The sequence below is a fragment of the Prionailurus viverrinus genome, chromosome B2, assembly GCF_022837055.1.
Source record: "Prionailurus viverrinus isolate Anna chromosome B2, UM_Priviv_1.0, whole genome shotgun sequence".
Taxonomy (NCBI): Eukaryota; Metazoa; Chordata; class Mammalia; order Carnivora; family Felidae; genus Prionailurus; species Prionailurus viverrinus.
Genome location: NC_062565.1, coordinates 53391726 through 53680083, shown reverse-complemented (window position 1 = coordinate 53680083; position 288358 = coordinate 53391726). Strand labels below are relative to the sequence as shown.

At 36.8% G+C, this 288358-nt stretch overlaps 1 protein-coding gene and 1 non-coding gene across 5 annotated transcripts; both read left to right on the top strand.

Moving 5' to 3' along the window:
- Positions 1 to 8667: 8667 nt before the first annotated feature.
- Positions 8668 to 8772, top strand: LOC125166901 (U6 spliceosomal RNA). Its single transcript, XR_007152607.1, has one exon. It is a non-coding gene; the product is annotated as a U6 spliceosomal RNA (small nuclear RNA).
- Positions 8773 to 56950: 48178 nt separating this feature from the next.
- Positions 56951 to 242214, top strand: COL21A1 (collagen type XXI alpha 1 chain). Of its 4 annotated transcripts, XM_047859713.1 has the most exons (31): positions 56951 to 57128; positions 104106 to 104233; positions 105325 to 105450; positions 108998 to 109549; positions 126052 to 126220; positions 126335 to 126551; positions 129114 to 129287; positions 130336 to 130413; positions 132237 to 132245; positions 132556 to 132639; positions 139889 to 139951; positions 154224 to 154277; positions 154368 to 154421; positions 172399 to 172452; positions 173559 to 173612; positions 174657 to 174710; positions 174828 to 174881; positions 197406 to 197459; positions 217132 to 217176; positions 219190 to 219243; positions 220429 to 220482; positions 223874 to 223927; positions 225527 to 225598; positions 230911 to 230946; positions 233808 to 233852; positions 236757 to 236789; positions 237376 to 237522; positions 237613 to 237667; positions 238159 to 238359; positions 239540 to 239617; positions 240940 to 242214. In XM_047859713.1, the coding sequence occupies exons 3-31, from the start codon at positions 105363 to 105365 to the stop codon at positions 241125 to 241127; spliced, it is 2874 nt and encodes a 957-aa protein (XP_047715669.1). In that variant the 5' UTR covers positions 56951 to 57128; positions 104106 to 104233; positions 105325 to 105362; the 3' UTR covers positions 241128 to 242214. The 4 variants fall into 4 exon arrangements, with proteins under 4 accessions (XP_047715669.1, XP_047715668.1, XP_047715672.1 ...); XM_047859712.1 differs by lacking the exon at positions 104106 to 104233; XM_047859714.1 differs by lacking the exons at positions 56951 to 57128; positions 104106 to 104233 and adding an exon at positions 65420 to 65464.
- The last annotated feature ends 46144 nt before the right edge of the window (positions 242215 to 288358 follow it).

The window sequence follows — 288358 nt, the reverse complement described above, 5'->3', positions numbered from 1 at the left end:
TACCCCTTTGAATATATATTTTTGTATCCTTTTGGTAAATACCTAATAGAGCAATTGCTGAATCATAGGGTAGTTCTATTTTTAACTTTTTGAAGAACTTCCATACTATTCTCCAGAGTGGCTGCAACTATTTGCATTCCCACCATGAGTGCAAGAGGGTTCTCTTTTCTCTGCATCCTTACCAAATCCTGTTGTTTCTTATGTTACTTTTAGCCGTTCTGATAGGTGTGAGGTGGTATCTCATCATGATATTGGTTTGTATTTCCTTGATGATGAGTGATGTTGAGCATTTTTTTCATGTCTAATGGCCATTGGGATGTCTTCTTTGGAAAAATATCTTCATGCCTTCTGCCTATTTCTTAACTGGATTATCTCTTTGTGGGTGTTGAGTTTGGTAAGTATTTTATAGACTTTGGATACTAACGCTGTATATAATATGTCATTTGCAAATATCTTCTCCTATTCTGTAGGCTGCCTTTTAGTTTTGTTGATTGTTTCCTTCACTGTGTAGAAGACTTTTATCTTTAAGTCCCAATAGTTCATTTTTGCTCGTTTCCCTTGCCTCTGGCAACATGTCTAGTAAGAAGTTGCTCCAGCTGAGGTCAAAGATGTTGCTGCCTGTGTTCTCCTCAAGGATTTTGATAATTTCCTGTCTCACATTTCAGTCTTTCATCCATTTTGAATTTATTTTTGTGTATTGTGTAAGAAAGTGGTCCAGTTTCATTCTTCTGCATGTTGCTGTCCAGTTTTCCTAGCACCATTTGTTGAAGAGACTGTCTTTTTTCCATTGGATATTCTTTCCTGCTTTGTTGAAGATTAGTTGACCACATAGCTGTGGATCCATTTCTGGATTTTCTATTTCTTCTATTGATCTATGAGTCTGTTTTTGTGCCAGTACCATATGGTCTTGATGAATATAGCTTTGCCATAGAGCTTGAAGTCCAGAATCATGATGCCTCCAGCTTTGATTTTGTTCTTCAGGATTGCTTTGGCTATTCAGGGTCTATTGTGGTTCCATAGAAATTTTAGGATTATTTGTTCTAACCCTGTGAAAAATGCTGGTAGTATCTTGATAGAGATTGCATTAAATACAGATTGCTTTGAAAAGTATAGACATTTTAACAATGTTTGTTTTTCCAACCCATGAGCATGGAATGTTTTTTCATTTCTTTGTGTCATCTTCAATTCCTGTCATAAGTGTTCTACAGTTTTCAGAGTACAGATCTTTTACCTCTTGGTTAGGTTTATTCTTACATATCTTGTGTTTTTTGGTGTAATTATAAATGGGATCGATTCCTTGATTTCTTAGTCTGCTGCTTCATTATTGGTGTATACAAATGTAACAGATTTCTGTACGTTGATTTTGTATCTTGTGACTTTGCTGAATTCATGTAATAGTTCTAGCACTTTTTTAGTATAGTCTTTTGGGATTCCTATATAGAATATCATGCCATCTGCATATAGTGAATTTTTAACTTCTTCCTTGCCAATTTGGATGCCTTTTATTTCTTATTGTTGTTTGATTGCTGAGACTAAGACTTCCAGTACTACGTTAAATAGTAATGGTGACAGTGGACATCCCTGTCTTGTTCCTGACTGTAGAGGAAAAGCTCTCAGTTTTTCCCCATTGAGGATAATATTAACTGTGGGTCTTTCATATATGGCCGTTATGATATTGAAGTATATTCGCTCTATCTCTACTTTGTTGAGGATTTTTATCAAGAATGAATGCTATATTTTGTCAAATGCTTTTTCTACAGCTATTGACAGCATCGTATGGTTCTTATCCTTTCTTTATTAATGTGGTGTATCATGTTGATTGATTTGTGAATACTGAAACACCCCTGTAGCCCAGGAATGAATCCCACTTGATCGTGATGAATAATTCTTTTAATGTATTGTTGGATTCGATTTGCTAGTGTCTTGTTGAGAATATTTGCATCCATGTTCATCAGGGACATTGGCCAGTGCTTCTCCTTTTTAGTGGGTTCTTTGTCTCATTTTGGAATCAAGGTAATGCTGACTTCATAGAATGAGTTTGGAAGTTTTCCTTCCATATCTTTTTTTAAAAAACACTTGAGAAGAGTAGGTATTAACTCTTCCTTACATGTCTGGTAGAATTACCCTGGGAAGGAATCTGGACCTGGACTTTTGTTTGTTGGGAGATTTTTGATTACTGATTCAATTTCTTTGCTGATTATGGGTCTGTTCAAATTTTCTATTTCTTCCTGTTTCAGTTTTGGTAGTTTGTATGTTTCTAGGAATTTGTCCATTTCTTCCAGATTGCCCAGTTTGTTGGCATATAACTTTTCATGATATTCTTTTATAATTGTTTGTATTTCTGTGGTGTTGGTTGTGATTGCTTATCTTTCATTTATGACTTAATTTATTTGGGTCCTTTCTTTTTTCTTTTTGATAAGTCTGGCTAGGGGTTTATCGATTTTGTTAATTCTTTCAACGAACCAGTTCTTAGTTTTGTTGATCTGCTCTACTGGTTTGTTGTTGTTATTGTTTCTATACCATTTATTTCTGCTCTCACCTTTATTATTTCCCTTCTTCTGTTGACTTTAGGCTTCATTTGCTATTCCTCTTCTAGCTCCTTTAGATGTAGGTTAGGTTGTGTATTTGAGACTTTTCTTACTTTTTGAGTTAGGCCTGTATTGCAATATACTTCCCTCTTAGGACTGTCTTTGCTACATCCCAAAGGGTTTGGACTATCATGTTTTCATTTTCATTTGCTTCTATATACTTTTTAATTTCTTCCTTAATTTCCTAGTTAATTAATTCATTCTTTAGTAGGATGTTTTTTAACCTCCATGTATTTGTGGTCTTTCCAAATTTTTTCTTGTGGCTGACTTCATGTTTCATAGCATTGTAGTCTGAAAATATGCATGGTATTATCTCAATCCTTTTGTACTTATTGAGGGCTGATTTGTGACCCTCAAATGTGTTCTATGTGCATTCGAGAAGAATTTGTATTTTGCTTCTTTAGGATGAAATGTTCTGACTATATCTGTTAAGTCCATCTGGTCCAGTGTGTCATTCAAAGCCATTGTTTCCTTATTGATTTTATGCTTAGATCATATGTCCCTTACTGTTATTGTATTAGTATCAATGAGTTTCTTTATGCTTGTTATTAATTGATTTATATATTTGGGTGTCCAAGTTGGGGACATATATGTTTATAATGTAATATCTTGATGGATAGACCCCTTAATTATGATGTAATGCCCTTCTTCATCTCTTGTTACAGTCTTTTGTTTAAAATCTAGTTTGTCTGATATAAGTATGGTTACTCCAGCTTTCTTTTGATGTCCATTAGCATGATAGATGGCTCTTCATCCCTTCAAATTTCAATTTGGTGGCATCTTTGGGTCTAAAATGAGTCTCTTGTAGGCAGCAGATAGATGGGTCTTTTTATTTTTTATTTTATCCATTCTGATAACCTTTGTCTTATGATTGGAGAATTTTTTCCATTTATATTCAGAGTGATTATTGAAAGATATGAATTTAGTGCCTTTGTGTGGCCTGTAAGTTGTTTCTGATGATGTTCTCTGTTCCTTTGTAATCTATTGCTTTTCGTCTTTTTTCCCCTCACTTAAAGAGTCCCCTTTAATATTTATTGCAAGGCTGGTTTAGTGGTCATGAACTCCTTTCGTTTTTATTTGTCTGGGAAACTCTTTATCTTTCCTTCTATTCTGAATGACAGTCTTGCTGGATAAAGTACTCTTGACTGCATATTTTTCTCATTCAGCACATTGAATTTATCATGCCACTCACTCCCTTCTGGCCTATCAAGTTTCTGTGGATAGGTCTGCTGTGAACTTTATCTGTCTTCCCTTGTAGGTTAAGGATTTTTTTTTTTCTTGCTGCTTTCAGGAGTTTCTTCTTGTCTAAGTATTTTGTGAATTTGACTATGTCTTCATGATGGCTGACTTTTGTTGAATTTAATGGAAGTTCTCTGTGCTTCTTGGATTTTGATGTCTGTTTCCTTCCCCAGATTAGGGAAGTCTTCAGCAAAATTTGCTCTAATAAAACTGCCCCTTTTTCTCGCTTTTCATCTTCTGGGACTTTCATGATATGAATGTTATTACATTTTAAGGAGTTGCTGAGTTCTCTAAGTCTACATTCATGATCCAATATCTTTATTTCCCTCTTCCTTCCAGCTTCATTTTTTCTCATAATTTTCTTCTACATCATTGATTTATCCCTGTGATTCATCCATCTTTGTTGTCCTGGCATTCATTTAGGTTTGCATCTCGGTTATAGTGTTTTTTATTTTGGCCTGACTAGTTTTTTTTTTTTCTTTTTTTGATCTCTACAGTAAGGGATTCTCTATTGTCTTCTATGATTTTCTTTTTTTCAAGCCCAGGTAGTGTCTTTATAATTGTTTTAAATTCTAGTTCAGACATCTTATTTATATCTGTATTGATTAAATCCCTGGCCATTACTTCTTCCTGTTCTTTTTTTTGGGGTGAATTCCTCCACTTGTCATTTTGTCAAGGACACTCTTTTTGTTTTATTTTGTTTTGTTTGTGGTTGCTCCTGAGAATGATAGCTATATTAAAAAGAGGTCAAAAAAAAAAAAGGAAAGGGAAGCTAAATCATAGGTCTGTTTTGGTCTGCTTGTTAAAAGAGGATAGATCCAAAAAATTAGAAAAAATAAAGAATAAAATAAAATAAAATAAAATTTAAAAGTTGCTTTTTCTGTATCCCATAAAAAATACAAAAACAAAGGAAGCTAGATCCTGTTACCCCTAGAGCTGAAGATTGTCAGCACCTATGATCCTTCAACTTGGGGTGTATGAAAGGTTTGTGCTGTCTTTGGTGGAGTGGGGCCTCCTGAGCTGATTCTCAAAGGATTTGACCTAGTAGAGATGCACCTGCAGGGCGCAGGTGTAAGCAGCTCTAGCCTCCACTTGGCATTGCTGTTTTGCTTACAGAAGTTGGTCAGTGTTGTGGAGGGAAATGGCTTGGCTGTCTCTCATATCTGTCTTGGGAGTGAGGACTGTGTGCCTGCCACTCCTCAGGAAGCCCTCACAGAAGAGCAAACAATCACCCCCCTTTGTAGCTGGCTTCCACAAGATCTGCCTTCACCTTGCCTGCCTCTGAGCTCTCTGCCTACCAGACGGCACAGCACCCCTGTATTTTATCTCAGGTGCAGCTGGGTTTCAAAACTCCAAACTTCGGAGACCCCCGTGGCATGGACCCACTCTGATCCTGTGGAGGAGGGTCTTGCTGCACAAACAGTGTTTGTTTGTCCCAGAAAATGGTCATAAGACCAAGCAGCAGCTTTGATTTTATGACAAAGTGCAAAAGAAACTTGGCACCAAGGCTTACTGCTTTGAGCCAGCATCCCTGTTCCTATGCTAGTGAACAAGGCAGCTCAATGGTGACCACTGGGTCTTTTGTCCCTGAAGAGGCTGTGCCATCACTCCCAAATGCATTCCAAGAAGAGGAACTGTTTGTCCACCTGTGACCCAGGGGATCCTCAGACCATGCTGCCTGCTCCAGGGTCTCTGCCTTTCTTCCCCACCAGAGCATCACGAATCCTGCCAGGTATGACATTGGTGATGGTGCAGAACTCTACAACTTCAGACCTTGAGTTCTGTTGCTTATAAAAATTTGCAATGGTCACCCCCTCTCCTTTTCCCAGTCAATGGTTTTGGGGAAGTTTTTCTTGTACAATTCCCTGTGCATGTTTTCACTCTTATTCTCTCTCTTGCTCCTTTCTCCGTGACCAGGGCTCCCTCCCCTCTGCAGCACCTGCAGCTCTTTTCTCCCCCAAATCCACTCTCCGCAGCGCCTACTTTCCATGAAGTGGTCATTTTTCTACTGTGGACATGCTGTTTGTTCTCTCAGTTCTCAGATTGATTTCTTGTGTTTGAGGGACAAGGCAAGCTTAGGGTCCCCCTATTTCTATACCATCTTAAATCCTCTAAAAATTTTATTTTTAGTACTAGTTTAAATTTAGTCACATGTATTTAGTGACTACTGTACTAGACAGTACAGATCTAAAGGATGCAGAAGTGAGATCTCTGTTATATTTCCATTTAATCTCCTCCAGAAAACTGTTCCTGATGTCTCTAGTCAGAAGTAATTTTGTTCCTATCTGTCTGTTTCCTATTTCTGCTGTAACAAATCACCCCCAAACTTAGTAACTTAAAAACATAAAGTGGCTTAAAGGAACATAAATCAAGTTCTGAAGGTCTCAAGTTTCTGGAGGTCAGGACTCTAAAATGGGTATTATGAGGCTAAGACCAAAGCATTAGAAGGATTGTGCTTTATGAATCAATCTGTTTCCTTACCTTTGCCAGCTTCCAGAAGTCACCTACATCCCTTGGCTTATGGGTCCTTCCATCTTCAAAGCCAACAGCATAGCATCTTCAAATCTCTGACATTCCTGTATTCCTCTCACTTATAATGACCTTGTTTATTACAGTGTGTTAATCTGGATAATCCAGATAATCTCCTCATCTCAAAATCCTTAATTTAATGTCACCTTCAGAGTATATTTTATTATGTAAGGTAACATATTCACAGGTTTGGGGGATTAAGATGTAAGCATTCTGAAGGAGCCATTATTCAGCCCACCGTAGTATTGTTCTTATTCTGCTTTGTCTTATAGTTTCCCATGTGCTTTTCTGAGTCCTTTTCTATGAGCAGCAAATGAGCCTTAGTATAATTCCTAGGTTAAAACCGTGGCCTGCACACTATAGGTGCTCAAAATATATTTGTTGGAATGAGTTGGTTAAGGTTAAAAAAAGAAGAGAGAGTATTTGATAGATGCTGACTGAGTGAATAAAGCATCAAGGGGAGTCCTGATGCAGCAAATTAATTTTGAGCATCTGCATGGATTAAATATTCACCAATCAATCAACCCATGGAACAGATTTGGGGGCAGTGCTTATCAGTTGCCAATCAAATACAGACTGAATAATTGTACCCTGGTCTGTTCACTTTAGCTCAGTGTGTTTTGAGCTAATAAGTAAGCAATGGGAAGCCAAACCTGTTTGCATAATTCTCTAGGAAATAAAAAGAAAAAAAGGTAGAATGATAATTATTAGCTTATGTTTGATGAATATACTCCAAAACGTCGCCAGCACATTTTAAGATTAATACATTATTTGATAAAGGAAGCTAGTGTATAAAAATCTATGATTACTTTATTAAACATTTATATTTAATGAGTGAATAATTTACTGTAGTTTGGTTTTTTTAAAAAGATATTTCAGGATAAAAAATGCCTAGTTTAATTATTTATAAATTAAGCATTTGGTGTAACAGACTAATATTTTTTCTACAAAAATTTAAACGTACACAAAAGTTGAAAGGATCATATAACAGACCCCATGTACCCATCACCCATGTTAAACAACTATCATCCCATGACATATAGTATTGTTTAATCTGTACTCTATTCCCCACTCCCTATCCCCACCTTCACCCCCAACCCTGATTATTTTCAAGCAAATTCCAGAACCATACATTTTATCCATTAATTTAATCATTTATAAACACATTTGGGCAGATTTGTTCATGAATTTCCTCATATTCATGTTGGCTTCCTGCACACTTTGGCGGCTCCATAATCTTTCTGATATTTACTATCTTTTCTTTACCTTATGTGGAGTTTTGTTCTGAAGGAAAAAATATAACAACTAAATATGGAAAATGCTAAGCTGGCCAGATTTGTTTAATTTTCCTATTACTTTGATTCATATTTTAGAAAATAGCTTACAATGTGGAAATATATATGAGAATGCAAGTAAAATTAAAACAATATTTGGATTTTTTGGGAGTAGAGAAAAGGGATCTCTTAACCACAGGGGAAATATGAGTTAATATGAGTGAAAACCTCCAAACTCTACTCTTCTTATTTAAGGAACATATTAAATAATGTTAAGGTAAGACATATATTACTCAGTTTAAGAGGAGCTTAGAGAAAGTTCAGGATTAGGGGACATTATGAGGGAAAATTTTTCATAGGCATAATTAAGTGAAGTCTACACTAGAACTGAGATAAAAGATGTTGAAGATGAGGGTCTAATCAGAAAACATTAAGCCATATAAAATATGGTTCATAAAACATGAAAATATGAAATGTTTCTTTGGGAACTAAAATACTATCTTCTCATATTTGTCTATATATTGTGATTATAAGCAATATTCCTCAATGTATTAAATATATTAACAAAAGTATGCATTATCAGATTTTGCTGGGCTGGAGGGGGATGATAATTTTATTATTTTAAAATTATATGTCATTAACACTTGTGATATATCTTTATGCATTTCTATCTTTCTGTGTTTCTTTCTGTCCCCCCCCCCCCATTTTTTTTTGGTCTTTACCAGGAACCATTCAGTGTATCTGAGTCACAGTATTTTCTCTATGAATATACAAGTTAAATATTTGGAGGAATAAACAAAATCAATTTCTAATTTTCCAAATCCAAATTTAGCATTCTAAAATTTATCGAGCTGAAATTCCCTGTTGTGCCACTGTTCTAAAGAAGAAAGTTTCTGTGGGCCTGTTCCTTTTGTGGGTTCAAAGATTTTTAGCTGAACAGAATCTATGAAATGATCGAATTCAGCTCCATATTTGGAGCTGGAGGTCCGTGGATCAAATGAATTGCTAAAGGTAACACAGCTAAAAGTGCCAGTTCAGTGCTCACTTAGCAGCACAAATACTAAAATGGGAACTGTAAAGAGAAGATTAGCATGGTCCTGCATGAGGATAACCTACAAATTTGTGAAGCATTCCGTCAAGAAAAAAAAAAAGTGTCAGGTCAGAGAAATGTAAGCAACTTTCTTGCCTTCCACATTGATGATCCCCTCCCAGATATTACAAAATATGAAGTTATAAAATTTTTTATAATTTAAATAAATTATATTATTTAAAATATTTTATTTTTTATTAAAAAATTTAAAATTTTTATTTTTGTTTTATTTAAAAATTCTTTTTTAAGTTTATTTATTTTTGAGAGAGAGACAGAGAGTGTGTGTGCACGTGAGTTGGGTAGGGGCACAGAGAGAGAATCCCAAGTAGGCTTTGCACTGTCAGCACAGAACCTGATGAGGGGCTCACAATCTATGAGATCATGACCTGAGCCAAAGTCAAGAGTTGGCCACTTAACCAACTGAGTCGCCCGGGGGCCCCAAAGATGACGATATTTTTATCTCCAATGGCACATGAATAAAACTATTTTATTCTTTTACTTATGACGGTATAGAAATCTGTACTTTAATAATATGGCCTTGAATGCAAGTCGTTTCAAGGAGTTATGTGATTTTAAGGTTTCTTCAAGCTCTATGATGATGAATTTCTTTAAAAAAATTTTTATTTTGGGGGGTGCCTGGGTGACTCAGTTGGTTAAGTATCCGACTTCAGCTCAGGTCATGATCTCACAGTTCATGGGTTCTAGCCCTGTTTTGGGCTTTGTGCTGACAGCTCGGAGACTAGAGCCTGCTTCAGATTCTGTGTCTCCCTCTCTCTCTCTGCCCCTTCTCAGCTTGTGCTATCTCTTTCTCTCTCTCTCTCTCTCAAAAATAAATAAATAAAAATTTTAAATTTTAAATTTATATTTATTTTATTTTTGAGAGAGAGAGAGAGAGAGAGAGAGAGAGAGAACACAAGGGAGGGGAGAAGGGTAGAGGTAAAGAGAGGGAATCGTAAGCCCTGAGCATGGAGCCTAACATGGGTCTTGATCCCACTTCCCTGGGATCATGACTTGAGCCGAAATCAAGAGTCGGACACTCAACTGACTGAGCCACCCAAATGCCCCAAAGGTGATGAATTTCTAAGAAGAGGTTCTGGTTTGCAATTTTTAAAATTGAATACTATGTTTTTGCATAAACTAATGCTATAAAACTATAAATGCTATAAAACTATAGTGCCAAATATTTCCGAAAGAGCAAATGTAAATGCAAAGACGAAAGGGTTAGTTGTCTGCTTCTGGTCTGTGTGGTTGATGTCCGTGAAGTTATGGTATGTTGATACCTGTGCTGTAGCAAAAGAGTTCTAATAACAGCAACCTCCCCACATCCCCAACTTCTTCTCTAAAGACTTCCTTTACCTCCTTTCCTTAATTAAAACTTGGTTCACACTCAGATATCACCTCACGCCAGTCAGAGTGGCCAAAATGAACAAATCAGGAGACTATAGATGCTGGCGAGGATGTGGAGAAACAGGAACCCTCTTGCGCTGTTGGTGGGAATGCAAATTGGTGCAGCCCCTCTGGAAAACAGTGTGGAGTTTCCTCAAAAAATTGAAGATAGACCTACCCTATGACCCAGCAATAGCACTGCTAGGAATTTACCCAAGGGATACAGGAGTACTGATGCATAGGGGCACTTGTATCCCAATGTTTATAGCAGCACTCTCAACAATAGCCAGATTATGGAAAGAGCCTAAATGTCCATCCACTGATGAATGAATAAAGAAATTGTGGTTTATATACACAATGGAGTACTACGTGGCAATTAGAAAGAATGAAATATGGCCCTTTGTAGCAACATGGATGGAACTGCTAAGTGAAATAAGTCATACAGAGAAAGACAGATACCATATGGTTTCACTCTTATGTGGATCCTGAGAAACTTAACGGGAACCCATGGGGGAGGGGAAGGAAAAAAAAAAAAGAGGTTAGAGTGGAAGAGAGCCAAAGCATAAGAGACTCTTAAAAACTGAGAACAAACTGAGGGTTGATCGGGGGTGGGAGGGAGGGGAGGGTGGGTGATGGGTATTTAGGAGGGCACATTTTGGGATGAGCACTGGGTGTTGTATGGAAACCAATTCGACAATAAACTTCATATATTGAAAAAAAATAAATAAAATAAAATAAAATAAAATAAAATAAAATAAAATAAAACTTGGTTCTACCTTGAATTATATCACCTACCAACCAACCCCTTAGACTCAGGGCTAAGGGTGGAATGGTATCCCTCACTCTCCATTACTATTTTCACACCATTTCTCCTTCTACCTCAGACCATATATCCAGCTTCCAATTGCACATATGGGTTTTCTATAGACATAATAAAACCAACTGCTTTTAACTCTCATCCCTCTGCCATCCCACTGTCCAATCTATTCCATGTCCTATGCTCACTCTCCCACAGAAAGACACCCTAAGTTTATAACTGTCCAAGACAGACACCTGGGAACAATACTTGGCCCTTCCCTACCTCACCCAATTAAAAGTCAATTCCTGTTGATACTACCAGTTAAATACATCTCCAGTCTGTTGCTGTTCTCCAAACTTGTGGACTTGCATTAGTTCTACTCACCATCATCTCTTTCATGAATGGTGGCCACAGCCTCCCTTGCCATTAGATTTGGCCCCTTCTAATCTGTCTGTGTTTGATAACAACCGTGTGCAAGTTATTTTTTTCTTTTAGCATTCGTATTGCTTCCATAATATAAAATGAATGTCATGAAAACCAAAAAATTGGCTCACACTAACACAACTTTTGAGTGTTTGAGACAGATATTCTTACTCTTTACTAGGATTTCACTTACTTCCATTTGCCCCTTTTGCAGGTCTGGAGATATGTGTACCCCTGAAGAATGCACACTGCAGAATTGAGGCCTAACCGAGGGTAAAATAATAGAAGGCTCCCAACTTTTAAACCCTAACTGTAACATAATGTTCAGCTGTTCACAGGACACATTCTGAGTCATAGTAATGGTATTTAGAGGCCATCAGTCTACAGCATTGTGACCTTTTGAGAACCATAACTTCATTGTGTATAACTTGTTCCTATTTCCTAATATCTCATTTTATCGTCATTATAAATCATGTTTGTTTCTTGAGGACTTTAGTTTTCAGGTTTCCATAAATAAAAAACTAAGTTATCCTTTGGAGTTATACCAACCAGTTGCCCATGAAGCCAAATAAAAAGAAATTACAGTCAATGAAAGAACATAGTAAATAACTATTCTTGACCATTCTTTTCAAATATTAGAATTATTTGACAACATGACAGAATATTAAGCAAAGTAAAAATATGTATGTTGGCTCACATACAGGGGCCTGCCCATCTTTGTAAGGCCAGATGGCTACTAACCAAGTTTTAAGGTCAGTGAAAAGTAATCTCAGGTTTCACCTTATTTAAGCTGAAGAGAATAAACAAAACAATGGATAACTAGAAGGAAATTCTGAGATATGAAGGTTTTGGGGGGAATTTACTGAGGTGACTTTGAAGGGTAGAGAATGATAGAAACTAGTTTTCACTTGGCAAGATTATATTCATTCTGCATAACTCAGGTTCATTGTAAACTTGATCTGTACTCAGTCATTTTTCTACCCATGTATATTGTCATTTCAACTTGTTTTTAATTCCCCCTCTTTAAAAATTAGAAAATATCTGAGATCCATATTGGATCTCTATGGGAGATTAGCAATTTAATATAGTAGTAGGCTGTATTATCAAGCTGCAACAAGAGTTCTGTTGACTGTGAAAATTCAAGAAATGAGTACATGCTCAAAGGGGTCTTAGATATCTCATGGATGGTAATAGCTAAGGTTGAGCCTTCTTTGGATTGCTAGATAAGTCAGTATTTTGGAAACATATCCTCACTTTGATAAAACATGTCATACTTTCATTCCTGTAATCTGTTTCTTGTATTTAATGCCTGTGGTAAAGCATTTCTTAAGTGTTCTATGGACACTTATGAATTACTTTTGTGAGGATAAAATGTAAGAGTAGTTTATTGTTCTAGAGAGCTCTTCTTGGTGGTTAGTATTGTGGGAATTTCACATGAAGTTTTCAATCTGGCCATCCATGTGGTGGTATATTCTTTCCCAAGTGTTGGTTTACCATAACAGAAACAGTCCAGATATTGTCTCAAGGAGAAGTTTGGCATAATGTACAGTGTATCTGTAAACAATCCAGAGCCAATGATAAAAATTATAAAATTGCTTTGGATGTTTATTGCACATGGCACCTATGATTGTATTGAGAAAATTAGAGGGAACATAATAGTAGTTTAAAAATATTATTATATGTGTTGAGGTAATTGGAGACATAGCTAAGTGTCATAGGCAAAAATTTAAAATCATTAGTATACATAATGGTTTAAAGAAGTGATTTTGACCAAGAAAATTGGAGGGTTATTTTGCTTAAATATAGTTTTCATTCAAGACTGGAAAATGTCATTGCTACTTATCTCACCCACTGGAAGTTATTTGGATTATCATTTTTTTTCTTCGTTTAAAAATATGATGTATGTTGGACATACTCTTATTTTAGAAGTTTTAGGTTAGAAAAGGAAAGTTGATATATTGCCCACCTTGCTTTAAGACTGAGTTTAATGCTGAAACATACTAATATTAATTAAAGTAAATCAAGATCTCAGCAAACTGAGAATAGAACATCTTTAACTTGATAAAAAAATCTATGAAAAATCTACAGCTAAAAATCATACTTAGTGGTGAGGAATTAGATACTTTCTCACTAAGCTCAGGAGTAAGGCAAGGATGTCTCACCACTCCTATTTAACACTGTGCTGTAAGTCCTTGCTAATCCAGTAGGTCCAAAAAAGAAAGAAAGAAAGAAAGAAAGAAAGAAAGAAAGAACAAAAGAAAGAAAGAAAGAAAGGATACTATTTAGGAAGGAAGAAACAAAAATGTTTTGATTCGTAGATGATAAGATTGTCTATGTAGAAAATCCTACAGAATAACAAAACAATTTCCAGAACTAATAAGGAATTATAACAAGTTTATAAGAGGCATAGTTAATACACAAAAGGCAGTTACTTTCCTACATAACAGCAATGAACAATTGGAATTTGAAATTGAAAACACAGTACCGTTTACATTAGTACAAAAAAAAAGAAAAGAAAAATAGGTATAACAAGATATATCTAACATCTATATGAGGAAAACTGTAAAACTGTGATGAACAAAAACAAAAAGAGATTTAAATAAATAGATATTCCATACACATGGATTGGGAAACTCAATATTGTTGTCTGCTTTTCCTGAGTTGATCTATAGATCCAGTGCAAGGCCACTGGACATCCTAGCAAGTTATTTTGTAGATATTGATAAACTGATGATAATGTTTATATAAAAAGGCTAAAGGCCCAGGATAGCCAGTCAAATATTGAAGGAAATAAACAAAGTTGGAGGATTAACACATCTGAACTTCAAAATTTACTATAAAGCGTCAAGTATACTCAAATAAATAAATAATTTTTTTGAACATTTATTTATTTTTGAGACAGAGAGAGAGAGAGAGAAGAGCATGAGTGGGGGAGGGGCAGAGAGAGAGGGAGACACAAAATCTGAAGCAGGCCCCAGGCTCCGAGCTGTCAGCACAGAGCCTGATGTGTAGCTTGAACCCACCAACCATAAGATCATGACCTGAGCCGAAGTCGGTCGCTTAACCGACTGAGCCACCCAGGTGCCCGTACTCAAATTAATTAATTAATTAATTAATTAAAAAAAGATGTACTATAAAGCTATAATAATCAAGACAATGTGGTGTTGATGAAAGAATAGAAAACACGTAAGTGAAACAGAGAGCCCAGAAATCGACTCACACAAATATAGTCAATTGATCCTTGACATAGACAATTCCATGGAGAAAGGATATTTTTCACAAATGGTGCTGGAACAGTGGTATGTCCACATATGGAAAAAAGAAAAGATTCTAGACACAGAGTTTCATAAAAATTAACTCAAAATGGATCATAGGCCTAGAGGTAAAATGAAAAGCTATAAAACGTCCAAAAGATAATGGCCATACATTTGTAGGTCCAATCCTGGGTTCTGTATTCTATTCCATTTGTCTATGTGTCTGTTTTTGTGCCAATACCATACTGTCTTGATGATTACAGCTTTGTAGTAGAGGTAAAGTCTGGGATTATGATGCCTCCCACTTTGGTTTTCTTTAAAAAGAACTCTTAAAACTCAGTAAAAAAAATAATCCAATCTTAAAAATGAGAAGAAGATCTGAACAGACACTTTAACAAAGAAGATAAACAGGGAGATGACCATATCATTTGTCATTTGGGAAATTGCCAATTAAAACAATGAGATACCACTATATACCGATCGGAATGGCTAAAATCCAAAACACATAACACCAAATGCTGGTGAGGATAGGAAGTGACAGGTAATAGGAATGCAAAATGATACAGCCTCCTTGATAGGTAGTTTGGCAGTTCCTTAGAAAATTAAACATGCTGTTATATGATTCAGCGATTGTGCTCCTCAGTATTTACACAAACGAGGTGAAAATTTATGTCTACATATAAACCTGCACGTGAACACTTACAGCAGCTTTTGTCATAGTTACCAAAACTTAGAAGCACTAAGAAGTCCTTTAGTAGATGAATGTATATATAAACTGTGGTATATCCAGACAATAGAATATTATTTAGTGATAGGAAGAAATGAGCTATCAAGCTGCAATAAAGACATAGAAATGCATATTGCTAAGAAAAAGAAACTAATATAAAAATGTTGTGTATTACATAATTACAACCATATGACATTCTGGAAAAGGAAAGCTGCGGAGACAGAACAAGGATATTCATTTAGTGTAACTGAAGCTTTACATAATTTAACAACCCCCCTTTAATGTCTAAAATATATAAGGAACTCCTACAACTCTATAGCAAAAACAAACCAAAACAAACGGAAACTGTGGAATGGGAAAAAAATATTTACAAATCACATATCTGATATGCATTGTTTCTCAACCCTTTACAAACTCTTGTGCTGTGGATTATTAATTGATTTTTCATTTTGGCTGAAAAGGCAAAAAATGTTAAGCCCTCACACATTGCAGGAACTCATAAAGGAAGCAGAAAATTGCTACTTAATTTAATCTTGCCTTTTTGTACGATTCAACATCAAAATGCAATTGTAATGATAGCCTTATTTAGTTTAGTAAAGTGAAGATAGGAGTTTGGAATGATTTTGATTGGTAGAGTAACAAAATAATTTGGGTCCAGTTCTGGTTCAACTAAATTGCCATTTCAAATCAATTTTCTGGTCTTATTTTAATTGAGTTTGACTCACCACATGCAGTTTTTGCCATATGCACTTTGCAATGAACCAGGATAAATTCCAAAAGGAGCTGGTGCATCTCAGCTGTTATAGTTCAAGTTCAGTTGAAACATAACACGATAAAAACCTTTCTCCCTTTTCATGATAGTTTCTAATGCCTGAAATCATTTTTGCATAATTAGCTAACTGCTTGGAAATTGTCATGTAACTTTTTATTTATTTTAATGAAATTTAAAAATCAAATAGCTTTCATGTGTTTTCTCTATCTCCTTAAACTTTTCTTAACGTTTCTTAAATTTCTGTGATTTTTTTTTTTTTACTCAAGAGCAGGATTTCTATAATATGTTTGCTAGCAATTGAGTCAGAGTTGCCTAAGGATATGAAATTTTCAGAAGGGTCTTTATCTATAATCTCATATTTTATTTCATTAATTATCAAAAATCATGAATAAATTCATAAGATGATTTAAAACTGGGGTTTCCCCCCCTTTTAATGTAAGACATCTGGCCTTCTAGTTTCTACATAGTAAATACATGATTATTAGGAATTACAATTTTTTGTTGTTCTTTGAAGAATGTCATATAATATTTTGTCAGCATATTTACTCATCAATTTACTCATCCACATTCAGAATAATCCCTAAATTTCGCATGGATTGTCTTAAAGAAATTAAAAATCTCAGAATCCATGGTTGATAAAATATGTGAGAAAAATAACCCTATACACAAACAAAACAATCTCATAAAATAAAATATTTTGGCAAGCCTGCAACAAATGTGAACCTTTGAATCAAAATACTTGACACTTTTTGTGTTACTTGATTTTTTTACTTCATGCGAAAGTTGAAAGAGAATTTATAATGTTTGAACGTAAAAACTGAACATGTACCTATATATGGAACTCTGATCTTAGTGTATTTTGGAACTATGAAGAATCTTCCCACATTTGAAAAAAAAGTCATTTTGTTTTCATTCACACTTTCATATGAGCTGTGTTTTCACTATAAAAGCATACTATAAATTTCCATTTATGTAAAATTGAATATGTGTGCATATGTTGTTTACACTTGCCCACATGTGTGAATATATTCCATTTAAAATAACTTTCTAATGCATTTATTTAAAAGATTGGCAGTTTTTAGGAACGATTATACTTCAGCTTTAAATAAATTCAAAATGCTAGACTTCACAATTGAAGTCCAAGCATAAGAGTTAAAGATGTCCACTGGGTGGCAGAAGCGTACCAGGAACGTTCACAAATAAGCCCCCTGTCCTGGGAACGTGCTGGCTATGCCAAGGTGACGCTATGGAGAACATGCTGATGCTCTGGAGGAGGACGTTTGCAGACCAGTTATGTTCTTCAGCTGCGTCCGTGTGTGGGCACTGAGCCTCCATGCTTTCCCACCTGGTATCTCTTGTGGCGAACAAGGCACATTTGCCAGATGCCTGGTGGAGTGAGACACTCCAGCCTCTTTCCCGGAGAGAAGCTGAGGCGGCTGTGTGGTAAAGAAATAGTTCTCAGACTTACTGGTCCCCTGGTGAGTTAAAGGACCCAGAATCTCCTTGAGGGCTCTTGTTGTGTTGATATTAATTGCACACTTGAAGTTTTTGGATTTTACTTAGCCATTTAAGGAAGTGCTAAGAAACAAAAGAATGCCGACTTGCTTTTGCTTGTAATACTTTGAACTAGAAGGGGAAAAACAGAGAGGGAAATACTGAGTTTTTAAGAGAACACAGAGCCTGAATTCATTTCTTTCTCCCTTGACATATGAGACAATAAGACGTATAAAACCACAATAATACACCATTGGCATTGTGATTATTTGCAAGTAGGGGGTTGCCGCCAAGCTACTAACTTGTAACTTGTTTAAGGTAACTTGTTTAAAAGTCAGGATTGATAAAAGAAGTGACAGACTCTGCAGCAGGATTTCCTACACCTTGATGTGCATGGGAACCCCCTGGGGATCTTGCTAAAATGCAGATTCTGAATCAGTGGATGTGCCTTTGTTAAACTATTGTCTCTCAACTCCAAACCCACACTTTCAAGCTCCCCATGGTGTTGCAAGGGCTGGACTCTGCAAACCACATTTATGCTTTGCCAGCTGGCTCCATGCTAGATAGACTTTTCCAGTTGGGGCACTAGAGGGAGACTGCAGAGCTGGAGGAGGGAGAAAGGATCTACTTGCTGCCCCTGTGAACATCACCTCAGCAGTGCTTCTCCCATCTGGGAGCAGCACGTCCTTCCTGTGGCAATTTTCAGTTTTTCCAGCCTTCTCAAGATGAACTTCATTGTGCCCTTCAGAGACCCCAGCACTGGCCATGCAAGTCCCCTGTCAGAGGTTTCAACCTCTTTCCTGTATTTCCCTAAGCTTAAAGGCGGTCACTGCTTTCTGCAGTTGTTATCTCCCTAATATAGTTGACCTTTATTTTTACTCTTTCAATTACCTACTTAACAACTTTAATAATTTAATGAACAATTAAAAACTTTTTTTTTTATTTAAGTGTAGACGCCATACACTATTATATTAGTTTCAGGTATACAACACAGTGCTTCAATGTTTATATACATTATGAAGTGATCACCACTAAATCTAGCTAAATCATACACAGTTGCCACAATATTAACTAAATTTCCTATGCTTTACATTACATCCCTGTGATTTAATTATTTTATAACTGGAAGTTTCTACCTTTTCATCTTCCCTTATTTTGCCTGTTCCCACACTCTCCTACCCTCTGGTAGTCTCCAGATTGTTCTCTGTATCTATAGGTCTGTTTCTATTTTGTTTGTTCATTTGTTTTGTTTTTTAGATTCTGCATTTGAGTGAAATCATATGGTATTTTTCTGTCTGATTTATTTCACTTAGCATAATATCCCCTAGATCCACCCATGTTGTTGCAAATGGCAAGATTTTATTCTTTTTTATGGCTGAGTGATATTCCATTGTGTGTGTGTGTGTGTGTGTGTGTGTGTATGTGTGTGTATACTACCCTTTATCTATCCACTCATCTATTGATAGGTACTTTGATAGGTTGGCTATTGTAAATAATGCGATGAACAAAGGGGTGCAAATATCTTTTCAAATTAGTGTTTTCTTTTTGTTCTTACACCATATAAAAAATAAACTCAAAAATCATTTTGGTGTAAGAAAGTGGTTCAATTTCATTGTTTTGCATGTAGTTGTCCAGGTTTCCCAGCATCATTCACTAAAGAGACTGTCTTTTCCCCCTTGTATATTCTTTCCTCCTTTGTCAAAAATTAGTTGACCATGTAAGCATGGGTTTCTCTCTGGGCTCTCTCTATTCCATTCTGTTGATCCATGTGTCTGTTTTTGTGCCAGTACCATACTGTTTTGATCGCTGTAGTTTTGTAGTATAGCTTGAAATCAGGGAGTCTAGTACCTCCAGGTTTATTCTCCCTTTTCAGGATTGCTTTTGCTATTCAGGTTTTTTGTGTTTCCATACAAAGTTTTGGATTACTTGTTCTACCTCTGTGAAAAATGCCATTGATCTTTTGATAGGGATTGTATTGATTCCGTGGATTGCTTTGGGTAATATGGACATTTTAACAATATTAATTCTTCCAAACCATGAGCATGGCATATCTTTTCAGTTATTTGTGTCATCTTCAATTTCTTTCATTATTATCTTCTAGTTTTCAGAGCATAGGTCTTTCACTTCCTTGGTTAAATTGATCCTTAGATATTTTATTCTTTGATAAGTTGTAAATGGGATTGTTTTCTTAGTTTCTCTTTCCGGTAGTTCATTATTAGTACATAGAAATACAAATCTATTATATATAACCTATATATTAATTTTATATTGTGTGATTTTACTGAATTCATTTATTAGTTCAAGTAGTTTTTTTGGTGGGGGTTTTTCTATACATGGTATCATGCCATCTGCAAATAGTGACAGTTTTACTTCTTTTCCAATTTGGATGCCTATATTTCTTTTTCTTATCTGCTTGCTGGTGGCTTGGACGTCCAACACTATGTTGAATAAAAATGGCGAGAGTGGGAATCTTTGTTTTATTCATGATTTTAGAGGAAAAGCATTTAGCTTTTCACTGTTGAATATGATTTTAGCTGTGGGTTTATCATATCTGACATTTATTGAGTTTTTATCACAAATATTGAATTTTATCAAATGCTTTTTCTGCATCTATTGAGATGATCATATGATTTATGATATTCACCATTCTTTTTGTGAATGTGGTGGATCATGTTGATTGATTTGCAGATACTGAACCATCCATCCTTGTATCCCTGGAATGAACCTCACTTGACTGTGGTATATGATCCTTTCTTAATGTGGTTTTGAATTCAGTTTGCTAATATTTTGTTGAGGATTTTTGCATCTGTGTTCATCAGGGATATTGGCCTGTAATTTTCTTTCTTTCTTTTTTTTTTTTTTTTTGTGGTGTTTTTGTCTGGTTTTGGTATCAGAGCAATGCTAGCCTCATAGAATGAGTTTGGGAGCCTTCCTTTATTTATCCATTTTTTGAAATAGTTTGAGAAGGATAGGTATTAACTCTTTAAATGTTTGGTAGAATTCACCTGTGAAGCCATCTGGTTCTGAACTTCTGTTTGTCGGAAATTTTTGAATACTGATTCAATTTTATTAATAGAGATAAATCCATTCAGATTTTCTATTCCTGATTCAGTCTTAGTAGATTGCATGTTTCTGGGAATTTATACATTTCTTTTGGGTTGTCTTATTTGTTGGTATAAAATTATTTGTAGTAGTCTTTTATGATCCTTTGTATTTCTGTGGTATCGGTTGTAATCTCTCTTTGATTTCTGATTTTGTTTATTTGGGCCCTCTCTCTCTTTTTCTTTTTTCTTTTTAAGTTTATTTATTTATTTTTGAGAGAGAGACAAAAAAGAATGAGTGGGAGAGGGGCGGGGGTGGGGCGGAGAGAGAGAGAATCCCAAGTAGGCTCTGCACTGTCAGCACAGTACCTGATGCAGGGCTCGAGCTCATGAAGCGTGAAATCATGACCTGAGCTGAAATAATCAAGAGTCAGACACTTAACTGACTGAGTCACCCAGGCCCCCCTTTTTTTTCTTAATGAATCTTCCTGAAGATTTATCAATTTTCCTTATCTTTTCAAAGAACTACCTCTTAGTTTCCTTGATCTTTTTACTTATTTATTTAGACTTTATTTCCTCTGGGTGTGATGGGGCAGGGAACTGCTCGAGAAGTGCCCTGGCTGGGGTAGGCAGGTTGGGCAGGGTGAGTGTGCAGGGGAACCCCAGGGCAGAGCCAGTGGTGCTGGCACAGCACATGGACCGTATCAGAAATGGCTCCCACCAGTGCCAGGCCAGGTAGGTGGAAGGGGAGTAAAAAAAAAGAGATGCCTGCCAGTCCTTCCATCAGACAATATTCTAACAGATCCCTGCCCCTTTGGCATATGCCCTAAAATTTGTCAGTGATTCGCCTTCAAGTATAACCATGGTACTTTTCAAACTGCTGCCTCTGCACTGGGACTTAGAGTGAGTAAGATTGTACTTGTGCCCTTGGAGAGCAAAGTCTTGGTTTCCTGCTGCTCTCCAGCTCTCCTGGACAAAAGACCTGCTCATTTAAGTCAGACCTTAGGGGGTCTCTTCTTCCTGGTACAGGTCCCCTGGGCTGGAGAACCCAATGCTGGGCTCAGACCCCTCATTTGTCAGGGAGGGTCTCTATGATTGTGATAGCCCTCTCATTTGCAGGTTGCTGCTCCAGCGATGTGCATCCTGATTAGACTGTGTCTCTGCCTCTCCTGCCCATCTCAGTGTGAATTTTCTTTATGTCCTTAGTTGTGTGTGAAGTCTTTTCTGTTAATCTCCAGTTATCAGAGATACTCGTTCTGCAAGTAGTTGTAGTTCTGGTTTGTTTGCGGGAGGAGGTGAGCTCGGGTCTTTCCACTCTGCCATCCTCATCTTGTTTCCAGTTAACAATTCTTTATATGAAATTCTCACTGTTTAAATAATTGGTGTGGTTTCTGTCTCCTGCCTGGACTCTGTCTTGAGTCTGAGTCTCAGGTAGGGCCTGAGATTCTCCATTTCTCCCAAGGTAATGCCCAGCTGCTGGTCCAAAGACCACAGTGTTAATAGTGAGCAGCTAGAGAAGTGATTCTCAACATTTGGCTGCATATGGGAATCACTTGAGTCCTTTTGGAAACTACTGATGACTAGATGCCACCCTGAATGAGTCTGACTTGATTAATTTGAAGTGTGGTCTAAGCCTTGGGTTTTTGAAAGTCTTTCTAAGTTATTCTAACATGCAACCATAGCTGAGGACCTTTATTCTAAAGTGGAGGTTCTTAACCAGGAGCAATTTTGCACCCCCGATTGGGATATTTTTGATTCTCACAATTGGTGGGGGATGCTAATGGCATCTTGTGGGAAGAGGTCAGGGATACTACTAAGCATCCTATAATGCACAGACAGTCCCCTACAACAAAGGATTGTTTCGCTCAAGATATCAATAGTACCGAGGTTGAAAAATCCTGATCTAAAAGATGTGCCAAGGTCAACCAAATTCATCTCTTCATCTATTTGCTCATTTATTTGCTCATTAAGATATATTTACTGAGCATCTACTGTGGGCTTATCTAGGTGTCAGAGACTATTAAAAAATTTGTGAGCCACATATTTTCAGATAACCTTAGGAGAGAAAAGATAGTCCTATAAGGTGCTTGCTGGGTAAAGATGCCTGCTTTGTCACTTATTTTAGGTCCTGAATTTAGCCTCATATATTCAAGGTCTGAATATTAGAGTGTAGACATTGTAGGAGGGCATTATTCTTCCCACTGCCTGGCCACAATGTAAAAGAGTTTGAAAAATACAGCTTTATGATAAAACATTCTGCTTCAAGTATATCAGGTAGCCTTGAAGGGCTTAGATGTAGTTGTGGATCAGGTTTAATGTCATGTCTCATGTGTATTTGAGCCTCAATCCGAGGATCGTGTTTGGTTTCTCTTAACATGCAAATCCATTCACAGGCCTGAAATGTCCTCAATAATTCTGCCACTTTCTATTCATTATTTCCCTAAGAACAATTAGTATGATACTGTAACATGGAACACTAAAGTCAAATCAGCATTATCTTTAAACACGTAAAAGCTAAAAAGCAAACAAAACAAGGCTGCTCTTTTCAGAAAAGAAAATCTAAACTTCCTGCACCTCAGATTATTCCATCTCTCTCTATGAACATTCCTTTCATCTCCAGTCTTATTTTATATAGAACTTGATGAGATTATGAACCTTATCAAACTTGCATTCCCCTTTACAAAAGTGCATGTGCTCCAGGATCATGAGCTTTGAGCATCCCTATAATTTTATGAGAAAAGTAGGGGTTTTTCACAGTTTTCAGTTGGGAAAAACAAGATATGAAGTTATATAAAGAAGGTCAAATGATTAGTAAATTTAGACATACCAATGTAGAAAATTATGTAAACGTTTTGAGTTAACTTGTATTTGTTGAGTACTTCATGTGGGCTCAGCTCAGTGCCAAGTGCTGTGGAAATTTACAAGTAGAGGACATGGTACCAGCCTCATGGAACTTAGACTTTTGTTTGGGAGGTAAAATAAGAGTGTGAATACATGTGCATTTGTGTACATGTGCATATGTGTGGATATGGATATGTGCAGCTATGTATGAGTAGTATATGTGTGTTTTTTTTCAAGTATGTTAGTATGTATCTGCGTGTAGGTGTATACAGACACGTGCAAGTATGTGTTTGTGTCTCTCTGTGTGTATGGACACGTGCATGTATATGTGCACTTGTACTTGTGTGTACATATGTTTGTGCGTGTGCGTGTGTATGTGTAACTGAACTTCAGTGGCAGCAGAGTGCTCAAATGCATGCACTTTTGAATCAAACTGACCTCTCCTCAACCCGTCTTTTACGGATATCCTCTTCTCTAACTTGTTCTGAGTATGTCCTATTTAAACTTTGCATGAAATCATCATACCTGGGCATAGTTATTAGCCTAAACACTAGGATGATTTCTGATTGGCCAGTTAATTAGGACTTATCAAGGGAGACTTTAAGTCCTTTGCTCTTTTTGACTTTTCTGTTTCCTGAAACAGATTGAGCTAGTGGAAATCCACATTTAATTAACTGCCGGTATGAAAGCCTGAGGGGAAAGGCAAAAAAAAAAAAAATTAGTATTGCCATTCCCTTTTCATGTGAGAGCCCAGAAGGGAAGAATGTGTATGGCAGGAAGAAAAGAGTAAGCAAACCATGTTTGGGAGATTAGCAAACTTTATTACAAATAGTGCCTTTAGGAGAAGGTGGGCTGAGGAGGAGAGAGGGGTTGGAAGGGGAGGGAGCACGGCACTGAAGGAAGGGTTTAAAGAGTGGGAACAGCCTTTGGATTTTACTCAATAGAGAACAGGGAGCCTCAGGAGTTTTCAGTTAAATACCATATCATGTGAGTACTCGAGAAGACTTTACACTAATTTAATAGATGTCACCTTTTTGTCACGTGTTTCCTTCTTATCCTAACCGAAAAGAAATGAGGTTTCTACTTCCCATGTAAATATTCTTTTGTGAAGTCATTGTACTTACATTTTAAATGTATGAACTCCTTGTGTTGTGTGAGATGGACTGTTCAGAACAAACACTATCCTTAGAGTTGTATCCTAGAGACACTTGGATTTTAAGATCCTTTCCAGATCTAAAATATACAAAGTTAGTATAATGTTAAAAAGAAGTTAAGTGCCTGACACCTTAGCTAATTGACACTCTTAAAGAAGAGCGATTTAAGACAGTGATTAAGGGCTGGAAATCCCTAGTGATGATTTCAGTGAATTAAAACACAATTTTATTGAGTTTTTATTCTAAGCCAAGCTATATGCTAGATGTTGAATGGGCAGGAAGAAGGAGACAAAGGAGGTCAGATATGAAAATTAATAATGCCTAGCACATAAAGGCACATAGTAAATACCCATTGGATGAAGGAATGAATGAATGGACAAGTCCCTGTTATTTATTGATTCAATTTGTGGGAGATGGTAAGGGGTGGTGCTAGGGGGACAGACACAAAAATAGAAATGAACAGAGACCAGATAGGTGATTCCCCACATTTGGCTGCACATTCAAATTACCTGGGAACTTTAAAAATTTCTAATGACCAGATGCCTCTCTAAATCTGACTTGGTTTGAAGGCAAAGAGAAGGGGAGAAGGGAAAAACGTGACCATAGACCCAGGAACTTGGAAAAACAAGGCATATTATGGAGAAGGATGAGTGTTTTGGAGTAGGTAAATTGTAGGGTAGACAGATCTTAGCCAGAAGATGGAACTTCTGGGCAGACTATAAACAGGTTGATGGAGTTCAATTCCTGAAACACCTGGTTTGGCACTGACAGCTAAAGAATTATGGCCACTCTTGTTGCTTTTACTGTTTGAGGTCTCTTTGTCTCTGTCTCTCCTTCTCTCTGTTTCTCTCTCTCTCTAGCTGAGGAGGTTTTGTGTGCGTGTGTGCATGTGTGCGTGTGTGTGCATGTGTGTGTGTGTCCCTGCTCTGCCTTCCTGAGACTACATCTCTTTTATTGGAATTTTTGAGTTAAGGCATACTCCTCAGCAAGCCTTCTTTATTTAAAACATTGGTTCCTGCTACAAATGGCTGCTCACATTTTTCTATGGCTTTCATTCATCTTTTGGAGACTGGCCTTCTTTCCTTATTTGTGGTCCCCTCACACACCAACAATCATACCTGTTTTTCTATCACTGAGCAACACTGACAGAAATGGTGTTGGTCTATGTCTTCCTGTAAAAAACTAGTACATGTTCATTGTAAATACTTTTAAAATATAGGAAAGTTAGAGAAGAAAATAAGAATTATTCATAATAGAGCTCTTATACTTTTAGCATCTTGGTATATTCTAAGCATGCATTTGGTTCATGCCTATACTTAGTTGTGAAGTTGGAGATGGCTTCCCAGTGAGTTTTTATTCTCCCTCTTTAATTTTTTTTCTTGTAACTTTGAATTATGAGAATTTCTCTACATGATTAAATATTTGTTAAAAAACATTTTAATGACTTATATTGTTCCAACCAATGGGTTCATAATGATTTTTTACTATGGTAAAAATTGGACTTTGTTTTTTTTTTTCAGTTTTGTGAATAGTATGACACTGAGAACATTGCACATAAATCTTTAGGCACGTTCTGACTTCCCTGGGACATATACTTAAAAAGAGGATTTTATTGGGCTAAGGCTTTTATCTTTGAAGATCTTTTATAAAGATTGCTAAATTATTTTTCAAAAAATTTGAGCATATTCAATGAATGTTAGAGTACATTGTTTATAATGGATTGAAATAGAAGTTTCTCCTGACCTACATGGAAAATTTTCTAAATGAGATTCATCCATAAAACAACATCTTTGCTGAGAAAGCCATGGGAAGAAAGTTCACATGAGTAGGCTATTATGTAGCCTGGTAAGTGGATACAGCATATTCTTATTTTTTTATAGCGATGAAGGGGATTATTGACATAAATAATTTTTAAGAACCAGAGTTCATTAACTCAGTGGCCCTGTAGTAGGTTTGCAACATGGTTTGGGATGGCAAGGAGTCTTATTTACTGTATAAGGAAGGATCATTTTTGTTGGAGGAACATAATCCATCATCTGGGTAACTTGTGTACAGATGATAGCCTTCTTTGCAAGATGGTTAACATCAACGTACACATTTCTGGGGAAACATCAATGTACACATTTCTGGGGAAACCCTCCTATATTGAAACTTGTGTGAGCTAAACAAGTGTCTGGATCTGGTTTACATAATTGAGCATGTAATCAATGCATCTGGAAGAAGTCTACATGCTGCTCAAGGCTCTGCATTCTGGTCTGAGCACAGAGGAGCGTTTCCCATCGTAAGCTGGACACACTTTGAACCATTTATATCAGGTATCTGGCATCCAGGGGTCTTCTCATGTTTCATAATGATAGAACAATAGAAAAATGGCTCTATTCTTTGTACCTTTGTTTGTGATTTTCTTTTTTTTTTCCTCTGGGAACATTTGTTCTAAACTTATTTTCTCTTATTATAGAAAGACCATGTGTGTAAGAGATGATAAAATCTTATTTTAAAATGAAACTTACCACCACCCCCCAATAGGAGCTAATGTCTCTCTCTCCAGCTTAAAATTTTCCAATTTTTTTTTCTTCTTTCTTTCAGGGTTCCATGAAAATCTTCATTGCTACCTATAATTGTAATACAATTTTGATGGCAACCAATACTAAGTCTTTCTGAAGCGCTTCTCTAATCTGGGAACACAGACTTTTTGTGTGTGACCCCAATCAACAGTTGCTTATTTGGCATTCCTGGAACTATAATTTGAAGGCACCAGGGCTTTTAGAATTCCTCCAAAAATACTTAGAATGGAAACTTACCACTTAGAAAACAGCAATTCTAAAAACCCACTCACGTCATCTTCCAAAACAACAGTGAAATTATTCCATTTTAAAGATTTTCTAAGAGTTTCTAGAATTCAATAGTTCTCCTTTTTGAACTCCCAGATTATTTTTTCCCCATACCCACTTATGACACTTGACCTTTTCTTGGAATATTGGAGTTATTTAATTATAGACTTTATCTGCCAAGTCTAGGTGCCATCTGATTCACACCTGTGTTCAGCCTCCCACATATTCATGATCAATTGATACAAGGAGTGGGTACTTCTTTTATTTCTTAATTTTTCTGTTTGAGATCTGGAGGCAAGCACACTCACCTCATAGGCCTTGGAAGTGCCACTCCAAGTTAGCAGCAGAAAGTTAACAGGGATAAAGAAGGAGACAGATAAGTTAACAGAGCACTGGTAAAGCATTCTCTTGGCCCATGATGAGGAAGAGTATCAGCAGAGCTGGACATTTTACTTTTATAAAATTCTGAAAGTATTCTTGAAGTCTAGAGCTCACATAGCAAGTGCTTGTTTAGGTCGATGATGATAATGTTGGTGGTGGTTGGGGGTGAAGTTTCCTTTTTCCATATCACACTAATTTTTAAAAAAACCTTTTTTAGTATACTCCCATAGCATTTACCATGTGTGCATTAAATGATAAATGACTTTGTAAACTGTAACTTTGTCATTGTTATTTGATATTGTGACTATCCTTTAAAAGGTCACTCTCTTCAAAGACATATAAAAGCTCCCATTTTCTTTCTTTCTGACAGATTGTGGTCCTGTGTCTGAAGCCTCCCCATCTGGGAGCATCTGGGATATAGAAGCTGCAGGGAATACGGAAGGCAGGGCTGTTGAGCTATGACGACTGTGGGAAAGTCTGGTGTAAAGGAATGAACATTCTTGCCTTGTGGGTCAGACAGACTTAGGTAAGTTATTTCACCCTTCTGAGCCTCAGTTTCCTCACACGTAGAATGGTGATTGTAAAATCGTTCATATGCAAGGTCATGTGTATTAAGTTCCTGGCCTGGTCACAGAATGTACAAGCTACACATGTTTCTAGCCTGCTTTCTTTCCTGCCTGCAGCCTTTGACTGGGCTTCTCTGACTGCCCTCTGCACAGCATAGTATAGTCACCTGCTGGACTGGGGAGGCTTTGAGGGGCAGGGATAGTGTCTTGTTTGTTTTTCCCCTCCAGTGACTGGTTCAGTGCCTTGGAGACTGGAGGCTCCATGAGGGACAGCTACACTGAGCTGTGTCCAACTGTGCAAAAGAATCCACAGTAATAGCAGGAATTTGGAGAAGAGTTGAGACACTTGGAGGGAAGTAGAATAAAGCAATAATAGCCTGGTTCTGTGCCACCTATTCAAACTTACCTCTTGATGGTTTGGGGCTTAGTCAATGCCTGTTGAGTGAATGATATTAATAAGAAAATGTGTAAATGAGCCCCACAGGAAAGGTATGTGGAATTGAGATTAGCTGACCTAGCCAAGGACCTGGCCCATACTAGACACTGGATAAATATTCACCGAATCAATGAAAAAGTAATTAAGCAAATGAAAGACATGCATGGATGGTAACTCATCGATAGTAGTTAAGTAAAATAGATTATTTGGAAGGTCATGGATGTAATGGAAGGTGGTACCCACATTATCTGTGTGTGTTTGTATTCATGTAGGACAAAGGAGGTAAGTGGAGGGACGAGAAGGTGTGTTCAAATGAACATCTGAGGGATTGAATTATTTATCAGGCTTAGTTTCCTTTCATTGCTATTAAACACTAATTTAATTACTGGGGGAGGTTGGTGGTCTTAGAGACAGAGGAGAAATTCTCATCTGATTCATACAGCCAAAATATAAAACTATCTGACCTTGGTGGACAGAAGTCACCTCCATGCTCTTACTAACACCTTTTTCTGGTTCATCTCTTGCTCGTGGACAGTATTGTTCACAGGCATAACCTAACACTCATAAAAGAACCTCCTTTGATATTGTAAAGCAATTAAATGAACACAGCTTTTATTTTGCACCTGAGGTTTGTGAATCACCCTTAAGTATTTCCAGTATTTTTCCTGCACGACCCTGGAGTTATCAAATCTGGCAATAGGAACAGGATGGTTCTCAGGAGGGCTGCCTCAGAGAGGAGTGGCTCTTGCTTGGCTGCCAGGAGACAGGCACTCCTGGCCCCTGCTGTTACTATCAAAGATTCCAGGAACTGCAGGGGGCCCAAGCAAAGACGTGGCAGCCAGCTCTGCAACACACGTCCCCAGTCCATGGCAGCCTCCTTCCACGGCCACTGATTCCTAGCCTGGGCTAGGCAACTTCATTCTCGTGCATGAGCATAGTTTATGTAAAGACTAGGAGATTAGAGTTTTTTTTATTACTATTTCAGGAGAGAGGGTGTTCATGGAGGTGGAAGTCTTCAGGTGTTTAGGAAGGTGTTTAAGGAGGTCTGTGGAGGGTCCTAGCGCAGTGGCCATTCTTCACCAGGCATTGGTGTGATGTGGGGAAGCTGCTGCCATTCCTGAGCCTCAGTTTTTTCATTTGGATTATGACCATGCACCTCTTCAGCCACAAGGAATAGGACCTTATTGTCCTAGAGATTAGCGAAAACAGATTTGAACAGGCTTTGTAAAATGCACCATGCTGTATACATACACGAATGTGTAGTTTATATCCTGCATATCTGGAGGAGGGGGAAAAGGGCATGGGGAGAGGGAAGCCTCTCAGGCTATTATTAGGAGTTTGGCTCATTGTAGGGAATGTTGACGGTGCAGTGTTTATAGACTCCTGGGTAGGCAACACATAATGAGAGCACGAGAAGACAAAAATGACATTCTTATAAAAAAAAGGCTTCTTTTCCTTTCCATCTCCAACCCCCTCCTGTCATACCTCCTGCTCCCTTTTGGCTTTTACGTAGGGTTGTGTCAGCTGGAATGCTTTTTGAGATCATTAAGTGTAACCCCCAGGCAGTTATTTTACAGTTTTTCAAACATCCCACGGTTATTTTAGCCTATTCACATAAGCTGAATAAGACGGATCTAATGCTCAAGGGAGAGGAGAGTGGTGGTAGGAATTCTTATGGGGAAAGGAAGATGAAAGGTTCTGGTGCTTGTTTAATTCTGTGCTTGCCAAATAGAAAATATACAAAAAGAAAATTGCAATGTAAATAGCACAAAGTGTCCAGAATTGTTTTGAAATAAATCCAGGTTTAAAGGACATAATTTGCCACTTTGAACATATTATTTCATGCTCCAACAAATCAAAGATGCTCAGAGCTCTTTAATTTTGGCCAGTATTAAAAAAAAAACTTATGGAAATTAACCAATGATAATTTGAGTCAGATTTCTGTTGCCTTTGTATAATTAGCACAAATATCATTTATTTGTCAGGAGTGTAAATATAAGTCTTGCCTTATTAGCCACTTCCCATCTCTTCTGAATTCACAAACCAATATTGGCATTGTTATAGTTCACATGCTTATCTGTAGTTTATTGAGTATTTTCTGGTTTTAACAAAGATATTTAATATCTGAAATGACTTATGCAAAATGTGATGAAAATGGTATGTGGGTTTCTAAGATCAAGGAGTTTTAGGACCTTTTAAGAATCTGCTACACATTAGTGTGGTAATATTAATAAAAATTACTAGTGTATATGGTAGACATTGTAAATATATAGCAGTAATAACAAAAATATCTTTTGATTAAATGAGAATACCTGTTGGAGCTATGCTACCTGTGGTAACAAACAAGTCAGCAAAGGTATCATGGAGCAAGAATTACAGAGGATAATTTCTCACTCACAGAATGTACAAAATGGGGAATCTTGATTGACAGCAGGTTCTCCTCCAAACTGTGGTTGGAGAATGAGGTTTCTTCCATCTTGGAGCTCTCCCCTCTTTAACAGTGGTTTTTCAGGTTGCTGGGATCATCTCCTTTGAATCAATGAGAAGAGAGAGTATGGAGGACCATGTACCAGAGACTTCTGTGGACCAGGAACAATCCATTAGTGGGACCTCCAGCTGTGTCCCTAGAAGAGGAGGAAGCAGATTTGCTGAAGAGTTAGACAGTCTCTGGGGTACTGGCACATTGTTAGCTTTCAATGACATGGCTACTAATTATATTATATTGTCAATGTACAGCTCTTATAACCCCTTTTTATTTTAGGTGATATGAGAGATAATTTGTGTGTGTGTGTGTGTGTGTGTGTGTGTGTGAATGTGTGCTGTATTGAGACTCCTGATTAGTAATTTAGATCTCTATTTGGAAGGGGAATTGAAGAAGGTGTTTATTATCTGTTCCTTACATTAAAGTCAAGTTTAAATTAACCGGATTTTAAAGTTAATTATGTACATTCAGCCTGAGCTGTATGCTGTGGAAAATATATTGATGCAACTGAGTCAATACATTCTGTTAATAGTTAACTGAACAAAGGAAAAGAATGGTAAAATTGTTTTCTTTTCTTGAACACAGTTTGAGGTAGATAATCTTTGTCAAACACATTATCTAAAGAATAAAAATGATTCTTAAAATGAGATTAGTAAAGCACTTTAAATGTCCTTCCCCCCATTTCCTTTAGATGCTATTAATGAAAATATTATATGTAAGTAGAAACTTCCTTATTCATCTATCATTTATTATCTATCATTCTATCTATCATTCTATCATTCTATCATCTATCTATCTATCTCTAAATGAATCCTACCAGAAAAGATTTAGGTACTCAGTTACTTTTCTTTCGAAGGAGAGCAGCCATTCTAGCATAACTAGAGATAATGCATTGCAGCAAGAACAAGAGTTAGCAAGTTTTCTGTAAGATGGCAGGTAGTAAATATTTTAGCCTTTGTTGCCATACAGTCTCTGCCACAACTACTCAACTGTGCTGTTTTTGTGTGAAAGCCCCTGTTGACAATATGTAAACAAATCACTGGGGTTGTCCTTGATAAAATTTTATTCACAAACACAGGCAGTATCCTGGATTTGGTCCATGCACTGCATTTTTCTGACTCCTGGTCTAGAATGTTCAGTACTGTCTAAAAAGGGTACATTTTCTAATTTTATATTAGATGTTTATGTTATTTATGAAGCTAATTTCTCTCTACAGAGTTGGAAATATTACTGTCAGTTTGATTTTTGATGGCAAGAATAACCATGACCTAAGATAGCTTTGACTAAATTCACTGTCCTTTGTCATCGGCATTAATGAAGCTATAAATCATAATTGTGTTGGCAATTTTTGTTAGATAACAGGCCTATAAAAGTGATTGGTTATTCAGAGTAAAATTGCTTTATTAAAAGCACTTGGAGACAGGCTTTAGTAACTGCTAAAAAAGAATTCATGAGGCTTTCGTCTTTCAGGAAAGTTTAGTTGGTGTGTATTTACTTACTTTTTTTTCTCATTGGTAGATGGAATTTAATTTTTATATCTCACAAACTTTACACTTATAAGACTCCAACTAGCATACAGAATTTTATTTAAAACTGTCTAGGAGAGGGTTTTTTCCTAAAATGTCATCACCAAGTAGAGTGAAAATATAAAAAGCAACCCTGTGCACCCTGCAGAAGCACATAAAGAGGTCTAATTAAATGACACAGATGGAAGCAGGCCCCCTGTTCACTGAATTAAGATCACACGATCTGTCACATATGGGAACTATGAGATATAGAGTCTTCTTTAAGTACAGGGATTTGGAATTCTGATACCTCCCACATTTGTTTATGTAACAAGTGTTTTTGAAGTAGAGTTTAGACCCACTTTGCACTGGGGGTGGGGAGTACAATTGTTTGTTCTTGGATCAGGCTGTTCTGGTAGGTGGAGTAGGGAGGAGAGAACGGAAAAGGACAGTGTCTCTTTCTTGGTTGGCTCTGTTACAGTCCTTGAGCTGTTAGTTCCTGTTTTGTTTTTTTTTTTCTTTTGGACTAACACTGACTAACCTTTAGTGACGCATATGCAAAAAGCATCCAAATTCTGGCTCTTCATGAAGAACTTGCATGCATTCTATTACCTCTTCCAACTCCCCACTTAGCATCTGCCCTGGCAGTCCCCTCCAGAGCCTCTTTTGTCTGGGATCCCCATCAAGAGTTGTGGGACATCCACTTGACCCATGGCAAACCCACACATTGCTGATTTTTCCAAGTTGCCTGTGGACTGCTTCAGTGCCAGCCCTGTCTCAGCCTTGGCGTCTCACTCCAACTGTCCTCTCCTCTTGCTCAAATAAGCACAATGGGCAAATCCACAAGACCTCTGTGTAAGCAGATATCTGCCATGGACTGAGACGCCAGTCTCCCCTTGTGTAAACATCTCAGTTCTCTGAGTGATTCTTTTCTAGTTTGTCCCTCACTGGATTGCAAGAGGTACCTTTCCTTCTCTATGTGTAAAGACGGGAAAAAAACCTCATCAAGAACTACTGATGGCTCCTGGGAAGCAAGAAAGTCCCATTCAACATCCTCCTTCAGTGTCTTGTGCTAGGCAAATGGTGACAGTGAAGGATAAAAGTGGATAGATTAGAAATATTGAGGAGATAATATTTCTAGGACTTGGTGATTAGATTATATTTGATTAGACATAGGGTTAAAGGAGAAGGGGATGAGAAAGGAAAGCATTAGAGTAGGATCAGGTTGAGAGTTCATGTATTACAAATTCAGTTTTTGATAAGTTGAGTTCTAGGTGCTAGGTGGGCATTCAGATGTCAATGTCACATGGGCAATTAGTTACATGTACAGGGGACCTTTGAACAACATGGATTTGAACTGTGCGAGTCCACTTCTATTTTTCTAGTATATTTTTTACTTATATTTTTTTCAATAAATACAGTAAAGTACTCTAAATGTATTTTCTCTTCCTTATGATGTTCTTAACATTTTCTTTCCTCTAGCTTACTTTACCATAAGAATATAGTATATAATACATATAACATACACACTACAATCTAATTGGCTATTTATATTATTGGTAAGCTTCTGGCCAACAAGAAGTTTTGGGGGAGCTAAAAGTTACAAACAGATTTTTAAGTGTGTGGGGGTTGGAATCCTGAACCCCACCTCATTCAAGGCTCAGCTGTACGTTAGCAGCCAAGTCTTGAGGCAGATATAACTTTGCAAGTCTTATGAAGAAAATCTTCTAGGGAACCGGGATAGTATGAAAAAGAAGAAAGTGTCTAAGATTGGTCCTTGAGGAATTCTGACACTTAATGGTTGGGGGATAGTAATAAGCATTCCAAGGAGACTGAGAAAAAGCAGCCATAGAAGTAGAAGGAAAACCAGGCGATGGCTTCCAAGGTACACAAGATATTTAATTTGAAGGCAAGTGGTGGGATTCGGAGTCAGTGGCAGAAGGGTGACTTGTGGATTATTCTATTTATGTTGCTCCTACTGATGCATGAAGCCATTAACCAAATGGAAATGCAAATGAAAATGGAAGCATTATGAAACTCTTGTGAATTTATTTGGAATGTTCATGCTGCTAAATAAAAATTTATTTCAGCAATTTGCTTCCCATGTGTGTTATAATCAGTTCCAGAGAGACTTCATTTATCACAAAGACAATGCTTTATGTGTCACAAGGAAAACATTATAAACTAAAGAGTTTCCCATAAGGGAATATAATTTCATTCTTTATAGATTTTTTAAGAAGTTTGTGTGTGTGTGTGTGTGTGTGTGTGTGTGCGCGTGCGCGTTTCTCTTTCTAAAGCCAATGTTATTTGTTTTTTCTGCTAAGATTTCCTTTTTAAAAAAAATATTTATTTATTTATTTATTTGAGAGTGAGATAGAGAAAAGTGGGGAAGGAGCAGAGAGAGAAGGAGAGAGAATCCCAAGTAGGCTCTGTGCTTGTCAGCTCAGAGCCCGATGTGGCACTCAACCTCACCAACTGTGAGATCATGACCTGAGCCGAAGAGTCGGATGCTTAACTGAAATCGAGAGTCGGGGATAAAGCATTTCTTGCTTTCATGGAGTTTGCCTTCTTGTAGCAGTGTAGTAGTTGAGACTACATGTTCTGGGGTCACTTTTCTTGGTTTTGCATCCAGGCACCCCTTTCTTCTAATATTTCTTATAGTATCTCTTATGCTCTATGCTGAGTGAATGCTCAAATATCAGGAAAATGTTTAAATAACTGCCTAAATTGTGTGAAGTGTATTATAAAGAGAATGTTAAACAGCTGTTTTCCATTTCTCCTGATAGAAAACAAGAACACAGCTTCATCTTTAGCCATAGAGATGTGGGTAACAACAAAATGGAACCTTTGCCTAGAACAGAGTGAACAATGGTGGGTTCCTGGAGTAGAGACTAAAACATGGCTTAAATGAACCATGATTTGGAGATATTATGGGGCACACTTTTGACTTCCTTGGCTGTGGGCATTGTTACAAGTGGAAATGTCTTTTGGAATGTACAGTTTCGAATTTCTCTCTGACTTAAGCATCTTGTGATTGAATATGGTGAGGCTTCCACAATTCAATACCAATGTACTTTTTAAGCCTTATTTCCTACCACTCCCTTATTTCAACCTTCCATTTCAGTATGGAAGCCAAATATGGCTTTTGTGCTACTGGGTCAACTTTTTTCTAGATCTTTAAAAAATCTAGCACAGATGTCACTTCTGCCATGGAACCTTCCACAGCACCCCAGTAAAATATAATCTCTCTTTCCTACTGATCTCTTTAACTTTTCCTGAAATACCACTTATTTAAGCCTAAACGTATTCATTTACTCAGTAAATATTTACTATGTTTACTATGTGTCAGACTATATTTGTGATGGGTTCTGGGGAGAAAGCATTTCTTGCTTTCATGGAGTTTGCACTCTTGTAGCAGTGTAGTGGTTGAGATCACATGTTCTGGGGCCACATTTCCTGGTTTGTATCCTGGTTAGTTTCTAGCTGTGTAATCTTGTTTAATTGTTATGTTTCTGTGCATTAATTGCTTTAGCTGAAAGCTGAAATAAATCACAACTACCTGAACCAAATGTTTTTGGCATGGGTTTGTCTACTACCCCAGACCCACATTTTCACCTTGTTTTCTAGCTGGAGCAGTCCTTGTAACCGCTTGTCTTCTTCTCTTGGGCAGGAAGCCAGGCTGCAGCTACTAGGTCTAGTGTCTACAGAAACACTACTTCCAGTCTAATTGGAGACTGGGATGAACTTTTCAGAGAATAGTACTTTTCTGCCTCTCTCAGTATCTCTTGATTTCCTGTGAGCACCTAGCATGTCACAAAACCATGGACAGCTCTGTATGCCAGTTCCTTATATGTCTTCCCTGTCCTTCCTGCCCCTTTGGCCTCTTCTTAGGCTCCAGTGCTTCTGGGATTGCCCACTGAATAGAAGACTAGCATATACATTTTCATCTTAGGCTCTGTTTTCTAGGGAGCTTGGGCTGCAATACCACCTCATTGGCTTATTGGGAGGATTAAATGGAAAGTGCTCAGAACAGTCCCTGGTGGAGAGTAGAAAATAAATGCTAGCTATTATTATTGTGACAAAAGCAAATGAGAACACAGTAGAGGGTCTAGGTTGAAAGAAGGAAGGTTATTTAAGGATTCTTGGAAGAAATGCTGTTTAAGCCAAGACCTGAAGGTTGAGCAGCCAAATGTAGGATTTGGCAGTGGGGTGCATTTGTGGTGAATATGCCAGGCAGAAGGAGCCTTATGTTTCAAAGCCTGGGGTTAAGAAAGAGCCTAGGTTTGAGTAACCAGGTACATTAATAACTAAAATTCATATCTGTTGTATTCATTTGTAGTTATTTATATATGTGTGTCTAGCAGAGACAGTAAGGTTTATCAAATATTCTACTTTCTTCCTTATCTTTCCCAATCCTCTTGCAGTTCTGGATAATGAAATGTGAAGGAAATGACATGAGTCACTCCTGGGCTGAGGCAGGGTAAAGTCTACATTCTTCCTCCACGATAGTGACCAGAGACCACATGTTCCAGAGAGATGGGATACAACATGATAAAGCTGCTATCACTAAGTTTCTTGAGTAATTCCCTAGGTAAAGCAGAGGGTCCTGCTGGCCTGCCTGTGGTGAGAATAAGAAATAATTCTTTGTTGAATAATGCCACCAGAATTTGGGACTGGTTTGTTATTGCAGCATAACTTAGTTTCACCTGACTAATACAATGATTAATCTTCCCGACTGCAGTGTTAGCTTCTGGATTAGAGCCATGCCCAGGGTGAGGCAAGAGAGATGCCTGTGGTACAAAATTGAAGAAGGCACTTCCTTTCAGGTTTCTGCAAGTGGGTGACATTATGACCAAAGCAGATTAAGTGAGAGGGAAAGTGTGGGAGAAGAGGTCTGAGAGGTTGTAACTTCGAAGACCATTGGAAGATCTTTGGATTTTTAGTGGAATTATATTTTTTTAAAGATCTAATTGGCTTTATTAAATGATTCATGAATCAGGCAGCATCCCATCTTGCAAGAGGAGAGGTGCTCCCTGTAGTGGAATTATGGTTAACTCCTTATTTGCTATAAAATAAGGCAAGAAAACCAAAAGACAAAGGAGTTCATTTAGACAGTGAAAATTTGCTTTTATTATTTAAGGCAAAATTGTACTCCAAAAACAGTATTCTTTGGGAAGAAAGTTATCTTCCATTTCCACTTTCTAAAGAATCTTCACTCAAGTTACACATTGCCTGTAATGTTTAACAGTACCTCACAACTTTCTTTTGGGTTAAATCCATGGTTATAGAAGAATCACTCCATCAGGTTTTGAGTCATTTCTTGAAGGAGGATAAAAAATAATTCAGCTTGAGCCTGGGTTCCTAAATAATATTCTCCTGTGAAACCAGACTCATTATTTGGTTAAAACTTTCTGCCTGTTCCCTGTTGTTGAATTTGAAACATGCTGTGTATGTGCGTGGTGGAGTGGCAGTGGGTCACTCCTGCTGGGTTAGAATCCAAATGTTAACGTGAGAAAGAATGTCATGCTTTTCCCCCTTGATAAAGAGACTTATCTGAAAATTTCCAGAAAAAAATCCAGAATACCATAATGTAGCCTGGAAACCAATAAATACTGAACTGGCCATATATTTCTTTAAGCTCTAGTTATATGGGGCACGTATTTACAATCTAAAATAATAGGTTTCATGAAGGCTGTTGTAAACTGAAGCAATATTTTATTCTGTATCCTTTGCAGACTGGCTGTAGAAATTTGCTTTTGGAAAAAGTACATGTTTTTCTAAGAAGCTATTAATTGAATTAAAGGTTAATGCAGAGCTCCCTGGTGATTGGACATTTGAAAGATATTGCCAAAAGAGAGACAATGAGATGCATTCAGAGAAAACTGTATATTGGATGTGTTCAATTCTTAGAAAAATAAATGTTGGAACATCTAATCTCATCACAGTTGGATACATATGTTTTTGCAAATGGAATGTAATTTTCTAAAAATGTCAGCTGTGTATGTCTCATGGATACTGAAAACATATGCTAATTTTTGGCAGAAGCCAAGGAAAGCTATGGTGCTTTTAATTTAAATTTAAATACACAGTTGGTGAGTGAGGACTCAGTAATGATGGGAATGCACTAGAGTGATAGCACATGTGGCGAGGAATCAGAGAGATTGATAGAAAGAGAAGCAGCAAGTGGAGAAGGAGGGAGTTGAAGGCACTCAGTAGTCTAAGTAGAAATGCAAATGGCGGCAGTGCTAGAGCAGCCATGACAATATGGTGGAACCTGGGCCAGAATGGGCCAGATTTAGAGTCTGAGACCATCACCATCCAATGCAGAATGATTTGAGGGATGCTAAGCATATTAGTTTCCCCACCTCCACTTTCCCAATCAGCTCTTCTATTAGCCAGGTCAGGGTATCTCCAAGAGTGTTCCTTGGGAACACTGCTTCTGCTGGATGTTTTTGATATTTATGTGTTTCTATTAAAACAAAGTACAGAGGCAGGGAGGGGGCAATACAGAGGGAAGTCACAAATAAATTTGGGGTACAATGAATTACACAAGTTAAATGGGTTACCTTTACTTTTGGACTTTGCAAAGCCTTTAAAAGCTTTTATATTTATGAATATATATTATGAATCATGAGTCTCAAAAATGGAATACTGTAAGCAGCATCTCTCAAAATGATCTGAACGTAGATCTTATTTTCCCCCCTGCAATAGCTCTTAAGACAAGTGTTTGTGAAATACACTTGGGAAATGCTGGCTCAGATGCCTGAAATTTGTCCGTCAGCTAATTATTCAATTGAGTTAAGATATTAAGATTCCAACCGCCCTTTTAAAATAAATATAAAGATATTTCTGGAGGTCCTACAGAATGAGTCCTTATCTAGTATGTACACCACAGCACTGACACAGCAGGTGACAGGCTGCTTGTTAACTGACCAGGAGCCAATAGCAGGTGAGCAAGAGATGAGGGAATGGGGTGCATGCAGGTGGACTTTGAAAGGCAAGCCTCGGAGGTTAGAGAAAGTATATTGGAGATGCAGACAGAGGGAAGTAGTTGGAGGATTTTTAATGCCAGGACGGGGAGCTGGGGCAGCATGCACTTGCTGAGTAGCTGGGGAGAGCTGAAGTGTGTGCAGGGCTGGGAAGGGAATGAAAAAGTAAGGGAGACACCCTGACTTTGAGGCTAAGATCTAGTATAATTTAAAATAATTTAAAAAATTAATATAATTGAAAAAATGATATGCCCTTAAAAATAAATGAATTGAGAGCTTCTATTTACACAAACGGTGTTGTTTAAATGTTATTGCTGAAAAAGAGTGCAAGCTTTGTCGAGAATTTCAGAAAGTCCAAAGTTTCTGAGTAATGTTTAAAGAATGAGAAAGAAATGAATCCTTTTAGCCAAAAAAGTTGTTCTTAAAATATCATTTTAATCATGGAATTACATATGCTTATTGTGGGAAATACAAAAAAATACAAACTAAAGAATGAAAGAAAAATTATACATATCACCCATAATCTCTCAATCTAGAAATAGCTACAATAAATATTTTAGCATATTATCTTCCAGTCTCTCCTTTGTCTCCTTTTTCCACCCTTTCCACCTCCCTACCAAATTGTATAATTTTGGCTGATAGTAAACATGAACATATAATTTTAATGAGGATACTATAATTTAATCAATCAGTTGGAAAATCTGGCCTGTTACCGGTTTTTGTAAAACCCATGAGCTAAGGATGGTTTTATATTTTTAAATATTTAAGATAATCAAAACAATAATATTTAATGCTATTTGAAAATTACATGAATTCGAATTTCAGTGTCCATTAGTAAAGTTTTATTAGAACCCAGCCACACTCACTTACTATTGTCTGTGCTGTTTTCACATCAACGATGCAGAGTGGTAATTGTGACAGAGACAGCATGGTCTGCAAAGCTTAAAATATTTCCTATGTGGGCTTTTATAGAAAATGTTTGCTGACCTTTCATTTAACCAACCCACAATTTGTTTTTTTTAAATCTTTTCCCCATTATAAATAATGTTTTAACTGATATCTTTGGGCACAAATCTTTGCCTACTTTTCTGATTATTCTATTTGGGTATTTTCCTAAAAACAAAATTACTGTGTCAAAGGGTATGAATATTTTAAGGCCTCTGATGCATAATGCCAAATTTCTTTCCAGAAAGCTCAAACTAAGTTCTTTTCCCACCAGAAGCATAAGAGAGCTACAAAGATTTTCTTTTTGGCAATACAATCTGTATCCTACCCCACCTTAAACTATTTTAAGTTCAATAATAAAACAGTGTTAATCAAGTCCAACCTTGCTAGTTATGAGGATTTGCTGAGCCGGGGGGGGGGGGGCGGATAAGTTTCATATGCTCTATATTTTTATCTCTCCTTTCAATACAGCCCTGAATCATGCAGCCTCTGCTCTTGATACATCCTGTTGTGAGACCTCATTGCACTTGCTTACTCCTCAGTCATTGTAAATAGAAGTATGTAATGGAGAAATACCTACCTATAGTACGAGAAATATGATTCATCCAAGTTTGTACGTGATTCTGTATAAATTGGAGATGAGGGTTGCTTTGCCTATCTACATGAATTTACTTGTATTTTGAATTACTGATTTTAGACTTAACATTACAAATTATTTTTTTATATGAAATTTATTGTCTAATTGGTTTCCATACAACACCCAGTGCTCATCCCAACAGGTGCCCTCCTCAATGCCCATTACCCACTTTCCCTCCTCTCCTCCCCATGAACCCTCAGTTTATTCTCAGTATTTAAGAGTCTCTTATGGTTTGTCTCCTTCCCTCTCTATAACATTTCCCCCCCTTCTCCTCCCCCCAGGTCTTCTGTTGAGTTTCTCAGGATCCACATATGAGTGAAAACATATGGTATCTGTCTTTCTCTGCCTGACTTATTTCACTTGGCATAACACTCTCCAGTTCCATCCATGTTGCTACAAATGGCCAGATTTCATTCTTTCTCATTGCCAAGTAGTATTCCATTGTGTATATAAACCACAATTTCTGTATCCATTCGTCAGTTGATGGACATTTAGGCTCTTTCCATAATTTAGCTGTTGTTGAAAGTGCTGTTGTAAACATTGGGGTACAAGTGCCCCTATGCATCAGCATTCCTGTATCCCTTGGGTAAATTCCTAGCAGTGCTATTGCTGGGTCATAGGGTAGATCTATTTTTAATTTTTTGAGGAACCTCCACACTGTTTTCCAGAGCGGCTGCACCAATTTGCATTCCCACCAACAGTGCAAGAGGGTTCCTGTTTCTCCACATCCTCCCCAGCATCTATAGTTTCCTGATTTGTTCATTTTAGCCACTCTGACTGGCGTAAGGTAGTATCTGAGTGTGGTTTTTGATTTGTATTTCCCTGATGAGGAGCAACATTGAGCATCTTTTCATGTGCCTGTTGGCCATCTGGATGTCTTCTTTAGAGCAGTGTCTATTTATGTTTTCTGTCCATTTCTTCACTGGATTATTTGTTTTTTGGGTGTGGAGTTTGGGGAGCTCTTTATAGATTTTGGATACTAGCCCTCTGTCTGATATGTCATTTGCAAATATCTTTTCCCATTCTGTCAGTTGCCTTTTAGTTTTGTTGATGGTTTCCTTTGCAGTGCAGAAGATTTTTATCTTTATGAGGTCCCAATAGTTCATTTTTGCTTTTAATTCCTTTGCCTTTGGGGATTTGTCAGGTAAGAAATTGCTGTGGCTGAGGTCAGAGAGGCTTTTTTCCTGCTTTCTCCTCTAGAGTTTTGATGGTTTCCTGTCTCTCATTCAGATCCTTCATCCATTTTGAGTTTATTTCTGTGAATGGTGTAAGAAAATGGTCTAGTTTCATTCTTCTGCATGTTGTGTCCAGTTCTCCCAGCACCATTTGTTAAAGAGACTGTCTTTTTTCCATTGGCTATTCTTTCCTGCTTTGTCAAAGATTAGTTGGCCATACTTTTGTGGGTCCAATTCTGGGGTCTCTACTCTGTTCCATTGGTCTATGTGTCTGTTTTTGTGCCAATACCATGCTGTCTTGATGATTACAGCTTTGTAGTAGAGGCTAAAATCTGGGATTGTGATGCCTTCCGCTTTGGTTTTCTTCTTCAATATTACTTTGGCTATTTGGGGTCTTTTGTGGTTCCATACAAATTTTAGGATTGCTTGTTCTAGCTTCGAGAAGAATGCTGGTGCAATTTTGATTGGGATTGCCTTGAATGTGTAGATAGCTTTGGGTAGTATTGACACATTTTAACAGTATTTATTTCAGTCCATGAGCACGGAATGTTTTTCCATTTCTTTGTATCTTCTTCAATTTCCTTCATAAGCTTTCTATAGTTTTCAGCATAGAGATCTTTTATATCTTTGGTTAGGTTTATTCCTAGGTATTTTATGATTCTTGGTGCAATTGTGAATGGGATCAGTTTCTTTATTTGTTTTTCTGTTGCTTCATTAATAGTGGATAAGAATGCAACTGATTTCTGTACATTAATTTTCTGTCGTGACTTTGCTGAATTCATGTATCAGTTCTAGCAGACTTTTGGTGGAGTCTGTCGGGTTTTCCATGTATAATATCATGTCATCTGCAAAAAATGAAAGCTTGACTCATCTTTGCCAATTTTGATGCCTTTGATTTCCTTTTGTTGTCTGATTGCTGATGCTAGCACTTCCAACACTATGTTAAACAACAGCGGTGAGAGTGAACATCCCTGTCATGTTCCTGATCTCAAGGGGAAAGCTCTCAGTTTTCTCCCATTGAGGATGATATTAGCTGTGGGCTTTTCATAAATGGTTTTTATGATGTTTAAGTATGTTCCTTGTATCCTGACTTTCTCGAGGGTTTTTATTTAGAAAGAATGCTGAATTTTGTCAAATGCTTTTTCTGCATCGATTGACAGGATCCTATGGTTCTTATCTTTTCTTTTATTAATGTGATGTATCACGTTGATTGATTTGCGAATATTGAACCAGCCCTGCAGCCCAGGAATGAATCCCACTTGATCATGGTGAATAATTCTTTTTATATGCCATTGAATTCGATTTGCTAATATCTTGTTGAGAATTTTTGCATACATATTCATCAGGGATATTGGCCTGTATTTCTCTTTTTTTGCTGGGTCTCTGTCTGGTTTGGGAATCAAAGTAATGCTGGCTTCATAGAATGAGTCTGGAAGTTTTCCTTCCCTTTCTATTTTTTGGAACAGCTTAAGAAGGATAGGTATTATCTCTGCTTTAAATGTCTGGTAGAATTCCCCAGGGAAGCCATCTGGTCCTGGACTGTTATTTGTTGGGAGATTTTTGATAACTGATTCAATTTCTTCTCTGGTTATGGGTGTGTTCAACTTTTCTATTTCTTCCTGTTTGAGTTTTGGAAGTGTGTGGGTGCTTAGGAATTTGTCCATTTCTTCCAGGTTGTCCATTTTGTTGGCATATAATTTTTCATAGTATTCCCTGACAATTGCTTGTATTTCTGAGGTATTGGTTGTAATAATTCCATTTTCATTCATTATTTTATCTATTTGGGCCCTCTCCCTTTCCTTTTTGAGAAGCCTGGCTAAAGGTATATCAAATTTGTGTATTTTTTCAAAAACCAACTCTTGGTTTCATTGATCTGCTCTACTGTTTTTTTTATTATATATTGTTTATTTCTGCTCTGATCTTTATTATTTCTCTTCTCTGGTGGGGTTTAGGGTGTCTTTGCTGTTCTGCTTATATTTCCTTTGAGTGTGCTGTTGGATTTTGTATTTGGGATTTTTCTTGTTTCTTGAGATAGGCCTAGATTGCAATGTATTTTCCTCTCAGGACTGCCTTCGCTGCATCCCAAAGCGTTTGGATTGTTGTGTTTTCATTTTCATTCGTTTCCATGTATTTTTTGATTTCTTCTCTAATTGCCTGGTTGACCCATTCATTATTCAGTAAGATGTTATTTAACCGCCATGTTTTTGGAGGTTTTCCAGACTTTTTCCTGTGGTTGATTTCAAGTTTCATAGCATTGTGGTCTGAAAGTGTGCATGGTATGATCTCAATTCTTTTATACTTATGAAGGGCTGTTTTGTGACCCAGTATGTGATTTATCTTGGAGAATGTTCCATGTGCACTCGAGAAGAAAGTATATTCTGTTGCTTTGCATTGCAGAGTTCTAAATATATCTGTCAAGTCCATCTGATCCAATGTATCATTCAGGGCCCTTGTTTATTTATTGATTCTCTGTCTAGATGTTCTATCCATTGCTATAAGTGGAGTACTAAAGTCTCCTGCAATTACCACATTCTTATCAATAAGGTTGCTTATGTTTGTGATTGTTTTGTATGTTTGGGGGCCTCCAAATTTGGTGCATAGACATTTATAATTGTTAGCTCTTCCTGATGGATAGACCCTGTAATTATATAATGCCCTTCTTCATCTCTTGTTACGGCCTTTAATTTAAAGTCTAGTTTGTCTGATATAAGTATGGCTACCCCAGCTTTCTTTTGACTTCCAGTAGCGTGATAGATAGTTCTCCATCCCCTCACTTTCAATCTGAAGGTGTCCTCATGTCTAAAATGAGTCTCTTGTAGACAGCAAATAGATGGGTCTTGTTTTTTTAATCCATTCTGATACCCATTCTGTATCTTTTGGTTGGAGCATTTAGTCCATTTACATTCAGTGTTATTATTGAAAGATATGGGTTTAGAGGCATTGTGATATCTGTAGGTTTCATGCTTGCAGTGGTGTCTCTGGTACTTTGTGGTCCTTGCAACATTTCACTCACAGAGTCCCCCTTAGGATCTGTTGTAGGGCTGGTTTAGTGGTGATGAATTCCTTCAGGTTTTGTTTGTTTGGGAAAACCTTTATCTCTCCTTCTATTCTGAATGACAGACTTGCTGGATAAAGGATTCTCGGCTGCATATTTTTTCTGTTCATCACATTGAAGATTTCCTGCCATTCATTTCTGGCCTGCCAAGTTTCAGTAGATAGGTCTGCTACTACCCTTTTGTGTCTACCTTTGTATGTTAAGGCCTGTTAATCCCTAGCTGCTTTCAGAATTTTCCCTTTATCCTTGTATTTTGCCAGTTTCACTATGGTATGTCATGCAGAAGATCAATTCAAGTTACATCTGAAGGGAGTTCTCTGTGCCTCTTGGATTTCAATGCCTGTTTCCTTCTCCAGATCAGGGAAGTTCTCAGCTATGATTTGTTCAAATATACCTTCATCCCTTTCTCTCTCTTCCTCTTCCAGAATTCCTATGATACGGATATTGTTCTGTTTGATTGCATCACTTAGTTCTCTAATTTCCCCTCGTACTCCTGGATTTTTTATCTCTCTTTTTCTCAGCTTCCTCTTTTTCCATAATTTTATCTTCTAATTCACCTGTTCTCTCCTCTGCCTCTTCAAACCACGCTGTGGCCACCTCCATTTTATTATGAACCTCATTTATAGCATTTTTAACATTAAAATTCTAACTGAACCTGCTCACACTTATTTCTCCATCAATTGATCAATATATTTACCTCCAGATGAGGGAGCACTATTAGTTTCACTCTCATGTGAGACTAAAAAGCATATAGCTTTGCCCTTGAAAAGGGCCATAAAACCCTCATTTTAATGTTATTTGGTTGGTGGAGTGAGAAAATAGATATTTAGGGTTCAAAATCTTAAGTCTAGATTTTACTCATCCTTAGTATGAAACTAATTTATATCATGGAGGATATAGTTTTGAATCTCTTTTTCTTTGAAGCTTTACTTCTGGCACTACATAAAAGTGATGTCTTGATTCTGATTCTGACTATTTACTTGTTACGTTTTCAAGGATCTAATTTGACACTAAAAATTTTCATTTTTTTCTCTTCATAGGGAAAATATATTTCTTTTAAGTAAGAAACTTTTAGGGACACTAGACATGAAAGTGCAGGAAGTAAGATTCATTCTGCTAGTATTTGAAGAGAAAACACAATGGATGCCTATGAAATGAATATTTTCCATCTCTGTCCACATTCCTATATCCACCAGAGATAAAGGGGGTAGATCAGAAGCCCTGGAAACCATCCTCAGACTAAGCTTTCCAGATCCTTAAAGAAGAGCAGGGCGAGTGTAACTAGGGTGGAAAAGAGATATGAGACCATTGAATTAGCTTTAATTTTAGCCTGGTCTTAGGCTGCTTGGCATCTAGAGAGCTTCATGTTTATTCAGCAACTATTTAATGGGTTAAAGTGCCTCCTAAAAATACTCCAGAGTCTTGTAACTTGTCCTTACGAAAAATAATCAGAAAAACCTATAGGGAGACTCTATAATCCTAATGCCCTTATAATTCATCAGTCACTAGATGAGAACCTTGGGTGAGGCTCTTTTAGCTGAGCCAAGCAGACCTCTCAGAATTGTCACGGTTCACGTTTGCGGAAAGTGTATAGCGATTGTGATTACCCTGTGTATCACATCTCTCAGAGCCCAGCTATGGTGAGAAATGGGCTGGGATTCTCTTTAAACCTTTGTTGTTTTCCTTTTTTTTTTTTTTTTTTTAAATCAGGTACATTGTGGCTTTTTCAAATTCAGGCTCAAAGGCTTTATCAAAGTTGAGCTCCTGAAATGCCTGAGGGGAAAGCCACATCTCTCCTGTGCACAGATTCTAGCAGATGAATCTGCTACAGAAGAGGGACTGCTCTTTTGAATAACTTGGCATTTCTGCAAGGTAGGCAGACAGCCAAGCCAAGGCATTCATCCCCGCCCTTTGCTGCTTCACTGAGGCTTCCTGAGTATGCTTTTGGCCAGGGAAAAACCTTGGCAGAGCGAGAGGGAGATATTTCTCTCCCTGTTCCTTTACAACAAGATGTCAGGCAGGCAGGTGGCCTAATTTATGACGGCAAGTTCTAGAGATTGCATCTAATGAAAAGAGTCATGTATGTCTTTAAGAAAAGATTAGTTTTACAGGGCTCTGTGCAGTTAGACTGGGGCAAAATCTATATAGACACTAAGTACACATACATTCTCCCTTTTAAGAACAACAATAAGTTTAGAAGGTTAGAAAAGAAAGATATTATACCCAGAATTGAAAAAGAGAGTAATGAATCTAGAATACAGTTTGTTCAATTAGCTCTGATTTAGAGAAAATGAGAAGTAGGAAAACAAAATGCAGGTTATAATGTCTGATTAGGACTATGGCTTGCCTGTCCCATAGAGGTTCAAGCACTTTAGATCTGGGAAGGGACCACAGGTATCATTTCATCAACATCCTAATTTTTCATAAGGCATATGATGAAATCTCTCTTAAATCTGGTCAAAGTGACTTATATAAAAACAAAGTATTGGGAATTAAACAGAACTGAAATGTAAGGGAATATGAGTGTGAGCCATTTACCTGGGGGAAAATGTAAGTTGGATAATAAATGACTTATTATGACAGAAAAAAATCTAGGATTATTAACATGATTTGGGAAATTAAACAGTATAGGGTTATCTCTCTTTTTTATGTATGTATGTATTTATTTTAAAATAGGAAGAGAACACAAGTAGGGGGGGTGGGCAGAAAGAGAGGGAGAGAGAGAGAATCCCAAGTGGGCCCCACACTGTCAGCACAGAGCCTGCCGTGAGGCTTCAACTCATGAACCGTGAGATCATAACCTGAGCTACAAGAGTCAGAGATGCTTAAATGACTGGGCTGAGACACCCAGGTGACCTGGATTGTCTTTCCTTTTTAAAGCAAGCAGAACACTGTAGGATGTCTTCTCCAAGTGGTTATCACTGATAATTCCCTGTATGAACTATTATTCAGAGTCCTATGCAACCCTTGAAGCAATCTCAGAGTGATGCTAAGCAAACCCTCAGGGGAATAAAATATGACCTTTAAGAAAAGTTAAAGAACCAGTATTTCTAGAAAATACAAAATTTTTAGAAAAATACATTAAACAACTTCAGTATCTTCAAATATTTCTCATTCTACCCCTCCTCCCCACACATACACATGCACACTCACACATCCATTGGAACTTGAAACACTAATTTGATACATATCACTGCCAACTTCGAAGTTAATGGGAAGTGAGCTCTCTCTCTCTCTTTTAATCTATCCCAGCCCATTACTAACCATGTCTATAAGGAATTCAGGGACTTGTGGAATCCTTGTGGACAGGCCTGTATTTCCAATTTTTTAAAAAAAGTTTATTTATTTATTTTTGAGAGAGAGAGAGAGAGAGAGAGAGAGAGAGAGAGAACAGTGGGAGAGGGTCAGAGAGAGAGGGAGACAGAGAATCCAAAGCAGACTCCGTGTGCAGGACTGCAACTCATGAACCATGAGATCATGACCTGAGCCAAAGTCAGATGCTTAATTGGCTGAGCCACCCAGGCACCCCTCTATTTCCAACTTTTAACTGTAACTCAAAGGAACACCAGTATTGAATATGTACTTTCACTTTAGATACAAAATTTCAATCATAAGTAAATTAACCAACAAAGAATTTATCTTCCTTTTACTTTTGATGATGCCTGTATATAAATGACTTCACCACAAAAGCCAATCGCCTCTTCCATCTTGACAGTAACAACCATAATGAAGCATCTTTTGAAGAGTTTCTGTGGAAAGGGGTCTAACAAGAAATCATTGCCACAGCTGGCTGGAAATAGGGTAGTTACTCATTTCTGTTATGGTTTAAATCTAGGGAAGTTGAATTTGCCTTTTAGCCCTAAAATAAAAATGTAAGAAATGTGACCCAAACCTTGGGGAATGTGAATTCATTCAGTGTTCTCTTGGCTAGAAGAACTTGGGACTCTGAATGAAAAAAAGAGAAGCTATGAAATGGAATAATTAACTCTTTCTGACTGCACTTTTGGTGAATTTGTACTTTTTTGCAACTTTTCCTGCTGATTTACGTGTCTCACATTTAGATCTGAGAACCTGCTCTCGGAAATAATAACTGTAGGTCACCCAACAAAATTAGAATATGAGTCAAATTATCTTGAGCTTTTGGGCTTTTATGTACATTTGTTACTTTGAAAACATGTTTATTTATTTATTTTGAGAGAGAGAAAGAGTGGGAGAGGGGCAGAGAGAGAGAGGGAGACAGAGAATCCCAGGTAGACTCCATGCTGTCAGCTCAGAGCCCAGTGTAGCAATCTCACCAATCCTCGATCTTGACCTGAGCAGAAATCAAGAGTTGGACACTTAACTGCTGAGCCAGGTGCCCTGGGATCTTGGAATTTTAAAAGGAATAAAAATATTCATTTTTGATGTCAAGCTCTAATATTAAGCAATGATATTTAGCGTCTCAAGCTATAAATTTAAGAAGGATTTAAGATACAAAATGATTTTTTTCATGTATAACAAAACATGGTATTTATTAACTAATTTATATTTTTATTTAAATAATTCAATTTAGTTAACATATAGTAAGTACTGGTTTCAGAAGCAGAATATAGTGATTCCTCACTTACATAGAACATCCAGAGCTCATCCCAACAAGCGACCCCTTTTATGCTTATCACCCATTTAGTCTATCCCCTCACCTACCTTGCCTCCAGCAACCCTCATTTTGTTGTCTGTATTTAAGGGTCTCTTATGGTTTGCTTCCCTCTCTATTTTTATCTTATTTTTCCTTCCCTTCCCCATGTTCATCTGTTGTTTCTTAAATTCCACATGTGAACGAAATCATATATTTGTCTTTCTCTGACAAGTTTATTTCACTTAGCATAATACACTCTAGTTCCATCTACATTGTTGCCAATGGCAAGATTTCATTCTTTTAGATTGCCTAGTAATATTCCATTCCATACACACACACACACACACACACACACACACACACATCTACTTTATCCATTCATCAGTCAATGGACTTTTGGGGTCTTTGCCTAATTTCACTATTGTTGATAGTGCTGCTATGAACAGTGGGGTGCATGTGCCTCTTCTAGTCAGCATTTTTGTATTCTTTGGATAAATACCTAGTAATAGACACTAAATGATTTTATATTGACATTCTGTTTTCTTAAGGCTCTTTCAGCTTTGAGTGTTCAGTTTAGGACTCTTCTCACTGAGAGTAACAGAAACCCAATTCAAATTGGTTTAAACAAAAGAGGGATTTATTGACTTAAGGGAAAAAATCTAGAAGTAGGACTAGGTTCAGTAATGGCTGGATGTAGATATTCAACTGATATCTGTTGATTGTACTTTCTTCCTGTGTTTCTGTTGATGTCTGTGTTGTTTCCATTCTCAGTTATAGTCTTCTAGGAAGATTCAGACTTACATGGTCCCTAAGGTTCAAAATCCAAGAAAAACAACAACAAAAACTCCTCTTTCCCTCCCTTCCACAATTCCAGAGAGATCTCTGCCTGGCCTAATTTGGGTCATTTGTCCATCCCCAAACCAGTCTGTGTGGACGATTTGTTCCGTGGATTGAGTGGTCCAGTAATGTTATCATGGGGGCCAAGACTAGGGACCATTAGAATCACTACTGAAAAATCATGGACCTTTGGGATGTGAAGTATTTTCCAGTTATTTCCATGGTAGGGCTATTATATGCCATACCTACTTAGAATACAATCAGTGTATATTAACCCTTTGGATTTAACCATCAAAGTGTGTGTATGATACAAGAATGTAGGTGTTGAAAGGAATAGAAAGTAGTCTCTACAGTTGGTTCTGAAAAAGTCCTAAGGAAATAGCATAGCTTTCCTTTCTCCATAGTAGCTGTTTTATTTTGTCTTGCACACACAGCACTCATTCCTTCTTTTTATGGTACGAGGCATCCTGATTTCCTTTGTGGATTTCTTCTTTTCCATGCTAGGCAGTTTTAGTAGGCCAGTACAATTAGATGCCTTGTTATTTCCTAATCTGAGGGGTTGACTGATGACCCAACCTAGGCCAATAAAATTCACTATCTTTATACGTTGAGTAGATTAATATATGAATGGGAAAAGTAGCTCATTTCTACCACCAGTGGTATCCTTTTAAACATGCTAAGTAGTTCTGTTATCTGTGATTTCATCTGGTTCTTCTTTTCCTAATGTAGTTTTCCAGACCTTCTGTGACCTACTCATATATTTCAAAAGGATTCATTTTCTGTGTAGATTGGGAATAGTTTCTGTGCTTGTAACCAGGAAGCCCTAATTGGTACAGAAATTGGGGCCAGAAGTAGGGTGATACAAGTCACAATGCTTAAAATGTAAAATTATCTAGGCAAGGGAGGATGGAGGGTGGAAAAGATGCTATCCAGGGCTAGGAAGTTGGCCACCATTATTATGCAATAGGAGGAAAGGTTGTTAAGCTGTAGCCTGTAGTAAACTGGGATTCAGACCATTTGAGTCTTTCAGAAACACAGAAGGTAAATGTGAAGGTATTGATGTTTTGGGGATATATTTTAGTAGGACACTAGAAGAAATCGACACGTGAGCTAAAACTCATTTCAAAAACAGGAAAAGTTGGGTGAAAGAAAGCCTTTTTATAGTCACTGAATGCAGCCTATAAAATGAAATGGCATAAAGCCTGGTGCTCTGGGGACTTGGATAGTTGGAAAAGCCAAGTTCTCTGGCCAATGATAAAGCTTGTAGGATCAACAGTAGGAAGGTAGGAACCACAGAAGGAAATAAGAAGCCTACTCTCCAGGACCCTTGCATGTACCTCTTGTTATGAAGTGTCTGATTGTCAGAGGGGATAATGACATTTATTGCAAAAATGTAGCTGGCTCTTGTTTGGAGTCAAAGGTCAGACTGGACAAGACTCTCCACCCCACATTCCTGTTGATAATTGCTTAAATGGAGGCTAGGAGATGGTCAGAACACTGAAACTACTTTCCGGAAACTGGAATCCTCAGTAGATGTTTAGATTCAAGGACATGACTCGATAAGTTAATGACCTTTAGTTTCTAGCCTCGGGAATTGAAAGAAGCCTCCTAGAGTTTAAAGGAAGTTGTCTTCTCAGATAGACCTCAACCTTGGCAACAATGTCCTTTGATCAGTGATCAAAGGAGATGCTCCTGGGAGAGAATTAGCAGCTACTAGTGTGCTGACCAGGACACCTACTTCTCTTCCATGGAACAGTCTTGGCTGTTCCTGCTTAGCAGGATATATTGACAGTAGTGGTGGTATATATTTTATTCTCTCTCTCTCTCTTTTTTTTTTTTAACCAAATAAGGGGTCTTTATTGAAGTTACTTGTTCTCTCTCTAATATTGATATTGGTTAATTTTATCATTTAGTCATGGTTGTTGGACCATTTAAACCTGACCAAGAAAAATGCACATCTTGGATTTGGAGCTGCATGTCTGATGAGGTTTTGGGTTCTCTTCACTTGGGAAAAAACTTTATTTGGAGCCTGAACAGCAAAAGGTGTAAATGTGGTGAACATTTGTTGCTTTTTAATATCCCTTTCTCTCAGGTTTGTTTCCTCTTTTTTAGTTAACAGAGCCCTGATTCTATCTGAAGAAACGCCATCTCCCTCTTCCAGTCTGTGGGCCCTGGGTCGGCTCTGCTCCTGACTCCAAGGATGGAGCATGTGACCTAAGCCTCTTCATTTAGCACCCTGGATAGTCCTCACATGGGAACTGCCTCAAGGTTGGCCACCTGGTCAAGCAATTTCCTCATGACTTTGGGAACTACTTAAGTCCACGCTGCATTTGAAGGAGTGCTACTGGGTACAGCTGAGTTTACGGTCAGGTTGATCAGACAATGCTTAGTTTCTGGTTGTCAGCTGGTGTACTAGGATCAGATGTTTCTCCACCACTGGCTTTGGGTCTGTCAGATCCCCAGATGAGGGAGTGGGCTTAGAACCCAAGCCAGGCTAACTGGACTCTCTCTCTGGACTTTGGGTCTTAGGCAGAGTGCTGCATGAGCAGGAAGAATAGACACAGTTTGTTTTCTCATGCTGTGTTGCCTTTACCGGACTGTTGGGCAGTAATCGCTGCACAAATCTTGGCCCGACCAGTCTGTCTTTGAGCCTGATTCTCTAGGCTTCCTATCATTTCTGTGGCCACTATCTTTCTAATACATTCCTTTGCTGTTGAACTCATCCAGAGTTGCTTTCTGTGATGTGCATCGCCAAGACTGTCAGGTAATTCACCTTTTCCTTTTCAAGCTGCCAATCGTACTTCTCACTCCCTTCATGCCTGCCTTTGATTTAAAGGGTAAGATTGGCTTGGGATGATCCTGCCTGCAATCCGAGAGAGAGTATTGGAGAACTGCTGCCTTTGTGAATGGTGCATTAACTGAGGGTGATTTTAGCTACTTCTGAAGGAAGACAGGGGCTTGTTTGGTTCGCAGCTCTATCCCAAAAGACTAGCCTGATGCTTGGAACAACATCAGTGCATTCAGTGTATATACACTCATGTTGTTCTCCCTTGGTCTTGTCACATTAGCCAATTTGTTCATTCAATAAATATTTGTTTATTGTTCACATGGGAATATAATGGTGAGCAATACAGATATGACACTTGCTTCTCAATGGTACTGACTTTTAGTTGTCGCTGTGTGGCTCAGCTGTGGTAGATTGGTTAAATATGTTTTAGCTGTTGCAAATTTGAGATTTAAAATGCAATAATATAGGCTTATTCTTCTGGAGAACAGGAAAAATTATTGGCTTGAGCAGGATTAAGCCCTGAATAGTCAGGGCAGAAGGCATTTCTAAGAGAGCAATATATCAATTATAGGCAATCTTTTTGTAACACAGTTCCTTCTATATCCATATTCTGGGTTTGGATGGGGCCAAGATGAGATAAAGGGGACTGTAAAGGAAATGAAGGATTTTTTTGGCCTCTTCTGTTCTGGTTTTGGGATCTATGACTAAGCTTTCTGTTACCGAGGAGGAAGGGGCTATATTATAGATTTGATACAATAATGTCCTAAAACAAAAATTGGGAAATTTTATTTGGCAAGCATGTTCTGTTTTCTAAATTTTAAATTTACATGTTTATGGACAAGTCTTAAAGTGTTTAATAGATAATAAATAAGTTTATTAAACAAATAAAATTAAATAATAAATATTTTTTTAAGTTTACTTATTTATTGACAGAGAGTGAGAGAGAGAGAGAGAACGAGCTGGGGAGGGGCAGAAAGAGAGGGAGTCTGAGGATCCGAAGCAGGCTCTGTGCTGTCAGCATGCCAGGCTCAAACTCACGAATTGCAAGATCATGATCTGAGCTGAAGTCGGATGCTTAACTGACTGAGCCACCCAGGGGCCCCAATAAATAAGGTATTTATTGAGGAATACAATAATTTATTTTTAATATCTAATTAATATTATTCGAGAAAATAGCCCAGGGAATTCAGACTTTGCTAGAATATCTGGGTTTATGGTCACCGTATTCGTTTTCTATTGTCACATAACAAATTCTCCAAAACTTAGCAGCTTAAAATGACACAAATGCATTATTTCAGAGTTTCTGAAAGTCAGAAGTCTGGGCACGGAGGGTTTGAGGCAGCGGAAGTTAAGTATGGCTAGTGTTTCAAGGATAAGGGGGTGAGAAGGTGGAGAGGAAGCGGCAAGTCCTAAGTGTGGAGAAAAGTCGTGGAGACACGTTAAGGAATTCAGAGCTTAAGAGCAAAGGAAAACCATGTTAGTGTTTTAATCAGGAGAGGGTCATATTTACTTTAGAGTGAAGACTGAGGCAAAGTCCTAGCTTGAGCAATTGAATGACTGGTGGTGACTTTGAGAAAGGCAAGAAGGCAGAGAGGAGGAGCAGGTTTCTAAAGAGGAAAACAAAGATAATAAACTCAGGCTTGACCACATTTTATTTGAAGTGCTTGTCATTCATACAAATAAAGATGTCCAGCTAAAAGTTGGAGAAAGAGACGTGGGTTGGAGATGTAGACATGGGAATACATGGAAAGCTTTTAACCATTTAATACATGAAAAGCAGAGGGTCATGCTTTGAGAATCTAAGAAGTCATTGAACATGTCCCCAGATAATTACAGCTATATATATATGTATACACACACACACATATATATATATATATATATATATATATATAGCTGCTATCTATGTCTCCTTATTGGGAAATTGTTATGTTTTCATTGATATGACCTAGGAAGAAACATATTTGCATACCAATGGACTATAACATGAATGTATAAATGAATGAGTGAAGAAATGCAGAAAATGACAATTCTCCCAAGATGTTTGTATCTGACCTGAATTTAGGATTCAGTTATTGAAGGAAGGCATTTCTTTGTGAACATTCTCCCTTGGAGATAAATTAGTTCACACATTCATTCAGCTGATATTTACTGAGCACCTACTATGTTCCAAGTATTGTTGTAGATGCAGAAAGTGAGGCACAAAACCAATTCTCGCTCATAGAGCTTACCTTGAGATGGATGCAAAACAAAAGAACAAATAATACAATTTCAAAGAGTGGTGAGTAATCTGTTGAAAATAAAGTGGGGTTAGGGAATGTGAATGGTTGTGTGACTTTCATTTGGCTATAGTGTTTAGGAAGGACTGTCTGGAAGAGGCATGTGATACCTGAATGAAGAGAAGCAGGAACTGAAAAACACACTGGTGGCAAACAGGCCACATGGGGGTGGGGAAGCAGTGTGAGAAGTGGGGAGAGTGACAGGTGAGGGGGGTAAAGGGAGCCAGGGCACAATGGAATTCTAAACACAGGACTGTGAAAGAACTTTCTTGCGCTCTGTGAGTAATGGACAGAACAAATGAGTATTCCTTTATTGTCACAAAGGCAGTCACCTTGTTCCAGGACTTCCTGTAACTCTTAGGGCCGCAAAGGCCACCGCCTACTCCCCTCAAGTGTTCTGGTAGCTGTTACCTTAGGTCAAAGACAGGTACCACAGTCAGCTGCAGGGCGGAGCAGGGTGACTAACCCTGGCGACCCCTGGGGGCCGTTCTCAAGGGCCAAGAGAGGCAGGCCACCTCTGATGAGTGCAGGCGACGCTCCCCAGGTCCTCGCTCCCTTGGTGCTTTTGCCCTCTCACCCTCTGAAAGTCGCCTTTAACCTTCCCGCTTCCCGGGGAGTCCCTCAGTCCGCCCCTCCAGTCGTCTACTTTCTGGTCCTGGCAGGATTTTAACTGAGCGTATTTCTACCAGGGTTCCACTAGTTTGGAGATCGCGATCCAAAACCCACCCTCTGGCCTTGCCCACCGGAAAGGGGGCGGGTGGGGAGCGCGAACCTTATCTCCCGGGCTCCGCCTCCAGGGGGCTGAGAGCAGGCTTCACAGCCGCGGCGCTCGGCACTGGTCGCTGCGGGGAGACGGGGCTCGGGGCGGAGGGCAGCAAGCTCGCTTCGGCCCAGATTCTGCCCCGGTTGGGGCAGGTCACTCCCTGGGACGCCCCCGAACCCTTGGTGCAACACGCAGCTGGTTGCGACGCCACCCGACCCTGGACGCTGCGCCAGGTAAGGTGACACTGCCTTCTCCCCTCTCCCTGATGGCCCTCCAGGGGGGCTGCAGCCTGACGTTTTGGTTGGCCTGAGGGTACAGTTTCTCCCTGCGCTGAAACGGTTGGTGTACTGAGAGATAAGTCCCGCACCCAGGCTGGAGGCTGGGATGTCAGGGTTTGTCTTGCAAAGTTACTGAGTGCTAACGGATCACGGGAGGTTCGATGGGTGCTGATTTCTGCCTCGAGGTGTTTGGCCCCGAGAACGAATGCTGTGCGGTGAGGTACCCCCTAAGCCCAACGTCTCCCTTGGAAGAGGCGGTGGCGTCCACACGTGGCGCGCCGGGAGAGTGGCTGAACGCGCAGGACGCTGCCCAGAGGCTCTTGAAGATTCCTGCGCTGTACGCGCGCGTGGGGGAGCTTCACAAACTTGGTGCTTGAGCAGGACCCCAGGCCAATTAAATCAGAGTCTCTAGGAGTGGGGCTTGGGGCGTCCACATTAAAAAAAAAAAAAACAACAAAAAAACAAACAAAGCAAAACAAACAAAAAAACCCCCAACTCTTTTCAGGTGATTTCCACGTGGAATAGTTTGGAAACCAGTGAGTTAAAGCAGTGGTTCTCAAAGTGTAATCTCTGGCCAGCAGCAGGAGCCTCACCTGGGAACTTGAAGGGACACTTTAGGGCACAGACTGAAACTCTCAAAGTAGGGCCTAGCTCTCTGTGTTATTTGAGTTCTCCAGGTGATGCTAGCATTTGCTTACTTTTGAGAACTATTGGGTTGGATCTCAGTTAAGGGCAAACACCTGCAGATTCCCCTCCACAGAAGGAGAAGGAAACCATACTTTTCGGAAAATCCGAGGTATGCATTGGTAGCGTTTTATCCATATTGAAAAAAAAAAAAAATCATACTGGGAACTTTGGAGGATCCTATAAAGGGTATAGAGACTTAGCTATCATCTTGAGCAATTTTGACATAGTGGAATTTGCATACTTTAGGGGAGAATAGGAATTTTATGTTCTTAGAGTTGAAATGAAGCCAAAGAAGAAATGTACATAGGAGTTTTCTAGTTGTAATAACATGAATCTTTGGCTCCCAGTGACAAGATTCCAGATCATCCCTGTCATCAGTGTACATTACAGGACTTTTTTTTTTTTTTTTTTTAAAGCAGTTGGAGGTTTAAGGAATTTATGCCAGTCTCCAGAGTGAAAGGGAATTCAGCATTGCAGGTCTCTGGATTATCTGAAGTGGTTCCTTTTTTCTTTTAATAGAGATCTGAGATTTCAAAATTTTGGCTGAAAAGATTCCAGCTGTTTCTAAGTCATTAGTACAGAAATAGAATGACTTTGCAAATAAGCTTAAATGGATTAGAAAATCTGACATTGGATTAAAAAGCTAGAATAGGCATGACTCCAGCCCCAGCATGTGTGGTGTGGTGAACACAGTGCTAACTGTAGCAAGACATCCTGTACAGAGAACGTTTATTTTCCAAGCTGGTATTTGCTGTGCGAGTTTGTGACTGTAGTATATAGGCTTGCTAAGGGACAGGTACTGAGCTTGTGTTTAGAGAACTGGGGAAAATACAGGTAGTGGTTACGAACAGGAGGCTTTGAGGCTCAAGTCTCAGGTTCAAAATGTGCTCTTCTGCTTCCCTGTGCTCTGGGAGGGTTGCATAACTTTTCTGAGCCTCACTTTCCTCATCTGTAAAATGGGGACTGTGGTAGTACAATAATGCATACTTTTAATTCTCACATTGTTGTCAAAGTTAAATGAAATAATACTAAAGTGTTTAAAATAGTAAATATTCGTTAGCTTGAAATACACACACCACACTCAAACTAAGAAAAAAACCTAATCCCCAAATACTTTTTGAAATGAAAAATATGTTGATACTGTATTAGATGTTGTATTCATATGTCAACCTAACCCTTAGAATTTACAGTATTTACTTTTTACCAGAATGTGAACGCAGGAATATTTTCAAATTATTTTTGTAATATTAGTGCATGTTTTTAATGGAACTTTCTAGAATTTTTTTTTTTTTACTTGATTAGCTTCAAATCAATTAGTCTTTATTCACTATCTGTGGTGAAGTATCTCAACATCTGGTGGATTTTATAATCTATTAACATTCACATTTAAATAGTCTTGAACTCTGGCCCACAGTATCATTCCTTACAAAAGAAAATTCAGATGGTAAAAGAGCATCTAAAAGTGGCATGCTGTGGCATTCAAGAGAACCAGTTGAGAAGTACCATCTGGTGTTTCTTAAGTATTTAAAAAACTTTTTTTTAATGTTTATTTATTTAAAAAAAAATTTTTTTTTTTAACATTTATTTATTTTTGAGACAGAGAGAGACAGAGCATGAACAGGGGAGGGGCAGAGAGAGAGGGAGACACAGAATCGGAAGCAGGCTCCAGGCTCTGAGCCATCAGTCTAGAGCCTGACGCGAACTCACGGACCGTGAGATCGTGACCTGAGCCGAAGTCGGACGCTTAACCGACTGAGCCACCCAGGCGCCCCTAATGTTTATTTTTGAGATAGAGCATGAGTGGGGGAGGGGCAGAGAGAAAGGAAGACCGAATCTGAAGCAGACTCCAGACTCTGAGCTGTCAGCACAGAGCCCAACACGGGGCTTGAACTCCATGACCTGTGAGATCATGACCTGAGCCGAAGTTGGACTCTCAACTGACTGAGCCACCCAGGCGCCCCTGGTGTTTAAGTGCTTGTGAGTGAGAATAGAATGAAACCTTATCCAGTTACATCAAGGTTTGTTCAAGACAATATCAGGGAAAGCAAAATGAGGACACAGCAAGGACAGGCCTAAACTGGCAAAAAGGGGAGGTGAGGTAATTTAAGAATCCTTTTCCTCCTGAGCTGCAATAACTTCAGAATGCTTCAAACCACATACACAAAAAGCAATTCTTTGCTCGGTATTTGATTGGAACTGATCTGGACCAAAAAGTTCTCATGAAAAAATAGGGTATCAATTCCAAAAAGGATGCCAGATTATTCTGTACCTGGAAATTAATCTTGATTATCCTTTGATTTCAGGGATAAAGCGAATATTAGATTTTGAACTTAAAGTGCCTTTATCTTGCATCTTTGAATGCAAGAGGTTATACTATTACTGTGTCTAATGAGCTTTCTTTGTGACCTTAAAGGTACTTATGGGCAGGTTGCACCTTTTGTGCTCATTCTCAGCTCTTAGAAGTCCCCTTGTGACTTTTGAGTCAGCTCTGTGGCTAGGCCTTTCCTGTTCTTTTAGCCCTTAGAAGTGGCTCTGAAGGTGTGGATGATAACCCTTGGGGTGGCTCTGAGGGTGTGGCCAGCGTCTGCTTTATTACTCCACCCTCACACCTAACTAACAGTACCTGCCTATTACGAATCTTACGTTTCTTCTGGAAGACTAAACTGCAATGGAGGTTCCAGCACATAAGCATCTTAGTAACTCCTTCATTTGCGAAATCAGGTCTTTATTAGGATACTTTTGAAATTACAATTGAATGTTATTAAATTGAATGTAATTAGAACTTAATGTTGGTAACTGTCATTACAATTTCATAGAAGTACAGTGTTCTGTTTCACTCATTATGAGATGAGAAGTAGCTGTGGGGGTGGGAGGAGAGATCAGAAGCACATCTCTTGATGGGGAAAATGAAGGGCATGTGGAAGAAAATTCAGACTTCCAGTAATCAAATTATGTGTTCTGGATAATTTATCTGAAGAACCAAGAGAGCCTGTGATGTCGCAATTTGCAGTGACAGGATGTGGCAGCACTGCTTGTGGTAAGTGGCCAATTAGGAATGATCAATGCTGCAATGCCCCCGCGGTGATTTTAGGATTCTCAACTTTTAGGCATAAGGACTGGAGCAGAGATCCTCTTTGAGAGGCTAGCTTAATTGCATTTGATTTACATAACCTGGCTCACTTAGAGAAGGGTTTTGATGAGAGGTACCTGGCATTCATTTACTTGGTTTCAGGGGCCTATTTTGTTCCAAAGTGGTTGGTTTTACTATGAAGGCCAATCTTGAAAGTCTTGTGAGTAAAACACATCACTGGAATGGATCTATGTTTTACTTTGTATTTATTATCTTTGGATTATATTTCTTAGCATGCAGTAGTAATTCTTTAGCTAGATTCATTATCATTCTTGTGAGAAACAAAGGAGGAATGTTTATTCCTGGCACGTGATCCGGTCTCACTTAGAGAATCAGACATGGAGGCCGAGTTCCCTAACTTTCTTCTCCATCTTATGGTTGAGGACACTGTTCGGCCGTGCTGCCTAGCCACTTATTAGTTGTTTGAACTTGGATAAGTTATATACCTTTATTTTTTGCATCTGTTTCCTCATTAGTAAAATTGGGGAAACACTACCTCCCTCAGCAGGGTTGTATGGAGTAAATGAGCTAGCATATATAAACCTGACTCTTAGTAAATGCTTAATAAGAATTTACTGTTATTTTGTCTTGGAATTAATGAATGGTTTAAGTGGCAGCTCTCTTTTCTGTTTTTACCTCTGAAAATTGGATCCTAAGAAAAAAATAGTATAGGTTATGTTCATGTGATGGCTTTTCTGTATTAAATAGTGGGAGAATTTGTTTCATAATAAGTGAAGTACTTCAAGTTTCTCAGAAAATAATACAACATTTTGAATACCATTTCTAAAAGTTCCCAGATGCTTTTGCTGCTGGCCAAAGACCACACTTTGAGAATCCCTGCTTTAACCCACTGGTTCCCAGGCTTGACTGCACGTTGGTATCACCTGAGGAAATTTTTTTAGAATTTTGGTGCCCAAGCTGATTTAAAAAATAATCAGTTGGGTTAATGTACTGTGAAAAAGAGTAATCATGTTCTTAACATGTTCTGTAACATCACACATTAATATCCGTGGGATTCCCAGGTACTCATAGAATTTTTAGAATGCTAAAGGGTATTATAAGTTTTGTAATATAAAGAGGAAACGGAGGCTTGGAGGCATCATTCTTGGTGAAAGGCTCATGTATAGCACTGGATAACAAATCAGATTTCCTGTGTTCTACTCAGTACATTTTTCATTCAACTACTTTGCCTTCTGAAAAGTCAGATGATGTGACAAAGGCACATAATCCAAGATCGAGAATGCTTTTGGAACGCTACAGATCTACCCATCCCACTTAACCAGTTTGCGTTCAGAGTTATTTATTCAAAAGATTTTCTTAATGAAAACCACAGAAAACAATATGTCCACAATGCCAAGCTAATAAATTTATAGCTGTCAGTTGGGAAAAGGATTTTTTTCCTACTAGGTTTGTCTTTTCTAATGATTCAATTTAGTTTTTTCTCTTTGTTGTTTCTTTGGCATTTTGGCTTTTCTAATGAAAAAACTCAGAGATATCTTTGAAAATTTCAGGAAACGTTGACAATTTTCTCAAGTCCAAGTTTAGTGACCTTCTGGGAATCCTGCCAGTTGCTTGTGTTTGATTCAGTGTTTAGTTTTTGTTTTGATTTGTGTGTGTTGTTTTGATCTAGGTCAATTCAGCCATGATTGCAAAGTTATGCTATTTGTTAACTGTTTTTAGAGTTATCAGTGGCAAGAAGATAAAGGACCAACAATTTTTTTTTTAAATCCAAAGTAAAAGGAAGTTCTAGTGAAGTTTGAGCTTTTAGAAAGTTGTTCTAAAAATATTCTTTGGAAATTTAGTTTTTAAATGTTTTATTACACTGTTGGGGCAAATATAAACACCAGAATGTAGGTGTCATAGTGTTATAACTTTCAAATCCATAGATGATTCAATGATTGAAACAACTTTTGAAATACTTTCAAAAATACAAAATCCTATTATATATGTATTTTGCTACTTTGTTAGGAAGAGAATTTGATTCCACTTTGTGGGATATGTCTAGGCCTGTGTTTTCCAGTAGTATCCAGAATTAGATAGAATATTAAGACAGGAACATTCTTTGTAAGCGTTCAGCCAGTCATCAAATAATGATCAAGGGCTCACCCTGTGCTTGGCTATCCTAGGGGGATTCTTAGAAGTTGCTAAGTTCAGTTTAGTAAGTCTATAAATAGCCAATTGGCAGTTTTCTTTCTTTCTTTTTCTTTCTTTCTCTTTCTTTCTTTCTTTCTTTCTTTGTTTCGTGGGAAACTCCCTTCAATTTATTATATAAAAATAACATTTTGTAAATTTCTGTAAGTGAAAAAAATGCATAATACAAAAATAGTTCTGATTTAAATTTAGAATAATCAGTCACTGCCTGATGTGTCGCTTAGTTTCTTCAACCATTTTTGACTGACACTTGACATGCTACCATGTATCAATCTTTAGAAAGGGTTGAATATGATTTGAAGGGTATCTTGGCAAGAAGGGAGAGTTGATTCTAGAGAGAGGCACTGTGGAGAAGATTAACACCTAGGGTCCTGAGAATGTATGCACTTCACCACTTTCTGGAGAAATTTCCCTTTGCCTTGGGCAGTCTGCCTTTTCTCCATTTTATAGCTCCTTTGACAGTTCTGTTCAAAACACTTGTGAGCTAGCACCTTTGGACTAAGGTTTGAAATGAGAAAGAGTGAAATAAAAACTGGGGGAAGCAGGGATGACACGGTCACTGTCTTCACTAGAATGGTATAGGTAGAGTTTCTACTTGGGTTTCTTTGGAATGAGGAGGGAGCAGGGGTGAAAAGAAGAGACAGGGTTCATATTCTTGCAGGGAATTGGAGGCACCTGGAACCTAATTCAAAGTCTATTTAATGGCAGCAAGCAGGTGAGTAGTATATAGTGTCTCAAGTAGGTACCTACTGCCTAAGTTATGTGTCATTTCTATACTGCCATTTAAACAGTAATAGTAATACTTACACATCAAATACTAAATCAATAAATGCTCTTACTATTCCCAAGAAGGCCCTAGACCAGGAAATGGGAAACCTGGATTCTCATCCCAGCCTGCCACCAACTCCCTGAAAGCTAGTAGCTTGGAAGAGCCTACAGTAAGGGACAGCTGGGCAGGTGTGATTGTAAAGTCTTTCATTTCGCTCTTTGTATGTTTTTACGTACCAAAACACTGTTTGAGGCCATATGGGGCATGTAAAGAATTTCAGCGTAGGACATCTATATATAGAGTTTAAGTTAATGTGGGATAGAATCCTTTAGGAAATTAGTCTACTGGGAAATGTAGAATGCATTTCTAAAATTTCTATGAACATACTTTTTCAGTGTTCACTGAAGATGGACAACAGTGGACGAGGAATAATGAGATAACAGATCTTTTTATTTCAAGAAAATTGTAAATGCCTTTTCATGATGGCTAAACAAAATTTTCTTCGGCCTCCATGTGGGGATTATATTTAAAGAAATTGGTCTTGTCAACACTTGAAAACATTTTTTTTCCTGATTCTGAATTATGGGTTTGTGGGGGAAATCAGGTTTATATGAGTAATGAAATTATATTTTTGAGCTCTGAATTGCCTGTTTCTCAAAACGTTAACAGTTGTGTTTGGTTGGTAGAATGGTATTTTCTTTCTGCTTTTCTGTGTTTTGTCTATTTTTTAATATACGTGTGTTACTTTTATAATGCAAAAATGAATGCCTAATGACTTACGGATGGAAACACTTGAAATTGTAATTTGGAATTCTCATACAAATGAGAGATGATATTACAGTGTGATTAGTTTATGTTCTTGTAATTCATAAAGTACATATTGTGCCACATAGGCTTTTACAAACAAGACACAGACGGTAAAGCATGGCTTTACTACGAATTACAGATGGTAAAGCATGGCTAAAATGACAAAGAATGTTTTTGTAACAGCAGAATATCAGTTTATTGCTCCTTGTGAAGGCCCAAAGAATATTCTGTGTTCTAAGATGTTGAGGGCATGTAAGATAATAGCTGAGATCATGGGTGTTGTGTAGTTGTGTCCCTGACACCTAGCACCTGTGTGACCTTGTGCTTGGTATTTAACTTTGTAAAGCTTAATTTGCCCTTCTGTCAAGTCAGGAGCATAGGACCTACTTCCTAGTGTGGTCAGGAGGGTTAAATGGAATAATTCAAATAAACACCTCAGCATAGTGCCTGGCAGATAAAAAGTACTCAAGTTAGCTCAAATTTGTTATACTAAGTATAGTATTCTCCCTGCTTCTCAGCTTTATCACACTTGGGACTTGGATATCTATCTTTTGGAAAACATGTTACTAATTTCGATGAAAATATCCTCTGTACAACCTGGGTCATGAAGAGGCACATGTAGATTTTTGCCATTGTCCATGTTGGGATGGGGAAGAGGAAAGTGTGGACGCAGGGGATGGAGTCTCCTGAAGCTGGCAGTGCACTAGCAGCAGTAACAGAGGCCTTTGAGAGCAACACCTTTTGACTGTGAGTATTGATCTAGAGTCTGCAAGACTGTCCTTCTTTGCTAGATGGCACAGTCCCAGAAGGTCACTATGGTGGTTTCATGGGATTGAGGGTATCCTCAAGTTTTGTTTGCAGCTAGAGGTGGTTTGTGACGAGCTCCTGGATTTAGCAATTACAGAGATCTCTTTGGTCAGGGCCATAGATAGCCCATTATCACAGCTTTGTGAAAATTAGAAGACAGCAATTTCAATGGGCAGGTGTAGCCCTGGATTTGAGTATCCATTTGCTTTGTCAGCCAGGTGCCTTTGTACTGTTGCAGCCTGGATTTCAGTGCATTTGTATAGGAAATGCATTAATCCATCCACACGGAAAATATATTTTTTACTTCTTTCTGTAGTTTAAACTAGATCTTATTGATGTAGCAATAAATGAGACACGATCCCTGTCCTCAAAGACTCGTATTCTCTTAGCAAATTTCCCCATGGATGCTTTGGACATCACATCACAAAGCCCCTCACCCTGTTTTATTGCTGCTTACAGTAGGGTCCTTTAAGAAGGTTGTTTTATTTGCATTCGTGTATTAATTGCCCCCTCTAGACCTGTTAGTCTGAATGTTTACTATTAGCATCTGTAGTTGGATCTATGTTCTCAGAACAGTGGTGAGTTCTACATATATGATATACATAGGTTTCTACAAAGTATTTGGACTTAATACTTAGTCTATTAAATGAAAAACCAAACCAAAAAAAAAAAAAGCCCAGAAAACAAAAACAAAAAAAAAAACCATGATTAATTGAATTCAACTGACTGAGGCCTGACAGAGGAAAGTTAGGGAGGCACTGGGAGATCAGAATCAATTATTTTTAGGCTATACATGACACAACCCTGGAAGAAAATGTGAATATTTTTGATCTTTTTTTTTTCAGTATATGAAGTTTATTGTCAAATTTGTTTCCATGCAACACCCAGTGCTCATCCCAACAGGTGCCCTCCTCAATACCCATCACCCACCCTCCCCTCCCTCCCACCCCCCATCAATCCTCAGTTTGTTCTCAGTTTTTAAGAGTCTCTTATGCTTTGGCTCTCTTCCACTCTAACCTCTTTTTTTTTTTTTTTTTGAAAATGTGAATATTTTTGATCTTTAATTCATTTTAAATCAATTAAATGAATGGCCAGTTACCGATATAGAATAGTTAAAGCCATTTTGTGCATCTGTGTTTCCTTAACTATACCTCTAAATATTTTTAATTTTTAGCTGGGTAGTGTAATTTCACATTGGACAATTTTTGGCCAGACGTATTACATTATTAAATACTAAGTTTGAGTGATGCAATGAATTTGTGCATTTAAACATTTTGCATATGGCTGCCAAGCTGAATCTGAAATTTCCCTTCTAGTAACCTGCCATGTTTCTGAACTTTGAGCCTAAAGCAGCCTAAGTAAGACTAGAGAAACAAAGATAATTTTACATTTTCAAACTTAATTTAAGTACTAATGACTTAAAAAATAAATGTGTGTACACTTTCTACTTCATCCTGTCTTCCAGTTTATCTTCAAAGATGAGCATTTATCATCAAGTGAGCTGTAGGAGAAAGTTTTTACTGTTTATTTCATTGTTTTTGTACTTCAAATTCTTAGAAAGGCTGGTCTAGCCAGTATCCTAAGGAATCCACTTATATACTGTACTGTTTCCAGACCTTAGTGATGAGGACATGTAGCCTTGCTTCTCTTGAGTGCAAGACTTTGCTAATCTTTATTACTCTAGACTCTAAAGAACTATATGTTTTGATTTTTCTCTCTTAAAAATCTTCTGGGATTTCTGTTTTCTCAGAGCCATCTATCGGTATGTTCTAAGGTAAAAGGAGAAAGGAACAAGGTGTATTTTATTACCTGCAAAATCCACAAGAATGGGTTTCAGTTTCTGTATCCGTGATTCTCACTAGGGAGTTGGAAAGTTCTAAATGGAAAAATGCAGCAATTTTGGTATATCAAGGGGGAGGGGAGATATAGAAACTCCCAAGGAAACCATTCCTGTGTATTTCATTATTTTCACAACAAGGACATGTTGCTGATTATAAAAACATTGACTATGTGCTATATGAAGAGGAAAAAAACCCAACAACAACCCCAAACAAGAGAAGTGATGAGTCAGCAAGTTTAATTTCAGTGGCTACCAGGGCACCTAATAGATTGATGTTGATCATGACCCCAGGTTGCTTATGATACCATTTGGAGATGGACTATTTCAAGTATAATTTTTAGGAGGCAAAATAAAACTGTATTGGAGCTCTAAATGGTCTAATACTGGTGGTAGGCACTGTGGACGGTGTGGTCTGTTTTTGTCATGATGTGCTTCATAGAACCTGCTTCTAGAAGCATGGTGCAGTTTGGATAAATGATTCAGTTTAGATACACACCCCAGTCAACATAAATCATAGGTTTGGAAATTATCTTAAAAATAATCGTTTACAGTATAAATGCTGTTGATACCAGTAATGCTTATCCCTGTAGCGTACCTACTGAGTATTGTCCAATTCCAGACACGTCTAGTGATGGGAAATTTTCAGTTTGAGGGACATCTCCATTTATTAAAAACTTTTTAAAATTAAACTGAAAACTTCCTTCCTGGAGTTTCCAGGCACTGGTCCTAATTCCGTACTCTGGGAGTGACAGGGAGAATCTTAATTTCTTTTCCACGTGGCAGCCTTGCCAGTATTTGAAGACAACTTATGAGAAGTAAGGGAGATGATTCATTTTCAGAAATACAAATAAAAGCTGAGCCGTCTAGTTAACAGTAGATTTACAACCTATTGGAAACATGTATGAATTGCCCTCCACCCCTTGGCGTCCCAAACCCCTGGATACTGCACTTCTGGGTCTTCTTCCCCTCTCCCTTTTGCGGGCTTATTTTCATGGGCTTTGCAATGAGCATGTGCCAAAGAACTGAAGTGTCTGTGTCACCTCAGGGAATGTAGACTTGTTCCATTCAGACTACTTTTTGCCTTATATGGGCACAGGCCATGTCTGGGTAAGGCTGTAACCTCTGTAGTACTCAGTCAATGAGGAATCAGGGGAGGGACTTGCATGCTGGGAGATAAGTTGTCTGCTGTAACTGCCCAGAGTGTGCCTGTCCCTCAGACATCCACTCTTGCAACAATGGTGATAAAAGCCTGGCTTGGCTGTGCTCCAAGTCTCTGTGTCCCTCCTTTGATTGGGTTGACGGGCTTATTTCTAACAAAGTGAAACATCAGATTTCTGACACTGCTTCTTTTTTTGTAGTTGTTTGCAGTTACATCTCCAGTCTCCTCAGCCTTCTCTAGACACATTTGAAGCTTGATTCTATCTGACCATTGGTTGCTGAATAGAAAGGGTGTAGCCCAAGAGCAAACTAATTGTTGGCAGCCAGTTTACAATAATGACTTCAGTTTACCATTAGCTAAGACCTTTTAGTCTATTTGGACCTCCAGCTGTGAGGCCAACAGATTCCTACTGAGCCTTCTACACTCCAGATTTTGGAGCCCAGGATTTTTTTGTGTTTCTTTTGAATTTTGTCTTGTGGCAGTTGGTCCATTATTTATCCAGGTGTGATCTTTTTAAATCCAAAGTCTTTTATTCATTCATCCAGAGGTCTTTCTTAGCTCTGCTTTGTTTGGAATTTTCATTTGCAGGTCATCAGTGCTCTTACCCAAATTACAGTAACCAATTAACTGGAAGTGGCAGAATTCTAAACACCATCACTAGAAACCTTCTACCATGTTGGCATTAGGTGTTACTCTCCGTTGGGGAGCCATTTTGTTTTATATTAAGCTTAGATTTAATTTGTTTTCATTTTTGTAATCTCTTGAGCACAGTATTCTTCTGATGTCACCTTAGTACTCCCATCAAAGAAGTACAGGTGAGTTTGATTTGAAGTGTTCTTGGAACTTAACACATGTTGTAGGTGGGTTTCTTGTAAGCAACATGCAGGAGGACCTTAAAAAAAAAAACACCTACAATTTGAAACCTCTAAATGCTAAATACTAAATTTAACCCATTAAACGTTTTATGATTGCTAAAATGTTTGGACTCTCTCTTTCTTTGCATTTTCCTTTGTTTTCTGTTTTTATCATGCTTTCTTGTTCTTGATTATAATTATTACTGTTATTTTTTCTGTCTTTGTTTGGAATTAAATTTGTTTCCTTTTCTTCCCTTACCAGTTATCTCTGGAAATTATATTCCTGTTTATATAATAATAGTTATCATTCTATTTCTTTATATAAATTAAAGCATATTTTCCTACTAATAGCTGGTTAGTATCTGTTCCCCTCCCTCAGATAACTTATCTTATGTACATGATTTCTATCATCTTGACCACCCTCCATCTCCCACTCCCCACCAGCTACCAGTTTGAGAGCTTGTATTTCTAGCACATTATTAATTTTTTTCAGTAATAATTTTAGACAGAAGTTTAACTTGGAGGAATGTTAGGGGTAGGGGCAAATCCTTTTAAGTGAAAAAAAAATTACATCTTACAACTAGCTCTTAATTTTGTTTATCCCCTAGTAATTTTTTTTGGAGAGAGCAAATAAGTATCCTCTCTATTTCCTCTCTCCCCCACCCCATAAAAACACTTAAGATTTTTTTCTTTATCCTTTGAATTATGCTATTTCACCAGTATGTGTCTAAAAGAGGTCTTTTTCCCCCCACATTCAAGCAATTTGTAACCTGTGAGACACTTTAAGTCTGAAGATTCAGGTCTTTACTTAGCTCTGAAAGCTTTTCTTCCATTATTTCTTCATATGTCTTTTAATTTTTTTCCTTCTGAAAATTCTTTTTTAATATTTTATAAAATTAGTGTCCTTTTGCATTATAACTTGGTAGAATTCTTTCACTTGATTTTCTGTTTCACTCCTTTCCTCTTCAGTTATCTCAGGTATCTCTCAATATATTAATGTCCATAGTCAAATATTCTCACATATACTTTTGAATATATTAAGTACATTTAAGCCAGTTGTCTTTTGACTGTATTAACTCTTTCTATGGGTGTTAGTTACTATATTTTCTATTTTTGTATCTTCCTCTATGATGATGATAGTTTTTATTGAATATTTGTTCATATCTTTGTGTTTGTGATTTTGTATTTACTACCATTTGGTTTTTTTGGACCGTTTCCCATAGCTTGCCCCTAATGATTGTGGAGTTGGGCATTCTAATCTCTTCTGGACATGGCTTTTTCCTGTTTCTCTCCGGTTTTGCTAGTGGGGAATTTACCTGAAATTGCTTTGCCAATCCAGTCTAAGAGCCCATACTCAGGGCTTCCTGTGGATACAAATGGAAAAGAGTTGAATAATGTCCAACAGGCCATTTGTTCTTCCTCATTCGTGCAAATCACTTCCTACTCTATCTCTTTCTGGGAACTTTTCCTCCTCCTGCTCTGAGAATACTTTTTCTTTTAGCTCTGAGTAATATGTTTCCTCTGACCTTCGCAGCAGTATAGGGCATGGAGTTGTGAAGACATCATGTTCAGTGCTAATCCGACAATATTCTAAAACACCTGTAATTGTTGAAAGGAGAAGAACTCATTTTGTTACCTGCTTTACTACTTCTGCTATGAAATGAATATTTTGGACCAAACAATATGTGGACAGCCATAATTGTTCCTTTGGGACACTGGTTAATATGACTTCAGGGATCTTGTTTGCAATTTCTTCTGAACAACATTTGGATGATGTATGAAAATAAGAGCATCTCCTTTTGGATAAAGTCTGACATACTGTAATTCTGAGACTGAACTTGGCACTTGCTAGAGAAATGTCAGTTTTCCAGCATGAACAAAGTCCAGTGCAGCTGTTTCTGCTTTAGACCATTGAATTTGAAAATCTCTATAAGAGAATGGAACCAACCAAGTTCAGAGTGAGCAGTGAGTTATGAGAGTTTCCCAAGTTATGAGTATCTTGCATTGTAGGGGGAAATTATATAGTAATAATACGATCTTGAGTTTGTGTGTTGTGATCCCTGTTGGGGCTCCTTTCTGCAAGAATTTTTATAAATATTTAATGACAGTGTCACCTCCTATAATTCATTCTCTTTAACACACTAGTCTTATATAGCAGGGATTTAAAAATACTGTTTTAAACAAAGCATACTCTTCTCAATTCCAAGATGTGAACCAAAATATTTACAAACTAAACTGTTTTCTAGTTCTCTTGGGTTGGTTTTTTCCTAGGATAGTTTCATTATTTATTCAGTTTGAAGTACATTATTGCCAATTTCTAGAGTGCCAGGAATTGTTTTATTCAAATAGAAGAATAAAACACATTCCAATGCCCAACTGTATATTTTCCCAAACTCTCAACCATTTAAGAAGATCTGTACTACTTGTTTCTTGCCACCCAGTTGACAGATAATCCAGATTTGATCCAAATTTGACTAGTATGTATTTGCTGTCGTTGTGTGTGTGTTGGGGGAGAACAATGTAAAATAGTTTAAGAAATTATACATTTAGGGTTCAAAACCAAACTATAAGCATTTAGTTGGATTTGTATAGTGCTTTTCATTTGTTTAAAAGGAGGAGGATTTCCAAGGAGCTGCTTTTTGTCTGATAACCATAAAAAGAGTAACTATCACAAAAAGAGAATGATCAGAATGATACTGTGCTTGTCTTTGGAGCTCTCTGAATGTAAAAGAAATGCTATGGGTATGGTAATTTCGATTACAAGATGTTAATTTATAGAAAATTCATAATAGTAGATCCAGTTTGGAATAATGGCAAGAGATGACCTTTTGTTTGTTTGTTTTTTTTGGTTTAAAGAAGCTAATTATTAATCTTGTATTTAATGGAATAAATAATTAGGTAAGTTATTTAAGAGAGTAGGACTGTAGAAAATTTAAAGTGGAAGAGATCCTCACTCGGGTCCTCACCTCCTAGTCTTAAAGAGGAGCTACTGACATCCTGCTGAGCTTGCTTTCTTGCTCAGATTCTTGTAGTGTCTTAGAGGCCTTGCTGGGATGTGGAGGGTCCAGCTGCCAGTACAATCCTCTTTTCCCCACACCTAGCTGCATAAGGCCAGGAAGGAACAGAGTATTATGATTCATCATTTTTAAACAAGTTACTGTTACTAAACTGAATATAATGCTTCCTCAATTAACAAATGCAGGATGTTCATCATTTTTTCATACCAGAGCTTCCTTTTATATGGTAAAAAATTGCACACTAGTTTATTTTTGAGGATGGTCTTTTCATTTTCCATTCTTTTAAATGCACTGAGTCATGTTTTATTTGGTTCTCTTGAATGTCAGGACGGTAGATTGTATTAGCTCCCGTTGACTCTTTTTTTCCCTCAGGAAGCCTCTCTGGCATATCTAATTAAGTGGCAGTGGAGCCATTTGGGAGGTGAAAGAAGCTTGTACTACATGAGGCATTTCGTTATTCTTGGCGGTTTAACCAGTATTTTCTCTGTAGAAACAAAAGGATGGCTTTGGAACTGGTAGTGCTGTGAAGGGGAGGTAGGAAAAAGTATGGCAGGGTATTTGGGGGGAAGGGTTGAAAATAATGACTGGTTGAAGCTCATGCATTTACGTAAGCATTTATAAACATTTCCCATGGATGGAAGAAAGAGTAATAGAAGGATTCATTTTGGAAATGAGAAATTTGAAATTAAATTGACAAACATTGTACTTTCCCCAAAAACAAACATATGGAGTATGCATGTTTCAAATTTGTATCTCCTTAGTTGAAGATAAAAAGTGGAATATTGAAAATTGGGAATATTAATTCTGTGACCAGAGTTGCGTACAATAGGTATTTTACCATTTTGAAATGTGGATTCTCCCCTTAAACGTCAAAACATAAGTAAGCCTGATAATCATTCATGATATTGTTTTAGAAGTTAATACCCATACAAAGTAAAAAAGTTTTATTACCATTCTCTTGGTCAAGAATGCCATTTAAATTAATATAAGATTGTGTATATTCCTAACAAACCAATAAAGTGAGGATCTGTATAATTAAGGGAAATGTTTTGAAACTTGAAATTTTTTATTTTAGGAGAAATTAAAAGTAATGAAACTAATACTCTCAGAAGGTGCTAACAATGTAAGTTACTTCATGCTGTTTCTTAATTTATTACTGAGAGAGCATTATACCAAACAAAAGGTAAAAATTGGACTTAGTTCTTTGAGATGGATACCATGGAGGAAGAACAAGTTTTCCCAATCATTCATGGTAGTCCAAGAATATAGGATTAGAAGAGCCTGGTATGGAAATTGTTATGTTTCTGTCTACGTGGCTATGTTTCTATCTACGTTATGTTTCTGTCTACCCACAGAATGATGACTTTGAAAATGTTTTCACATGACCCACAGGAATATATTTTACATTGTGACATATCTGGCAATGCAGTCATTCTCTCTCTCTCTCTCTCTCTCTCTCTCTCTCTCTCTCTCTCTTTCTCAAAAAAAAAATCCATAGGTTTTTCTTGGGGGCTGATGAATTTCTAGTTGTATATGATCATTATTAGCTCTGTTAATAAATAGATTTCAGGTTCATGGTAGGTTTACATCTCCTAGCCCTATGTTCATTCTGGCCAGTGAGTTTGATGGAAATTGACTAGTGTTTCTGGACCGGCACATATAATTGCCAGTTTGAGACATGTTAGAGCTCTTTACTTCTGCCATGGCAAGTGACCATATGCCTCAGATTGGGTCTTAAAATGAGGAATATGAAACAGAGCCCCTAGCCATCCCAGGGCAAAAAGTAAACATTTGTTGTTACAAGGCACTACAAGTTTTGGAAATCTTTGCTATTTAGCATGGCCTAACATCTCCTGATTGGTAGGGAATAATTATGTTTCTGCTAGTGGTGGGAGAGAGCCTTTTTAAAAAAATACTAACTTTGCCTAAAAACATATACCAGTTTAAAAACAAGTTTATTTCTGGTTTTAAAACAATATATTCTTTATAAAAAATTTGGAAAACATGAGGAAACAATGCAAAAATTACATATTTGTAATGCCCCTGCCTGGAGGTAACAATTTTTGACAGTTCTATGTGAAAAATATTTTTATAATTAGCTTACTATATAGTTTTGTATTTTGCTTTTTCTCTTTTTTTAATGTCCTTAACTATTCTTGGAATGCATGAATATCATGCGTCTGTAATGCTCCATCATATAAATGAACCAGCATTTATTTAGTTAATCTTGTACTGTTACATGTTTAAGTTTAGTTCAATACAAAGAATTTTAATGGATGAAAATCTCAGCCTTTGGCATTCAAAAGCAGATAGTAAGCCAGAGTAGGATCCATATCCATTCACTCTGCTTAGCATCAGTTTTATCTCCCATTACTCTACTCCTGGGACATGGTGAGTTCGTACACTCCGCTGCCAAGTAAACAATTCCATATGTACATACCACATATGAAACTTATACTTAATTTTCCTGAAAACTGATAAGGTTTTAATTTTCTCTCCTGTATTCCCAAGCAAACAAATTGGGTTTTCCTTCTTGAGTTCTTTCTTTCAGGAAAGAACATTGCAATCTATTAGATGCATAAGCCAGAGCTGGGGTCATTCTCATTTCTCCTCTCCACACTGATATAATCAGTCAAACTTGGTCTGTTTTTGCTCCTGAATATCTCTCACCTCTTCTTATTCCCTCTGTTGTGCATCAGGCCCTCACTGCCTCTCTGTGGCCCATCTGATTTCCCATGCGTCATTCTCCCTTTTGAAGCCTTAGTGAGCTTTCTAAAATGTGAGGCAGAATATGTCACTCCCTGCGTCAAAATCCCTCTGGAATCCTAGAATGAGCTTTACAGACGAAATGGATCCTTGTTTACTTGATACGAAAGGCTCTTTATGATTTGTTTCCTAAGTAGCCACCCCATCCTTGTCATTCATTTCCCTCACCACCTGCTATGAACTGAATGTGTCTTAAGGGTGGGGCTCTGATATGATAGAATAGTGTTCTTATAAGAAGAGACACCAGAGAACTCACCCTCTTCCCTCTCCCCTCCACCCCTGCTCCCCACAGATGAGGTCTAGTGAAGACATAGCCAGCAAGATGGCGCCCACCTATAGTGAGGTCTCACCAGAATCCAAATATACTGGCATTCTGATCCCAGATTTCCAATATCCAAAACTGTGAGAGAATGAATGCCTGTTGTTTAACCCACCTGGGCTATGGTATTTAGTTATGGCAGCCCAAGCTGACTAAGATACTGCCTCCCATACATACCCCACAGGTACTTCACTCCGGGCACCTTTACTTAAGAAATATTGTTTTGCTGAGCACATCTCGCTCTTTGATGTTTCCAGGCATAACCAGGTACTGTCTTCTTATCTTCCCAAGAAGATAAAATCCCTGATTCTGCTTAGGGTACAAGTCAAACTCTACCTCATCTTGGAAAACTTTCCTGTCTCCTCTCTGCCAGGCCGATTTAGGTATTGATTTCTCTGAGCTCCTCTTGCACCTTGCCCGCACCTTCATTAACATCTTTGCTTCTCTGTGGTAACTGCATGTTTGATGTCTTTCCACCAAACCCTATGCTTTTTGAGGCCTTTATCTATGCTTTTTCATCTTTGTATCCTCAGTGCTTAGCATATTGCCTGAAGAATAGTAGGTGCTCATAAATATTGTTGAGTGAATAGACCGATAACAGTGGTAATTATTCATTTATTAACTTGTATCTCTTGAAGATTTTTCTCTCTCTTACAATCTAAACAACCAAGCTTCATGTATTCTTTTTATCAAAACCAGATGTCAAGACAGGATTCGAAATTCATTTACACTGAAGTATAAATAACTGATAACAGTTTATGTCTCCCAAGAGAATTTCCATTTTAACAGGGATGGAATTATTTTTTCTTATTTGTAATTTTTTTTAAAGTTTATTTATTTATTTTGAGAGAGAGAGAGAAAGATTGAGAGAGAGCAAGTGCACATGAGCAGGGGAGGGGCAGAGCGAGAGGGAGAAAGAGAGAATGCCAAGCAGTTTCCACACGGGCAGTAAGAAGCCCAACATTGGGCTCGATTTCACCAACTGTGAGATCATGACCTGAGCTGATATCAAGAGTAGGACGCTTAACAAACTGAGCCACTGAGGCACCTCAGGAATTCTTAATTTAAAGAAATAAATTTTGGTGGGATTTCGGGTTTAACAAGCATATGAGATTGGTTTTAATTGGAGGTGGAGCGGAGTTGAAGAAGTTTTCTCTGCTCAAGTTCAAACTTCATAGCTTTGCTTTAGACCAGGCCTATTCCCTGCTGGCTCATAGAATGAACTGGCATGTCAGATTACACAGCAAATTCATTTTTGTTTCTATTGCTCAGCATGGATCATATGAACTTCACATCTGGTAAGCCTTTGCACATAAGATGTGCATCTGCCAAGAATTGTGGTTTCCTAGCGCATCCCACTGACTCTGAGTCAGGGTCACAAACCAGCATCACAGAGTTTTGGTGGTCTGGAACTGCATTCTGCATTTAGTTCTTGAGAAAGAGTTGTTCTCTTAATTTCTTTGAAGAGCCTCCATGTCACCATTATAGGCTTGAAAAAGCACTTGGGTGATTCCAAGTCCATTCAACTGTTGGTGGCCTCCCCCTACTTAAAAAAAAAAAAAATCTCCACAGTATTTTCTCAATGGCCCATTTTCATGTCTGGTAAGTCTCATCAAAAGTTTCATTCTCAAACTAATTTAAATCTTGCCTAATTTAGTTTTGTCACCTTGTTTGGTTCTTTGTGGAAGTGAGGAGCATCTGATTTTCATATAAACTGCAGTACTGGAGTTACTAAGCAGTACATCGTCCCATAAAAGCAAAGCAAACCAAAGAACACCACCACAAAAACAATTCAACTTAAATTAAGTTAGGAAAATGGGGTTTCCTGAATACAGTGTGACTAAAACCAGATCAGCTAGTTAGCAGGTTTGCTGGTGAGACTGGAAGTCTGACATTTTGGTGTATTTATATGGTCAACATCCCCAGTGAATTCTGTCCTGAAAATCCAGGTAACATTAATATAATTGAATAACTAGTTAATTTTATATAGTTTTAATTCAGAAAGCATTTAAAAAACATTCGATGGTAGTTTCATTTCCCTCCACTATCATGAACGAGACGGGCAAATGCTTATCTCTCAAAAAGTGTAATCATTTAATTGAGCTGTGTAAATTAAATGATAGGGGGCATTTGGTAAGAAGTTACCTTTCTCTAATTCCTAGAAAGATAAATTACATTCCTGTTATTCTAAGTGAGGAAATTAAAGTGACTTACCTTGGTATATATTCTTGATTGTAAAAGCTACCAGGTTGGGGAATCCACTATCGCTAAGAGTTTCATGAATGCATTAACCACTGGTAACGTTACTAATGTAGGGTTTAAAAATGTAAAATTCAAGACCTATGGATTCTTTGAGCAATTTTGTTTGGTGTTTGTACTCTATAAACAAATTCTATTTAGTATTTGTACTTTGTTGATTCTTGGGAATAGTATTTGAAATAAGCTGACGAAATCACAAAATCGCATTGTAACTTCTATAAATACGTTTTAGAGATTTAAGATTAAAAAAGGCAAGATGCTCTCTTAATGATTAATATATTTAAAAAGTAAAGGCCATAAACAGACACATGGAAAGATGCTCAACATCGATTGTCATCAGGGAAATACAAATCAAAACCGCAATGAGATCCCACTTTACCCCTGTCAGAATGGCTAAAATGAACAACTCAGGAAACAACAGATGTTGGTGAGGTTGTGGAGAAAGGGGAACCCTGTTGCACTGTTGGTGGGAATGCAACCTGAGTGCAGCCACTTTGGAAAACAGCATGGAAGTTCCTCAAAAAATTAAAAATAGAACTTCCCTACAACCCACCAATTGCACTACCAGGAATTTATCCAAAGGATACAAAATTGATGATTCAAAGGGGCACATACATCCCAATGTTTATTAACAATAGCCAGATTATGGAAAGAGTCCAAAGGTCCAGTAAGTGATGAATGGATTAAGAAGATGTGGTTATGTATATACAAAGGAATACTACTCATTAATGAAAAAGATGAAATCTTGCCATTTCCAACAACATGGATGGAACTGGAGGGTATTATGCTAAGTGAAATAAGTAAGAGAAGGACAGATCTATAATTTCACTCATATGTGGAATTTGAGAAACTCAACAGATGAACATAGGGGAAGGGAAAGAAGAACCATACAAGACTCTTAAATATGGAGAACAAACTGAGGGTTGATGGAGGGGTAGGTGGATGGAGAGGTGGGTTAAATGGATGATGGGCATTAAGGAGGGCATTTTTGGGGGATGAGCACTGGGTGTCATATGTAAGAGATGAATCCCTGGGTTCTACTCCTAAAGCCAAGACTACACTGTACATTAACTAACTTGAGAATAAAAAAAAAATGTAAAGGCCATAATATATTTAAAAATTTCAAAATTTTGCCTGTGAGTCATATCAGTGACACATCCTTGCCAGTTGAAGTCCTTTTCTTTAAAATGATATTTTTGTGCCAATATCCTGACCAAATTCTTTTATGATGTAGGTTATTTTCATTGAGTCCCTCCTTTGTCCAGGAAGAAGCTGAAAATTTACTCAAGTGGCATCCTTTATGCAGTCAAATGCCAGGTCACTGCTGTCAGAGTAGGTGTTGGTTGCTGTCATTCCACCAATTAATGTAGGTTCCCTCTGTACTTGAGCAGAGAACTTAGCTGCTTAAAATTTTCAAGTTTACTTATTATGAACCAGTGGCAACCACTAAAAGCGAAACAAAAGAGTCTCAGAAGTGTTGAGTCAGTGCCTCACTCAGCAGCAGGTGTTCTGAATCAGGGATGATCAGTTGGTCTAGTGCTTAGTTTCTTGATAGCTCAGGGTCTCAAAATGACTTAAAGAAATGGCCATTTCATACAGAGGAAATTGTTTGCTTTAATGGAAGCCTTATTGTAACTTGCATAATGTGAAAGGAAAATGGAACACTTTAAGGGTTTTGTGGGAAGAAAATTTAAATTGTGGCTTCGAAGGAGTCAGTGGTGTTTAGACTAATTTAGTGGTTAGAGTGATTTTATTTTTAGAATTTTGAAAAAAGGGAAATTTCTTCCTGATTTTTTTTTCCTGGAGGTTTGGGGATTTTGTCTTTCTTTTCCTGTTTATTGTCTTGAGTGGTTTTTTTTTTTTATGTTACAGTTTATATTGCATGGTATCTTACTCAAGAGGCTCACTGTCTCCATCATCATCAGTATTGAAAAAGCTAGGAAAAGTGGTTGGTGGGATTTGGTTCACTGGCTGTGATAGTTAAAGCAGTACTTTTTGTTAACTGCGTATAAATAATGCAGTTACACAGAATCGGATACTATCCAACTGTAATATTTTAGCATGGTTGTCTAAGTGAAATCTAATACCATTATTTTCATCAAATGGCTCATATTGATTTTTTCTTTTTTTTTTTTGTAGTAAGGGCAAAATAGAGCAATGTCAGGAAAACAAAAGCCTCATAGTGTCACTGTTTTACTTTTTTTTAAGTTTATTTACTTATTTTGAGAGAGAGAGAGAGAGAGAGAGAGAGAGAGAGAGAGAGAAAGAATATATCCCACGCAGGCTCTGTGTTGTCAATGCAGAGCTCTATGCAGGGCTCCACCTCACAAACTAAGATCATGACCTGAGCTGAGATCAAGATTTGGACACTTAACCAACTGAGCCACCTAGACATCCCAAGACTGGGACTTCAGTAGTCACCTATTGAAATGAAGAAGGTAGGTGTCAGAATAGAAAATATTAAAATAATCAGTATTTTTTGTTTTAATTGTGTCTAACATGAAGTATAGATTATAACATATACTTTTGCTAAGGAAAATTGTAAATCTACATGATAAATCATGGAGTTCAGTTATACATGGTGATTTGGCCTCTCATTTAACGTTTACAATTCCTGTGCCTCTTCTGTGTTTGTTTATATCAAGAACTGTGAAGGTTCTGAGATTTTACCCTACTTGAGATCTAACAAGTTAGTCTGACACAGTTTTAGGCAGAGTGGAGACTCTTGGGTCAGAGATAAAGGACTTTATTACTCACAACACAGCAGACAGCACGAGCTTCATGTCTACATGGGTTCTTCTTGCCCATGAAAGTCCCATGAGAGCAGTGTGGAGGGACCCAGGTGGATACTGGAATACGCAGTGGTTTAGGTCACAGCTGAGGAATTTTGAACTTAAGAAATCCCTGTTATTAAAAGGGTGCTAGTAGACTTGTCCAACATTTGTGCTGGAGGGAGAAATCATCTTTACTGAGTTAGGAAACAAGTCTGGCCTCATCTCAGGAGGGAGACGCTATCCATCTCCCAAGGCTGTTTGGGATTTCTCCCGCAATCTTTGGAAATAGTCCAGAACAACAGCTGATTCAAGAGGGTGCAGAAATACCATGTAGAATTGTCTTGTAACACTTTACAATAGAAAAATCAATTAAAATGCAAAATTTTATATTTATTTACATATCAGCTAATCAAGAGGAGGTATGGTGCACTTTGTTACTCTGGCAATAGCTAACAGCATTACATTCCCGAGCATCTTTGATTTAAGGGTAGTTTACCATGAGTGCATTGTGCAAATACAGTTTTACACTGTTTAAAATTTTTATATAATTTTCGAACTTAGAATTACTCCTTGACTGGTGTAAGACCAATGTAATAACTTTCCTTATCACCAGAAACCATTTACTGCTGGCCTCCAGGAAATTTTAATGTACTTTATTGGCCACCATATATAGAAAATGACGTAAATCTAGTACCTACATTTTTAGAGGAATTCCGTATATTTTTAATTTTTAAAATGTAATGATTTACTTACCTGGAAAAGCAAACAAATCAGTATTTCTGCAAAGCATGGTATAGACTGAAGAATATTGCTTAGGCATCCAAATAAAGCCTGAATAGAAATGTGAGATAAGCGAGTACAGACCTTTTCCTTCATATTGTCTTCATGGAGGACACTTTTACTCTTCAGTGGAAAGGAAAAGATATGATCTAGACAATAAAGAATCAAAGAATACAGGAAAAAATATGGTACTGTCCTCCATTCTATTGATATTATTGTCAGTCACTAGCAGCCGTTCTTCAGATGAACACAGCTAATACATGGACTGATAACCATAGAAAGTGATATTGGTAGGACTACTGCATATCTCAGAAGTGAGTGGCCTCGTGTAGTTTGTCGGGGGATTGCAAAAGTTTTTTATTATGAATAGACCAAGGATATCTCTTCCCTCTTCCCAATATATACCTTCTCAGCATTTAACAGAACATAAATATATGAACCATTCACATGTGATCTCTTTGGTGTGAGAGCAGAAATGTAAAGGACACAGAATTAATCCACTTGGCTACCATTGCCAAAGTCATCAAGGAGGTTTAGTTTTTTGGGATCTGGGTGTTCTGATCTGTGTGATCCACTTTGAAATTCTCTTAACACCTCCTGGGGAGCCCCTGTTTTTGAAGAATATGAGCTTAAACTGAATGAAAATATATCCAATTGACAATCACATGAAAATCCTCTAGGCTGAAAGCCAAAGAATCTTTTTGTACATGATTTTTTCTGAGCCTTAAATGTAACCAGATGAATTTTCTTTTTGTACTGTGCTACTCAACTGATTTAAATGAATGATTTGTCTTCTAGTAGGAAATCTGCATTTCATCATAGAGATGGATTACATGCCTTAAACTTTACTCCCCAGAGAAGCGGTACTTCTTTATCTTTGAATGCACTAAAGACTCAAGATTATGTAACAATTTCATTATAGGTATGAGATTTTAGAGCTTTGCAGAGGTATGGATTGAGAAACATGAAAAATATAACCACCATTATCAAGTGAGTGACTGGAATATAATAAAAATCCTCATAGAGAACATTATAGTCTTTTACAATTAGTTTTCTGTGAACACAGAGTAAAATAGTAGGAGAATGCTTCCAATTTTAAAAGAATTTTGTTCATGACCAAAGAGTAAAAAGCAGGGGTGCCTGGCTCAGTTGATAGAGCATGAGAGTCTCGATCTTGGGGTTGTGAGTTTGAGCCCCATGTTGAGGGTAGAGCTTACTTAAAAAAGTTAAAAGCAAATATAAGCAAGCCATGAATTGTGTGTGGTGAGTTTGTTTATTTGCCTGATCATTTTTGGGGGGGCAGAAATATCTCCTATTATAAGAACATTTGATTCTGAACTAGAAGCAAAACCCCGGAAACACTGATGGTAAAAGAATGGACTTTATGTCACATCTGAAACTGAAGGGCTATCCAATAAGCTTAAATCTTTTTAATATTGTAAACTGATGCTTTTATTTTTATCTTAATGCCTTATTCTTTGGGTGAAGGACTATAAATAAGGTGGTTGATTTCTATTATGAAATCTAAGACTTAACCAAGTTCAAAAGCAGTTTTATTAAGTCTTCTAACTGCCAATCATTGAGGCAAGCCTCTTTTGACTAAATTTGTGATTTTCACTGGCATTGATTTTATTCTCTGGTCATGTCTGGGAACATTTTTGATTGTTACAACTGGAAGAGGGTACTACTGTCATCTTGTGGGGTGGAGCTCTGGGATTCTGCAAACATCCTAAAATGCACAGGATAGACCCCATGATAGTCATCTGGTCCTAAATGTCAACCTAAGTTGAGAAGCCCTGAGCTAAGTACACAGTAGTGCATTTAATGCAAAAAGAAGAACTGGACCTACAGAATATCACTTAACAAGAGAGGTTTTTGCCTCAAGACTAGCACTGAATTGTAATAGGAAGCAGAGGTCATACGACCTCAGAGGGATTTCCTTAAGACTTCCAGCTCTGCCTTTGTGTGACTACTTTCCTTTAAATCTCTCTAAGCCTCACTGCCCTATTGTCAAGTAAAGCTAATGGTATGGTTGCTACTTCAAGGGCTTACAGGATTAAATGAAATTATGTAATTGTTGAATCTATTGCCTGGTTCATATAGGATCTCAATAAAAGTTAGCTGTTATTCAGGATACTATCAGGAAGAACCTTGTAGCATTTAAGAGATAGCAAATTTTCTGTTTTTGGATGAGTTCAGGCAGAGTGTGGACAACATTTTGGGTTTCATCTGACTCTATAATAAGTGTTCAAATGTTATTCTCTTTCTTAGTTGTAAAAACCATTCCTAAATAAAACATAAAATGACTGATGGTCTTCCTTGAGTCTTGAGTAAGTAAGAAATAGATAAGGTTGACATCAGTTAGGCATAGGTAGCACTGATATCATTCAGTGATATTAAATTTGCTTTGTGTTTTGATACTGAGGCATTGACTCTAACTTTTCTTTCATAATGTTCCCTTAGTTCCCTCTGCTAACCAGTATTAGTTAATTGCTTGGATTCAGTTAGGCTATTTTCTGTGTTTCTGTAGCATCAAAATTCTTTGTACGTATATTGTGTGCCCTTTTCCTGATAGAAGCCGTAGCTGGCTTGCTATTTATCTCTCCATCTAACATGACATTTATTAAGCACCTCCTGTATGCCAGGTGCCATGCAATGTGCTAGGCATGTATTATATCATTTGAAAGGCATGTAATAAATAATCAGTGAATGAATGAACATATAATTAACCATAAAAACAATATTATTTGAGCTTCTACTATGTATTATGCAGTAATACTCTTATTGTTAAAAATAAAAAGTGTCTACCCCATAAAAGCTCTTAGTTTTTTGAAGAAGCAAGATGCGTTTATCATAAACTTCTTCTACATAGTTAAGTGCTTTGATGACTACATCTTCATAATACCTCAGTGCTTATCAGGCATTCGATAAATCAGGTACTCAGTAAATGCTTAAAAATCACTATTTCAGTGGATTACATTCAGTGAATAGAGAAACAAAATATTCATCGCAACAGAAGTCAGCTATTTGACAAAATACTATTTTAACTGTGTAACTAAATGGAATTTATCTTGATGATACCACAAAGGATAGATATGGTTCACTAAAGCAATAGATACAGTAGATGTCGTTTTTGCTAATTACATTTCTGTAAACCAAATCAGGTTTTTAAATTTTAAATCATCTGAATTTGTAAGAGGTTTCACCACTTTGGTTTTACCATTACTCACCCCACATAAATTGGTAAAAATTTTGCAAATTTTCAGTGCGAAATTATAATGGGGACACCCTCCTTCCTCTAGAATAATTTTTCTCTGTGAACCTAATCACCGATTTCGTCATTCAGAGTACTTAACGTACATACTAATCAGTTGAAACTTTTTTTCCTTCCTGCTTTCTGTGGGCAGAGAGAAATATTAAGATTGTGTCTGAGATAAAGACAGCACCCTTTAGTTTTACTTCTGAATATAAAATGAATCCAAGATTTAAAAAGTGTGAAGTAGTAAATACCAGTTCAGAAATCCCAGACAGATGTGTTCAATATATTATATTCAACACAAAGAGAGGAGACATAAAACCTACTCCAAGAATTAAAAGGCATTTCAAGAATTTATGCAATAGGCCCTCATTTCACACAAGGTAAACAGGTACTATTTTAAAGTGGTGCTCATGTGATGGGAACTACAGAGTACTTACTGTATATTGGGTATTTTCTCTGCAATGGAAATGAATGAGGGACGTGTTTTATTTCCATCTAAGTGGGAGCTGTTCCTTGTAGATGTACTGCAGTGACTACCCACGTAGTGGTCTCATTATGGAGTTAAGGAAAAGCCCATGACTTTAAGAAGTGTTGGGAAGTGTATTAAGAACAAAATAATGATATGGTTAACAACTTCCATGAAGTTACTCATGATGGTTTCTTACACTTTATTTTTACAAAGTGAACTACTTTTATGCCTTGGAGTAATGTTAGAGACCAGTTAGGAGTAGAAGACCCCTGAATGTTCATATTCATCAAGTATGTTTTCTCTGCTTTGAAAGCAAAGTACTTTAGAAAAGTTTGAGGACCTTCCTGATATTTTATATCAAGCTAGTGTTGTGTTAAGTGTTTTAATGCATTCCTCTTTGAAGAAAAAGGTAGTAAGTTGTGTTCAGATAGTTTTATCATACAGATGAAGGAATGGGTTATCTTCTCAGTTGGGGACGTAGAATTTTTAATAGCGTGTTTCACGTGTCACAGTATGTGAAATGCTTGAGCCTCCATGATCACATGTAGTCCTCATGACATTGATATTTAATAGAGTGGGCTTCCGATCTCTGTACACATGTTGTGGCTTGCAGCTGTCAGAGGGGCCCGGTGACGAGGAGAATTGTGCATCTGCAGCTTTGCAGAGCTGGGGCTGGAGTGGGATTGTGTCTTACTACGTGTTAAAGAGTGGGTGGAGCTGTTTTGAGGTTCCTAGGATATCTTCTATCTGTGGATAGAAGCCTTCTTTGTGCTTAAGCCATGGGCTGACAACTGTAGGTTGCTTCTAGAGCAATAACATTAAACCTTCTCCCAGGTAAGGGGGGCAGTATGTTAGATTGGGGAGAACATTGCTTTGGGAACCACTGGACCTTGGTGCTGATATTGGCTCTGTCATTGCATTTGAAATTGGGTTAGAATATTTAAGCTCACTGAGCTCCAGCTTTTTTTTTTAATTTTTAAAAAATTTTTAATGTTCATTCATTTTTGAAAGAGGGAGAGAGAGAGAGAGACAGAGCATCAATGTGGGAGGGGCAGAAAGAGAGAAGGAGACACAGAATCTGAAGCAAGCCCCAGACTCTGAGCTGTCAGGACAGAGCCTGATGCAGGGCTTGAAATCACGAGCCATGAGATCATGACCCGAGCCGAAACTGGACACTTAACACCGACTGAGCCACCCAGGTACCCCACTGAGCTCCAGCTTCTTATCTGTTGGTAAGAACAGACAGTGAAACAGGGTTGGAAGGACTTTCTGGTACCTTTCAGTCAATAAGTCCATTTTTCTTAAGGGCCATTCCCTTTATTTTTCTTTTAGTAGGAAGTGTCTTATTTGTTGATGGCATTTAATGCATGCTATACTGAGTCTCAGAGAAAAGTCAATCCTTAGTTGTCACTGCTATGGAGCCCACAGTTGGGCTGGATTTCTGTTCTAATCTGGTGATTGAGTTAACTGAGATAAAAGCTTGACTTAATTGGTAGTTTGGCTTCAGATGACCAAATAGTGGGACTCTACCAAATTATGTCTTCTGTTTACTGGCCAAATTATTCAGACAGAGGATACCATTCAGCAAAACTCGTAACATGTCCTTTCGTAGAAATCTTATTTTAATTAAAAAGCTAACATCATACTTCTATCACATTTGAGAATATTTTGAAACTTGATATATTTCTTCTTATTTTGAAACTTGATATATTTTATAATTACCACTAAACTCTACACTTAAAAAGTTTCTTAAAAATATGGACTGGCCACATTTTTTTTTATAAGAATTCACACATTTGAAGAATATGCATATCACTGAAGTTGCTTTGGAAAATGTAATTAGGACTTACCTTATAAATATACAAATTTATTTTCTCATGTACTTGATTTTCAGAAAGAAATGACTGATTCATCTTGTTATTTAAATATGAAGAATGTTGAGTCAGAGGTCCTCGAATTTTTTCATTGTTTCTTTAAAAAATACAAATGTGTAGAAAAATGCAGCTTAGTCCTCATGTGTTAAGTTTTTCCCTGAGTAAAAAGACACATGTTAAGAAAAGTATAGCTCTAAGACTCTACAGGTGGTTAGGGACAGGAATTGAACTGGAATCTTGCCATGGTCAGAGGCATTGAATAATGCTGACATAGTATTGGCTGTATATAACTATTGAGGCTCTCACATCTGTGTGAGGCTGACTGTAATCAAGAGGTCTGTTGATGATTCCAATGGGTATTACTTGGATAACAGAATAGAGCAGGGGAGAGGACGGGTTTCTCAGCATTTCTTTGAGTCATCCTAGTGTGGATTGGGCTTTGAATGACATCCTTGGCCAAAAAGAAATTTATGTGTGTGCGAATAGGGGATGGATATCTTTTTGTTGTTTTTCCTTTTGGTTCTATCACCTTTTGGCTCTACTCGGTTCACAATTTCAAAGCTAAAATATGGATTTTCTAAAAATAAGCTCTTCTCCAAAAACAATATTGTTGGTCTTCTGTGTGGGGTTGGATGGTCTCTGGACTGGTTTGGTTAGTTGGTTGGTTGGAACATAGCTACTAGGGTAGCAGTAGGTCCTGTGTGCCAGTTGACTTTTAGTGTTCCACAATGGCAGTCTGTACACTTTGTCCTAGCCAATCGTTCCACTGTTGTGTGACCCCAAAGGAAGTCATCTCAGAAAATGCAGATGAATTAGCATCACTCTATCGTTGTGAAAAAAAAATACCTTACAGTGGTGGGTGAGCCATCAATGTAATTAACTGATTGCCTATAATATGTAAAGCATAGTGTGGCTTAGGGAAATTGGTGGTTTTAAACTCTGTGTCTGGGAACTCGCTAGTCAGGCAACTAAGAGATACACATTTGCACGTGAATGTATATTACCTTACAGGAAAGTGATGGATGCCTGCTTAAAATTTGCATGTAATCTATAGTATTTAGGACAGAATGGGGAATTCTTTTCAACTAGAGCAATCCGTTGTTTTTCCACTCATGTATGCATTGTATTATATATATGTATTATATATATATTATATTATACATATTATATATGTATGTATTTTATATATATATTATATATAGTTTTTTTAAATAAATTTAAGGAGGAGTGAAAAAAATTACTGAGTTTTGACTTCTTATAATGTGTGAGAGGCTTTATAAGGTGCTTTTATGCCATTTCATTTAGCATTCACAATAACCCTTCAAGGTACATAGGATAGACTTCTCACTTTAAAAGAAGAGGACAGTAAGATTCTGAGAGATGAAGAAACTTGTTTTAAGTCACACAGTAAGTGTAAGTAAGTAAGTGGTAGCTGAAGGATTTAAATCTCTTTAAGTAAAAGCCTATGATCTTTTAGCAGTCTGTGCAGGAAATTACAGAAATGCCTAGATATGGACAAATCTTCAGAAATGTTTCCATCTTGATCTACAGGTAATTGCACTGCCAGGTCAGGATGGTGGACACTTCTGCACATTGAGGTTGTGGAACAGGAATGGGGGGCCCCAAGAGAGTACAGGTGTAGTTTAAGTAGCAGCACCACTCTTTGAAAACTAGAAATCTGGATTAAGTGAACATGTAGGAGGAGGGATAGTGGCCACCCAAACTCCTAGAATCACTTAATGTCATACAAGTGTTTATGCCCAGTTCTTTACTGGCAAAGAACATGTCTCTGTGAACTGAAAGCTGGTAGGAAACAAGGCTGACATTCAGCAATGGATGTCTGTGTATAGGTATCTATCCCCCATTTAATGAGTTTCTAATATATGATCGCACTCTGAAACACCTTTTGGTGGAGGAAGATGGACATGTATATAAGCAGTTGTTACATCAAAGGTTCTCTGAAGTTCTGATGTGAGGCAGAATCCTACGTCCCTCTGAGAGTGGGAAAGATGTCATTATGGAAGGTAGCACACAGATTGTGATGTTTAGCAGGAGTGGATAATTCTTGAATGTTAGGTGGGGACTAAATCATGAAAGGGCTTATTTGAGGAGGGCTAGAGCTGAGTCCTGAAGGCAATAGGAAGCCATTAAGGGATTTTAATATTGTTAAATTTAAAAATTTAATTAAATATTAAAAAATTAGAGAATATTTTAAACATAGATAATATAAACACCAATGAACCCATCACTCATGTTTATTTCAGATATTTCTGTATTAAAATTTTTTAAAAATATTTGTTTATTTTTGAGATAGGACAGAGTGCAAATGGGCGAGGGGTAGAGAGAGAGGGAGACACAGAATCTGAAGCAGGCTCCAGGTTCTAAGCTGTCAGCACACACCTTGACATGGCTTGAACCCATGAACCGCGAGATCATGACCTGAGCCACCCAGGTGCCCCAGTCCTGTATTTTTTTAAGTAATAAAATTTCAGATAAACAGCTAGAGATCTGTCTTCATGCCTTTCATTTCTTCAAGCCCAGAAATGATTGCTGTTTGAAGGTTGCTGTGTTATTCCCAGGTATATATTTGTACTTACTCTATACTTATGTACCCCCAAACAACATATATTGTTATTGTGTAAAGTTTAACATTTATGTAGATGGCATCATACTGTTTATTTCCTCTGGGAACTTACTGTTTTCACTTATATTGGCACACATAGCCCTAGAACATCCATTTTTACTGTCTTGAAATAAGTGTTCACCCTCTTATTGATGGACAATTAGGCCGTTTCCGTTTTTTTCTGGTTACACATAATGCTGCAGTGATATATATGTCTCCTTGATAAATCTACTTTTGTACATAGGTATATTTTTCACAGGGTACTCCTTGAAATAAAATCATGAGATTATAGCATATGCTTTTTTCAACTTTACTAAGCATTGTAAATTGCTCTTCAAAATAGCTGTACTAGTGTATTCTCATTTTTAGGAGTATGAATTGCTATTTTCCTATATCTCTTTAATTTTTGTTAACATTTTTATGGGTGTGAATAGTATTTTGTTCTATTTTGTATTTTTCAATTATGAAGATTGCTCATATTTTCATTATAGACATCTAGGATTCCTCTTGAGTGTCTCATTCACAATCTTTACCTATTGTCTTATTGGATTATTTCTATTTTTTCTTCTGAATGTAGGCATCAATATCCAAGGCATCAATATTTGGTTGGAAGTGCACCTGGCAGATATTTTATTGCAGGTTAGGTTTGTCTTTTAACTTTATGATGTCATTTGTTATGAAAATATAAATTTCCTCCTTATCTGTTGTTAAGAGGGTATCCTATATATTCTTCTAAGCGTTTTGAAGTTTTGTTTTATACATTTAGGTCTTTAATCCATCTGTACTTGGCTTTGGTATATGGTGTCACTAGGGGTACAATTTTATCTATAATTCCCCTCCCCCATATGATTGCTAGTTATCATAGAACATTTATTCAATAGTCCATCTCTTCAGAACTCACTTGTAATGCTACTTCTCTTTTGTAACAATTTCTTATATGTAGGTAGATTTGTTTCTAGGGCCATAATTTATTGATACCCACTGTTTTGGACTAAACTTTTGTCAATACTGAGTCTTTATAAATATTGTAGTTTTAAAATAAAATTTGATATCTGGTAGTATAAATCTATTCCTCCGTATTTTTCTTCCTCAAATTGGCTACTTTTGGCCTATTTCCCCCTCATTTGATTTTTTTTATCAACTTTTCAACTTGTACACCCACAATCAAACACAAAACACGAGGGTTTTGATGAGAATTACATTAAATGTTTAGATTAATTTGAGGGAAAATCTGTTACCTTTTTGATATTAAGTCCTGTCATGAACACATTTATTTTCCCTATATTTAAAACTTTTTGTCCTTCAATTATAGTTTTGTTCTAGTCTCCCTAGACATGCCATTATTTTTACTGCCATTGTGAATGATCTCAGAATGTAATTTTTGAAATTTTTTGCTGCTAGAGTAAATGGAATGGTATTTGATTTTTAAAAGTGTAGTTTTATATGCAGCATCTTTCTTAAAATATGTTATTGTTAATTATTTTAATGTAGATTTTTAAATCTAGATATTTTCCCTAAGAATATTGGTAATTTTATTCATTTCTCAATCTTATACCTTATTTTTGTCATCTTCTTAGATAGTGTTTATTACAGAGCTAAATAAAAGTGGTGATTGCAGCATCCTTGTATTATTTCTGGCTTTATTCAAGGAGAATTCTTCTAACATTTCACCATTAATTATTATGTTTACAAAGATTTTTGGTTTTATCATAATAAAAAACTTTTTACTTTCATATAGTAAATAGTATTGTGTATTTCAAGGTAATGAGTGTGTGTTGAAATTATCAAATATTTCTTCTGCATCTATTTCACTAGTTTGGATGGGTATGGAATGATAAAGCCCCAGCCTCTGAATATGGTGGTGGGTTTAGAGCAAATAGATAGATCCTTGGGGATTTTGTTATTAGTTGTGAGAGGGGATGGACAGAAAACAGCTTTTGCAAGACACACATGATGCTGATTTAGGATAGCTGGGTAAATGGTAGGGTCATTTCTTGAATAGGGAATAGAGAATAGCCATTTTTTACGAGTAGATTTTGAGCTCACTTTAAGATTTGTTGAAACGGAGATGTATATTGGTTGTTTAAAAGTTGATGTTCTGCAGAGTTTTGAATATAATTATTTAAAAGTCGACTTTTGGGGCACCTGGGTGACTCAGTCGATTAAGCATCTGACTTCTGGTCAGCTTATGATCTCGTGGTTTGTGGGTTCTAGCCCCCGTATCGGGCTCTCTGCTGTCAGCACAGAGCCTGCTTTGGATCCTCTGTCTACTTCTTTGTCTGCCCCCACGCTCTCAAAAATAAATAAATAAAAAAATAGAAATGGACTCTTGAATGCAAGAGTTAAGTATGCCCTGGAGATAAACATTTGTGGTGTGGTGATATCAAAGTGGAAGCTAAAGCTGTAGGGGAGGATGAAGTTCTTCAATGGAGAGTGTGAAGAATTAGAAAAGCAGAGGCTCTGGCTAAACCCCAGGAACCTAATCACATAAAGGTTAGTATAGGAGGGACTCTAAGAGAAGTCTGAGAATAAGTCACTCCTAGGGAACGTGGTGTCAAGGAAGAGTTAGGGGAAAAATTTCAATAAAAAGAAAAAGCCATCTATATAAGCCAAATGCAGGGGAGGTTAAGAGAGATGGTTAGAAAGAGTTGACTTAATTTGGCCCTTAGGAAATCACTGGTGCCTTAAACAGGAGTGCTTGAGTCAGACACTGGATTGTAGTGGGATCACGCTTTAGCAGGAAGTGAGGGATTGGAGGGAAAAAAATGAAGAACTCTTTCTCTCATGAAGCTTGGCAATGAAGGCAAGGAGAGAATGGAACATGCAAGTAAAAGAATCAAGGGAAGCATAATCTGTTAAGAACTAGTTGTAAGTTTCCCAGTTGCGGAATTATCATATGAATGACGCATAGGAGGTTAAGCTTTAGTTGAATGTGATTGTGGGATAGTTACTGGATGTTGGGAAAAGCTGATCAAGGTTGTATGACTGGACAGTTTGAATTCAGAGTTGATCAGGTATATGTTTGCTTGCCTTTTGGCTCTTGTTGTGTCTAAAGGGCTTGAGATCACGCAAAAGAAATCCATATGAAACAAATTCAAAGGCTAGAGCTAATCCTTGTAGAACAGTGAGGTCCTTAAAGAAGGGTAAAACCTTTAGTAAGTGTAAAACATAATTTAAATGTTTAAATGTAAAATGTTTAAAATATTTTAAAGATATTACTATAAAACATAAATACTTTGATGCCTTCTTTGGCTTAACAGCCATATGCCAATAATCAGCTGGATCTCTAGTTTGGAAAAAAATAATCTAAAAAAAACCCCAAAAACAAACGTAGCCTTGCCTGTTTGGAATCGGATGTTGGGTCTATTTTGGTTATCATGATTCAGTAAATGCTATTAAACCCACAGACTCTGCTAGTCTGGAATAGAGGAAGTTCTTGTCCCTGTTCTTGCTCCAACATTAGAATCAAAAGACAACCATATTCTAGATTCTGTTTATTCTGGCACAACTTAGTTCATTGGATTTGTTTCCAATTTAAATGATATCTTTGCCAGGTGAAGTTGGCAACAATTAAAGAAATTAAAAATACATGTTTAATCTAATGAGATCCTTTCCGTGTATTTAGCTATCATTTGAAAATTACTTTATGATAGTATGGATAAATTTTTCAAGTTGCCAAATTTATTTTTATAGTTGAAATTAGCCAAAATTGCCAACTTAAGTTGGGCTGCAACAAACCAATTCAGGGTTTCCATGGAAACATGATTTCATCCCATCTATGAAAACCCATTTTGTTTTTTCTTCTTTATCATGGAACTTGAATCTCTACAATGTTTTTCCTGTGATTTCCTGCTCCAAGAAAAAGAAAACAGGTTTCCAATTAGACAAATATTCACATTTGCCCATTAAAGTTTAACCCCAAGGGACATTTTCATTTAGGGAGATAAACAATGGTCATAGACTACAATCTTTCCTATTTAGTTATGACAATGACTATGTGTTTTTGTTATTTTTGTTTTGTATTTTTAAATACTTTGGCCAACCTCCAGTCACAATTATTCCAAGTTATGTTAAAATTACTTCATACTTCTAATATTCTTGTTACTGAGTGTGTAGCTGATGTAAAAATCTTCAGCCAAAGAGCTGTGACATTCTTCTTCATTTTTATTTTCTCTCCATGCCTACCCCAAAGCCTGACACAAACTGGTTCTCAATAAGTATGTATTGAGTCCATGATGCCACAAATATTTCATTGCCTTCTGTGGGCTTAGAATTATTAAGGGCTCTGTGGAATTCAAAAGACATATATAAGATACTTTCCTGTTTGTGACTGGGCATCTAGTGAGGGTAAAGGATGAAATGTAAGTCCTTGCTGCTATTTAACCTCACACAAGCCAGACCTTTGCTATATCATTTAATCTTTATAAGAGTCCTAGAAGGGCTGTGGTATCATACTCATTTTTCAGATGAAAAAACTATGGCTCAGCAAGAGTTGAGAACTTCCCAGTGATTAGTGACCATGGTTTGAATCCTTGTCTTGCATGGACAAGTACACTTACTCGCTGGGGAGACCATTCTTCTACACATAAATCCATTAGTGAAGTAGTTGATGTGATTGGTTGTGAGGAGTTTGGACAAGGAAGAGTTATGTGGATGAGAACAATCAATAATATAAATGAAAGCTCTCTGTACTACATGATGAACTTCTGTAAATCTCCCCAACACTATGTGTTTGTTTCTTATCCAGTGAAATAAAATGTCTTGGCTCTTAAACTTGTTTCTTAAATGTCTGTGATTTGGTTTTTTTAATCATTTTTCTTAAGTTTATTTATTATTATTTTTTTAATAATTTTTTTTAACATTTATTTATTTTTGAGACAGAGAGAGACAGAGCATGAATGGGGGAGGGTCAGAGAGAGAGAGGGAGACACAGAATCTGAAACAGGCTCCAGGCTCTGAGCTGTCAGCACAGAGCCTGATGCGGGGCTTGAACTCACGGACCGGGAGATCATGACCTGAGCTGAAGTCGGACGCTCAACCGACTGAGCCACCCAGGCGCCCCTTAAGTTTACTTATTTTGAGAGAGAGACAGAGAGAGTGATGGGAGAGGGGAGAGAGAGAATCCCAAATAGGTCCAGTGCTGTCAGCGTGGAGCCTCATGTGGGACTTGAACCCAGAAACTGTGAAATCATGACCTGAGCTGAAACCAAGAGTCAGATGCTTAACCAACTAAGCCAACCAGGTGCCCCTATGATTATTTTTTTAAAGCAGGTTACACAATGGTGTAATTATACTTTTGTTAAAAACAAAACAAAACATCAAGACTTCATGTAAATTGATTTTGCTGATTATCACAGACTGACTGGTCAACCTTTTTCTTTTCATGGAAAAGAAAACCAAGTCCCAGGGAGCAGTCCCAGCTGATTTCTTCCTTTCTCTCTTGCTTAAATTCATATGATATAGCAGAATCAGGCCTAATACAATCTTGCAAAACCCAGTCTAATATTTTCTAAGCCACATAATGCTTGCACTCCTTGATTTTTAGCAGATAGATACACGTCATTAATGGATAAAAATAGTTCTAATAATTTTTGAGAATATAATTTTCTCCTGCTTCGCTAAGCTATTACAGAAACATCTTACTGTGGAAACCATGCATTTCACATCCTGTACAAAATATTCTTAAAGATCACTGAGAACTTTAAGTATATTATTAAATTAGATGATAATGATGCTTTGTATCTATCCTTTGCCTGTTTTTTGGTACCTTTTTCTTGGCGATATTTTGTTTCTTTGTCAATGACTCTAAATTTTACTTTTTACCCAGGTTTTCTCTTGTTAGACAGGTCTAATACATGTGTCCTAATTTCCTGTCTGACCTTTAGGAGCATTAGTGATCCTTGCCTAGATCCATTATTTCATGAGAGATTGCAAAATGTCATTTTCTTTTTTTTATTTTTTATTTTGAGAGAGAGAATGAGAATGCACAAGTTAGGGAGAGGGGTCAGGGTGGGGGAGACAGAGAGGGAGAGGGAAAGGGAAAGAGAATCTCAAGCAGGCTCCATGCTCAGTGCAGAGCCTCGCGTGGGGGGTTGATCCTACACCCCTGGGATCACAACTTGAGCCAAAATTAAGAGTCGATTGCTCAACTGACAGAGCCATCCAGGTGCCTTGCAAAATGTGATTTTCTAATTCTGTTATTCTCCTGTCATTTATTAACTGTTGCTTCATCAACTGTTTTATTACCCTGAAGTATCACAGATGTAGGAAAAGAAAATTCTTGTCTTTCTTTACTTGTATACTAGCAACCTCCAAAGGTGACCTATGGTGTTTTTTGTATTTATCATTATGAACTCATAGGTTTATCAAATTGTTATGCTTCATTCCACTGTATTATTATTTTTAACGATCAGATGCTTTCATTGCTACCCAGTAGGAGCCCCTCAATTTAGTTCTCTGGTCCTTTTGATCTAATCCCAGTAGTTTTTGAGACTTCCTTGTTGTAATGACAAGATTTCTGTCGTTATAGATCTGGAATCTGCTGTTTTCCCAAAGAGCCCTGGTTCCTTTTAATGGAAAATGGTATTTAGAAACCATAATTGGGATGAACATAAAATGTTCATTTCCACCTATTTCCTTTACCTTGGCTCCTCTTTTGTTTATACCATATATTTTGTATTTATTATCCCATATTGCTGTTTAACTTTGCATATGGTTATGTTTTATTTTCTAAGTAGGCAGACAGGGGACATGCATGACTAGAACTCACACCTCATGACTTGTTATCCAGCATTCTTTTTGGTGTAACATGGATGAATTGGAAGATTAAGTTGCTGGAGAATAATTTGACCTGAGTTAGATGTTGAAAAATTTTCTTAGCTATCTCTTTGGAAATTGATGTCTTTACCTTTATAATAATTTGTTTCAAAAGCTAGAGGTGAATTAAAAGAATTAAAATTAGGCTAATATATGTTAATATAAGAGGAATTTACGGATAGAAAAAAGGGCTACATTTTAAGCATAGCTTAAATTACCGATAGAATCCTATGGCCTGATTTCAGTGGATTTGCTGGCATAGGCAAATAAAATATACTGTGCTCCATGTTCCTTGGCTGTCTTTTACTGGCCTCAGTTTGAATGCCTGCACAGATGTGTGTATTTTGTTGCTTGAGTATTCAGAAGCTCCTATGGCCAGATGGAGTTTTAAACCACTCCACCAAACTACAGACAACCCAGTTACTGCACTTCACTTTGTCTTGTGTGGGTTTAATGGATGCTGTGTAATGTACAAATGAATTGCGAAAGTAGTCACCCACTCTGCAGCAGGAAGGTAAACTCTGCAAGGTATAACATAATATCTTTGAATTTGTTAGTCTGTCTGTGAAATGGGGATTTATAATTACTCATCTGCCCTACCACACTAGATTGTTGTTTAGAGAAATATAACTAATGCCATTTTTTAGATATCCACAAATTGTTACACACAATCAAGGTAGCATTGATTAGTTATTTATTTTGGGGGGGCTTGCTTGGATCTGTGAAATGGCAAATGTTATAACCATAGTTCTGTTGTTTTAATGATAACTCAGACTCTAGACCAAACTCTACATACATCCATATGTATATAGGTGAATTATTTCTTAATTTGTTTTCTGGTTTGCCAGCATTTTGCCCTTTTAAACTCTATCTGTCCCACTTAATGCTTCTTTCTATAATAACGTCAGAAATCTAGAACACAATAGATGTGTGTGTGTATGTGTGCATGAAAGTGTGAGGACTGCCATTTGTTTCTCCACCTTTTCCTGTTTTACAACGTAGTTTAAAGGCAGAGCCTATAAATAAGCCTGAGTGTTAGTGTCCCAGGAGGGGACTATTTTTAGTCTTCAGTTTTATGTGAAGGTTTTATAGCCGAGCACAGCAACCAGATTTTGAGATGGCATCTTTCCTGACAGTCCCTTATTTTGAAAGCTTGTATTACATTCCTGATGGCTCCTCCTGCTGATTCCCATGCCTTTACCACTGACCCACTGCAAGAAACATTAACTGCAAGGAGACGAGAGACACAGAATTTGCTTTCATTTGTATCCACTGTTCTCACAAATTTACTCACAAGTAGTTACTTTGATTTTAATAAAATGTTAGGGACTGTGACAGTGAAATGTGATACAACACAGAGGGTAAAGAAATGGAAGAGAAGTGAAAAGTAAAAAAGGATAATAATTGATCAGTTGATCTTTGTCTTGCTTTCTCTGAGAATCAAGTGTTAAAATTTATAGAGCTCTTGGGGTGCCTGGGTGGCTCAGTCGGTTAAGCATCCAACTCTTGATTTTTGTCTCAGGTCGTGCTCTCAAGGTTCGCGAGTTCAAACCCTGTGTTGGGCTCTGTGCTGACAGTGTGGATCCTGTTTGAGATTCTCTCTCTGCCCCTCTTCCCACTTGTGTGCACACACCTGCATGTGCTCTCTCAATAAATAAGCTTTAAAGCTCTTTGATTTGGGAAGTGGGATGATATACTAAATGTGAGAAAAACTTGGTCATGATGCACCTATCCTTAAAACCCTCCATTGGATTCACTTGGCATTTAGGGAAGACAGTACTAAATTTAACATACTGCCTGTAGGCCTTGGTACGTCATTTTAGTCCTGCCATTTTTTCTCTTGCTCTTACACTCATGCTTCACTGACCTTTGTTCTGTTCATAGAACAAACCAAACTTCTCCATCTGCAAAAGGGAAGGTTTATCCTCAGTTCCTGGCAAGGTTGGCTCCTTAACATTACTCAGCTGTCAGCTCAAATGGCATCTTTCTAGAGGCCTGTTTGGACTTCTAAATCTACAAGAGCCCTTCCTCTCCTGGCCCCAAGTTACATGTTACTATTTGTATTTCTTCACAGCATTTACCATTATGTGAAATTATCTCACTAAGTTACTTCTTTAGCCTCTGGAACAGGAACTGCATGAAAACAGATCCCTTATCTAGTTTGGTCGCTGCTGAATTCCCAGACCTATCTGTCACATAATAGGCACTTATTAACTGTTTATTGTTGAATGAAAATAGTCAAGAATTCTAGGTGAGAGAACCTGAGTTTAAGTGTTGGGTCTGTTGTTGATGAGAGCTCATGTGACAGGCAAGCCATGGTACCTAAGCAAACCTTATTTTCTTCAACACTTCCCAAGATTAAATGAAGTGCTGTAGCCTCAACCATTGTAAACTACACATTTTCATTATCACAAGAATGTGAGGTCAGAGAATATGGATCATTATTTCTGTAGTTGAAAGGAAGATTATGGATCATCAATTTCCTTTTCTTTTTTGAACATTATGGGAAAGATATTAAGGTAAAGTTAGTGGCAGTGTTAAATCTATACCCTGGATTACATGGTGTGCATTTAGCCTAATGCATATCCACATTAACAGGTGAACTCAGTTTAATTCCTGCATTCTGCTGGATCAAGAATTATTCCTATAGCATTAAAAGGTTAAATGTTTCCAAGACATTTCAAGACATTGTTTCCAGGATTTTCCATGTTTAAGAGTGGCATATGACCACTTTTGAGTAGCAAATTTTGAGACATTTTTGATTGAAGAGATTCTCTGAGTAATGCTTTCCAATTTGGAGTTGCTAGCTAACTTCTCTACCAGGGGAATAGGAACTTTAGGAGTTTAAATTTTTTTTCCTGGGGCGCCTGGGTGGCGCAGTCGGTTAAGCGTCCGACTTCAGCCAGGTCACAATCTCGCAGTCCGTGAGTTCGAGCCCCACGTCAGGCTCTGGGCTGATGGCTCAGAGCCTGGAGCCTATTTCTGATTCTGTGTCTTCCTCTCTCTCTGCCCCTCCCCCGTTCATGCTCTGTCTCTCTCTGTCCCAAAAATAAATAAACGTTGAAAAAAAAATAATTTTTTTCCTTATTTATCATTTTTTGTATTACCTTACATCAGAATTTCTAGAACTTTGGCATACAGTAGCATATGGATATGGGAAACTTTTTATTTTTAATGTTTGTTCCCTTGCTCTATAGTCTGAAGCTAGTGGGTAGGGCTAGGGCATCCATATGTTTAACAGACTCCCCAGGTGATTGACGTACATGCTAACAGGGGATATGTCTCAGTTTATATGCATTGCACTTAAGCATATGTACAATGAAATAGTTATAAAACATTTATGAAACATTCCAGTTATGTTTGTTATGTTTCAAAGGCTAAATAATATGACTGTAACATGTATTTAATGCCCTTTTTATATCATCTACTTTAATAGCTGTCTATCTAGAATTGAATAAAATTAGACAATTAACTTTAGCCCAGGAATTCTGAAGGAATTAGATACTACATAAAAATAGTAAAGATGATTTTGGTAGAGGAGCAGAATAACTTCACTTTGATGCTTTTGGGGTGGAAGCCAGTCAATATTTATTAGCATAACTTATTACCATAAAATAGTACATCCTGGTGATGACTCACCAAAAATGCTTCTCATTGACATTTTTCGACCTTTATAGCTTTTTGTCCAGAGGGGCCAGCCTAATTTGAAAAATGACAGTGATGATGTTGGATTGTTTCTCACCAAGGTATAATTTATATACAACAAATTATATAATTATCCAGCCATACGTTTAATGGGCTTAGATAAATTTATACACCAGAATAACATCACTGTAAGTGTAGATGTTTCTATGACCCAGTCAGTTTACTTATGCCACTTTCCAATTGAATTCTTTTTTTTTTTAAGTGTTTTTATGAATTTATTTTTGAGAGAGAGAGAGTTCAAGAGAGAAGGAACAAAGAGAATTCCAAGACCACTCAGAGCCCAGTGTGGGTCTTGATCTCATGAACCGTGAGATCATGACCTGAGCCAAAATCAAGAGTCATACACTTACCCGACTGAGCCAACCAGGTGCCCCTCCAGTTGAATTCTTTCATCTAAGTCAAATGTTTCCTGATTTCTAGAACCATGGGTAGGTTTTGTGATTTAGGACTTCGCATAACTGGAATCATGCTTTATGTATTCTTTTGTGTTTGACTTTTTTCATTACACAGAACAAATCTAAAATTTGTTCATGTGTTGGTTATAACAATAGTTCACTTTATTTTCATTGCTGTGTGTTATTTCCTTATGTGAATATACCACACAACTTGTTTGTTTGTTCTCATGTTGATAGCACTTGAGTTACTTTTAGTTTGGGACAGTTATGAATAAAACTATAAACATCCTTAAAGTTTTTTTGTAGGCACATGTTTTCATTTCTTTAGGTTTTATACCCAGCAGAGGAATTGTTGGTCATAGTTTAACTTTTCTAAGAGACTGAACCTAACAGTTCTCTAAAGTGGTTATTTCATTTTCCACTCTCACCAACAATGTATGAGTTCCAATTTCTCCACATAGTCTCAAAAAAACATTTGATACTGTCAATTTTAAATTTTAGCTATTTTAGGGGGTGTGAAATGTTACTTTATTGTTTTTAACCTTTATTTCCCTGATGACTAATGATGAGTTCTATTTAATAGGTTTATTGGCCATTTCTGTATCTATGTAATGTATCTGTTCAAGAATTTTACCCGTTATTAAAAAAAATGGATTGTTTTCCTTTTTTTAAAAATGTTTCTTTTTGAGAGAAAGAGAGAGAGAGACAGAGAATATGCAGGGGAGGGGCAGAAAGTGAGGGAGTGAGGGAGACAGATGATCGATGTGGGGCTTGAACTCAGAACTGTGAGATCATGACCTGAACTGCAGTCAGATGCTTAACTGACTGAGCCACCCAGGCACCCCAGATTATTTTCCCTTTTAGTGTTGATTTTTAGGGTTTTTTTGCCAGTAAATTATTTTATTTTTAAAGAATATTTTTATTTTTATTTGTTGAACTATGATTGACACAAATATCTTGTTAGTTTTAGGTGTATCACAGTGATTCAATATTATACATTATAAAATGATCCTCACAATAAGTGTAGCTACCATCTGTCACCAGACATGGTTATTACTGTACTACTGACTATATTTCCTGTGTTGTTATATCCTCATGACTTACTCATTTTGTAACTGGAAGTTTGTACCTCTTAATCCTCTTCTCCTGTTACCCCAGCCCTTCAACCCCACCCCTGTATGGCTGTCAGCAGTTTGCTTCCTATGTCTCTCAGTCTATTTCTGTTTTCTTTATTTGTTTTGTTTCTTATATTCCACATATGAAGGAAATAATATGGTATTTGTCTTGTTCTGACTGACTTATTTCACCTAGCATAATATACTGTAGGTCCATCCAAGTCATCACAGATGGCAAGATTTTATTTTATTTTTTCATGGCTGAGTAATACTGTAGAAGTTTAAAAAATGTATGTATTCTGGATATGGGTCACTTTTCTTGAGTATTGTGAATAGTGTCTTAAGGGTGTTTTTTGAGGAACAGAAGTGTTTATTTTGGCAAAATCGAATGTATCCATGTTTAAAGTTGCTAGTAGTTTTTGTGTCCTAAGAAAATTTGCCTAATCCTGAGGTCATGAAAATATTCTCTTAAGTTTTCTTTTAGAAGCTTTATAGTTTTAGCTTTTACATTTAGGTCTATGCTTTATCTAATTTTTGTATGCAGGATGAGATGGTTCATTTTATTGTGTTTGTCCAGTTGATCCAGCACCATTTAGTGAAGAGACTCTTATTCACTTACCTTGACACTTTTATTGAAAATCAATTGACCACGTAAGTGTGGATCTGTTTTTTTTTAAGTAATTTTTTTAATGTTTATTTATTTTTGAGAGAGACAGAGTATGAGCAAGAGAGGACAGAGAGAGAGAGAGAGAGAGGTATACAGAATCAGAAGCAGGATCCAGGCTCTGAGCTGTCAGCACAAAGCCTGACATGGGGCTTGAACCCATGAACTGTGAGATGACCTGAGCTGAAGTCAGACGCTTAACCAACTGAGACGTGTGGGTCTGTTTTTGAACTCTACTGGGTTCCATTCTGTATGGTTATCCTTATACCGAGAGCACACTTTCTTGATTATTGGAGCTTTATAGTAAGTCAGAATCAAGTAGTATAAATTCTCTTAATTTTGTTCTTCTTAATCAAGATGGTTCTTTGTTGAAAATTGTTCTCCATTTAAGATGGTTTTTCTAATTCAAAATCATTTGAATTTTATATAATTTTAGAATAAGTTCATCACTTTCTTTTAAAAATATGCTGGAATTTTAATTGGGATTGTGTTGAATTTATAGGTCAGTTTAAGAAGGATGGACATGTAACCAAGACTGAGTCTTTTAATTGATGAATATAGATTCTTTATTTGCTTTTTTTAATTGCTCTCAACAATGTATTATATTTTTTAGGGTAGAGGTCTTTCACATTTTTCATTAGGTTTAGGATGCTTCTGATACTATTAAATAGAGTATTACATTTCCCCTTTCCCCCCAGTTTTATTGCTAGTATATAAACTTAAACCCTAATACCCTTGTTTCTTGTGGCCTTGCCAAATTGACATATTCAACTAATGTCTTGGTAGATTTCAAAAAGTTTTCTATGGAAAAATCATATCTATAAATACAGTTTTATTTCTTTATAGGCTTTATATCTTTTATTTTCATTTTGAGTATGACAGTGGCTAGGACTTCCTGTACGGTTTTGAATAGAAGTATATTCACATTTTGAATAGAAGTGAGAAGAATGTATATTATGCTGCTGTTAGGTGTTCTGTAAATGTCAGTGAGGTGAAGTTGGTTGATATTTTTGAAACCTGTACAATCATTAATTTTTTTGTCTAATTCAATGATTATTGAAATGTGAGCATTAAAATGTCACATTTTTATTTGAATTAAAAAAAAATTTTAATGTTTATTTTTTTTGAGAGAGAGCACGAGAGTGAACAGGGGAGGGGCAGAGAGAGAGAGGGAGACACAGAATCTGAAGCAGGTTCCAGTCTCTGAGCTGTCAACACAGAGCCCGATGCAGGGCTTGAATTCATGGACTGCAAGATCATGACCTGAGCCGAAGTTGGCCGCTTAACTGACTGAGCCACCCAGGCGCCCCTGAATTATTTTTTGACATATTTTTCATGGCAAGCATTTCAGTTTGTATCTTTTTTTAACGTTTCCATCTCTCTTTTGAAATTTCCCATATTTTTGCCCATTGTTATTTGTCTTACTCATTAGATCCTTTAACATATTTATGATAGCCATTTTACATCATCTCTGGATGTGCTTATACTGAGTATTTTAATCCTGATCAAAAATCAGATTTTTCTTGCTTCTTCTCACATCTTGCGAGACCCTTGGGAAATTTCTTTCAGCTTGTCAGTATGATTTCCAGCCTTTTGTATTTACAATTTCTGTTTTTCTCTCTCGTCCTTTCTTTGGCTTTCTGCTTTTTTTTTTAAGCTTATTTATTTTGAGACAGAGAGAGAGAGAGAGAGCGCGCGAGAGAGAGAGCGCGCGCGCAGGAGAGCAAGAGAATCCCAAGCAGACTCCGCACTGTCAGCACACAACTCCATGTGGGGCTGGAACCCATGAACTGTGCGATCATGACCTGAGCCTCAGTTAGATACTTAACTGACTGAGTAACCCAGGTGTCCCAGCTTTCTGCTTTTTGAATTCTCTTTCTTTCTCCACTGTAGGTAAGAACTGGCATGTCTCCAAGGGATTTCTGTTGAGTTCTGTTGCTTCTTCCCCCACCACCCCCCCTTCAGCATGCCAAAGATTTGCATTTGAGGAATTCCCTGGATACCTGAACAGGGAGAGGAAGGTAGATCTCTCTTGTTCCGTGTTGTTCTCAATTTTCTCTGTAGTATTTGTCTGTTCCATGTACTCTGTTAAGACTCATGGGCAAGTATTGCTGACTAGGGGCATACTCTTTCTGTGTCTGGGACCCTCCTGAAGAGGATTCCCTTTCTGCTAGGGATGAAATCAGCCCAGAATCTCTTCTATCGTATAAAGGATTGCTAACTTTTGAAATTTTACTCATTTAAGTTTCTTTAAATCCTGTCTTTCCCAGTGGGTATAAAAGACTATAGTTGTGTAGTTTATCTGGCGTTGGTGGGAATGATAGTGTCTTGCAACTTTCCACATTCTAACCAGAAGTGAAGTCCTTGGACTAACTTAGAAGACGTATTAAGGTCATATAACTGAGTGTTTATGAATCAAATAAAATAGCTCTTAATGCTCAAAAAAATTAAAATCCGCTTGCTTTATTATGTAAATATTGTTACCAGATGCCCTTTAAGTGTTTCTTAAATGCAAATCCATTTTTAAAAGAAAAATGTTTGCTCCCAGTGAGATAATACAAAGAATGTGTTAAGGCTCTACAGGCTATGCTGGAAGGAGGAATTCTAGTAAATATTTTGAGCAAAGCCCAAAGTTTTAGAAAAGTTTATACCTTTTCAAGATAGTTATGAATTAAAAGACTTACAGTTTTCCTCAGCTCCTATTCATTGTCCTCTTGCATAACATATTTAGAATATGGTTATTTCTGGGGTGCCTGGGTGGCTCAGTGAGTTAAGCATCAGACTTCAGCTCAGGTCATGATCTAGCAGTTCACGAGTTCAAGCCCCACGTCAGATTCTGTGTTGAGAGTTTGGAACCTGGAGCCTGCTTCGGATTCTGTGTCTCCCTCTCTCTCTCTCTGCCCCTTCCCTGCTCATGTTCTCTCTCTAAAAAATAAATAAACATTAAAAAATATGGCTATTTTGGACATGTAAATTATTCTAAGGTTACTAAAAACTGTACTCCAGCTGGATATTACAATGAAAAAATCTAGACTTATAATAATGACTAGCTATTTGTCTTTATTTTTCTAATATAGTTAACTTTCCTTTTTTTTTCTCTCTCTTTTTTTAGGAATCCTAAAACCAAAATATTAGAACCAAAGAAGAAACATGGCTCACCATAATATGTTTCTTTGGATAGTTTTGGTCCTGCTTCTTCAGAATTCTGTATTAGCTGAAGATGGAGAAATAAGATCAAGTAAGAACTATCAGCATTTTTGTTATCAACAAATCGATTGTAGAAATCAAATTAGTGGAGCTCAAGCAATTCTTTTAAGGACCTTATTCTTATTGTCTTTAATGTTGTAATGCCCTAAAATAAAATGAATTGCTGTGTTACGTATTAGCTGAGAGGAAAAACTTCTATCAGAGGTAATTTTGAGAAAATTCTGTGGTAATTGTTTATTTTACCCATCAGGCTTTGGAATAAATGGTCTCATATTGAGTTCATGCTCAGCCATTTATGAGGTTAGTGATGTGAAGATGAAGTATCTACCTCATAGGATGATTATCAGGACCATCCTATGAAGTTACCTTATAGAGATAATGAGATAATCCACGTAAACAGGATAATGCATTTTAATGGCTTAGCACAGTGACATTTGAGTAAATGGTGATTATTATTCTGATTGCCTGTAGGAAAGCTTGGATTAGAGAAGGAGGGTTATATTAATCGCTGTTCTGCTACCCAGGCCATTATTTATAGATATCATGCTTTAAAAAAAAAAAACTTTGCTTATAATCATATTTGAAAACTCGTAGACACCCTACTATAAATTAATTATGGTTTCTCTAACACTTAAATCATATGGTTTGACAACTTGCTAAAAATTTATTAAAACAATAATAAATTTAATGTTTATATAACACTTTTATAGGTTAATCAACCCAAGCACTATAGAAGGTAGATATGCTTTGGTTTTTTGGGTGGGAAAAGAGATACAGCAAAATTTAAGGGGCTTACCTAATGTCACACAGCTGATTAGTGCCATAACTAGTATTAGAACTATGCCTTTGCTCTTTAGTCCATTTTTTTCCCCCCGGTGACACTGGTAATTTCATCTCTCTAAGGAAGAAGTCTCTTGGAGTGGTATTTTGCCTAGCTTTTATAAACGGCAATACTTGCTTTTGTACCCATGTTCTTGGCTCACCTGGCAGTTGTGAAATATATGCTCCGTGGCTCTGGAAAGGGGTATGAAGGGCCAAGAACAACCTGGTTAGAGTTTATAAATACTGAATCAAGTGGCACACAAACACTAGCAGGTCTAGACAATGAGTCTCATAGCATTGAGGAAGGACAACTCTAAAGAACTCTGTAAACATAACTTGCCTGTCCTTTTGTGTCTTGAACGAAAGCAGATGTCTGTAATCCCAGTCCAGCTTCCAAAAAACCCCAGAAGAATTGCATTCCCTTGGGTTAGAAAATTCGCCTCTGGGGCAGAATTCCATTTCTGCTGTCCCTAACCTGAACCCTGGCTGTGGTCACCATGGCAGAGGATGTTGGATTAGAGTCCCTCAGGCTTTTTTGGACTTCCCCACCACCTTAAGAGTGGCATCATAATCATGGTTACGGTTTTGAGATAAATCTATGTTTTGGCATTGAAAAAAGTTTTTGGGAGGGGGGAAGTAATTTCTTGACTGCATGTTCACCTGACAATAGTGTTTCTTTTTGCTGGTTACTGTGTTGGGTGAGTTAATTTTAAAATTGAGGCATCTTCCTGTGAGCCCTGTCATCATCCTAGATATGGAAGTAGACAAAGATGAGGAAAAGAATGGAAAGGAAAGCAGAGATTGATTGATTGATTGATTGATTGATTGACTTCTAAGGAGATATGAAAATGCAAATACTAATTGTCAGTAAACATTGCTTTTTCCTTCACGACTGTCCTTTGCAATTGTGATATCTCATTTGCAGTGTCTATGGAAAATAAACCATTATAACTTTAAATTGGGCATCTGATCACTACTTAAGGGAGACCATTGATTTGAGTAAAAACACAAGACTTGCAACAAAATTTGTTGTCATATTACCTTGACTCATCTCATTCTCTTCCAACTTACCATCTCCAGGGATATGTGACCTTTATCATATGGGCCATAAACAGTAGTATTTTTGTTGCTTTGCAGAAGTGAGAGAAAGAGAAAGCAAGTATGGCTGTTCAGCATGCTCTGTTTCCATTTCAAACTATTGGAATTACTCAAATGAACCAGTTTGTCTTTTGGGCAGTGTTTGACTCTTATCTCTGGGCCTTGGCACTTACTGTCCCCTCTTACTAGGAGGTCCTCCTCTTCACCTGGCTACAGCTCTCCTTTCAGACCTCAGACTCCCAGTCAGCTTCCCCACAAAATCTACCCTGGTTTTCCACAGTTAGGTTGCTACCCCCTCCTAAATGTTCTCAGAATACTTTGTACTTTCCCTAAGCAGCCAGTTGTCTGTCTTACTAGACTTTGATATCTATTTGAGATATCTTATGTATCTTTGAAGCTGGTACCTAGCAGGATATCAAGCACAGAGTAGGTATTTAATATATATAGACTGGGGGCGCCTGGGTGGCGCAGTCGGTTAAGCGTCCGACTTCAGCCAGGTCACGATCTCGCGGTCCGGGAGTTCGAGCCCGCGTCAGGCTCTGCGCTGATGGCTCAGAGCCTGGAGCCTGTTTCCGATTCTGTGTCTCCCTCTCTCTCTGCCCCTTCCCCGTTCATGCTCTGTCTCTCTCTGTCCCAAAAATAAATAAACGTTGAAAAAAAAAATATATATATATAGACTGAAAGAATGAAATAGGGTTGGAGGCATGTTGTGCAGTGTGGAAAAGACCAGTAAGATTTTTTCCCCCACAACTGCTTAGAACTTGTCTAAGTGTAACTTAAACCAACGGTAGTTTTTTATTTTCCTTAATAGAAATGTAAGGTGTGCTGATCACATGTGTTTCCTGGCATCTTGAAACGAGAATCCTTATCGCTCTGGAGAAATAAATAGCTTTATACTTTTGAACATAGATTCGCTTAGCACAAGTATATTATTGGCTGACAATGAGATATTGGACCTGCATTGGTGATCTCAGTTTATTAAGCTTTTATTAACTATATTAAAGAATATGGATCTTTATTGACTAGTTGAATCCTGAAGTTGGCAGAAAGTTTCTTTTTAAATTTCTTTCCCTTATTCGTTGGTTTATTTTATTATTGTAAATACTTCAGGTTATCAGTAAACGAACCATATTTCATTGATAACTTAATGCTACTAGTGTATAGCTGAAAATAATTTATTTGCTTATTTTTGTGTTTTCATTTATTGGGTGGGGAAACAGAATAAAATGGTGCTTTACGGTAATACCTGCCCCTACAAAGAGATATCTAGATATCATGTCATATACAGCATGTCTTTTTTATTCCCTACTTTTAAAGCTCAGTCATTAATCCTTAAATTAAGATAAAAGAATAAAAAATGTCAACAAAAATAATAGCCCTCAGAAAGAATTTTCATGAGCTAGGCGGTATATCTTATTTAATCCCACATAGCTCCAGTGAACTGGTTACTTTAAAAAAATTTTAAGCTTTATTGAGGTATAATGGACATAGGAAATAGTAAGATATTTGAAGTGTACCTCATGGTGATTTGATATACATGTATGTTGTGAAAGGATCTCCCTCCCCCAGTTGGTTACTTCAAAATCATGCAGTAAAAACTGCCTATGCTTTTCTTTTTATACAGCAAATGTGCTCTGATGGTTTTCTTTTTCACTTAGGTTGTCGTACGGCTCCAACAGATTTAGTTTTCATCTTAGATGGCTCTTACAGTGTTGGTCCAGAAAACTTTGAAATAGTGAAAAAATGGCTTGCCAATATCACAAAAAATTTTGACATAGGACCAAAGTTTATTCAGGTTGGAGTGGTCCAGTATAGTGACTATCCTGTATTGGAAATTCCCCTTGGAAGCCACAATTCAGGAGAGAACTTGATGGCCGCAATGGACTCCATACACTACCTGGGTGGAAACACAAGGACTGGAAAGGCCATCCAGTTTGCTCTTGATTACCTTTTTGCCAAGTCCTCACGGTTTCTGACTAAGATAGCAGTGGTACTTACGGATGGTAAATCTCAAGATGAAGTTAAGGATGCAGCAGAAGCAGCAAGAGACAGTAAAATCACTTTATTTGCTATTGGTGTTGGCTCAGAAACAGAGGATGCAGAACTTAGAGCTATCGCCAATAAGCCTTCATCTACTTACGTGTTTTATGTGGAAGACTATATTGCAATATCCAAAATAAGGGAAGTGATGAAGCAGAAACTTTGTGAAGGTAAGCCTTAATAGAATCTGGAAACAATTAATAATTGCATTTTCTAACATTTTAGTATAACCTGTGCTTATTATACCAGTGTAGTTATATTTAATGTCAAATTATCTATGATGTTAGAACTGAAATGAACACTTGGTTTTGTGTTTCATTTATTCTGGATAAAATTACTTGAAAAAAATCTACAGTTGGAAAATGTCATACTTTGTTATATTTGTTGCTTTTTCTTTTTGATCACAATATGTGTGTTGTAGAGATGGTAGAAATAAAGACACATAAACAATATGAAGAGGGGTGCCTGGGTAGCTCAGTTGTTAAACATCCAACTCAGGCTCAGGTCATGATCTCACGATTTGTGGGTGCAAGCCCCACCTGAGGCTCTGCACTGACAGTGTGGAGCCTGCCTGGGATTCTCGCTCTCTCCTTCTCTCTCTGCCCCTCCCCCAGTTCACGCTCTCTCTCTCTCTCTCTCTCTCTCTCTCTCTCTCAAAATAAACTAAAAAAAATATGAATCCATGTGGGGTGCCTGGGTGGCTCAGTTGGTTAAGTGTCTGACTCTTGATTTTAGCTCAGGTCATGATCTCATGGTTCATGAGATGGAATCTGCATCTGGCTCTGTGCTGACACTGCAGAGCCTGCTTGGGATTCTCTCCCTTTCTCTCTCTGCTTGTCCCCAGCTCTCTCTCTCAAAGTAAATAAATGAACCTAAAAAAAAAAAAAAAGATCAAGAATATGTATAAATCACACATGATCATTATTACTCCTGTTAATGAGTTTTTGTCTTTTTCATTCCAGTTTCTTTTATTTCAGCGTGTCTGAGAATTTATTCATGTGCCTAAATGAGAATAATATTGTATATATTATTTCATACTCTATTTTCTTATTATTTTATATTCTATTACTGTGTGTATAATTTTCATCCTCTATTAATGTGAAAGCAGACAATCTCAGTCTCCTAAGATAATTTATTGAATAATTTTTCTATTTTTGCATGTTTAGTTTTTTTTTTAAGTTTTTATTTAAATTCTAGTTAGCTAACATACAGTGTAATATTAGTTCCAGGTGTAAAATTTAGTGATTCACCACTTACGTACAATACCTAGTGCTTATCACAACAAGTGCCCTCCTTAATACCCATCACCCATTTATCTCATCTCCCCACCCACCTCCCTCCAGTAACCATCAGTTTATTCTCTACAGTTAAGAGTCTGTTTCTTGGTTTGCCTCTCTGTTCCTCCTGTATTCATCTGTTTTGTTAAATTCCACATATGAGTGGAATCGTATGGTATTTGTCTTTCTCTGACTTATTTCACTTAGCATATACACTCTAGCTCCATCCGTGTTGTTGCAAATGGCAAGATTTCATTCTTTTCTGATGGCTGAGTAATGTTCCATTGTATGTATGTATGTGTATATGTCTGTGTGTATGGATAAAGAAGATACATCTTCTTTATCCACTCATCAGTTGATGGTGTTTAGTTCATTTCTAAGTTTTTCTACTATAAATAACAGTGAATATTCTTGTACAGAATTCTGAATGAGAATCTCTCATTTCTTCCAAAAACAAAGGTCAAATTACTAATATTATTAAAGCTCTGGAAAAATGTTAAAAATTGCACTTGAAAGAGACTTAAATTTCTATGGTTAGTGAGAGAACATTTGAAAATATAGTACTTATCAGTCAGTTATTTTTATATCATTCCATGAAATCTAACTTTGTGTTTATGATAACTCCGTGGAAATGGAAAAGTTTGTATTTTTAGTAAACATTAATGCTATTAGGATATACACATGCTTCTGTTCATATTACTTAGGGGGAAAGTAATTTGTATCTTTTATTTTTAATATTATAGTCATTTAATATACAATATACCTAAAAATAATATTTGTGTAACATGGAAAGGCTTTTTTGCCCCCAGTTTACCTACAAAATCTTCAAAAATAGGTTGGTTAACATTTCATAGAAATATTTCCAGGGGCGCCTGGGTGGCTTGGTCGGTTAGGCGTCCGACTTCAGCTCAGGTCATGATCTCACGGTCCGTGAGTTCAAGCCCCGCGTCGGGCTCTGTGCTGACAGCTCAGAGCCTGGAACCTGTTTGAGATTCTGTGTCTCCCTCTCTCTGACCCTCCGCCGTTCATGCTCTGTCTCTCTCTGTCTCAAAAATAAATAAATGTTAAAACAAAATTTTAGAAATATTTCTAAATGATTGTGGCTTAGAAAAAGTTTCATTCTCTTTTTTCTTCAAATTTGTTTTGGGTATATAGTACAGAAAAAACATTTAATCATTTTTTTATATTATTTAAGAAGGTATAGAAATTAAGCATTTTATTTAATCAAACTTTTAAAAAGGTACTGTATCAAGTAGAAAAGGTCATCACAGTTTTTTTTTTTAATGTCTCTAACAGTTAGACTGTGTTGACTTTTGTCATCTTGAACAGAACAGAGGGGTGTAGATTTGTTTCCCAGTTGTATTGAGAAATAATTTGACATACATAGATGTTTAAATGCTTTGTCATATTAGAATTAGAATTCTGTGGTTTTGAAGCTAGGTATATATTATTATTAAAACAGACTTTTCATGGTGATATTTTACTATTTTGTATCCTAAAATAAAATTTGATTAAATATGTATTTGTACTACTTCAGAGATATTTTGTAGATAGGTATTTTGGTAAATGTATTCTATTTAAAAAATTCTAATTACACATGAAAGAGTAGCTGTGCTTAAAAGGGGTAAAAAATTCTTTTTACAGACTGGAAATGTCCAGTCTGTAAAAAAAAATTAAATTGGAAATCTTGCCAAAAATCTCTTCATGCACACTCAAAGAAAGAATGTAAGTAATGTCTGTGTCTATTCAGTTCACAAACATGCTGTACAATAGCCATCTTTGAAAATGTGATTTTTTGAAATTGTACTTAGAGCAGTATATGAGGTTCTTTGAACTTGACTTTTTAATAACTGTATTAAAGTATGATTAATGCATTGCTGTAATCATGTAATTTGTATTTGAATCATTTGACAGTTTCCTTTTTTTTTTGACAAATGGTTAAATTTTACCTCGAGGTGCTTATCATATAGGATTACCATTTCCTAATATTGTTCACCTTTATACTCTTGCTGTGATTTGATCCACATTGAGCAAAATATTATTCACCTCTTTGTTCTCACATGGATTATTTCATCTTCATAGACTACCATTTCCCTGAAGCTGCATTCTGCAATACATTTCTTATTTCAGGATGATCTTTTTATAATGGGCAATGATTTCTTTCTTTATCTGAGAGTCTAATTTTTTTCTTTTTTTCCTATTGTTTTTTTATTGTTGTAAAAAACCAATAAGATCTAATCTCTTAAACATTTTAAGTGTATACTACAGTATTGTTAACTACAAGCACAGTGTCATACTGTAGATGTCTAGAACTTTTTCCTATTTCGTGACTGAAACTTTGTGCCCATTGAACAGCCACTCCCCATTTCCTTCTTCCTCCCACTCTGGCAGCCCACCATTATACTTTCTGTTGTAAGGAGTTTGACTCCTTTAGATATTTCATAAAGGTGGAATTATTCCTTGTTTGTTCTTCTGTGTCTGGCTTTTGGGATTTTGATAGAGATGCATCACTTTGGGTGATAGGGAAATTTTTACAATATTAAGTTTTCCAATCTGTGAACGTGAGATGTTTCTATTGTTGGTGATTTCTTCAATTAATTGTAGCAGTGTTTTGTCATTTTCAGCCTTCAAGTCTTTCACCTCCTTAGTTAAGTTTATTCATTAGTATTTGATTACTTTTGCTTCTCTGCTAGTACTTTCAATATTAAGTTGAATAGAAGTGGCAAGAGTGGGCATCCTTCTCTTGTTCCTGATCTTTTTTTTTTCATTTGAAATTTATTTTTTTTTTCAATATATGAAATTTACTGTCCAGTTGGTTTCCATACAACACCCAGTGCTCATCCCAAAAGGTGCCCTCCTCAATACCCATCACCCACCCTCCCCTCCCTCCCACCCCCCATCAACCCTCAGTTTGTTCTCAGTTTTTAAGAGTCTCTTATGCTTTGGCTCTCTCCCACTCTAACCTCTTTTGTCTTGTTCCTGATCTTAAAGGAAGAACTTTTAGTTTTTCAACATTGATTATGATGTTAACGGTGGGCTTTTCATATATGACCTTTATTATGTTGAGGTAAATTCCTTCTTTTTGTATTTTGTATTTTATTTTTGAGAGAGAGAGAGACAGCGTGAGCATGGGAGGGACAGAGAGAGAGGGAGAGAGAGAATCCCAAGCAGACTCTGCTCTGTCAGCACAGAACCTGATGCAGGGCTCCATTTCACCAAACTGTGAGATCATGACCTGACCAGAAACTAAGAGTCAGATGCATAACTGACTGAGCCACCCAGGTGCCCTGGTAAATTGCTTCTTAATTTGATGAGCATTTTGTCACGAAAGAAGGGTGAATTTTGTAAGATGTTTTTTCTGCATATATTGAGATGATCACGTAACTTTTATGCTTTATTAATGCGGTGTATCACATTAATTTCTTAGGTTAAATCATTTTTGCATCTCAAGGATGCTGTTGAATTCATTTTGTTAGTATTTTGTGTAGGATTTTTGCATCTGTATTCATGAGGAATATGGACCTTTAGTTTTCTTGTAGTGTCTTTATCTGGCTTTTGTATCAGGGCAAAAAAAAAAAAAAGTTTAGAAGTATTTCCTCCTCTTCAGTTTTTTTAAGAGTTTGAGAGGGATTGGCATTAATTCCTTAAGTGTTTGTTTGAATTCACCAGTGAAGACACCTGGTCCTAGGCTTTTCTTTGTTGGGAGATTTTTGATTACTGATTCAATATCCTGACTAGTTACAAGTCTTTTTCTGCTCTAATCTTAATTATCTTAAAGATTATTAAAATAGATTATTTCCTTCCTCCTCTTAATTTTGGGCTTAGTTCTTCTAGTTTTTTGATGAATAAAGTTAGGTTGTTTATTTGAGATCTTTATTCCTTTCTAATGTATATTTTTATCACTATAAATTTCCTTCTTAGTACTGATTTTGCCACATCTCAAAAGTTTTGGTATGTTGTATTTTAGTTATTGTTTGTCTCAAGATATTTTCTAATTTCTTTTTTGATTCGTTTTTTGACTCAGCATGTTGTTTAATTTCCACGTATATGTGAATTTTCCATTTTTCCTCCTATCATTAATTTCTAGTTTTTATTCTGTTGTGATTGGAGGATGTACTTGGTATGATTTCGGTCTTCTTAAATTTGTTAAGACATTTTTTGACCTAACATGTGATCTGTTTTGGAGAATGTTTCATTTGCACTTGAGAAGAATGTGTATTCTGTTGATACGTGGTGGAATGTTCTGTATATGTCTGTTAGCTCCTTTTGGTCTATAGTATTGTTCAAGTCCTGTGTTCCCTTTTTGATCTTCTGTCTGGATGTTGTGTTTATTATTGGAAGTGGCCTATTGAAATCCTTATGACTGTGTTTTCTGTGTCTATTATTTTTCTTTTCAGTTCTGCCAGCGTTTGCTTTAGATACTTGGGTGGCATGATACTGGGTGCCTATATATTTGTAATTGTTATGTCTTGTTGGTGAATTGACTCCTTTATCATTATATCATGTCCTTCTTTGTGTCATTTGAATTTTTGAGTTAAAGTCTGTTTTGTCTAAGTATTGCCACCTTTGCTGTATTTTGGTTACTATTTGCACAGAGTATCTTTTTCCATCCCTATACTTTTAGCTTGTGTGTCTCCACAGTCCTAAAGTATATATAGACAGTACATAGTTGGATCTTGTTTTTTTCCATTCAGCAATTTATTTGGGAATTTAATCCATTTACATCTGAAATAGCAAGAGGGAAAGATGTAATATCACCATTTTGTTCATTGTTTTCAGTCATATGTTTTTTGGTACCTTCTTTTCTTTCTTTCTGTCTTTGTCTTTCGTTGACTTTTTTTTTTTTTTGGTAGTGACATATTTTGATGTTTTTCTTATTTTTTTAATGTATCTTGTATAGGTATTTCCTTTGTGGTTACCATGAGGCTTATGTAAAATATGTAGTTATAGCAATCTATTTTAAGCTGATAACTTATTAACTTAATTGCATTCACATATACTCTACATTTTTGCTTCTCCCTGCCCCCCTCACACTTTGTCATTGGTGTTATAAATTACAACATCTTATATTGATATGTGTGTGTGTGTGTGTGTGTGTGTGTGTGTGTGTGTATGTATGTATACTGTATTAGCATATTTTTACAGTTACGGTTATTGTTTATACTTAAACTTCTATTTCAGAGTTAAAAGAGGCTTACATACCACTGTTACAGTATTATGGTATTCTGAATTTGTCTATATATTTACTTTAACCAGTGAGTTTTATATTTTGCAATGCTTTTGTGTTGTTTAATGTTTTTAAGTTTCAACTTAAAGGACTTTCTTAATATTTCTTATAATGTCGATCTGGTGGTGATGAACTCCCTCAGGCTTTTTTTTAATCTGGGAAGTTGTTTATTTCTCTTGTGTTTTTGAAGAACATTTTTGCCAGATATAGTATTTTCATTTGGCAGTATTTTTCTTTAAGCAAACACTTTGAGTATATCATCCCATTCCTTTGTGGCCGGAAAGTTTTCTACTGACAAATCTGCCAATAGTCATGGGGTGGGGGGGCTACCCTTGTATATAACAAGTTGCTTCTCATGCTGCTTTCTAAATTCTCTCTCTCTCTCTCTTTTGACAATTTGATTATAATATGTCTTGATATGGATTTCCTTTGAGTTCTTAAATTTGGATGTACATTTTATTTCCTATATTTGAGAAGTTTTTGGTTATTACTTTAAATCCTATCTCTTTCTCTCCTGAAACTCCCATAACATGTATTTGGTATATTTAATGGTGTCCCAAAAGTCATTTAGGCTTTCTTCAATCTTTCTCAGCCTTTTAAATTTTTGTTCCTCTGCCCCAATAGTTTCAAATGACCTATCCTTAAGTTTTCCGATTCTTTTTGTCTGCTTGGTCAAATCTGATTTGGAGCCTCTCCAGTTCTTTTTTTGTTTTTTTTTTTTTTTTTTCCCCTGTTCAATTACTGCATTCTTCAGCTTTAAGATTTCTTTTTGGTTCTCCTTTATATTTTATATCTCTGTTGGTATTCTCATTTTGTTTATGCCATCATTTTGTTGAGCTCATAGGGCATCTTTATGATGATTGTTTTGAATTCTTTGTCAGATAATACACCTCCGTTTCATTAGGGTTGCTTCTGGAGAGTTACTCTATTCCTTTGATAGGATTATGTTTCCCTGTTTCTTTGTGTATCTTACAGCTTTGTATTGGGATCCACACATTTAAAAAAAATAGTCATCCCTGTCAATCTTTACCAGTTGTCTTTGTACAGGGGAAGTCCCTCATCAGTTTGTCTAGAGATTTGAGGGAATCTCTGAAGCCTTTTTTATGGAGGGATGCCATTTCTTTGGGATTGAGTGAGCAATTTCTTAATTAGAGAGGCTTGCTATTTTTTTCCCCAGGAGCTCATAATCTCTCACTCCCTTTAGTATTTGTTTGTACCTCTTTAAGTTTTCTAGTTCTGTAACCATAAGCTTCCCCACCTTGTTCCCAGTGGGCATTAGGCATCCAAAGTATTTTGGTTCCCTGTCATCATGCTTAGGCAAGAGCAGTATCATTTCCTCAGGTAGCCCTTGGAAAAGCTAGAGTGCTGGATACATGCTCCACTATTTTCTCTTTCTCCGGAAGGAGAAGATTCCAGTTGTATGTTTCTCTTGATCATGCTGAGCCATGCTAGCCACACAAAGCTCCCTCCTCCAACCTGCAACTGACTCTTCTTTGTTTTCAGCAGTTTCCAGGCATCTAAATGATTCTGGTTCTGTCAGTGCTCTAAATGAGGTGAGACTAAAACCTGTCTCTTGGGAAGCCCCCTGGAAGCATGCTTCACACTTCTTTTTTCCACCCAAGGACAATATAAGCTAGGGCTTTCTCTCCTGGCACTTACTTGTACAAGCTTGGGGGAGGGAATGTTGTGGGTACAGTTAATTACTCATATTACTTGTTTCAATGAGGCCGTTCTTAGCTTTGTGTTCACTTGGGATATTTCAACTTCGCAACCCAAATATGGAGTTTTCATAAAGGTATTTTTGTCTGTATATTGTTAAATCAGTGTGTCATTGGGGGAATGTGGGCTGGGACTTCCTATTCCTCCATCTTGCTGACATCACTCTTCTGTTTCTTTGAGTAAATCAGGTTCCTTATGTGTCTTTAAGAGCATCCAACAGCCTGTGGCTTGAATTACTCGGTTTTAGGACCCATGTTTTAATTTAGGTATGTTGAGCTTGACTATGTACAGGTTCAGGTAAAGAATAGCCTCTCAAAAACTACTTGTGTTTTCTTACTGTTCTGTTTCCTGCCATCTTGTCTTTTGGATGATGCAGGAAATTTATTTTTTAAGAGAGTATATTATGTTGACTTGCTCAAATGGGGCCAAAGGCCAGATGTCAGAAGATAATTAACTATGCATCTTCAGCCTTATCTTCTTTGAGTGAGTCAGTGAGAAAGAGAGACAGATAGAAAGAGAGGGCGAGTGCCTGCTTGAGTGGAACTTTGGTATCTTACATGCGATAAAACTTAGAGGCTCTTTTCCTGCCAGTGCTTTCTACCATAATAAAGTTTAACTTGGAATGATGTTTAGGACTTCTGATTTTCTTTTCCTCCCATCAAAAGCTGTTCATACTTTGTATAACTGCTCTTTGCTTAGAGATTGTTGGATCTAATTCAAGCCTTACAGTGCTTTGTAATAGTGGCCTAGTGCATTGCCTTATCCTACTTCTATAATTCTACCTGTATTTCATTAGAAGTCACAAAGGGTAAGGATACACATATCAACAATCATGGCCAGGACAACTGAGATATTTTTGGAGGTGGCCAGTATTTTAGCTTTCACGATTTTATAACATGTATGTGATTAACTTCCCTGCTCTCTTATAAAACTGACTGACTTACATTCTTCCTCTTTACTATTGGTATACATATAGTATGAACTTCTGACCACTGAAGTTGGGCAGGAAGAAATGGGGGATGGGAGGTGGGATAAAGTCTCATGGATAGGAAAAGATTGAGTATAATATTCCATAAAATCTCAACAAACATTAGGGGAATCACTTTGTGTTCTATCTGTAGATTGAAAGGATTTGAATCTAATCTGAGTTGAAGGGAACTTACATTGTGAGGGACTTAGGGTATATCCCAAAATAAGAATTTTCCATTTAATTGGAGAGGCAAGAGCTATGTTTGCTACAAATAAAGAAACACAGTAAGCTTATAGTTTACGTGAGAAGTGATATTTGATTATTCATTGGAAAAGTAGAATGATTATGGCATGATTTAGAAAATTGACAAATTATGGCATACAGATCTTGTTGTTAGTGTTTATGATTAGATCTAGATGCAGTTGTATGAGTTAATTATGACTAGGAAAGGAATGAAAGGCAAAATATTCAGAATAATTTTCATTACGAGTGTTTAAAGCTCTTTTCTCTCTTTGAAATATCATGTATAATCTCTGTCCCCTAATTATGTATTTCATTTTCATAACACCTCCTTCCTTTTAAAGTAGCAGCAGACACGCTGGTAGAGATAAAAAATTGGTATAACAACTTGGGAAAAGCTTGTGGCATCGTCTGCTAGAGTAAAGCATATAGATCCCCTATGAAACAACAGTTCTACTCCCAGATATATGACGACGAGAAATAAGTTCATATATTTACCAAAAAGCATCTGCAAGAATGTCCGTAACAGCTTTATTAAAAATAGTCAAAAACTGTAAACAACTCAAATGATTGCCCACATAAAAGTGGATCGATACATCATAATACACTATAATTCATACAGTGGCATACTACACAGCAACAAAAAAAGAACAATTCACCGTTAGGTGCAACAACATGGATAATCCCACAGATGTTTGTTGAGCAAGCAAAGCCAAGTAAAAGAGTATACTCTATGGTTTATTTATATTAAGTTCAAGAATGGACAAAACTAATCAATGATAGAAATCCTAACAGTGGTGGCCTCTGGTCGTGGTGGTTATTGTCTGTGAAGGAACATGAGGTAACTTTCTATGGTGTTAGATGTGTTCTTTGTCTTGTCTGGGTACTAGTTATATAAGCATGTAAATATGTGCCGGTTGATGTGCAGTTGAAATTAGGGCATTTTATTGAATGTAGATTGTGCCTTAATAAAAACATTTTTAAAAACTCCATACAATGTCTGTTAAAGTAAAGCACTGTCTGCTGATTTTTTTTCTTTTTTTTTTTCTTTTTTTAAAATTTTTTTTTTTCCAACGTTTATTTATTTTTGGGACAGAGAGAGACAGAGCATGAACGGGGGAGGGGCAGAGAGAGGGAGACACAGAATCGGAAACAGGCTCCAGGCTCTGAGCCATCAGCCCAGAGCCTGATGCGGGGCTCGAACTCACAGACCGCGAGATCGTGACCTGGCTGAAGTCGGACGCTTAACCGACTGTGCCACCCAGGCGCCCCGGCTGATTTTTTTTCTATAGACCTGAAGCTGTTATGATTATATGGTGCTCCAGCCCAGTCTCTGGAGTCAAACTCAGGTCTAGGTTTGATTCTTAACTTTGTCAACATCACTTTCTTGAAGTGTGATCTTGAGTTAAGTAACGACTCTAACTTTGGTGATAAAGGTCATGTTTTATGAACATAAATATCCATGTATAGGAGGAACATTAGGGACATGTTAAGATGGTTAAGGAAAAAAAAGCAATGGTGTGTATGTTAAAATGATACATAACTGCAATATCTTACAAAAGCTCTGCCAAATTAAAAATGAAACAAGGAGTAAAGAATGAGGTAAAGGAATTATACACATACTATTGTCTGGGTGTGTAAAGGCAAAACACATTACCCTTTCTCCATCTATAGTATTCAAGCAGGAATAACCAAGAAAATTCATTACATTACATAATCAGTGCTTTTACAATGAAAAATGGCAAAACCAGATGAGTTATTTGTATAATTTTGTAAGACTTTAAAATTGTACTTTCTTAACTATTTATTAAGCCAAAAATGATTTTTACTTTTTGTATTTTTCTTATTGTTAAAAATAATATATTCTATGATCAGTGAGGCTACTTAATGGTGCAAAAGATTCTGACTTGTCTGGTTGGTGCACAAGTTATACTAAAGAGTAATAAGAGTCTCTTGTTCTCATTGATTTACCGCTGAAATCTGTACTTACTGTGTCCCATTGCCTGTCAGCCATGCATCTGGCAGACATCTTCCTTAGATGAGAACTGTTGACTCTAAATTAACCTCGATTTCAAGGCAGTGGGATTACTTGATGGTGAAGGAGAATGAAATTATTCAATCTGTAATGAGAAAAGAAATTGTGTGATGATGGGGCTACCTTCTTTCTTATTTAATCTTTGGTAAGAGGCTCTGTGCTTCCATAATTTATTTTGATTTTGTGATTTTGTTATATTTATTATTATTTGCTATTATATTACTATGTTATATTAATTAATTATTAATACAATTAATATATTATATTATTATATTTTTAATATGATGTGATTTAGTACCTTGGTACTAAATTGAAACAATGGTGACTGTACTTTCTTTTAATGAACCTGTGCATGATATTAAAGTACATGATATAATAGACATTCAGAAAGGCAAATGTATTAAATTGCCTCTGAATACCATTGAGGGGTGTGTATCAATTGGACATGTACTCATGTTTGCCTTATCATGAAAACCAAGTTCAATGCGGGAAGTCTTAAGAAGCTGGCTTGCACAGATCTGCACCAGAGGCCCCAAAGGCAACTCTATTTTATTGGACTATCAGGTGTGGATCAGTAAAATTACTTTTGGTTTCTGACCACAGATCTTGATAGAATTCCTTTGTTCTGAATAAAATATTTGACTTCTGGAGAGGGGCAACATATAAATAGTGTGGCAATGTGGAATTAGATTAAATAGGCACTTAGAAAGTAGGCCAGATATATTTTGGAATAATGTATTCATTAGTGTTCCTATGATGTTAACTTATAGGTGGAAAAGTATAGCTGGAATTTGTTCTAGTTAGACTCAAGACATAGGTTTTGTGTCCTTGTCTGTGGCAGAATTTTAAATAAAAAATGTTTTTATGACCTTGGTAAGACTGTATTATATTACTAAGCCCTAAGATTTAATAGAAAAGCAAATATTTTTTTCTGTGTTCTATGGATCATTTAAAAATTTTTTGATTTGAGTATAATTTTAAGGCCAGGTGTACAACATAGTGTTGGAAAAGTTTATACATTATGTTATGCTCACCACAAGTGTATCTACCATCTGCCATTATATGTCACTATTAAAATATGATCAGCTATGTCTCCCACTCCCCTTTACCTGTATTGACCATCTCCCTACCTCCCTCTACTCTGGCAATCATCGATTTGTCCTCTGTAATTACAGGTCTGATTCTGTCTTTTGTCTATTTCTTCATTTTATTTTACTTAATTTTTTTAGATTCCACATGTAAGTGAAATCATATGGCATTTGTCTTTCTTTGACCTAATTCCCTTAGCATACTACTCTTTAGGTCCATCTATGTTGTTGCAAATGGCATGATCTCATCCTTTCTTACGGCTCTGTAATATTCATGTGTGTGTGTGTGTGTGTGTGTGTGTGTGTGTGTGTGTGTGTGTGACATTTTCCTTATCCATTCATCTATCAGCAGACATTTAGGTTGCTTTGATATCTTGGCTATTGTAAACAATGCTACAACAATCATAGGGATGCATCTAATCTTTTTGAATTCATATTTTTGTTTTTTTGGGGGGGGTAACTACCCAGTAGCAGAATTATTGGATCATATGGCATTTTGATTTTTAATTTTTTGAGTCACCTCTGTACTGTTTGACATAGTGGCTGTACCAATTTACCTTGTCCTCTACACTGTTCCTTACCAACACTTGTTATTTCTTGTCTTTTTGATTTTAGCCATTCTGACAGGTGTAAGTTGATATCTCATTGTGCTTTTGATTTGTCTTTCCCTGATGATCAGTGATCTTTTCATGTCTTTGTATGTCTTCTTTAGAAAAAAATGTCCATTGATGTCCTTTGTCCGTTTTTTAATTGGTTTGTTTTTTGGTATTGAGTTTTATAAGTTCTGTGTAAATTTTGGATATTAACCCCTTTTATTGTATATATCATTTGCAAATATCTTCTCCCATTCTAAAGTAAAGTGGATTAAAGTTCTAAATGTGAGACTTGAAGCCACAAAATTGCCAGAAGAGAATATAGTCAGTGATATCTCTGATATCAGCTCTAGCAACATTTTTCTAGATAATTATCCCCAAAGGCAAGAGAAAGAAAAGCAAAAATAAGCCATCCAAACTGAAAAGCAGACATTGCTGGACCCTAGTGTTTAAAATAAATAGAGTAATCTTTACTCATCCCAGAAAGCATTCCTATTCTGAATACTCTGAACATATAAATGTAAAATGAAATTGAAACTGTGTAGTTGGTATAGGAAATCATTTGTGAAGTTAGGTCTTCTGTTTCGTTTACCCTTGTTCCTGAATACATTCCTTTAAAATAACTTGGTATGTCTAGATTGTTATAATTACTTATTGTGGGTGTTATAACAGGCTCCCAACTGAGTCTCTCTTAGCATTTGAATTGTCTCGTATTTAGAATGATAAGTTCCACGTTTCAGTTCTTATTTCCAGTTTCCATACTTCTCTCTAGATGTGGTTTATATACTTATGCATATATTCCTTTTTTCTACACAGTGGGGGAAATTATTTCCCTAGGTTTCCGCTGAAGTTTGTGCAGAACTGTTGGTTGTTCCATACATAAAATAATTGTTCCATCTATAAAACGTAGCATTTTATTATGGAAGCTTCTTTTACCAGTTTCCTATAACTAGGTATATACAAACATAATACTGGTATCGGAGCATCTCAACTACCTTTTTTTTCAGAGCCCATGTATTAAGATATCTTACTGTTCTCTTTACAGGTGAACAAATTGGGAAGAAAAATTACCTTCAAGAAAATATAGTTGGTTAAATACATTTTTCCTAATAAGATGTGCTAGGTAGCAATGAAAACATGGCTGTATGGTACATTCTTGATTTCACAAGCCATGCTACACTGTTCCCCCATGAAATCGTGGGGATTACAATACAGTGTAAAGGACTTTGTTATAGCAAAAGAATGAACACAGTAATTGCTTTATCCCCTGCACTTATGGGCCATTTTGGAGTCACAAACACTTTCACATACATCACATTTGATCCTCAGACAATCCCTGTGAAGGAGATCATTGTTCCCACTTCACAGATGATAATCCAGAGGTTCAGGAGAGGTTAAGAGAGAGGCTTAAGTCTAAAGCTAAAGTTCTTGTTTGAAGTCTGAGATCTTTATCTAACATCTTAGAATTTCTCATTTGTAAAGCAAATCAAAGGAGTAATTCAGATCTAAATATTCTTATGATGTAATGTTTCACACATTTTCTTTCTAGCTGACCTTCCTTCTTTTGTAGTTTTAAATCAAATGCATCTGAAATGAGGCTTCATATATTGTTCTGCATACCTCCCCCCACCGCGTGCCAAAAAAGAACCCCTGCATCATGACAGGAATTATTTAATTTGATTGATTTATGATTTAAACTCTAGAATATAGTGTTATTAGGAACACATTCCCTGCTGTTCATGTTTTCATTGGGAGTAACTTCAACTAGACTGACTCTTCTGACCTCTCTCATCCCTTTCTAGCTCCTTACCGGTGAATGAGAAAATGAGTTTTCAGATTAGTGAGTTTGTTAAACGTCACTGGTCATGGTTGGCAGCGTGCCTTCGGTTTTCTTCTCCTTGAGTCAGTGAACCTGGGGAACTAGTGTATTATGGCTTCCTCTCTAGACCATGTATGAGCTTAATGGGCAGACCCTGCTTCTGAGGTGGGAGAGGGAATAAGTGAGCCCTGCGTTGCTGGGATGGTGTGGGGGTTAATCATGGTGTGCAGTCTCATGAAGCTCACTGGATCAACGTGTTTGCCTCATTCCTGTATCTCCCCATAAGTTAGCTCCAAGCTTACCAGAGAAAGACGGTTGTAATTCATTGGGTCACTTCAAAACTTAAGACCCGAAGAGAAAAATGTCCCTCCTTTTCCAGGAATACTTTTTATTTTATTTCTATCAAACCTTTATTTTATTTCCAGTATTCTATGGTGTAAGTTATGACTGTATGTGTTAGGCTCATAAAATGCATCTCATTACTTTTTATTGTATTGTAAATATGATACTTTTCCCTCTTCTTAATGTTGTGTAAGAATAATTGTTTTAAAGTATGTTTAGTGGAGTTCTTGTTTTATTTTGTTAGCTGCTCTATAAAATGTAAGCAGTCATGCTCAATATGTATGTTATATGAGGACTTTGGAAGAATCTGAAAATACTGCAACATATCTACAGAACAGCTTAATTGCATTCAACCATGTAAAATTTTCCACGTAATTTTAGGTGCTAGTTTCTCAGCAAAAAGCATGCCATATTTTTATAACATGTAGATGATTGTATAATAGAAATCTTAATGATTTTTCTTAAGGAAATAGTCTTTATTTATAAATATGATTAATGTAATAATAGATGAGATAATAGCCTCATTTTGAGTACTTTCATGAACAGAAAAGACCCACAGTTTTTTCCAGAGTAATAGAAACAATGTGCTTTGAACTGTGGAATTATTAACTGCTTAAACTGGAAAGAATATCAAGAACGACACCTACTTTTTTTTACCCCTCAAATGCTGTGAATGCAAGAATGGAATCTTAGAGTTCATCTCCTAGATCCAAGAAATTTAGAATTCTGCAAGGTCATGTGACAAATTAACACTAAATACTGGATGAGAATCGTGAATGCCTTCCAGTCTTCTCCTACCCCACCGTTATCAGGTTGCTTCGTGTTCAAAATAGTGAAGTAAAAACATCAACATGGTGTTGTTCTTTTTTTTTTTTTAAATTTTTTTTTTTTCAACGTTTATTTATTTTTGGGACAGAGAGAGACAGAGCATGAACGGGGGAGGGGCAGAGAGAGAGGGAGACACAGAATCGGAAACAGGCTCCAGGCTCTGAGCCATCAGCCCAGAGCCTGACGCGGGGCTCAAACTCACGGACCGCGGGTTCGTGACCTGGCTGAAGTCGGACGCTTAACCGACTGCGCCACCCAGGCGCCCCAACATGGTGTTGTTCTTAAAACAGTACATTAGCAAGTGTTTCTTTTATATTTCTGTTTTACTTTTGTCCCTTTTTAGGGGGAAAAAGACTTTTGAGACTTCGAATGCCAAAATCACTCCTGCATGTTTTTTCAGACAATGCATTTACATCCATTTGTGTGCATATGCAGATTTTATTATTTTCTCTAATATTTCTCCTTTGACATTTTTTCTTTGTCGAAGTAATCTGTGACTAATTAACGTTTACTGCTTTTGCTTTGGATTTGTAGAATCTGTTTGTCCAACACGAATTCCAGTGGCAGCTCGCGATGAGAAAGGGTTTGATATTCTTTTAGGCTTGGGAGTAAAGAAAAAGGTTAAGAAAAGAATCCCGCTTTCACCAACAAAGATAAAAGGATATGAAGTAACATCTAAAGTTGACTTATCAGAATTTACAAGGTAAACATTATGACATTGTGTGTTGATCTGACTTCTTTTTTTTTTTTTTTTTTTTGGTATGTCTGTAGATATGTTGAGAATTCTTTAAGCTTATGCATATTCTTCTTTTTCTAGCAATGTTTTCCCAGAAGGCCTTCCTCCATCATATGTATTTGTCTCCACTCAGAGATTTAAGGTCAAGAAAATGTGGGATTTATGGAGAATTTTAACCATTGACGGAAGGCCACAAATAGCTGTTACCTTAAATGGTGTGGATAAAACATTACTGTTTACAACAACCAGCATAATTAATGGCTCACAAGTGGTCACCTTTGCTGACTCCCAAGTTAAGGTAAATATGCCTGGGTATGAGTATGGTGGTATTCATGGTGGTATTAGCAGGTTTGTGTGTGTTTGGAGGAAGGGAGCCATAATTTTAACACGGCTGAAAAGATACTGACTTCATAATTTAATGTTGCTTTACTGAATAAAAGCAACAGATGAAGGAAATTTGTTTCTTTTTTTTTTTTTTTTTAATTTTTCAATATTTATTTATATTAGAGAGAGAGAGAGAGAGACAGAGTGCAAGCAGGGAAGGGGCAGAGAGATGGAGACAGAATCCGAAGCAGGCTCTAGGGCTCTGAGCTGTGAGACATCAGGACTGGAACTCATGAGGAGTGAGATCATGACTTGAGCCGAGGTTGGACTCTCAACCTACTGAGCCACCCAGGTGCCCTGAAGGCAAATTATTTCTTAAATGGGATTAAGGGGTGGGGCTAATTCACATTTTTTGAGTGCCTACTACTAGATGCCCTGAACACGTAATTATAATATCCACCCAAGGAAGAAGGTATTGCTCTCATTGTACAGACAGAAAAAAAAATGCAGGGATATTAAATCCCACCTCAAAATAACACAGCTAGTAAGTGGTGACATCAGGAATTGAAGTTAAGTCTTGTCAGTTTCAAAGTCTGGTTGGTTGTTCTTACATTACCATGTCCTACAAAATGCTGAGATCAAGACATTTGTTAGAACATCAAATACAGGTAGATAATGGGTAAAGAATTCACAATTAATGGGAGGACATTTTGTTTCCCCAGAAGGAAGCTGTATTTAATAAAATTGATAAACTAAAAATAAAAGTTTATTTTCCAAGTCAAATATGTTCAGAATACAGATGTAGAGATAAAAACAGTTATGTTTTGGTCATTATTATAGTTATGGTAGTCTAACACTATATTGTATAATTTAGGAAGAGTACAAGGTTGTATATGAAATTATGCATCTATGCAATTTCATATGGTAAGCAGATTAAATTTTTAAAAACTTTATTTTTATTAAAGGCAAATTGCTAGGTTCTGTAAAAAATCACAAATGAATAAGGCCTATTTCATACCTCGAAGGAACTTATATATAATGGAAGATTGAAGGTCTCTGATATCTAATAGGAGTACTAAGTATTAGTGGAAAGTGGAGGGAAAGGTAGATTCTAATACAAAATGTGGACAAGACTTATTAATGAGCTGCTTTTTGGATGGGACTTTGAAGAACGAATAGGATTTTGATGAAGAGAGCTAAGGATATGTAAGTCAGTGGTTCAGTATTGAGTAATCATGTATAATAAAATGCAGGGTTTTTATTTAAAGGGTAGAAAGTGGTGACCCCTGCATTTGGAGTATAAGATACATGAAAGAAAGAGCTAACAAGGTGTGAACTCAATTTATGGGGACCTGGAAACCATACACAGGGATTTAGACTTCATTCAGTGGATGACAGGATTCCATCTAAAAGCCTTTAATAGGTGTGCCATGGTCAAAGCAGCTCACTCTCCTCCTTTTGCTTTCACAAAGAATACTTGCATTTCTTTCCTGGAATTGGCATAGGTCCTGGGAATCCGGAAATTAATAAGATGTGGTATCTTCTCTTGATGAAATTCTAGTGAGAGAGATTAATGGTAGTAGAGGTATGAAGAATGGCCTGGAGAGAGCAGGATTAGAGATGTGTTTGTAAATTATTTAGATAAAGCAAGATATCTATGAACCTAAACGATGGTAATGAGAATGGAAAGGGAGAAGTGAATTTGAGTCAAAAGACATATTTGGTAGAACTTTGCATCTGGTTATTATTAGAACTGAGGGGAGGGCAAGAGGTGAAGACACTTGTTGCGGTTTAGAAACTGAAGATATTATTATCTGAGGGAAACTGAAAGGAAGAAAGTTTTGGGGATAGTTCAAGTTCATTTTGCTTACACATTCTCTCAGTCTGATTGTGAAATATCCTGGTAAAATTATACTAGCCAGTATTAGAATTGTAGGTCCCATATGTAGGAATGAGGTCCAGGCTGTTGATGTAGATATGGGAGTTATTCCATCGAAGTAATAATTGTCCTGTAGAAGTGGGTAAGATAATCAAAGGGGAGAATGAAAAAGGTCAATGACAAACCTGTGGAGAATGACCTCATCAAAGGGCAGGTGAGGAAGAGGAGCCTTTGAAGAAACAGAATAAGCAAAGGGAGAAAAAGAAACGAAGATGATCAAGATGGTTTGAATCATGGAAGTTGAATGAGGATATCAAGGAAGATGGACTCGTTAAGGGTGCAAAGTTGCAATGAAGTAAATAGGATGAAGAATGGGAGAAGCCATTTGGATTCAGACATAAGGAACTTTTTTTGTGACCTGGAAGGAATTGCTTCAGGAAATTGATACATCTACTAATATGTAATGAATATGTATTGGAAAATGGGGATTAATTAATTAGTAGCGTTTAAGGTCCCGCTTGGGTCAAGGTGAATTAGTATATGGTACAGACCGTCTGTGTGGTATGGATTTATGGTTGGCAGCGAAGGAATGGAAACAAAGAAAATGAAAGATGGTTAGCATTTTGTTCATGAATGTTCCATACTTTCTTCCTATAGACATTATTTGATGAAGGCTGGCATCAAATTCGTCTCTTAGTAACAGAACAAGATGTAACTCTGTATATCGATGATCAACAGATTGAAAACAAGCCCTTACATCCAGTTTTAGGGATCTTCATCAGCGGGCAAACTCAAATTGGAAAGTATTCTGGGAAAGAAGAAACCGTTCAGGTAGATGAATAATGATTTGCTTTTTGCATTGTATAAAGTGGAGCTCTTGCTGTCCTTTGTGGTAGTATTTATGACATTTAACTGCATTTGACTTAATTATTAATTCCTTTAAGACACTTAAAATGTATTCAGTTTATTAGTGGGATTTTGTTTTTGAGTGTGTATTAAAATGCAAAGTTAGACTTAATAGATTTTATAGGAATTCTTAGAAAATGTTCCCCTGGGTTAAGGGTAGAATTCTACATTCTTAGGAAACATTAATTTCATATTTCCCAGGAGATAACGAATTTGGAAAAGAAAATGTAAGATTGGAGCTGTGAGTAGGGGCTATAAAATTTGTTTGCAGCTGTGAGGATATAATAAGATGAATGCATCTTGGTGTTCTTTCTTCTTAAAACTAATTTTTGATATTTTTGAAATATTTTTGAAGCTGGAGTATCTATCTGTGGTTTGAGAAGTGTGTGTATAAAAAGATAGCCATTTCTTGAAAAATGCTTTGTTTGAAAAGGTGTGTTTTTCCCTCTGTGTTTCTATTAAGGGAAGACTGTCACATCCAAATTATGCACATGGTCTCTCTGTATTAATGTTACATGTCAAATTGTAGTAAGTGTTTAAATAGAAACAGGTGTTTGGCCTACTCATCACATAACACTCCATGCCATCAACTAAGTGTCTGAAACGAAAGATGACTTCTTAAGCCGACTCTATTGTAATCAGAAATGTTGCAGAGATTTAGGATAAACACAGAAAGCCTGGGAAAGCTTTTAAGTGTCCTAGGAAATGCTCTCTAGACTAGCTCTTAATACAGAGATAATAATAAAAGCTCCACTGGTTCCTGAAGGACATCAGAGATTTGTTTTTAGTGCTAGAGTTTTCGTTATGAATTATGTTGCATCACATCTTTAAACTGTATCTTAGGTATTCAGATTTAGTGTTTTTATGTTTTAGATGAGTGCTAAACCTTACATAACAGCTAATGTATTTGGGTTGCTTTTATTAAGCTATTAGCTTGTGCCTCAATTTTAACTTGAGTGGGTTTTGTTCCTAGTTTGATGTCCAGAAGTTGCGAATCTACTGTGACCCAGAACAGAACAACAGAGAGACGGCATGCGAGATTCCTGGATTTGTGAGTAGGATGGATTATTTTCCCCCGAGTGTTGCTTCAGTACTTTCAGAGCAATAAACAAATGACAGATAATGTGTGAGCCTTAATTAAATATACAGCGTTAATTTGTTTTTTAATTGTCAGTGCAAATAAAGTTACATTGATTAAAACATATTTCATAATTGAAATAAAATTATAATGTATCTCTGTACACATAGGAATGGAAGAGCACAAGGAAGTATTTTTTACACATCTCAGCGTGTGATATTTCCAGTACTCAAGTGAAGCAGGGCTGGGCCTGCTCTAGAAAAACATAGGATTCTTTGTCTGAATATGTAGAGTGTAAATACATTTCTATATTTCATTAAATGTGTGGACAGAATACCCCACACAGCACAATTCTGAAGAATAGGAAGTGATTCATTTTCCTGTTCATCAGCACGTTTTCTCAAACCATAAGGAATATATAGGTTTCTTTTTGTTGTTGTTACCTAAGTAAGATTTTCTTGTTTCTAGGTTATAAGCCACTTTCTATTTATGTAGCTATATTCATTAATGTGTTAGGAGGAAATAATTATAAGCTAAAATATTAGTCTGATTATATATGTCTGCTCCTAGTATGTGTGTGTGTAATCAATCCCTCTCTCCTTGGACCTATATGTATGTATGTATATATATATATATATATATATATATATATATATATGTATACATATACACATATACATATATATGTATATATGTATATATACATATACATATATATATATACACATATATATATTTGTAATGCAAATAAGGCAGAATATTGTAAAAGTTTCCAGTGACATTTGAGCTCATGCTATAGTTCTTTTAGTTTGTAAAGTCATACTGTCATAATCTCCTTTTTTCCTATCAAACTGAATAATCTGCAAATCCACATGTTCTGAAAACTTGAGGATGTGGAGCAGTGCTATGAAGGATCTATAATAAAATCCAACATGGAATCTTTTAGAAATAATTCATTCTTGGTCTTTTAGATAGGTAGTTGTTTAAACACCGTAACTTTTATTTTAGATATTTATAGCTTAGAATATGAATCTCTAATCTCTCCTAAAAGTACTAATAAGTGATTGCATTTGAGAGTCCATCTTACATACTTATTTGTTGATATTTCTTTATCGATGTGATGGCCATTACCATTACCCTCCCACATCATGAAAGCCCAGGATTAAATGGTGGATTCTCAGTCCTCACAGCCACTGTTTTGTGTTTTTATGTCTCTTCCCTTCCTCTGAGGTGTGAGTTCATGAGGCTTGTTTGCCTTTTGCATCTTATTCCCACTTTCTTATCTTCTGATTGAATTTATTATTGTTTGGAAAGATTATTAACCTATTTAAAATCATGTGTTATTCACTGAGAAACAGATTGTTGAGTGAGAAGTTCTCCTAAAGTAAAAGGCATAAAATTTAATGCGTGGAATTTGTGACTTTCTCAGATGTGTTTTGGCTTTTTCCTCTGGTTCTTAAATGACTTCCAGAAAGTTCGAGGGGGCATATAAATCTCACCGAGGTACTTTTGCTCCTGAGTGGCCATTATACCAAGCTGCTTTGGCATTTTCGTTTACTCCTTTCACTCGTCATTGTTGTTCATTTCCTTACTTTATCCTACTGTAAATGTTGTCATAACATGTACAAATAGGTACTTTTTTTAAGGATAGTTGCAAGCAAATGTTTTAACTCTTGCCGGTTCCAATACTTCATGTATCTGGAACCTGGACAATGAAATATCTGTAAATTTGGAAGAAAATTTAGAAAAAATTAAAAGCATCTTTTAAAACCCATTTGTTCTTCCTTTTCTTTCAGAATGGTGAGGTAGGCCTGGAAACTATTATTCTCCTTAAGGTAGTATTTGTACTGTGGGACTGTTTAGCTTGCTTCCATCAACTGTGAGTATATTAGACAAATAGAACTCATTTTTTCTGTCATTGGAGTATATTTCGTTTTCATAGCTTTTTGTGATTCAGAATTTCGTATTGGATTGGTCTGAATAAAATTGGAAAGTCAGTGTGAGATACCTTTACCATTTCGCACAGACATGCAGGTGCATACACATACCTGTGTACACATGCATATGTATGTGTCTTCCCACATTTGTTGTTTATTTCCATTTCTGTCTTTGTAGTGCCTCAACGGTCCCAGTGATGTAGGCTCTACTCCAGCTCCCTGTGTTTGTCCTCCGGGAAAGCCAGGACTGCAAGGCCCCAAAGTGAGTACTGCCTAACATGCTTTTCTTGTTAAAACCCACAAACAAAAGAGCTGAGCAAATGCGAAAAATTCCTAGGCACCGCTGACCCTTTATTGAAATTTCTACCTAGTGTCTTAGAACAGTTTAAAACCTGAATTTTAGTGATTTTTTTAAAAAAGCATATTCTAATCTGTAAGTGCCTTTGAACCTAGAACTGATTCCCCTGGCCCACAGTAAAGTGAGGGAACTTTATTAGTTTGTTTGCTGGTTTATCTGGTTCCCTCCCACCACCCTCAAAGACTGCTGCCAGATGCCAAGAACCACACCTCCTTACAATCTAATAAAAAATGAAGAAAGGGCATTTGTTGAGATGTGTTCGAAATTCTCAGTTTGTCAAAATGATTTCCAGATAGGGGGTGCCTGAGTGGCTCAGTTGGTTAAATGTCCAACCTCAGCTCAGGTCAAGATCTCACGGTTTGTGAGTTCAAGCCCTGCATCAGGCTCTGTGCTGACAGCTCACAGCCTGGAGCTTACTTCAGATTCTCTCTCTTTCTCTCTCCCTCTCTCTCTCTCTTTCTCTTTGTTTCTGCCCCTCCCCCACTCACACGTTTTCTGTGTCTCTCTCAAAAATAAACATTAGAAAACTTTTTTAAAAAAATAAATAGAAATGACTTTCAGATAGAAAAATGAAGTAGAAATATTAAAATTGACTTCAACATTATGTTTGATGTCTAATTCTAAAAAACAGGCATATAGAGATTTATTAATTTTACTTAATTATGTGATAATCACTTTGGGGGAGTAGGTCTATTAGTGATACTCATATATGCACATCTTCCAGTTGCATATATTGATTTGTGTATGTATATATGTTAATTGTGTGTATGTGTATGTGAACATTTACATATTTATTTGTGTATTACACATTTTTATGTGATTGGAGCCATGATGTGCATACTATTTCTCAACTAGTTACTTTTTATATAACTAAATATTTTGAACATGTTTCTATGCTATTAAATATGAATGATTAAGTGTAAGTTAATACTTACTGTGGCATCACTTAGACCCAGCCTGATACTGAGACGTTAAGTGGTTTGTCTACTCTATGTGAATCTTATTCATTTAATAGTATTTTACAGTATCACTTAAATAAAAATGATGTCTAACTTTGAAGCAGGTATGACTCCCTAGCCAAAAAGAGTGTTTTGTGTATTGATCATTTATTGCCTGAGGTGACCAAGCAATAAATATGAATTATGATGTTCATTTTGATGGAATTTCCTTAAGTGTTTTAGTCACCATCACTGAAAATTTTAGATTTTAAACTGCTCATCTGATTTAATTCTTCCTATCTTTTATGCATGTTTCTCCTGTCCATTTTTATGTGATAATTCATGACACACTCCAGGTCTAGCATTAAAATCAAGAAACAAATATAATTTAACAAATAAAAGTACACATTCATTATTTTATTTAAAGAAAATCTATTTGGTTTGGAATTTGACTTCAGTATATTATAATCAATTTATTATTATAAAGTATTTTTAAATGGTATTTAGGTAAGTTAATCTAAGTGTTCTTCCTTTTAAAGTTTATTTATTTATTTTGGGGGGGGTGAATGAGTGGGGAAGGGCAGAGAGAGAGAATCCCAAGCTGGCTTTGTGCTGTCGGTGCAGAGCCCCACAGAGGGCTTATATGTATATGTATATACATACACACATATATACATACATATATGTATACATATATACATACATATATATATAAATTCAATTTGAAATATTATACATAAGAATTATTTGATCTGTAAGATATATAATATGGAAATGAGAGTCCCATTATGTCTGACCTCTCAAAGCCCAGAGTGCTTTCCTGACTCCCAGGGAAGTTCTGGCCACCCCTAGGGTATCTTAAGGTTTGTCTTCTTTTGGGGAGACATCAGATGCCTCTGATGCTTTCTGAATCTTTATTAGTGATCTGTTAGGTGTCTTGAAGTGACATCAGTTTTTATTCACATGTGTTTCTACAGCAAAGTTCCAGAGCACCCTTTGTCTTATCTGGTAAAGCCTCTGACATCCAGTGTTTCCAAGTTCCATGTGTTCCTCATGTTCATTTTCTTAGTCATAATCTCACACTATTGCCACCTACTACTTTAAGCGAAATTGCAGTTTTCCACCAATCTTCAAGTTGGCGTGCCTTCTCGATCTGCTTTCCATTTTCTTCAGAAAATCTGGCAGGAGAACAGGAACACACACATACTCTTCCATCCTTTTAGGGCTCTTTCCCCTGGAGGTGGTTTCTAGCCCACATCAGGGACCTGCATGTGAAAAACAGAATCCCTAGCAACACTCTGAGTTGTATTTCCTTTAGAGAATTTCTGGCTTGGGGAATTAATAGGGTTTTAATTAGACCAGCACAACTGGAACTAAAATAGATGAAGTGTTTTTACTTATAGATTGAACTGAGACTTAATGGGCATTTTTGTTAGATGCTCTCTGGAAAGTTTTGTAGATAACCATCAAATAGAGTTACCTGTGAAAAACAGATCTAGTATTCCTGCTAACCAGAAATAGATTTCTGGGAGCTGATAGTTGACTCCTGAGACTGAAACTGAGGTGAAATTCTTGTGTGGGTAGGTGGGTAAATGCTTATTCTAGGATAAAGAAAGTCATCTGTTTAGAATTCTCTGAGTTTCCAAAAGATAGGACAACCCTATTGGAAAACTAGGTCAAATTAACTGTGGTAGCCTGTACTTAGACTTACCATGGCATTATAACTCTATAAAAAGCATAGAAATATATGTCTGTTACTGGATTGCGAGTTCCTTAAAGAAAAGCTAATTCATTTTGCATTCTTAATGTCAAATATAGGGAGGATCCAATAAACCTGTTGGAATAATTTTTCTATGCAAGCACTTTACATTTAATAAAAACTAAATTCTCCTTTGAAATTCCAGTGTCTAACAGTGCTTAATGATGGTAGTTTTTTAATTTAACGAATTATGAAATCATTGAACAAATAAGATTCACCCCTCTTCCCAGTTGACTTGTGTGGGATGGAATGCCTTTGTTGTGCTATGGGAGATCCAGGCAATCCCCAATTTACAAACACCCCCTTTCAAAAGACCTTTGTGACTGGCAGGTTCTCTCTCCACTTGAGTAGTCATAGGAACGTTTGTGGGGGCAGACTCCCACATTTGATCTAACCTTGATATTAGAGCTATTAGTTCAGAAGTGGAAAGAAGGCGTTTTGTCCTCTTTTTAGGAAGGAGCAATTTCTTACTAATCCTTTCCTCTGAAATTACTGCCTCCCCCTTTCCAGCTGTATCTATCTCTATTGACTTCCTTTGTTTCACCCTCATCAGTCCACTGATTAGGGATTTCTTTGAGCTATCAAAGTATCCTCTGTTTAAAATACAAAAGCCTTTGGAAAATTTCAGGGGCCACCGGGCATTCACATTTTTATGTAGATTTCCCCAGACTAAGTGGATTCCTTCTATCCTGTGAGTGGGTGTTTGAGTTTTGAGGGAGGGAAGAGGTTGGTTTGGGAGGAGGGAATAGGTCGTAGGTCAGGACTCCTGCAAGTCTTCAGGGGAGCATGAAGGCACGAAGATTTTTGAGAAAAGGGCTTGAATACCTGGGATGTGGGCCTAGGTGAAGGGCTCCAAAGACCTTTGTTTCAGATGAGCAACTTAAACTATTAGCTTGCTTCTGCAAGCACAACTGTTTCTTACTTTAATTATTCATATTTACACGACTTGAGAGGCCAGATGCAGAGATGTTTTAGCTTAGTCCATGACATTTCCACTCCTGTCAACAACTCAAAAATCCTGTGGCACGAGTTCAGTTCAACATAAGTAAGTATTGCTTTTCAGCTGAACACATAGTTTCTAAAATTCAAAATGTGCAAATGTTTCAACTAAATTAGAAGAAACTGGATTGGGAATTTAGTCACAGTTGTACAATAGGCCCTATGTCTCATGTAATGTATTTGGAAATTGTTTTCCATGTTAAGTTTCTTAGCAGTCCCCAGGTCTGGTTCTAATCAGTGTATGCGTTTTAATGTGGGCAGGGACAGTGGTGTTTAGGAGCATGGACTCTGGGCCTGCATTGGCTGAGTTCAAGTGACATCTTCACTACTGCTGTGTGACCTTAAGCAAGTGACCTACCCCTCCGGGCCTCAGTTGTCCTATACAGAAAATGGGAATAATGAAATTACTTGTGTCATGGGATTATTAAAAGGATTAAGTAATTTAATATATGTAAATCTCATACAGCAGTGTGTAGCATATAATTAACAAAGGTTGAGCATCAGCTTTTATTACAGTAATACAATTGAATTTTTATTCTGATTGGTCATCTCTCCAAAATTAGTGTTTTACTTTATTCTCCCAATTTTATGGAAACAACACCAACCCTTCCTGAGTTTTTGCAAATAAATAGTAGGGCAATAGTCAAAATAGCCAGTAAAACCTGCCAGAAATAATAGAACCTGAAAAAGAGATTATTTTCCTTCTTGGGGCCCGTTCCCCAGTGTTATATGGTCCTTACAAAGTCACATTGGATTTATCTTGTGAGTGATTTTTTTTTTTGTCTTGAAACCTAGTTTTTATTTATGTACAATGTTAAGTATGTTTGGTACTTTTATGCAACATTAAACCACAAATCTCATTTCTTCTTATCCCAAACCTGTATTTCAGCTTTGTCATAAAAAATAAACCCTCTAAGATCCTTTTAATATCCTAGATTTTGCTGATGATTAATATGCTGCAAATAAAGAGGGTCATTAACAGGAAATTTGACTTAAGTCAATTGGTAGGGTCATGTTGGTGGCTCAGTTGGTTAAGTGTCTGATTTAGGCTCAGGTCATGATCTCATAGTTCATGGTTTTGAGCCCCTCCTCTTGCTCTGAGCTGACATTGCGGAGCCTGCTTGGGATTCTCTCTCCTTCTCTTTCTGCCTCTCCCTTGTTTGTGCTCTCTCTCTCTCAAAAATAAATAAACTTTAAAAAAGTTTAAATCAACTGGCAAATAGTTCTTGAATCTCTACTTGATAGCATTTTCAACCCCTGCCTCTTCTGCCAAAAAAGGAAGAGTTTGCAAAGAGTCTGAATTCAAATGATAAATGCAGACTAATCAAGGAAAAACTGAAAGAATTCTACTTAAGAATAAGGAAACAGTTAAGAGCTGCTATCGTATTTCAAAAGAAAAAGACATCAAGTAAAAAGGAATAATTGATTCTTTTTTTAAAAATGTTTTCAAGAGAGAGAGGAGAGCAAGGGACAGGCAGAGGGAGAGAGAGGGAGACATAGAATCCGAAGCAGGCTCCAAGATCTGAGCTGTCAGCACAGAGCCTGATGCGGGACTTGAACTTGGGAACTGTGAGATCATGACCTGAGCCAAAGTTGGACGCTTAACTGACTGAACCACCCAGGCGCCCCTTAAAAATAAATTTTTTTTAGTGTTTATTTTCAAGAGAGAGAGAGAGAGTGAGAGAACAGGGGAGGAATAATTGATTCTTAAGTGGATAAGGAAGGGAACCTTCTTGCCAAGAGAAAAAAAAAATGGAATGTGTTGAAAGACCTCAGGTCCAATCTGAACATGGATAAAGGATGGCAGGGAGGCCAGAGATGAAGGTGGATCCTCTCATAATAAGAACAGTAAAACTCAGGGCGCCTGGGTGGCTCAGTCAGTTAAGAGTCGCATTCTTGCTTTCTGCTCAGGTCATGATCTTGTGGTCATGGGATTGATCCCCATGTAGGGCTCCACGCTGAGCATGGAGACTGTTTAAGATTATTTCTCTCTCTCCCTCTGCCCCTCTCCCCTACTCACTCTCTTTCTCTCTCTCTAAAATTAAAAAATAAAAATAAAAAAGAGAAAACGCTAACTACCTAGAGAACCAGAGTGTTACTCCTTAATGGAAGTCCTTGGGTTAGAATTATAAATTCTGTCTCTTCAGGAAGGCATTACATGTTTCAGCATTATTTTTCTCCCTGGATTTATAGCTACTCTTTCTCTCTTTTAAAAATGACATTTCCATTTTTCTTAGCCTTTCCTTGTGCTGTGCCTCGTGGGCAGCTCCTAAGTGAAAAGCCCATCCCTCCTTCATTGGCCACTTAATAGAGTTCACATAGTTCTTTCCATTTTTCCTGTTCCATTTTTCAGGAACAAATCTCCCTAACCAGTAGCCTGAAGTAGTATTTCAGACTAGCAGATCTGGGTCTGTGAAAGTACCCTTAGTATTGGTGTTTAGTTAACTTACAATTATTGGGGTCCTGTGTGAATGATTTCTTAAATAATTAATTATTGAACTGAAATCAGTTGTCTTACCTCTAGGCAGGAGTTTACTGATAGTATATGTTTTTAAGCAAGATGCCCCATGTGGATCTCATGGACTCAGTAATAGATTAATACATTAATTTTGAAGTATTTCTTAGAATTAAATTATACAACTCCCTTACCTCACCAAAAAAGTTCCCTTTTTTTATGGGTGGTGACCATCTGAATGCCATTGGGCAACATACTAGAGTTCCATAAAATGTGCCTGGGTGAATTGTCATATTGTAGGGAATAGTGTTCTTTGGACATCCTTGGATTGTGAAGGCAAAGGTCATTTCTTAATTTCTAGGTATTAAATGTGTTAAAGACTGTGGGGGTTGGGCAGATTTATTTGGCTTGGCCATGCTTTCATGTAAATAATCAGATTTAAAAATTTTAACATTATTAAAGAGATGCATTGACTGGAATAAAAGAAATGAGTGTCATACAGCTTTAAACTTGAGTCCCATGTGTAAGATCATAGAGCCTGTGGACTTAAAAAAAAAATTGTGAATTTAATTATGACATTATAGGTCATTGATATCTGTAGTGTAACATTTAGAATAAAGACTGTAGACTTACAAATGAAAGATGGCTATTATTGAAACCATATTAGCTATGACACTTAATTTGTTTAGAATTCTAAAAATGTCCTGCCATAAATACTGACATTTTACATTAGTGAAAAGTATCTCACTTGTTATACTTGATATACTCACAGAAATAAATCCTTGAAAATTTTGCATAATAAAAAGCCTTTATTTGGTAAAGTGGGTGTTTAAAATATGGCATTTTTCTAACCCTATTTTGGGACTCATGTTTTTTTTTTTTTTTGTTTGTTTTTTAACATACAGAGAGGTACAAATAATGGAATTGGTTTGAACCTTGAAGGCATCTGATTGCATCATTATGGTTGGTCATTTTGTACTGAGGATTTTTTTTCCTTTCTAGGGTGAACCTGGACAGCCTGGGAACCCCGGCTACCCTGGACAATCTGGTCAAGATGGTAAGCCTGTGAGTACTGAAAGCTTAGTCATCTCCAGTACTGGGATTATGTCAAAGTAAAAACTGCACTGGGTAAAGTTAAACAGGCAAGAAAGACTTTATTCAAGACTGTTGTAATAGGGAGAGAGATTGACCTCTATTCAGTGAAACAAAGGAAGGGTTCTTGCGTGCTGGCCTGAGCTAGTGAAAAAGTACTGGAGAACTTTAGGTGGGTGATCAATGGGGTGGCAGGAATTGAGTTATCCTGAGTTTGGCAGATGTTTTCCTGTGTGATTAGGGCAACTGTCTTTGGTAATTGGCACTTCTCAAAGTTAGGGTCCTACCCTCCCTCAGAGACTGGAAGATCCGGGTACTTCCCTTTCTTGATGAGTGTATTTCAAAGGGATGGCTCCTAGGTCCTTGAGAAAGACGTTCGTTGCTAGTTGCAAAACTGACAAGAAATTTTGAAAAGGTATGCCACTCAGAGGGTCAGAGAAAGTGACAAATTTTCTAGAGTATAAATGCTCTAAGAAGAGGGAGATCAGGAGCCTAGGGTCAGGAAGAAGGCTGTCTGAAATTTAGTTAAGCTGAGGGGAACATTAAGCCTGGTTGGGTCAATAGGATCAGCTTTCCAGTCACTTTTTAGGTGCATTATCCCCAAATTGCATGCATCTTTGTTACATTTAAAAAGTTGTCTAGTGAGTATCGATGCATAGCTAGGTTCAGAAATCTTTTTGTCTTTTTCCTTCATGTCTATGGCAGTTTTCAAGTTGAAGATCTTTTTAAAAGTGATATTTTCCTAAGAACGTATGTGCACTGGAATATATTGACTAAAAAAAATAGCATCTTGTAAGTTTCAAGAGAACTGTAGGGAGACTTTTGAATTAAGGAAACATAAAGCAAATCCACTTTAAAGCATTCTAGGCAAATATTTTCAGATAGCTCAGCTGTCAACATGTTTATAACAGCAAATAAACATGAGGAATTTGCTTTTAAATGTTAGATAATTGTCATCCAAAATATCTCTTTATCATGAAACATTAACTTATTGCATGAAAGATGGGAAGGTGTGTATTGTGAGTCAGTAATATTTAAGGAATGAAGGAACCACAGCCTGATGTTAGACTATCACTATCCCAACCATCAGGATAGAGGAGCTTGTTAGTTCCTGAGAGAGGTTTGCTGACAAATTCAATACAAAAATATAGCCAACTTTTGAAGAAGTAGTGATGTGCTGGGGTCTCATACGCCGGTTTTGTGTGGGAAAATGGTACACAGGTGAGCCTTTCTGGAGAGAGATTGTTGGAGAAGGGAGTTGGAAGAGGTCACAAAATGGTCACAAAAAGCTGTAGAGAGCTGAGGAGCTGCCGGGTGGCTGGGGTGGTGCTGCTCAACTGACACACTGGGATGCATTCTAAGTGTGATGACAATGCATTTGGGAATTTTGAGATAGGAAGTAACTTGACCTGGCTTATGTTTTAGAAAGATAAATATGAATATTATGTGGAGAGTAGATTATATAGGGCAAGAGTGGAAACAGGAGATGTGTGGGAGGTTATTTCAAGATTCTAAGGGAGAAGTAAGACTGGCTTGGACGGGTTGATGTGGTGAAAGGGAAGATAAGTGGTCATATTCTGGATTTTTTTTTTAATGTAAAGCTGACCAGAATTGCTGTCAAATTAGGTGTGAGGCATGAGAGAAAGAGTCGAGGAAGACTCCGAGGATCTTTGTGTGAACAGCCTACTGAGCTGGACAGCCCTGGGAGAGAATGCCTTGTTTCTCCTAGGATGCCCATGGTGCTTGCTAGGATATTAGAGGAATCTTGAGTTCAGGGATGTGAGTTCAGGGAATGAAAATACACAGTTGGGACTCCTTCGTTTGTAGATTTATCTATATCAAGCCACCAGAGTGGATGCGATCATTTAGAGAGTAATCACAGATTAGAGAAGAGAAGAAGGCAGTGGACTGAGCCTTGGGCTGTCTTTAGAGGAAAAAGGGGAGGAAGATGCAGCCAAGGAAATTGGGAAAGAAAGACCAATGAAGTAGGAGGAGAATCAGCAGGGGGTGGCATCCCCAGAAGCCAGGGGGAAAAAGCATTTTGAGAAGGGAGTGCTCAGTTGGGTCATTGTTGCTAAGAAGTTTTGAAAAATGAGCTCTATGCCTAGTCCATTGAATTTGCTAGATGGAGGTATTGGGGCCCTTGATAAATGGGGTTTAGGGAAGGTGGGTATAAAAGCTGGATTGAAATGGGTTCAGGAGAAAGTGTGAAGTAAAATGATGACTGAATATAGATGCTTTTTCTGAGGGGTAGAATGAGGAACAGATGAATGGAGCAGTTGCATGGTTAGGATGTGGGATAAAAGGAGGGTTTTTTTTAAAAGATGGGAGAGAGGTGCCTGGGTGGCTTAGTTAGGCCTGCGACTCTTGGTTTCTCCTCAGGTCATAATGTCACAGTTTGTGGGATTCTCCCTCCCTCCCTCTCTCTATGCCCCTCCCCCAACTTATGCACCTGAGTGTTCTCTGTCTCTGTGTCTCTCTCTCAAAATAAAAAAAAACTAAGAGATGGAACATGTTGTAACATGTTTTTATGATGATGAAAATGAGGCAGAGGGGGAAAATATCCGTGATTTGGGTGATAGTGGATGTTTTCAGGAAGAAAACCCTTAGGTAGGTGGGAGGACATTGGTATACAGCATGGGCATTTGAATCTTTCTGTGCCGTTGTAGGCCAAGCTGGTAAGTACAGAAGTAGCTTCGTAGCGATTTGTGGGAAAGAAGGTGAAAAATGTTATCATCAGACATTTGAATTGAATGAAACAAATGGGTTCTTAATCTAACATCTCCTCTTTGCCTTTAGCCTCAACTCCTGTAACATGGCAACATTTTCCTTGGAGTTTCTTATATCCCAGCTGTTCTCACTTCATAACTTAAAGTGTCATGTGACTTGGTGGCATTCCTCACTGTGACTCCTGCGTCCCAGTAATGGTGCTGCCTGAGCCCCTGTGTGAACTCTTCCCTAATCACACTGGGTGGTGGGATGCCCTGGAGACCCTTTCCTGGGCCCTACTCTGTCTGGGTACTGGTAGCTGTGGTGCTTTCCCCCTCTGAAGCAGATACACTTGACATGCTGAAATATCAGCTGCTGGCACCTCGTAATGACACAGAGCTCCTCTGAGAGCACTACTAAATTATTCAGTAATAATAATTTAGTATAACAATTAATTATAATATTAATTAGTTATATAATTATAAATATTAGTTATATAAGTACTTATATTAATATATTAGTAATGTTAGTATATGTAATATATTAATATAAATGGATACATATTAATGTATGTTAATATATTGTAATTAATATATTACTATATAATTAATATATGTTAACAATATAAATTCAATAATATAGATAATATATATAAATTATAAATATATAAGTGTATTAAATTATATTAAATTAGTTATAGAATTAATATTAATTAGTTGTATAATAATAATTTAGTATAAGTTATTCAATAAATCGAGGTGAGTGCTGAGCAAGCTTTTCACAGGCTATCAGCTCTAGTTTGCTTTTTTTTTTTCTTATTAAATATTTTGTCAAGAAGGAAGTACTGGAAACTAGTTGCAATAAGCCTGATCTAATAATCATGGATATTGCTTTATGACTTTTATCTGAGCTATAATGGATTTATTATGTCATCTCATTGAGTACATGTGTATGTGTTTGTATGTGTATATGACTTTATGTATAGTTATAGGGATAGGTACATAGTACCTGATATTAGAGGTTAGATGGTATTAGAGACTATCTGATGTTAGAGAAAAGACAGAATAATGTCCACATCCTAATCTCTAAGACCTGTAAATGTATTGATTAGGAACTCCGCACACATGATTAAATCAAGGATCTTGAGATGCAAAGATTATCCTGTGGAAATTTATCTGAGTGGCCGGTATAATCACAGTGATCCGTATAGGAGGGGGGTAGGGGTGTCAGAGTCAGGGGAGGAGATGTCATGACAGAAGCAGAGATCAGGGTGAGGTGTCCATGTCCAAGGAATGTTGGTAGCATCCAGAAGCTGGTAAAGGGAAAGAACACTTTTCCCCCTAGAACCTTTAGAGGGAATGCAGGCCCGCTGACATGATTAGTTTAGCTCCCTAAAGCCATGTTGGGCTTCTGACCTACAGAACTACAAGTGTGTGTTCGTTTAAGCCATTATGTTTGGGATAATTCGTTACAGCAGCAATAAGAAACCGGTTTCTCTAATGTTAATCTGTTTACCCAAAGGTACAGCTTTTCCTAAATCTCTCCTTTTCCCTTTAGGAAATCTGTAGGAGATAGGAGTTGGGGCAGGAAGAGAAAGTGAGTCTGGGAGCCAGAACAGCTGAAGGTCATTAGTGTGTGTCCAGGGCCAGTGCACAGCGGGAGTGGGAAGGTGTGGGTGGAGTCTCTGGCTGGCGATTGAAGCCATCTGGACCAAGGAAAGTTGGATGGAACAATTCGAAGGGAATTCTGCTTTGTTTGGATTTGGTTCTGTGCTATCCCCTTCAATAAGCAGCTTGAATCTCTTTCACGTAACCAGGCCAAGTCAACTAAAGCTTTAAATAGGAATTATTCCATTCTGGAGAAATACGGATTTTCATAAGGAAAATGCCTTCAAACAAAATGAAAGAGCGATTTTCAAATTCTTCCCCTCCTTTCTCGATTTCTATCAGCAGTGTCTGAGCATATTACTATTTTGCTATTCTATCATTATATACAGAGAAGCAGGGGAAATATTTCTATATCCTGCTAGGTAGTTCAGAGTAGTGCTATTAGTAAAGACATTCTACTGTTATGACATTGATTTTTTTTGAAAGAAGGCCTACTATGAAAATATATAGAACTGTTTTATGATTTTGTAGTAGTGTTTGTTTCTGTCTGTTTTCTGTCATTATTAAGTACTCTTCATGAACTAAAGTACTTTATGAAACCAAAGCCCTTTCTGGCTTTTGGAGAGATCCGAGGCTGTTTTGCCCTCTGTTTTGCTTTTAAAAATTGCTTTGGTTTCATGGGCCTCAGTTTCTTCATCTGGGAAATGAGAAGATGGTGCCAGATGAGGCCCATGTTCTGTCCAATGTTGATTTTCTAAGATTCCATGAAGGCCATCACATTTACTGAGAGAGAAAGGTAAGCTAGAATAAACTGTCAAAATCTGGAGTTGGTTTTCTGTATTATTGGCTTAAGTGATTCAGGAATATTGATAGCACAGTGCTACCAATAGACAGAAGAATAGATTGGTCAATGAGCCACACTCCATGATGCAGCACCCCTCTGTCCCCACCCCCACCCCTTCATTGTACCCCTGTGTCATCTAGAGATTCCAGAAAGTGGCTAGCTGTCTATGGAGGGTTCAACTTTACAGAAGTAGTCAACACACATGGGGAATTTCAAAGTTACCTGACTTGATCAAACTACAAATACGAGGGAGGGGGCAGGTTAGTAGGAGATGAATTTGTGTACATAGGAGGGAGAAAGGAGGGGAGATCAAATAGGGTTCTTCAGGCCATTGTGATGACTTTGGCTTTCAGTTGAAGTGAACTGAGGAACCACTGGAGGATTTAAGTAAAGGACTGATGTGATGTAACTTACTTACAAACAAAAGTACTCTAACGTCTGAGTTGAGAATAGATTTTAGGGAGATGAGGACACAAGCAGGATCAGTTAGGAGGCTCTTAAAATAACCCAGGAGTAAGATGATGGCAGCTAGCATCAGGATAGTAAGTAGTGAGGCAAAGAGAACTGCTGACTTTCTGGGGGTATTTTGAAGTTAGAGCTGATGGAATTTGATAATGTACCCTGCCTGAGTTTGAGGGAGAGAAGTCAAAGGAGACTCCAGTGAGATGTGGAAGGATGGATATGGAAACTAGGGCAAGGGAAATTAAGAGTTTGGTTTAGGATATATTAAATTTTATCAGATGGTAAAGTAGAATTTTTTGAAAGATTATTTTTGGGGTGCCTGGCTGGCTCAGTCATTAAGCATCCAACTCTTGATCTCAGGTCTTGATCTCAGGGTCATGAATTCAAGTGCTATGTTGGGCTCTGCGCTGGCTGTGAAGCCTACCTGAAGGAAAAAAAAAGATTAAAAATTTTTTTTTTAAAGTAATCTCTACATCCAGCTTGGGGCTTGAATCCACAACCCTAAGGTCAAGAGTCGCATGCTTAACTGATTGATCCAGCCAGCTGCCCCTGTTCAAGTACAAATTTTAAGTGGTAGTTGAATATAGAAGTCTGACAGAGTGATTTTCCTCTCGTCCTTTTCTATAGGAGTGATAGTATGTTTCATGTTGATTAGTAAGAGCTTCCGATACACTAAGAGAATCAATTCTTTGACATCTATGTTGTAAATGTTGCTTTTAATTATTTATTTGGTTTATAGTTTTGTTTTAATTTTTAGTAATGTAAAATTTTCTCACAATTACATGTTCTGTTATTTCTTCCAGTGTTTCTTTTTTTGAACATTATTGTATTCATTTACTGTATTATGATTTTTGAGAATTTTTAATTCTTGATTTCACTTTTGGAATTTATTTTGGCATTTGGGGTGACATGGAGGTCCAAAAAGATTTAGCGAACTTGGAGAATGGCTGTTCTAATGTAGTGAAATTCAACCCAAATAAACGTATGGCTCTTACTTGTCTGGGATGTGTTATTTAAATTTAACCGTGGTGAAAAGGGATTTGTAATGGGGTTGCCTGAAAGGCTGATGCAATACTTGGCATTGTTAGTAAATATATAATGTCTATATTAAGAAAGATGACAGTCCTGCTTTTGAAGTGTTAGATTTGGTTTAGGATACTATGGGGAATTGTAGAATTTGGATTTGACTTACAAGAGAGAGATGGGGAGAGAGTGAAAACTCAGAAGAATGTCTGTCAGGGAGAATTGACTGTACCTCAGGTGTAATCCAAACAAGAGGTGCTGTTTTAAAATTAGTCGAGAATGATGGTAGAGAATGGAAGGAAAGGGAAGAAATCTGGCAGTTACGCTTGCAGAGTAAGCGTGACAGGAGGTGAATAATTAGTAGTAGAACAATAAGACCCATGAGACAAGTTTTTATGTTTTCCTCAGACTCTTAACATGGTTCTAGTTGTGGACTCAACAGTTTAAGAGCTGTGGGCAATTTTGGGCTGAGTTCCATGAAGATTAAGGCCTGGAAAATGGGGTACGTGAGGTTACAAGCCAAAGGAATGGCTGTTACTTAGCTTAGAAAAGAGAATTGTAAGAAGAGGCTTACTGAAATGTGTATACAATACACATCTAGAGAAAACTATTTCTACCTGAGCTCTTACTTCACCTCAGTTTGGATTCCTTTAGCAAAAAGGTTTATTGTCTCACTGTCTCCCTGTACTATAAAATACACGCACACGCATGATCAAACCCCTCGTGAGAGTCTTACTGGTAAACTAAAATTTGGACCACTTGCCTCAAATGAACTATCTTCCACTTGGGCAGTTTATCTCCCTTTTGTAAAATAAAATGTGATTTAAAATTTTTCTGTAAAGCTTTCCTAGACAAAGCTTGGTCCACTAGCTAATTCATTTTTCTCGAACACACCCCTTATGTAAATCTCCTGTATGGATCTCTCCATGTTTTCCTCATGGGCCTCTTAAGTACATTACTTATTATTATTTTTTTTTATATTATGGATAGTATATACAATAATGATGTGTGTGTAGAATATTATATAGAAATGTTACTTGTCTGTTTTTTTAAATTTTTTTAATGTTTATTTATTTTTGAGACAGAGAGAGACAGAGCATGAATGGGGGAGGGTCAGAGAGAGGGAGACACAGAATTTGAAGCTCCAGGCTCTGAGCTGTCAGCACAGAGCCCGACGCGGGGCTCAAACTCACGGACCGCAAAATCACGACCTGAGCCGAAGTCGGACGCTTAACCGACTGAGCCACCCAGGTGCCCCATTACTTGTCTGTTTAAATTCTTGAAGGAATTGATTGATAACACAACTAGCATGTGTGATTTTAAATATAAATTTATGCTTATATTTTGTATTGTTTTGATTGTAATCTGTATGAATGCAGGGCTGTTTCTGCCATTATTTTAGAGCCATCAGTAGTAGTGACTGGTTGGGCACCATAAACATTTATATGTTTGTTTTCTTATTCATTCTTTCATTCATCCGTTCATATACCTGATATTGATTGGGTATTTACTTTGCTCTTGGCACTGTTACAGTTTGAGGAGATATGCAATGAACAAAAAAGACAAAACCCGCCATTTTGAAGCTCACATTCCGCTAGGGAGGGACAACAATAATGAATATACAATAATAATAATAAGTGATACCAGATTGTGGTAATTACTATGGAAAAAATATAGCAGAACAGAAAGAGAATGAGGCTAGTTATTGGTCACTTCTCTTTGAATAGAAAATGTTACTATTAGAAATTTAGGTTAGGAAGTTAAGAACTATTAAAGATGCTATTGGTTACCTTAAAAAGTTGCATATTCTCCTTTTGTTTTTTTAAATGTTTACTTATTTTGAGAGAGAGCAAGATCACGAGTGAGCAGGGGAGTGGCAGAGAGAGAGGGAGAGACAGAATCCCAAGCAGACTCCACAGTCAGCACCAAGCTCAATTCAGGGCTTGAACTCATGAACTGTGAAATCATGATCTGAGCCAAAGTTAAGAGTCAGACCTTAACCGACTGAGCCATCCAGCAACACTGTACATTTTCCTTTTGAAATAAGCTTAGTATAACTTCAAGTGTAGTCATACTCAGGGAATGAGGCAATTTACCTAAGTTTAATTAAGTTTTGTGAATCTGAGAACCAAGCTGCATCGATAGAGGTTGTCAAAGGTAGGCAGTGTTTTTCTTTTATGTGCTTAGCTCAAGGCAAACTATCATAGGAAAGCAGGTGATGTGTTCCATATTTATCACTCATCCACTCTTACTTAAGGGTGGGAGAATTAGATATAAATTTCATTTATAGTAAATGTAGTCTGCTTTGAGTAGAAATTTTGTCCCCCAACAAAAGTCTATAGCTTCCCATTGTCAAATGTAAATTTTTTATGTTAGTCCACAAAAATACATTTAAAAAAATGTGCTGTTATTTGGCAACCAAATAATAGTATTTTACTCCAGATTCCCCCAGTTAGTGATACATTATCTGCCATCCACTGCACAAATCAGAAACCTGGGCATCATACTATAACTTCAGATTCCTGACATCCTGTAGCTCATCATCAGGTTGAATTAAATACACCTTGAATGGACTCAGGTTCTACCTACCATTATCTCTCTCCTGCAGGAACCTCCCACTTGGTCTTTCTGCTTCCCCCTGCCACTTATAATTGTTACCTCCATAGTGTAGCAAGCAAGCTTCTCAGAGCTCCAGTCTGACCTTCTGGTATAGTGGATTGGTTAAAGACCAAAACCTTCATGGAGCACCTGGGTGGCTCAGTTGGTTAAGTGTCCGACTTTGGATTAGGTCATGATCTCACAGTTCGTGGGTTCAAGTCCCACATTGGGCTGTGTGCTGACAGTTCAGAGCCTGGAGCCTGCTTTGGATTCTGTGTCTCCCTCTCTTTATGCCCCTCCCCTGCTCACACACACTCTCTCTCTCTCTCAAAAATAAATATTAAAAAAAATCCTTCATAAGACCCACAGGCTATGCATGAAAGCTGCAGTCTACTGGTCCAGTCTTGTTTGCAGCATGCTTCCCCATGTGCTGTCTCTTTTGTCTCCATGGATATGTCTCATCTTGTCATGCTTCATGGACATTTTGAAGGGCTTCCTCTTCTGCACTGCGCTTCCTTTAGTGTTCCTTTGAGCTTGTCTCTTCAGAAAGCTTCCCTATCTACTCTTCACCTCCCATAGCATTCCAGTTCTTTCTTAGATCTTAGCTCGGGTTTAATTTTATATATATTAATGAGATGTATTGGTCAAGTAATTTGAGCAGCCAGTTAAAGCATATAAACTACTGGACTGGTAGTTCAATTAGGTGGCAAATGAGTTGAGTTTCTACATTAGCTACACATGAAAAGACAGATTTATGAATATTTTTTGAATTTAGTTGTGTTGAGCTATAAAGTGTGCTGGTGGCAAGAAGAATCCACAGTGGATATTAAAAATACACACTTGATTTAAGTTACTTAGTTACCATGGCTGTATACTTAAGAGTATCTGTGGGAATTTTGGAAAACTTTGAAGAAAATTAATGTAGTAGAATAAACTTTGAATCACATTCTTACATTTCAGAAAGAAGAGTGACATCCAAAATGATTTCTCTGTATTTTATTCTCATTTTTAGAGTTTAGAGCACTGAAAGAAAATTGATTACTCTATCCTCCTCACTACTTGAGAAGATCTGTATGTTTAGATTGGCAGAATATTTTATGGCCTGATCAGAATTGGGCTCAGAAGAGATTGTGACCCTTGCACATTTGCTGATTTTATTTCCTTAATTTCCATTTCAATGCTATACATCTTTCCTGGAGCATTATAACTATGAATCATGGAAGGAAATTAAATTGATTCTGTATTCTTCAACCCTACAATTTGGCAGTGAGAATATTTTTTTCCTAAAAAATGACTCATTTACAAAAAGACTTTCTGTGAACGTGGAAAAGACTTTACTGTCAGAAATCTTGCACATGGCCGTAGGGTGGATATTTGGACCTGCTAATAATTGCAAAATGGCAAAATTAGTGTCGAACAGTATTGATCAAAGATCATGTGAAATTTGCACGCCCACCTGAAAACACAGAAGCCTATGTGTTCAGAACAATAAAAACTCAGCGAGCTATATGGAAAGCTTATCATTTTTTCTGTTTCAGGGCATTTTCCTTGTTCAAGTGTACCCTGCTATGAGTCAACCAGTGTTTAGTTCTTGCTCCTCTTGGAAATTGTTGTGTGTTGTAATATTCCTCCCTGTTAACCTTTATTTTCCTGATTTTCAGTCCAAATTTTATTTTTCTGAATTTCATCCAATTTCTTCTGGTGGTTTACCCTGGGATCCCCCAGCTTGGATGTGGTTTTGATTTTTCTTAATTTTGTTACTAATCATGCTTCCTCTAGCTTTTAAAATAACCTTTGAATTTCTTTATATAACTAAGTTTTCTAGAATGCCTCTCACCGTTAAGTTAAAAAAAATCCCACATCAACTTGGTTCTCATATTGTGGGAAGCATTTGTTATTTTTTGTATTGCAATTCTTCAAAAGACAAAACAAACAGGGCCATTATAAAATACACTGAAGCCTTGTTCACATGTTCACCATTAGATCTATGTGAATGTTGCAAAAGGGTTAAATCATGAAGATGACTGGATCTGCCATTCCTCATGTGCTTGTGGTGCCACACATTTTGCAGAAGTGTTCTCATGGTTTTGTACAATGGCCATTGAATCTGAAGAACATAAAAAGAAAAACTCACATTTGAGTTTTTAGCATCTGCCAGGCATTTTCACCTGTGACTCCGTTTGTTTCTTTTCAGAAATGAAGTGGGCACTGTTATCCTGGTTTGTGGTAAGAAACTGACACTTAGCTAGGCAAAGTTAGTCAAAATCCTGTAGAAAGTAAAGGGAGGAGAAAAAATTCAGCCCAAGGTCTTCCAATTTCAAGATTCATTGTCTTTCCACTTTATTGAGTTGCCTCCCAGGATTTGGGGATATGATCACTCGGCCTGAGGTCACATTATGAGTCAGAGGTGAGCTGGGAACACAGTCTGGGGCATCTCCACATTGCTTTAATCCATTAAAATGTGATGTGTCTTCTCTAACAAATGGATCATATTAATTTACTTCTTCGAAGAAGAGAACAGCTTTTGATCTTGTACAAAAGATTCGTTTTGTAAAAAAAGTAATAAAGCAGATACGACATTTGGCTTAACTTTTGAAAAAATGTGAAAAAAATAATTCATTACAGTGAACTTTGCAGATGACCGGCCATTTTGATAAATAGCCAATCTCTATGGTAACTTTCTTTTGAGGAATTTTATGAACATTCATATTCTTTGGGCACTCAGAATTCTAAACAATTTAAAAGCAGCCTGGCAAATATGCTTTTTTGAATCTGATTAATTATCCTAGAATCATAAGATCAGATCTACCATGAAGCATTTTCTGATAAGAGAGTGTTCCCACTGACTCTATCAACTAACGAATAACTTTGGGCAAGTTATTTAATCTTATAAAGATTAAATCTCAGATTCCTCATCTGAAAATAAGGATAATACAGCACCTACATTAATTAAAGGGTGATTGTGAGGGTTACATGAATTAAGTGAAGTACTTAATCTGGACTCTGGTGAATTCTGTATAAATCATTGCTATTATTGTTTCTCCCAATTACGGCAGCCTGTTTTAAATCCTATCAGACTGTCCAGAGAAGTGCATACAGGTTTTTGAAGGATCTGGAGGCATCCTAAGTGGCAGCAGTTATAAGTAACCTAACTCTCTTGGGCATGTGCTACCAGTGACAGAGTTGAAATTTAATTCCAGACCTATCTGATAGCAAAGTGGTTGAAGGAAAGAGATTCAGTGGTCACTAGAGTGGTAGAAATAAGAGGCTGAGCAAACGGTGTGAATTGACTTTGTTCTTTCTTCCTGCCATTCTTGGGAACACGAACCACATGGCATGACTAAAACTTGAATTTGCTACCGGTAGCGGCCCAAACATAACCTCGTTCCTTCGGGAAAGGGATTTTTCACACTTTATGCAGTGTGGATTACATGAAGGTAAATTCTTCCAAAGTTTGATTAACCCAAAATGCCAAATGCTCTGTTCAGTGCTGCAAATAAAGAAATGAATTGGACTGGGTTTCCCATATCAAGCGGGCACATAATCCCATGACACTTGAGACAGTGGCCACCCAGAGAGCATATGTTGGGCTTGAAAGCTGCAGGTTGTTTAATATGGAGCGTGGAAAGGTTTGTTATGAGACTCACTGGTGAAGCAAAATGACGAGTGACTCACTGGTGAAGCAAAATGTTTAAGGATTGGGCACAGGGATTCAAGAGAAGAATTTGTTGAGACATCTTGGAGGAAGCATGATGATACACTCTGATAAACTGTGAAGAACTGAAAGAGTATGAAGGAAAGGATCATGCTTGGTGGTAGGAATTATATAGTCTATCATTTGGAGAGTGAGAGCATTTTACAGAATAAAAAATGTGAGTGAATATAAAGGGAGAAAACCAGTAAGACTGATGTTGCTGAGACAACTATTATTGTTATTAGTATTGTTAGACCTAGCAAAGAATAGTAAAAGGAATATTTGAAAATGGGAGTGGTAAAGCAGGGAATTTTGCTATCTCTAAAATCATAGCTAAAAATGTGCTGACAAGTGAGTGGATGAATACAAAAAGCAGCCGTAAATAGCCACATGGAAATGAAGCTTTTGGATTTAACAATGAAGATATAATTGGAAACACTAATGACATCTGTTTTAATATTGTTGACAACAGAAAGCTATATCCAAACAGTAAGACCCGAGAGAGATGGGATCTGAATAAGAACATGAAATGTGTTTGCAGGTGCCAGGTGGTCTAAGTCAACGTGACATTGACCTAGGGAAACCTAGACAAATGTTGAGGGCCTGCAAGTTTGTTCTGGAGTTTAATTGCCATGTGCTGAGTGAAGAATGAATAGTTTGCCTTGTTGAAACAGTGGTGCTGTTTTGCCAAAGGCCCGGTTTCTGGAGGGATATGTAAGAAGCGGTGGAGACCAAAGTGACCCTTGCCTCAACAGACAGCCCAGCCTTGGGAGGTGGGGGAGACATGTCACAGCCATGCTCATGGGTAACATCAGCAGCTTTCTAAAATGAGCAGTCCAAAGGCTGTTAAAGACTTACTCTGAGGAATAACATTTATGAAGTCTTAATTTATTCCAAGGATTAACTCAAATGGCCATTAATCAGGTGGTTTCAAAATGTAGTCCATTTGTATAATCCTCCAATCTTATGTGTTTTTCTCTCGAATATGTTAAATATGTTTCTGTGTGCAAAACATTTTTTTGGGGGGAAGCTGTGAACATTGGCTCTGTTTTTGCAAATCCAAAGCTTCCTTTTAATTGAAGCATTTTTGTTTATTTTTATTAATCTAGAGATATTTGAGACCTTTTCCCTAAAGACTGGAGGATATTAATTCCTTATTCAGCATTTGAAACTTTGTTATTTTTGTTTCTTAAACAGTCACCAAGTGAAGTCTTAACTGTAAGACATTCCAGACAAGAGTGAATCCTGGATTCCTGCTCTTAGTGAGTATGATGAAATATTAATTATTTTGTGTTTACTTTTCTTTAGGGATATCAAGGAATTGCAGGATCACCAGGTGTCCCAGGATCCCCTGGCATACAAGTATGTGATTCATAGATACACATTGTAGAATTATCGTTTCTAGTGAACCCAAAACATAACTAACCGGATTTTATTTTGTGCTTGATTTAGGGAGTTCAAGGACTACCAGGTTACAAAGGAGAACCAGGGAGAGATGGTGAAAAGGTAAATGCACACAAACAAAAATGTGTCCAGTCACTTTGGTCATTCAAGGAAGACAAAGGATGTTACCTATGACGACTCCCATTCAGTAGTGTTCCCCTTGGTGAATTGCAAGATATGTGGGCTCAGAAATTTGTCAGTGGTCATTGGCTAATAAAGCTCACAGCAGGTTTTTGTCACTAGATGAAATTGGTTGTAACTAGATGACTACTGTCAGATGGAACAGGTATTGGCATTGCCCTGATGCCGTGTTCTCTCCTTGTGGTTAAACTCTGAGGGGGGGATTACCTTCTTAGAAGGGAGAGAACTATGTGAATGACATATGTTCCTGTTAGCCACAGATAGCCCAATTCTAATATGTCCCTCTCCTTAATAGATACCTATCTGGTGCTTCTTTCATAGGTTTATTGAGGATCATATGAGACAATATAATGTGTGAAAAATATTTAGTATGTTTCCTGGTGCAGGGCCTGCCTGCCTTTCTCTCTTTCTTTCTCTCTCTCTCTCTCTCTCTCTGCACAAGTGGGGGAGAGGGAGAGATAGAATCCTCAGTAGGCTTCACACTCACCAAGGAGCCTGACGTGGGGCTCGATCTCACGACCTGATCTCATGACCTGAGATGAAATCAAGAGTTGGACACTTACCCAACTGAGCCACCCAGGTGCTCTGGTACAGGGTCTTTCTTAAATAAACAGTTGTTTTTGTACTTTTCTGTTTTGTTCATCCAAGTAGCATGGTTGCAGTTAGGATGTAGCATGGGGTAGGTTGGCATATGTCATGGGCATAACATGGGTTGAAACAATCCCAAGGGCAAATAGGTTTAGTGGCCAGAAAAGATGGAATAGGTCAGGGCAGCTTTATAATCTGGGGAGAGTTAAAGGACAGAGCACAACAGTAGCAGTCAATAAAATTCCTGAAGAAGAAGCGTAAAATCCTCCTGTCTTCTATGTGGCCTCTATGAATCTTTTTAGCCACTGAGAAATCTCTGCCTATCTTAAACAATGGAGGTATATATTAAGAGGTGATAGGGAGCATATCTTATACTTTCATGCTGTGGCAATGTTGAGAGGGATAGCCTGACCTCTGCCAGGTGAATGGGGGATTCCACTGAGATCATGAAGATACCTGTTCTGAGGAGTCCATGTGGCAGACACCTCACTTATATTCTGGTTTACAGGATCACTGCTGTTTTTTTAACATTGTCACAATTAGTCTGATTTGGGGATGGCAGGGAGGTAATGAAAGTGTGAGTATATGAATGAATATATCTATGGGTGAATGCATAAATTTGTCTATTTTTCCCTTGGGTTTTAGAAACCAGATATAAAAAGGAGGGTGTTTTTTATTCATCTTAAAAGAATTGAAGTAAAGTGCCTGTTTGAAGGTAGAAGAATAGCAATAATTTGATTAGTCACATCTTTAACTGCTCTGTTGGATGGGGTCATGGTACTGTCTTCAACATAGATGGGCATGAGTTTTACAAAGTCATACATTCTCTTGAATAAAATAAGATGAGTGAAGATGATGTGAAGGTCTCTGTTTTCAGTCCAGTAATAATTCCACTCAAGAGTTGCTTGTTTTCTGAAATTTGTTGTTTGGGTATAAAGTCTGATCTGACACAGTCCCTGTGGGCCTGAGATCACCGTGTGCTGTGCCATCTAAATTTCCTTCTCACATTCCTTGTGGCTTCAGAGTGTTCTTTATCTAGAGTTGCAGTAAATGAATAAGTTAAAGACTTTTCCTTGGTTCTTCCTCTAGAATATAGTTCCTTAATTTTCAGAAATAGGAAGGTTGAAAAATAGACCCTGAGATGACTTTGACTTGTGGTGGTACAGGACATTTTTTCCAGGCATCACATAGCATCCTCTGAGAGATTGTTCCACACAACACTGTTCTCCATTAGGATATTTTCCCAGAATCATTTCCATTTTGTGGATTTCTTCTGAGAACTCCCATAGTAGGAGTTTCCACTTAAGATAATTAAAACTACATGCACTTTCTTGCTGGCTTTAGCATTTGTTGCTCACATATCAGACAGTAGAGTGTGTATAGATTTTGCAGGTCCCCCTCCCCCCCCCCCCCCCGATTTATAAAGTTAAAAAGGAGCACCAATTCACCAAATGGTCTTCAATTGGTAACTCATTTTATAATATGTTTTGAAGCTATTCTTTGGAATTTAAGAAAAAGTACTTCAAAACACTTCCTCAACTTTAAGGAGACCCATGTATTTAAATCATAGGGAGAAATATATTTTGTTACAACTTACATTAAGCTGTGTTGATGGGATGATAGGTATTTATGGGTTTTTGAGTTGAGTATGAAACTTTCTATGGAAAATTCAATTCTCAACACATGGGAGATAGTAATTATATCTAAGGTCACATTATGGAGTGAATTACACATTTTGTTTAATTTCCTCTTTAGATCATTTAACATTGAAATTGTCCCTTCAAGACTTTACTTTCCCATTGTCCTTAGTGTCCATACAAGAGTATAATGTGATGAATGAGATCTCCTTATTTCAAATCAATCCCTTACTTTCATGACTGCACTTCCAAAGTCAAAAGATTAAGTGGTATTACAGTGATTTATATGGTTAATTATTATTAGAGAGTGCCTATATACATGTGGAGAGAACAGAATAAAGGACCAACTTAGTATATATTAGTGGTTTTACTTCTTACAATGTCTGAAGACAAAAAAAAAAGAATGTTTAAAAAATTAAAGCCAAGAGTGACATGAGAGGGAGAAATAGAATTGGCTTAGTGAAGTTGCCACTTTTTTCTTCTTTCTCAGAAAAGGAGGGTAATCAAACTGTGTAGCTTTCTGATAACACCACCACCCAAGGCCCAAATGCTGGTGTGCTCATGGCCAAGGTTGGATGGGGGTGAGGGTGGGAGGCTTAAAGCAGTTATGGGTTTATAGACTGGGGTCTGAATTAAGACTGCTTAACTCCCTAGCCATGCTTCTTAATCTATTTAAACCTGGATTTCAAAATCTGGAAAGTGAGTGCTATTGTATTTCTTCATAGTTTTGTTGTGAAGGTTAAATAGGCTATGCATGTACTTGGCCAAAATTAAACACCTATAAATTAGTGATGATAAAGATGATGTCAATGACTGTCTACCCTCTTACTTGTGTATGTGTCTAAATTTTGCCCTCTTTCCTGTTAATATGGTTGAACTGTCCATAATGTCCAGTCCTCCTCTTATGTTCTGGATCCTATCCTTCTCCATTACTTTGTGTTATTAATTAGCCCTTCTCTGCTATGTCATGGTTTTTTCTTTCTTAGTTAATTTTTTACCAATAGCCTAAAGGCTGACCCATCTAAAACCAACCAAACTGAACCCCCTCCTCTACCATATAGTCTCCTTTAGTTACCACCCCATTTCTCCTTTCCATTATAGTAGAAACACCCTAGAAAAGTTTGCCTTTATTCTCTCTGCACTTTCTTACTTCCCTTTCTCCCTTTAATTCACTCTAGTAGGATTTCCACCCCACACTTCTGCTGTGTATTTAGACTAGTATCTACCATCTTTGAAATCCAATGGTCATTGTTTTCCAGTGATCTCTGCTTATCTTGCTGTATGTCCCAGCAGCATTTGACACAACAGACTTTTCCCTTCTTCTGGGAACAATTTGTTCTCTTGGCTTCTAAGATACCACATTTCCCTAGATTTTCTCTTGCCTTCATTGGTTACCTTTTCACTGTTGACTTGTCTTCTATATTCATTCACTAAATGTTGGAGTGTTGCCGACTGAGTTCAGTCCTATGCCCTTCCTCTCCTTCCTTAATGAGTCCATTTATTGTAATATTATTAAATATAAACCTTAATGAATATAAATTTATTTGTTAACTGTATAAACATATTTGTGATAAGTATATCAATAGCAATATATTTATGTGATCAGTGTTATAGTTAATAAAGTAAAAATATTAGATATACATGCATATGCATGATGTTTTCTTTTTTTTCTTTATTTAAAAAAATTTTAATGTTTATTTATTTTTGAGAGAGAGCATGAGTGGGGAGGGGAAGAGAGAGAGGGAGACACAGGATCCGAAATAGGCTCCAGGCTTCAGCACAGAGCCCGACACAGCGCTGGAACTCACAAACTGTGAGATCATGACCTGAACTGAAGATGGATGCTCAACTGACTGAGCCACCCAGGTGCCCCACACATTCTGTTTTCTAATAAAATACTTTACTTCATCTGAATATGAAGAAACTGGAATTGTTAAAACCAGGGATTTTCGGAAAAAACTTGTATTTTTTATGGATGGTGTGGCACCACATTTTCCTTCTACATCCTTTTCTTAGAGGCTTTTCTTCCAAAAAAGCAGCACTAATTGTGCCTTCCTTAAATATGCTTTGAAGTCAGGTTTTGTTAAGTGCCTCTTGTGTACATAGGGTGCTGACCTGTGTGTGCCCAGGTGTTTATTACTTCTGTGGATACTTTTACAACGTCTTGATTGTTCTCTGGTCTTGCAGCTTCTTTTAAGCCTTTGTAATGGATTCAGCATCTCAGTTTATTAAAAAGAATCATTAACTCCAGGCCCCGCCTCATTTGTTGGCTGCAATGCCTTTTTCTGTCCCATTTTGTTTTTCTCTACTGGCATCCCTTGAGAAACTTGAAACTTACATTTAATTTTTACAGAGTGCTTCATATTTTGTTGGTTGTAAATGCCATTTCTCATCTTCTCTTTGGGTGTACTCTGTGGTCACTAAGAAGCTATGGCAGTGCCTCTGTAGTAGGAGCTCACGAACCTACCTTTTTTCTAGGCCTGACCAGTTCAGTCATGATCTCCAAACCCAAGGGGATTGCCCATTGCTGTATTAAAGAGAGGAAACATTTTAGCAGATTTAAACAATTTCCAGTAAATCATTAGTGCCTGGGCCTCCCATTTGTTTTTATGGGAGAGAACAAAGAACAACCCGAGATATGTAAGGCTTCTGATGTATTGAGTGCTTGAAGGCGTTCATTGTTGTGTGTACACTTTTTCTGTTTTATTTTTAGACATGTTTTGTATCGATATTATCCATATGCATTTCTTATCACATGAAGTCCTCCCAAAAAGCCCTATGAAGTTACTAGAGTAAGCCGTACTATGCCGATTTTATATTAATTGTGAAGTAGGTGATTCCTACTTAACAGCTGGGATGACTGAAGAATGAAGAACTTAAATTATTTGTCTAAAGTTACTCAAGAATCAGGGGGTTGAAATAAAATGTCTTGATTTTAGTCTGTTTTTTTTGTTGTTATCGTTGTTGTTTTCTGCATTAGCCAGAATAGTTTTGAACCATGTGACTTCATTTTTCACCCTGTTGCCTGCACTGTGAAGAGAATTCCTGGATGCCTGTCAGTAGCCATGCAGATAGGTGGACGGGGGAACTGGATGAAAGAGATTAGATCGTACCGATTGCGCCATGAGAGACGACTCCTGTTTCCATCTCTCTCAAGTGAAGGGAGATTGTTCACTCTAGATCATAGATTATCAGACTTTTAAGTTGTCAGCTCTTTGCAGTAAAAGACTTTTGGGCATGTAGTTCCATGTACATCTATGAACTATATGCCTATGCTACTGAACGAAGCATTATATGCATTAAAAACACATGCATACACTGAGAAGTTTTTGAAGAATGAGGTTTTTAAAATAATAGTTTTCATATTCTCTTAACAATGCACATAAATAATCTTGACTTTGAAAACGATATGATTCTAGATCAGATTATGGGATGGACAAGCTCATCAAAGCCATGTTCATGAATCATGAGAGTTTTGGAAGCAACCTGTGGAATTGGAACCATCTTACTGTAAATCTTGGTATACTCTTAGAATCTACTCTTTTGTAAGGTCGGGTGCAATCAGGACTGTGACTCCTCAAAATAATTATTTTATTAGAATATTTTTGGAAGACTCAAAAGTATTTACCGTATTTTAGAAAATGAAAATATTTTGCATATTCAGCAAATTATCATTAATTAGAAGCACAGCATCAGCTTAGGATACAGTAGTAGAGCTCTGATCTGACAGCATGAAGCCTACTTAGGATTCTCTCTCTCCCTTTTCCTCTGCCCTTCCCCCACTGGTGCTTGTTCTTTCTCTCTCAAAAAGAAGAAAAAAGTTTCATACTCAAAATCTCTATAAGTTACAGGGGAGTTAACAATTCATGAAAGAAACTATAGGCAGAAGGTTAATCACAGCTATATATTTTACGGGCTATACTTATCCACTGTAAGAAATCTCTAAATTAGGGATGTTCTGGTTCTTAATATGTTTTTGTGTGTGTTTGTGTGCGTGTGTGTATGTGTGTATGTATGTATTAACACTACTGGAATGAACATCTTTGTATATATTTCTCATTTCTCAGTATTTTTTTTCTGAGAATATCCATAGGAAAACATCCTGGAACTGGAATTTATTACAGGATCAAAGGATTAAATGCATAATTAAACTTTGATACAAATTGCCTGTTTAACTTGTAGTAAGTTTGTACCTCCCAGCAAGTGTGTGAAAATATGTTTCCTCACACTCTTTTTTACAATTTATTTATTTAGAGAAAACACATGCATGGGAGAGAGGGAGAGAGAGAATCCCATGCAGGCTCTGTGCTGTCAGTGCAGAGCCTTATGTATAGGGGCTGGATCTCACATGTATAGGGGCTGAGAGATCATGACCTGAGATGAAATCAAGAGTCAGACACTTAATGAACTGAGCCACCCAGGTGCCCCATCTTTCTTCAAACTCTTCAAATTCAAACTGAATTTCATTAAGGTTAATTATCATCAGTACAAGTTATAAATGGTAATGATCTGATTTGCATTTTTGTATTAGTAATTAAGGTAGAGTACTTTGTCATGGGCATTTTGTTACTTCTTTGTAATATGCTTTTTAGTCATATCTTTTTTTTTTTTTTTGCTTTCTACTGGGCTGTTGATTTTTTTAAAAGCTGATTGTTATTACAGTTCATAAATTGTATGAAAATATTTTTTCCTGGTTTATATTATGTATTTTGACTTGGCTTTTGGAATCTCAGCCACACATAAAATTTAAATATTTATGTAGGTAGAGATATTTTTTTTCTCTCCTTATGTTTGTGTCTATATAGAAGGATTCCACATTATAACATTTTGAATATATACTTAGACCTTGTTAATTTATATTTTAATCCTTAAAATTTTGTTGTTTTGAGTAAAGGTAGATGAGCAGTCATATTTTTCCCTCTCTTTTCCTAAATGGATATCCAATGGCCACAACATTTATGGAATATCACTTTTTTCTCCATTTATTTGAAAACTCATCATTATTACTAAATTTCCATTTTCATTTGGGTCTGGTGTTTTTGGCTTTCCATTCTGTTCCATTTATCTGTCTACATCCTCTCCGACACCAAATTGTTCTTAATTGTTGTCACTTCATAATATGATTTAATATTGGCAGTCCTAGTACTTCCTCATTATTCTTCATCAAAATTTTCCTGGCTATACTTGCATGCTTATTTTTTCCAGATAAAGCTCAATATCTTTCCTTCAGTATTTTAGAAATTCCTATTCATGTTTTAATTAGGATTCCTTTGAATTTATAGATTAATTACAGAATCATTGACATAATTTAAATATTGAGTTTTCCTATTTAAGATTATGACTTATTTAATTTTTTATTTTCAATCTTGAAACTTAATAAAATATTAGAATTTTTCCATAGTGGTCCTAAACATTATTCAGGTTTATATCTTAGAATTGTTCTGTCCTTTGTTTCTATTATAAATGAAGCCTTTTCTTTAATATACTTTCATTTTCGTTACTATTTATATATAAAAACCTTTTTATATATTACCTTTTTATTTATTTATTTATTTATTTATTTTTTATTCCTCTTAACATATTTTATTTATTTTTTATATATATGAAATTTATTGTCAAATTGGTTTCCATACAACACCCAGTGCTCATCCCAAAAGGTGCCCTCCTCAATACCCATCATTCACCCTCCCCTCCCTCCCACCCCCCATCAACCCTCAGTTTGTTCTCAGTTTTTAACAGTCTCTTATGCTTTGGCTCTCTCCCACTCTAACCTCTTTTTTTTTTTTCCTTCCCCTCCCCCATGGGTTCCTGTTAAGTTTCTCAGGATCCACATAAGAGTGAAACCATATGGTATCTGTCTTTCTCTGTATGGCTTATTTCACTTAGCATCACACTCTCCAGTTCCATCCACGTTGCTACAAAAGGCCATATTTCATTTTTTCTCATTGCCACGTAGTATTCCATTGTGTATATAAACCAAAATTTCTTTATCCATTCATCAGTTGATGGACATTTAGGCTCTTTCCATAATTTGGCTATTGTTGAGAGTGCTGCTATGAACATTGGGGTACAAGTGGCCCTATGCATCAGTGCTCCTGTATCCCTTGGATAAATTCCTAGCAGTGCTATTGCTGGGTCATAGGGTAGGTCTATTTTTAATTTTCTGAGGAACCTCCACACTGCTTTCCAGAGCGGCTGCACCAATTTGCATTCCCACCAACAGTGCAAGAGGGTTCCCGTTTCTCCACATCCTCTCCAGCATCTATAGTCTCCTGATTTGTTCATTTTGGCCACTCTGACTGGCGTGAGGTGATACCTGAGTGTGGTTTTGATTTGTATTTCCCTGATAAGGAGCGACGCTGAACATCTTTTCATGTGCCTGTTGGCCATCCGGATGTCTTCTTTAGAGAAGTGTCTATTCATGTTTTCTGCCCATTTCTTCACTGGGTTATTTGTTTTTCGGGTGTGGAGTTTGGTGAGCTCTTTATAGATTTTGGATACTAGCCCTTTGTCCGATATGTCATTTGCAAATATCTTTTCCCATTCTGTCAGTTGCCTTTTAGTTTTGTTGGTTGTTTCCTTTGCTGTGCAGAAGCTTTTTATCTTTATAAGGTCCCAGTAATTCACTTTTGCTTTTAATTCCCTTGCCTTTGGGGATGTGTCGAGTAAGAGATTGCTACGGCTGAGGTCAGAGAGGTCTTTTCCTGCTTTCTCCTCTAAGGTTTTGATGGTTTCCTGTCTCACATTCAGGTCCTTTATCCATTTTGAGTTTATTTTTGTGAATGGTGTGAGAAAGTGGTCTAGTTTCAACCTTCTGCATGTTGCTGTCCAGTTCTCCCAGCACCATTTGTTAAAGAGACTGTCTTTTTTCCATTGGATGTTCTTTCCTGCTTTGTCAAAGATGAGTTGGCCATACGTTTGTGGGTCTAGTTCTGGGGTTTCTATTCTATTCCATTGGTCTATGTGTCTGTTTTGGTGCCAATACCATGCTGTCTTGATGATGACAGCTTTGTAGTAGAGGCTAAAGTCTGGGATTGTGATGCCTCCTGCTTTGGTCGTCTTCTTCAAAATTCCTTTGGCTATTCGGGGCCTTTTGTGGTTCCATATGAATTTTAGGATGGCTTGTTCTAGTTTCGAGAAGAATGCTGGTACAATTTTGATTGGGATTGCATTGAATGTGTAGATAGCTTTGGGTAGTATTGACATTTTGACAATATTTATTCTTCCAATCCATGAGCAGGGAATGTCTTTCCATTTCTTTAAATCTTCTTCAATTACCTTCATAAGCTTTCTATAGTTTTCAGCATACAGATCCTTTACATCTATATTACCTTTTTAAAGCAGCAATTAACTGAATTAGTGATTTAGGGTATTAGGTATATTGGTGTATTAGATGTATAATCATACCTAACGATGATTTGTTTTCTTCTAGTTTTTAATCTTGCTTTGTTCTGTATTTTGTCTAAATTCAGTGGCTAGTCACAACTGGCTAGAAAAACATTAAAAATGGTGATGCTGGGTGACTCTTTTTCTTAAAGTTTCAAACAGTTGTGGAGTCTTTTATGGTTTAGGGCTTCTTTGGTAGTACAACTCTCTCAACAGCAGATGAATATTTCTAATTTTCTATCTTTGGCTTTTGATTCCAGCCAATAGCAGCATCCACAGTCCTTGCTTTAGTCATGGCCCTCTCTGCATTAATTAATTAACTACTGATAATTAATGATAGATGACTTGAATTTATCAGACATCCATTACACTCTTAGGCTTTTTTTTTTTCTCTTGAGCCATTCTGTCCAGCCTGAAGGAATTTATTGGACCCACTTTCACTGATTCAGAGCATTTAAGAGTAGTGTTTATGGCCACCCCCTTGATTTGATTCTTCACAGAGGCTATTTTAATTGAACTTCTTTTAAAGGTCCTCTCCAGTTTTAATTTTTACCTATTAGCGATGAGAACAAAGTTGTATCTTACAATCTCCATGTTTTCGGACTTGGTCTATTGCTTTTCATTACTACTTGCAAATTGGCTGATTCTTTTCTGAGCTTCTTTCTTTTACAGGGTCTTTCAAGTATAGCCAATACCAGTCACTTCATGATACTAACATTCTGTTTTCTTAATTCTTTGCCTCTAGCTCTAAGTTAATTTGATGTATTATTTACCTTTGCAAGTATTGCAAAATTTTTATCAAATATTTACCATTATATTAAACGAATTGCCATTTTCTAAACAAAAACTAATTTTTTTCATTACTCAAAGCCAATGCCATATATATTATTTAATATTGTTTTGGCAGACTCCTTTTCCTACTATACCAAGTTTTGTATTAATTAGCTTAGATTACAATAGCAGATGACCAAACAAGAGCATTTATTTGTCTTTTGCATTACGTGCCCATTGTGGATGTTTTGGCTTAACTTTACCACTTCTTTGCAACCACTTATATTAAACCATGGGTATAACTTAGGTGAACAATATGGGTTTGAACTGCATATATGCACTTAAACATGGATTTCTTTTTCAGTAAATATCGTATAATATTATAAACATATTTCCTCTTATTTTCTTCATGGTTTCTTTTTTCTAGTTTACTTCATTTTAAGAATTCAGTATATAATATGCATACAAAATATGCATTAATCGATTGTTTATGTTATTTGTAAGGCTCCTGGTTAACAGTAGGCTATTAGTAGTTAAATTTTCAGAGTCAGAACTTACGTGTGGATTTTCAACCGCATGGGAGTTGGTCCCCCAGCCTCTGCATTGTTCAGAGGTTAACTGCAGTGTGGATGGGTAACACTTTGTGTTCAGTATTTTGTAGATTGTGTCAATATTCCTCAACCATTGCCTCACTACATTTCTCTCCTCTCTCTCCTCTCCCCTCTTAACTGCTATGTGTTAACATGTATGCTTTGCCTTTTTATTTTACTTAAAAACTCTTGCTTGTACATGTGAGGGTAGCTTTGTCCTGATTTTCAATTTTTCCATCCAAATGTTGGTGAATGCTGCTGGTCTTTTCATTTCATCTGAGATTTGTTTGTTATCTCTGGTAAATTAAAGTTTGAAGAATATGTCTTCTATAACCTGTAACCAGAGAATGGAAGTCTTAGTTGGGACTTTGTCCAGTCTTAATAGGGAATCCTAATTTTCCCCCTTTCTTCTGTATTTTTATCAAGTATTTATTATCCCCCTAAATTCCATTTTATCAAGAGTGTAACTTAGTCTATCCTGACCATCAAGGAGTTGTCTCAGCTCAGTCAAGAGCTAGCTCAGGTAGTCTTTAATCTTTTCTCTCTATAGAAACGGTTACTACTCCTACCTGCCCCAAGCATAAAGGAAAAAAAAAATTTTTTTCCAAAAGGTAGTTTTGGTTCTTGAATTAGGAGTCTACATATATATGGTAGGGGAAAGAAATTCCCAAATACCCAGTTTTCTTGTTGTTTCTCTTGGTTTCCCCTTAAATTTATTTTTTTCTTTTATTTCTTGGTTAAATTATTGGATTTTAGGACTAATAAGCTCTGGAATGTGTGGACTTTTAGTGGATCTTCTCTCTCACTCTGTCTCTCTCTCTCACACACACTCAGATTGTTTTTAATCTTTACTGGAAAATGTAAGTAGTCAAGGTAAATCTATTACCCATGAGAAAACACTCTTTACAAGCCAAAAAAAAAATATTCCTGTTTAGACCAGAAACAGACCCTGAAATGCAGTGATGTAAATGAGAAAGAAGTTTATTTTTCTCATGTAGTCAGTTTATGTACTTATTCAAGGACTCAAGTTTTTCCTTCTTATTGGTCTAGTCTCCTTGAGAATGTTGTTCTCTTCTACACAGTCAAGGCTGTATCACTGGTCACTGTCTTACCTGCATTGTAATCTGATGGGAAGGGAGAAAGAGAAGTCATAACAACAACTTTATTTTTAATCAATTATGTGGAAGTTGCATGTCATAGTCCCCCACACATTCTGCTAGCAAGAACTTAGTTATGTGGTCATTCCTAACTGCAAAGAAGACTAGGAAATATAGTCACTGGTTAGGAAGCTGTGTGCCCAGATAAAAATCTTCTCTTGGTAGTATAAGGCGAATAGATTTTTGGATATAACCATTAGCTAGTATACTTTTTGTATCAGATACACTTATAAAGTAAAGGATCCAAATGTAATACAGATGGATCTGAAATATAATGTAACTTTTATTTTTTATTTTCCATCAATTATTATGGGAGACGATAAGGGAATTCCTGGACTTTCAGCCCTGGCTCCTTCTATGTAAAAATTTATTTTATAATGGCTCTCATTCTTTCACTGATGGAAAATAAAGGAATATTTCTGTGGAAATAGATCTGTTGTTAAAATTAAGGCTGCTTTTTTTTTAATTAAGGCCAATATTGTATTAGTCTAGACAGATAAGTACATTCCCAGATTTTCCTGCAATTAACCAGCGTGGATAAGGAATGCAATTGGTTCAGAATAAAACAGGATAAGTCTGAATGAATATTGGGGCCCTACACAAGAGGTCATAGCAACCCTGTCCAGGAGGTTTAAAGCCTCCTGGTGGAAAGTGTCCATGGGAATAATTGGAATGGGAATAATGGGAATAATTGGAAATGATACCATGTACGTACTTTTTCAACTTGTATCTTCCTTCTTTTGTGTGTGTCCTGCTGTTTCCTGTAACAGTGGACTGTTGTGAACCTATCTCCTACAGGGCAAGGTGCTCTGGATATTACTATTGAAGTATCAGTAAGTCACTAGGGCTTCTTGATGAAGATGAAGGGTAGAACATACACATTTTCTCTATTTCTTAAACTCCCACGAAGACCCAAGGAAGCTCAATCTTAAAATAGAAAGAGATACGATTCATTTGAGAGAGAATCCTGTTTGTGTGCACACACATACATGTGCACACATGCACACAGGTACCCCAAAAGCTTAGGAAATGGTAATACAAAGTATTCTTGAAAATAGAGGTGGATTGAAGGTAGAGCTAAAAATGAAAACATGGTTGAATATTCCTTTAAGAACAGTGAGATCCTGCTATCCCTTCCTCACCTCTGTGTAGTTAAGTGAATTTCCCTTCTGTGGTAGGACTTGAAAGTTTATTATCTGGGGAGGATAAGACTGAGGGTTTCTAGACTGGAAAGAAAAGGTGGAGATGTACAAAACTATAGGCAAAGAAGATCTTTCTATGGGGAATCCGCTGATACCCAGAGCTGTTTAGTGAAATGACCTAACCACACCATGTATAGAGAATCTCAATGAACAGTACTCAGTGAGAGCTTATCATCAGCTTCCAGGTGAACTGACCACCAGGAACCAGAAAATATCTTAGGAAAATTAAAGATACCAAAAAGTCTAAAAAGAAACTGACAGAAGACATGTGAAGAAGACTTGGAAAAACGGTCATTAATGCTCTCAGAGATGCAGAACTCCTGATAGATCCTGCTTCAGCGGAGCTCCTTGATAGGAAACACTGTGTCTTCAGGGCCAACACAGAGACAGTCCTGTAGCACATGATCCACTTGTACACCACATTCCAGATCCTTGGTCCTGGCACTCCTTGTACAGACCACCCCAAGCCCATTCCCACGGTCTGCAGGCCTCTTTCTTGTCTCTGTCTTGCTGAGGGCCTTCTAACACAGTATGCTTAGAGGTAGCCGAGGGAAGGTTGTTAATGTGAAATGTGGATGGAGTTGGGTGTGTGGTCTGAGTCCACCTGTGTAAGCATGGGGTCATTATGGATGAAAAGTCTTCCATAGTGCTTATGGATCCTTCCAAAGGATGATTATAGACCACATCCATGCTTAGTATTATACAGTTTTACACTGTAATACACCCTAACCAAAAGGAAGATCCTACAAGCATTCCAAGAGGGAAAACACTGCAACCACCCCCCAAAAACATGCCATATACAAATGATCAGAATCAGAAAGGCTTCAAACATCTCACTGGTGACACTGATGTCAAAAAGAGAATGGAGCAGGGCCTACAGACGTCTGAAAGAAAAATCTAAACCATACTTTTATATGTGAATTAATTAATTACTTAAGTGAATATGATAAAGTTATTTTCAGAAATTTAAGGTTTCAAAAGATTGTCTCCCATAAATTCCTTTTGAGGAAGCGATTGGATGATGTATTCCCCTAACAAGGGAATAAATACAGATAGAACAGCAAATGTATATTGAAACAAATGAGAAGGCTGTAGGAAGGACAAAGAATATCAAATTTGCAATGTATGTGATTCTGTTTTGAAGTGATCTTGACAATTGGAGATAGATTGGAGTTCAATATTACAAAAAGTTTATAGGAAACTAGTGTACCCCCTCCCCCCTTACCAAAACAGGTTATTGTTAACTGTAGGTAAAACAAACATTTGGTCAGGAAAAGGCAAGCAATCAACATATTGATGGCTTAGTTGTGAATCTTAATATAAGAAACACTGACTATTGATTTAACCAAAGCTTTAATAGAAAGTTAAGGGGATCTCTGCTTCTTACAAGTGGAGATGGGGAGAGGATGTTGGATGGTATGAGAGGCTGATTCTCTTCTTTCACAGAGGAAGGTCAGTAGATAAGCCTAGAAACTGAAACTATGGTAGCAGTGTGACTACGTGATTTGAGCTCATAGAGATACGGAAGCTTAGAATAAAAAAAGAGCGGCCTTGGGAGGGTTTTAAAACACTCTAATAACTCTTTAAAATTTACTCTTTAAAATATGTGAATAAATAATTTTCTTAAAAATTAAGATTTAAGTTTCAAAAAAAAATTTTTTTTTTATTTAAGTGCAGCTGACACACAACATTGCATTAGTTTCTGGCGTACAGTATAGTGATTCAGTGTCTCTTTATGTTATATTGCACTCCCCACAAAGGTGGCTACCATCTGCCATACTGCAATGTTATTACAATCTCATCGACTCTATTCCCCATACAGTGCTTTTTATTTGCTTGACTTATTCATTATATAACTGGAAACCTGTATCTCCTACTCCCCTTCACCCATTTTGACCCTCCCTCCACTGCCGTTCCTTCTGGCAACTATCAGTTTGTTCTCTGTATTTATAGATCTCATTCTGCTTTTTGTTTGTTTATTCATTTGTTTTGGATTTAGATTCCACATATGGTATTTGTCTTTCTCAGTTTGACTTATTTCACTTAGCATAACACCCTCTAGGTCCATCCATATTACTGAAAGGTCCAAATAGCATTTTTCTTACATCTGCATAATATTCCATTATATATGCAAGTATATATACATATCACATTTCTTTATTCATTTATCAGTGGACACTTGGGCTGCTTCCATATATTAGCTATTGTAAATAATGCTGCAGTAAACGTAGGAAGCCATATATCTTTGAATTAGTGCTTTGGAATTTTTTGTGGAAATACCTAGTAGTGGCATTTGGATTATATAGTATTTCTATTTTTAATTTTTGAGGAAACTCCATACCGTTTTCCACAGTGGGTGCACCAGTTTTCTTTTTCACTACATCTTTGTCAATACTTGTTACTTCTTTTTGATTTTAGCCATTTTGACAGGTGTGAGGTGATACCTCGTTGTGGTTTTGATTTGCATTTTTTGGATGATGACTGACATTGAGTGCCTTTTTATGTGTCTGTTGGCCCTTTGTATGTCTTCTTTTGAAAAATGTCTGTTCAGGTCCTCTGCCCATTTTAAAATCAGATTGTTTTTTTGGTGTTGGGTTGTAGAAGTTCTTTATATTTTATTTTATTTTTAAATATTTTTTAATGTTAATTTATTTTTGGGAGAGACAGACAAAACATGAGTGGGAGAGGGGCAGAGAGCAAGGGAGACAGAATCCAAAGCAGGTATGGTACTGGCACAAAAACAAACACATAGATCAATACAACAAAATAGTCCAGAAATAAACCCACACTTACATGGTCAATTAATCTATAACAAAGGAAGAAAGGCTATACAACAGGGAAAAGACAGTTTGTTCAATTGATGGTGAAAACTGGTCAGTTACATGCAAAAGGATGAAACTGGAACACTTTCTAACACCATACACAACGTGTCGAGGGTGTATTCAATGGAGTGATCTTTTTTTTTTTAATGTTTATTTATTTTTGAGAGAGAGAGAGAGGGAGAGAGAGAGAGGCGGAGTGCAAGCAGGGGAGGAGCAGAGAGAGAGGGAGACACAGAATCCGAAACACGCTCCAGGCTCTGTGCTGACAGCTCAGAGCCTGACTCAGGGCTCAAACTCACAAACCCGTGAGATCATGACCTGAGCCGAAGTCGGATGCTTAACTGACGAAGCCACCCATCTGCCCCAAATTCTTTACATTTTAAAAATATTAAACCCTTATTGGATATATCATTTACAAATGTCTTCTCCCATTCAGTAGGTTGTCTTCTTGATCTATTGATAATCTCCTTTGCTGTGCAAAAGCTGTTTATTTTGATATAGTCCCAAAAGTTAATTTTTGCTTTCATTTCCTTTGCTTTAGCAGACATATCCAGAAAAATGTTGTGATGGCCAATATGAGAGAAAATACTGCCCTGTTGTCTTCTAGGATTTTTATGGTTTTGGGTCTCACATTTAGGTCTTAAGTCCCTTTGAGTTGATTTTTGTGTATGGTGTTAGAAAGTGTTCCACTTTCATCCTTTTGCATGTAACTGACCAGTTTTCACCATCAATTGAACAAACTGTCTTTTCCCTGTTGTATAGTCTTACTTCCTTTGTTACAGATTAATTGACCATGTAAGTGTGGGTTTATTTCTGGACTCTCTATTCTGTTGTATTGATCTATGTGTTTGTTTTTGTGCCAGTACCATACTGTTTTGATTACTGCAGCTTTGCAGGGGATCTTTAAATTTGGAATTATGATACCTCCAGCTTTGTTCTTTGTCAAGATTTCTTTGACTATTTGGGATCTTTTGTGGTTCCATGCAAATTTTAGAATTATTTTTTTCTAGTTCTATAAAAAGTTCTGATGGTATTTTGATAGGGATTAAATTGAATTATAGTTTTCAGAGTATAGGTTTTTTACTTCCTTGGTTACATTTATACCTAGGTATTTCAGTTTTTTGGGTGCAATTGAGAATGAGATTCTTAATTTTTCTCCCTGCTGTTTCATTATTAGTGTGTAGAAATGCTACTGATTTCTGGGTATTAATTTTGTATCCTGCAACTTTAGTGAATTCATGTATTACTTCTAATAGATTTTGGCTGTTTCCCCCAAATTTTGGAACATCATGTTTACATTTTCATTTGTCTCCATGCTTTTTGATTTAACCAAGGAGGTGAAAGACCTTTTCTCTGAAAACTATGAAACACTTGATGAAAGAAATTGAAAATGACACAAATGGAAAGATATTTTATACTCAAGAATTAGAAGAATTAATGTTCAGATTCCCACACTACCCAAAACAATCAACAGATTCAGTGCAATCCCTATCAAAATACCAACAGCATTTTCCACAGAACGGAGCAAGTTCACCTAGTCTCAAAATACTTTCCTTATTTGATCATAAAGGAAACTTTGATAAATGAGGATTGATCTTTCATAGACATATGGTTTTAACGTATGTATGTATGCGTATGGAAGATTTTTTCTTCCAGTAGACTTTGACCAGGGTGAAGTTAAAGAATGTATGATGACATTTTTTAGGCTGATGTATTTCCTTTCATTAATTTTACTTTTATTTTCAGGGTGACCGTGGACTTCCTGGTTTTCCTGGGCTTCATGGAATGCCAGGATTAAAGGTTGAAAAAATCTAGTCTTAATAGTCACCACATCATATTTTATTTTGAATTTAAAGTTACTTATGCTACAAGTGTGTTATAAATAAATCCTTATGTGTAAATGAAAGTATATTAAAATAAATGGGTTACTATCATAGTGTACAGAAAGCTTTTACAAATTTTCTTTACAATTTCCAGACACAAATTTTATGGTATTTAAACATTGATGAGTAAAGTTTACCATATGGAAATTTTTTTAAGTTTGTTTATTTTTGAGAGAGGGAGAGAGAGAGCGTGTGCGCGAGACGGGTGTGGGGGGTGGAGGGGTAGAGAGCAAGAGAACTCCAAGCAGGGTCTGTGCAGAGCCGGATGTGGGACTCGAACCCATGAACCGAACCGTGAGATCATGACTTGAGCCAAAACCAAGAGGTGGAAGCTTAACCGACTGAGCCACCCCAGCACCCCTCTATGGAAATTCTTTTAATTATAAGCCCTGAACTGTAGGTGCTATTTTGGTACCATCTGTCCTTGTTTTTCCTTGTTTTTTTTTAATAAAGCCTTAAACATAGGGCTTTTGTAAACTTTAAATTATTTTATATTATGTTGACATATTAAACCTTGTTTATAATTGGTGTTGCTTTTTTTCTTTAATCTGTAAGGGACGTTTTCATACTTTTAAAAAATTCACTATTTTAATTCCAGTTAGTTAACATACCGTGTTATATTAGTTTAAGGTGTATGATATAGTGATTCAGCAATGCAATATACTACTCAGTGTTCATCATAATAAGTGTACTCTTAATCCCCTTCACTTGTTTCGCTCATCCGCCCCCGCCTCTGGCCAACTTGCCGTCTGATATACTTTATTTTAAATGAGGACCCTCAGTTAAAGTTATTTTTCTTCCAACAAGAACATTTTTTACTAGAAGGATACTTCAAATTACATGGTTTGAAAAGATATATATAAAACCACTTTCAATCAAAGAAAAATAGAATATACATTTTCTTCAAGTACCCACAGAAGAATCACTTGGTTAAATCACATAAAAAGGGACATAACAAATACTGGAATTAAAATTAAAAATTTAATAAAAAACAAAACCCAATATTTATATTTTGCCTTTTAGGGTGAAATGGGCCCCAAAGGAGATAAAGGATCAACTGGATTTTATGGCAAAAAGGGAAGTATGGATTGTAAAACAAAGTATCTATATGGAACTTTGAATGTCATGGAAATGCAAAACTTGAATTTCTTTCCCAGCCACCATTTCAGCAATTAGCTTTGTTCATCTTTCTCAGGAGATTTATTTAGAATAATGAAAAACCCTAAAAATAACTGGTTTAGGTGTACACTGTGTTATTGATTATTCTGAATTTTTAAAGTATTTATGGAGAACGATTCCTTGGGAGAAGTAGTAACAGCATGTCCCTGGAGAATCAATGTTATGGGCCTTCTGATTTCTTCACATTGAAGGCAGATTATATTCTCTTCATATTGTGTTTAAGATACACTGCTTTTTAATTTTGCGAGATGTGGTTTCTGTATTTAGATGCTTATAATAATCCTGCATTCACCGTAATTTTGATGTCTTTATGTTGTGTCCACTGGCCTGGTAAAATAATGCTTTGCCAAAAGTCATAGAGCCAACACAAGCTATAGTTCCATGAATTCTGTCATTACATAAAGAGTTTCACTTACTCACTTTTTAACTTAAGTTTGAGTTGCAATTTAAAAATCATTGTTGTACCTCCTCTGAGGATGGTGTCTAGAGACATTCACAGCGGTCCAACTGCCGTCATAGGCTATTCTACAATACAGCCTCTAGCAAAATGAGGCTGTCCAGAATGCCTGGTAATAGGATTGTTTACCTTACTACCACCAAAGTTGGGAAAGCACCAACATCTGCGTGTGTGTGCCCAGGCAAACGTCAGAGTTTGTGCTGTGAGACCTAAAGTTCTTATGAATTTGCCTCAAATGAAAAAAACATGTTAGAAGGGCCCATGGTGGTTCCATGTGTGCTAAATGTGCCCATGCCAAAGTCAAGCCTGCTTTCTTTATTGAGGAGCAGAAAATCTTTGAGGAAGTGTTGAAGGCACAAGCACAGAGTCAGAAAGCTAAACAAACAAACAAAATGAAGCTTTTCTGAGTAATAAGAACAAAAAAATAAAAATAAAAGTTTTGCATGGATTGTTTTTTTCTTTTTAAGTATTTATTTTTAATACAGGGTGCAAAAGGTGAAAAGGGAAATGCTGGTTTTCCTGGCCTTCCTGGACGTGCTGTGAGTTTGACAGAAAAAGTTCTTGAGAATTTTACTTAAAAATTATCTTATACTCTCTTTCTTTAGAAATAAAAATTAGTGCAAAAATATATTAAACTACATGTATTTATTTTTTAGGGAGAACCAGGAAGACATGGAAAGGATGGACTAATGGGTAGTCCTGGTTACAAGGTATTTACATTAAAAAAAGAATTCTGTAACTTGTGAGTGAACATTTGAAAAATGTACTGACATTTAACTTTTTACATTATGACATTGGTATAAAGTAATGAGCTAAAAGTTGTTTTACTGTAATTGAAAAATGAAGTAAGTTTCTTTGGAGTCTGTTGTGAATTCTTATGTCTTAGAAATAAAATCCTTGGATATTTGAAAGTTGAACTTCTTTGATAAGCCATTGAAACTGAATTTGTTTGGTGGGTTAGAGGCAGAGGTACATAGCTCTTAGCTCCCAAAGGATTGAAGTTTTGGGTGGGAGGTAGGAAGACTTCATCCTTAACCTTAACAACTTTATCAATTCTGTGGTGTCAGTATGGGAGAAATAAAGCAAGAGGTACTGGGAAGTCAGTCCTTCACCAACCCTGAAAAAGTCAATGGCTCTGAAAAACACGATGGTGGGTTAGCACCGTCTTACTGTTACATAAATGGTTGATTGGTTAATTATCAAATAGGAATGGGCTTTCTGTGCTATAGCTTGTTAAATGAAAAGATACCAGTCATGTATATATATTTAAGTCCATGTGTCTGGAATATGCTAACAGCCCACATCATTGTTCTGCTATGAGTTTCTTGAGTACTTAAGGAGAGGATTTGTGTAATCCATCAACCAATGAGGCTGCTTGGTCAAGCATTGGATTTAGAGATGTCATCAGGTTTCCTAATCATGAGGCCAAACTTGCTCAGAAATCCAGTCCATATTTTCTTTGTCCACCATTGTTTTCTTTTCCTTTGGACAAACTGTTCATTTATTTGCCTCAGTATTATGTAAGTTACCCAAATATCCATGATTCTTAAAGATTATAAATAGTGCTTCCTGAATGTAAAATATTGGGGCTCATTTTTTAAATTTATTTTCTTAACATTTATTTATTTTTGAAAGACAGAGACCGAGCATGAGCATGGGAGGGACAGAAAGAGAGGGAGACACAGAATCTGAAGCAGCTCCAAGCTCTGAGCTGTCAGCACAGAGCCCGACAGGAGTCTCAGACTCACAAATAATGAGATCATGACCTGAGGTGAAGTCAGACACTTAATCAACTGAGCCACCCAGATGCCCCTGGGGCTTAGTTTTAAGAGCTCAGTCATGTGTTGTTAATTATATTTCAGTGATTCTGTATTTTATTTCCCATTTGTTAATTAAGCAGATATTTATTGATGTTTATTAGGTTCTATATGTACAGAAGGGAACATAACTATATCAGCCCTTATTTTTGTGGAGTGTATAATCTAGTCTCTATTAAAGAACACAGATTTTTCTCTTTAACTTCAAATTTTGCATTCATCTAATTTAATTTTCCTTTGTCTTCTGTTATCAAAAGCCCATGTGCCACAAGAAATGAGATTATGGTTTTTTGGGGTAGTTAAGTCTGGAGAATAGAACTGAATTGGATTTCTACCCCTCAGTGACATTTTCTAATCAACTGTATGTCTTTTGGCAAATTTTTTGACCTTCAGTTTTCTCCATTTAAAATACGGGATAAATATTACTTACATAGATTGGTATGGTATAGGAACTGAGAAAGATAGAGCACCCAGCATAGTACCTGTCAGAGAATGTATTCAATAAGGAATTAGTTTCTTTCTACATTTTTTGATTGGAGCTTTGCATGAAGATCCCTTTTGGAGCCTAAAAAAAAAAAAACTTTATTGAGGTATGATTGAGATGCAAAAACTGTACATATTTCATATATACCACTTGGTGAGTTTGTAGATAAGTATATAATCATGAAACCATCACCACAGTCAATGCCATAAACATATGTCACCTCCAAAAATTTCCTCCCTATTTATTATTATTATTTTTGTGATGACAACACTTAATATAGGGTCTACCTTGTTAGCTAATTTCAAAGTTTACAATACAGCATTGTTAACTCTGGGCATTAAGCTGTACAGTAGATATCTAGGACTTACTCATTTTGTATAATTGAAACTTTGTACCCTTTGACCAGTCTTCTCTCTCTCTCCCTCTCTCCATCTCTGGGAAACCACCATTCTATTTTCTGCTTCTATGAGTTTGTTTGGGATTCTCCATATAAGTGGGATAATATAGTATTTGTCACTATGTGTCTGGCTTTTGCTTAGCATTGTCTTCTGGGTTCATCCATGTTGTAACAAATGACAAGATTTCCTTCTTTTTTTGAGGATGAACCATATTTCTATGTTTGTGTCTGTATATCTTATCTGTATCTATCTAGATATCACAGTTTCTTTATTCATTCAACTAGTGCACATTTAAGTTACTTAATGTCTTGATTATTGTGAATAATGCTGCAATGGACATGGCATTGCAGATATGTCTTTGATACCCTTATTTCCATTCCGTTGATTAGTGATGTTGAGCACTTTTACATATACTTGGTCATTTGTATGTTGTTTTACAGAAATGACCTTTCAGTTCCTTTGCCCATGTTTAAATAGGGGTGTTATTACCGCTGTTGAGTTGTAGGAGTTCCTTCTGTATTTTGGACATTAATCCTTTATCAGATATATGGTTTGCAAATGTTTACTCCCATTCTTTGGGTTGCCTTTTCATTTTGTTGATGACTTTCTTGTTTGTGCAGAAGCTTTTTGGTTTGATGTAATCCCACTTGACTAATTTTGCTTTTGTTGCCTATGCTTTTGTTTCCTGGATTGAACATACACATTTTAGGATTCTTTTTTCTATTTATATAAAAATTTCCATTGGGATTTTGATAGGGATTGAACTGAATCTGTAGGTCATTTGTGGTAATGGATGTTTTAACAATAAAAAATATTCCAGTCCATGAACTAGAGATGACTTTCATTTATTTGTTTATTCCTTAATTTCTTTCATTAATGTTTTATAGTTTTTAGTGTATAAGTCTTTCTCCTTTTTGGTTTAGTTTATTTCAAAGTATTTTATTATTTTCATGCTGTTATAAATATGATGTTTTCTTAATTTTCTTTTTGTATAGTTTGCTGTTAGTGTATAAAAATGCAATTGAGTTTTATATGTTGATTTTGTATGCTGCAACCTTATTGAATTTATCAGTTTGAACAGTTTTTGTGGAGTCTTTAGGTTTTCCTATATATGGGATTATGTCATCTATAAACAGAGACAGTTTTACTTCTTTTTCCAATTTTGATGTTTTTTCTTTCTTTTTCTTGCCTAATTTCCCTAACTAGTACTTCTAGTACTATGTTGAAAAGAAGTGGTAAGAGTGTGCATCTTTGTGTTGTTCCTGATCATAAAGGAAAAGCTTTCAGTTTTTCATCATTAAATACGATGTTCACTGTGGGTTTTTCTTTTTTTTTTTTTTTTCTGAAATTTATTGACAAATTGGTTTCCATACAACACCCAGTGCTCATCCCAAAAGGTGTCCTCCTCAATACCCATCACCCACCCTCTCCTCCCTCCCACCCCCCATCAACCCTCAGTTTGTTCTCAGTTTTTAACAGTCTCTTATGCTTTGGCTCTCTCCCATTCTACCCTCTTTTTTTTTTTTTTTTCCTTCCCCTCCCCCATGGGTTCCTGTTAAGTTTCTCAGGATCCACATAAGAGTGAAACCATATGGTATCTGTCTTTCTCTGTATGGCTTATTTCACTTAGCATTACACTCTCCAGTTCCATCCACGTTGCTACAAAAGGCCATATTTCATTGTTTCTCATTGCCACGTAATATTCCATTGTGTATATATACCACAATTTCTTTATCCATTCATCAGTTGATGGACATTTAGGCTCTTTCCATAATTTGGCTATTGTTGAGAGTGCTGCTATGAACATTGGGGTACAAGTGGCCCTATGCATCAGTGCTCCTGTATCCCTTGGATAAATTCCTAGCAGTGCTATTGCTGGGTCATAGGGTAGGTCTATTTTTAATTTTCTGAGGAACCTCCACACTGCTTTCCAGAGTGGCTGCACCAATTTGCATTCCCACCAACAGTGCAAGAGGGTTCCCGTTTCTCCACATCCTCTCCAGAATCTATAGTCTCCTGATTTGTTCATTTTGGCCACTCTGACTGGCGTGAGGTGATACCTGAGTGTGGTTTTGATTTGTATTTCCCTGATAAGGAGCGACGCCGAACATCTTTTCATGTGCCTGTTGGCCATCCGGATGTCTTCTTTAGAGAAGTGTCTATTCATGTTTTCTGCCCATTTCTTCACTGGGTTATTTGTTTTTTGGGTGTGGAGTTTGGTGAGCTCTTTATAGATTTTGGATACTAGCCCTTTGTCCGATATGTCATTTGCGAATATCTTTTCCCATTCCGTTGGTTGCCTTTTAGTTTTGTTGGTTGTTTCCTTTGCTGTGCAGAAGCTTTTTATCTTCATAAGGTCCCAGTAATTCACTTTTGCTTTTAATTCCCTTGCCTTTGGGGATGTGTGGAGTAAGAGATTGCTACGGCTGAGGTCAGAGAGGTCTTTTCCTGCTTTCTCCTCTAAGGTTTTGATGGTTTCCTGTCTCACATTTAGGTCCTTTATCCATTTTGAGTTTATTTTTGTGAATGGTGTGAGAAAGTGGTCTAGTTTCAACCTTCTGCATGTTGCTGTCCAGTTCTCCCAGCACCATTTGTTAAAGAGGCTGTCTTTTTTCCATTGGATGTTCTTTCCTGCTTAGTCAAGATGAGTTGGCCATACGTTTGTGGGTCTAGTTCTGGGGTTTCTATTCTATTCCATTGGTCTATGTGTCTGTTTTGGTGCCAATACCATGCTGTCTTGATGATGACAGCTTTGTAGTAGAGGCTAAAGTCTGGGATTGTGATGCCTCCTGCTTTGGTCTTCTTCAAAATTCCTTTGGCTATTCGGGGCCTTTTGTGGTTCCATATGAATTTTAGGATTGCTTGTTCTAGTTTCGAGAAGAATGCTGGTGCAATTTTGATTGGGATTGCATTGAATGTGTAGATAGCTTTGGGTAGTATTGACATTTTGACAATATTTATTTTTCCAATCCATGAGCAGGGAATGTCTTTCCATTTCTTTAAATCTTCTTCAATTACCTTCATAAGCTTTCTATAGTTTTCAGCATACAGATCCTTTACATCTTTGGTTAGATTTATTCCTAGGTATTTTATGCTTCTTGGTGCAATTGTGAATGGGATCAGTTTCTTTATTTGTCTTTCTGTTGCTTCATTGTTAGTGTATAAGAATGCAACTGATTTCTGTACATTGATTTTGTATCCTGCAACTTTGCTGAATTCCTGTATCAGTTCTAGCAGACTTTTGGTGGAGTCTATCGGATTTTTCATGTATAATATCATGTCATCTGCAAAAAGCGAAAGCTTGACTTCATCTTTGCCAATTTTGATGCCTTTGATTTCCTTTTGTTGTCTGATTGCTGATGCTAGAACTTCCAGCACTATGTTAAACAGCAGCAGTGAGAGTGGGCATCCCTGTCGTGTTCCTGATCTCAGGGAAAAAGCTTTCAGTTTTTCCCCGTTGAGGATGATGTTAGCTGTGGGCTTTTCATAAATGGCTTTTATGATCTTTAAGTATGTTCCTTCTATCCCGACTTTCTCAAGGGTTTTTATTAAGAAAGGGTGCTGGATTTTGTCGAAGGCCTTTTCTGCATCGATTGACAGGATCATATGGTTCTTCTCTCTTTTTTTGTTAATGTGATGTATCACGTTGATTGATTTGCGAATGTTGAACCAGCCCTGCATCCCAGGAATGAATCCCACTTGATCATGGTGAATAATTCTTTTTATATGCCGTTGAATTCGATTTGCTAGTATCTTATTGAGAATTTTTGCATCCATATTCATCAGGGATATTGGCCTGTAGTTCTCTTTTTTTACTGGGTCTCTGTCTGGTTTAGGAATCAAAGTAATACTGGCTTCATAGAATGAGTCTGGAAGTTTTCCTTCCCTTTCTATTTCTTGGAATAGCTTGAGAAGGATAGGTATTATCTCTGCTTTAAACGTCTGGTAGAACTCCCCTGGGAAGCCATCTGGTCCTGGACTCTTATTTGTTGGGAGATTTTTGATAACCGATTCAATTTCTTCGCTGGTTATGGGTCTGTTCAAGCTTTCTATTTCCTCCTGATTGAGTTTTGGAAGTGTGTGGGTGTTCAGGAATTTGTCCATTTCTTCCAAGTTGTCCAATTTGTTGGCATATAAGTTTTCATAGTATTCCCTGATAATTGTTTGTATCTCTGAGGGATTGGTTGTAATAGTTCCATTTTCATTCATGATTTTATCTATTTGGGTCATCTCCCTTTTCTTTTTGAGAAGCCTGGCTAGAGGTTTGTCAATTTTGTTTATTTTTTCAAAAAACCAACTCTTGGTTTCGTTGATCTGCTCTACAGTTTTTTTGGTTTCTATATTGTTTATTTCTGCTCTGATCTTTATTATTTCTCTTCTTCTGCTGGGCTTAGGCTGCCTTTGCTGTTCTGCTTCTAGTTCCTTTAGGTGTGCTGTTAGATTTTGTATTTGGGATTTTTCTTGTTTCTTGAGATAGGCCTGGATTGCAATGTATTTTCCTCTCAGGACTGCCTTTGCTGCGTCCCAAAGCGTTTGGATTGTTGTATTTTCATTTTCGTTTGTTTCCATATATTTTTAAATTTCTTCTCTAATTGCCTGGTCGACCCACTCATTCGTTAGCAGGGTGTTCTTTAACCTCCATGCTTTTGGAGGTTTTCCAGACTTTTTTCTGTGGTTGATTTCAAGCTTCATAGCATTGTGGTCTGAAAGTAAGCATGGTATAATTTCAATTCTTGTAAACTTATGAAGGGCTGTTTTGTGACCCAGTATATGATCTATCTTGGAGAATGTTCCATGTGCACTCGAGAAGAGAGTATATTCTGTTGCTTTGGGATGCAGAGTTCTAAATATATCTGTCAAGTCCATCTGATCCAATGTCTCATTCAGGGCCCTTGTTTCTTTATTGACCGTGTGTCTAGATGATCTATCCATTTCTGTAAGTGGTGTATTAAAGTCCCCTGCAATGACCACATTCTTATCAATAAGGTTGCTTATGTTTATGAGTAATTGTTTTATATATTTGGGGGCTCCGGTATTCGGCGCATAGACATTTATAATTGTTAGCTCTTCCTGATGGATAGACCCTGTAACTATTATATAATGTCCTTCTTCATCTCTTGTTACAGCCTTTAATTTAAAGTCTAGTTTGTCTGATATAAGTATGGCTACTCCAGCTTTCTTTTGGCTTCCAGTCGCATGATAAATAGTTCTCCATCCCCTCACTCTCAATCTAAAGGTGTCCTCAGGTCTAAAATGAGTCTCTTGTAGACAGCAAATAGATGGGTCTTGTTTTTTTATCCATTCTGATACCCTATGTCTTTTGGTTGGCGCATTTAATCCATTTACATTCAGTGTTATTATAGAAAGATACGGGTTTAGAGTCATTGTGATGTCTGTATGTTTTATGCTTATAGTGATGTCTCTGGGACTTTGTCTCACAGGGTCCCCCTTAGGATCTCTTGTAGGGCTGGTTTAGTGGTGACAAATTCCTTCAGTTTTTGTTTGTTTGGGAAGACCTTTATCTCTCCTTCTATTCTAAATGACAGACTTGCTGGATAAAGGATTCTCGGCTGCATATTTTTTCTGTCTAGCACCCTGAAAATCTTGTGCCAATTCTTTCTGGCCTGCCAAGTTTCAAAAGAGAGATCAGTCACGAGTCTTATAGGTCTCCCTTTATATGTGAGGGCACGTTTACCCCTTGCTGCTTTCAGAATTTTCTCTTTATCCTTGTATTTTGCCAGTTTCACTATGATATGTCGTGCAGAAGATCGATTCAAGTGACGTCTGAAGGGAGTTCTCTGTGCCTCTTGGATTTCAATGCCTTTTTCCTTCCCCAGTTCAGGGAAGTTCTCAGCTATTATTTCTTCAAGTACCCCTTCAGCACCTTTCCCTCTCTCTTCCTCCTCTGGGATACCAATTATGCGTATATTATTTCTTTTTAGTGTATCACTTAATTCTCTAATTTTCCCCTCATACACCTGGATTTTTTTATCTCTCTTTTTCTCAGCTTCCTCTTTTTCCATAACTTTATCTTCTAGTTCACCTATTCTCTCCTCTGCCTCTTCAAGCCGAGCTGTGGTGGTTTCCATTTTGTTATGCATTTCGTTTAAAGTGTTTTTCAGCTCCTCGTGACTGTTCCTTAATCCCTTGATCTCTGTAGCAAGAGATTCTCTGCTGTCCTGTATACTGTTTTCAAACCCAGCGATTAATTTTATGACTATTATTCTAAATTCACTTTCTGTTATATTATTTAAATCCTTTTTGATCAGCTCATTAGCTGTTGTTATTTCCTGGAGATTCTTCTGAGGGGAGTTCTTCGCTTGGTCATTTTGGATAGTCCCTGGCGTGGTGAGGACCTGCAGGGCACTTCCCCTGTGCTGTGGTGTATAACTGGCGTTGGTGGGCGGGGCCGCAGTCAGACCTGATGTCTGCCCCCAGCCCACCGCTGGGGCCACAGTCAGACTGGTGTGTGCCTTCTCTTCCCCTCTCCTAGGGGCGGGATTCACTGTGGGGTGGAGTGGCTCGTCTGGGCTACTTGCACCGTGCCAGGCTTGTGATGCTGGGGATCTGGCGTATTAGCTGGGGTGGGTAGGCAAGGTGCTCGGGGGCAGGAGGGGCAGGCTTAGATCGCTTCTCCTTAGGTGATCCACTTCAGGAGGGGCCCTGTGGCAGCGGGAGGGAGTCAGATCCGCTGCCGGAGGTTTGGCTCTGCCGAAGCGCAGAGTTGGGTGTTTGCGCGGAGCGAGCAAGTTCCCTGGCAGGAACCGGTTCCCTTTGGGATTTCGGCTGGGGGATGGGCGGGGGAAATGGCGCTGGCGAGCGCCTTTGTTCCCCACCAAACTGAGCTCTGTTGTCAGGGGGCTCAGCAGCTTTCCCTCCCTTTGTCCTCCAGCCTTCCCGCTTTCCGAGCAGAGCTGTTAACTTATGACCTCCCAGATGCTAAGTCGCGCTTGCTGTCGGAACACAGTCCGCCCGGCCCCTCCGCTTTTGCAAGCCAGACTCGGTGGCTGTGCTTGGCCGGCGAGCCGCCCCTCCGCCCCGGCTCCCTCCCGCCAGTCCGTGGAGCGCGCACCGCCTCGCCGTCCTTCCTACCCTCTTCCGTGGGCCTCTCGTCTGCGTTTGGCTTGGCGACTCCGTTCTGCTAATCCTCTGGCGGTTTTCTGGGTTATTTAGGCAGGTGTAGATGGAATCTAAGTGATCAGCAGGACGTGCGGTGAGCCCAGCGTCCTCCTAAGCCGCCATCTTGCCGCAACTCCCTGTGGGTTTTTCATATATGCGATCTTTATTAAGTTCCTTCTGTGCCTAGTTTGTTGAGAGTTTTGATGATGAAATGATGTTGAATTTTGTCAAATGTTTTTTCTGCATTTCTTGATCATGTGATTTTTATCTTTATTCTGCTAATGTGGTGTATCACACTGATTTGCATATACTGCCATCTTTGTATCCCAGGGATAAATCTCACTTAGTGATGATGTATGATCCTTTCAATGTGCTGTTGAATTCAGTTTGCTACTATTTGTTGGGGACTTTTGCATGCACCTTCATCAAGGATACTGTGGTTTTCTTTCCTTGTGGTGTTTTGTCTGGCTTTAGTAGCAGGCTAATACAGGCCTCATAAAATGATTTGGAAGTGTTCTCTCTTCTATTTCTTGGAACATTTTAAGAAGGATTCATATTTAAATGTTTAGTAGAATTTACCTGTGAAGTCTATGGTCCTGGGACTTTATTTATTGCAAGATTTTTGATTACTCATTCAGTCTCCTCATTTGTTTTTGGCCTTTTTTAGTCTTTCTCTTTCTTCTTATATCACTTTTGGCAGGTTTTGTGTTTCTAGGAATTTATCCATTTCTTTTAGTATGTCCAATTTTTTTTTGCATACAATTATTCATAAAAGTCCCTCGTGATCTTTTTCATTTCTGTGGCATCAATTGTAATGTCTCCTCTTTTGTTTCTGACTTTATTTGAGTCTTCTCTCTTTTTTCTTTGTCTAGATAACTAAGGATTTGTCCATATTTTATATCTTTTTAAAAAATCAACTCTGGCTTTGTCTATTTTTTCTATTTTTTGTATTCTATATTTTATTTATTTTTGTTCAGATGTTAATCATTTCCTTCCTCCAGCTAACTTTGGGCTTCTTTTTTTTTTTTTTTTTGAGTTTATTGCCCTTTTTGATATTAATCTGGGTAGCATGATTGCATGCGTATACCCACAAGTGTAAACTATAGTTCAGTTTTTAACAGCTTTATTTATAAATAAACCACACATTATATAGTTTACCTATTTAACTTATTGTACACACAATTCAATGGTTTTCAGTATACTTAGAGTTATTAAATTGTCACTTCAATCTAATTTTAGAACATTTTAATCACCTCAAAAAGAAACCCTATACTCATTAGTGGTCTCTTGCAATTTCCTCCCAACCACTCCCCCTCTACTTTCAGCCCTATGCAACCTCAAATGTACTTTCTGTCTCTATGGATTTTCCTGTTATGAATATTTGCTAGGGAATTTGGCATTATGTGGCCTTTTGTGGCTAACTTCTTACACTTAACAGAACATTTTCAGGTTCTTTCTGTGTTTTGGCCTATACAGTACTTTATTCATTTTTATTGATGATATTTCCTATTTATTCACTCATTGGTTGATGAATATTTGGGTTTAACTTATTAAGAAACTACCAAACTACTAAGCTTCAGTATACTTTTTAGTTTGGAATAATTCTAGATTTATACAAAAGTTGCAAGTACAGTATACAGAGTTCCCTTACACACTCTGTCCATTTTCTCCTGATGTTAACATATTGCTATGGTACATTTGTCAAAAGTAAGACATCAATATTGACACATTGCTATAAGTTAAACTCCATACTTTATTTGGATTTTATTCATATGTCTTTTTTCTATTCCATGATCTAATTGAGGATATTCCACATTGCATTGTTTTGTTATGTCTCCTTAGTCTCTTCTAATCAATGATAATTTATCAGCCTTTTCTCGTTTTTCATGACTTGGACAATTTGAAGAGCTTTGATTACGTATTTTGTAGAATATCACTCAGTGTGGGTTTTTCTGATAGTTTCTTCATGATTAGGCTGTAACTGTAAGTATTTTATTTTTTATTTTTTATTTTTTATTTCTGGTTTTGGTGGGAAGGGAAGAATAACACAAAGGTGAACTGTCCTACTCATCAGAGAGTATATATGCTGTCCACTTGACTAATCATTGATTATATTAACTTTGATCATTTGGTTATGGTAGTGTTTGTCAGGTTTCTTCACTGTGAAGTTACTGCTTTTTCCCTTTTACATGCTTTACGGAATTGAGTTACTATGTCCAGTTCCTACTTATGATAGGACAGAGGGGCTGAGATTAAAATTTCAACTCACAGAGGGGAGAGTATGTACATATCTTTACATTTATTAGAGGAGAGTTCTGGTTGTAATAATATTGAGTTCTTCCAGTCCATGAACATGGTATATCATTCCACCTAGATGGTCTTTCTTTAATATATCTCAGAAATGTTTTGTAGTTTTCAGCATGCAGATCTTGTATGTGATTTTGTTAAATTCATATGCAAAAATTTTATTTTGTTAAATGCTCTTGTGAATAGATTTTTAAAAATTTTCTCTTGCTAACATGAAAATACGATGGTTGGTATGTTGATTATATACCCTTTTTAAGTTTGAGGAAGATTTTAATTACTAATTAAATTCTTTTACTAAATATTGGGATACTTAGTGTTTTTCTTCCTTCTTGGGTAAGTTTTGCTAATTTGTGTCTTTGAAGGAATTTGTTCATTTCATTTTCAATTTGTTGACATATTTTATTTATAATATTGCATTATTCTTGTTTAATTAACTAATTTTATGAAGTTTGAAATTTTAATTCCAGTATAGTTAACATACAGTGTTACATTAGTTTCAGGTATACAAGATAGTGATTCAACACATCTATGCATTACTCGATGCTCATCATGAAAAGTATACTCTTTAATCCCCATTACCTGTTTCATCCAGTCGCACACCTACCTCCCCTAGGGTAATACATCAGTTCTCAAAAGTTACAAGTCTTGGGGTGCCTAAGTGGCTATGTCATTTGAATGTCCGACTCTTAATTTTGGCTCGGGTCATGATCCCAGGGTTGTGGGATCAACCCCTCTATCAGGCTCCGTGCTGAGCATGGAGCTTGCTTAAGATTCACTCTCTCCTCTCTCTCTCTCTCTCTCTCTCTCTCTCTCTCTCTCTCTCTCTCTCTTTTACTCTCCCCCCTCCAAAATAAATAAATAAATAAATAAGTAAGTAAGTAAGTAAGTAAAAAACAAGCAAGCAATTTTTAATAAATAAATACTTTATTTTTAGAGAGAGAATAGGAGAGGGGCAGGGCGGGCTGGTAGGGAGAATCTTAACCAAGCTCCATGCTCAACTTGGAGCCCAACAGAGGGGTTGATCCCACAACCCTGGAACCGTGGGATCGTGACCTGAGCCAAAATCAGGAGTTGGATGCTCCCCAGACACCCCACAAATCTTTAAAATAAAAGATGTTCCTCGGTTTGTTTCTCTCTTTTTTTCCTTTGCTCATTTGTTTCTTAAATTCCACATATGAGTGAAATGATATGGTATTTGATTTTCTCTGACATTTTGTTTAGCATTATACTCTCTGGCTTCACCCGTGTTGTTGCAAATGGCAGATTTCATTCTTTTTTGTGGCTGAATAATAGTCTGTTGTATGTATATGCCATCTCTTCTTTATCCATTCATCTATAGATGGACACTTGGTATGTTCAAAATTTGGCTATGGTAAATAATGCTGCAGTAAACCTAGGGGTGCATGTATACCTTTGAATTAGTGTTTTTGTACTTTTTAGGTAACTATCCTATTGCGTATTGCAATTATGTATCATAGGGTAGTTCCATTTTTAACTTTTTGATGAACCTCCTTACTGTTTTCCATAGTGGTGTTATCAGTTGACACTCCTACCAAAATTGCATGAGGTTTCCTTTTTCTTTAAAAAAATTTTTTTTAATGTTTGTTTATTTTTTAGAGAAAGAAAGAGCATGAGTGGGGGAGGGGCAGAAAGAGGGGAGATATAGAATCTGAAGCAAGCTCCAGGCTCTGAGCTGTCAGCACAGAGCCTGATGTGGGGCTTGAACTCATGATACATGAGATCATGACCTGATCCAAAGTCAGATGCCCAACCTACTGAGCCACCCTGGCACCCCAAGCGTTTCTTGTTCTCTACATCCTCTCCAACACTTGTTTCTTTTATTTTCTATTTTAGCCTTTCTGATAGGTGTGAGGTAATATTTTATTGTAGTTTTGATTTGCACTGAAGTCGGATGCTTAAACAACTGAGCCACCCAGGCACCCTGAGAAGCTTTTTATTTTGATGTACTCCCAGCAGTTTATTTTTGCTTTTGTTTCCCTTGCCTCAGAGGACATATCTAGAAAAAAAGTAGCTATGGTTGATGTCAGAGAAATTACTGCCTCTGTTCTCTTTAAGGATATTTATAATTTCAGATCTAACTTTAGGTACTAAATCCATTTTGAATTTTTTTAAAGTTTATTTTTTTGAGAGAGAGGGAGAGTGAGTGCGCCCGCATGTGTATGGGAGAAAGTGGGGGAGGGGAAGTGAGGTAGAGGGAGAGAGAGAGAGAATCTGAGGCAGGGTTCACACAATCAGTTTGGAGCAATATGTGGGGCTTGAACCCATGAACTTTGAGATCATGACCAGAGCCAAAGTCAGACCCTTAACCAACTGAGTCATCCAGGCACTCCACCATTTTGATGTCATCTTTGTTTTTGGTGTAAGCCAGCAGTCCAGTTCCATTCTTTTACATGTTGCTGTCCAATTCTCTCAACATCAGTTGCTGAAGAGCCTTTTTCCCATTGTGTATTCTTTGCTGTTTTGTCAAAAATCAATTGACCATGTAAATGTGGGCTTCTTTTTGGGTTTTCTGTTCCCTTGATCTATGTGCCTATTTTGGTGTCATATTCTTGTCCTTTTAATGTAGGATTTTTGGGGGCGCCTGGGTGGCGCAGTCGGTTAAGCGTCCGACTTCAGCCAGGTCACGATCTCACGGTCCGTGAGTTCGAGCCCTGCGTCAGGCTCTGGGCTGATGGCTCAGAGCCTGGAGCCTGTTTCCGATTCTGTGTCTCCCTCTCTCTCTGCCCCTCCCCTGTTCATGCTCTGTCTCTCTCTGTCCCCAAAATAAATAAATGTTGAAGAAAAAAAATAGAGTTTAATGTAGGATTTTTTAATGTGCTCTCATTCCTGATATTTTGTAATAACTTAACACAGTTACAGTTGAAATCATGCACCACAGGGTTTTTCCTCATTTTCTCTTTTGTCATCTTGGCCTGATGCTTTTTGTGTTGAATCGTTTCGTGATAACTTTTTCTTATTTCTTACATGGAAACTGGTTAAGTTGAGCACTGTATCTCTCATAGGGTCAATAATAGTAAACTTCATTCTCATAGGAAATGAGCCATTCCATCTAGATTTTTCAAAGGACTTGTATAAAATTGTGCAAATTCCTCTATAGTTTTTAAAAAGTTCTTGGTTTCAGTAATTTGTCTCTCTTTGATACTTGTTTGAATATTTGTGCTTTCATTTTCTACTGTTTGTTTTGTTGTTTTTTTGTTTTTGCTTGATTATATGAGATTGTGGTTTTTCTATTTGTGTTTTTTTTTTCACAGAACGAACATTGTAATTTAATTATTAACTTCACTGATTTTTCCATTTCTGGTTTTTGGTGTGTTTTTTGTTTTTGTTTTTTTGTTTTGTTTTTTGTTTTGTTATTACATTTATACTACTTCCTAACTTCTTTCTTTTTTCTTATATTTTTCTAGGTTTTACAATTGGGAATTGAATTAATTTATTTTCATTCTTTTCCTATTTTTTGCTTCCAGTATTTAAATTATACGTATTCTTTTTGATTATTGCTTCAATTGTATTCCCTTGATATTAATGTGCAGTGTTTTCTCATTAATGCTACTTTTAGTGGGGCACCTGGGCGGGTCAGTCACTTAGGTCTTGATTTCAACTCAGGTCATAATCTCAGTGTCATCAGATCAAACCCCGTGTCAGTCTCTGTGCTGAGCATGGAGCCTCCTTGGGATTCTATTCCTCTCTCTCTGCCCCTCCCCTGCTCTAATATTTATAAGCTATTTTCCACTCTTTGCCCACCTTTGTTTCAAATGTGCAATTAAATATATTCAGGGTTCATCCCCAGGTATATTTATCAGTTATAGTCATCATTGTGGTTTATAGAAGCTGCTTCTATAGTGTATTTCTTAGGAAATGCTTGTGAATACAGTGTTCTCTGAATTCTTATGTCTTAACATGTTTTCTATATTCTTGTTAGTTGAATGACAATTTAGCTGTCACTGTCTTGTCACTGACATTATAAGCTCTTGTCTCACTGTTTTTCTTTGAGTATCTTTGAGATGTTCCTCCACTGCTGTCATGTATGTTGCTAGTAGCAACCTAATTATATTTCTTTTGTAAGTGGCTTCAGGTTTTTTTTTTGTATGGTAACCCAGAGGGTTAAAAAAACCCAAAACAACAACAACAAAACACCTTTATGTGTAAAGTCTGATAGCATAGCTTGTCCCAGAATTAAGAATTTATTGCCCCAGAATCCTTATAATAAAGTAGATCCAGGACTTCTTTTAATTTTGGAGTATTCTCTTGGATTGTAGTTTTTTTAATTTTTTAAAATGTTTATTCATTTTTTCAGACAGAGAGAAAGAGACACAACACAAGTGGGGGAGGGGCAGAGAGAGGGAGACACAGAATCTGAAGCAGGCTCCAGGCTCTGAGCTGTCAGCACAGAGCCCGATGTAGGGCTCAAACCCACAAACCACGAGATCATGACCTGAGCTGAAGTCGGATGCTTAACCAACTGAGCCACCCTAGCGTGCCTCTTGGATTATAGTTTTAAATAGAAGTTCTATTACATTATTTTGATTTATATCTTAAGGACTCTAATTTTGGATGTGTTGTGACTTCTTTGACTCTGTTCTCTCCTTCTGACCCTTATTATCTTTTTAAAAAACTCATTTTTATTGGGTACGTTTAGTTTTTCCCCCCCTCAGTACCTTTAAAAATATTAAATCTATTCTCCCTTGTTTTCAGGTAATTTAATCGTAATATCTGAGATTATTTTGTGTTGTCATTTTTTTTCCTTACATCTGAAAATGCTTGTGTAACAATCCAGGTTATAGCATTTGTTGCAGTTTTTTTTTTTTCTGCTTCATGTTTATTTTTGTATGAGGGAAATTGACTGAAATGTTTGGGTTCTTATTTTCTGTTTTTCATTTAGTAGTTTTGTTTAAATATTGTCTGCAGATTCTTCTCAATTTGAAATGTTTTATGTGTATTTGGACCTACAGTAATAGGGGTGTAAAAGTTTGAGCAGCTTACTAGGCTTCTTAATTCTAGAGCATCTCCTTTTTATGTATAGTGAAGTTAGCTTTTTATTTAATTATTCTTAATTATTTATCAGAGTGAGGGACAGGGGCAGAGGGAGAGAGAGAATCTTTTTTAATGGTTGTTTATTTTGAGAGAGAGCGTGAGTGAGGGGCAGAGAGAGAGAGGGGAACAGAGGATCTGAAGCAGGCTTTGCACTGTCATCAGCAAGCCTGATGTGGGGCTCGAACTCATAAACCATGACATCATGACCTGAGCCGAAGTTGGATGCTCAAGAGACTGAGCCACCTAGGTGTCCCTCGATGTTTATTTAATCAATGGAATTAATTATTGGGATAGGTTAAATATGCCTTTGGTTGGGAAGGTGGAGAAATGAGAAGTATAATGTGTGCATTTAATTATAATGTGGCACATTTAAGAGTACATGTCCAGCAAGTAGTTAAATACTGATAACTGTCTCATTTGCAGAGGGGAAGGAATGGGAGAGTGAACGGAATTGGAAGGGACTATCTTAGGTTGTGGGAAAGAGACCCTTTCACTGTAAAAAAAAAAAAAAAAAAAAAAAGGAAGGAAGGAAAGAAGGAAGAAATGAAGGATGGAAGAAGGAGGGGGAGGAAGAAAAGAAGAAGAAGAAAAAAAGAATGGGTGGATGTAAATTCAGGACAGTTTGTTGGTTTGGTGGCAAGATGTCTAACTTCTCTTTCCTCTAAGGAAGTGTAAATTATCACCTGTTGAGAGGCAGGGAAAAGGAATTTCTGTTGATTAAAGAACTTTTAACTCTGTGGAGAATGTGGTACAGAAGAGATTAAGAAACTATAGAAGCTGCTTTGAAGTGTAGTTGAAGCTGGAAGTTATCATCTGGTCAACAGTGGTGCTATATTTCCCCTCCCATTGCTATACTTAGAAGCCCAAGAGTGGGTCTGAGGAGGCTTTCCGTTTGATTAACTCAATATTGAGGTTTGCATAAGCAAGTGCTGTGCTTGAACAGTGAGGCAAAGGGATAAGAATCTCAGTTAGCAATTGAAATACTGAAAAATGGCATCGAAACTGGATCTGGAGAGAAGTGAACACAGGACAGGACACATGATAACAGACACAATTTATGGATACTTCCTACATGCCTGGCTCTTTTCCCAGCATTGTATATGCATTCTCCCATTAAACTCAAAAGTCATTGAACTACAAGTGGAAAAAAGAAATTATCCTCTTAGAGATGAGGCAACTAAAGAATGAGGAGATTAATAATGTGTCCTAGATCATGTAGCCATAATTTAATAACCACTGAAAATGTCTTTCACCAAATTGTTGAAAAATCATGTTATAGCCAAATAATCTTTCTCCAATATAGGAAATGATGATGGAACTATGACCTCTACTATTTTTGTGGTATTTTAGCTAGATTAAAATATTGACCATCTTTTTAAAAATACTCATGTTTTCTAAATGATAATACTAAGCCATAGCAGTACAAATATGAAAATACCATATTATTTGAAAAAAGTGAAGACTAAAACAAATCATAAGGTAAAGGATTGTTGAAACCCCAATTTTTTGATGACAATGAAATAGCAAACTTTCATGAATCTTCCCTTCTGTGTCTTGAGATGTGCAAGGTACTTTGACAAAGCCTCTTAATTTGTTTTCTTAATAAAAGAATCTTGAGAGTTGGGAGTATTAATGCCACTTAGCCATTATGGTCAGATTAATGCAGATTAATTAATTTATCCAGAAGTGCGGTCATTTACATGGCAGGGCTAGAATTCCAAGCCTAGTTTGTGTGATTCCCCTCTATGCATGATGGGTCCCAAACTTCTTGTCTATTTATTTGGTAACCTGGGAGAAGCTTCCCTAGTCTTATATCTTCAGTATATCCTTTGGTATGGTAGAGATTTGTTTACAAACTAAGAATAAACCATGAATTAAGATCAAAGTCAAAGTATTTAGTAACAAAGTAAGGAACTTCCTCAAAATTAAATTATATTTTAGTGGTCACACACCTGATTTTGAGGGTTGCTATGACTACAAACTAAATTATTCTCCATTATTTTAATTTTTTTTTTTTTGTGGGTAAGTACCAGTGACCACAGCATGAAAGGAAATACACATACAATGCAAGTTTTACCTATCTGTTTTTGGTTAAATTTCCTTCTTAAAAATAGCTGCTTTTTGTGGAATAAATCGTCGTTGACATTAGCTGTAGAAATTGGATTTAGGGATAATGTTTAGCATAGCATCTTTTCAGTTATTTTATATCAAATAAGAAGTTAATAATAGAATGCAAAATGATAGATTAGAGCTAGGGGCATTTGTTTTCCACCAGCCAAACAAATTAGCCTGTGTCAGGTTCTCCAGGTCATGAAAGCAATCAGATGATCAGGTTACGTCACAATACTGCACTTCACAGGTTAGTTGTGTACTGCATTTAATTATTTTATGGAGAATGGCTCCAAAGAAATCATCCTTCATCTCCCAATGAAACATTATTCAGAGAATGAAGAGCATACTTCTAGGTAAAGATTATTTGTCACTGTCTTATGATAACCAAACTCCGTAATTTCACAACAGCGAGTGCTGTAGTGTTGTGCATAAATGTTTCTCCCCATTTCCTTTATCCTCTTGGAATCAAGTATTTAAGAATAAATAGCCAAGTCCTCCTTCCTTCATATGCTCTTTAGTTGTTTCTAAAGAAGGGGACATAAAGCTTTACATGTAGTCATGCGTTTCATTCAGCACAATTCTAAATATTGTAGGTGATAAAACACTCATGTAGATATGTTCCTTGCCTTCAAAGAATGTACAACTCAGGAAAACAACACTTCCATAAACAAGATACCTGTTGAACAGCATAGCCATCATAAAACTCAGTGCCAAGTGTAAAACTGTACAGTGTCATTATAGTTCACACAGAGAGGTGTTGGTAAGCGAAACCAAGGATGTATAAGTCTCTTGAGATGTGGGCTAGAGCAGTGGTCCCGGTGGCCACTGTCCAGCACTTTCTGGGAACTTGTTGGAAATGCCAATTCCTGACGTCTACCCCACACCTATTGGATCAGAAACTCTGGGGTGAAGTCCACAATTTTCAGTCTAACAAATTCTCCAGGAGATTCTGTTGCAGCTAGTATGAATATCACCACTGTAGATAATAAAATAGTGATATTTTATTACTATTTATTATCTAGTGATAGATAATAAAATAGTGATATTTTGTTCATATGATGATGTATCATTATGTTTAAGAAGTAGGAATAGAAAGAAAATAAATCCTCAAATAATTTGGGGACTTAATTGATAATCCTTGATGATGATTAGTAAGCTTTTAAAAAACCCTCTGCTAATTAGAATAAAAAAATAAGATGAAGTCTTCAGAGTAGTAAAAGGAGACAGTTTTTTTGTCAGCTAAAGTAGTCATGTAATTCCAGATTACTTGTTTCTCCTATTTGACAACTGCCCTCCTCCCTTTATATACAGAAGATCTAAACTACAGATTTGCTTAGCATCACATATAACAGTACCTGGAGGTATGGGAAGGTAAGTGGCCTAATGATTTAAAGATACACCATGTCCCTCACATCATCAGAGTCAGCTGGGTGTGTTAAAACCGACTGCTGGGCTCCACCATCCAGAGCTGCTGATTTGTTAGGTCTGAAATGTTGTGTTTTGAAGTTCCCACATGAAGTGAGGCTGAGCTGGCTGATGTGGGGGAATGAATCGTCCGTCCTGTTAATCTTTTTTTTTTTTTTTAATTTTTTTTTTCAACGTTTATTTATTTTTGGGACAGAGAGAGACAGAGCATGAACGGGGCAGGGGCAGAGAGAGAGGGAGACACAGAATCGGAAACAGGCTCCAGGCTCTGAGCCATCAGCCCAGAGCCTGACGCGGGGCTCGAACTCACGAACCACGAGATTGTGACCTGGCTGAAGTCGGACGCTTAACCGACTGCGCCACCCAGGCGCCCCCGTCCTGTTAATCTTAATGTTGAGTTTAGATGTAGTCATTGTAGGATTTCTCTGTTTTATTAAGTCCTGACAAATCCCTTTTCTTTAATTTTTCAGACTTGGTAACCTATAGCTTTTAAACTTAGTGGATCCTACATATATCCTTGTTTCTCTGATATTTTCATTAGCTTTTCTGTAGAACCATCAGGCCAGCAGCACTCCCCCTCCCAATGTGGTTAATTTACAGGAAACATCATTCTTTGCTCCCTCTGTCATCACTTGTCAGCTGGTGTTTGTAAATAAAATTGGAACAGATGAAATATTTGGCTTTCGCTGGTATTTCACTGGGCCTATGAAATGCAAGAATTCATAAAAGTGGGAGAACACTGGTTACATAAAGTGAGACGGTTGAGTTTTTTTTCTAAGTGCTGATTATGTTAGCCAGGTTCTTCGTTTTGTGGTTTGTTTTTTACAGTTTTGGGAAATTCATTAGAATCTGAAACTCTGTAAAACAATGTTGGCATATGCATCGGTACGTGTATTCTGAGACTCTTTATCCTTAGATCTGTTTCCACTCAGGCATTTGAAGCATTTACAAGAAAAATGCTTTTGTTTTACTTTCTTGCTCTCATGTAGAATGAAATGTTTTTTCTGGTATGAAGGAAAGTGTGGCATAATTGCAGAGAACTTTGCTTGTTATGATGCAACATTTGGCTGGACAGAAAACAAAATATGGCTCCTAATGACTGTTAGGTTTCAGAAAGCCTAAATGAGGGTGTGTCTGTCTGTGTCTGTGTGTGTATTTTAGGAGGCTTCTCCCCCACTACCCCTTATTTGTGTCTCGGCAGTTTAATAGCTGTATTGATCTGTAAATGTTACATATGTTATGAATAAATTCAGCTAATATTTATAAGCAGAGTGTCAGATACTTTTGTATACACTGGCATTTTGGGAAAAAGTTTGAGGATGCTAAAAGGTGGATGTAAAATAGGATGCTTAAATAATTTGAACATAGTAATTTAAAGGCGTAGAACTGAAAACTAGGATAGTTTTTATAGCTACCTAAAAATAAGCATTTTAAACATATAAAATGTTTATTTTAAATAGGTAGATACTATGGGGCGCCTGGGTGGCTCAGTTGGTTAAGTGTCTGACTTCAGCCCAGGTCATGATCTCATAGTTTGTGGGTTCGAGCCCCACGTCTGGCTCTGTGCTGACAGCTCAGAGCCTGGAGCCTGCTTCAGATTCTGTGTCTCCCTCTGTCTCTGCCCGTCTGCCACTCATGCTCTGTGTCTCTCAAAGATAAATAAACATTAAACAAGTTTTTTTTTTAAATAGGTAGATACTAAATGAAAGTGCCAAATAATTTCAAGTAATAGCCTATAAATCCATTTAATGAAAGCTTTATTTGTTTTTAAAATGCAACTGTTGCTTGCAAGGTCAAATTAGAATGATCAATTCTTATAGATCCAAAAGAATGTTCTAATTCATTGGGTCCAGTACAACAGAATGATCATTTTTAAAGTAAAAAGGAAGATAAAAATATGAAAGGATTCATTTCACCCTCTTGGTCTTTTTCTAGATTGTCTATATTTTGGTAATTTGTTCTTCTATTGAAATCCTATCATTGTTTCGCCAAATTACAACAAAAATCTCCTTGGAATTTCTATTGAAATTGTACTAAATTTTGATTAATTTGGAGACATCTGACATCCTTATGCTATGAAGACTTTATAGCTTCAAAACTATGAAAGAGATTTTCTATCCATAAGGAGGATATGTATCTCCTTTTATTTAGGCTTTTTACCTAATTTGTTAATAGAGATCTATAATTATACATAAAAAATCTTGTATTCTTGTTAGAATTTTTCTTAGTCAAAGTTTTGTTTGCTATTTTATTATTTATTTAACTTATTTTTTAATTGAAGTACAGCTGACACACAGTGTTATAGACAGTTTCAGGTACACAACATAATGATTCAACAATTCTGTATATTATGCTGTACTCACTGTAAGTACAGTTGCTGTCTGTCACCATGCAGCGTTATTAATCTGGAAGTAATTTTTATGTTTGTATCTAATGTGCTTTAATACTCACTTATATATATTTGTTTTATAAGCATGCCTGAAAATAGAATTCTCTATTTTCTTTGTTTATCTTTAAAAGGGAGAAGTGGGACCTCCGGGTGCTCCAGGTCAGGATGGATCACGGGGAGAGCCTGTGAGTATCTTCTTAATTGTGTTCCAAAAGATGAGGTTCGTTTCCTGTCGTGAAATCCTCTAAGTGCTCCTGTCAGATGCCCTGTTCTTGTTCAGTAACTTTCAGTCTGAGATGTCGTAACTTCTCTTTATGGAACCCTGTAAAATAGTGAACTATTTAGTCCTTTTTGCAAAACAGGAAGAATGTTGCCAGCAGACAGTTCCCGTGCAGTATGAATTATGATCACGAGTACTCGCGCCTGTGCAAACAAATGGCTAATACAAACAACAGGGTCTGTTGCTGACCCTTTAGTCAGTGTCACCTTGTCACTGGTTCGCTGTTTTGTAGTCTGCTTTCTGGGATCATGCGTTCAATAAGAATTAGGGTAAGAGGGGCGCCTGGGTGGCTCAGTCGGTTGGGCGTCCGACTTCATCTCAGGTCACGATCTCACGGTTCGTGAGTTCGAGCCCCGCATCGGGCTCTGGGCTGATGGCTCAGAGCCTGGAGCCTGCTTCCGATTCCCTCTCTCTCTGCCCCTCCTCCATTCATGCTCTGTCTCTCTCTGTCTCAAAAATAGACATTAAAAAAAAAAATTAAAAAAAAAAAAGAATTGGGGTAAGAAACATGATGGAGAAAGTACCGATTCTGAATCCTCAATATATGTATCTTTAGCAAGTGCGCCAGGGGACTCAATTTCACTTACAGTCTCCCCCGCCTTTTATTCCTACAACTCCTGGCCGACATTGGCCAACATTTAAAGATCAGCAGGTCTCATTTTGTTCGTCAAAGTTACTTATTGTTAGGGAATTTGCAGTTTGTTTTGGGGATAACTAGATTAAGAAATTTAAAAATCGCCAAGATATACTGCAGTTTATCACAGCATGTTCACGTGAGCCCTCAGAGTCTAAATACTGGACAGAAGAGGGAGAGAGGAATCATTAAAGCCTCTTACATGGACAGACTGAACTCCTCTTAGGATGCCGCAATCATATATTGATTAACTTCTCATCTTGTGTATTATAATGCATTAGCGCAAGTTCTCTACACAGCTACTGCCTTCAAGGAACTTATAATCTAGTAAAAAAAAAGATGATGCAAATCCTTGCCAACCTGTGGCAGTTTTTAGTAAATGCCAAGTAGGGATTTAACATGGAATCTGAAGGCCAGGGTTTAAAGATAGTTTCTGCCACACTCCAGCTGTGCAAGCTTGGCTAAATCAGTTTGCCTCTTTGAAAACTTTTCTCCTTATCTGTGAAGTGTGCATACTTAACCATACCTACTTTGCTGTGTTGTTGGGAGGCTTACATAGGAAACATGAAAAAAAAAATGTGAGAACATTGCACAAATGCAGGGAATTATCTCAAGTGCAGAAGCAGTATGGAAAGGGAATCTTGTATCATGAGAAATATTTATGAAGGATTTGGGGCTAGATTTTATCTTGAAAGGGTGACTGGGAAAGAAAGGAAGACAAGAGGGAGAAAGAATATTAGTAAAGGCACACAGGCTGGGATGGTTAAGTGTGTGCCCAAGAAATGATGAAATGATTTTTTTTTTTTTTTTTTACTGTTTATTGAGAGAAAAGAAGAGAGAGAAAGAGAATCCCCAGCAGGCTCCACAATGTTAGCGCAGAGCCTGATGCAGGGCTCAATCTCAGGAACCATGAGATAGTGACCTGAGTGGAAACCAAGAGTGGATGCTTAACCGACTGAGCCACCCAGTGCCCCATGATGAATTGATCTTAATGAGGTCCTGAGGCTGCACTGATAGGTCCTTACTGGGCGGTAGGAAGTGAAGCTGGGAAGTTGGATAGAATCATATTATGGAGATCCTCAACTCCAATTTGGGAGAGAAGTAATTCGGGAAGTAAACTTTTTTCACTTGCATGGAAGTGACATGAGAAAACAAGAGTAATGTGATATAAAATAGTGCTTTAGAGGCAACTATGAGCTCCTGATAGATTCAGGATGGATTGAAAAGAGAAGAGACTAGAATCAAGACGTCAATTTGCTAACTATTTTGACAGACTGGGCATGGGCAAAATAAGGCCTCTGGGTGTGAATTGGAATGGAATGTGAGCACTGGATGTCTGACTCATAATTTTTATTATTGAGGAAGAATTCTAGGACTTGGTAACTGGATATGAGAGTGGGTATGTTTATTTGTTCTTATTTCAAACAAAGTGTGTGTGTGTGTGTGTATGTATGCACGTGTGTGAGCACATGTGCATGCATGCACATGAACACGGGCAGGACAAGAGAAGACAGACAGGTGAGAGAGAGAAAGTTCAAATGGAAGAGGAGAGGGAAATAAGAGACAACTGAAATGAAAAACAGGTTATAATTGGAGTTGATTGTGTTTTAAGTCTTTGAGTCAGTTATTTGGAATTGTGACTCTTCCCACAGAAGCGATGTTAGAAAGGGTAGACTGACCAAGTGTAAATGTGAGCAATTATGCAGTGTGAGTGGCATATATTTACTTTAAAAATAATACTGTTGGGATCCTGTTAATTAAGCCAGATAGGATAAATAGGAAATTAGGGACCCTCAGGGACTCTTTTCCTCTTCCAAGGATGCCTGTTCCTTACAGCAGCCAGAAGCAGATGCCCATCTGTGTTTTCTTGTGCCCTGTCTGCTCCCACTTTGTTCAAGATTTACCTTCATCTACAACTTTTGCACTAGGATAAAATTCCATCCCAGGCAACATGGATGGCCCTTCGGATTTAAACCTTTTCTTTCTTTGCTCCCTTCCTGTTTTCACTGCGTTCCCAGAATGCATACGGCATTGGTTTTAGTGAGAGAAACACCGGGACTGCCCAAGGAGCCGTACAGACTCGCAGAAGAGGTAGACAGTAAAGGGATAAAGAAACAAAAGCTAATTACAAAGTTCCAAGGCAATCAAGGTGCCGGGGCAGGGAATCATGGTAGTGAGATGGTGGAAGTATCTGGAATGTAATCTCTTCTAAACCAGCGACATAGAAGACTGGGAGTTACCAAGTGTAACTCTTTGGACTCTCTCCAGTTCTGTCCCACCAGATCAGGGAAGGCAAGAACGGTCCCTACCCCTCCTCTCCCTCTCTTTCTCTTTCCTGCAAACCTCTGGAGAAGAAGCCAGGATTCCCAGGCCAGAAGACATATTCTCGTAGGAAAGCAATTAATAGATTAAGCATCTAAAATTGGCCCACGTTATCTGGATAGAATTCTTGTGATGTGTATTATTTTACAATAAAGAATGTAATTACAAATTATTCCCTTCCTTTGGCCATTAATGAAAACTTGGTTGTTAGAAGTAACATCCTGGGAAGATTGATCTTTACCATTTGTGGAAAAGCTTTGAAAACAGGAGAAAATGAAAGTTTTTATATTTGGTAATGCAAACAAATGAATATTCTTCCATTGCATTTGGATGTGGGTTGTAAGTATTTATGATGAATGATTTAGCCCCGCTAAAAAGGACATGTTCACTTTGTTTTATAATGTGGCAGCCAAAAATTAATGGAGCTTAAATTGGAAGGGCAGAAGCTCTTAGAAAAATGCTTTAAAGCTAATTAAACACAGCTCGTAGCAGCCAGATCATGGTTCATCCCTGTAAGCAGATTGATAAATATGAACCCTAATTCCTGGAATTCAAATTGTGGACAAAGGCTGTATTTCATTGGGAAAAGATTATATTGTCTAAAGTATAATTACATTCAAATGCCCATACTTTGAATTTTAAAGTCTAGTATAGGCCAATTCTAATGGTGATTTAGTCCCAAAGGTGATTTACTTTCTAAGTGCCAAATTATACGTACTTGACTTCAACCCAGGTGACCAGATACTCAGTTCTAACACTTGCTGGACTTATTATAATTGGTTTCAACCACGGAATGCTCCGTTTAAGGATTATAGTCTGATCATTCATTGTGCCGGACATTATACTATTCCAGGAGAACGTGAAGATTAATTTGTGAGGGCCCTGCCCTCAAACAGTCACATGAGCCAGTAGATAGTTTAGTAGAAATGTTAAGGAGGTAGGCACATGGGGTCTTGCAAAGTTGAAGAAGATGTGTGTAACACTACATGAGTTTGGGATCATCACTTGGCCCAATTCATTCTTCTTTTCTTTTTAATAATAGCATTATTGAGATATAATTCACATACTGTACAATTCACTTGTTTAAAGCACATAGAGATACATTCCTAAACAAGCTAGTCTCTTGGCCAAATCCTGGAAGATAAATAGGAGTTGTCTAGTTGTTTGGCCTGGCAAAGCAGGAACCTGTAGCATATTCCACAGTGTCAAAGTAAAAGAAATCATGATACTTTACGAAAAGCTGACACTAGTTCAGGCTGCTTAGGATACATGAAAAGGATGGGATAGAAATAGAAGATGAGGTTGTGGGGGTGGGTAGCAGCCAAATCCAAAAGGGCCCCATATGTCTGTGCTGTTCGCCCTTAAATCTGACAGCAGTGGGACCTTTTCAAAGGTTTAGAGTAGGCAAGTGAGTTGATCACAGTTAGAAAGTTTAAAAGTTTTTTAATGTTTATTTTTGAGAAGGAGAGAGAGAGTGTGAGTGAGAGAGAGGTAGACACAGAATCTGAGGTAGGCTCCAGGCTCTGAGCTGTCAGCACAGAGCCCTTTGCAGGGCTTGAACTCACGAACTGTGAGATCACGACCTGAGCCAAAGTCAGACGCTGAACCAGCTGAGCCAGCCAGGTGCCCCAAATTCAGAAAGTTTTAGAGAGGTGATTCCGACAGCAGAAAAGAGAATAGATAAAGGTGAGCTGAGGTAGAGGACAGAGCCTTGCAGCTGTCTAGCTGGGCTGTGCCCCAGTACAACTAGGGCATGAACATTGAGAGTGGGAGGGAGTGGGGTGGGACTGGTTTGAAATGAACTGAAAGGTGGACCAGCAGGGTTCGAGGCTCAATTGCATGTGTTACTTAATGATGAAAAAAGATGACTCTCAAAGTTCTACTGCATGGATGATAGCACAGGGAGACCAAGCAATAAATAGGAAAGAGAGCAGGGAGACTAAGTTTGTACTGGGGGAGATGATCGTACGATATTTTCACATGGGACTTGCTGGATAATAACAAAGACATTTAAATAGGTGTCCTGTGCTTTGGGTAATGAGAAAAGAATAGACATGTACAAATGGAGGCTAATACAATTCCAATAGGAGATAGTGGGTCAGATTCAAGGAAATTATAGGCGGATTTTGTGAATAACTAGGGTGTACTAGGTTGAAAATGCCCCCCCTCCCCCCCCCCCCCCCCCCGATAATCAGACCCTCTAATGCCTGAAACTGGTAAATGTTATCTTACTTGAATGAAGGGCCTTTGCAGATGTTGAATGAAGGGCCTTTGCAGATGTGATTAAACTAGGATATGGTGATGGAGAAACAATCCTGGATTGTCTGAGGGGTAGCTGATACAAGTTCAAAGTTGCTGAGAGCAGAATTAAAGTCTCTCAGAGGCAGAGGTGAGAATGTGGCTGAGGTGGGAGTGATACAGCTACAAGTCAAGGAATGCTGACAGCTACCAGAAGTTGGAAGAGATGAAGAATGGATTCTCCCCTAGAGCTTCTGGGGGGAACACAACCCTGTTAAGCTCTGGACTTCAGACTTCTGGCCTCCAGAAGTGTGAGAGAATAAAATTCTTTTGTTTCAAATGACCAAGTTTGTGGTGACTTTTTTTTACAGCAGCCACAGGGCAGTAGTACACGGGGGCTTGTTATCAAATCATTTGTGGAATGGACCCGTGTCAAAAGGCATGTGAGCACATACTGATACCTATCACACACTTAGTAGTAGCACATGTATCGATTAAAACCATTTGGGATTAAAGCACATAGGTAAACAAGTTTCAGTGACAGTTTGGTTAAAAGCAAGGCTCCCCAGCCACAGATATCTTCTGATTTAGAAATTTTGCTTAACTGTCAAGTGTTTTTTAAACCTTAATGCATGAACTTCTCATTTTTCTATTTTTGTGTCATTCGATTTGGTAACTTTTGGCCCATAGGTCTTGCACGGTTGGAACAGTTTAAATGTCTGATACTTAATGTGTTATATATATAAACTGTGCAAAATGTATATGGATTTAAACATAGTTAAAAAAAAATTGGTCCTATATGAATGTGTATGTATAAAAAATAATCTGCACAGTAAACATACAGTTTAATCCTGTTTTGGTTACTTGGCTTATTTTTTCCCCAGGTTGGTTTTTGATGTCTGTTATGTTCCATTTATTTATCTGTAGTTTATTTTCTCCCCTGAGCATGCCATTGTTTTTGTAATACATTATAAAAAAAAAATTGAGGTCTGGATTGTGAGTGGCTTACAGTGTTTCCTTTCTGTTCTGTTTTTAAAATATGTTAAGCTTGTCAGATGACATTTTCATTTTTGTGCGGAGGAATAGAGAACAATCAGATTGGGGCGCCTGGGTGGCGCAGTCGGTTAAGCGTCCGACTCAGCCAGGTCATGATCTCGCGGTCCGGGAGTTCGAGCCCCGCGTCAGGCTCTGGGCTGATGGCTCGGAGCCTGGAGCCTGTTTCCGATTCTGTGTCTCCCTCTCTCTCTGCCCCTCCCCCGTTCATGCTCTGTCTCTCTCTGTCCCAAAAATGAATAAAAAACGTTGAAAAAAAAATTTAAAAAAGAGAACAATCAGATTGCTTCAAGGAATCCTCATGTGTTTTCACAAATCACTCCGATTTTACCTTGGGCAGTTAAGTGGATGGGATGACAGGGCACCGACACACCAAATTCATTTAGTTGAAAAACAAAAACTGGAAACATCCATATTTGACCACATGAACTTTTAGGGCAAATCATCATGTTGACCAGCTACTTTCCCATGGCCCATTGTTGCTGGCCAAATTATCTGTGGTGTCAACATTTCCACTGCTTCTTTGTCATAGCTGTTCTTGTCCTGCTGCTCAATCCTGATGACATGCTGTATTTAGGGTAACATTTTTCCTCAGACGGTCTGAGGTGTTTGCTCGCTACTTCTCTCCTGATCAGCCAGCCCCTTGTGGCTCATGGCGAAGATGTGTAAGCAGGGCCTGGACTCCACTCTTTGAGCCAAGATCTCTGGAGCTCCATGAGGATGAGAGAAAGGATGGCACTTTTTCTGGAGCTATGGAGGTGAGCACACATTTCTAAAATAAGCATGTGTTAAGCCTTTTTTATTCTGGAAATGTTCGCTGTATCATTTTTCTAGGAATGAAGATGTGGTGTTCCCTGTACTATATATTCGAGGACATTGACTCATAGAGGTTTCTGTTTCCTTTCCTCATGTCTTTCGAAAATTTCTAACCCCCCATGTTGTGCTTGTGTGTATGGTGTAATGTTAGCTGCTGAACTGGTCCAAGTCATCATGTACTTAAGAGACGAGTAGGTGTTTTGTTTAATTGCCTTTTCTCTGGTGTGGTGATTTGACTTGTCATTTTTCTGCTTATAAGCCAAAGACATCCATAAACTTCTTGGGGGAAAGTTAATGTCAAAAGGCTATGGTGGTTTCCCATGTGGAATAATTCACTTTATTATATTAGCAATGTGGAGGTATCCTTATTTACCTACTTGACTGTATTTTTTAATTTATATTGAGAAGGAAGAAATTATTAGGAAGAGAAAAACCCAAGTTCTGTTTTTGTTCCTATTTGATTGGCATTTGAGTAACAAGCTTTTTAAAATATTCTGTAGAGATTTGTAACATCTTTTTCCCACTCTTCTTTCAGGCACCAGGAAGGACACATCCTTGTTATGTGTTGAGTGAAACAAGCTTAACCCGATGTTTCCTGAGAATTTCACATGGCATTTCTTAGTATCAAGGCAGCTGGCATTTAACAACTTAGAATATTCGAAAAATTGAATTGTATTTATTATTGTAATAATCCCCTGCTGATTCCAGGGTGGGTTATGTTTTAAAACCTGATTGAGAGTAAACCCTTAGAATGAATTTTGAAGTTGGTTTTATCTAAATTAAATAATGTATAAGTCTGATTTATCTGCAGGAGTGATTAACTTTGTTCGGTGATATCTGCAATTTTTTGGTTTCCCAAAATAAGGCCTTTGGCTTTGTAGTGACTATGAAAACATTGTATCTGTTTCTTTAAACATAAAAAACAAATGGCACATTATCTGTATAAATTAGTTAATAAAATCCCACTAGATTTAACAAAGGATTCACTTAATTCTTTCCATTATAAATGATTCCACTGGCAGAGTAAACCAGAGCACCATCAAACAACTTTAATAAAGTGACTTTATGGATTTTAAATTTGGGGGCTCTGTGTTTATGGTACTGATCATTTTTCTGTTGTTCTGAAGAAATCTTTTAAATATGTTCATTGTAAAATTATTGATCAGCATTAAAATGTATTTATTTCAGTCTTTCTCTTGTTTATTTGTTTCCTTATAATTCAAAAAGGCTTTATCAATTTCTGAAATGACAAGAGCGTTGAATGTAATTGAACCTAGGAAATGACGTGTGATTAGTTCTTAGAATGGTTAACATATAATATGGGTAAATAGAATCTTTATGTTGCTTACATAGGCTCACTTCTCACTGATATGGGGATTGATTACATCCACCTCTGGAGAATGGGTGACAGGAAGCTTACATCACCATATGTACAGGATATTTAGTCTAGGTTTCAAAGCTTTCAAGACTTTGACTTTAAAATTATGTTCTTTAGTCATACAGGGGCTGGGGTTGTTTTGTATACTTTTAATCTTGTTATAAGGTATCATATGATACTTTTGAATTAGTCCAAATACATTCTCCATTTTCAAAGCATGAAACTACAGAATTAACAGTGTTGTTTAAGACAAGGCATATTTATTTTAAACCTGGATTCATGATCCATATTAGTGGCTGTTTTAGACGAAATGAGAATGTTTTCCATTCGTTCTATTTTCACAAGTGTGGAAACTAATACATTGTTGATGTGATGTGGAGTGCACACTTTGGTAACTAGATTATTTCATTCTAAACAGCTCTTGTTTTTATATTTTAAGAAATATTTTCAAAATGCTTGACTGTGGTTACCACATTGAGCACTAGACAAATGTTTGATGTCCCTGAGAACATCAGAAAATCATTTATATTCTCAGTATGTTAGGGTGTGTAAAATACATATGGGGAATATCTGAGAAAGAGCACTTAAAAATACTTGTTTATACCAATGTGCATTTTTATTTTTGATGATGAGGTAAGCTCCTAATAATTAATTGATTGCCAATAGTTCTAGGTACTTAGATGGTTTATAAAAATGATTTCTATAATTTTGAATACTGAGGTGTTCTATTGTTTGAAATGTATGCTTAGTTAAGTCATAGCTGCTTTACTGTTTTAATTTTGGTTCCTTAAAAATGTGTGGCTTTGAAATGCTTTTGGCATAGATAGATAATTCAGGGGTTGTAGGGGAAAAACCCAAGGTATGTTTTAACAAAAGAGTGTATGAATCATGAGTAGACTAGTATTTATGAATATATTCTAGAAGTCATGTATTACCCTAATGGTTCAATCCAATGTAAATTATCAAATAATATTGGAATGTTAATTTCTTTTAATAGTTTTATTAGAACATAGGGACTAGGATTTTTCAGTGAAGATCTCTTGCGGGTGAAGTGTGAAGACTGATTTGATAAACTAATACTAAAATCAGGGCTAAAGAGTTTTATGATCTATCAGTTTTAAAAACAATGAATAATTTCTTTGTTGTGATAGAATTTTCTTTCTGCTGGCTACATAAAAAGAGTGCACTTAACTGATGGATTTAGGTAGAATATGGAGAACTTCTGAACAATGGATTTTAAGAATGGAATGACTAATCACACAAAATGGGAAACCACCATTAGAGAACTTTAGAATTGTTGCAGATTCTTTTTTTTTTTTAATTTTTAGTGTTTCTTTTGAGAGAGAGAGACAGAGCACAAGTGGGGGAGGGGCAGAGAGAGAGAAAATAAGAGAGAATCTTAAGCAGGCTTCAGGCTCTGAGCTGTCAGCACAGAACCTGATGGTGGGGCTCGAACTCATGAACCGTGATATCATGACCTGAGCCAGAGTCAGACACTTAACCAACCTAGCCACCTAGTTGTCCTGAATTGTTGCAGATTCTTATTGAGATGTGGAGTCAGGTGTTAATATTTCCTAGCAATCACAGAATGTACAACACTGTATGCGGTGGCTTTAGATGGAACAATTGTTCTCCAGTTAGGAGAAATAGAAAATTTACTCAATAAACATATTGTACAAAGGTTTATATGAAAAGCCTGTGGTAGGTTAAGACTCTTAAATGCCATGAAAGGCAAATGAAGTTAATCATGAAAGGCTGAGTATTAAGAATTTTGATGAAGGGTTAAAAATTGGTGGGGAAATGATCTATAGTTGTTTTTGACCAGAGAGACATAACATGGATTATAAGAAAATTTAATTGGTAGATAATCATAAATAAAAAACTCTTTGATGACTATTCTAGCTTAACACCCCAATGCAAATAACGTTCAAGAGTCTTTTTTTTTTTCAGTACACGTAGAACAGTGTTTCTCCAGCTCTGATCCAGAGTACCTTAACCAGAATCTCCAGAGATGGTTATTAAAATTCCATTTCTTGGCCCATTCCAGCCCTAATGTATCAGAATTTGGAACTGAAACCAAGGAAACTGCATTTTTAATGGCTATCTTATGTGTGTCTGATAAAAAAAAAAAAAGAAAACTAGTGATATTAAAGACTATGATACAGGTTAATCAAAATAGAGAAATATGAAGGTAGTAGAAATACAAAGTTACCTATTCCAGGAGAAAAATTAATTTTAGTGACATTAGTAAATGAAAATGGAATTATTATCTTATTATCTACCTCATTATTTTTTAAGGTTCTATGTGCTTTAATATCTTTCTCTGACTAAATAAATTTCAATATTGCCATGAATAATAATATGAAATTATATTTCCAAATGGATTCATTATTCTTGGTGTATTTAAGATAATTTATAACTTTTTGACAAAACTTGAGAAGCAAATCTGTCTTGGAAAATAGAGATAAATCTACATGTAATTGAATAAGACTAAAGTTATTTATATGAAGATAGATAAATCCTCACAAAGATAGGAATTTGGTCACTTAAATTTATTTTGTTATGACTTGAAGGAAACTTGTGGGTTATTAATTATCCTAGATATTTGCTTTGAAGATGTTTATAGTCTTTAAAAAAACAATTTTTAGACCTGATGTGTTACCATTTTTATTTAGAAAAGTTCTGTTACTTCTGTTACAGAGAAATGGAAGAAATGGTGAGGAAGAAATGCCAAATTCCTGTATTTTTTTCCAAGGAAATTGCTTCTTAAACACAGTATTTATTATTCTTCCCTAGATGGGAAGACTGAGGCCTTTGTCTAACAGTGTGTCTTTAGCAATGTGTGAAAAGTTATCTGTGAGAATAACCTACCAAGGTGTGAAAACTAAGCTAACATGTTACCCTCTCAGGTCACAGCAGTGAGTCAATCTCTGAGGTTGCACTGTACTTCTTGTTATTTTAGTTTTTTTTTTTTAAATTATTTATATTGAGAGGGAGAGAGACAGAGTACATGGGGTAGGGGTAGAGAGAGAGAGGAGAAAGAACCTCAAGAAGGCTCCATGCTGTCAAGACAGAGCCCAATGTGGGGCTGGGTCCTAAGCTGAAATCAAGAGTCAGATACCCAATGAGTCAACCACCCAGGCACCCCTATGGGTGTGTGTGTGTTTAGCCCAATAGCCACAACCATTAGAATCTTTACTTTTTTATTTTGAAAAATAAATATTTAGCAGTCGTTTATTGAATGACTTAAATGTGAGGGGAAATATATTTTTTTTCTGAGAAAGTTTTGAAATGTAAAACTGTTGGCAAACTTTTATTACTTATTGTACATTTAAAAAAATGTTAGTATGAGCGGGAGGAGGGGCAGAGAGAGGACAGCGAGAATCCCAAGCAGGCTCTGAGCTGTCTGTGCAGAGCCCAATGTGGGGCTCAATCTCACTAACCATGAGATGATGACCTGAGCTGAAATCAAGAGTTGGATGCTTAACTGACTGAGCCACCTAGATGCCTCTATTTATTGTACATTTTATTTTATTTATATTTATGTATTCATTTTTATATACCTTAACTTCTCTGAAAGAGGCAAAAAAAATATAGAAGTTGTGTTGTAAATTTCAAAATCTGCCTTCATTTACCCAAATCCAATCCCCATGCCCAGAGATAACGATCGTTATTCATTTATTAAGATTCTTTCCAAACTTGTGTATACAAATGCATAAACAGAACACATACACATTTTTAAGATAAAAAGTCATGTCTGTTGAAATTTTATTTCACTTCATAGTATTATAAATGTTTTGCCATATCTGGATATTAGAGAATATAAAGTCTATCTTGTTTATAGCATGGATGATGTATTTCATCTAACTTCTCCTATTGATGTTATATATATTACCATATACTATGCAATATTTTGGGGAAGGATGCATTCCTGTAAGTGGAATCGCTACTTCTAAATATAGCTTATGCCTTTATTACTGATTTTAAGCAGAGATGTCTAGTGTTTCACCAAGTATGATGTTTGCATTCGGTTTCCAATGGATTGAGGTTTAGGTTTACCAAGTTCTAGTCTTAGGTTCTTAAGAATTTTTAGTAATGCGTGATAAATTGTGTAAAATTCACTTTCAGTACTTTTTAGATGATTTTTGTATTGTTCTTCCTTTAAACTATTAATAACTTACATGAATGTATCATATGGGTATAGTTCTTAATGTTGAACATTCATTCCGTCCTGAAACAAGCCCTGTTAATTCTCTGCTTTTCTAATGCGCTGCTATATTTGGCTTACTAACATTATAGTAAATCCATTTGCATTTGTATTAAATTAGATGAGCTTGGAGGTTTCTTTTGTAGGTATTATTCTTGACTGGATTTGTTATTAGGGTATGGTGGCCTCATAATTTGAACTTCAATGATCTCCATCTTCAGTACCCTGGAGACATTTAAATAAATTAGAAACTATCTGGTCCTTGGATTTTAGGTAATATTTCTGTGGTAGGCAAAATAATAACTCTCTTCCTCCCCCTGAGAGATATCTGCATCCTAGTTTCCAGGACATTTACCTCACATTGTAAAGGGACTTTGCAGTTGTGATTTAAGTTCATTGACCTTGAGATGGAGATATTATCCTGGATTATCTGAGTAGGCTCAGTCTAATCCCAAATAATTAGAAGTGGAAGAAGATGGTTGAGAAACGGGTCAAAAAGATTCAACTCCAGAAGGACTTGACCAGCCAGTTGCTGCTGTTGAAGATGGAGGAAGGGGACCATGATCCAAGGATTGTGGTAACTTCTAGAAGCTGGGAATGGTCTTTAGTTTATAGTTAGCAAGAAAACAGAACACTTTGTTTGTTTCCCCCATCCCCCTGAACTACAGGGAATTGAATTGTGCCAGTAACCTGACTGAGCAGGAAATGATTTTTTTTACTACAGATTCCAGAAAGGAGTGCAGCCTTGACAAATCCTTGAATTTAGCCCAGTGAGACCCATGCATTACTTATGGCCTACAGAACCTTAAGAGAATATGTTGATGTTCTTTTAAGCCACTAAATGTGTGTAATTTGTCATGAGTCCATAGAAAACATAATTTCCTTTAAGTTTTTTCCTTTTAGTGAATGCTTTTTAGTGTACTATCTCCTTTTTCAACAGGAAAATAGGGACATACATTTTATAAGCAGAGCAAAATTCACAGTGGGCTGAGTTGCACAATAAATATGATTTGGTGTAACAATATATGCATGTTTAAAAAATAGGTTATAAATAAAAGATACATGGACAACTAATTAGATGTAATTTTCATATAATTGGTTTTTATTTTATTAAGGTTAAAAATTCATTTGTTTTCATCATCAAACTAGTTTCACCTTTGATGTTAAAAATTTTTTTGGTGACTTCTATCATATGAAAAATTTTAAAGAGTAATTCAATTTCTCTAAAAAGTGTATAAATTCTAAGCAACTGAGTTGACTGTAAAGGTCTTTGAAAAATTCATTTTCTTTTTTTTTCCTTACTGAGAAATTCATCACATTTTGAGTTATATGGTGAAGCTCCATGTACCAAAAAATATGGTCTATATTTTTTAGGTTCTCAGAGGATCATAAATTCTAAAGCAGGAAAAAGTTTTGGAACTACTTTCAAATGGAATTGAATGTGTCTATATGTATACATTCATTTTAACTCACTAATATATTTCACATGCATGATATCACTTGCTAATAATGTAAAGGGACAGGTTATTTTTCTGGATTCCTGGGTTCAGGGTGGTTATGTAACCTTCCCATGATGTGGGTAGTGCAGAGACCGTCCCTGAGTCTCTGAAACCTGTCCCCCTTCTCTTCTGAGTTTTTAGGTATGTTAATTTGTTAAACATTTGTCTCTTTTTTGTGTTGTCCCTCAAAATGATATTTGTACAATAACAAAGTTGTTTAGAATATCTTTTTGGCCTTTAAAAAAATGTAGAGGGGTGCCCAGATGGCTCAGTCAGTTGAGCGTCCATCGGCTCAGGTCATGATCTCCCGGTCATGGGATCGAGCCCTAAGTTAGGCTCTATACTCAGCATGGAACCTGCTTAGGATTCTTTCCTCTCTTCCTCTTCTCATTCTCTGTTTGCTTGAGTGTGCTCGCTCTCTCTCTCTCTCTCTCTCTCTCTCTCTCTCTCTCTGCGTCTCAAAATAAATATACTGTTTAAAAACACATAGAAATGCTTTTAGATGTCAAAGAAAAATGCCTGTAACATTAAGCAACTTTGTACGGGGCTCCCAGATCACTTTTTCCTTCTGATAATATCCCTGTTAACTATTTATGTCAAACTGGTGACATTTTCTGTTGTATATAAACATGAGTATCCCAGAAATATTTACCAAAGCATTTTTCTGTTGAAATGACTTATCTTTGGATACTTTGGGTCCAGTCCCATGTGGGTCCTGATCTGTAGGCTAGGGAAGAATAAATTCATCCAATGTTACTCAGATTACTTTTTTCCCCTTGATGATTAAAGGCAGTTGTAAAACTGTGTTAAAGTATTCAGGGACATAGTAAAGCTGGTGATTTCCTTATTATGGGTTTATTGCAAGTATTTGTATATTGGTTTCTTTTAGGTTTGGCAGCTATGTTTGTGAGTTACTTGTCTTTAGAACTTCTCTTACCACAGAATAATCTTTCGTACATCATTCATAGTGATCTGTCAGTTAGTGTGGAATTTTATAAAAGGATTGAAAACCATGAGGATCAGCTGAAAATATATTTGAAACTTTTGGTTATATTTTTTTCTGAAACAATTGTGATGAACTACATATAAATGTTTAAAAAGCAAAAGTCCTAAAGTTAGCCAAACAGGAAAAGGCGCAGTTAATGGATGAGGGGCAATCCCATCTTGGCACCCCCAAGGGGAAGCCTTAGACTGCTGGAATCAATCATGGGTATACTGGGAGATTTTGGAAACAAAGGTAGAGAAAGGTGGAAAGACAAAAAACAAAACAAAACAAAACAAAAACCCAACAACACAACAAACAAACAAAACATCCTGCATTGGAGAAGGAGGACAAAGTTTGAGACATGGGAGAGAATTGACTTCATCTATTTCACAACTTTCAAAGGTCAGGGAGGAGCTGTGAAAAGACAGTCATGAAGATGTATTCATTAATGTGCAGCTTTGAGCTGAGCACTTGTGAGAGTTAATATAATGTACCAACTCTGTGATGCAGATCCCATTACTTTCATCATATAAAAAATGGGGATACTAAGATTCCACAGTTTAAATAACAGGCCTGGAGTCCATCAGCCACCGGCTAATGGGCTGGCTGACTTCATTGTCAAAACTTGTAACTGCTTCCACTATGCTTTTTACTAATAATCATAATAATCATTGTGATTTTTTGTAGCTAATAAGAACAATACTTTCAACATAGGTGCTTTTTCTTCATGAATCTTTAGGAACAAACACATCACTTCTTGATGTAATAGAAAACATAACATGCTTCTAATATATTGATAATTGTATATTAAATATCTCTACCACTCTACAAATTTTGAAAAATACCATTAATGGGGGTGCCTGGATGGCTCAGTCAATTAGGCGTCTGACTAATTTCTCACAGTTTGTGAGTTCCACCCCTGCACTGGGCACTGTGCTGACAGCTCCGAGCCTTCTTGGGATTCTCTGTCTCCCTCTTTGTCTGCCCCTCCCCTGCTCATGTGTGCATGCATGCACACTCTCTAAATAAATAAAAACTTCTGAAAAACACCATTAACAGGTTAGATTTGTTTTTACTACACTGAAAATATTGCATTACTTACAGGCAGCTTGGATCCAAGATGCTCTGATTTCAGGGGTAAGGTAAATGCATTCATGGGACGTGAGAAAGTATCAAGTGATGTTTTATCTTTTCCAAGTAATGTATCATGGACACATTTCTTCTTTGTAAAGTAGTCTTTAGGAAATAAGGGCCAAACTTTTTATTCTAAAATATGTATTTCAACTCTTAATTACTTTTTTGTTATACATCAATAGTTTAACGGTTACAGAGAAGCTTTTAGAACATTTTTTTAATGTCTACATTTTTTCACCACAACATTATGCAGGATTTTCCAGTTGACTTTCTGCTCTTGCTCAAACCCAAACTGAAATCACAGAAGGGGGAAAATATGCCCCTTTACTCTTACCAAATAAAATGCTTGTTTCTGTCCTTATTTATACATTATCACAGTTGCCTGAATCCAGAACCACACAGGCCAAAAGTGAAATATAAAATAGTTTGCTTGGAAAACATTTATTGTACTAAGTAATTGTTACTAAATACTTTGGATCAGCAAACTGCTAAATTTCAAGTAGTTTTGAATAATATTTCTGCTAGTGTAAAATTGGCAAAATTTAGTGAATTTCAATAAGTGGAAGCCCAGGAAAATAAAATACAGGAGAATTTTATTAACTAATATAGCTCTGATTGGTTTCAGTTCTGGTTAGTCTGTCAACAGTCTTTATTCTAGGCATGCTCATGGTATTATGTTAGTTTTGCCAAGAATTGCTTTCATAAATCAGGTTTACATTTTCTTTTTTAATATTATGTAGTTTTTACATATTTTTGGTTGATATTTGTAAAATAAGAGTTCTTGGCATAGTTGGGCATAAAATACATGACTTCATATCTCTGAAATATATTTTAATGTTTTACTAACATGTTAAGCAGACAATAGGAAAAAGAATTGTTTTTTTCAGATCTGGAATCCCCCCCAGAATACCCTCAATATCTGATATGCTGAAATAACATTTGAGGCTCTATTCAAATATAGACCAAGTTTAGTATTATAACTATTTAGATAATAAGATGTCAAATCGGATCCAGAAAATGAATTGTGGGGGCTCTCAAGGCTTCTGGGAGGTGGAGGCCAGGGTGCCTGGGTGTAACTCCGATTTTCTTCCACAGTGAGGATGTAGCCTTTCTGACCCTGAAATTGGCTTCAGAAACAGGAGTAGGGGTGGGATATCTGTAGCTGATTCATACTGATAATGATTGTGTGAGGGCATAGAGACTTGAATAGTGATGAAACTAAACAATAAAGGGCACCATGCAGCAAGATACTCAGTTCCTCAGGTCTGACAGTATCATGAGCAATTGCACAACCCCTTTAGGGATTCGTGGGGCTAAAGGACACTGAATGGCCACAGCTGCACTCTTTCATTATAGAACAATGTATGGCCATCTTGTATCTGATAAGAGTTTACAGATTTTATTTAAATTCAGAAATTAGTCTAAACCTATAGTGGGTTTGTGTATATGTGTATTTGAATGGGAGCTGATTACAGATGGTTTCATGCCAAATTATGGTCTGTTGAAATGGAGGCCTTTATTTGAAACAATATTAGTCTTTTTTTTTTTTTTTTTTAAATTTTTTTTTTTTCAACGTTTATTTATTTTTGGGACAGAGAGAGACAGAGCATGAACGGGGGAGGGGCAGAGAGAGAGGGAGACACAGAATCGGAAACAGGCTCCAGGCTCCGAGCCATCAGCCCTGAGCCTGACGCGGGGCTCGAACTCCCGGACCGCGAGATCGTGACCTGGCTGAAGTCAGACGCTTAACCGACTGCGCCACCCAGGCGCCCCTGAAACAATATTAGTCTTAACTGATTACATTAAGAATATGTATTTCCCACCTTGGAAGGATATAATTCATGTCATTTTATGTTCTTTATACATACAAGTCAAATATTTTAATTTTACTTTATGTTTTAGGGTACACTATGCTCATATTTTATAACATCACTTTAAAATGTATGCGGTTTTATGTCATTTTCTAGTTATATGTTTTTAAAGGTTTGTGTTTTCAACTAGACTACAAGCCCTTGGTTGATGGTCATTGCTCAGATACATCTTTTCTCTGCAAAGGGTATGGTGCTGTGGCAAAATAAATGGAGCCAAATAGAATCAAATTGAATTCCAATTTATGATTCAAGTTCAGATTTTAAAACTAGAACTGTATGCATGTGTCTTGCACTATAATTGTGGCTAACACATTGACCAGTGTTGTGCTAATAAAATCAAGATGTGAAAATCAAGTAAATGGCCGATTCTCCCTGGAATAGAAGATAACTTGATCTCATTGACAGTGGCCTCTCCACCACCTGCCTTGCTTTTCTGAGGAGTACTGCTGTTCTTCGAAAGCCCTGATGATGCAGAGGGCTTTCAAAGAAATACCGATGGGGCCCAATTCCCTGGTCTTTCAAGTTCCTTTTCCTGCCCGAGTCTACATAGATATATACATACAAATGTTACTTCTTTCAACTGCAGTGTCATCAAGAAAGGAGCTAAGAGAAATGAATAAAAATGAAAATTGATTAGTACCATCATTGTTTGCTTTGGGTGGTGAAAGATTATTTTGGTAAATTCATTGACGGTCGAATTGCTTTCCCGTTAACGAATGTGCTGTTATTTTCAAATGTATACAATGAGCATTAATATTCTCTGAAACTTGCTAGAACTTGTACATGTGGATTGTACACGTGAAAGAGCTCTCTGTATTTCTTTCTCAAATGTGAACTGCATATTCTTCATGATTGTGTCAGTAAGGAAATCATTAGGACAAAGATTGGCATATTTCATACAAGAAATTAGGTTCCTGGGTGTTTCAAGGCTCAATTTGGAGGATATTGGTTAGTCTTGTTAGTTTTTAATTATGGTTGTGAGACAGTGGGCGCCTTTGGAACTGTTGTACTGAATCTGAACTCCTATGATGTGATAGTTTTTCTTGCATTATTCATTTTAAATAATATAGGAATATATTCAAATGAATCTCCTTATTTTATCACTTATGTTGGTCTCAAAGAAAAATCAAGTTAATTAATACCCTCATAAGCTTTTCTTTCTGAAAGCCTTTATTTAAAACTTTAAATATCAGTGGATGTTCATATAATAATGAATTTCATAAATATTCTCTTTTCCAAAATTGGATTATTATCAGTAGCAGTGTTATAATGTAAGTGGATGATACAGGTTTGAAATTCTGCATTATTTACCAGTTAAAAATCTGAGTAGGACTTATTCTTCTTTAATGATACAGTCTGTCTCTCAATCAATCAATCTCTCTTTCTCTCTATATATATAGTTTTGTTTTTTAATTAAGATTCTACTTTATTACTTTTTAGGGACTACCAGGATTTCCTGGAAATCAAGGATTAATGGGACAAAAGGTGAGTATTAATTAAAGTTGAAAGATTTGGGCCTAGATCTGTTTATTACAAGTGCAAAGTGTTGATATCTTCACATAGGATGCATTTTTACCACATTAGTGGCAATAGTTAATTGTTGAAATATGATATAATTTCAGAAAGTATTATTTGTCCTTATAATTAGTTTTTGTTTTGTTCTATACGGATAATATTAATTTGGATTTATACATATGCTTTCTGTTTTACTTGGTTACTTTTCTATCTTGTGCTCTTAGACCAGCCTTTTGGGATAATTTTCCTGTTTTCTGAACTATTTCTTTGGCATTTCTTTGAGTACAGATATCTTGGTAACAAACTTTCAGATTTATCTAATTCTAAATATGTTTATTTTACTCTTGCTTTTGAGAGATAATTTTGTAGGGTATACAACTCAGAGTTGATGATTATTTTCACTTAATGTGTTGAGGATTTTCTTCCATTGTCTTCTGACTGCCATTATTAACTATGAAACATCTGCTCTCATTCTAAGTATTGTTCTTTTGTAAGTGATCTGTCCCTTTCTTTGGGATTCTTTTAAGGTATTTTATTTGTTTTTTTGTTTTTTTGGTCTAAAACTCATTACAGTATATCTAGATACACAGCCTCTTTAGTCATCCTGGGGAGAATTCAGTTTGATCCTGGCTGTGTGGTATTGTTTCCATTAACTCTGGAAAACATCATCCATTATCTCCAAATTACAATTCTTCCAATTTTATTCCTTCCTTCTGGAATTACAGTTAGAGACATTTTATTCCTTCTCATATTGCCCTCCATGTTTCTAAAGAGTATCTTATTTTTATATCTTTAATTCTTACATTCTGGTTAATTTTTTTTATATATTGCCCAATTATTCTTCCTTTATGGTGTCTAATCTGTTATTTAAGCAGTTGATTAAAAAAATACTTTTCTAAAAGTTTAAATTTTTAATAACATCTTTTTATTCTTGATAGCCTCTTGTTTCATTTGCAGTCCTAATAGTCTTTCATGATTCCATTATTTAATTAGTAAAGATCTCATGTATTGTTCTTAATTCTGTTTTAACAATTCCACCAAATGCCCTTTGTTATTTCTGTTAACTCTCAGTCTTGTGGCTTGCTGCTTCCTCTTTCTTGTTGAGTATGAGCTCATTGCTTCATGTTAATTCGCATGGGTTCTGTCAGCCTAATTGGGGCATGGAGAGCTAGCTGCCTCCTGTTGGTTGCCATGGGTACCATGTCAGCACCCTTTAAGAGTCCTGGGTCATCATAGGTATTAAAGATTCCTGCCCTCTTCCCACTGTTAGCCCACCATTCAGTTTCCCAAGAGCTGAACATACATTCTAGATGCCTCTGGCCTTTTCTTCTGCATCTTGACCTCTGGCAAGATTTCTGCATTGTTCTGAATCCTCTTAATCATAGCCCCAACCCAGAGTGTATTTAATTAAAATAAGGGATCTTTGAAGACTTCACCCATTTCTTGAAAGACCAGAACTCCCTCACAGAAGATGTTCTTTCCAGAGTTGGTTGTTGTTTTTTTGTTGTTTGTTTGTTTGTTTGTTTGTTTGTTGTTTTTTTTATGTTCAAGATTCAGACTCCCTTGGAGTACCTGGTTAGCTTGTAGGGTATAGAAATCTGAGAAATTGAAGTAAAAATGCTATTATTCTCTATCCTATTTTTTATTAATTTATGTTTACTGTCATACTTCTTAATCTATGATAAATAAGAAATTTTTTCATGTGATTTTTACCCCCTCTTGTCTCTCCTCACCAACTCTGTGTGAACTTCCAGATCTTCCTTTCAAACAATGACTTAGTGATTCCATAGACCCTTGGCTCAGATCTTTAAGATACCATGTACCATGTTTTTTACACTGTGTTGCTTCTGTTTTACAGTAGAGAAAGGGGAAGCAGTTGGGCTGATTGGTATTGAATTTTTATTCTATAATGCTTTGGTAGGAAATTCATTGAAATGAACTGATAATTTACAATTTTAAATTTGATCTGTATTTGATTTTTAGGGAGAAATTGGGCCTCAAGGACCACTAGGAAAAAAAGGAGCTCCAGGGATTCCTGTAGGTTAATGTCATTATTATCAGGATATATGAAATATAGTTATTATGTGCCGTTTCTAATATTTTGCACCCTATGCTATGAATTAGTGTATTTTACATTTTATAGGTGAAATAATATACTAAATTGATAGCAAAGCATAATAGTGATGACATGGTATTTTCAATATGACCATACTGAGATTATGTTTCCTGATGATATTAATTGAATATTTTTTGCTCATCACATTTCCTTGGCTATATTTAAGAGAAAGCAATGTTTTTTAATGTTTGTTTTGGTATTTAAGGTAGAATCCAGAGGTGCCTGGGTGGCTCAGCTGGTTAAGCATCCCAACTCTTGATTTTGGCTCAGGTCATGGTCTCATGGTCGTGAGATTGAGCTCTGTGTCAGGCTCCACACTAAGCATGGAGCCTGTTTGGGATTCATTCTCTCTCTCTCTCTCTCTCTCTCTCTTTCTCTCTCTCTCTCTCTCCCTCCCCCCCCCCTTCATTACTTGTGTTTTCTCTCTCTCTAAATAAACACTTAAAAAATAAAGTAGACTCCAAACTAAATCAGTTCCTTGTTGCTAGTTATTGTTGTTTTGAGTCATATGGCTAGTTAAAAATATGACTATTTTGTAACTTGAAGAGAGATTGTTATATTCAGAGAATTTATTAGATTGTCACTTTCAGAATATCATTTAAGAAAATAGAAATTGGAAGTAAAGTTGACCAGGATAACATCTATAAAGAAACCTAATTCTTAATTACTTTTAAATTTATTTATTTTTGAGAGAGAAACAACATGAGTGGGTGAGGAGCAGAGAGAGAGAGGGACACAGAATCTGAAGCAGGCTCCAGGTTCTGAGCTGTCAGCACAGAGCTCAATGCGGGGCTCCAACCCAGGAACCCTGAGATGATGACCTGAGCCGAAGTTGAATACTTAACCAAATGAGCCACCCAGGCACCCAAGAAACCTAATTCTTAGTCATCATGACATAAGGAAGAAAGTAAGAATGTAGAAAAAAATGAACTTTCCTTTACATTTGTCTTTTACTAGCTCTCCAGCAGTTTTTGCTATTTGTAGGTTATTTGATTAACCATGTTAAGAGGTCTTTGCTGGCCTTCGGGCTATCTTGCATAGTTAGATTTTTTATTATACTTTATTGAAGGAAATAAAACTCTTGAAACTTCCACTTAAAAATATAGGGTATGATGGGACGTGATGGCTCACCGGGTCAGCCTGGAACACCAGGATCTAAGGTAAATAAAATGAAATTAATAAGACAGAACACTTTGTGCAAAATTACCATTTGTGTGCCTCAGCAAAACTTTCAATTATACTGATTTTAAGTGTGGTTTTAATTCTATGAACAGTCATTTGTAAGAATGAAACCTTAGACAAAATGAATTGTATAAAGTAGGCTAATGTAATGCAGGTCTTGTTTAAGCTGGAAAAAGTCCAGAATCTCTCACTACTTGACCCTCTTCTCCTTTATTGTCATCTCACGGGCACTGAGGATTATGTGGAGTTCTGTGGAGTTTCATGTCAAACCCCACCAATATAGAGGATTAGTGGTTTTGATTGAGGATGACTTTTGCCAATTTCTGAGTCCTCTTCTTGATATTTTTATTTAGTAGAATGTGTATGGAGTTTTTATTGTAAAATGCCTTTTAGTGGGTTTTATTAGGCATTCTCTCCTTCAGGACTGTGGGTAAAATAGTGTATTATCTTTACTTTCATCTTTAAAAAATTTCAGGCAAACCTGACATATATATTCAGGATGTCAGGTTAGGTTATTTTCAAGATAGAATTGCAACTCCAAATACCATGGTTTGACCATTTTCTAGGTGTATAGAATCCTGTGCTAAGAGAACTATTTTTTTTTTTCTTGGTTTACTAGAAGGGTCAAATCAAGTACATTCTGGCTAGACTCAAACTATTCTCAACTATTTAATGATTAGAGAATGTAGGACAACCTTCCAAAGGAAATGATGGAATTGCTGTTTTAGAAGCATTGACCCTCTAACTAGACAATGTTGCACGGAAATAGACCCTGGCATGCAGAATGAGTAGATGAGTAGACAACCTAATCTATTCTACTTTTAATTTCTAAATTACTTAGAGAAAGAAATAGGATAAAAAATCATGGGAAAAGTATCTGCCCTTTCACCAATGGTAGACCCTTGTGAATCTTTGGAGTGTGGAGTCCTGGTAGTAGTAAGGGTGCACAGAGTTGGTATAAAACCCTTGAGTGACTGGGCCTGCCAAGTGGAGATTCTCCATAATTTCTCAAAGTCATTTTCTAAGAAGATGCCGAGTAGTTGTATATTTCTTAAGTAACTGGGATACGATGGATCCCCCAGGGTGTTCTGGATGCTCTAATTCTTAAGAATTCAACCTAAGATTTCATCAGCCACTTCACATTGTTAGCTCACACTGAGCAGGAGGTCAATTAAATCTACTGGAACTTCCGTAAAAGGTTTTATAACAATACTTTGTGTTATCTGCCATTTGAGTAGATTCTGCTGATATGGCTGGGAAGGCAAGTGGCTGTTTCCAGAATCACTTTGTTTATTTTGACATGAATTACTAAGAAGTTCGTTTCCTCTCATCTTGTACTTGTGCAATTATTTTGTTAAAAATAGATTTGAAATGTTAAAATCCTACCTTTTAAATATAATCTTTTCAGTGAAACACTTCAAATTCTCCTCATGTAGTATGTTAGCTCAGGTGTTCTGCAAATGGCCAGATAGTAAATATTTGAATCTTTGAGGGCCATATAGTTGCTGTTGCAACTACTCAACTCTGCTGTTGTAATACAAAAGCAGCAGTGGACAAATAGGGATGTGCCTGTTTCTGGCAAAACTTTATTTACAAAAGCCTGCATTAGGCTGGAGTCAGCCCATCAGCTGTAGGTTACTTACCTGTGTGTTACTTTATCCCTGCCTATTTTGTCAACTAATATGTTTGTGAACTATGCCTTATCAGTTGCTATGAATTCTAGAGTGGGACCAAAAAAACAAAGCTGTATTAAACAGGGCGAAGATGAGGCTGAAACTTTGTGGTAGATCTTTAGAAAACTTCTAATTTGGTTTATAACACCTTTTTAGAAAATAGCTACTGAACCATACTATATTCCAGTTTTTAAAATTATTATCTAAATGACATTAGGATAGGTAACATAATCAAGTCATGTGACTTGAATCAAGTTGTCACCTCTGGATTTCTGCTGAATCACTTGTAAAATTAGATATTTTAAGGAACCAATGCTCCATGGCTTAATAACGTTGTTACGTGCTCAATGCTTAATGAAGTCCAAATATTGTGTTCATATGTTTCTCAACATAAGCAACCTAGAAAACTTTTCAAAAGCTGAAAATGCAGTTGGTTACCTTAATTACTAGTGTACCCAGTTTGGTTCTGGCTTTTGCCAGAACCAGGTTGGGATTTTAGGTATCAGAATGTGTATGAAAACCAACAGTACCTTTGACAGTCTCTCTTATTAGCCAGCAGACATATTCTCTCTGTATATCCCACCCTTTGTATAATTTTGTATTCTTTGTCAAGTTGGTCTTGTCCTTCAAACTTTTGTTGGAAAGGACTTCACTTAAATCCTGACAAAGAACACAAAGTTTTCTTTTCATATATGCATGCATGTGTGTGTGTGTGTGTGTGTACACATTTATACATATATTTATACATATATATGTAATACATACATATGTATATATATATGTAATACATACATATGTAATACATACATACATATATATGTAATACATATATAATGTAATGTATTATGTATTATATATATAATTATATTTATATATTTATATATAATTATATATATACATTATATATATAATTATATATATTATATATAATGTATAATTTATATATAATGTATATATGTATGTATATATGTATATATATATAATGTATAATATATTATGTATTATATATAATTATATTTATATATTTATATATTTATATATATTATATATTTGAAATATATATATTCAAATATAATTATAATTATATTAATATATATTTATATATATATAATATATTAATATATATATAATTATAATGTAATGTATATAATGTAATACATACATATATATATGTAATACATACATATATATATATGTAATACATACATATATATATGTAATACATACATATGTAATACATACATATATATATATATATATTTTAAAGCCACTGTACGTTTGAATCTAATTTTCTTTCCTTCAATTGCACACCGAAGGTGAGTCATCCTGAGAAAGTGACACAGGGAAATAAGAAGATTCTCAATGTATAGGATGTTGTCAAAATCCATGGCTCTGGCCTGTGCGGTATGGAGACCCAGCTAATTAGCACTGGTGCCTGAGGATTTGAATTTCTTCCCTTACTTGGAGCTTCTAGATTTAAAACACAGTTTTGGAAAGCTTTATAAATGTGCAGACCCATTCCTTGTTTACAAGAGTTTTTTTCTTAATAAATAGGCTTAACCTACAGAGTCTGTGTTTCAAACAGGTGGAAAGTTGGAAATATAAAAATTATTTAAAAGATGTTCCCTTAAGTGTCTATATCAGATATATTATGACTTTTTTTTTTTTTAACTCAAATGGTTTGATGCATTGACAGGGAAATAAAGGTGAACCTGGACTTCAAGGGATGCCTGGGGCTTCTGGGCTAAAGGTAATTATCATTTGATACATTTGGAAATACATTCAAACTATTATAAGTCCCCTTTATTATTTGATGAGATTACCATGTGTATCCCTTAAGAAAAGTTACATGAAATTAAGGATTACCTCTATCACAGAGTTCTCATTGAGGAAAGAAAATGGCCAATGGGGGGTTTCATTTGTTTTGGGGACACTTTCTCACAGTTTAGGTAAAAAAGACAAAATATATTTTGGCTTGATTTTCCTAGAAATGGTAAAAGCCTTATGCTTATATGAACCTACTCTTTGGTTCAGAGAATATCCCTGTCTTCTGTAACTGAAAGGAAGTGTGTATGACTCTCACAAGTGATGCTATTCCTTTGTTTACTGCTTGATGGGACTTCAGTGTGGGGACTCAGAGCTGCTTATACCAGTTTCCTCCAAACCAAATAATTGATGTTTATTTCAATAGGATTTTTAATTCTTTTCAAGCCTTTAGCATCTAGAGTAATAATCAATAGCTCAGGAGTGGGCCTAGTAAGTAAAGAGGGCAAAACTGTTTCCACGAAAGAGAGTAGGCTTTAGTTAATGTGATAGAGTTTGGGACTAATGGTAAAACTCAAACCAAACCATGAGGCAAATTCAGGTTTGCGTCCCCTGTCTTACAGACATTACCTAAATGTCATTGATAATTCGTCACTATATACTTTCAGAAAATGTTCTTACTTAAGACTTTTAAGGAATCTTTATTCCATGAAGGAAATAATCCCTGTGGGATGATGCAGAGTAGAAAAATTGGGATAAGTCATGGAATATTCCCTGTACTGAAAACAACTCAAGAATTTACTTCTAAGAAAATACTTTTCCCTGTGTATGAAGAACCAACATAAGTGTGCATATGATTTAACTACAAAGACATTCACCCCCATATTGTTTATAAAAATAAACATTGTGAAAACCAATTGTAACAATAGGCATTTTATTAAAGATGATAAATCACTACAGTTAAGTACTATTCTGTAATTTAAAATTATGTTTTAAAAACATAATGGCATATAAAGAACATCACAATATTCATATGTCTTGGTGAAAGACATAAATTAGGCCTTATGTAGTGAGAAAACCTTAGTAACTAAATTGTGTATTGTGTGTTTGTGAGAAAATATATAACAAAATAAAAACAATGAATAATGAGATTTTCAACAATTTTAGTACTGTTTCCTCACCAGTTTTTTAACAATAAAATAGGTTCTTTAAAGTAGCAGTGTGAGAATAAGCAGTCTCAAGGAGGAAGAGAAAGTGTTAGCAAACAAAACGAGATGCCTATGTTTATTATCACTGCTTTACTATTTATTGTTGAAGCTATAAAATAAAGATGAAAAATATGTATAAAATTTTAAAATCTATGCTATCAGAATTATTTTAACTTACAAAGATAGGAAAAGGTACAAGAAGTTTTGTTGGGACTCCCATAAACTTTTCATTCTTTACTATTTCTGCAATAATAACTAAAGGTCAACAAACTTTGTAACCATCAGTTATACATTTGGGATTTATGTAGAGATAAAAACAGTGGTGTCTTTCGTAAGCAATAGGTCTGCAATCTTTATGTAATTTCTATGTTACTTAGGGAGAACCAGGAGCAGTAGGTCCCCCAGGAGAACCGGGATACCTGGGTTTGCCGGGAGTTCAAGGAAAAAAGGTATGCATTGTTTAGGTGATATAATTAACTTTTTTCTTTTTTTTTTTTTAAGTTTATTTATTTATTTATATAGAGAGACAGAGACAGCACAAGTCAGGTAGGGGAAGAGAGAGAGAGGGAGAGAATCCCAAGCAGGCTTCGTGTTGTCAGCATAGAGCCCGATAAGGGGCTTGAACCCATGAAATTTCAAGATCATGACCCGAGAGGAAACAAAGAGTGGGTCGCTTAAGCGACTGAGCCACCTAGGTGCCCCAGGATAAAATTAACTTTTAAACAGCTATTAGCACGTAAGTCTTCCTTTTGTGAAAGTAGCACAATTTGGACTGACTGTACTTTTAATGACCTTTATATTTGGTATATGTGTAATATGATCAACCGCATGCCCATAGCTGTGTCTCATCTTTCACATTCCTGCATGGGTATTGTCTCCTAGATGAAGGCCTTGGATGAGGCATGCAGCTCAGAAAATATAAACATTCTATTAAGTAAAGCCTGTAAATTCAGATTGTTTTGCAGTCGGTCCAAGTGAGTCAAGACTATTTTAGGAAAAGTATTCAATGTCTGGAACTCTTACTAAAATGTGAATATTACTCTTATCAAAACTGGGACAAAGGTCTAAAATAGTAAAAACTACACCCAGAACACTTGACCATGCAGTTCCCATTTATGAAAGATTATATTGCATAGAATTTCATTTGAAATTAAGGAGTTTAAAATACACATCATGTATTCTGATATAAAATGTTTTGGTGAGGTAAGAGAGCAACATTTTAGATTCATATTCTCTCTCTCTCTCCTCAAAAAGGAACCGTGAAGCTGTATCTATATAAATAGTATTTGTTTGGTGATTTTAAGCAACAACTGACAGCCCGTTTGCCAAAGAAGTTCATGCCACTGCAAATATATACATTTCAGTCTAAAAGTAAATAGGTTGACTTTGATTCTGGAAAAGATACAAACTCTTACATCTTCACCTTTATATCCCTTGCTGTTTTGGTTTTGCTACCATTTCATTTTTCTGTTTCTCATGTATCATGCACTTGGCCCCTAGGTTATTATAACCAGTATGATCATTGACCGTTTTGTTCCAGTGAGCAGTAGGCAACACTTGCTGAGACAGGGATGACCCTCAGGGCAGCAATTAAGTGTCAGAACCTTGGTGAATATTACATAAACCTACTGGGACTATATGTTGAGGTTTTGAGAAATTTCTTGTTCAAAACTTGCCCTTTATTTTTTTTTTTTTTTTTTTTTTTTTTTCTGAAATTTATTGACAAATTGGTTTCCATACAACACCCAGTGCTCATCCCAAAAGGTGCCCTCCTCAATACCCATCACCCACCCTCTCCTCCCTCCCACCCCCCATCAACCCTCAGTTTGTTCTCAGTTTTTAACAGTCTCTTATGCTTTGGCTCTCTCCCTTTCTAACCTCTTTTTTTTTTTTTTTCCTTCCCCTCCCCCATGGGTTCCTGTTAAGTTTCTCAGGATCCACATAAGAGTGAGACCATATGGTATCTGTCTTTCTCTGTATGGCTTATTTCACTTAGCATCACACTCTCCAGTTCCATCCACGTTGCTACGAAAGGCCATATTTCATTTTTTCTCATTGCCACGTAATATTCCATTGTGTATATAAACCACAATTTCTTTATCCATTCATCAGTTGATGGACATTTAGGCTCTTTCCATAATTTGGCTATTGTTGAGAGTGCTGCTATGAACATTGGGGTACAAGTGGCCCTATGCATCAGTGCTCCTGTATCCCTTGGATAAATTCCTAGCAGTGCTATTGCTGGGTCATAGGGTAGGTCTATTTTTAATTTTCTGAGGAACCTCCACACTGCTTTCCAGAGCGGCTGCACCAATTTGCATTCCCACCAACAGTGCAAGAGGGTTCCCGTTTCTCCACATCCTCTCCAGCATCTATAGTCTCCTGATTTGTTCATTTTGGCCACTCTGACTGGCGTGAGGTGATACCTGAGTGTGGTTTTGATTTGTATTTCCCTGATAAGGAGCGACGCTGAACATCTTTTCATGTGTCTGTTGGCCATCCGGATGTCTTCTTTAGAGAAGTGTCTATTCATGTTTTCTGCCCATTTCTTCACTGGGTTATTTGTTTTTCGGGTGTGGAGTTTGGTGAGCTCTTTATAGATTTTGGATACTAGCCCTTTGTCCGATATGTCATTTGCAAATATCTTTTCCCATTCCGTTGGTTGCCTTTTAGTTTTGTTGGTTGTTTCCTTTGCTGTGCAGAAGCTTTTTATCTTCATAAGGTCCCAGTAATTCACTTTTGCTTTTAATTCCCTTGCCTTTGGGGATGTGTCAAGTAAGAGATTGCTACGGCTGAGGTCAGAGAGGTCTTTTCCTGCTTTCTCCTCTAAGGTTTTGATGGTTTCCTGTCTCACATTTAGGTCCTTTATCCATTTTGAGTTTATTTTTGTGAATGGTGTGAGAAAGTGGTCTAGTTTCAACCTTCTGCATGTTGCTGTCCAGTTCTCCCAGCACCATTTGTTAAAGAGGCTGTCTTTTTTCCATTGGATGTTCTTTCCTGCTTTGTCAAAGATGAGTTGGCCATACGTTTGTGGGTCTAGTTCTGGGGTTTCTATTCTATTCCATTGGTCTATGTGTCTGTTTTGGTGCCAATACCATGCTGTCTTGATGATGACAGCTTTGTAGTAGAGGCTAAAGTCTGGGATTGTGATGTCTCCTGCTTTGGTCTTCTTCAAAATTCCTTTGGCTATTCGGGGCCTTTTGTGGTTCCATATGAATTTTAGGATTGCTTGTTCTAGTTTCGAGAAGAATGCTGGTGCAATTTTGATTGGGATTGCATTGAATGTGTAGATAGCTTTGGGTAGTATTGACATTTTGACAATATTTATTTTTCCAATCCATGAGCAGGGAATGTCTTTCCATTTCTTTAAATCTTCTTCAATTTCCTTCATAAGCTTTCTATAGTTTTCAGCATACAGATCCTTTACATCTTTGGTTAGATTTATTCCTAGGTATTTTATGCTTCTTGGTGCAATTGTGAATGGGATCAGTTTCTTTATTTGTCTTTCTGTTGCTTCATTGTTAGTGTATAAGAATGCAACTGATTTCTGTACATTGATTTTGTAGCCTGCAACTTTGCTGAATTCCTGTATCAGTTCTAGCAGACTTTTGGTGGAGTCTATCGGATTTTCCATGTATAATATCATGTCATCTGCAAAAAGCGAAAGCTTGACTTCATCTTTGCCAATTTTGATGCCTTTGATTTCCTTTTGTTGTCTGATTGCTGATGCTAGAACTTCCAGCACTATGTTAAACAGCAGCGGTGAGAGTGGGCATCCTTGTCGTGTTCCTGATCTCAGGGAAAAAGCTTTCAGTTTTTCCCCGTTGAGGATGATGTTAGCTGTGGGCTTTTCATAAATGGCTTTTATGATCTTTAAGTATGTTCCTTCTATCCCGACTTTCTCAAGGGTTTTTATTAAGAAAGGGTGCTGGATTTTGTCGAAGGCCTTTTCTGCATCGATTGACAGGATCATATGGTTCTTCTCTCTTTTTTTGTTAATGTGATGTATCACGTTGATTGATTTGCGAATGTTGAACCAGCCCTGCATCCCAGGAATGAATCCCACTTGATCATGGTGAATAATTCTTTTTATATGCCGTTGAATTCGATTTGCTAGTATCTTATTGAGAATTTTTGCATCCATATTCATCAGGGATATTGGCCTGTAGTTCTCTTTTTTTACTGGGTCTCTGTCTGGTTTAGGAATCAAAGTAATACTGGCTTCATAGAATGAGTCTGGAAGTTTTCCTTCCCTTTCTATTTCTTGGAATAGCTTGAGAAGGATAGGTATTATCTCTGCTTTAAACGTCTGGTAGAACTCCCCTGGGAAGCCATCTGGTCCTGGACTCTTATTTGTTGGGAGATTTTTGATAACCGATTCAATTTCTTCGCTGGTTATGGGTCTGTTCAAGCTTTCTATTTCCTCCTGATTGAGTTTTGGAAGCGTGTGGGTGTTCAGGAATTCGTCCATTTCTTCCAGGTTGTCCAATTTGTTGGCATATAAGTTTTCATAGTATTCCCTGATAATTGTTTGTATCTCTGAGGGATTGGTTGTAATAGTTCCATTTTCATTCATGATTTTATCTATTTGGGTCATCTCCCTTTTCTTTTTGAGAAGCCTGGCTAGAGGTTTGTCAATTTTGTTTATTTTTTCAAAAAACCAACTCTTGGTTTCGTTGATCTGCTCTACAGTTTTTTTGGTTTCTATATTGTTTATTTCTGCTCTGATCTTTATTATTTCTCTTCTTCTGCTGGGCTTAGGCTGCCTTTGCTGTTCTGCTTCTAGTTCCTTTAGGTGTGCTGTTAGATTTTGTATTTGGGATTTTTCTTGTTTCTTGAGATAGGCCTGGATTGCAATGTATTTTCCTCTCAGGACTGCCTTTGCTGCGTCCCAAAGCGTTTGGATTGTTGTATTTTCATTTTCGTTTGTTTCCATATATTTTTTAATTTCTTCTCTAATTGCCTGGTTGACCCACTCATTCGTTAGTAGGGTGTTCTTTAACCTCCATGCTTTTGGAGGTTTTCCAGACTTTTTCCTGTGGTTGATTTCAAGCTTCATGGCATTAAAACTTGCCCTTTAAAAGAACACCTGTATTTTGTTGTCTGTAACACAAAACTCTTAATGTTTAGAGAGCATGGTGAGGGAGGAAAGACATTTGGAAACAGTGTCCACGTTCATCGGAGGGCAAGTGCTTATCTTTCCTGATTTGCAGATTCATGATCTAAGAACAAGGACATTGAACTTAGTTGGTCTGGAAGGTTTACTCTAGCTGAAAAGTCCCAGGAATATTTATATTATGGAATATGGATTTTACCCCCAAAATTCATTTTTGAAGTGTATGTTTTCAAAAATACCGTTTCAATATTATATTCTGCCTCATTGTTTCCTATAAATTTGTGGCTACTACTAGCTCAATGGAAGATTTTTCAGTTTGATTTTGTAAAACAATTGCCAAAATGAGTTTTCTCATGTTTGTTTGCTAAACCTCAGATTGTGATCAATATAGACAAGTTTTCTTATTTCTGGTAAACTAGAAATTATAATAATTTTTCCTTTGAAATTTAAGAGCACAAGAAAGTATTCACTTAGAACATTTTGACATAATATGATTTTTCTCCTTTTGGAGTCTGCATCTGCATGTAAGGCACTTGTGGAATTTGTAGGAGACCATATATATTTCTTTCCTGCAGAAAAATATGTTTACTTGAAAGGATACAGAATATCCTAGATTATGATAGACATTAAACTGCCTTTTTGCAGGGCGACAAAGGAAGTCAAGGTGAAAAAGGCATTCAGGTATGTTGCTGGCTTTTTTAAAATTTTTGCTTGGCAATAAAATCAGGGCTTTGTTCTTTTTAGTTGTAGTGTGGTTTTTCCGGCTCCTTCCTGCTTCACCATCAGTATCTAATTGTTAAGTCTCAGCTTTCTTCTTTTCTTCTAAACTTTTCGGACAACATCAGATCTCCTTTTAAGATTATTCTCTATTTTACTGTCGTAGAAACTTGGAAATCAAATGATTCAACCAAACATATGTAGATTGTATTACATACTTCTAGTATGTTTATTTGAAATATTACATATCTATATTATGTATGTTTCCAGAAATTATTTGAATGGCTTATGGCACAAATAAATGTGATAAGATTTTATATTTAACACCAAATATAAAACATGTTCAAACTAATCATTGGAAGCAGAATTATACTAAAAAATTAAATCAGGTTGAGGAAATCTAGGGTGACTTAGAAAGGATATTTCATTTGGGTGTGTTACCACAAGGGCAAAGTGTTCTAGGATTTCTGGAGGCATAAAAGGAGATTACAAATTGAAGTAATAGTAGAGTGAACATCTGCTGAGGTCTCAGTGTCAACAATTGTTTTTTAGCTGTTGATTCAGTACCTTTTACTAAAGATACTCAAGTATTATTATGATTTCTGTAATTTTGAAATTAGGAGTGAGGTAGATTTTAAGCAAGTGTCTGTGAACTCTAGACCCAAATATTCTGGTTTCCCTCTTGGTACTGAGTTTGAATGTGTCATGTGCACACATCAAAAGGTCCAAAACAGAGCTTATCACCTTTCCCCATAAACCAGCTCCTACTCTATTCTTGGTCATGGTAATTGGTAGACCCATGAAATGATCTCAGGGAAAAAGGCTTGAAAGCCATCCTAAAACTCAGTCTCTTCTCTCTTCACAGGTAGTTTCACATCTAAATCTCTCTTGAACTTGGCCCCTTCTCCCTGTCCGCACTGTCCTAATCATTTCTTGTCATGGGTCTCAGATTACCAGTGTCCTCCCCGCTTCCTCTCATGCTCCTACCAGCGTGCAATAACTAAGCTACACATCCGCTTAGGAATCCTTCTGTGGTGCCCCACACATTTCAAGATAAAGTCTGTTCCATGAAGTGCTTCCTGACTTGACTATTTTGGCTCTCTTTTACTTATCCCTAAAGCCTACACTTAAGGTTGAGTAGTTTTCCCCACCCTGTAGGATGCACCTCTCTCAGATGCCCCCTCCTCTGTCCCCATAGTATCCAGCCCAGAGGCTTAATTATGCAGTTTCATCATTCTTGATTTAATGACTTAACTTTACCACCACACAGTAAGCAACTTGATGATGCCAGTTTTTGTTTCAGTGCCCCTACGAACCAGCAAATAGGTATCATTCAATAAATATTGGGAATTCACTTAAGTAAATAAATGAATAAATCAACAGTGCTAGAGTGATTTAAAATGTAGGTAACTAGATAAGTCGCTGTTTTATTATCTGGGTATATGTTTTCCCAGAAACTGCTAATTATCTCATCCCACATGGGGATGAGGTAGTACTTTAGGGGTTAGTACCATGCATTATATATGATGGATATCCACAAGTATGTTTTAAATGGACAAATGTGTTTATACCTTGGTTAATTTTCCTCTCTTCTTATTTGTCCTGATTTAAAGATCTTCATTCAAAATATTTTTGCAGTATTTTTTAAATTGAAGTATAATTGACATATAACAGTATATAGTTGACCCTTGAACAATGCAGGTTTGAGCTCCTCAGTTCCACTTACATGCAGATTTTTTTCAATAAATACAGTATTGTAAATGTATTTCTCTTCCTTATGATTTTAACATTCCCTTTTCTCTAACTTGTAAGAATATAGAATATAATACATATACAAAATATATGTTAATTTATATGATTAGTAAGGCTTCTGGTCGACAGTGGGCTATTAGTAGTTAAATTTGGGGGGAGTCAAAAGTCCTCCACAGATTTTTGACTTTGAGGGAGGTGGTACCCGTCACCCTACCATCGTTCAAGGGTCAGCTGTATTGCAGGTGTACAACATAATGATTCAAATTTGTATACACTGTGAAATGATCACCATCATGTGTCTAGTTACCGTCTATCACCATACATAGTGACAACATTTTTTCTTCTTTTGATGAGAATTTTTAAGAATTACTCTTAGCAACTTTCACATACACATTATGGTATTATCAACTACAGTAACCATGCTGTACACGCATCCCCATGACTTTTGTTTTATAGCAGGAAGTTTGTATCTTTTGACCTCTTTCACCTATCTCACCCTCCCCTCCCTCCTGGCAAACATTATTCTGTTCTGCGTATCTGTGAGCTCGAGTTTTTTGTTTTGTCTTGTTTGGTTGTTTTTGTTTTGTCACACTCCGCATGTAAGTGAAATCATACGGTATTTGTCTTTCTCTATCCGACTCATTTCACTTAGCTTAATGCCCTCAAGTCCCATCCATGTTGTTGCAAAAGGCAAGATTCCTTTTATTTTTTGATGTATGAGTAGTATTCCACGTTTGTAATATACTTTTCATCTTTAAAAACTCCTTTAAAGATGTCTTCTTGTCCTTGCATGTACATAATCAACACTAAACATAATTATGTCATTGAAATTAATAACATCCATAACCATTGAATTTTTAAATTATTTTTCACATCATTAATATTAGGGTTGATTCTCTTTTTTTCTTCCTCTAAGAGACTAACTTCTTTATCTCTTACATCATTTTGCATATTTGCATCACTGCTTTTTGTGACCTTTCTTCTTGACACCAGTGTTATACATAGTTTGTGTCTTATATGAGATTGCATTATATGTGTGCAAGCTAATCAATGATGTTTATTAAATTTTAAAGGGTCAAAAGGGAGAAAATGGAAGACAAGGGATTCCAGGGTCACAGGTATTTTTGTTTTCTTTGATGGACAATGGAATAATGAACCACATAACTGGATGGTGTTGGGAGAGGATTATTTGCAAATGGAACAAGTGGGGAGAAGGGTAGATAGATGGTAGTGCTCATTCTAAGCATCTGAGGAAGAAAATGCCAGATGGTGGTGGTGATAATGGTTTGCTTTAATCATATGTTTTATGTTTTCATTTTCCTATACTGATTGGTGACTATGAAACTTGTTTCTCCATGCTTTTTTCTCTTCAAGTAAATGGCTAAAGGTAGACAATTCCACTTACTTTCTACAATAGTTATTGGCCAAAGGCAGCCATACAATGATAGTATCTCCATATTTACTATTCACTCTTTATTTTTTTCTTGAAATGGGAGTAGTTGAAGCCTATAAGCAGTGGAAGAATATTCTTGTTTCCCTCTTGTGTGTTCAGAGATACAATTTCCTACACTAGAGACTTTTTCAAATGTTATCTTCAGTGAGATTGCCATGTGGCATGTAAGTACAGTCACAGCCAAATTGGACCAAAAGTGGCATAAAAGTGATTTGTATGTAATGGTAGCTTGTTTGCTGCTGCACTGCCAGTAGTTAAGCTCAGATCCAACTTGGTCCACACTGAAAGGACAGACTGTACATATGATCCCCTCATGGGATAGACCTCTTTCGAATGTGACATTCAAGACAGATTCAGTAATTACACTGGTTCTGGAGATAGGTGGATAAAACTGTGAGTGATGTCTTCAAGGACAGGGGTCTCTATGTCCCTCACCTGGAGATATCGGAGACCATTGGAGAGAGGTGTAAAAGCATGTGGTCACAGGGTTGTGTGTAAGATAGGATGGAAGGTGAGTGCTAGATATTCAAAAGAGTTGAGAATTTAGAAGCCAACAGCAAGAGCAAAAGAGGAGAAAGACGAAGTTTGTCTGTCTACGTCTATGCTCAGTAAAATGTGTCTTTTAATTTTATTGCTCCTCCACTTAGATCCACTTGATGACATGACCAGCATTGACCCCATTCTCCTCCCTGGCAGCACAGACTGACCCCCTAGGTTTCTCTAAGTCAATCACACAGTATCAATAAACCGCTCTTCTCATAGGACAACCTTAACTTCCTCGTCCATTCAACCTCCACAACCCAGGCCCTTCACCAAAAATTCTTACAGGAACTTTCTGAGAAGAAGGCTATTTCCTGTGGAATCTGAGCTCACAACTTAGCTAGCTCACTGGCTTACAGATAACACTCTCTTCACACTTCCCTAAACATGTTAGGTTTTTTTCCCCTCACTTCTCAAGGGAAATAGTGGTTGGCCACCCTAGGGCAGGGTTTGGGCTTCCTAGAAAACTTCTGCCCAAGATTTGTTGCATGCTGGTGTTCTCACCACCGGTAACTGAGCCCTAATGGAGTACCTGGGGGTCAAAGCAACTGTTGCTTCTCAGCAGCTGAATAGTTGTAATAGAATGTAAACATTATTAGTTACCTGTCATCCTACAAAGGGCTGCAAGTGTGTGATTTCTTGGCCTTAATGTTGGGTTCCTCTCATGAAACCATCCCAGTGGATTCTCAGATAACCGGTGTTTTCAGTCGCAGCTCTAACTCAGTTCTAGTCCTGAGAACTTCCTATTCTGTGTTTCCTCTTACACAAGCTCCAGTTGTAGGGTTATGTCTGGGAGGGAACACCTCAGCATTTCTGCAGAAACTTCAATATTTAAAGAACAATCTTGAAGTGTTTTACTCACTAATATATTTTTACATGGAAACTTAGTGTTTTTATGCTCTTGTTTTAATTTGAGAGTATGTCTCTTTCTGTGCCATACTCTGATTTTACCCCATTTGTCTTCCCTTTTGTCCAATCTGGGTATCCATGTTTAAGGGACCTAGAAATAAAGCAAAATAAATATGCAAATTCAAGTTTCATTGTGTGAAATGTCATGTGCTAAATTTTATAGTGAATTGCAGAACTCTGACTTTTAATTTGAAACTTGAATAATGAAATCCTACCTGTGTGTGTGCAAGCTCTACCCTTTCCCAGAACTGATATCAGGTGATTTTGGAGCCCACTTGGGCTCACAAAGGAGCCCACTTGGGCTCATTTGGAGCCCACAATGAATTTGAAAAATGGGAAATTTTCATGCCTTTCCTGAAAGCTCTTATCATCTATAATTTGCCATTGTAATGAATATGTGAGAGATGAGTGGGAAATCATTTAATAGAACCATCCAGATGTATTCAGTGATTCTAACGGTGAATGAGTTTCATGTGTGAGCTCCCCAGTGTGTATAATATCACTTGGGAAGAATACCATATTATACATCACACTGCTTTTCTAATCTCTGAATTGCCAGCAGTGAGTGGTTTAGGCATAGGACAAATGGGTATTTTCTTCCCTGTTAATCGCCTTTAATGGCATCTTTGCTTTATTCCATCTTTTATAAATAGTACTCAATTGAAATTTAATTTTAAGAACATAAACTTGGGAAAATGGAATACTTATCTTAATCACCAAATAAAAGCATAAACATACCTTATATTACCTGATTGAGTTTAATTTACATTAAAATAGCAACATATTTAAAATCCAGAATAGAACTGAAATAGAATTCACATAGAATTCCATTCTAACCTACATATTTGACCTGCAGCATATAAAAATATTCACATCTAAGAATGAAACAGTGACATAAATTAACAATTTTATATTATCCAGGTAGCATATCACCTAGTCATTAGTCTCCTTTAAAAAGGCAGAGAGAGTATCATGTGTAATTCTTTCACTAATTCTATCAGTACTTTTCAGATTGAAAAGTAAAGTTTGATTAAATGTGTGGTAACAGGTGCACACCATGCTAATAGTACTGTACCTTGCAGGTTTATTATGTTTTTTTTTCTCCTATTAATTTTCAAAGGGAATTCAAGGTCATCATGGTGCAAAAGGCGAGGTATGTTTCTTCATGTATTATGCTCTCTCTTCAGTCCATACTGCTTCAGTTTTCAGTGCTGAATAAATCTAGCTTTGGCAGAAAATGCCTTTCACATTCTTCAGTAGTTCTTTAATAGTGATTTTCAGAATATGTAGATTTGTTGAATTAGGTGTGAAATGTTGCATATTTGTGAATATTATTGGTTCTTCATCTGTATTAGGAGCTAAGTTTTTTTGTGCAAAAATTTAACAAAGAATATTGTGTTTCTGTATTTGTCTCTCTAGAATGTAATCTCTTTGAGAACAAGACTGGCACGTTTGTTGTTTCTCTAGTGCTACATGTATCGCCTACACAATATGTTGAATAAATTGAGGAGATTTGTGGGGTTGGATGGATGGGTGGATGGATGGATAAATGGCAGTTGAATATGATATGAAAATTCCCCTCTGATCAATAACAGCATTTCATAGCTGTTCTCTACATAATGTACTTTATATATATATGTATGTATATGTTAATATTCATATCCTTAAGGACTTTTATGATGCAGTTATACCTTCTGAAATATTGAAACAGAACTTTTGAAGATTTCTTCTGATTTTAGAGAGGTGAAAAGGGAGAGCCTGGCATCAGAGGTGCCACTGGACCAAAAGGAGAGTCTGGGGTGGACGGCCTGATGGGGCCTATGGGTCCCCAGGGGCAGCCAGGCGAAACAGGTCCTCAAGGACCTCCAGGATTGGATGGAAAGCCTGTATGTATTCTGCTTCTTTCCAATTTCTCATGTTTTCATTGCTTTTTACTTGGTATGTACATGTTATAACCCACTAATAATTTGATGCAGGGAAGAGAATTTTCAGAACAGTTTATTCGACAAGTTTGCACCGATGTATTAAGAGGTGAGTCTCAAACAGAGATTTTAATAACTTTTTTAAAATTGGTAAAATAATAGTAATTATTGGTAGAAATTATAAAATATATAAGTAAGATTAGAAGAAAATAAAGGAAATTTATAAACTCCTGTTTTTTTCCCTAGATGAGTAATTTTTTAAAAATGAAAATAATATGTACTCTTTTATAATCTTTTTAATAAAACAATTTATCATTATTTCACATGAATTAAATTTTCTGACATAATTCTGATAATGTAATTCATAAATATGGATGTCTATAATTTACACTATTTTTTTGGGGGTGCTTTCACTCCCCCCCCCATTTTAAGTGATTGTAATAATAAAATGATTGCATAGAACAGAGTATTTCCACAGTTAAATTCCTAGAAGTGAAGTTATTGGTCAAGAGATGGGCATCTATAAATTGTGAAAAAAGTGGTTAGTGATTTTACCAATGCCTATTTAAACTTAAGGGGTGGGGCTTCTTTGTTTTTAAGCTCAGCTACCAGTCTTACTTCAGAGTGGAAGAATTCAAAGTTGTGATCATTGCCAGTCTCAACATGGTTCTCCTGGTATTCCTGGGCCACCGGGTCCCATAGGCCCAGAAGGTCCTCGAGGATTTCCTGGTTTGCCAGGAAGAGATGGTGTTCCTGGATTAGTGGGTGCTCCTGGACGTCCAGGTGCCAGAGGATTAAAAGGTGCTGAACTTGTGTACATATTTTGTATTCGCTTTCTAAATTGATTTAAGGCAAGGGTTGATCTTTGGTTTTATGATGCCAAAAAGCTTTTCGTATCCCTGAGTCTTTAAATAATTTGTCAGGGTGCCTGGGTGGCTCAGTCAGTTGAGTGTCTGACTCTTGATTTTTGTCTCAGGTCATGGTCCCAGGGTTGTGGGATTGAGCCCCACATCAGGCTCCATGCTGAGCATGGGTCTTGCTTAAGATTCTCTCCCCCCTCTTTCTCTCTCTTTTTCTCTCCGTCTCTTTTTCTCTCCCTTCCCCTCCCTCTGCCCCTCTCCCCTGCTTGTTCTCTATCTCTAAAAAATAAAAAAATAAAATAATTTTTCAACTAGTTAAAAAGCAATTCTGTTTTCTTAAAGCAATATTCTAAAGTGAGAAAAATTAAAGTTTGAAGCTTGTGAAGTTACAAATTAGAAATTATTGATAGTGCACTTAGAGATTTTGCCTGAGTCTTTGATAAGAAGGTCTTTAAATAGAAAATCACACTTTCCTTTATTTTGACTCCAGTAACTTCTGTTACCTTAGGAATTTTTCTATTATAGGAAAAATTATATTTTGCCACCAAACTTCTTAATAGCCCACAACTTACTTATCATTGTCTTTGAATGTTTATGTGAAATATCAGTTGATAATTCTTTCCTTTTTATTTAGTATTATGTGAACAATTGAGATGTTCAAAGTAATAAACAACTATGAATAACACAAGGGTTAATAATCCCAAACAATTTTCCTTTTCAATATTTCAATATTAGATCCTTCTAGATCACTGATAATTTTAGAAATTTTTGCTTCAAAAATTCTGTTTCCCATTAGTAATAATAAATAAGTGGCAAGCTTTTTTTAAAAATATTTTTCTTTTTTTGTTAAAAAAAAATTAAGTTTGTATTTATTTTGAGAGAGAGAGAATCCCAAGAAGTCTCCACGCATCAGTGCAGAGCCAGAGGTGGGGCTTGAACCCATAAACCTTGAGATCTTAACCTGTGCTGAAATCAGGAGTCGGACACTCAACTGAGCTACTCAGGCACCCCCAAATTTATTTTTCTTCCAATGTGTATATTAACAGCTTTGAAAGAAGCAATCTAGCAGGATGTGATTTTATAGGAAAAGTAAGCTTATTCCCATCTTTGACACTCTGCAGGCCTACCAGGAAGAAACGGGGCAAAGGGGAACCAAGGGTTTGGGTACCCTGGAGAACAAGGTCCTCCTGGTCCCCCAGGTAAGAACTGGTACATGCTCCTAAGTGTTGCTGCACATTTGGCTTTAAGAAAATCTGCATAAATCTATGTCAAAAAATTTGAAATCAAGACATTTGTTTCCTTTTTTGAATGATTCACATTGAACATATTGAGCTCTAACTACTGGAATTTTCTTCCTCCAGCTTATTGATCAATCATTCCGGATTTTCTCTTGTTTATCATTTGGATGCCTTAGAAGACTAGTCCTTAGAATACTTCTGGAATGGTTTTAGTCACCCAAGCTTATCTAGTGTATATCAGTGTTCGCTCTTTATGATTCTCAGGGAAGCAGAACACCTGCAGTGGTGGACTCGTAGGGCAGCCTTGGCTAGCTGTGTTATTTTAACTTCGTCAGGCCTCCATTTCCTCATTGGTGAAATGGTGATGAGATGTTGCCTGCATCATGACATTATTGTAAAATGATATGAATTAATACATGTGCTTTTGGAACAGTGCGTAACAATCATGTTTTCAGTAAATGGGTGCTATTACTGTTACTTTAGATGTTAGAACATCGTGAGGCTTTTGCGGGGATGAAAGGATTCAAAAGTCTTCATGTAAAATGCTTGGAACAGTATCTACAGTTGTAGTTAAATGCTGACTAAATGTCTCTTAGTGGTAGCAGCAGGAATTATTAGTAGTAGAGAGTGCCTCAACCTATGCTGCTCCATTTCACACCCTGAATGTTTTTTGTTACTTTGAGTCATCACCTTTCACATAATATCCTGTTAACTCTCCTTCCTTTGAGCATGCTAATTGAGCTAATTAGGCTGTGGTTCTCAAATTAGTGCTGTAACACCTTTGTGTGTATAATGATCACAATTACGCCATGGTAATAGCACTGTATTTAAATATGGAAACCTAAAAACGTGTGTAATGAAAAATCATTTTACTGCAAAAATGGCACAAAAGTGACTTCAGTAGAGTTGTAGAGTTTTAGCTTACTCATCTCTCACTTGCTAATTTATAATAATTGGCAGAAGATATGCTGGAAGGAAGAAATAAGTTTGGACAACCCACCAATTAAAATATTAGAATGTTAGCTCAGTGTCTTAATCAGCAGGGTGATTGCTATATTGATATAGCTTAGCCTGGTTTTATAAAAATTACTGATCATTTCTCCATAGTCTTCTAAATGGAAGGTATATAGAATTAGCAAGAGAGTACTTCTCTTTTCACATTAGTGCAAATATGTAAAACTTTTAGGATTTGTTTTTTTTCCCATTTCCATTTCTTACAGAATCACCTATATCATCAAAAACCAAAACTCCTCCGTTCATATATTGATCATGTCCCTTCTTAGGTCCAGAGGGTCCTCCTGGAATAAGCAAAGAAGGTCCTCCAGGAGACCCAGGTCTCCCAGGCAAAGATGGAGATCATGGAAAACCTGGAATCCAAGGACAACCAGGCCCCCCTGGAATCTGCGATCCATCGCTATGTTTTAGTGTAATTGTTGGAAGAGATCCATTTAGAAAAGGACCAAACTATTAGTGTCTGATGCCTCATTCAGCAACCTAGGCGTGGTGCTTTTCTTTTATGGTCTTTTGCATCTCAGGAAGATAATAACATAATCCCTTGAAAAGAAACTAAAGTACCTCGGTGTTTTTATTATTACTTTTTCTTAAGGAAAAATATATGAAAGGTCACATATACTGATTTTAAAGGCTCCTCAGTAATTCAGAGCCTTTGGATTAGTAGCATTAACTAAATCTCAAGGGTGTCTTATAAGTCCATTTATTTTAATCAAAGTTGAATTATATATATATAAAAAAAACAACACCATTGCCTGTTAGCCAGTCAATTTCAGTCACTGTGAAATATTTCACATTCAGCCTCCATGCAGCAGAGTATTTGAGTTCAGTTTCATGTCTGTGTGAATTTCATGTTTCATATCTCATAGCACATGCTTGTACATTAGCCAAAACATGTGTCTGGTCATTGGAAATAACATCAGGGCTGATATACAGCTAGGACAGACTGTATTGCCATGCCAGTCATTTACTCCAGCATCTGTGCTTGGTGGGTAGGGACAACGGGCTGCTGGTTGTTCAGTGTTTTGAATGTCACCTCTGTATGAGAGTAAGGTGTTTCTTAAGTACATTTGCAAATTCTCAAATTTGATTAATGAGTATGCTAAGAAAGACTATTGGTTCCAATGGGAATGGTCCAAATTATATAACATTAAAAACATTTTGGAAAACAGTTTCATTGTACCTGGTGTTGTCAAAGGAAATGATGGTTCAGAAATAAAAGACTTTATTCTTCATACTTGCTTAGCAATTGGAATGTTTGTTGGATGCCTTCATTTGCCATTTCATTTATTACATGTGTATGGTCCTATATGTTAACTTTCATTGTAGCAAAGCTAATGGGAATAAATGCTCTAGTTGAGAGGAAAGGTAACTCCACAGATTCTAGTATGTCTTGATATTTTTAGCAGACTTTAAAACATTAGTCTTTGTGTACTGTACTTAATGCCTTTGTAAGGAACATATTTGAGATATTTTATCCTAATCATGCTCTAAATTTTGTTACATGCTTGTTATTCAAAGTTCAATAAAGTGTTGTACAGGCCTGATTGCAGTGTTTTATTTTTTTAAAATACATAATTTTACCTGATTGTTGAGTGTAGTATCCGTATCACATGGTCATTGTTTTCAATGGTTATACTTTATTGACTTATTTACCCTATTCTTGAAAAGCTCAATCATCTGAAATAAGAACTTAGAAATTCATTTGGTATACTACGCACACAAATGGGTGAAGCACCTGCTTCCTGGAGTGACTGTTGATCAGCGTTTAGTTTAACTGACAGGTCATCCTGCCACTTTGATGAGGACGTTGGGGGAGACTCAAGTCATAACATTCAGTAGCAGAGTTAGCGCACAAGAATTTTTTGTCATTTTTGGTTTTTTTTAAATTGAACTATAGTTGACCCACAGCTACATTAGTTTCAAGTGTGCGACGTAGTGATTCAACAAGTGTATACGTTATGCTGTGCTCAGCACAAGTGTAGCTCCCATCTGTCACCATATGACGCTATTACAGTGCCATTGACTGTATTCCTTGTGCTGTGCCATTGATCCCTGCGACTTAGTCATTCCATAACTGGAAGCCTGTATCTCCCACTCCCCTTCACCTATTTTTCCTGTCTTGCCATTCATCTCCCCTCTGGCAACTTTCAGTTTGTTCTTTATATTTATGGGGGTGTTTCTGCTTTCTGTTTGTTCATTTTGTTTTTTAGATTCCTCATATAAGTGAAATTATATGTATTATTTGTCTTTCTCAGACTTATTTTACTCAGTGTAATATCATCTAGGTCTGTCCATATTGTTGCAAATGGCAAGATTTCATTTTTTTTTTTATGGCTGGGTAATATTCCATTGTATATATGTGTACCACATTTTCTTTATCCATTCATCTATCTGTGGACATTTGGGCTGCTTCCATAATTTGGCTACTATAAATAATGCTGCAGTAAGCATAGGGGTGTGTACATCTTTTTGAATTAGTATTGTTTTATTCTTTGGGTGAATACCCAATAGTGGAATTGCTGGGTCATATGGTATTTCTATTTTTAATTTTTTGAGGAATCTCCATACTAGTTTGTACAATGGTTGCACCAATATACATTCCTACCACCAGTAGGGTACCTTTTTTCTCCACATTTTGCCAACATCTTTTATTTCTTGACTTTTTTATTCTAGCCATAGCATGAGGCTTGTTTGGATATTCAATCTCCAGCAAAGCCCTAGGTATCTGTTTAGGCTTAACTCCTAGGTGATTATGGCATTTTCTAAGACATGCTAAAGGAGCAGAATAGGTAGTTAGTGTTACCTATTAATTCATTTAGCCACCACTCACCGTGTGGCCAAGGATATAGTGGCAGAATAGTTGCATTGTCTAGCCTGCAGTTACTTGTGTGTAATGAGATGTAGGTAAGTAAACAGGTGATTCCAATACATTCATCCTAAGAAAGGAGAAGTGCTATAGAAATGTATAGGATGATGCTATGTCCCTCCCAAGTTCATATGTGGAAGCTCCAACCCCCATGTGGCAGTATTTGGAGACAGGGCTTATGGGTGGTAATGAATCCTATGGGACTGGTGGCCTTATGAGAAAAGAAAGAGGACAATCTCTTTCTCTCTACAGGCATGCAGGAAAGGTCCCGTGAACACGTACTGATAAGGCCACTGTCAACAAGCCAGGAAGGTAGCCCATCTTGATCTTGAATTTCCAGCCTGTAGTTGTGAGAAAATTAATTTCTGTTGTTTAAGCCAGCCAGTCTTAATACTGCCATATAAAATATTATTTTGTTATTTTCTGCACAAGCTCATAAAACAGATGTGAAAGTAGTGAAAACTTCCCTGCAGCAAAGATTATAAACACATTTGAAAGGTGAGGAGGCATTAACCTAACCAAGTCATGTCAAGATAATGGAAATGAGCAAAAGCTGGGGAGTTAGAAAAGCAGGGAGAATTCTGAGAACATCACCTGTGGAATATAAACCATATTTACTTTTAGTATCCCTACTTTTAAAATTGGTATCTCAAGATGAAATATTTCTGTGATTTATCATGATACATGCTATGTCCTAACATATTTCTGCCTTTGACAAATTTGAAATTAACCATGGTGTACTGACTTTCACAAATGAATAGGTGAGTGAATTTTTCCTGCAAGGACATTTTGCATTGTAATGTCCATCATCACCATTTTACATGTATACCCTTTAACATAGTCACAAGAGCATGACTTCTGTAATGAATTTGCCTGAGTTCAAATTGCCACTTGCTTTTTCTGGTATGAGTCTTCAGAAAATTTATTTCTTTTTGCCTAGATTTCTGTATATGTTGAATAAGAAATACTAATAGTACTTAAAGCAAGATTAGTATTAGGATTAGGTGAAACAAAAAAATTATTTCATGGAATAAAGTTAGATAATTTACCAGAAACATACAGTGTGACATTAGCAAATCTTGAGATGAAATTTTAACTATTCAAAACATTTTATATCTGTGTAACTAATACTGATAAAACTGATTAATCCGATTTGTTTCAATTCAGAATGAAACTCTCAGTCTTTAGGATAAAAATAATTCTGGGGTGCCTGGGTGGCTAAGTTGGTTAAGCGTCCAACTTCAGCTCAGGGCATGATCTCGCAGTTCATAGGTCTGAACCCCACATCAGAATCTGTGCTGCCAGCTCGGAGCCTCAAGTCTGCTTCAGATTCTGTGTCGCCTTCTCTCTCTGCCCCTCCCCTGCTCATGCGCTCATTGTCTCTCTCTCTCTCTCTCTCAAAAATAAATAAACATTAAAAAATTTTTAAAAGGATAAAAATAATTCTCAGTAAAAGCTCAGCCAGATTTTTGATCTTCTTGGTCTAAAATGTAAAGTGGGAACAATTTAGGGGAAAAAAACCCATCAAACCCTTGGGGTTTATTGTCTGTGGTATTTTATTTGTATTTTGTTAACTTTTTTTTTTTTTTTAATGAACTGTATTTTATGTTTGGTTCTTAGAACTTCACCAAGTAATTAATTTCCATTGTGAAAAGATTCTCAATGGAGATGGAACCGAAAATCATTCTTTGATGCCCAGTAGAGGGCAGCAGAATACACATATCCACTCATATCCGGAACCAAGCTGGGATGATCTTTTTCTCATTGTATTTATTAATTATATCAACTATCACTGTATATATACTTAATGTGTACATTTTCTCAGTTTTTCAAGCATGGTTAGATTTGTATCCTCAAAACTTTATTATCCCAAAGGTAAAAAAAAAAAAAAAAAAAAACAAGCTCACGAGGTTTTTGTAAGTTGCACACCTAAGCCACAGTTAATGAGGTTTGTTTATATGTTGATGTCTTGCCTGACTGCTTTATCTTTGTAGGATTCAGTTCATCTGGTTAAAGTGCTATGGCTAGGAGCTTTGATTGTATCTTCAAACTGATAACTGTGTTGTCAAAGGAGAGATTTGAAACTCACTCCTGCTCTTCCTCAGTTACTAATCTGGCCAGTTGACTGGTATTTTAGCTTTGTTATGCCCGTGGCATGCAGAAAGGTGCCCTTATCATTATCTAGAGTTTATAAGTGAGTAAACCAGACATCCTATCATCCTGGTACAATAGATTGTATAAAATGCCAGCACAAGAGATTATTAGCAGCTCTGTGACTAAAGCCTTGAGAGCTTAATCTCTGAGGAGTGTGGGGCGTGATGGGGGACACAGAGGGAAACTCAGATTAAAAGTCTCTGCAATTTTAAGGGAAAAGACCAGAAATAAGCCCATAAGTTAGTTAAATTGAGCTGTAAAGTTTTCTCTGGAATGTCTTAACAAAACTTTAGTTTAAAAGGTACGTAGAAAAATTTTATCTTGCTCCAAATAACACATTTGAAATAAGGAACATTGCTGTCTCTACTCACTAAATTATTTCTGGGTTTTGCATTTTCAAAAGTAGGTTTTCACAGAGGAACTTTGAATAGATATATTTTTAACATCTATTTATTTTGAGGGAGAGAGAGATAGAGTATGAGCAGCAGAGGGGCAGAGAGAGAGCAAGACACAGTATCCAAAGTAGGCTCCAGGCTCCGAGCTGTCAACATAGAGCCTGATGCCGGGCTCAAACTCATGAACCGTGAGATCATGACCTGAGCCTAAGTCAGACACTTAATTTACTGAGCCACCCAGGCCCCCATGATAGATAGATTTTAAAAGTCCCATATTGATATACTAGATGAAAATGAGCATTTGAAATAGCTGACTGGAGTATCATTCTGCATAAGGGAGAACTGAGACACAGTGACAGTTTTTCCATCATGTCCCCAATTCAGTTGCTATTTCAAAATAGTATTAAAAGATCAAATTTGAGGGGTGTCTGGGTGGCTCAGTTGGTTAGGCATTCAACTTTTGATTTCGGCTCAGGTCATGATCTCACGGTTGTGAGTTTGAGCCCCAAGTCCAGCTCTGTGCTGAGAGTAGAGCTTGCTTAAGATTCTCTCTCTCCCTCTCCTTCTTCCCTCCCCCACTTGCGTGCAATACACTTGCATGCACTGTCTCAAAAAATAAAAATGAAATCAAATTTGAGAGGTGTATAGCTCTTACAGAATGACATTCAAAGTGAAATTTTAAAATAAATCATTTTGGCGAGGCTGGGTGGCTCAGTCAGTTAAGCATCTGACTTCAGCTCAGGTCATGATCTCATGGTTTGTGAGTTCAAGCCCCGCATCAGGCTCTGTGCTGGCATCTCAGAGCCTGGAGCCTGCTTTGGATTCTCTGTCTCCCTTTCTCTCTGCCCCTCTCCTGCTCATGCTTTGTCTCTCTCTCTCTAATATAAACATTAAAAAAAGTAATCAATCATTTTGACAACAACAACAAAAAGGTAAAGAGAGCCCTGAGACATGTAATATTGGATGACTCGGATAACTTTTCTGAATTTGTTTTCTTATCTCTGAAACAAAAGGTTTAAGTTACTGTGATTTTTCAACCTGGGATGTTACATTACAATCACCTAGCACTTAAAAAAAATTCTCTTGTTTCGGCTCTACCGAGATTCTGGTGTAATGGATTTGCCTTCCATGCAGAGGCAATAGCTATTACAAAGGCCTTGGGCCAGAGAACACAGCTCAATGGAAGTGGAAGTAATTCTCTATTTAAGGTTTTAGAAAGCTGCTGCTAGAGGTGGCAAAAGATAAGGGTGGAAATAAGTGGGAGTAGGAAAAAGGGATAAAAAGGGAAGGAGAAGATACTAAAAAATCTTGCAGGATTTTGAGATTTGCCTCACAGATACATCACTCTGACTACAGTGTGAGTGGATGAAAACAGGCAAGTTGGAAGTGGAGAAGCTAATTAAATTTCATTACAGGAGTGCCTACGTGGCTGTCAGTTAAGCATCTGACCCTTGATTTGGGCTCGGGTCATGATCTCACAGTTCGAGCCCTGCATCTAGGCTGTCAGAGCAGAGCCTCCTTAGGATTTTCTCTTTCTTCCTCTCTTCCTGCACCTTCCCTGCTCTCTCTCTCTCTCTCTCTCTCTCTCTCTCTTAAAATAAAAAAAAAATTTAAAAAATAGTTAAAATAACTTCATTACAGTGGCACTGAGGACAGAAGTGTAGATAAAAGAGGAAAAGACAGAGGCAGAGGGGAAAATAAAAGACCATCAATTTATTCTACTAAAATCACAGATAACTTTCAGAATGTACCCCAGTGACACCAGGAAGGTGAGGGCTTGCTGGTGTAGCACGAGATAGGAAATGAACCAAACATTTTGGGCTTCCACCTGGATGTCGACCTAGGAAGAGCTGGTTTGCGGGGCTCAGGACTGCATCTTCTAGGGGCCTCTCCTGAAAATGTTGGCGGGGTCAGCGTGAGAACCATGGTTTGGAATTGCATGGAAAGGTATTCATTTCAGGCTTCCACTGGGGCAAAACATGCCAGCTGGTTTCTGATGCTGGCTCTGACTGTGACAAAGTCTCCACACCTAGGTCTTATTCACACCAGTCTTCCGCTCATAACAACAGTAAATTGTATCTGTTTTCCTTTTGTCTCCGATGCCTCAGGATGCAAGAGAATACGATGTCACTCCTGCTGGGACCCATTCGGAACAGCCGATGCTGTAAGTGCTGTGGCACCGGTCATCCGCAGGAGTGTGAAGAGTGATGGGTAAGCTTTTTTATTTTTATGACGTGGTATGTATTGGTTTGATATGATTTCAAATCCATTTGTTTAGGACAAAGACCAGCAAAGTGAAGTTGTTTTTAGGAGGAAAGTTTTCATGTGAGAGTGAATTAAGCGGTGTCAGGATGCCTCATCTCATCTCATCTGTTGTCAGAGATAAGTATTCAGGAATCGGCCAAGCCTTCTCACTCAAGCACCAGCTCGTATAAAGGTTCACCTCAACTAAATGTGAGCTTTATTCTTTTCCTCCTCCCTTGCCTGCAACAGTAGTGTGACTACCCTATCGTTGGTTAATCACAATAAAGTAGGTGATTTCTTCATTGGCTTTTGAAGTGACGTTATCCTCTATGCTACGGGTTGTGAAATTCCTGCAGGGAACCTGTGTTAAATAAATTGCTGGCAAAGACAGACTTGGTCTCTGAGCATGAATTTGCCACCCCAGAGTGAAACAGGTGGACCCTAAGGTAACACAGACTGTTTGCTGGGGAGCGGAAAGTCTATGGGTGTCATCCTGTCTGGAAATGGTCAATAAATCAGGTTGGCTGATTCGATAAAAGGATGTGCTCCCATCTCCCCAAGGCGTCCGTAGTCAGCCTAAATTCTAGGAGGAAACACCTTCCAGAGGAAAAAGTCCTTAAACCAGAAATGGGAAATGGAGGTTTTTAGAGCCAAATCCCAGCAATTGTTAATAATTGCCTGGAGGAAAGCAAAATCTAATTTAGATGTGATTTTCCTTGCCTTCGGCTGAAGTGGCGAGGTTAAGGGAATTGGGGAGTAGACAGAGAGGAGTATATGAGCATGTGGGTTGGATTTAGAGGGAAATCAATTTGAAACTGTGTGTGTGTGTGTGTGTGTGTGTGTGTGTGTTTCCATTTCTGACCTCTCCTAGGGATTTTCCAGAAATAAACTTAAATTCTGTAAACTTGAATAATACCTATTATTAATTTAAGAATTAACTGTATGAACTATGAATTTTATACATTTTACATACTAAACTCAGGTGCAGATTTTTCAAGGCTATAGATGATTTAGGGGAACAGGAGGGATTGAAACCTAAATCCTGTTTTCAAAGACGAGGCCATGCTCCGTCTTAACTCCTATGAGAATTAAAAGCTAAATAAGTTGTTTTAAGTGTTTTACTCCCCTGTTTATTTTAACTGATTTCCCCTCATGATGAATTTAGTGATAACAGAAATCTTTTTAAAAATGTTTTTATTTATTTACCGTGAGAGGGAGAGAGCATGTAAGCACATGAGTGTGTTTGGGGCAGAGGGAGAGGGAGAGAGAGGATCCCAAACAGGCCCAGAGCTGTCAGCGTAGAGCCGGACCCAGGGATCCATCTTACAAACTGAGATGACTTGAGCCGAAATCGAAGATGGGATGCTTAACCAACTGAGCCACCCAGGTGCCCCAACAGAAATCTTTAAAATAAAAATAAGCTCCGAATTTCCTTAAGAATTATTGAAAAGGTGAGGAGCTCAGGCAACAGTGTCTAATTCACATGTCAGTTACTGGTGTGTTAAAAGGTAAACTGAGCCATAGTAAAAATTTTAAGACTTGAGCAAAAAATAGATTGTAATTAGGCAGCACCAAACTGGAAGTGGTTACTGGTATTCCACTGGACAGGAGCTGGGGAAAGACTTATAGACAAGAGGTGGAAGCAAAGCGAGAAGAATATTTGATTGGAGATAGCTTATGCAGGTGCCTTATTTGGGAAAGGCTAGTTGGCTATTTGGGAATGGTTGTCCCTAGGTTTCAATTTCTTAATCTTGAGGCACTTCAGTCTTTGGTTTTGGTTTGCTTGTTTAGGCTACAAAGGCATTAGGGCCTTCTCAGTCTAATGGTCTCTTTGTTTAATTAATTTAACAGTAGTTACCTTGTAAGGCTCTTAATGGAAATTTCTTTCTCTGGTGATTTAATCAAACAAATATTTCCAGATCCAGAGATTAAGAAATGTATTCAGTAACTCATTCTCAAAGACAAATGAAGAAGTGAGAGAAACTAAGAAAATCAGGAATGTTAGATGTAATTCAAAAATACTGTCAGGAACGTATTTCTTTTTCTCAAGTCTCATTAAACTTTTGTACTAGAAAGAATTTATTGGACAGTTGAGCCTTTGAGAATTGCTTAGTGCTTTGGAAAAATAGGATTGTTCCTTTTACAAGTGAGAGGCAATATGGAAAGTGTGGAAAGTGGCTCAGTAGAAAGAGCATAATCCCAAGGGTAACTTGGGCAAAGATCAATCATAGTTGGGAAATTTACACTTCAAATATTATTCAGAAAGGAACAATGATGACACAGAATGTTAGTGATTGGGGCTGGGATGGTCTTGCCATGGAGAATAGGCTTTCATCATAGCAGTGGACGCACATGTATTCAAAGGATGAACCCCCTTCTTCCACATTAAGTGAGAAGATTGAAATATAGCTAATATTCCCCCATGTTGTGTTTCTGTATGGGTCCAAGGAAACAAAAGGTCTGGTTAAAAAAAGATTGAGAGAATAGAGAAGAGTAAGGAACAGAATATAATGTTGGAGGATTGCTTTGATCAGAGTTCGTGTGAGTTAACCTATCATTTTTAGATGCAGAATGTTAATGTTAATTAGCATTTTGTTTATGCAAATGAGTAATGCTGAAGAAAAAGAAAGTCTATGATTAAAGATGGTATTGGTGAGGATAAAAAGAAAGAATGTTAAGCACCAAGCAGACATTTTCTTTATTTATTTTCTTTAAAATTTCAGAAACACCTAAGATTCTTTAATCTACCTGCCCAGGGATCTCTTTCATAATAATGTATTTAACCCCACTTAAGAAAACTTTTCCTTGTTAGCTTCCCTAAATAAGTGTCAGCAGGGGTCCTGGCTGGCTTTCATTTAACTGACAAACACTCCTTCACACCTTACCGAGAACATCTTTTTAAGTCTTCACAGGAATAAGTGGCACCCACATAGAAAAAAGGTGGGAGATGGGAGGACAGTTGGCTCTGATTAGTTTTATGCCACATCATACCCTGATTCCATTGTTCATTTTAAGGCAAACTAGTTAAAATTGTAGAGGCATTAGCTCACCTAAGAAATGATCACTGTCTCCAATAACACCCAGAGAGTAAGAGATGAATGCTGTTGTCTGTCTCCATGAAATGTTAACGGCCCCAAGGCAGGTTTTAGAGTCCTGAAAGCCAAAAGGGGAAGAAACAGGGATCTACTGAGTTCTTGGGTTCTGTCAAGGACAGTTAAATTAGGAAGCCAGAAGAAAGACATTAATAACAACAGCTATTATTGATTCATTGACTTCAAACGTCCCTTCTTTAGTATTTATAGCTTCCTTAGGACTAGGTAATAAGATTTTCATTTTATAAATGAAAACACTGAGCTTCACATGACTAGACGGTGATGAATCCCAAGATTCGATCCAGATCTGCGAGGCTCCAACGCTCATGTTTTCAGTCTGAGTATCACTAAAATGTGTTCTCTATATAGTCCATGTTGCAATACAATATTTAGTTGGCAACTGGAGGCCATCCAATCATTCTACGACTGTGTCTGGCACAGTTTTTCACTGCCTTAAAATTTATCCAGTTTAGTTGGAGGATGTTGCACTGTTTTTGTCCTGTCCTTTGGAATGTTATTTGCAGGTTTCTTTCAGAGTGACTCTCCTGGGTCAATTTTGAGACCTCTTCCAAGTGTCCCACTAATATTCTGTGCATTTCCCTGGGATGGCATTTTTGTTTTGAACCCTGTTTTGCTACTTTTCTTTGTTAGCCTCCGCCATGAGTCTGTGAGCTTGTTAAAGGCAAGCTTCCTGCACTGTTTCAAAATATGTTTTCAAGTACACCTCTTGCCAAGGCTTGATTTGAAATTCTTTTTGAACCATATTTGTTAGTATGAAGGTCACATAAGGGAGGGTAATGGTGATGCCAGAAGCCTAGGATATTGGTGAGTTGAGTAATATTCTTAGAAGAGTATCTGTGACACAGTTAGTGCTTAATAACTACTAGCTATCTGATGATTATTCTTGTAAACTTCTGCACTGATGACAAAAAAAATGCAAGGGAACCAGGGAGTTCTTTAGCAGCACAGGTTTTGGACAGAATTGCCCTTTTCCAGGAGTTTTGTTCTGTTTTGGTTTTCTGAGAGAGAGAGTGTGCACACACATGAACCAGGCAAGGGCAAAGGGGAGGGGAGGGGAGAGAGAGAGAGGGAGAAAATTTTAAGTAGGTCCCATGCTCAGTGTGGAGCTCAACTTGAAGGCTCGATCCCATGACCCTAGGATCATGACCTGAGCCAAAATCAAGAATCAGACACTCAACTGAACCACCCAAGGGGCCCATCAGAGTTTTATTTTTAAATGTGGTAATTAATTTAAAAATGCAGAGCAGTGTCTGACATGTAGTAGGCACCCCTTCGAGGCGAGCTGTTTCTGTGATTACCAGTGGGGCTGGATTCCTCAGGCTGGCTACCACCTTGTCATGTGTGTAATCACTCAAGTATTAGGACAAATTTAGCCCATGCAGACAGTTACCAGATCCTACCTCGAACTTTGATCCCGACTCTTTCTCTGATCTTCTATATAACAAAATTAGTGAAGCCTCTTCAGTGGAATATCGTACCATCACTTAACTGTGAATATGTAAAACAGAATTCATTTTTCCACCCTTTCTGGTTTAATGCCTTTAGTAATGCCAGTCCCCTAGCTCAGCTAGAGAACTGCCTCTATTTACAGTAACGAAACAGGCAGTCTGCAGTCCAGATTGTGGCCCCTCTGGTGGCTATTGACAGTGCCATTAGGCCGTGTCACAAAGTTCCTCTGCTTCCTGAAATATGTGATGACATTTTTTCCTGAATAAATCCAGCTGACTTGACTAAGATACTGTGGAATCAGGCCTCACTGTTGCTGAGAATTGCAACTAATTGTGAATTTTCAGGAGATTTTCGATGTACTTTGTAAATGTTTGCTCCTGTTTCACTATTCACTCATTAAATTCAATCATGAAATAACTCCTTGGAAGTAAATGTAAGTATTTACTTTCTTCTGTGATTCTAGCAAAACTAATTCGTATTATTTGAATGGAATTTACTGTATCTAAATAGCAAGTAATGTACTCAGACATCTTTTTTCCATTTTAAAATATGTGGAAAACATGTACTGTGTTGTCTTTTTTAACATCCCCAAATCCCATATTGTTTTTTAGCAATAGGAAAACGAGGCTTTTAACGAATGCTTAACGAAAATTTTAAGCATTAAGTCTAACCTGATGCCTTGAAAATATTGAACACTAGATAGAAAAGGCACTCAGTTTGAGGGGAAAATGGGGGAATAGACAATAGGAAAAATACATATGTTGCTAAGGAAAATCATAATTCACAGTTTCATTTTTTTTCTGATTTTCCACCAATTTAATATTGGTGCTTTCTAAGGACATGACCACATTGTCCAATTGTCAGTGGAATAATGTGGTTTTTGGGTGCCAAATTCTGCATTCCATAAGGCTAACTGCCGATGAAATTAGACGAGCTTGTTGAGTATTAGAGATTCTGGTCTTTTGGCATGGAAATGAAAGAAAAGTGTTCCACCACATAACTTTTCATGCCTAGAATTATCTAATTTCTGCATTGGAAATTGGCAAGAAAACATTCTTTCCCAATAATGTTATTTACATGAAAATCTGTATAAATGCCTATGAAATGAAATTTGTACCTAATGTTACTCAGGGGAAAAAATATTCTGAGGTCAAAAATAATTGCAGTGGTTTTGTATTGCTGATTACACAAAAGATAGTTCAAATAAAAATAAATAAACAAATCAAATAACCACTCCCCACCTCATTTCAGAATTTTGAAATTGCCTGAAATTGATCTGTATTCTATTTTATCTATGTTCTGCTTTTCTATTTTCTCTCCTTTTCTGCCTTTTTGCTGATATAAAGACCAAAATGTAATCTAAATTTTTATCTTTAGTGTGTATGTTTAATAAATAATAGGCTAGCCTGAAAGAGCACTTTATGGAAGTGTGAATTACATACAGTATAATGCATCCATTTTTAAGTGTATATTTTGATGGGTTTCAACAAATGTATGTGCCCATGAAACTATCATTACAGTTAAGATATAGAACATTTCTATTATCCCTGAAAAGTTTTCTTGTGTCTTTCCCCAGATAATTTATCCCTCTTCCAGTTCTAGGCTACTCCTGATCTGCTTTCAGATTAGAATTTTCTTTTCTAGAGTTCTGAATAAATGGAATCATACATGATGTAAGCCTTGGTGTGGGGCTTCTTTAATTCCGCATAACATTTTTGAGATTCATCTATGCTTTTATGTCTATCAATAGTTTAGTCCTTTTTGTTGCTGCATAGAATTCCTTTATTTGACTGTATTTCATTTTGATTACTCATTCATCTGTTTATGGAAAGTTGGGTTATTTCTGGTGTGGGAAAGTTGTAACGCTTCAATGAACACCCATTTACAAGTCTATATGGAGATACATTTTCATTTCTCCTGGGTGTTAGGAATAGTGTTACTGAATTGTATTGTAAGTATATTCTTAACTTTGTAAGCAACTGTATTTTCTGGATACAAATCCTTTGTTCTATAATGCACATATTTTCTCCAAGTCTATGGCTTGCATTTTTATTTTCTTAATACAATCCTCTTAAGAGTAGAACTTTAAAATTTTTATGATGTACAATTTTTATTGCTTTTATACCTTGTATTCTTTGTGCTTCATCTAAAAAATCTTTGTGTATCCTGAGATCATGAAGATATTTTTCCTTTGTTTTCTGCTAGAATAGTTCTGTCTGATAAAAATTTCTGCAATGATGGAAAACTTGTATATCTGTACTGCACCACTAGCCACACAAGGCTATTGAGCATTTGAAATGTGACTAGCACAGCTGAAGAACTGAATTTTTAATTTAATTTGAATTTATTTAAATTTAAATAGCCACATGTATCTAGTGACTTATTATACTGGGCAACACAGGTCTAGAAGTTTTTATGGTTTTAGCTTTTGTGTTTAGGCAGGCCTACAATCTCTTTTGGGTTAAATTTTGTATAAAGTGGGAAGTAAGGATACATTACTTAAGATAATTACATAACTCAAGATACATTTTCCCCCAAAAGGACTAAAAGCACTGTTTATTGAAAAGACTGTCATTTTCCCGTTGAATTACTTTGGCACTTTTGTCAAAAATCATTTGATTATAAATATATGGTATGTTTCTGTTCCACTGATGTATATTTTTCTTCTTATGCCAATACCACACTACCTTGATTACTCTGAGATTGAGATCAGGTAGTATGAGTCTTCCAACTTCATTCTTCTTTTCCAAAGTCATTTGGGCTATTTTAAGTCCTTTGCAGTTTCCATAATATTTTAGAAACAATTTGTTAATTTTTACAAAAACAGCCTGCTGGATTTTTGATGGGGATTGCAATGAATCTATTGACTATTTGGGGGAAAATTGACCTTTAAAAAAATATTTCATCTTCCCATCCCTGAGCATCTCAGCTCCATTTATTTATCTCTCTGTTTTATTTCTCTCAGAGATATTTTATAGTTTTCATTATATAGGACTTGTACAAATTATTTAGAAAAATTTATCCTTAAGTAATTTATGTTTTGGGATGCTATTGTAAATGCATTATTTTAAACTTCAATTTTCTTTGTTCCTTGCTAATATAGTTTAGGTAAATACTGTTTTGTTTTGTTTTGTTTTGTACATTGACCTTTTATTCTGGGACCTTACTAAATGTACATTTTATTATCAGTTCAGATAGCTTTTGTGTAGATTTGTAAGAATTGCAAAAAAAGAGGTAGGTTACATAAATTTTCTGTATTTTCTTCCATTTTATGCTTCGTTAATTTCTGCTCTTTATTGTGTCTTTCCCTGACTTATTTTGGACTCACTTTGCTCTATGTTTTCTAGTTTCTTAAGGTAGATACTGTTTAATTGATTTTAGACCTTTCTTATTTTCTGATATAAGCATTTAAAGCTACCAATTTCCCTCTAAGCATTGCCTTACCCATATCCTAAAATTTTTATATGCTGCTTTTCATTTTCATTAAGTTCAAAGTATTTTCTAATTCCTTTTGTGATTCCTTTTTTGATAGATGGATTATTTAAAGTGGTATTATTTAATTTCTAATATTCAGGTATTTTTCAGATTTCTTTCTGTTACTGAATTCTAATTCAATTTTGTTGGCAGAAAAAACCCCTATCAATTCTTTTAAATGTAATGAGACTTATTTTATGGAGCAGCATATGGTTTATTCTGGAAATACACCATCTATACTGAAAAGAATATGTATTCTGCTGTCCTCAGATGGAGTATTTCATAAACCATATCAGTTAATAGTATTTTTCAAGTTTTCTCTATTCTTCATGATTTTCTGTCTGCTTGTCCTCTCAGTGCTAAAAGAGGAGTATGGTAACTTCCAACAACAATTTTGGAGTTTCCTTTCCTTGTAATTCTGTCAGTTTTTGCTTCATGTATTTTAAAGCTCTCTTATATAGTGCACACACATTTAGGGATGTTATGTTTTCTTGATGAATTGATTCTTTTTTGCTTATAAATTCTCCGTTTTATCCATGGTAATAGTCCTCATTATGAAATACATTTTGATGTTAATATAGACACTCAGCATTCTTTGGAAAATAATTTGCATAATAATACCTTTTTCATTTGATTTTTATCTCATCTACATCTTTACATCACAAGTGTAAAGATTTCTTGTAGGCAGTATATAGTTGAATATTGCTTTGTATCTAGTCTGACTATTTTCAGCTAAAGGTTTAAATCAGAGGTCAGCAAACTTTCTTTATAATGAACCAGATAGTAAATATTTTAAGCTTTGCGGGTCTCTCCTTTCATCTACTCAGCTTTCTCATGGCAGTACAAAAGAATATATAGACAACGCATAAACACATGAGGCTGGCTGTGTTGCAATAAAGCTTTGTTTACAAAAATAGATGGCAGGCTGGATTTGACACATGAGCCCTAGTTTGTTAACCGTTGATTTCGACCATTTAAATGTAAAGTAATTATTAATCTGGTTGGGTGTATAGCTACCATTTTCTATTTGTTTTCAGTCTGTTCCATCTATTCTTTATTATATTTTTCTTTATTCTCATCTTCTAATGGATTTAATACATTTTGGTGTTCCATAGTATCTTCATTATTGAGTTACTGGCTATACTTATTAAATACTTTATTATTGTAGTAGTACCTCTAGGGTTTACAACATGCGCTTATCTCTAGTTCTCTTGTTAAGCCAAAGAAAAGCCTAGGTTCTATATCATCTTTACTTCATAAGGAATGTATTTGTTCTGTATATGCATTACCTCTTTTAAAAAATTGATATTCTCGGCTTATTTAAAGTAAGAAAAGGGGCACCTGAGTGCCTCAGTCAGTTAAGCGTCCGACTTTGTCTCAGGTCATGATCTTGCAGTTTGTGAATTCAAGCCCCGTGTCAGCCTCTTTGCTGACAGCTCATAGCCTGGAGCCTGCTTCAGATTCTGTGTCTCCTTCTCTCTTACCCCTCCCCCACTCACGCTCTGTCCCTGTCTCTCTCTCTCAAAAATAAATAAAAACATTGAAAAAATAAAGTAAGAAAAAAGGCTGAATTCATTTTATAGTTATTTGATTTCAGCACACTTAAAAAGTAGATATTTGAAAAAAAAACCTACAGTAAGCTAATTGACCATTTGAAAATATGTTATTGAATATTTAGCAAACACAGTTGATCTCAAAATCTTATACATAGCAAAGCAACAAAGAAAAAGCTATGAACAAATGTTGAAATGACTAACAGATTATATTAACATGAGCTAGAGAAGCCCACAAAGCATAAGTCTGTTGCAATCCTAAATTAAAGAAAGAGGAAGAAGATTCTCTTAGATAAGAGATTTCATGAGGATCATGAAAACTTTACCTATATGTATCAAAATGAAAAATATGAAACCAAACCCAGTAAGACTCCTTGGTGATCATGTTTGTAAAATGGAAGTCAGGAATAAAAAGGAGCTAGCAGAGAGACTCAACCGAGTCTGACTTTTTCAACAACGTGAAAAAAAGCTCTCAGATTTTCTTTTGAAATGACCCCTGCATTTGTTGTATGATAGGTTATAGTCCCACACCAAATTTGACAGCTGTGGAAGCTAAATTTTTAATTGCCTTCCTTCCATTGAATCTGCATCCTATTCTAGGATGAACCAGCATCTGGTTCAGCTTCCCCCAATTAAAGCCTGACTACATTCTGATAGCCTCTGTGTTTACTTCCAGCAAATCTCATCTTATGTTGAAAAGAGGTGGTTTTGAGCTGAATAAAGGCAAATGCAATGCCACATTACTTAGCAGATTATAAATTTACAAAGGTTATTATTCCAGATGATGATTAAAACAAAATTTCAAAGAAAGATTGATTTGTAAAGGGACACTGGAATTGTCAGATACTATCTTCTCCTCCTACAATGTCCTTCAGGACCTCTTCTAAGAGAGCTATAGAAGGGCCAGCTGTTTGTTTTTTTATGGCTATTTTGAGAAAAAATGGAGGGGGTAGAGAGAAGAGAAGAGAAAAGAAGAGAAAGTTGATTGTGAAAGAAAAAGGGAAGAGAATAACAGTACTTTACGTGAAAGTACTTTCAAAAGTCAAGTACCATCCTATTTGTGGACTTCAGTAAGGAGCAGAGAAGTTGGCTGAACTTTGGAATGAGGACAGTGGGTGTCTCTAAATTAGCAGCAAGCACTGTACCACTGTATTTCAATCAGTGTGTGGAGAGAGTGGTGAAATCCACTTGGATGTGGTTGTGACTGGAAAGAATGACCTTAGTCCATTGCAGAAGGCCATGGTTCCCTCAATGTTTCTAGCCACCAAACTCATGATGTATTGAAAACTTGACCATATGAGCTTTAGAATACAATCACTTTATTTAAATTCAAAACGAAATGTGTATGCCTATAATTTTTGCAAAAGAAAGGAGAGGACTAAGTTGTAAAACATATTACGTTTGTTTAAAACAGCCTGTCAAACGGATGGTATGTTTGGGAAATATTATTGGTATCTTTAGAGAAGTCTCACTTTACAAAGAAAGCTCACACAACCCTCTGAGCTAAGTGGAGCAAGTATTTTCATCTCATTTTAAAGAAAGATATGGAGGCAAATAATTATTGACTTCCCTAAAATGAAGTATCTAGTTAAAAATACAAAGTATACCAGAACTTTTATCTCTTAATTCCCAAGGCAGTATGTTTTCTTCTCAACTCTGCTGCCTCGCTCTGTGCCCATGCAAAATACTAACAAATCTTGCTCAAATTAAATCCATGTGATGTTGAAATCCAAAGTAATATCAATAAACAGGTTACTTTTAATAGCTTGTGAATGGTTGCAGCACATATTGTAGACACTGGATTTGAACAATAAGAATTTAATCATTTATTTTAATAGATCGGTATGCAAGTTGGTTTCTTAAAATAATCATGTTTCTCAACTGTGAGTTTCATTATATCCCTCTTTTATAATATGAGGATTAGAGCATATTTGATTATTTTTTATTGATATATTTTTGATAATGAAGCACATTTGTATGAACTGTGAAGTTCTCCACTCTGGGGATTACAAATATTTTTTACTTGGAATTTCAAGATATGAGAATCTTGGCACATTATCTGTAGTTCTGCATTCCAGTAAATAGTCTGAATAATCACGATATTGAAAGAAGATCATATTTGGAACTAATTTTACTCCAGCTTTTGCTTTCATAGCACATGCATTCATAGTTCCTCTGAAATTCTTATAATTCATAGGATTTTTAAATAAAATTAAAAGATACTATGAATAGAGCTTGAAGCTAGAATAAAAGGTAAAACAATAATTATTACTTTTTCAAACCTTGTTTGGACCTTTGTTCAGGCATATCAATTGAAACAAAATATCTTTGAGGCAACTGGGAAATTTGAATATGGATTGGTATTATATAATACTGTTAATTTTGATGATGGTATGGCATCTGTGTTTTTAAGAAAGTACTTATTTAAAGATGCAGACTGAGGCACCTGGGTGGCTCAGTCGGTTAAGCGTCAGACTTTGGCTCAGGTAATGATCTCGCAGTCTGTGAGTTTGAGTCCTGCGTCAGGCTCTGTGTTAACAGCTCGGAGCCTGGAGCCTGTTTCAGATTCTGTGTCTCCCTCTTTCTCTGCCCCTCCTATGCTTGCACTCCGTCTGTCTCTCAAAAATGAATAAATGTTAAAAAAAATTTTTTAAATAAATAAACATTAAAAAAGTATTTTGAAGATGCAGACTGAAATACTTATGGATAAAATACAATGGATTATAACAATACTGATGAGTATTCATGGTAGATAATAGATATGTGAGGGAGAGTCTTAAGACTATTCTAATTTTGTGTGTTTAAAATTTCCATAATACAAAGCTTTTTAAAAAAATAGAAAACAATGAAGGCGATAGATTGGATATGTAAGACATGTTTCAGGAGAAATAAGGAGATCAGGGGAGGCCTTACTAAGAAGGAGACATTAGGATAAAGATTTGAATGGGAAAGGTATGTGGATCTCTGGGAATGTTCCAGGCAGAAGTAGGAGCTAGTGCAGAATCCTGAGATGGAAGTGCAGCTGTCATATCCAAGGAACAAGAAGTCCAATGGCTAAATAAGAATGAGTAATAGATAAAATAGTAGGAGGTGGTATCAGAGAGTTAACAGGATGGGTGGGAGGAGAGAAAATTCCTAAATGCAAATATGCAAAATACATGAAGAATACCTTTAGGCCAATAAGAAAAAAAAGGCAGACAACCTAATATAAAAAGTGCGCAAAAGACTTGAACAGACACTTTACAGAAAGGAAATGGACAATAAGAATATGAAAAGGTGCTCTACTTCATTAGGCATCAGGGAAATACAAATTAAAACCACAACACTACAGCAATACATACCCACAGAAAGGTTAAAATGTAAAAGGTAGGGAATACAGGTAGTTGAGAGGAAACAGAGCTCTCATATGCTGGTGTTTAAAATGATACAAACTGCAGTATCTATTGAAAATGAAAATTATGCATACCTTCTAAGGTATCAATTCTCTTTCTAGGTGTATCTCCAGCAAAAAAAGCATATATGTGTTCACTGAAAGAACTGAATGATTAGAGCAGCACTGTTCTTAACATCCCAAAACAGAGCTACCCATGTGTCCATCAACAGTTAAGTGGATCAACAAACTGTCTTATAGTCACAAAATGTGTACTATACAACATTTAGAAAAACAAAGTAAACAGTATAGATAAGTCTCACAAATGTATTAAACACAAGATGCAGACACACAGTACTTAATACTTTGTAATTCTATTTATATGAAGTTCACAAACAAGCAACAGTAATCTATATTGTTTGAGCAGTGTCTACTCTTCAGGAGGAAGTGCTTAGAAGGGAAGATGGCAGATGGTGGGGAGCTGGTAATGTTCTGTTTCTTGGTCTGGATGTTAGTTTAATAGGGAGTTTAGTTTGTGAACAGTCACCAAGCTGTATACTGATGATTTGTGCACATTTCTGTATCTAGATAATATATCATTAATAGTTTAATCATGTAGGAGTAGCTTATCATGTCCAGCACGTGGGCATCACTGTCCATGCTGAATAAGAAGGACATGGGACATGATGGATTGTTGGTTTAAAAAAAAAAAGAGTGGAAGTCTTGCTTTTTCAACCTGCAGCTGTAACCCCTATAGTCAAAGATAATAAACCATATATACACAGTGAGTTCTTTGGCTCTTGGAAAGGAGATATCTGTTCCAAAGCAACTGGGAAAAACTGTAAATAAGAAATGAAAATATGATGAGAGGTATATTCCTGTCAACTTTTTGAATGATAATATATCTTACTATGTGTTATGCAACAGAACATTTTGTATAGCATCATGATGCCAGTTAACTTTTGGCATCATTTAAAAAAAATTTTTTTTACATTTATTCATTTTTGAGAGAGAGAAAAAGAGCATGAGCAGGGGAGGGGTAGAGAAATAGGGAGACACAGAATCAGAAGCAGGGTCCAGGCTCCTAGCTGGCAGCATAGAGCCTGGCATGGGACTCGAACCCATGAACTGTGAGATCATGACCTGAACCGAAGTCGGATGCTTAACCCACTGAGCCACCCAGGCACCCCAACTTTTGGCATCATTTAAGTCCAATCACTAAGAGTTTACAAAAAAAATTGAATATGTAAGTGTAGATGTTATGAGTTCTTTGAAAATCAAAAATTATTACAGCTTTTTAAACTAGACATCAAAATGCCACAGAAGCATTTTAAAATTTTTGATTCTCAAGTAAATATTGACAGCTGTAACCCACATAAACAAAAAGCTCTTAGGGGTTTTCGATAAATTTGATTTTTAAGTAAGCTCTAGGCCCAACATGGGGCTTGAACTCACAACTCTGAGATCAAGAGTCACATTCTCTAACCACTGAGCCAATCAGGTGCTCCATGGGGTCTTCAACAATTTTTTAAAAGAGTAAAGGGTCCTTCAGACAAACATGAGAAAACCACTATGGATAATCCCCATTCTTTGCTCATTGTTAGTTCATTGTCATGGAATTCCAAGCCTGCTTTTAAATCCTTGGTTGGGCCTAGGTTTGTGGTCCTTCCAGCTTAGGAAGTTGATTTTCAGTAACCTACGGGATTTTGATTAAAGATAGTTTGCTCTTTGGCATTGTGGGTATCTTGTCTATTTTGTTTGTTGTTATTATATTTTTTACTCCTGAATTTGTGTCTCATTTTTTTCTTTATCCTTTTCCTTTACTTTTAGAATACCTTTAAGCCAAAAAGAAAAAAAGGCAGACAACCCAATAGAAAAAATGTGCAAAGGACTTGAACACTTTACAGAAAGGAAATGGACAATAAAAATATTTTCTTATTTTTAAAATTTAGCTTGCTAGGTCTTTTGTTTTTTTGTTTGTTTTTGTCTGGCAATTAGGTTTTGATTCTGTTATAAAGATCAGCTCATCAGGCATGCTTGGGAAATGTTTTTCTTCTAAAGTGATTTGGACCAAGTTTCTAAAACCAGCTTTTCCAAATCTTAAGCTGCCTTTGGGACACCTTGACTCCAACCCCATCAGTAAGTCCAACACACTGCAGTGCCTCTCAGCTAGTCCCGTCTGATGAGCAGGAGGCCCAGGTTGGCAACTGCTGGTCTTTCAAGAACATTGCCAATGGTAACCTCACCAAGCATAACTTCACCAAGGTGAAACTGACCCAGCACCTTTTGACTGGGAAAGAGATAGATGTGAAGATCATTGATAAAACTCAACAGAACGCAGCCTCCAGAAATGATTCCATGAAGTAGATCCATGAAGGCATTGAATCACCCCAATGTAGTGAAATTATTTGAAGGGATAGAGACTGAGAAATACTCTATCTTCCCATAGAGGATACTAGTGGAGGAGAGGTATCTGAGTCCCTGGTACTGCAGGCAGTAGCCAAGAAAGACATCTGAACCAAATGCCACGAACTAACATCTACTGTACAGTTCTGTCACCAGAAGCTTATTGTTCATAGAGACTTAACTGCAGAGAACCTTTTCTTGGATGCTGCCATGAACATCAAGATTGCAGACTTTGTGTTCAGCAAAATATTCACCTTTGGCAACAAGCTGAACACCTTCCATGGCAACCCTCCTATGCTTCCCCAGAGCTCTTCCAGAGTCAAAAGTAGGATGTACCCCTGGTAAATATATACACTGATTAACAGTTCCCTGCATTTTGCTGAACAGAATTGTGAGAAACTGCATGAGCCAGGACTGCATGTATTCTATTTTACATGTCCATAGAGTCTTAAAACCTCAAGAAATTTCTCATTCTCAGTCTCAGCAAGAGAGCCTGACTGTGCCAGGGTCTGAGGTCTCTATGGCCTCTGTTTCTCCTACAGTCCCCCAGGCCCAGCCCACCTGCACTGGGAATCCAAGTTAGCCTGATTGGCCCAGCCAGGCCTCTAGGCTGTGACCCGCACACAGAAACCGTGAGGTGCTGCAGTTCTTAGAGTGGCCCTATACCCTCCTCTTCCACCCCCATTATCAGCAGCAGTGATAGAGGCCCATAGGGAAGCAACTTCTGCATGGGACAGGTAGAAATTTGTTCATTCTTGGCATCTGGGACAGATGCATGACCACCAGAATTTGCCCTGTGGGTGACCCGAGCCTCTCTCTCTGGCAACAACCATGGCCAGCAAGGAGCCATTGGGAGCTTCTTCAGCAACCACAGCTTTGAGTTTAAATGCAGATATATGTATTTCAGGTTTGCCAGAAAGAACTTGAAAACACAGATGATGATGATGATGATGATGATGATGATGATGATGATTGTTTTTAAGGTAACTTTTTAAAAAAGATTTTATTTTTAAGTAATCTCCACCGAATGTGGGGCTCAAACTCACCACCTTGAGATCAAGAGTCACATGCTCTACTGACCGAGACAACCAGGTGCCCCTGAAAGCACAGATTAATTGGAGATGCTCCAACCTCATGTAGTGGGCAGCCATGACAGTAATGAAAGGAAGTTGGGGAGGAAGGAAGGATAGAAGTTAGGAGAGGTGGAAGCATGGATGGGTGGATGCATGGATGCATGGATGGATTTCCAGAGGCTAGCCCTGCTCATTACACTTTACATAGAATATGGAGATCACCAGCTCCTACGTGCAAGGAGATGATGCAGGAGATTGTCTTGTGTGAACTGAAACAGAAACAGGTTCATCTGTGCATGTGTAGCTGGCAGGGCCAAGAGGACCTCCAGCAGTGCAAGACAGAGGTGTGCAAACCACTACAGAGGTCTCTCAACCTGGCTCATTTTAAGTGAGTATTGGTACCCTTACAGCCTTCATAAGCATTGCCTCCAAAATAACCAAGAAGTTAAGCTTTAAAAGGTTGTAAGAAGAATCCTCAAGGCAAGAGGTGGGGCTGGCTGGCCCTAGCTGCCCACTGGCCACTCTACCCCAACCTAGGAAAAATTGCAGAGACTAGATTGGTGTGTTTGCCCTGGGGCACTACCCTACTGCCCTTTCCCCCCACCCCTATCTCCTTTTCTTCTGTTTGTCCTAGAGGGGAAATGGTTCATGGAGACAAATGAGTCTCCTATTTCCTCAGAAGAAAGGAGGAATAGAGATAAGGTAATGCTAATGTCACAACATCTTGGTTTCTACCACTTTAACATTTGCCCACACAGCTGCTCTCCATTAAAGAGCCTTTGGCATGGAAGTCTGTATGGGATGAAGATTATGTCAGTCCTCTGAAGATGAATTTTCATCTTCAAAATGTAAAACTATAATATACAAGGCTTTGACTATCCATTTGCATATTTAAAGATTTCTAGCATGCTCTGCTCATGACAAAATCATCCATTTTTTCTTTCTCTCTTAAAAATACTTCTGGACCTTGTGTTAGAGACCACAAAATCCCTTCAGTCTATTTCTCCTTCTTACGCAAAGCCAATAAACTCTGAGAAGCCAGGGGCATGAAATATTCCGTCTTCCATTTCATTCTAGAAAGATTTTGTGCTCAGATCAAGCCCTTTGTGGGGCTGGTATGAATTTTTAACCCCGTTCACCACTTGATAATTACTACTTGAGGGTAAGGTGTTGTAAAAGTAGGAATTGCTCCTATGAAGTGGAGTTATGAATAACTACTGCTGGAGAGATTTGGTCTTTGCTTTGAGTTAAGTTCCTGTCTGCCATGAGAGTTAAGGGCCACCAAAGTGGGACATAATATGGGTATAATTTGTCCCAGCTTGCATAGCTGTTTCCTATTCCTTTCTGTCTTCTCTTTTTTCAAGGGTGGGGTGGGTTTTTTGTTTGTTTTTTGGTATTGGTTTAGGTATTTAAAATCTGTGATCATTTTTATAAACTGTCATCTCTGTTTCAACTCCTGAGCTACACTATTCTTCCCATAAATTATGTATCTTTCTGTATGATGATATACTTGCATTTTGTTGTTGTTGTGAAATGTCTCACTAGGAAGCCATTGAAATGGAGCTGATTTAAGTGGATGCTTGTTTTGTACTGAGGAGGGAAATCGTCAGGGTAAATGATACCTGTTGGACCACAGGGATTTGTGCTGGACAGGAAGCACTGGAGACTGAACAGGCACAGTTGCAGTTGACATCATGTCTATATTGGGTCATGAAATTTAGAGATGCTCATTCTTCTGGGTGGAATTTAGTTGCAAAAATTTTTAGGCCGAGCATAATTTATAGATGGCCTCCCATCGAGAGGCCTTTCATTTTTATTCTTCTTCTCCAAGGAAGAGTCTAATAACATCTAACATGGTGTTTTGCATAAAGCACTTGATGGAAAAGACAATTTCTTGTTGGCTTTCTGGGTACATCACATTACATGCATAAACCCCTTCTGCCCTAGCATGCAGTCATGAGTCTGTCACTAATGCACGATAGAGTGAAAGGGAAAAGAACTACGCATTGCAAAACTTGAGTTCTGGTCCTAATTTTCCAAATTTGTGACTTCAGACAAGTCAATTGTAATATAGGCCTGCTGTTAGTTTTGAATATTAAATGAAAATAAACTTGAACATTGAAGGCTTAGTATAGTAACTAAGTAGGTGCTTAATATATGCCATCTATCTCAGTGTTGATTATATTTTCTATCTGCCTTGCAGCTCTGTGTGGCCATGTGACTAAGTTCTTCCCCAAGGGATGTAGTCAGAAGTGAGGTGGGCTATTTATGGGTTGTACTGTAAAAGGAGGGAAACTATCTTCTCTGGTCTCCTTCCTCTATCCTGCCTCTTGGAAAGTGGACATGGTAGCAAGTCCTCAGACCATGTAGAGAAAGACAATATGCTATGGACATCAGATAAGATGACTTGGTGGAACAAATTCTTTATAGGTTATGAGACAGAGAAATTTCTAGCTCAGTTGAGCTAGATTCTATCTTAGCTAGAAATAGATTCTAATAAACACCAAATAAACTACTAAAGTATTTGTTTTGTCAATATACAAATAATAGTAATTATAAATAAATAATTATAAGTAATATAAATAAATTATAAGTAATTATAAATAAATACAATTATTTGTATTCATGTACTAATTATACTAAGAGAAAATTAGTATTATAATATTTTTAATATGAAGTACAATAATGTGCATATTTTAAATATAGGTCATTATTTTATTTAGTTTGCATATGACATTAAACACATTTTCTGTGTCCACTATCATATCTATACCTTGTTATTTCTATATTTTCTCACACACACATAGAGTTATCACACGCATATGCATCAAAATATAGACTATAGTCTTATCTCTATTTAATACCATACAATACCTATTTGAGACAATTGAAGTATGCAATTAAATTACTTTAAATTATAAACATTATTTGAGATGTTACTTTATTACAATAAACTGGTGTTTGAAAACTTCATTAGGATTAAAGATTTGTTTTATCCAAGTTTATGTGAAGCCACTTTCTAACAGTCTAACTCCTTTTTGGCCACAGAAGTCATCTTACCATTTCTTAATCCATTGTTTACAAATCCAGAGCATCTTGAATGAAAAAAGATCAGGAATCCTTGAGAAAGAACACTGCAATGCCAGCACAAAGGGAAAACAGAGAGATATTTCAGAAAGGGGTTGGGTCAGAGTGATTCAAAGCATAAGGAATTCATCAGCCATTGCTGGCTTTGAAGGTGAAGGAGGTCATGAGCCAGAGTATGCAGGTGGCATCTACAAGCCAAAAATAACCACTGGATGAAAGCCAGTGAAGAAATGGGGACCTCAGTCCAACAAGTACATGGAACTAAATTCTGCCAGCCATTGGATTGATCCTTGAAGCAGCATCTTGATTTTAGCCTGGTGAGACCCTTAGAATTCTAACCTACTGGTTGTGAGATAATGAATGGTATTGTTTTAAACTTCTAAATATGTGGTATTTTGTCACATCTCCAAGAGAAAACTGATAGCACCACCCAGAACATTCTTGTGGTTTACTAGTCATGATGGGCTTGAGGAGAGTTGAGGTCAGGTGATACATGGAGTTTTGGTATAAGACTATGTCATAGTGGGCCTATGAGATGTGAAAACACAGCCCTCCCATTATTTGTTCTATTTCCTAAGTATATGATTGAATTAGGCATTCTCAGCAATTTCAAAAATAGTATGAAGATTGTCAAGGAAGAAGAGTCAAGTGGTAGATTGTGGAATACCAGTTCCCTACGAAAATGTAAGTCAAAGAAGTACTGTATCCCTAAGAAATCATACAGATTAATTTTATCCAAAACTTGAAAGATGCAGGTGTGATTATCTTTATTACAGGTTCATTTACCTTACATGTTGTACTTGGGCTTTGGGAAATAAGGGTTATGAATGTCAGCTTAATAAAGTGATGACTCCATTGAGGATGTGGTTTTTTACTAGAGCAAATTTACTGGTACTTGATGTGGTGCTATTGATCTGGAAAATACATCCCTCTCCCCCTCACTTCAGTAACTGTACCTTAAAGAGTTGGCTTTTACCATGTGGAGATGGCAGTACACCTTCAGGGTCAACAAGAATAGGATCTGTTAGCATGAGTCCCAGATATAATCATTGCTCCAGTTTCTTAGCTCTCATTTGAGAAGAGCACTTAAACCAGGGAGGCCAAGGGTGATAAATGAACCCTTAATAATGGATCCTCTGATTGAACTATATTATTATATTTTATAGCACCTAGATTGATGACATCTGCCCACCTTATATGATATTGCCTTTGGCATATAGCCAGATGAGCCTGTTTGAAGAACCTTTTCAGGTTTTAGTATATGACATTGGGGTAGAAGGAGAGCATTTGAGCTTTCAGAGAATTGACATAACTTTCCATAAGATTTTTCACCTGCAATTTTTCCCTTTTTTGGAGAACATAAGTCATATGAAAATTTATTAATGGATAATGCTGCTGATTGTTGCAGTTCTGATTGCTACATTCTAATTTGCAGTATTCCGATTGCACTGACTTCTTTCTATACTAAGATAAGTAAACCTTACTTAGAAAAGTAAATTTTATTTTACATACCTATGTCATGTTTGTGTCTGTTTATGTCCGAAATGACTATTTGCTATTATGGTGGTTTCATAGCTCAACATGGATGTCCCTTCATGAAAGGTGACCAGGCTACTGCTAAATGTTAGATTTCTAGCAGCAGCGCCCGACCCCGACATAACTGCCACCACCCCTTACTGGCTCCCCACCTCTGCCCTGTGAGAATGTAGTTGCATACCATAGGGGACTAGCAGCCAACTGATGTTGAGTTGAGTGGCATGGACACCTTGTGTCACGAACAGGGAAGCACTTTGTCCTTAATGGGACACACACTTGGATGTAGGTAAGTCTTTCCTGTGCACCAGAGGTCTTAAAGTTTCCTCCCATCAGATGTATTCATGCAGGTCTTGGATTCAGAAATGAGCAAGTTGAAGAGATGGCTATATTTGGAAGAAGTGATCTGGTTCTGGGTGCAGAAGCACACTGCTCAGATCTTCCCTTGAAGTTTAAGGAGCCATCTTGAAGTTGCCAGAATGTTGCTAATGATAGATGTCAGCTGAGTCTTTCTCCAGGAATTGCTCTTGGAGGGCAGCTCTTCCCCAGAGACAGCTTGTAAACAATGACTGGTCAGTTCTAGGGGTATAAACTCTTAGTCTAAGTTTAGGACAATTCTAAATGTCCACAGCTCTCTAAGGCATTGACTGAGGCCTCTGTTACCATTTTATTACAGTTCAATTTCTCCCTCTATCTAAGTTACTTCCCTCACTTTCTTAGAGGTTCTGTTCCTGAGAGTATCCCCAATAAATATACCCCACAGAAGTCTCTGCCTCAGAGCCTTTTCCCCCAATACCCTGACCAAGGCATCTGATTAGTACAGTGGTGATGTACTGTGTTTTGGTGGGGGGGGGGGGGGGGAGTGGTGTGTTGGATTTTCTAGTACCTATTCCCAGGGACTTGTTGGGGTTTAATATTCATCTTTATTAATCTTATTCTGAATGTGTACATAAAGTGATCTGATCAGGGAGATTTCATATTTATTACTTTATAATTAATAGGTGTGTGATTCCTCCTCACCTGAATTCTTACCCCTGAGGTGATGTGATGAAAGCCAGATAGAAAAACTCTCTACATATGTAGCTGGACATTCCATTGGTGAGGCACAGGGAAAATGGATTCCCTCCTTTTATGCAGGAGAGCTGCCTTCCCTCTCCTCTCCTGGAAGGAAGAAGAAAAACCTTTGTTCTGTGGAGATGGGATGGAAAGGATTCTGGGTTCTCACTTGAGCCTTTTGGAATATACATACATGTCTCTAGGAGTCATAGAAGCCTCATGTATCTCTCTGGTTTTTTGTGACCTACAAATGTCTCCAAGGTCCTGGGCCTTATTTTCTTTTGAAATATACACACATACCTCTAGAATTAGGTAAATATCTCTGGAAATCTACTACTCTCCCAGGATCCTAAGTTTTCAGCAAAATTCATCCAGAGTGCCCAGACACAAAGTTATTTTCTTTACATCCCACAGCTTCACAGTTACTGATTAGAAGCCTTGATGTTTTCATTAGAGAAACTTTTGTGATGTGGTTAAACTGTGCAGTTTTAGACTGCCTTTTGAGAATCCTGGAGATTCTATGAATTATTTAATATTCTATAATAAAATCGTTTTCTGTTTAAACTAACCAAAGCAGATTCTTTTGTATTTGCAGCTAAGATTTTCAGCTGCTAAAGATAAAATTTTTATAATGTTATAAAACATTCAGATATTGTTTGAGAAAACATACATACTTAGTAAAATATAAAAACATGACAAGGAATATTAAGCATCAACTTCAAGATTACTTGATATATACTTCAGAGGTTGAAGAAAGACAGAATTTTTATTGGTAAAAAGCACACAGGACCATAATCATATTGGCAATGTTTTATTTATCATGAGAGAAGGGTACAGGGATGGTCACCATCTTATTATAACTGTGTGTGCATACATATACGTGTGTATGTATATATATATATATGATATTACAATGCTATATGCAATATCATAAATGTAAATATAATGTAAAATATGTAAATGTAAAATGTAAATGTAAATAAATGTAAAAATATCTAGAGAAAATCTTTTAGTGCTCACCTAACCTGCTACAATAGAGCTTCCCAAAAACCATGGCTTAAGGAAAAACATTCATTTACTCCTCTCTCACATAATAATCTTTAGGAAACAATCCAGGTTTGGGGGTATCTCTGTTTCATGTTGTCAGAGACTCAAATCCCTTCCTCTCTTATTGCTCTGTCCTCCCCCAGAACATTAACCTCATTTTCATGGTAAAATCTGGGTCACAGGTGTGTGTGTGTGCATGCCAGCTCATAGGAAGGGAGAGAAGATCACAAATGTCCAAGGTTAAAACAAGGCCAAGAGCAGGAAGTGGCTCACATCACCTCTGCTATCTTCATGGTACAGAGAACTGATGTGTATGGTCAGACCATAGGCCTGGCTGGGAGGTACCTTTCCAGCCAGAGGATATGCCCAGCTTCAATTTTCTTGCTGTGAAAGAAAGGAGGGATGAATTTTGATGAAAAGTAGCAGCCTTCTCCAAAGGAACTTTAGGAAAACTGTGTACAAAAAATAATATTTTAATAAGACACAAATACCTAAGTGTAATTTTCTTCCCTGTCACAAGTCTACCAATATTATTGGTCACCATTTAATCTTACCTTAGAGGTAAAATTCTGCATCTGAGCCAGAACAACTCCAGAGAATATGCCTTGTCTTGCTCTTTGTGGGTTTAAGGACTTTGTGTGAGTAACAATCTACTTAAAAGGAAAAGGATTAGAGGGCACCTGGGTGGCTCATTTGGTTGTATGTCCAACTTTGGCTCAGGTCATGATCTCACAGTTCGTGAGTTCAAGCCTTTCATCAAGCTCTGTGCTGACAGCTCAGAGCCTGGAGCCTGCTTCGGATTCTGTGTGTGTGTGTGTCTCTGTGCCCTTCCCCTGCTAATGCTCTGTCTCTCTCAAGAATAAATAAGCATTAAAGGATTAAAAAAAAAAGGAAACAGATTAGAGCTTTCATGAATCTCTTCATTGGATCTCCTGCCATTATTGACCAAAGCTCTCCGCAAGTAAACTTGAGTGTCTGCTGTGCAGAGTGCTTTCTCTGCTGTTTGGCTTGCTTTTGTTGGGTTTTGTTATTTGTTTGGCTTGGTCTTGAATTCACCTTTCAATTACATGTTTTCACTTGTCTTCTCATAACAGAGAGTGGAGAGAAAATTGTTTCCTTTGTATTTGTTAGAACGTGTGAAGATCTTCTCCAAAGTAGAGAAAGGTTACTCATCAACAGTGCGTCTCAATTACTATTCTCTCCAACTAACTAATCCTGGTTCCTGTCCATGCTTAAATAAAAGCAATGGTTTGCCGAAGCAGAATTCCAGCTGGTTTACAAATTAGTTTGAGCGTGGTTTGGGCAGCACAGATTTTTCTCTTTCAATATTTGTGGTCCTCCCTCTGAATATTTAAACCCTTTTTGAATAAAACAGTCTTTAAATTGAAAAATGTGGTTATTTCCACATACTCTTTTCAGAAATAAAAGAACTAGAGATAAAAGAACTAGGAAAAAATAGAGATAAAAAAGTAATAGAGGCACACCCCTCCCTTCATCCGCATTCTACAAATAGGGTAGGGCTTAAATTGGAGTCCTTATTTCAGCAATATTGCTGAGGACAGGGATTCCACACTTGACCCTTACCTCCATCCCCAAACACATTTCCCTCTATACCTACCTAGGATAAAAATTGCTAATCAGTATGTTTCCTGCTGAATCCAGCGGTAGTCCATAACTCATTCTCATCAAAGTGTTTTAAGTAGGTGCTATATAATTTGGAATTGGTACTCGAGTTGAAAGTATTTGCCAGCCCTAGTCTAACTCTTTGTCTCTTGAATTCTAGTCCAGTATCTTTATATTTACCACTCTGCAATTTTTGCTGTTATACAGATGATTTAGCTATTTTATTTTAGAGCAGACTAAATGAACTTTTTAAAAAATGTTTATTAATTTTGAAAGAGAAAGAGAGAGAGAGCATGAATTGGGGAGGGACAGAGAGAGAGAGAGAGAGAGAGAGAGAGAGAGAGAGAGAGAGAGAATCCTAAGCAGGCCTCACACTGTCAGTGCAGAGCCTGCCGTGGGACTCAGACTCACAAACCATGAGATCATGACCTGAGCCAAAATCAGGAGTTGCATGCTTAACCGACTGAGTCACCCGGATGCCGCCAAATGAACTTTTTATATAAATCAAACTACTTTTGTTATATCCATATAGCCAGTCATGCACATTTTTCCAAGGCACAGTTATTTCACTGATAAGTAGTAGTCATAAAATAGTAGTCATAAAGTTCAGAATTCTGCCTCACAATTTTTACATTTGAATTATATTATAGTTGCATTCTTTTGTTCAATTATTTTTCCTCTTCTTGGGTCATTTTAGCAATGGATCCCTTAAATGAGTGGATGTCGTAAAACAGTTACCTACAGGTAAAATATATTTGCATAACATGAGATACTGATGACTAAAATACGTATACACTCATGCCCAATAGAAAAAAATCCCCAAACTGAATAAATTCTTAATATCTCCTCTTTTCAAAATGTTTTGTGTAACTTTAGTCTTTTTCAGAGTATTCTAATAGACACAATAACAAATGACAGTTAAGATAATGGCTATTGAACCAGATAAATGTGACAAACAAGACTGAATCTGCCTAACACAGGATATTGGGCCAAATTCTATCATAAATCCACACATGAGACTTTCTCTAAGGCATCCTGTCTGCAGTTAAGGGCACAATTTAGTTCTTGGTGGTTATGTCTGTGTACAGCTTGAGTGGTGAAAAAAGAAGGGGGTTGGAATAATTCAGAGTTCCACCATTGTTCCTTGCTATGTTTTGGTAGATTTTGTAAATAGTTTAAATTAGACTTCAAGAAGAGAGACCACACAGAAAAACAATCTTGCATCTTGTTCAAACTTTACAAGTCAGTTTCTCCATCTCTTGTGATCATGCATACACATTTAAAGACAAGGAAAGTAGCTATTCAAATTTCCATGCACTCACCACCCAATGAGGAATGCCATGCTAATTAGATTACAATTTCTAGATTCAGAGTGACTGTTGCCTCCTGGTGCCTTGAATTGACGTTGACATTTTGAGTTATCATTTTATGCCTAAATATGAACCCAGAATAGCGCTTCTTTTATAAAGGAACCTGATATTAAGTCTCCATTAGATTGTTGGTGATTTTTGTGTATTAGTGATTGTGATGATGGATGATGTAGGATTAATTATCATTCATAGTAAATAACAACTCAAACTTATACCTTTGTGTATACCAACCCCCCCTCCAGATTTATAAATGTCTTATCTGAGTTTTTCTGGCATCAAAGCATCTCTTTCTTTTAACTTGGTTTATTTGTGATATTTAATGTAACTGGGTTTCTAAGAACTAAGAAAAGGCTTAAGGCATTGCGTCTTCCTTCTCTTCCTTTGTGCTGCCCTCTTCTGAAAGTAGTTGGAATGGCAGTAGTATAAATGGAATTTTCTCACCTTTTCCCCCCCTCTTATAATAAGTTCTTTGTACAGTAATAAAATTTATAACTTTAAAGGAGGTTAGGATACATTCTGTGTAGTGTATTTATTTTAAGAATATAGAGATGAATTTTTATCACATTTTATCCTTATTTCTCATATTCTGAAAGAAAAAAAAAAGTGCCTCTGCACTTTGGGTATTATCCTCTCAAAATTATAATTTTAATCATTCTCCACTTCCAGCTCAAATTATTATCATTCATTGCTTTTTTAACATTTATTTATTTATTTTGAGAGAGAGAGAGAGAGAGAGAGAGAGAGAGAGATTTCTAATTAAATTCTAGGCTGTCAGGGCAGAACTCAAAGTGGGGCTGGATCTCATGAACAGTGAGATCACAACCTGAGCTGAAATCAAGAGTTGAACACTTGACTGACTGTGTCAGTATGCATCCCTCACTGATCACTTTTTTTAACCAAGTGCCATGATTAGTACATGCATGTATATCCTGTATTCCCAAATTTCATGATCCACGATGAAAACAGTTGACAAAAAATTGTTGGCCACAAATTTAACTCAACTCTTCCCGTAATATAAAATGAAAGGCTAGGGCTATAGGACTATAAATTTCTGAACTTATTTTCTCACACCTATATTATTATTTTAAAGGTTGTATGGATAAATTCAAGTTTTGTAATCTAAATATGTAGGAGATGTTTTTGAAATCCACCTACTTTGCCACTGCCATTGGCATAAATATGGTTTTTTGAATTATACCCTCAACGTTAGGAGTTCTTCAACCTTTTTTCTAGAGTAGCACTAGTAATGTGACTTACCTCCACTCCATTATCTCTCTTTTCTAAATGTTAAATTCTTGGGAGACAGATTCCAAATGGCCTAGTTAAGGTCTGAAAACTACCCATGAATTAACTAATAGTGTGGCCAGAGTGCCTGGTTTCTTAGCCCAAACACCTACACTTGTATGCAAAAATCATTCTCAGAAAAGAATGAGTGTGAATTGAGTACCTCTTCATAATACTATTTATCTATTGCTATGTAATAAATTGCTACAAAGGTAGTGGCTTAACATATTTATTATTGTACAGCTTCTGTGGTGTCAGAGTCTGCGCATGGCTTCTCTGGCTTCTCTGACTTAGGGTCTCTCATGAGTGTGAAGTCAAAATGTCAGCCAGGGCTGAAGTCTCATCTGAAAGTGTGACTGAATGAGGATTTACATACAGATTGAAAAACTGACAGAATTCATTTGCTTCATCCCAGTGTACAAGTCCAGAAGGCAACACAGGCTGCTAGTAAGATGGAAGTTATAATCTTATCTAATTTAGTCATGGAAATGATATTCCATCACATTTGGCATATTTTGTTGGTTAGATACAAGTCACAGGTTCTGTCTACAGTCAAAAGGAGAGGATTATATTAGGAGGGACCACTGAAGGGTGATGCCTACTATAAGCACTATTAATCAACCATAAAGACATTTTAGTTAGTTCAGCAAGTACCATATATCTACATATATCTAACAGAAGGCATTATATTTAAAAAAAGGACAAGATTCTTGCTATTGCCCTTATAAAATTTCTAGCCCACCACATTATTCAATAGACTCAAAACTATATAGAAATAATAGTTCGGACTGTATATTCCTCTTCTTAAACCTTTTTAATTGGTTCATGTTGCTCTGAGACGAAAATACAATTTCTTATCAAACCTCAGCATGGCCTGTATTATCTAGTCCTCAACTACTCTGACATTTTCACCTTGTGTTTCTTCCCCTTTTCCACTATGTTCTACCCATCTAAGCATCTGACAAATCCTAGGACATGTGTATCTTTGAAAACATTTAAAAAAAAAAAACTAAAAAAAAATTATGTCATTAAATTCCCACCATTAAAACCTCAATCATACAAAGAATGTTTGGCTTTAAACAATATAATTTCATATTGTGACCACTAAGATAAACTAGTTGTCAAAATGTACCCTTTGATAATGAACTGTCCTGATTTGCTTTATGGGACTGTTAGTTGTACGCTGGTTGATTGCTGAACGCAGCTTTCCATAGATGAATGTTTTGATCCAAAGAAGTAACTTAACTAGACCTCAGAGTCCTTGGGACAGTGTGCAAGAGTTGGAAGGATCCCTATAGGTTATGTACACCAATCTTATTTATTTAATGTTCACTGTTTTTGTTTCCTGCATCAAAAAATGCCTTCTTACCAAGCAACTGCAGAAGTTCTCTTGGCTCTAAGAGAAACTTCTTAGCAATTGTTTTTAGCTCATCTTATGGCCACTGACTGACCAGGATCCTTTTTTTCTTGGTCAAAAGACACATTTGAAGTTATAGCCACACTGAAACCCACCTATTCTGACTCAAAAACTCATGGTCTTTCTTTACATGGAATTTACATCTTCTCCCCTAATTCCTTTGTCTTTGTCTTAAAGTTCACCTGAGTCAGTAAGATCTTTCTGCATAGTCCATCAAACTGACCCCATGATCTATTTAAGGTTCTGGAAGACTTGAGGTGACATGTATTGTTTCTCTTACACATTTTTCCCCCCATTTTTTCCTTTGTTACTTACTTTGATCTGAAACATCTGATTCAGGAATTACAAATGGGTAAGTAGAAGAAAATGATCTTTCTTTCTCTCTTTCTTTATCCTTTGCTTCCTTTTCCCCTTTCCTTTAATTTTTCCTTCACCATCTATTACACAGGAGACATTTTTGTCATATCCATGTTCAAGGAAGAATGCATAAAATTTTAACAAAAAACCTGTTGGTTTCTATCATAAACCTATAAAGAAATTGGCAGATTATGCATATACTTTGGCCCTCCTTCTTTTTCCATATAATTGTTGATGTCACTTGAGAATGTTTTATACCTGGTATAGAAGAAGAAAAGAGAAGGAAAAGTCAAGGACAGAGTAGGATGACTTCATAATTAGCTGGAGGATATAGGCTTTCTGGGTGTAAATTACATAGGGGCAGTGTTTTCAGTCAAGTGAAAACTGACTTGGAAATAGATTTAGCTACACGTTTTGGGTCTTTAAGGGACTCTGATCTTTATGCTATTTAAAGATGATCACTCTCTGGGTGAGCCAAGCTGAGGCCAAAAGAACAAGGCTCCCCTGCGTCTCCTGAAAGTGTTGAGATTTATTTCTCTGGGGTGGCTTAAGTGAGTACCGACTCATTCCAACAAATCATCCTGTTTTCATTTAGAGATTAATATGTTACAATGTAACACCCAAGGAAAACTGGAGGAATTAGTAATGATATATTTCAAGAACCATCGTACCATAAAATAAATTGAAAACATAGGGCCTGTTGTATGTTTAGATATACAGAGACTTGCATGAGATTACCTAAAGGAATAATTTTGAAACGTAGGCCAGGGTGTTAGAGAATTAAAGTATCTGGGTTTCACATACATTTATGAGAAATCACAGTTGGAGTTACATTTAGGATTAACAATCTGTGTTATATAGATTTCCATTTTTACTGTTGGGATTTATTTACATCAGTTCCTTCCCATTTAAACATGATTCGTTCACTTATTCATTACATTAATTCAATAAATATTTATTGTGTGCTAAATACATGCTAGGCATTTAGGATAAAAAGATTTATAAGTGTGGCATCCTGCTGAGAGGAATTTATAGATGTTGAGACTAGAAGTCTCTGAGGAGACTTGTTCTGCTTCTTCATCCCTCCTTCTTCCCTATGGGAGGAGTAGAGGAAAATAATGATGAGGCAAGATATAATGCTACTTTGCAGTTAAAACATAGATCTGGAGTATAATCCACTCATGATCATATTATTTCATATTTTCAAAATCCTCCAGTTCTTGGGGCGCCTGGGTGGCTAGTCAGTTGAGCATACGGCACCGGCTCAGGTCATGATCTCATGGTTTGTGAGTTCGAGCCCTACATTGGGCTTGCTGCTGTCAGCGCAGAGCCTGCTTCAGATCCTCTGTCCACCCCCCCTTTGCCCTTACCCCACTTGTGCTCTCTCTCTCTTAAAAATAAATAAACATTTAAAAATAAAATAAAATAAAATAAAATAAAATAAAATAAAATAAAATAAAATAATAAAATAAAATAAAATCCTCCAATTATTTACCTAAATATTTGGGCCAGAGTCCTTCCAGTTGCTCTTCAAGATCCATTTCCTTGATTTCTGGCTTTTCCAGCTGGGTTTTACCAAAGGGAAGCCCCAGCAGATCAGAAGGAGGCAGGAAAGTAAGGTCACTAACACCCTGGCACTGATTCCTTCCTTCCTGGGTGATCATCTTGGGATGGTGGCTCCCTTCTACCAAAAGTCATTGCTCTTCTCTAGGCCCACTTCTCTGCAAGACTCTGATTGTCGGTTCCACCACCTGCTGTCACCTCTGTCTTCTGAGCTTCTGCGTAACAAGATTTAGTGTTACTGACTCTAAGTGCTTCAGCGTTACTGTGGTTTATCTGACCCTCTGCCTGTGCTTTTGAAAATAGTTCCTTCGTCAATAAATGTGCCTAGTATTTTTCTATTTTGACTATTGGACCTCTGATTATTACAGTGTTCATGTCATCCTACTGTGGTTTCTTTATTAATTTGCTTCCTGACTTTGTTCTAAAAAACCCCAAGGCAGTTTGTGGTACATGTTTACTGTTTTTAGATACAAAATTATAATTTTCAAAGAATCCAAATCTAAGTAAATATAATAAATTTAAAAATAATACTCTTTTCTTAGACCAATAAATATATTCTCACCTATTTTCAAACTTTATAATGATAACAGTATAAACATAAAGATCTCACATACAAAATGAGATGGATAAAATTGTGCCCTAAACAGAAATATTTTACTCTTTGGTTTTTTTGGTATTTCTCATTCTTGATTTAGTTTCTTTTCCATTCTTCAAAACAGAAATGAAACAATGCTTCTTTCATTTCTTATTTCAGGATTGTTACGGTATTCTCTGACTTTTAATGGAGCATGTGTAGCCTCACAGTCTGACAAATCTGGCAAGATTTCTTAAAAGAAACAGAAGTAACACTCTTTGACCAACAGGTGTTTTGTTATTCTCACAGGTCCAATCAAATGAGTGAGTTAAAAATTCAAATGTAGTTTAGCAAACTTTTTTCACCTTAAAGAATTTTTTTTGTTAAGATGGTTCAACCAATACTTCTGAAAATAAAGCATAAGTCCTGGTATATTAAATGACTTTTTAATTCACATGTATTACAAATATTGAATATATTCATTTATATTTATTCCATGGGATATGTTGATATGTTTACAAACAGATTAGAATTTTAATCAATCAAATTGGAGTACATTCTGTTTTTCTCAAAATATGACCTCTCCACTCTGTAAAATTTAAAATAACCTGAGATTTCTCCTGGCCCCAAAGATGTAGAACATCAAAGCTATATAATCAGAGGTTTTTAATCTAGAGTCTATGGCCTTTGGTCCTTGGGTAAACCATAGGGGTTCACAAGGCCTAGGATATTACTGTATGAAAAATATCCATATTTGTTGCATATTTGTACTTTTCTGCAAGAACTTCTTAAGAATTCAAAAGAGATTAAGAACCACTAATTTTTAATTTTTATTGAGCATCCACTAATTTATAATTTTTATTGAGCATGATCGATTTTACTATTGTCGAAAACATTCAGGAGACTTACATTATAGGGCCCCTGCTTATAGGGTCCTGTATCCAGATAAGAATAGGCACGTGACTAGTTTTTGTCAATAGAATATGGGTGAATGTGATGTGCACCGTATCTGAGAAGAAGCAATAAAACATTTTGAAGTTTTGACACTTTTTGGGTTAGCCTTGACTATCAAACTAGAGACCCCAGATACAGGCTGCTACACCAGCCTGGGTCCTCTGATGGAGCAGTACATAAAATTTTGGGGGTATCTTTGTTTCTGCAGGAAAAATCACCCTATTTTGACTCAAAATAAGAGGTCAATTTCCACATAATTTCTTAAGTAAACTAAATTAATTTTCCTGTGCTTGGGTTAAATAAGTAAATCAATGAAATATTCATTTATTATTTTCCACACCATTCCACAATGGCTGGTATGTCATCATCTACAATTGCCTCAGCAGTGCTTTCTCTCTTCCAAAAACTTTTCACGAATCCTTTCTTGTTAAAATCAGTTCACACACTTTGCTTCCAGTGTAGAAAAAATAATAGAGACCATACTGAATAGGGACCTTATTGAAGCAATAAGACAGATACAGACAAAATCTATGAAACAAAGCTGTTCAAGATCCTAGATTACACTCAACAAAAGACAGTGATCCCAAGAGATAGGAAACAGATGAGGTGCATCTTACCTGACAAAAATCCTCCCACTGGTTTATTAAACTACTATTATTTAAAGTTACAAATTAGTTTAGCCCATGAAATAATAAATTTAAACCCCTAACTTTGTTTCTTTAATATTGAAGATATTTTCATTCCTTGGGTAACCTCATCAATAAAAACTAGAAAGTGGTTTAAGCATATGTTGATTTAATGATAAAATAGCTGAAGTCATTCATTCTGCAGCCAAAAAAATGCGTGTTGAACTGCAGAAAAAAATTACATTCAGATGACAATTAAACAGCTTCTGAGTATGAGTGATCTTCGAGGATTCTAACCTGAAACTCTTGGAAAAGAGTTTCCACATGAGTTGGCTTACAAAATTCAGCTTGTTTCTTGTTACAATGAGCGTTGCATTTGCAAACTCAGGTTTCATCCCAGTATTAAATCATGACGCTTTTGCTGTGCAGAGGGCAAGAACAATTAGGAGCTCTTTCATTGAAATTAAAGACTTCATGACTCTGGGATTCTATTAGGAAATGATACTCCTAGCTTTATACGCTTAAATTATACTTTATATACTTTAAGTATACACTTAAGGGAATTATTAGTGGGCATTTTTATTTAGAAAAATCCCCCAAAGAAAAAAATATGCAAGACTTTGAATGTGTAAAGTTGCTTTCAAAAATGACAATTACATATAAGTTTCAAAACAAATACAAAATTATTTAAAATTTTTTGAAATTCTTTTTGGAATAAGCAGCTATCTATAAGGATACTCCAACGAGGAGAGAAAAGGGGGGAAGCTAGACACTGGATTCTCTTCCCAGATTTGTCACTGGGTGTCTCTAAGGCTTGCAGCAAGACAACTAATCTAGCTATGCCTTTGTTTCTGCATTCTTAAAATGATAATTTTTTAATCCTCTCCCAATTAGGAAAGTCTATAACATTATGAAACAACCTAAGAAAGTCATGCCAAAGAATAAAACATAACTGCCAACAATGTCAAAATGTTTCACAGTTCTCAATTACCCTGTCATAGTGTTATGTGAGAAAAACAAAATGAGAAATTTGTAGTTTTCATTTTGAATTCAAATTTAAATAAATTTCCATAATAAATAAATAAATAATTTCCTGAGCTAATAAATTCTAGATATTATAACGTATAAAAATGCTAATGAAGTTTGAATTCAGTTGTAAACATTTTGTTTTTGTTAGAAACACACACATATACATATATTCCCAAATGATAAACATTAGTTAGAAATCTTAACCAGATAATAGTATGCATTTGACAGCATTTGTATTAATTCTTCTCTAAAGAATATAAAGAGAGGTGCCCACATTTCCACATACCTTGGCCAGCGTAAAATCCATTTGGAAATGGGTGGGGATTCAACTTCACTGCTTTCTCTGGTATTGACTCAAGTATTGACATATTTACTTTAGATTCAAAAAAGCCATTATTTTTCATCAGTGAACATTTTGGGGGTGGCTACTGCACAAATAAATGTACAGTTTCCAAAATCATTATAATCAATATTTTGATGTCTTAGAGTAAACAATCAGTAATTAAAAATTGATACATAAGCTTACAAATAAGACTCTGCAAATGATTTTTCAGCTTAATCATGAACATATTTTTACTCTAGTAAGGTCATTTTTTTGATTTACTATATATTTGAGCATGTCCCTTAAAACTCTTATGTTTCAAATAGCTATAAAGGGAATATATTTGTCTGGATAATTAATGCCAGCAACCCTCAAAACTTGGTAACGTAACACAATAAAAGTTTATTCCCTGCTGACATCCAATATCATGAGAGTCAACTAGCACTTTCGTTGGTTTCCTTCAGGCAGTAATTCAGGAGTCCAACCTTCTTCCATTGAGTGCCACCAGCCTCTGAGGAAGAGGAGAGGGAGTATATAAAAAAGGCCCATGGCGATTTCAGGGCCAGTACTGGGGGTGTACTTCTCCCCTTTCCACATCTCATTCACTGGAAGCTACTCACAGGGTCTCAGCCTGATGCAGAGGATGGCTGGGAAATGTCATTTTCCTGACTGCCTAGGAAGAAGTAACAGATCAGAGAGCATCTAGTCAGTCTCTAACACAAAGAATGCAATTTTAACATTTTAAAATCAATGGTGTTCCAGTGTTCTCTCCTCAAATTTATGTTCCCTATTAGCCATTCTGGCATTCCCTAACTTGAGTCATTATATCTGTGTGGGGATAGGAGATCATGGCCATGCCAAGTATGGAGCTGAAACTAAAATCTCAATATAAGCCAAGTTCCTGTCAAAGCTAGAAGAAATCTATCCACTGGGGAAGAAAGATGACAAAGAAGTTTGTCTATATCAGTGTAGACCATGGGTGATCTATTTTTTTTAATTTAAACTATCTTTTTGCAATACTACATATCAATTATTCTTCAATAAAAAAACCAAAATTCATAAAAACATGAATTGAAATGTTTTTTACATTAAACCTCTATGACTATATTATTATTGGCATTGAGAAATATGTTTGACTCATTAAAAAATGTCTATCCTTTTCAATGTCAGAATACTTTCTACTGATTTCATGACTTATCTTTATTACTTTCATTTCTTATTCTGGAAAGTGAGAGTGCAATGGGGAAGGAGGGGCGGAAAGGGAAGGGGAAGGTGAATACCAGTCAGAAAAGGAGCTGTTTGCAAATTCAAGTCCATATTGTACAAGCTAGGTGATGTTGGGCAAGGCAAATTACTCAGGTTCCTCTTCTGTAAAATGAGATAATAATACTACTACTCCATGGTTTTCTTTGAGAATTTATTTATATATGTAAAGTGCTTAGAACAGTGCCTGGTATAATGTAAATGCTAGCTACCAATATTAACATACTATGTGTTTTATAAATATGTAATATAAGATATCAAGATAATCTAAAATATTTGTAAATTTGCTGATATAAAACATTCATGCTCTTAGAAAGAGTTTTATCTTCTTATTCTGCATGTTTGCTTCTAAAAGTTTTGCTTGTTATGGAGAATGTCTCCTTACTAGTGTATTTAATATCTGAAGGCATAAGATACCCTTAAAGATGAATTAATAAACACAGATTTCAATATCCTCTAGTATAGTAAAAACAACTTACAATAGCTTCTTGGGACATACCGTTAGATCATCATTACTTTACCTTTTAATGTGGCTGAATAGAAGTTCATACTAGGAACAGAACCATAAACTTTCCTATTCTCTTGTGTTTGCACTATTAGGATTATATATTTTGAAGATTGTTTTTGCAGGAATAATTTAAAACCACATGAACTTTTTATTAGATTAGATGATATGCAAGAATTTATCTGAAATCTACTTATCAGATCACAGATAAACGGAATAATTCTGTTTCTCCTTCATTAACTCATATATTTCCAGTGCCAGATGCCATAGAACATTTTGTATCATTACTTTTGGTCTCGTATCTTTGTGCCTTGATGTTGGGTAAATTGGAGGAGGAAGGTAGTTCCTGGACACATCATTTGTACACTGAGATGGTTAGTAAGTATTCACCTCTACATGAGAGTACCTGCGAACTACATGAACGTAGCCCACCAAGCCAAAACTAAAGGAATCCCTTAGGGCAAATCCTAGCCAGATGGTCAAAATGCTGATGGCCACTCCTATACTGCCTGGTGTGAGGAGAAATATGATGGAAAGGAGTCTGTGGAATGAAACAGGGATCTTATCTGGTTGCAGTTAGATTATCAAAAACAAATACCCTGTAAATTTATTACTAGAGTCCCCTTCAGGGGCCTTGAAAGAGGCCCATGCACATGAAAGATCCTGAACTTCAAGTTTTACTAGTGTTTGAGTAAATATACTTTTGGGTTAGGAGACTTCATCGACTGCAGAATTTGATAATTCCCAGTGCAAAATCCAGATTAACTTGAACTGCCCCACAGTGTGATTTCCTGAAGATCAAGGCCAGGACGGTTTAATCGGCTCTTCACAGTGACAGGAACGATGCTCGTTCTGGTGGATACTTAGCAATTACTTACCTAAGAGTATTAATTTAATTAATTTATTCGATTTCTTGATCTTGAAGCCAAACAGTTGTACATTTTGCTGTCAAGTAGCATACTCTGTTACAGCAGGAAAAGGAGAATTTTTGACTACCAGAGTAGACTGTTTTTTTCCAGTTAAAAAAAATTTATCAATGTTTTTATTTATTTTTTGAGAGACAGAGCATGAGGCATGAGTGGGGAAGGGGTAGAGAGGGAGGGAGACACAGAATCCAAAGCAGCCTCCAGGCTCTGAGCTGTCAGCACAGAGCCCAATGCAGGGCTTGAACCCACAAACCGCAAGATCATGACCTGAACCGAAGTCAGATGCTTAACAGACTGAGCCATCCAGGCACCCCATGTTTTTTTCCACTTTTAATTCTTATTCGTGCACTGTGATTTGTATAGGCATTAGAAGCTCTTCATGGTTTTCGGCTGAATGAATTACTTAGTACTGAGCCATAAATGTCAACCGTGTTTTTCTATGTTTACCTGTAGATAAACAGTTGAGCAGTATTGTTAGGATATTCTGCAGAATAATTTAAAAACTACATTTAAGACTTATACTGCTGGGCCACCTGGGTGGCTCAGTTGGTTGAGCATCCAAATTCACTCAGGTCATGATCTCATGGCTCCTCAGTTGGACCCCCACGTTGGGCTCTGTTGCTGACAGCTCAGAGCCTGGATCATGCTTCGAATTCTGTATCTCCCTCTCTTTCTGCCCCACCCCACTTGCACTCTGTCTCTCAAAAATGAATAAATGTTAAAATTTTTTTCAAATAAAAAAAGACTTCTAATGTTATTGTTCTATGGACTTTGATTTTGGAAAGTGCTCAAGAATGTTTAAATTTGTTCTCCAGATCTCATTTGAGATTATAGCTTATTAAAAGTTTAAAATCTTTGAGAAAGTCATAAAATATATTAATAAGATTTATAAACTATTAATGTGGCTAGGAATAATTTTAATCTGTTAATGCCTGATATTATTTCTAATTTCTTCCTTCCCCCCTCCCATTCTCTCTTTCTGTTTGCCTCCCTTCCCTTCCCTTCCCTTCCCTTCCCTTCCCTTCCCTTCCCTTCCCTTCCCTTCCCCTCCCTCCCCTCCCCTCCCGTCCCCTCCCCTCCCCTTCTTCCTTCCTTCTCCTCCCTCCCTCCTTCTTTCTCTTTTTCTTTCCAGACAATATCAGCTATCGAACAGATATTGGCCGGTCATTGGCTTCTGTCACTTAATAATTCCTTGCTCCAAAAGAAGTTAATTCTCTTATAGAAAAATCAGACTTCCTTGATTTGTTATAAATGAATAAATTTTCTGGAAAGTGATGGGTTCAGTGCATGTATTTTGAGCAGTCATCCATACTAAGTGATTAAAGATATTTTATATATCAAAAATCTATTTTTACCAAAGATCTACAAAGATATTTAAAAATGAGAAGTATCTGATACTTGTGTATCTTCACTGGGGGTCCTATTCATGAAAATAATTGACATACCTGATACAGTATTTCTGATGAATCAAGATTCTTTAAATGGTGTTCAAAAAATAATGAAAGGACAAGTGTCCAAGATATAATGAACAAATTGTTCTTGTTTCTTTCTGGGATAAATCTTAGATCAGTTTTGCAGAGACTCATTGGGAGTTAGGAAGGAATCGTTTCTTCTTCAGACCAGGATGTGAGCATTCAGAGAATAACTCACATGCATGAGACCTCTTTACAACTTTCCTTTCCTTTAAAACTTTCCTGTATATAGGAATTAGTTCTACAGAACAGACTTCCTCAAAGTACTTACCTTTAGCCCATACATGCCAAGGATGTTGTTACCACTGTTGATATGGTCGTAGGTAGTTAAAATAGAAAAGTTGGTTGACTGGACATTTTATTTTGTTCATATCACCAAAAGTCAGATGCTATGTTTTCTCATGGGAAACTTCTTTAAAAATATCTCTGCTCTGGGAATGGTTTTGGAATTCACACACCAAGGTTAATACAGAATGTCTTGGACAGTATTAGAGTTATTATTTGTTTTTAAATTTTTTAACATTTATTTATTATTGAGAGACAGAGAGAGACAGAGCATGAGCAGGGGAGAGGCAGAGAGAGGAGGAGAAACCAAATCCAAAGCAGGTTCCAGGCTCCCAGCTGTCAGCACAGAGCCCAATGCGGGGCTCGAACCCACAAACCGCAAGATCATGACCTGAGCCGAAGTCAGACACTCAACCAACTGAGCCACCCAGGCACCCCAGTATTATAATTATTTTAAACACATGACAGAAGTCATGCTGTGAGAATTCTGAAATGTGAAATAATAATTCTGTCTGCAATCATATCTTAGATAATAAAAATAGGTAATGTCCACTCCTTGTATCCAATCTTGATTTTTCACAAATCTAAAAATAGCAATTCTCTCTTGGAAAATAGAAATTCAGCATCAACATTGACTAAAATGAATGAGATTTGGGGCACCTGGATGGCTCAGTCGGGTAAGCATCCAACTTCAGCTCGGGTCAAGATCTCATGGTTTTTGGGTTTGAGCCCCGCATTGGGCTCTGTGCTGACAGCTCAGAGCCTGGAGCCTGCTTCAGATTCTGTGACTCCCTCTCTCTCTGTCCCTGCCCTGCTCATGCTCTCTCTCTCTCTTTCTCTCAAATATAAATAAAATATAAAATAAGTAAATAAAACGAATGAGATTTGATACAAGCAGGGTTCAATTTAAGCAAGTTAGGTGGAATTAGATGTCAGTGTAGAAAAATAAGTTCAATATTTTCCTTTTTATTTCTTTTTCACTACCCAACCCTCAACTATGTCAGAGTTAAAGGAAATGAATTAAACCTTTAACAGGTGTTTTGCAAATGCCAAACATCAACAGAAGCCAGTATTCACTCTTTTAAAAAATAGCAAATTTGTTACTTATTTTCTGGTTTAACAGGAAGAATATATTTATCATATGGCAGACAACTAAAAAACCAAGAAAGAACAAAAATATCCCATTTAAACTACCAGTTAGAGGAAACTACTATTAACATAGTGATGTATCACTTTATAGACATTTGTGTGTATAAGCATATGAAAACATTGGTACTTTGCAGATATTTGTGTATGCA

Excerpts from the sequence above, each read along its gene's own strand:
- COL21A1 (XM_047859712.1), top strand. The coding sequence starts at position 105,363 with ATGGCTCACCATAATATGTTTCTTTGGATAGTTTTGGTCCTGCTTCTT. Across the intron at positions 154,422-172,398 it reads CAGGGAGAGATGGTGAAAAG|GGTGACCGTGGACTTCCTGG; the intron begins GTAAATGCACAC and ends TTTTATTTTCAG. Across the intron at positions 174,882-197,405 it reads TGGGTAGTCCTGGTTACAAG|GGAGAAGTGGGACCTCCGGG; the intron begins GTATTTACATTA and ends TATCTTTAAAAG.